The sequence below is a fragment of the Narcine bancroftii genome, chromosome 5 (assembly GCF_036971445.1).
Source record: "Narcine bancroftii isolate sNarBan1 chromosome 5, sNarBan1.hap1, whole genome shotgun sequence".
NCBI classification, from domain to species: domain Eukaryota; kingdom Metazoa; phylum Chordata; class Chondrichthyes; order Torpediniformes; family Narcinidae; genus Narcine; species Narcine bancroftii.
The window spans coordinates 190,120,477-190,359,541 of NC_091473.1; the positions used below are offsets into that span (position 1 = coordinate 190,120,477).

The 239,065-nt window shown below is 49.9% G+C and overlaps 1 protein-coding gene and 1 long non-coding RNA gene across 8 annotated transcripts; one reads left to right on the forward strand and one right to left on the reverse strand.

The window, feature by feature from the left end:
* Positions 1–28,362: 28,362 nt before the first annotated feature.
* On the reverse strand, positions 28,363–53,225 carry LOC138764429 (uncharacterized). Its single transcript, XR_011358160.1, has 4 exons — positions 53,037–53,225; positions 41,715–41,873; positions 39,304–39,462; positions 28,363–28,933 (listed from the first exon to the last, which is right to left on the reverse strand). It is a non-coding gene; the product is annotated as an uncharacterized lncRNA (long non-coding RNA).
* LOC138764428 (solute carrier family 25 member 44-like) lies at positions 39,406–237,681 on the forward strand. 7 transcript variants are annotated; one of them, XM_069940346.1, is made up of 18 exons: positions 39,406–39,503; positions 52,172–52,446; positions 52,863–52,948; positions 55,598–55,717; positions 57,401–57,550; positions 60,048–60,123; positions 60,475–60,549; positions 71,576–71,644; positions 73,465–73,624; positions 76,365–76,448; positions 79,062–79,145; positions 83,305–83,430; positions 88,037–88,121; positions 89,362–89,447; positions 91,875–91,974; positions 220,026–220,667; positions 227,416–227,543; positions 234,988–237,681. In XM_069940346.1, the coding sequence occupies exons 2-18, from the start codon at positions 52,361–52,363 to the stop codon at positions 235,177–235,179; spliced, it is 2,349 nt and encodes a 782-aa protein (XP_069796447.1). In that variant the 5' UTR covers positions 39,406–39,503; positions 52,172–52,360; the 3' UTR covers positions 235,180–237,681. The 7 variants fall into 7 exon arrangements, with proteins under 7 accessions (XP_069796447.1, XP_069796449.1, XP_069796451.1 ...); XM_069940347.1 differs by lacking the exon at positions 39,406–39,503 and adding an exon at positions 46,408–46,610; XM_069940348.1 differs by lacking the exon at positions 71,576–71,644.
* Positions 237,682–239,065: the final 1,384 nt, after the last annotated feature.

Here is a 239,065-nt window from a genome sequence, read left to right on the forward strand (position 1 = left end):
ACGGGGCAGAGGGAAGGGGAGACAGGGGGACGGGGCAGAGGGAAGGGGAGACAGGGGGACGGGGCAGAGGGAAGGGGAGACAGGGGGACGGGGCAGAGGGAAGGGGAGACAGGGGGACGGGGCAGAGGGAAGGGGAGACAGGGGGACGGGGCAGAGGGAAGGGGAGACAGGGGGACGGGGCAGAGGGAAGGGGGACGGGGCAGAGGGAAGGGGGACGGGGCAGAGGGAAGGGGGACGGGGCAGAGGGAAGGGGGACGGGGCAGAGGGAAGGGGGACGGGGCAGAGGGAAGGGGGACGGGGCAGAGGGAAGGGGGACGGGGCAGAGGGAAGGGGGACGGGGCAGAGGGAAGGGGGACGGGGCAGAGGGAAGGGGGACGGGGCAGAGGGAAGGGGGACGGGGCAGAGGGAGGGGACGGGGCAGAGGGAAGGGAGACAGGGGGACGGGGCAGAGGGAAGGGGGACGGGGCAGAGGGAAGGGGGAAGGGGGGACGGGGCAGAGGGAAGGGGGACGGGGCAGAGGGGAGGGGAGACAGGGGGACGGGGCAGAGGGGAGGGGAGACAGGGGGACGGGGCAGAGGGAAGGGGGACGGGGCAGAGGGAAGGGGGACGGGGCAGAGGGAAGGGGGACGGGGCAGAGGGAAGGGGGACTGGGCAGAGGGAAGGGAGACGGGGCAGAGGGAAGGGAGACAGGGGGACGGGGCAGAGGGAGGGGAGACAGTGGGACGGGGCAGAGGGGAGGGGAGACAGGGGGACGGGGCAGAGGGGAGGGGAGACAGGGGGACGGGGCAGAGGGGAGGGGAGACAGGGGGACGGGGCAGAGGGGAGGGGAGACAGGGGGACGGGGCAGAGGGGAGGGGAGACAGGGGGACGGGGCAGAGGGGAGGGGAGACAGGGGGACGGGGCAGAGGGGAGGGGAGACAGGGGGACGGGGCAGAGGGGAGGGGAGACAGGGGGAGGGGCAGAGGGAAAGCGAGGGGAGACGGGGGGAGAGGGAAAGGGAGAGGGAGAGGGAAAGGGAGGGGGGAGGGGGAGGGGGATGAGGGAGGGGAGAGGACGGAGGGAGAGGAGCGACAGGAGAAAAGGAGGGGAGGGGGAAGGAGGGACGGGGAGGGGGAAGGAAGGAGGGACGGGGAGGGGGAAGGAAGGAGGGACGGGGAGGGGGAAGGAAGGAGGGACGGGGAGGGGGAAGGAAGGAGGGACAGGGGGAGGGGGAAGGAGGGACGGGGGGAGGGGGAAGGAGGGACGGGGGAAGGGGGGGAGGGAGGGAAAGGGAGGGGAGACAGTGGAAGGGGAAGAGGGGAGAGGGAGGGAGTGGAAGGGGGAGGGGAATGGAGGAGGGAGAGGGGGCAGGGGAGGAGGGAGAGGGGGAGGAGGGAGTGGGAGGGGAGAGAGGGGAATGGAGTAGAGGGAGGGGAGGAGGGAGAGGGGAGTAGGAACAGAGAGGGGAGGGGGACGGGGAGAGAGAGGTGAGGAGGGACAGAGAAGGCGAAGGGGATAGGGAGGGGAGATGGAGGGAGAGGGGAGTAGGAACTGAGAGGGGAGGGGGACGGGGAGAGAGAGGAGAGGAGGGACATGGAGGGGAGAGGAGGGATAGTGAGGGGGAGAGGGAGGAGGGACAGAGAAGTCAAAGGGGATAGGGAGGGGAGATGGAAGGGGAGGAGGGACAGGAAGGGTCGGGAGTGGGGACAGGAGGAAGGATGGGGAGAGGGACAGGAAGATGGAGGGGGAAGAAGGACAGGGAGGGGAGGAGGGAGAGGGGGAAGAGGGACAGTGAGGGGAAGGGAGGGCAGACGGAGGAGGGGGAGGAAGGGTCAGGAATGGGGACAGGAGGGAGAGGGACAGGAAGATGGAGGGGGAAGGACAGGGAGGGAAGGGGGAGGGAGGGAGAGGGGGAAGAGGGACAGGGAGAGGGGGAAGAGGGACAGGGAGAGGGGGAAGAGGGACAGGGAGAGGGGGAAGAGGGACAGGGAGAGGGGGAAGAGGGACAGTGAGAGGGGGAAGAGGGACAGTGAGAGGGGGAAGAGGGACAGTGAGAGGGGGAAGAGGGACAGTGACGGGAAGGGAGGGCAGACGGAGGAGGGGGAGGAAGGGTCAGGAATGGGGACAGGAGGGAGAGGGACAGGGAGGGGAGGGGATGAGGGAGAGGATAGGAGTGGGAGGGGGAGGAGGCAGGGGGGAGGGTAGGAGGCAGGGGAAGGGGTGTGGGGGAGGGAGGGCGAGTGGAGAGGGGAAGGGGACTGGGGGAGGGAAGGCGAGTGGAGAGGGGGAGTGGGGAGGGAGGGCAAGTGGAGAGGGGGAAGGGGAGGGGTAGGGGTTGGGTGTGGAGAGGGGAAGGGAGGGGGAAGAGGGAGGGATGGGAGAAATTGGCAGAGGAGAGGTTAGCGGGAAGAAGGGATTGAGAGAAGGGGTGTGAAAGGTGGGAGTGGGAATGTGGAGGGAGGGATGGAGAATGGAGTGAATGGGGTTCTCGAAAATGAGGGAGAAGTTGGTTGCGAAAGTGTGGGGACACTGATCTTGACCTCCTCGACTGCTGCCACGATGGTTTTAGCTTTGAGCATTCCATCTTCTCCAGGACAGTGCTGTGAAGCCATGGGGTCACTGCCAAACTCCTGCCGCACAGACAAAGAGGATGCAGGCTGTTCCGTTCCCCAGACAACCTGCTGTCAGTTTTATTTTCCATTTCCAACTCCCAACCACACCCCCTGCCGGTCACCTTACTCCCATTCTCGGCGCATGCTTGCGCTCTTGGAGGGATGTGGGCAGGTGGGACCAGTGTGGGAGGGACATTTGGATCCATGGATAGGACAGTTTGAGAGGGATGTGAGCAGGGGGGACCAGTGTGGGTGGGACATTTTAGTCAACATCAGCAAGTTGAGTTGAATGGCCTGTTCCTATGCCTTGTTGCTCTATTTCCCCTTCCCCTCCCCCAAGTTCCTCTGGTGGATAGAATCGCCCCTTCCCTCCTGGGACCCAGGAATCCAGTGGGCGTGTAGAGGAGGGGGAGGCCCAAGAGGAATTAGGAATTAATATTTTGGAATCAGTTACCTGTTTTCTGTACAAGAGACCCAAAGTTGGCAAAGTTCTCACAGTAGTTAGCAGTCAACACAACGTTGTTACGGTACCGGGGGGTGGGATGGGTGATCGAATCCCATGCTGTTTGTGAGGAGTTTGTACGTTCTCCCATGTGTGCATGGGTTTCCTCCGTGGGACAGGGTGCTCGAGTTTCCTCCCACCCTTCAAAACATATGGGGGTTGGGCGGCACAGGCTTGCGGGCCAAAAGGGCCTATTGCCGTGCTGCATGGACAAACCCCTTAGTGTGGGATTTGAACCCCAGTCCCGATCGCTGACGTGGTGAAGGTGTCGCACTAACGGCTACGCGAACTGTGCTGGCCCTAAGCAACGCTCCCAGTGAATGTGGAAGGAGAGACCCCAGTGATCTCGGCCATTGTGACGACCCTCTGTATTGACCTCTGGCAGCTACCGTCCCTACACAGTGATGCCTTGCCCATCCTCAAACTCCTGAAGGAGTGTAGGCGCTACTGTGCCTTCCCAACTAATGAGGAGATGGTGCAGGTCCAGGAGAGGCCGTCCATTACGTGTGCCCCAAGGAACTTTGTTCTCTCCATGACGGAACCGTTGTTACACTTTCTGATTTATTGTTACGACCAATAAAAGAATCTTGAAATTGCGCTGCACATTTCTGGTCAGTTCCTTACCCGACCTTTTTGAGAACGCGGTGGAGGGTCTGTACAACCCCAGGGTGATCTGACCCCTTCCCACAGTTAGTGGAGTATCGAGCCCTGTCTGCACCTTGGGGCTGCGTGCCCAGCACCCCACCTCCCCCAAGCCGTTCACACCCACTGGCCCACGTCTGCCTCACCAGATCCAGTCCCAGCAGAGTTAGCGAGCTTGTAGATGGCACAACAGCCGTTGGCCTTGTTGGTAACAACGGCGAGTCGCTCTGCAGAGAAGAGGGGGGCAGGGGGATCTCTTGTGACGCAGCGCGAGGGAAATAACCTCAACGTGCGCAAGGCAAAGGAGATGATCATGGACTTAAGGAGGACCAGGGATGATCACCTTCCACCACATGTCCACAACTCTGTAGTGGAGAGATCCACATTCCTTGGAATGACCTCTTGTGGACACTCAACATCTCAATGGACAGGAAGGAACACTTCCCGAGAAGAGTGAAGTGGGCAAGGCTACCAGCCATCGTCACGTCAACCTACAGGAGCTCTGTCTTTTCTTAAAATATTTGAGAATTTTAAAAGCTCATCTACAATTATTAAATGAATAAATTGAAAAAAAAAACAAATGTAGTATTGTAGCGCGCTGGACGTGAGAGAGTGAACAAACTGCGAGCTTTGAGGTTGCAGCAGGAAACGTTTATTTAAACTTCACACCCTTGCCTTCGGGCTGTGCGTGCTCAGCCTACCACTTGCGTCCCACCTCCACCATGGGGCAGGAGTGATGGGAGCATGCTGCAGCCGCCGGCGCAAGCAGGGTGGGGAGGGTGCCAGGTTCGTTGTGGAGATTCGTGCGTCGCCACAATACGTGTACCAACGCTACCTAATCCCTCCCTCCTCTCCCCACCCATCCAATCTTCCACAAAAGGAAAAGAGAATGGCCAAGGAAAGGAGAAAATAACATCTTGTTGCACATCATTTTGGAGCGAAGGGATATCAGCGCGGAGAGCATTCCGAGAGTCCTTGAAATGTTCAAACTCACACGTTGTAAGTATGGGCACCACACTTCAAAATGAAATTATATGTTTTCTTCTCGAGTGGAATACAAGAGCCATCTCTCCATCCCTAAATCTGTACTTGATTTCCAAATAATGGCTATGTATTTTGTAGAAACTGCTAGTTGTAAAAATTCAATTTGATTCACAATTAATTTTAATCCAAGACTAATCATTTTACCATAACCCAACAAAAATAGCATCGGATCATGTGGGAGTTTTAATATTTTCTCCAAACAATTTTTTTAACCTCTAACCTTCCGCGGGAGCTCTGTTGAGAGTGCCCTGGCTGGCTGCATCACAGTGCGGGTACGGTCACCACAGAGAACTGGGTTGGAGGTCAATCCACGGGACTGTAAGGGCAGCAGAGAGAGTCACTGGAGTTTCTCCCAATCCCCTCCCCCTCATCAACCGGGATCGTTGTCGGAAGAGGGTGCACAAAATCATCGAGGGCCCCTTCCACCCCGCGCATGGCTGCTCCTGTCAGGTGGATCAGAGCCAGCGCCACCAGGCTGAGGAGCAGCTCCTTCCCACGGGCGGCGAGAATGCTGAATGACCAAAGGAACCGCTCGCACTGACCCTCCGAGACTCTCATATTCATGGAACAAGATTTATTTATTTGTATCTACGAATACTTGTCCTGCATGTGTATTGCTTGTTCGTACGTGTTGTGTCTGGGTGTTTTACACCGAGGACATGGTTTTGTCAGGTTGTTCAATCAGATGATAATAAACTCGACAAACTTGATTTTGAGAATGTTATGGAGGGAGATCTGGCCAGTGGGACCTTACGTGGTCTAGCCGGGGTATCCTGCTGGGAACTTCCCCCCCTCCCCCACCACCCTGACGGCAGTAAACTGAGATGAAAGAATCCATTAGCTCTGCGTCAAAGGAGTCCTGCTCACCAAATCCCAAGTCCTTGTACTCTTCCAGGCTGCTCCCTCACTGCCATTCCCGTGGTGGGAAGCTCCCTCATTGACCCACCAACAGTGGAGTGCTCCCTCACTGCCCTTCCCATAGAGAGAAGCTGCTCTTCCTGCAGTGGTGTGCTCCCTCACCTCCCCCTCCTACAGTGGGAATCTCCCTCTGCCCCACCCACCATGGGGGCGATTCCTCCCCTCCCCTCCCACAGTGGCAGTACTCCATCAATATCCATCCACCATGGGGGTGCTCCCTCACTGCCCTTCCCACAACCCCTCACTCATTGCCTCACCCACTGTGGGGGAGATCCCTTACCTCCCCCTCCCAGAGGGGAGGTGATCTCCCAGGGGAAGCCTCTACCTGCCGGGAGGGAAGGAACAGTCATTCTGCCTCCCTGCCTGGGAATGCAGATCCAGTCAGGAATTGGCCCACTTCCCTGAGTTAGCCACAGGAATTTCCCATTGTTTTATTTCAGTCTCTCCCAGGAGGATCCTCCTCTGAACGTCAGAACCTCCCAAGATTCTGCTGCCATTCTGGACCGAGCTCTCCAGGATTCCCTCTCCTGTCCTGTCAAGTTTCCGATTACACAATTACAACTTTTGCACTTTATTGAATTTTTTTTCTTCTTCTTCCTCATGACAGAGTGTGGTGGAAAGTGCGCTGGTCTGGGGACACCAATGCCCTCAAGCTTAGAGCCCTGCAGAAGGTAGTGGGCCCCTCAGGACATCACGGGTAAAAGCCCTCCTCGCCGTCCAGAACATTGACGGGGAACGCTGCCATCGGAGAGCAGTGGCGATCATCAAGGGTCCACACCACCTGGCACACACTCTGTTCTCACTGCTGCCATCAGGAACAAGATTTATTTATTTTCCTTTCTGTATGGAAGAGTCAGTTTGTTTACATTTCTGGTTTGTTTAAATATGTACTTACCTTCTTGAGAATAGTTTATTTGCACTGTCAATAAGTGGTAATTCTGCCTGGTCTGGCAGGAAAAGGAATCTCAGGGATGTATGTGATGTCACATATGTACTTGGACAAGGAATCTGAAAACTGTCCCAACACACCAATGGCATCGTGAAGAAAGCTCGTCAGCACCTCGACTTCCTCGGGAGTTTGCCGAGGTTCAATGCAACACTGGAAACCCTAGCAAATTTCTACAGGGGTGCGGTGGAAAATGTGCCAACCGGCTGCATCACGGTCTGGTACGGGGACACCAATAATCTTCCGAGCATAAAGCCTTGCAAAAGGTAGCGGACACAGCCCAGGACATCACAGGTAAAACCCTCCCCACTGTTGAGAACATCTATGGGGAATGTTGCCACTGGAGATCAGCAGCGATCGTCAAGGATCCACCCCACCGGAGGAGTCACGTGATGGAGTAGCGGCCAGTAGGAGAACTCCAGCCCTCTCCAGAAAAGTTAAAAAAAGATAGAGAAAAAACAAAGGCACAAACATAAAAACCATAACAAAGTGAAAGTAAAAGTGTGGAGAAAATGGCAGCGAAGAAAGAAAAACCAAAGACAACAGGAAGAAAAGAAGAAGGAAAGATGTCAGAAGAAGAAGGGGAAGGCCTTTCCGGTACGAGGAGGCCCGCCGTGGAGAGAGAAGCCCGCTCCCTGAGGTCAGTCGAAGCCCTGAACTCGGGACTACAAGACAAAAATAACACTGACAGGAGGAGAGACCAGCTGAGGAGTAGATCTCCATAGCTGAAACAGGCAACTACAGCACAACAGCAAGAGGAAAACATAGAAAATAACGAGAACAAGAAGGAAGAGAGTAAAAATAAGAAATCAAAGAAACAACAGATGACCAACCCAGAGGAAGAAGACCAACACCAAGACACTTCTAATAAAAGTAAGAAGACCAAAAATACCCAACAAAATGAAACAAACAACCCAACAAGAAAACCAGAAGAGACAGAGGTAAAGGACACAGATCCTGGAGTGGACGCAGAAGAAGAGGAGGAAGAACACAGAGAAATGGAAGATGAAGGGAAGGGCAAGTACATGGATTTTTTTTTAAAGAATATATGGAATTAGTAAAAGAATGGCAATCACAAGAATTCAGTGAAATAAAAAGAAGAATAAAAAGTACAGAAGAAAAAGTGAATAGATTAGAGATGATCATGTCAGATATAGGAAAAAGAGTGGACAAGGTGGAAGAATGAGGAACAGCCGTAGAAATGGAAGAAGATGACTTAAAAGAGAAATTAGAAGAATCTGATAAAAAAGTGAAAGAGTCACAGGAGCTGTTAGCTCAGAAGATAGATATAATGGAAAACTATAATAGGAGAAACAATATAAAGATAGTGGGCCTTAAGGAAGATGAAGAAGGCAAAAATATGAGAGAATTTATAAAAGATTGGATCCCCAGGGTCCTAGGAAGAATTACAGGAAGAAATGGAAATAGAAAGGGCACATAGAACATTAGCCCCTAAACCACAACCACAACAAAAACCAAGATCCATTCTAGTAAAATTCCTAAGATATACAACGAGAGAAAATATATTGGAGAAGGCAATGAAAAAAATAAGAGAAGACAAAAAACCACTGGAATACAAGGGTCAAAAAAATTTTTTCTATCCAGATATAAGTTTTGAACTCCTGAAGAAGAGAAAGGAGTTCAATGCAGCAAAAACAACCCTATGGAAAAAAGGTTATAAATTTATGTTAAAATAACCAGTGGTACTTAAAATAGTTATTCCGGGGCAGCAAAACAAACTATTTTCGGATCCGGAAGAAGCACGAAAATTGTAGAACAACTACAAAACAGTCAGAGAGATAAAGAGATGTAACAAGAACAAAAATGACAACAAACTATATGTATGTGTGTATGTAGGTATGTAGATCGTGTTATATGGCGAGCTCTCCACTGGCCACCGTGACAGAGGTGCACCAAAGAAAAGGTACAAGGACTGCCTAAAGAAATCACTTGGTGCCTGCCACATTGACCACCGCCAATGGGCTGATATCGCCTCAAACCGTGCATCTTGGCGCCTCACAGTTTGGCGGGCAGCAACCTCCTTTGAAGAAGACCGCAGAGCCCACCTCACTGACAAAAGGCAAAGGAGGAAAAACCCAACACCCAACCCCAACCAACCAATTTTCCCCTGCAGCCGCTGCAACCGTGTCTGCCTGTTCCGCATCGGACTTGTCAGCCACAAACGAGCCTGCAGCTGACGTGGACTTTTATCCCCTCCATAAATCTTCGTCCGCGAAGCCAAGCCAAAGAAGAGAAGATATATATATATATATATATATATATGTATATGTGTGTATGTATATATGTGTATATATAAAAAAACTACTCTTTGCAGATGATGCAGCTTTAGTTGCCCATTCAGAGCCAGCTCTTCAGCGCTTGACGTCCTGCTTTGCGGAAACTGCCAAAATGTTTGGCCTGGAAGTCAGCCTGAAGAAAACTGAGGTCCTCCATCAGCCAGCTCCCCACCATGACTACCAGCCCCCCCACATCTCCATCGGGCACACAAAACTCAAAACGGTCAACCAGTTTACCTATCTCGGCTGCACCATTTCATCAGATGCAAGGATCGACAATGAGATAGACAACACACTCGCCAAGGCAAATAGCACCTTTGGAAGACTACACAAAAGAGTCTGGAAAAACAACCAACTGAAAAACCTCACAAAGATAAGCGTATACAGAGCCGTTGTCATACCCACACTCCTGTTCGGCTCCGAATCATGGGTCCTCTACCGGCATCACCTACGGCTCCTAGAACGCTTCCACCAGCGTTGTCTCCACTCCATCCTCAACATCCATTGGAGCGCTTTCATCCCTAACGTCGAAGTACTCGAGATGGCAGAGGTCGACAGCATCGAGTCCATGCTGCTGAAGATCCAGCTGCGCTGGATGGGTCACGTCTCCAGAATGGAGGACCATCGCCTTCCCAAGATCGTGTTATATGGCGAGCTCTCCACTGGCCACCGTGACAGAGGTGCAGCAAAGAAAAGGTACAAGGACTGCCTAAAGAAATCTCTTGGTGCCTGCCACATTGACCACCGCCAGTGGGCTGATATCGCCTCAAACTGTGCATCTTGGCGCCTCACAGTTTGGCGGGCAGCAACCTCCTTTGAAGAAGACCACAGAGCCCACCTCACTGACAAAAGGCAAAGGAGGAAAAACCCAACACCCAACCCCAACCAACCAATTTTCCCCTGCAGCCGCTGCAACCGTGTCTGCCTGTCCCGCATCGGACTTGTCAGCCACAAACGAGCCTGCAGCTGATGTGGACTTTTACCCCCTCCTTAAATCTTCGTCCGCGAAGCCAAGCCAAAGAAAGAAAAAATAGAGTACAGGTAAGAACTAAGAAGGGAAAGAAAGGGAAGAAAGGAAGTAAGGAGGGAATTAAGAGAGTGACCTTTGTTATATATGAAGATTCAAATCTTTTCTGGGGGGGCTGTGTGGGGAAGAATTACAGTCACTGTGAAATCAGTTGACACCTGCTAGCGGATTCGCAAATCCAAATGGAGAGTGGAGATGTGGTTACCCGACAAGGGACAAAGGGCAACTCAGAAAGGGGAGGGACTATGGGGTTAAAGGAATTTTGGATATGAGAATAGTGGAAATATTTTATGTTTTAGAAATGTTGTCTTATAATGTGTTCAAAAAAAAGAAAGCAGAAATGGATAAGAAAAGAAGGTGGTGATGAGGAAACAGAAAGGAAAGATAAACAAAGTATGAAATGGCTATTAATGACTTTAAATATTAATGGAATACATAACCAAATCAAAAGGAAGAAACTGTTAAATTTACTGAAAAAAGAAAAAAATTGATATAGCATTCGTACAAGAAACACATCTAACTGAAGTGGAACACAAGAAATTAAAGAGAGATTGGATAGGACATGTAACAGCAGCATCATATAATTCAAAAGCCAGAGGAGTAGCTATATTAATCAATAAAAATGTACCAATCAAAATAGAAGAGGAAATAATAGATCCAGCAGGGAGATATGTAATGATAAAATGTCAGATATATTCAGAATTTTGGAATTTACTCAATGTATATTCACCTAATGAAGAAGATCAAAAATGTATGCAAGATATCTTTTTGAAGATAGCAGATACGCAAGGGAACATACTAATAGGACGGGATTTTAACCTTAATTTGGACTCAAACATGGATAAAACTGGAAAAAAAACTAACAGAAAGAACAAAGTAACCAAATTTATAATTAAATTGATGCAAGAAATGCAACTTTTGGATATATGGAGGAAACAACACCCAAAGGAAAAGGAATATTCATACTATTCGGGTAGACATAAAACATACTCAAGGATAGACCGATTCCTGTTATCAGCCCACATTCAAGGGAGAGTTAGGAAAATGGAATATAAAGCTAGACTATTATCAGACCACTCACCCCTATTATTGGCAATAGAGCTAGAGGACATCCCACCAAGAATGTATAGATGGAGATTAAACTCCATGCTACTTAAAAGACAGGATTTTAGAGAATTCATTGAACGACAAATTAAAATGTACTTTGAAATAAATACGGAATCAGTGAAAGATAAGTTTATACTATGGGACGCAATGAAAGCGTTCATCAGAGGGCAAATAATAAGTTATGTAACTAAGATGAAGAAGGACTACAATCGGGAAACAGAACAGTTGGAAAGGGAAATAACAAATATAGAAAAAGAATTAGCAATAAAGGAAGATACAACTAAAAGAAGAGAATTGGCAGATAAAAAAATAAAATATGAAACACTACAAACATATAAGGTGGAGGAGAACATAATGAAAACAAAACAGAAATATGAGCTAGGAGAAAAAACACACAAAATTCTAGCATGGCAGCTTAAGACAGAACAAACTAAAAAAATGGTATTGGCATTAAGGAAAAAGAACAAACAAATTACATATAATCCAATGGAGATCAATGAAAACTTCAGGGAATTCTACGAGCAATTATATCAAACTGAAAACGAAGGGAAAGAAGACAAAATAGATGAATTTCTAACTAAAATTGAACTACCAAAATTACAAACAGAGGAGCAAAATAAATTAATAAAACCATTTGAAATAGAAGAATTACAGGAGATATTAAAAAATAAAGCACCAGGAGAGGATGGATTCCCAATAGAATTCTATAAAACATTTAAAGACTTATTAATTCCTCCCCTTCTGGAAGTAATCAACCAGATTGATAAAACACAAAGCATACCAGATTCATGCAAAACAGGAATAATTACAGTAATACCAAAGACAGGGAAGATCCACTTGCACCAGCGTCATATAGACCAATATCTTTACTTAACACAGATTATAAGATAATAGCTAAACTATTAGCAAACAGATTGGCCAACTATGTACCAAAATAGTAAATCTAGACCAAACTGGATTTATTAAAAAAAGATGAACAACAGACAATATCTGTAAATTTATTAACTTAATTCATGCAGTAGAAGGAAATAAAATTCCAACAGTAGCAGTTGCTTTAGACGCAGAGAAGGCGTTTGATAGAGTAGAATGGAATTATTCATTCAAAGTACTACAAAAATTCAGCCTACCAGAGAAATATATTAATCGGATTAAAGCATTATATAAGGGGCCATTGACGAAAGTGACAGTAAATGGATATATATCAAAACAATTTAACTTAAGCAGATCAACAAGGCAGGGATGTCCACTATCTCCCTCACTGTTCGTGTTAGCTATAGAACCACTAGCAGAACTGATAAGAACAGAAAATAAAATAAAAGGGATAAAAATAAATGAGAAGGAATATAAAATCAGTCTATTTGCAGAAATATCAATAAAAGAATTACATAGGAAATTGAAGGAATATGGAGAAGTATCAGGGTACAAGATCAACGCAAATAAAAGTGAAGCAATGCCAATGAATAATGCGGATTTCACAAAGTTTAAGAAAGAATCGCCATTTAGATGGCAAATATACCTAGGTATACAACTAAATAAAAACCTCGGCCATCTATATAAACTCAATTACCATCCATTAATGAAAAAATTACAAGATGACTTAGATCATTGGAAAGACTTACCACTAACACTGATAGGAAGGATAAACTGTATTAAAATGAATATTTTCCCAAGGATACAATACCTATTTCAGTCATTACCAATTCACCTAACAGAGAAATTCTTCAAGGAGTTAAAGAAAATAATAAGGAAATTCTTATGGAAAGGGGGGAAACCGAGGATAGCACTAGATAAATTAACAGAATGGTACAAACAAAGAGGCTTACAACTACCAAACTTTTTTTTTTTATTTTTTTTTTTAAATTTTTTATTTTTCACACCATAAATCACAATAGCCATGATATACACTTTTTCTTTTCCACACATTTACAGTGACTTTTTCTCCCTCCCCCCTCCCTCCTCCCAAGCCACCCCCCCATCCCCCCCCCCTCTCATCCATTTTAGTTATACAATCTAGGTTGCATTAATTCAGTTAGACAATGTTGTCATTCAACAAAAATACACCAGAAATTCTACTGAGTCCATTCTTTTCTTCTCTTCTCCTTCCATCAACTTAGGTAATGTTTGTTCCCGGTAGGTTTTCGCTATTGTATTTAATGTAAGGCTCCCATACTTGTTCGAATATTTCAATATTATTTCTTAAACTATATGTTATTTTTTCTAATGGAATACATTTATTCATTTCTATATACCATTGTTGTATTTTCAAATTATCTTCCAATTTCCAGGTTGACATAATACATTTTTTTGCTACAGCTAGGGCTATCTTAACAAATCTTTTTTGTGCATCCTCCAAGTCAATTCCAAATTCTTTATTTTTTATGTTACTTAGGAGAAAGATCTCTGGATTCTTTGGTATATTGTTTTCTGTTATTTTATTTAATATCTGATTGAGATCATCCCAAAATTTTTCTACTCTCTCACATGTCCAGATTGCATGAATTGTTGTTCCCCTTTCTTTTTTACATCGAAAACATCTATCAGATACTGTTGGGTCCCATTTATTTAACTTTTGCGGTGTAATGTATAGTCTGTGTAACCAATTATATTGTATCATACGCAGCCTCGTATTTATTGTATTTCTCATCGTTCCAGAGCATAACTTCTCCCATGTTTCCTTTTTTATCTTTATATTTAAATCTTGTTCCCATTTTTGTTTTACAACTACCAAACTTTAAGAATTATTATAGAGCCGCACAATTAATATACCTATCAAATTTTTATCAAACAAGGGAAAAACCAGATTGGAACAGATTGGAACAGATTAGAACTAGATAAAATAGGGGAGAAGATACCTGAAGATACCAATAAATGGGATGAAAAATTGGTGCAACGTAGGAATTCACCGCTATTGCATCATCTGCTCAACAGTTGGAAGAAGATTCATGTAGAAAGGAATAAAACAAATTACCAACTACCAAAACTAATATTGATGCAAAATCAGCTAATCCCTTTCACAATAGATAACCTTTCCTTTAGAGAATGGGAGAGAAAAGGGATCAAAAGAATAGAAAATTGTTTTTTTTGGGAAATAAATTATTATCCTTTGAACAAATGAAGGATAAATATAATATAACTCACGATACAATGTTTGCATACTACAAACTGAAATCCTACTTGAAGGACAAATTGGGAAACAGTCTGAGGTTACCAGAAGGAAGCAATTTTGAATATGTGATTACAGACACAATGATAATTAAAAAGTTTGTAACAAACATGTATATCAAACTGCAAGAAAAGGAAAACAAGGAAACAAATGGTAAACCTAAACAAAAATGGGAACAAGATCTAAATATAAAGATAAAGAATGAAACATGGGAGAAGCTATGCTCCGGAACTATGAGAAATACAATAAACACGAGGTTACGCATGATACAATATAACTGGATACACAGGCTATACATCCCACCTCAAAAGTTAAATAAATGGGACCCAACAGTATCAGACAGATGTTTTTGCTGTAAAAAGGAAACGGGAACAATAATTCATGCAATTTGGACATGTGAGAAAGTGGAAAAATTTTGGGAAGATCTAAACCAGGGGCGTGGCAAGATGGCGTAAGGAACAGATGTGCCTTCCAGTCCTCTCCTGACTCTTTGTTACTGTTTTGTCTATAAGTACCCGTTAAAACTTTTTAAAAGTTTAGAAATAGTTAGAGGTGTTGAATTAGTTTCTAATGGTACAATTGCTAAAAAGCAGTAAAAAAAACGGCAACAGATCGTTAAGAAACTGCATTTCCCGAGGTTATCTGAGCCTACCTGTTTACAAGAAGCCAGGACTCAGCGTGGAATGGATCCAGGAAGAGAGGTACAAGATTCGGCCACGGAGCTCCACTCTTTATCGGCAGGGCTGTTTAAAGATGGCGCCTGGCAGCCCTTGGAACAAAGGGCTGGCCAGGCACGTGTGCGTGAATCAATGCCCGCTGTGAGCGCTGTCAGTGAATCTTTGACAGCTAGAACAGCTGGGACGCTGCCAGCTGAAGACCCGATTCTGAAAAGACGCTTACCGATTGATGTAGCGGTGGCGCTGCGAAATGCACCTCCAGTAATGAAGACTTCAACAGACATTGATGTAATGAAGGCATTTGATATAATATGGGTTAAGGATAACCCTGGCCATCAGCCTCCAGATACTGCTGAGGAGGTTGTGGCAGGGGTTTCCACACGCAGTCATACTATAAGAAAAGCAGTTAAACCAAAGGAAATAGAAGACCCTTTGGCTATACAGAAACAGCAAGATCCTACTGTGCCTGAATCTATTCCAGTAGATATGCTTATTAAGAATCTTGAATCTAAGTTATCCTCCACAATAAAAGAAATAGGTAAGGCTTTAGTTCAGGTTAATACAAAACTTAATACTTTGGTGGACATTAATACTCAACAGATGGTTGATTATGGAGCTTTTAAGCTTGAAATGAGTGAAAGACTTGATGGTTGTGACCAAGGCATAGTCGAGGTACGAGACCAAATACAAGATGTAAATAAAACAATTGAAATTTTACAAATTCAGAATAAAAATTTGGCGAAAAAGGTTGATTATTTGGAGAATCAATCTGGACGGAATAATATAAAAATTGTTGGTTTGCCAGAAGATATGGAAGGATCAGATCCAAGAAAATTTTTCACTGAATGGATTCCACAAGTGTTAGGACAAGATAAGTTTCCGGAAGGCTTAATATTGGAACGTGCCCATAGAGCTTTGAGAAGAAAGCCTTTTCCAGGACAAAATCCAAGACCTGTTTTGGTTCGTTGTTTAAATTATTATGATAGAGAGACAATTTTGCATGTGGCTATAAGAAATGCACAACAAAGATGGTTCAGAACAATCGTGTTTATTTTTATCCGGATTTGAGTCAAGAAGTTATGTCTCAACGACTTGAATTTAACCCTGTGAAAGAAGTGTTGTGGAAAAAAGGATATAAAGCAACATTTAGATACCCGGCAGTATTGAAGATTTTTCAAGATGGCTATCAACCAAAATTTTTTGATAATCCAAAGGAAGCTATGGACTTTGCTCAATTATTGCCAATTACGCAATTTCAGGAAAGACGCAGTCCACCACGATCTCCAAGGAGAGTGGAGACGCAAGATGGGAACCGAAATCCAAGAGGAAATGGAAGCAATGGTGGTCGGAGTGACAAAGTTGATTTAAATTTCTGAGAAGATTTCAGATAATGATGATAGTTTAATGTGAAATGGGAGTTGGGAGAGGGAGCTGGGTGGGCATCATTTTCCAGAAGTCATCAGTTACGTGTGAGTTATCTCACACCCAATATTTTGTGGGAGTTACCGCATTGAGCGGTTGAGACAGGAGGAGGTGGTTGCAACCTCCTACCTGTTCTTTTTTTTAAAATCAATTTTTGGATTAAGGAGTGAAGTTTTTTTTATTACTATCTTTAAATTTTTTTTGTAATTTTAGGAGGGGATAAGGGAAAGGGGTGTTTTTCTTTTTTTTCTTCTTCTCCTCTTTTTCTTTGTGTTATTGTAAGTAATGTCTAAACTTAAGTTTGCCTCTCTTCATGTTCAGGGTTTAAATAATCCTATTAAGCGTAAGAAAGTACTTGCTTACTTTAAAAAAATTAAAAGTTGATCTGGCTTTTTTGCAGAAAACTCATTTAACAGATAAGGAACATTTGAAACTTAAACGTGAATGGGATGGACAAGTTTTTTTTTCTTCATTTAATTCAAAGGCGAAAGGAGTGGCAATTCTGGTGCATAAGAATTTACCATTTCAGTTACAGAATGAAGAGAAAAATGGAGGAAGATTATTAAAACTGAATTGTACAATTCTTAAAGAGTCTTGGACTCTGCTTAATGTTGATACAGCTTTTATTGTAGATGTGTCTTTATTACTTGGACAAACAAATTCCAATGAGATGTTTGGGGGAGATTTAAATGTGGTATTGGAGCCTTTATTGGACAAGTATCCAAGAATAATTAAGAAATCTAAGATGGCATTACAAGTGACTAATATGATGAAAGATTTGAATTTAGTTGATATTTGGCGAAAACTTAATCCTACAGAGAAAGATTTTTCTTTTTATTCTTCACGTTATAATTCCTTTTCAAGAATTGATTATTTCTTAATTTCAACACATTTGCAGGATAAGGTTATATCTGTGGATTATAAGGCAAGGTTGGTCTCAGATCATTCATTATCATTATTATTAGAACATCAGAGTTCACAAGATGTTCAGAGAACCCCAAGATGGAGATTTAACATTATGTTATTACAAAAACCAGAATTTATTAGTTATTTAAAAAAACAAATTGAGGATTTTATTAGTAATAATGTTAATTCTGTTTCTAGTCATTTTGTTTTATGGGACGCAATGAAAGCTTTTTTACGAGGTCAAATTATTAGCTATACATCTAAAGTAAAGAAAGAGAGAATTAGAGAGATTGAAGACTTAGAGAAAAAGATAACTGTTAGTGAAAAAGAATTTCAAAAAAATGCTACTGAAATGCAAAAGAACCAGTTAACTAATTTAAAATTAAAATATAATGAATTACAAATATATCAATTTGAATGTTTAATTAATCGAACTAAACTTAAGTTTTATGAATGGGGTGAGAAAGCTCATAAAGTTTTATCCTGGCAGTTAAAAAAGGAACAATTATCTAGGATTATACCAGCAATTAGAAAAAAAATCGGGTATTACTTTTAGACAAAAAGAAATTAATGAGAAATTTTGTAATTTTTATAAAAATTTATATACATCTGAGTGTAAAGATGTAAATGAAGATGCAATAGATTATTTTTTGAAAAATATTAATTTGCCACAGTTGAATCAAGAAGATAGACAAGAATTGGATAAATCTTTTACAGAGAATGAAATTGAAATGGCTATAAGAGATATGCCAAATGGAAAGGCACCCGGTGAAGACGGGTTCTCCATAGAATTTTATAAAACTTTTTATGTTGATATTATCTTCTATTTATAAGAATGTAATACAGCAAATTTATAAAACTTTTCAAATACCTGAATCTTGTTCTAATGCAATAATTACAGTTATACCAAAAAAAGATAAAGATCCTTTACAGGTTTCTTCTTATCGACCAATATCATTGTTAAATGTAGATTATAAAATTGTAGCTAAAGTTATGGCTAATAGATTGGCTCAATATTTACCTAAAATAATACATAAAGATCAAACAGGATTTATAAAAAATAGATATGCGTCTGATAATATCTTGCGACTAATTACTTTGATAAATAAATTTAAATCTCAAATGAATTATCCAATAGTGGTTTCATTAGATGCAGAAAAGGCTTTTGATAGAGTGGAATGGAAGTTTTTATTTAAAGTACTTGAGAAATTTTGTTTTGGTTCTTCGTTTATTGGATTGATAAAGGCTTTATATAATAGTCCGAAGGCTAGAGTTGCTACTAATGGACAAATTTCAGAATCTTTTGATTTAAAAAGGTCTACTAGACAAGGATGTCCATTGTCACCTGCTTTATTTGCTATAGTTATTGAACCTTTGGCACAGTTAATACGTCAAAATGAAAATGTTAAAGGTATGAGAGTTTTGAATGAGGAATATAAGATTAATTTATTTGCAGATGATGTTTTATTATACCTGGTAGACCCTGATATTTCTTTACCAGCAATTCAAGAATCTTTAGAAAATTATGGTCAATTATCTGGTTATAAGGTAAATTGGGCTAAAAGTGAAATGTTGTCAATTTGTAAAGATGATTATTCGATTTATAAAAATATTATGAAATTGAAGTGGACAAAACAAATTAAATATTTGGGAATTAATGTTAATACAGAATATCAAGATTTATATTCAATTAATTACCTTCCTTTAATAAAAAAGATTAAACTAGATTTGATTAGGTGGAAGGACTTACCTTTAGGTTTATTGGGGAGGATTAATACTATAAAAATGAATATTTTTCCTCGGATGCAATATTTATTTCAATCAATTCTTTATTTTTAAAAAAAAAGTTTTTTTAAGGATTTATATAAAGCAGTTAGAGAATTTTTATGGAAGGGAAAATTTCCGAGGGTAGCAATGAAAAAATTGATGTGGGACTTTCAATTTGGAGGTTTGAGATTACCTAATTTTCAATTTTACTATGAGGCAGCTCAATTTAAATTTAAATTAGTGCATTAATGAATATGGAGGATCCGCCCAGTTGGGCAAAGATAGAAATGGCTGTTATTTTAGAAAAATCTCCACATGAATTTTTGTTTCGATGGAATAAAAATTTGTCACGAACTTATGATGTACCAATATTGAAACATTTATTGAATCTATGGACGAGTAAACTTGATAAAATGGGGCTTAAAAATAAATGGTCTGGGCGATTGCCATTATATAATAATCAACTTGTTCCTTTTACGGTCTCCAATATCACTTTGAAACAATGGGAAAGGAAAGGAATAAAAAACTTATCTGATTGTTTTTTTTGAAGGATATTTTTGTTCTTTTGAGGAATTACAAAAGAAATTTGGTATTTCTGTATTTGTGTACTATCAGTTAAGATCATTTGTAAAACAGATATGTGGTCAGCAAATGACTTTATTGCCTGAAACTAGTTTTGAGAAATATGTACTTTCAATACCAGAAAAGGGGTATATATCTGATCTGTATTGTATTTTACAAGAAAATGAAAGTAAGAAAGATTGGGATAAAGATAAGTTGAAATGGGAAAAAGATTTAGGTTCTACAATAGCTGAAGAAGCTTGGATGGAAATTTGTCAAAACAGTATTCGGAAATTGATTAATGCTAGATTAGCGATGATTAATTATAATTTTATACATCAATCATATTTAACACCAGAAAAATTTTTAAAATTCGGTCTTAGTAAGTCAGACTGTTGTTTTCATTGTGACCAGACAGCTAATACTTTTTTACATACTGTCTGGTCCTGTGACCGATTGCAACAGTTTTGGAAAGGTATTCAATCTATATTTAATAGATTATATAATATTTGTGTTGTATTAGATCCTGATATATTTTTATTAGGGAATATGCAATAATTAATTGATTTAGGGTTAAATGATTATCAGATTTCTTTTATCTATTTAGCTTTAGCAGTGGCCAAGAAATGTATAGCGTCTACTTGGAAAGATAGAAATATACTAACTTTGGATAGGTGGTATTTAGAGATGAAGTCTTGTTTAATTATGGAAAGGATACCTTTTTCAATTCAAGATAAGATGTCTTTTTATAAGTTGAAGTGGACTCCATTTGTTAAGTATATGCAATTAAGTTTGATTTAAGTATGTTCTTAGATGTGATATTTTAGATCTGATAAATCTTTTTTAAAATTATTTTTATTTGTCATATTTTTCTTTTTCTTTGTGTGTGTTTTTTTAATACATAATATTATTAATTTTACTAATTCTTCACTTTATTTTGGGGAGGGGAAGGGTGGGTTTTTTTTATATATAGATTTTTTAGTTCTTGTATATGTGGGGGGGTTAGATTGAATTAAGTTAGATTATTAATGTTGTATTGTAATTATATTATTTTATTTTATATCTTCTTTAAATGTAATTTTTCTTTTTATTCCTGTGATAAAATCTTTAAATAAAGTTTTTTAAAAAAAGGAAGATCTAAACCAGATATTAAATAAAATCACAAAAAGCAATATACCAAAAACCCAGAGATCTTCCTCCTAAGTAATATAAGAAACAAAGAATTTGGACTCGATTTGGATGGAACACAAAAAAGATTTGTTATGATAGCCCTAGCTGTAGCAAAAAAATGTATTATGTCAACCTGGAAATTAGAAGACAACTTGAGAATACAACAATGGTATATAGAAATGAATAAATGTATTCCATTAGAAAAAATAACATATAATTTAAGAAATAACAATACAATATTCGAACAAATATGGGAGCCATACATGAAACACAATAGAGAAATGCTACAATGGATTTCCACCACCGAAAATGACAGAAGGAGAAGATAACGAAAAGAACTGACTCAGTAAAATTTCTTGTTTATTTTTATTAAGTGACAACATTGTTTAATGGGTTTAATGATTCTTATAGATTGAACTTTAAATAAATGGGGAAGGGAGTGAGGGAGGGAGGGAACGGAGGGGGGAAAATGGGGGAGAAAACGACACTGTATATATTTAAGAAGAAAAATGTCTGTCTGTATCTTGGTCAATATAGTTTATAGTGTGAAAAATAAAAAAATTTAAAAAAAAGGATCCACCCCACCCGGCACATGCTCTGTTCTCGCTGATGCCATGAGGAAAGAGGTATCGGTGCCACAAGACTCATACCCACTAGGTTAAGGAACAGCTGCTCCCCCTCCTCCATCAGACTCCTCAACGACAAACTCAACCAGGGACTCGTTTAAGGTCTCTAGTGCACTTTAGTGATTTATTTTCCTCTCTGTATTGCAGTCAGTTTGTTTACATTTCTTTATTTACATGTGTAGGTTGAGTACTGTACAGATTCTTCGCATTACCAATTAGCGGTAATTCCGTCTGGCCTGCAGGACAAAGAATCTTAGGGTTGTATGTGATGTCGTGTACATACTCTGTCAATAAATCTGAACTTTGAAGATAGCTCCTTCCAGCAGGCTGTGAGATTGAATAACACCAGCCTGTAGCTGAGTAAATCATCCCCAAAATATTGATTTATTTTATATTATATCTGTGATTATTATGGGTTGTGTTTTGCGTGTGTGTAAGTGGTTGGGAGAAACACTTCAGATGAACTGTGGGCACTGAGATGCCAGAGGGATTCAGGCAGATTCTGTCGGTAGGAAGGAACAGTCAACATTTTGTGTTGGGACCCCATCGAGCCTAAAGTGGGATGGGTAGGGTAATGTTTGCGACATCCCCAGGGGTTAACAGGTTGGGTTTAGAGCCAGGGACCCAGGACGGACGGATACCTAGGGTGTCGAGTTGACCCTCCCCCCCCCCCCAGTATAGGCACACCGCCAGGCATCAGGAGTCCATTAGGCCCCACCAGCGAAGAGGAGGAGATGCTTAAGGGGAGGGCAGGGACTCCTTCAGAGACACCGAGCACCTGCGAATCCCTGCGCCGTGGGACCTCTTAGGCCCTCTCACTCCTCGGCATTTCCTGAACTGAGGCCATTGGCACACCCTGCGCACCCACTGAACCCTTGGGTCCCAGATGGGATGGGGCGATGCCTACCTGCTGGAGGAACTTGGTGGGGAGAAGCCCTTTGGCCCAACTTCCCCATGCTGACCTAAACGTCCCACCTGCCTGCATTTGGCCCTATATCCCTCTAAACCCGAGGTTTTCAAACTTTTTCTTTCCACTCATATCCCACCTTAAGTAATCCCTATGCTTGTTAGTAAGGGAAAGTTGAGAACCACTGCTCTAGACCCAGTTGTTACTGAAATATTTTGCTTGAGAAAAATTGGCATTGGCCCATTTCCTTTGGAGTCCTGAAACCGTGCACATAACAAGTCAATTAGGTACGATTTCACCCACATGCCACCTTAAGCCATCCCTTACTAATCTCAGAGCACCGATCCCACAGTGGGATGTGGGTGGAAAGAAAAAGTTTGAAAACCACTGCTCTAAACCCGTCCTATCCATGGATCCATCCAAATATCCCACCCACACTCATCCAACCTGCCCACATCCCTCCAAGCCCGTCCTATCCAAAATCCGTCAACCCTACCTCAACTCCCTCCTTCGGCAGCCCATTCCTCCTCCTAAACCTTTCCCTCCCACTGCCATTGACCCCACCCTTGATATCCGGTCCGGTGGTGTACCCGAGCTCTGGGGAAGGGTTGGACCATCGCGTGGTGGATGAATGCGAGCTGTGCAGCATCACAGGCTGAAGGGCCTGTCCTCCCTCTCTCTCCTCCCCATCATGTTTGGGCGCCCGCCCAGATTTAAGCTCGTACCTCAATAAAGGGTTCAAATCCAGAATCCCTATCTTTCCCTTTGCTACATAAAGTACACGGTTTGACCTGGTGAGTTCCTCCAGTCTTGTGTTCCGATCCAGGCAAAGTCCTGGTAAATTAAAAGAACCCTGGCACCATCAGGTTCCTGAACGATTAACGAAACACAGACACTGCCTTTTCAAGCACTATTTTCATTGATTGCTGCAAGGTGAATGTTCACACTGCGAATTTTGTGACAATAAATTCTGATTCTGAAATTGCGCTGCTCATTTTTGGGTCAATTCCAACCCCTCTCCCCCCATCGTTTTGAGGCTATTGCAGTCCGGCTGACAGGGATCTTACACTGACTCGCCCGGTTGTCTGCAAGCCGTTCTTGTTTTTTTTTGGTTGCGGGGGGGAAGCTCTAGGCTGTTCAAAGCGCTGTGGTTGTGGCGTGTGTGATAACTGATCCTCAGTCGGCACGGAATATATTTGGAGCAGCTGATCCTTCCACGCCCCACTCCACTCACATCCCCACTCGTGCGACGTTGAGGTTTATTGTCACAGGGAGCGGGATTCATTCATTCAGACCCTCAGTGCAGTGGCCTCACTCCAGATACTTTGGAAACAAACGTCACGGGCGCACTGTTTAAGAAGCTAATATCAATGCTCTGAAGCATTCGCCTTGAAGTGGATTGAGTCAGCAGGAATTGAGAAGAAGGAAAGCAGGGGAGGGGCAGGTGAAGGGAGGAAGAGGACAGGAGAACACATTGAGGGGCCAGCAGTGGGCAGGGTTACAAACTTCAAATTCTTGGGTGTCAACATCTATGAGGGTCTGTTGATGCAATCATAATGCAGGTGGCTATTCCTCATGAGAAATCTGAGATTCAGGGCGTCGCCGAAATCTCTGCAGGTGGAGCGCGGAGAGTGCTCGGGCCAGGCGGCATCACTGGTCTGGTGTGTAGGCGCCAATGCACGGGGGCAGGGTAAAAGACCACGGGGGTGGGGGTGTGTGAAGTCGGCCAGCGCCATCATGGGCACCGGCCTCCACATTCCATCAAGGGCATCGATAGCAGAGGTGGCACGGGTCGGCGCGGCAGTCAGTGCCGCACCTTTGCAGCGCCAGTGATCGGGGTAGGGTTCGAATCCCATGCTGCCTGTCGGTGGTTTGGATGTTCTCCCCGTGTCTGTGTGGGTTTTTTCCGGATGGGGCCACTGTTCAAAAATGTGCCAGTGGTGGGGGGGGGGTGGAGGTATAGGTTAATGGGGTGTAAATTGGGCGGCACAGACTCATGGGCTGGAATGGCCTGTTTCCGTGCTGTTTGTCTCAATTGAAGAAGGCAGTGTCTTCAGAAAGCAGCCTCTATCCCCACCTCCATCTTCACTCTGCTACTATCGGGGAAGGAGGTCCAGGAGCCTGAAGACGAGCACCCAGCGGCACAAGGACAGCTTCTTCCCCTCCGCCATTGGATTTCTGAATGGACAATGAACCGGAAACACCACCGCACTTTCTCTTGTATTGCACTCATTTATTTAAAATAAAATGTAATTTACAGCAATATTTGCCCTGTGACGCTGCCATAAAACACCATCTTACATGTCGCATTCATGACAATAAATCCTGATTCTCAATGCTGTTCACACTCCAAGAGTTCTCAACATACATGTGAATAAAGTGCTTCACTAAACTGACAGTACTTTTGTTTGCTTTCATTCTCTGTTGCCTTGTACATTGGTGTGTCTGCCTGTGCCAGTGAGTTGGGTTCTGGCTGTGCTGTTGACTTTGAGAGCGCGTTGTGTACAGTTCTGAAATGCATTCACCCCTCGGAGTGTTTCTGTGGCCGTGTGAGTGAGAGAGAAAGTTGGTGAGGGAATGAAAGAGGGGACGAGGCAGAGAGAGAGAGAATGCTGGGGAGAAAAGGAAAAAGGCAGAGAGAAGCAGGAGAAGGAAGGGAGGCAATTAGAGAGGAGAGAGGGGAAGAAAGAAAGGGGGGAGAGGGAGAAAGAGAGAGGGGGAAGGATAAGGAGGGAGAGAGAGTGGGAGGGAGGGTGGAAGAGGGAGAGAGAGGGGGGAATGGGTAGGAAAATGGAGAGAGAAAAAGGGGAAGAGAGAGAAATGTGAGGGGAGAATGGGAGGGGGAAGGAGGGTGAGGAGGACAGAGGGTGAGGAGGAAAGAGGGAGCAGGGAAAGAGGGGGAGGGTGGGAGGTAGAGAGGAAGAGAGAGAGTAGGAGGTAGAGGGGAGGAGAGGAGAAAGAGAGGGAATGGAAGGAGAGAGTGAGGGAGAGTGTGGGAGGGAGAGGGACAGTGAGAGAGGGAGGGAGGAAAGAGTGAGGGAAAAGAGAGGGAGGGAGGGAGAGAGAAGGACAGAGAAGAGAGGGGGAGTGAGGGAGAGAGTGGGAGGGAGAGGGACAGTGAGAGAGGGAGGGTGTAAGGGAAAGAGTAGGAGAGAGAGGGAGGGAGTGAGGGAGAGAGTGGGAGAGAGGAGAGGGAGGGAGAGAGAGTAAAGGGAGGGGCAAGAGAGAGAAGGGCGGAAGAGAGAGAGAGAGTGAAAGGAGACTGGAATTACATTTGTGGCGTGTGGGAGTCCATATTGTGAGTCTGTGCTGTGCCAGTGACTCATTTCTACCACAGATGTGTGTGCCAAGTAGCACAGAAGGAAACGATTGTTTGAATTGGAATCTCCTGCTCTTTTCAACAGACTGAAAACACACTTCAAAAAATGCCTTCTCAACCGGCTATGTGTTGGCGAGATCCCTCTCCTCCAGCAGTGGTACGAAGAGAAGGGGGACCTTAGGCAGACGGCGAGGGTGGGGGGGGGGGGGGGCAGGTTGAATGAATCCACGGGCAGAAGTGGGGTTCAGTTCAGGCCATGGAATCCTTTGAGACTGAGCTCCCTGGGGATTAACACTGCATTGGAGAGGGGGAAGGAGGACACCCGGTTCGAGTCCCCAGCCTAGGTAGCACCCTTGGGGGGGGGGGTGGGTGGAGGGACCCCTGCCCAACAAGGGACTGCATCCTGGGGTGGGACATTGCCACCCAGAGGAGCTACGCCCTTGGGTGGCGGCCAGTCATCCGCACGAGGAACGGACGCATCCACCCAGTGAGGCAGTGAGGGAAGAACATCTTTGGGCGAGGGATGGACCTGGCTCCCATGGGGGGGGCAGTACCCTTGGGGGGGGGGAAATCCTGACATCCAGTGAGGATTGGCACCCATTTATGGTTTGCACGCTTAGGTGTGGAAGGAGAGAAACCAGTCATTCCTAGTGAGAGCACCCTTGGGTGGGGGAGAGTCCAGACTCCCAGTGAGAAGCAGAATAGACCCCATTCCGCGGTGAGGGATAGTATTTTATTCCCCAAAAATAGACTTTATTCACAATAAATTACAAAGAATTTTCCTTCCTGAACGCTTTTGGGCATGTGGTATGAAGTTCTGGGCACTGATCGTGGAAATCACCTTAATATTTTCCTATCACTTTCCAGGTTTTTTTAGATATAACCTATTTTTGAGATTTTCTGTCAGTTTTTTAAAGCCTACTACAAGCGTACAAAACCAGCAACCTGTCATTGAAAATTCATTTTTATCCAAGCACCATTTCTCTTAATTATATTTTTCAACATCAATAATTGATCAAGCCTCTTTTTTGGAAAATTAAAGGAATAGTTTATTTTTCAGATTTGCTTGTAGACGGTAGCTTGAAGTCTTTTGAACAATTATCTAATAAAATACCCAAGTCACATTAAAGTGGCTCATCCGGTGAATTGGCCCGCATTTCTTCTAACGTTACTCCTATTTGTGATAGATGTAAATCAGAAGTGGCTTCTCCAACTTGTATGTTTTGGTCCATGCCCGATGCTGCAGTGGTATTTTTAGGACTCCGTCAGCCACGCTGGATATTAGTTGGCAGCCTAACCCATCAACCACACTTTTTGGAATTACAGTTCCAGAAGAGGGACAGGTTCCCACGTCCACACACCAGGCCTTTTCTACGTTGTTCCCCCGTCCACACACCAGGCCTTTTCTACGTTGTTCCCCCGTCCACACACCAGGCCTTTTCTACGTTGTTCCCCCGTCCACACACCAGGCCTTTTCTACGTTGTTCCCCCGTCCACACACCAGGCCTTTTCTACGTTGTTCCCCCGTCCACACACCAGGCCTTTTCTACGTTGTTCCCCCGTCCACACACCAGGCCTTTTCTACGTTGTTCCCCCGTCCACACACCAGGCCTTTTCTACGTTGTTCCCCCGTCCACACACCAGGCCTTTTCTACGTTGTTCCCCCGTCCACACACCAGGCCTTTTCTACGTTGTTCCCCCGTCCACACACCAGGCCTTTTCTACGTTGTTCCCCCGTCCACACACCAGGCCTTTTCTACGTTGTTCCCCCGTCCACACACCAGGCCTTTTCTACGTTGTTCCCCCGTCCACACACCAGGCCTTTTCTACGTTGTTCCCCCGTCCACACACCAGGCCTTTTCTACGTTGTTCCCCCGTCCACACACCAGGCCTTTTCTACGTTGTTCCACCGTCCACACACCAGGCCTTTTCTACGTTGTTCCCCCGTCCACACACCAGGCCTTTTCTACGTTGTTCCCCCGTCCACACACCAGGCCTTTTCTACGTTGTTCCCCCGTCCACACACCAGGCCTTTTCTACGTTGTTCCCCCGTCCACACACCAGGCCTTTTCTACGTTGTTCCCACGTCCACACACCAGGCCTTTTCTACGTTGTCCCCACGTCCACACACCAGGCCTTTTCTACGTTGTTCCCCCGTCCACACACCAGGCCTTTTCTACGTTGTTCCCATGTCCACACACCAGGCCTTTTCTACGTTGTTGGCTAGAAGAATGATCCTGCTTAAATGGAAAGATTCTAATCCACCTACTTTGAGCTCAGCAGCTCTCTCAAATTATGTCATGTTTACGTTCAGAGAAAGTTAGGAGTTGCATATTAGATACATCGGACAAATTTGAAGAGACTTGGCGACCTTTTATAAATTAGGTCCCCGCGAGTTTAGTGAGTGGAATTATTTCCCTTTCTGGACGCTATTTAATTTGATTTCTTCTCTCTTTGTTGGTGAAGACTGGACAATTGATTATTATGAATAAATTCTCAGGATCAGCTACCCAGTCATTTTTCTTTTTTTTAAATAAATTAGGTGGAGTTGTTATATAATTTTAAAAATTTCCTTTCTTTTTGAAGATTTCAGTTTGAGGAGATGGGACCATGTTTGTTAATTGTGGAGTGATACAATGTTTTCCCTTTTTGATTATGTACCTATTCTCTTCGTGTATTGTTTACCTATGATTAATAAAAAGAAGGAAAGAATGTTCATTTTCTGCATTCGCACTTGCTGTTCTTGGTGGAGTCAGTGATGGGCATGGAGAAAGTTTTCAGATCAGATTTATTGTCCGAGTACAGGCACGACACCGCATATGACCCTGAGTTTCCTTTTTCCTGGGAGTGCGGCAGAATAACCACTAATTGGTAGTGCAAAAAAAACTGTACTCAGCATAAAGAGATAACGAATGTCAACAAACCGAGAGAGAACAAAAGTAAAATCAACAAAGTGCACAAGTCAGAGTCCGTAAATGAGCTCCCTGATTGAGTTTGTTGTTGAGGAGTCTGATGGTGGAAGGGGTTGGGGGGGTAGCAGCTGTTCCTGAACCTGGTGGGTGCGAGTCTTGTGGCGCCAACACCTCTTTCCAGAGCCTGTTCCAACGACAGCATTCCCTATAGTGGGGAGGGTTTTGCCTGGGATATTCCTGGGCTATGTCCACGACCTTTTGGAGGGCTTTATGCTCGGGGGTATTGGTGCCCTCATATCAGACCGTGAGGCAGACGGTTGGCCCACTTTCCACCACACCTCTGTAGAAATTTGCTAGTGTCATACCGAACCTCTGCAAACTCCTGAGTAGTAGATGTGCTGACAGGCTTTCTTCACGATGCATCTGGTGCTGGGAACAAATGAAAATCAGCGGCAAAACATTTTTATGTCAGATGAACTTATGCAATGTGTCAGCATCATTATGCGATTAAACATCCTAAATTCAATAAATGCTAATTTAATGTTTTTCCAACTTCCTACAGGATACAGCAAATCTGAAATGATCTCTGTGTTGTCGATCATAATCCCCAATATTCTTTTTGAGGAAGCAAACCTTTCAAAAAAATTTGTTGTCTCGTGTTATTTGCAAAATACAAAACCATTCCAAGAATCTTCACCCTTTACTGTCACGTCCATACAATCCATTCATGTACACTCTCAATTTAAACCATTGCCACCCCGATGGCACCTGCCGTAACTCCCTCCCCTGTTGGTTCGAGGGCCATCCCCTCGGTGTCAGACCCTTGATACTCAGTAGTGGGAGGACTCTAGACTGGGGTCCTTCCCTGAAGTGCCCTTGCATTGGTTGCACTGAGCCCCAGTGCGTCCCTCAGCACGGACTCCTGCAGCCTGGAAAATGTTGGTTGGCAGCCTTCCCTCACTGAGGTCTCCACGTGCTGGGAGACCGACAAGTTTCAGGCAGACAAAAGGCAAAGATGTCTCTGAGTGGCTCGAAGCTGTCGGAGATCTTCCTGGCCTGAACCATGCAGGTCTGGTCTGTGTAGATCACCTACCCCAGGGCACACTCGACTTGATTGGAGATGGCCTTGGACAGGACTTTGCAGTCAACGTTTAAAGATGACATGGGTCTCCAATTCCTGGTGTCCTTCTCCTGTTTGGAGTTGAGATGCCCTTCTTCATGGACTCTGACATGCTTCCTGCCAGGAGCAGAGTGTTGTATATTTCATGAGCCCACCCAGTCCCGCAGAGCGGTGGACAACTCAGCCGGTTGGCCATCGCTCCGGAAATTTTCAAGGATGGAGTCCAGAGTGATCGGCTGGTCCAGACATTCCCTCTTGCTGTCATCTAAGACCTCTATGATAGAGGACAGAAAGCTTTGGGAGTCCTTTCTTCCTGAAACCCTAGTGTCCTACAGTCAGGCATAAAAGGATCTGCTGATCCTCTGGATGCCTGTCTGCGAGGGTGTGACTGAGGAGGAGTCACTGCAGGTCGGTCTGGAGTCTGGCATCAGTTCAGTTCCCTCTGTCTTGTTCTCTGCTCCAACCCTCCAGGCGGAACCAGCAGAAAAGAACAAGTTCTACACTGACCTGTGCAACCTCATTCAACGCACCCTTACAGTCGACAAGGTTGTCATCCTTGGCGACTTCAATGCTCGTGTCGGCAAAGAGTCAAAAACCTGGCCAGGAATCCTGAGCAAGCATGGTGTCGGCAAGTGCAACGACAATGGGCGCCTCCTGTTGGAGCTCTGCGCAGAACAGCGGCTTGTCATTACAAACACCCTTTTTCAGCAGAGAGACAGCCTTAAGACTATCTGGAAGCATCCCCGATCCAAACACTGGCACCTCCTGGACTACGTCCTGGTGCGAGAAAGAGACAAACGAGATGTGCTCCACACCAGCGTCATGCCCAACGCGGAATGCCACACTGACCACTGGCTGGTTCGCTGCAAGCTCAACCTTCACTTCAAGCCAAAGCCCAGGAACAGTAAAGCCCCCAGAAAGAGGTTCAATGTTGGAAACCTGCAGTCAGACGAAGTGAGAGGAAACTTCCAGGCAAACCTCAAAGCAAAGCTCAAGGATGCAATCCACCTCACGGACTCGTCCCCTGAAACCCTCTGGGATCAGCTGAAGACTACCATACTGCAATCCACTGAAGAGGATTTTTCCTCCAGGAAAAACAAGCCATGAAAGTCCTCAACAATGAAGACGCTGTTTACATCCGGTACCGCACAGATGGCAGTCTCTTCAATCTGAGGCGCCTGCAAGCTCACACCAAGACACAAGAGCAACCTGTCCGTGAACTACTCTTTGCAGACGATGCCGCTTTAGTTGCCCATTCAGAGCCAGCTCTTCAGCGCTTGACGTCCTGTTTTGCGGAAACTGCCAAAATGATTGGCCTGGAAGTCAGCCTGAAGAAAACTGAGGTCCTCCATCAGCCAGCTCCCCACCATGACTACCAGCCCCCCCACATCTCCATGGGGCACACAAAACTCAAAACGGTCAACTAGTTTACCTATCTCGGCTGCACCATTTCATCAGATGCAAGGATCGACAACGAGATAAACAACAGACTCGGCAAGGCAAATAGCGCCTTTGGAAGACTGCACAAAAGAGTCTGGAAAAACAACCAACTGAAAAACCTCACAAAGATAAGCGTATACAGAGCCATTGTCATACCCACACTCCTGTTCGAATCATGGGTCCTCTACCGGCATCACCTACGGCTCCTAGAACGCTTCCACCAGCGTTGTCTCCACTCCATCCTCAACATTCATTGGAGCGACTTCATCCCTAACATCGAAGTACTCAAGATGGCAGAGGCCGACAGCATTGAATCCACACTGTTGAAGACCCAACTGCGCTGGGTAGGTCACGTCTCCAGAATGGAGGACCATCGCCTTCCCAAGATCATGTTATATGGCGAGCTCTCCACTGGCCATCGTGTCAGAAGTGCATCAAAGAAGAGGTACAAGGACTGCCTAAAGAAATCTCTTGGTGCCTGCCACATTGACCACCGCCAGTGGGCTGATATCGCCTCAAACCGTGCATCTTGGCGCTTCACAGTTCGGCGGGCAGCAACCTCCTTTGAAGAAGACTGCAGAGCCCACCTCACTGACAAAAGACAAAGGAGGAAAAACCCAACACCCAACCCCAACCAACAAATTTTCCCCTGCAACCGCTGCAACCGTGTCTGCCTGTCCCGCATCAGACTTGTCAGCCACAAACGAGCCTGCAGCTGACGTGGACATTTACCCCTCCATAAATCTTCGTCCGCGAAGCCAAGCCAAAGAAAAAAAAAAGTTCCTCTACATTCTCTGGGTCAGAAAATTCACGTCAAGCTTCCACGTTCCCCTGCCCGCCTTCTGGACCCCCTGGAGGCGATGGGAGATGCAGAGGGAGGTAGCGGTGGTCAGAGAAGAACACCGGCGTGATCCTGATCATGACAGCGTTTGACGCAAGGATGAAGTCTATCGAAGGTGCCCGATCGAGACCAGGCGGCTGTGACCGTGCTCCACCTGCAGGGGCCCAGCTGCGTGTCCATCAGGAGGCTGGAGTTGCCGTCCAGTCTGCTGTCGGCACTGACGGATCATCCAGACATATCGATGATGCAGTTGAAGTCCCTGGCTGAGGCGTAGAATCAGAATTTACTGTTATCCACACATCGTGAAATTTGTGCTACAGGTGGAAATATTGCTATAAATTGCATTGTAAGAGAGTGTCTGTGGTTCAATGTCCGTGCAGAAATCTGATGGCAGAAAGAGCTACTTTTGTACCACTGGGTGTTCATCTTCATGTTCCTGCCCCTCCTTCCTGATGGTGGCAGTGTGAAGAGGGGACAGCCCGGGTGGTGGGGGTCCTTGAGGATAGAAGCTGCTTTCTTGAGACACCGTCTCTTGTCGATATTCTTGATAGAGTGAAGGCCCGTGATGGCGCTGGCCGAGGTCACGATTCTCTGTCGTCTTTTTTCTGCCCTGCACATTGACACCTCTGTCCCAGGCAGCGATACAACCAGTCTGAACACTCACCGCAGCACACCTGCTGGAATTTGGTGACGTACCAAATCTCCTCAAACTCCTCACGATGTGTGGCCGCTGGCGGCCCTTCTTCATGATTTGGAGGCTCCAGGACAGGTCCTCGGACATGTTGTCTCCCAGGAATTTGAAGTTCTTAACCCTTTCTGCTGCTGACCCCCTTGGTGAAGACTAGTTCATGTTCTCCGGGTTTCTCCCCTTCCTGAAGTCCTCAATCAGTTCCTTAGTTTTGTTAAAGTTGAGTGCAAGGCTGTTATGGTGCCACCACTAAACAATGGTGGAGCTTCTGGATGATGGAGGTATACACAGTGATCAGTGGAGTGGGGTGTTGCAGTACATTAGATCCACCATGAGGAGATTCCTCCCAACCTCCTCAAACTCCAGGATGGTTTGCAGGTGCAGCGGGTGATCAAGAAGGCAAATGAACGTTGGCCTTCATTGCTGGAGGGATTGAGTTTAGGAGGAGGGAGATTCTGCTGCAACTGGACAAGGTCCTGGTGAGGCCACATCTGGAGAACTGCGTGCAGTTCTGGTCTCCATACTTGAGGGAGGATGGACTGGCTTTGGAGGCGGTGCAGAGGATGGTCACCAAGTTGATACCAGAGATGGGGGGGGGGGGAAATCGGCCTATGAAGAGAGATTGAGTCGTCTGGGACTGTACTCGCTGGAATTCAGAAGAAGGAGAGGGGATTTTATAGAAACGTATAAAATTATGAAAGGCATAGATAAGATAGAGGTCGGTAAGTTGTTCCCATCAGTAGGGGAGACCAGAACGAGGGGACGTAGCCTCAAGATCCAGGGGAGTAGATTTAGGTCGGAGATGAGGAGGAACTGCTTTTACCAGAGGGTGAGGAATCTGAAATTTGCTGCCCGTTGAAGCAGTGGTGGTTCCCTCAGTAAATATATTTAAGACAAGGTTGGATAGATTTTTACAGAGTTGGGGAATTAAGGGATATGGAAAAGAGCCACGATCTCATTGAATGATGAAGCAGGCTCAACGGGCAGAGTGGCCAACTCCAGCTCCTATTTCTGATGCTCATATGATCACCTCAACCTTGGTAATTACAAAGTCGCCTCCTCGCAGCAAGAACCGCAGACCAGATATGTGACAAACATTCCCCCTCGACAACCTCCCATAGTTCCTTAGATGTGTCAGCACACTCCGTTCCCCACTCCCCTTACACTCCCCAGGACCCTGTTTCCCACTCCCTGGGACCCCATTCCCCAATCCCTTTATATTCCCTGGGGCCCCATTCCCCACTCTCCTTATACTCCCTGGGGCCCCATTCCCCACTCTCCTTATACTCCCTGGGACCCCGTTCCCCACTCCCTTTACACTCCTTGGGACCCTATTCCCCACTCCCTTTACACTCCTTGGGACCCTATTCCCCACTCCCTTTACACTCCCCGGGACCCCGAACCCCACTCCCTTTAACCTCTCTGGATTCTTTAAAATATTGAATCTGCTGTTGAGTGTCATTGATTAAAACCTGAATTAATAGTGTTGAGGTGCTGACCTGAATAATGTGCCACAGATCTGAAAGCCTGCCCAGTCCAACATGACCACAGCCCAGTGTAGGGAGTTTTATTGTTAGTAGATCCCTCTCTGGTTGGCAGGCAAGATCTGGTGGGTTACAACAGGGGTCTACACTGCGTTTACAGGAATTTACAGTCTGGGAGGGAACAAAATGTAATATTTATGTTTGGTCACCGTGCCAATGTGGGTAGGATTGCGGGGAGGATTAAATGGAAATTATAGACAGGATGAGCGAGTAGATTAATTGATGCCAGATGCTGTGTGAAGTGAATACAAACAAAGTTATCCACCATGGAGTTAGACATCCTACAGCCCAAGCTGCCCAAGTCGGGCAACATGTCCCACCCACACTGGTCCCACCTCCCCACAACCCTCTGAACCTGTCCTATTCATGGATCCACCCAAATGTCCCACCCACACTTATCCCACCTGTTCACACCCCTCTAAACCCGGCCTATCCATGGATCTATCCAAATGTCTCACCCACATTGGTCCCATCTGCCCATGTCCCTCTAAACCCGTCCTATCCACAGATCCATCCAAATGTCGCACCCACACTGGTCCCACCTGGCCACATTCCTCTAAACCCAACCTATCCATGGATCCATCCAAATGTCCCACCCACACTGGACCTACCTGCCAACAACCCTCTAAACCCATCCTATCCATTAATCTGTCCAAATGTTCCACCCACACTGGTCCCACCTGCCTGAGTTTGGCCCCATATCCCTCTAAACCCATGGTTTTCAAACTGCCCCCCTAAACTCACATTCTACCTTAAGTAATCCCTAGGCCATCGGTGATCTGCGATTAGTAAGGGATTACTTAAGGTGGGATATGAGTGGGAAGGGAAGGTTGAGAACCACTGCTCTAGACCCAATTGTTACTGAAATATTTTACTTGAGATAAAATGTCATTGGCCCCATTTCCTTTGGAGTTCTGAAAAGGTGCACATAACGAGTCAATGAGGGTCGAATAAAATCAGTGGTTCTCAAACATTTTACCCACAATTTGATTTCATCAAGACCTGCACGGGCGAGTGAGTTCCCCGACCAGAAGCCGGGGATGGATCAGAAGATTGGCAACCTGCTGAGGGTGAGATCGAGAGCATTTAAGGCCAGTGATCCAGATCTCTACAGGAAGTCCAGGTAACAACAAGGCAATTCCAGGAAAAACCGGAGACAGGATGAGCAAGTGGATTAATTGATGCCAGATGCCTCTCCAACGCCAGCACATCTTGACTCAAATACAGTGCCTAAAACTGTACCTGGTACTTCAAGTCAAACACAAAAGTCTGCAGACACCTTGGTTGAAGTGAAAACACAAGGCTGGAGAAACTCAGCAGGTCCAACAGTATATAGCAAAGATAACCAACGCTTCAGGTTCGAGCCCTTCATCAAGGGCTCTCCACTCAGCTTTGGATCACCTCGAAAACAACAATTCATATGTAAGGCCGCTCTTCATTGACTACAGCTCGGCCTTCAATACCATTATCCCCTCAGTGCTGGTCAAGGAGCTACAAGCTCTAGATCCCCGCACCTTCCCCCCCCCCCCCCCCCCCAGATCCTTGACATCCTCGTTGGAAGACCACAGTCAGTACGAACTGGAAACAATGTCTCCCCCTCATTGATCATCGACACGGGCGCGCCCCAGGGACGTGAGCTTAGCCCACTGCTTTACTCACAACTGTGTGGCCAGGCACAATTCCAATGCTATCTACAAGTTTGCCGATGACACTGTGGTTTTCGGCAAAATCAGAAGCAGCAACGAGGAAGCGAACAGGAGGGAGATGGATCAGCTCATTGGGTGGTGTCACGACAAGCTTGCGCTCAACGCCAGCAAAACCAAGGAGATGACTGTTGACTCCAGGAGGAAGTCAGGGGAACACGACCCAATCTTTATCGTGGGCTCAGTGGAGAAGAGGATCAAATTCCTGGGGGTCAACGTCTCCGAGGACCTGTCCTGGAGCCTCCACGTTGATGTAATCACAAAGAAGGCTTGCCAACGGCTGTACTTTGTGAAGTGTCTGAGGAGATTCGATCTGTCACCGGAGACCCTCATAAACTTCTACAGGTCGACCGTGGAGAGCATTCTGGCTGGTTGCATCACTGCCTGGTACAGAGACGCCAACTCTCAGGACAAGAATAAACTCCAGAGGGTCATTAACTCAGCCTGCAACATCACAGGCACCAGACTTCACTCCCTCGAGGACATTGACATGAGGCGGTGTTTTAAAAAAAGTAGCCTCTATCCTCAAAGACCCCCACCCCACTGATACCAATGGGGAAAATGGTCCAGGAGCCTGAAGATGAGCACCCAGCGGCACAAGGACAGCTTCTTCCCCTCCGCCACCAGATTCCTGAATGATCAATGAATCAAAGACACTGCCTGACTTTTCGTCCAGTATTATTTTTTATAGTAATGTCGTAAGATAGATTTAATTCTGATTCTGACCTCCGAATTTTTAATGATCTCTCCATCTAAATAAAAGCCTGCCCATCTATTTCTTCTGCCAAAGTGTATGACTGGACACTTTCCAACCATGTAGTTCATCTGCCATCTCTTTGTCTGCCTCCTCAGAGCCACAGGCCCCAGGAGGCAGGTTAAGAGCTGGAAAGTTGTCCCTTTTGCCCTTTTTAACACTGGATTTCCTGCAAGAATTAAACGGGTCACCCAGTTGGTGGCAGGAGCCTAACCAAGGGCACCTCGGACGGAGAGGCTGGAGAGCTCATTGGTCCTTGGTTACCATGGAGGTAAACACGGGCTGGTCTGCAGAGGTGACTCAGAGCAGTGTCGCTTCTGAGCTCACCACTGCTCCATTTCTCCAGAACCAGCCATCGGCACTGCCCCCTGGGGGGTGCATGGACATCCTACAGGGCCCGTTCAATGCAGAATCAGGTTAGGTTCATTGAAATCTGATAGCACCAAGACAACCCGACAAAACAGCGTTCTCTAGACCACGGTGCAAAACACGCAGGCACACAACCAGGCCACAACACACATACATACTCAGGACAAGTACAGTAAAACCCTGATTATCCGAAATCTTCATTTATCCGAAAGTTTTCGGACCCGGAGGTGACGTCCAGTCGGCTCTGAAAATGTTTTTTGGGTAACTGAGGATTTCAGAAATGCTCAGTTATCCGGAATTTTTTTCCGGTACCGAATTGATGTCGCAGGTTAAATTTCGAGGTTTTGGTGTTAGATTTATTTTGTTCAGGTTGGTTTTTTTATGGTGAAAATTAAACACTTGAAAAGCCTTCACACGTGGTTGTTTAAACACTGTTACAAATGATTTACCACTGCTGTTTTTAAAAAATGACCAATTCTCTAAAAATACTGTTTATCTGAAATAGACCTGGTCCCGACCATTTCAGATAAATCAGAGATGTAATGTGTACAGATATACAAATCAATCAATAGTGTCGTGAATATGAGGGTCTTGGAGGGTCAGTGCGAGCAGTTCCTTTGGTTATCCAGCATTCTCGCCGCCCGTGGGAAGAAGCTGTTCCTCAGCCTGGCGGTACTGGTTCTGATCCTCCTGGATCTCTTCCCCTGACAGGAGAAGCTGTGCATGGGGTGGAAGGGGTCCTCGATGATTTTGCGTGCCCTCTACAGACCACGATCCCGGTCAATTACATTGATGGGGAGGAGAGAGGAGGGAGACTCCAGAGATCCTCTCTGCCACTCTTATGGTCCTGTGGGTTGACCTCTGATCCATTTCTCTACAGTGACCGTAGCCCCACTGAACATGTTGCAAAAATTTTTGTTTTGCGGCACAAATTGCTATAAATTTCATTTAAAAGAAAATTAGTGCAAAACAAGAGAGAGGGGGTGGTGTCTGTGATTCATTGTCCTTTCAGGAATCTGATGGCAGAGGGGGAAGAAGCCTTGTGCCACTTGGGATCGACTTCAGGCTCCTGAACCTCCTTCCCGATGGTAGCAGAGTGAAGAGGGAGGTGAGGGTCCATGAGGAAAGAGGCTGCTTTCTTGAGGCACCACTTCGATGGAGTGAAATCTGGTACCAGTGATTGCATTGGCAGAGTTAACAACCATCTGTCACCTTTTCCTGTCCTGTGCATTGCAACTGGTCAGAATGCTCTCCCCAGTATAGCCAGTCCATGTCACGGCAGAATGGGATAGCAGGAGGCTTCTTGGCCCACTGAGGTTGTGTTCTGAGACAGTGCAGAGGGAGCACTGCTGGAGGGGCAGTGAGGAGGGAAGGGATGGTGATGAGGGAGGGAACGGTAAGGAGGGAACTCTGTGGGAGTGGCAGTGAGGAAGGAGTACTGTGGGGGTGGCAGTGAGGGAGGGAGGGCTGGTGAGGAGGGAGCACTGTGGGATTGGGTGTCAGGAGAGAGTGCTGTGGGACGGTGAGGAGGGAGCACTGCTGGAGGGACGGAAGAAGGAGGGCTGAGTGGAGGAAATGTGCTGTGAGGAAGGGGTGAGGAGGGATCGCTGTGGGAAGGGAGGTGAGGAGGGAGTGCAGTGGGAGGAGTGGTGGGGAGGGGGTGGATGGTGAGAAGGGAGCTCAGCACTGTGGGAGCACCCAGCTACAGTCCGCCACCAAGCTGTATTGAAGGACCTGCTTCCCTGATGCCACCCAACCCCTCCCCCTCCCTTCCCCACAACGACCCCACCCCAATCTACCATGACCTCACCTCACCTCCCCCTCCCTACCCTCCCCCTCACACCTCACCTAGCTACGCCACCCCTCACCTTCACCGAGCCCTCATTCCCTCCCCTCCCTGCCACATCCCAACTTGGCCCTCCCAGCCCCTCCCTCCCTCCCTACCCTCCTCACCACCCTACCCTCCTCACCACCCTACCCTCCTCACCACCCTACCCTCCTCACCACCCTACCCTCCTCACCACCCTACCCTCCTCACCACCCTACCCTCCTCACCCACTTCCTTCCCGCCCCACCCTGCCCCACCCCTCCTAGTCCCTCCTCACCCACCCCGCCCCTCCTAGTCCCTCCTCACCCACCCCGCCCCTCCTAGTCCCTCCTCACCCACCCCGCCCCTCCTAGTCCCTCCTCACCCACCCCGCCCCTCCTAGTCCCTCCTCACCCACCCCGCCCCTCCCCTCCTAGCTCCTCCCTTCTCGCCCTTCCCTCCTCCCCTCCTAGCCCCTCCCCTCCCCGCCCATCCCTCCCTGCCCTGCCCCTCTAAGCTCCGCCCACAATTACCTTGGTCTCTCCATCCACCACCTGTGGCCCACATGAGGGAATGCACCGGGGGGCGGGACTCGAACTCGGCCGTGGCCTCTAATTGGATGGGCCGTTCTCGGTAATGATTGGCTGGAAGGAGGTGTCTGTCAACAGGAACTGCATTTCCGGTTCTGGCTGCTGCACCGTTGTCAGGGGAGCCACATAAACGAAAGAAGCAGGTAAACGGTGGCGGTACTTCTTCACCCCACTACCCCCCACCACCACCTGGGACCCCCACACCCCTCCCACGAGACCCCACAACCCTCCCAGACCAACACCTCTCCCTTGGGACCAACCCCCTTCTCTGAGATCCCAACCCCCCCCCCCCTACTTCCTCTGGAACCCATACATCCTTCCCTCAATTACCTACACCGCCCCCCCCGACCCACTCCACCTCTGGGACCTCCACCTCCCCTCACAAGGGCCTACACCCTCACCAGGTGACACACCCTCAACTCCTCCCTTCCCCACAATACCCACATACCCCCGACCGACAACCCACTTCCCTTCCAGACCCCCCTCCTTGGACAACACCTTGCCCCCACCCCCAAAAACTGATGCACCCCACCCGTTAGACATTAGAACAGAGCAGAGGATGTGGGTCATTCAGGAATCTGATGACGACGGGAATGTAGATGCCCTTTAAACTAGCGAAGAGTGGGCTCACGCTCCGGAATCTAACACCCAACCGGGGGCGGGGGGGGGGGGGGCCGCGCGGGGGCGGGGGGGGGGGGGGGGCCGCGCGGGGGCGGGGGGGGGGGGGGGGGGCCGCGCGGGGGCGGGGGGGGGGGGGGCCGCGCGGGGGGGGGGGGGGGCCGCGCGGGGGCGGGGGGGGGGGGCCGCGCGGGGTGGGGGGGCGGCGGGGGGGGGGGCGGGGGGCGGGGGTGTGAAGAATCCGGTGATATGTAATTACACCACTAGGTCACCAGGGGTCATCCCGGTGACCTTGTATATAAAGCAGTCCAGAGCTCCAGTCTAGCCTTCCAGGTTTGTCTTGCAGAGAGACAAGACCTCTTAGTGTACATATTAGTAGAGAGAGTATAAAGTCTCTGGCAGTCTCCCCTACTTGTGACCTGGTCATGAGTCTGTACTGGGAATGGAGTTCTGTATGCCCCTTACTGTAATGCCTCTGTAAAATGTTCATTGCCTCTTGGTAGGACCTGACATCCTGTATAAGGGAGTAAGGGTGGTCTCCCAGCTGGGCTAACAGCAGCATTAATAGCTATTTATCCGATGCCTCAGCACCCTCCACATAATTCAGAAAGCATCTCTGCCAGCGGCCGAAGTGTGTGCTGGCTCTGGGATTTCTGGGGTCGAGCTCCTCCCTGTCTGGTCGCAGCACATGGCTAAACTGCAGTCTCTGGTCCCTTAGGTGTAGCAAGGGTGGACCTTGGGGTACTGGGAGCTGCCGGTAGAGCCTCCGGGGGCTTGTGTCTGCTGGAGGAGTAACCTGGGTGCTTGGGGCTGTTGGCTGAGTCTCTGGCTTTGGGACATTTGCAGTGGGCTTGGGTGGGGGGGATCCCAGCAGTAGCATCAGGTCTCCGCGGTACTGGGGAAACTGCTGCAGGGAGAGTGACGGTAGCAGTGTCTGCTTTCCCTGGCTCTGGAGTGGTTGGGAATTCTGCACATACGTGGCGATTAGGAGCACGACTTGTGGAGATCCTTCCACCCACACTTGTAGTGGCCCCTTTCTGATTGGACCAGGGTTTAAGGTTGGCTGCACCTGTACCGGCGAACCCATGGGCAGGCAGGGCTCTTGGCCATTTCTTACCTGCCCTATCGTACTTCAGTGGTCTTCCCTGCATTCCACCACGATTCCAGTACAGCGGTTCCTTGCCGTCTCTGTCCTTGGACAAAGTGTGTGCTAGTCATCCCCAGATTCCATTCCTCAGGAAGAGTCTCCAGGTGGTCGGGAATGCGTGTTGGAGCAGAAGCAGCTTCAATCCTAGTAGCTATCATATTAGTTTATTAAATTATACTGACAATAACCATAACAGCAGTGCGAGTATAAGACAGCTTTAATAAACTAATATGTACACTGTCATCTCTGCAAGACAAACCTGGAAGGCTAGATTGGAGCTCTGGACTGCTTTATATACAAGGTCACCGGGATGACCCCTGGTGACCTAGTGGTGTAATTACATATTACCACAAAGAGAGTAGGGCTGGGCAAGTGGGACGGGTCTTTCAATATGTCGGCTGTTCTTCCGAGGTGGTGCAGATGCAGTGGATGGAGTGGAGGAAGGGTTTTCTGTGTTAGACTGTGCATGTGCTGGGTGGAGCCCCAGAGAGTGTTGCAGATCAAGAGAGATGGGGGCTTTGTAGGTGCACTGATCTGAAGCTGGCAGCTCAGATAGTCAGGGTGGCAAGGCAGCAGTTGGCTTGGTGACCTTCATTGGTCACAGTAGATGCCTCAAGGTCGCCGCACAGGAAGAAGCCTTCATTAGTCGGTGGATGGAGTTGAAGAGTCGTGAGGTGATGATGCAGCTCTATAAAACTCTGGTCAGACCACACATTGTGTTCAGTTCCAGTCGCCTCATCACAGGAAGCTGGGTAGGGAGAGCAGAGGAGATTTACCAGGATGTTGCCTGCATGGGAGAAAGTGTCAATGTTCGCAGACCTTGGGCTTTCTTCTTGAAGAAGGATGAGAGGTCTATAAGGGTTGTGAGGGGCTTAGATACAGTGGACAGCCAGCCCTTTTTTTCTAGTGCAACATCAACAAATACAGAGGACATTGGTTGAAGGTGAGGGAAGAAGAGTTCAGGGGAGACAACAGGGATAAGTTTTTTTTTCTTATTGAGTGGTGGGTGCCTGGAATACGTTGCAGGGGATGGTACAATAGGGAATATTCAAAAGACCCTTAGACAGGCATGTGGATATAGAGAGTTATGAATTTTGAGGGAGGGAGGGGGTCAGGCTATTGTGTAGCAGGTTTACATAGGTCAGCACAACATCGTAGGTTGAAGGAGTTGAGACAAATAGATTCATCTCACTCCGATTATTGTGCCAGTTCTGGATACCCAGCTACAAGTAAGGATATTAACAGGATGGAAGGGGTGCAGAGGGCATCCACCAATGCGTTGCTGGGATTGAAGGGGCTGAGGTTGGATAGGTTGGGTCTTTATTATTACCCTCAGCGCAGGATGTTGAGGAAGTGATCTCGCTGTGGTTTATAAAGTCCAGTGACCATTGGGGGGAGAGGGTGAGCACATTCAAGTTCTTGGGAGTCTTGGAGGATCGTTCCTGGACCCAACACACAAATGACATCTTGAAGAAAGCACGTCAGTGCCTCGACTTCCTCTGGGGTTTGCGGAAACCCTGGTAAATTTCCACAGAGGTATGGTGGAAAGAGCGCCGACGGTCTGGTACGGGGACACCAATATCCCTAAGTGTAAAGACCTGCAAAAGGTAGTGGACACAGCCCAGGACATCACAGGCAAAATCCTCCCCCACCAGTGAGAACGTCTACGGGGAACGCTGCCATTGGAGAGCAGCAGCAATTGTCAAGGATCCTCCCCACTCAGCACAGGCACTGTTCTCGTTGCTGCCATCAGAAAAGAGGTGTAGGTGCCATAAGACTCGGCCCACCAGGTTCAGGAACGGCTGCTACCCCTCCACCGTCAGACTCCTCGACGACAGATTCAATCAGGGACCTATTTAAGAACTCGTACTTTAGCACTTCAGTGATTTTGTTTTTTTTCTCTGAATTGCACAGTCAGCCTGTTTACATTTCTTTACTTGTTTACATGTGAACATTGAGTACAGATTATTCTTGCACTGCCAATAAGGGTAATTCCACTGCGTCTGCAGTAAAAAGAATTTTAAGGTTGCATGTGATGTCGTGTCTGAAATCTAAATCTAAAGTGAATTTTCTCAGCCTTTCCCCCCCAGGGTTATGTGATTCTCAAACTCAAGAATGTTTAAGAGTAGGGGAAAGATTCAAGAAAGGCCTGTGGGGCAGGTTTATTGCAGTATTTAGTCACCTAACTGCAGGAAATATATCAATAAGATTGAAAGAGTGCAGAGATTTACTGGGATGTTGCCTGGATTTCAGAATTTATTGCCATGAACGTGTCATGTAATTTGTTGTATTGCAGCAGCATCAAAAGGAGCAAACATTTATATAAAAACCACCTCACAAAATAAATAAAAATAGTGGAAGAATAAGTCAATGTCAGGCAGTGTCTGGTGTTCATTGTTCATTCAGGAATCTGCTGGTGGAGGGAAAGAAGCTGTTCTTGAGCCGCTGGGTGTTCATCTTCAGCCTCCTGTCCTTCCTTCCTGATATAGCAGTGTGAAGATACATGGCCTGGGTGGTGGGGGTCCTTGAGGATTGAGGCTGCTTTCTTTTTTTTAAAATTTTTTTATTTTTCACACCATAAATCACATTAACCATGGTACACATTTTTTCCTTTTCACACATATACAGTGCCATTTTCTCCCCTCCCCCCTCCCTCCTCCCATCCCACCCTCCCTACCTCCCCCCTCCCGTCCATTTAAGGTATAAAATCTAGGATACATTAAACTAGTCAGACAATGTTGTCATTCAATAAAAATGCACCAGAAATTCTACTGAGTCCATTCTTTTCATTTCCTTTTCCTTCCGTTAACTTAGGTAATGATTGTCCCTGGTAGGTTTTCGCTATTGTATTTAATGTAAGGCTCCCATATTTGTTCGAATATTTCAATATTATTTCTTAAACTATATGTTATTTTTTCTAATGGAATACATTTATTCATTTCTATATACCATTGTTGTATTTTCAAATTATCTTCCAATTTCCAGGTTGACATAATACATTTTTTTGCTACGGCTAGAGCTATCTTAACAAATCTTTTTTGTGCACCATCCAAATCAATTCCAAATTCTTTGTTTTTTATGTTACTTAGGAGGAAGATCTCTGGATTCTTTGGTATATTGTTTTCTGTAATTTTATTTAATATTTGGTTTAGATCTTCCCAAAATTTTTCTACTTTCTCACATGTCCAGATTGCATGAATTGTTGTTCCCATTTCTTTTTTTACATCGAAAACATCTATCAGATACTGTTGGGTCCCATTTATTTAACTTTTGAGGTGTAATGTATAGCCTGTGTATCCAGTTATATTGTATCATACGCAACCTCGTATTTATTGTATTTCTCATCGTTCCAGAACATAACTTCTCCCATGTTTCCTTTTTTATCTTTATATTTAAATCTTGTTCCCATTTTCATTTAGTTTTACCATTTGTTTCCTCATTCTCCTTTTCTTGCAGTTTAATATACATATTTGTTATAAATCTTTTGATTATCATTGTATCTGTAATCACATATTCAAAGTTACTTCCCTCTGGTAACCTCAGACTACTTCCTAATTTGTCCTTCAAGTAGGATCTCAATTGGTGATATGCCAGCACTGTATCTTGAGTGATATTGTATTTATCTTTCATTTGTTCAAAGGATAATAATCTATTTCCTGAAAAACAATTTTCTATTCTTTTGATCCCTTTTTTCTCCCATTCTCTAAAGGAAAGGTTATCTATTGTAAAAGGGAGTAACTTATTTTGCGTCAATATTAGTTTTGGTAATTGATAATTTGTTTTATTCCTTTCTACATGAACCTTCTTCCAAATATTGAGTAGATGATGTAATACTGGAGAACTTCTATGTTGTACCAATTTTTCATCCCATTTATATAATATGTGTTAAGGTATCTTTTCCCCTATTTTATCTAATTCTAATCTAGTCCAATCTGGCTTTTCCCTTGTTTGATAAAAATCTGATAGGTATCTTAATTGTGTGACTCTATAATAATTTTTAAAGTTTGGCAGTTGTAAGCCTCCTTGTTTACACCATTCTGTTAATTTATCTAGTGCTATCCTTGGTTTCCCCCCTTTCCATAAAAATTTCCATATTATTTTCTTTAACTCCTTGAAGAATTTCTCTGTCAAGTGTATTGGCAATGCCTGAAATAGGTATAATATCCTTGGAAAAATGTTCATTTTAATACAGTTTATCCTTCCTATTAGTGTTAGTGGTAAATATTTCCAATGCTCTAAATCGTCCTGTAATTTTTTCATTAGTGGATAATAATTGAGTTTATATAGTTGGCTGAGATTTTTATTTATTTGTATACCTAGGTATCTTATTGCTTGCATTTGCCATCTGAATGGTGATTCCTTCTTAAATTTTGAGAAATCCGCATTATTCATAGGCATTGCTTCACTTTTATTTACGTTAATCTTGTAACCCGACCCTTCTCCATATTCCTTCAATTTCTTATATAATTCTTTTATTGATAGTTCTGGTTCTGTTAAGTATACTATAACATCATCCACAAATAAACTGATTTTATATTCCTTGTCTTTTATTTTTATCCCTTTTATATTATTTTCTGTTCTTATCAATTCTGCTAGTGGTTCTATAGCTAACGCGAACAATAAAGGTGATAGTAGGCAACCCTGCCGTGTAGACCTGCTTAAGTTAAATTGCTTTGCCAATGGTCCCTTATATAATGCTTTAATCCAATTAATATGGTGCAGCCGAGATAGGTAAACTGGTTGACCGTTTTGAGTTTTGTGTGCCCGATGGAGATGTGGGGGGGGCTGGTAATCATGGTGGGGAGCTGGCTGATGGAGGACCTCAGTTTTCTTCAGGCTGACTTCCAGGCCAAACATTTTGGCAGTTTATTAATTCCTCCCCTCCTGGAAGTAATCAACCAGATTGATAAAACACAAAGCTTACCAGATTCATGTAAAACAGCAATAATTACAGTAATACTAAAGCAAGGGAAAGATCCACTCACACCAGTGTCATATAGACCAATATCTTTACTTAACACAGATTATAAGATAATAGCTAAACTATTCTCTGGTAAACTGAATTTTTGCAATACTTTGAATAAATAATTCCATTCTACTCTGACAAAGGCCTTCTCTGCGTCTAAAGCAACTGCTACTGTTGGCGCTTTACTCCCTTCTACTGCATGAATTAAGTTAATAAATTTACAAATATTGTCTGTTGTTCGTCTTTTTTAAATAAATCCAGTTTGGTCTAGATTTACCATTTTCGGTACATACTCTGCTAATCTGTTTGCTAATAGTTTAGCTAAGGAGGAAAAGGAGGAAAAACCCAACACCCAACCCCAACCAACCAATTTTCCCTTGCAACCGCTGCAATCGTGTCTGCCTGTCCCGCATCGGACTTGTCAGCCACAAACGAGCCTGCAGCTGACGTGGACATTTTACCCCCTCCATAAATCTTCGTCCGCGAAGCCAAGCCAAAGAAGAAGAAGACATGAATCTGGTAAGCTTTGTGTTTTATCAATCTGGTTGATTACTTCCAGGAGGGGAGGAATTAATAAATCTTTAAATGTTTTATAGAATTCTATTGGAATCCATCCTCTCCTGGTGTTCTATTATTTGGTAATTTTTTTTATAATCTCTTGTATTTCTACTATTCCAAATGGTTCTGTTAATTTATTTTGTTCCTCTATTTGTAGTTTTGGTAGTTCAATTTTAGTTAGAAATTCATCTATTTTCCCTTCTTTCCCTTCGTTTTCAGTTTGGTATAATTGTTCATAGAATTCTCTAAAGTTTTCCTTGATCTCCTTTGGATTATATGTGATTTGTTTGTCTTTTTTCCTTGATGCCAATACCATTTTCTTAGTTTGTTCTGTCTTAAGCTGCCATGCTAGAATTTTGTGCATTTTTTCCCCTAGTTCATAATATTTCTGTTTTGTCTTCATTATATTCTTCTCCACCTTGTATGTTTGTAGTGTTTCATATTTTATTTTTTTATCTGTCAATTCTCTTCTTTTAGTTGTATCTTCCTTCATTGCTAATTCTTTTTCTATATTTACTATTTCCCTTTCCAACTGCTCTGTTTCCTGATTATAGTCCTTCTTCATCTTGGTTACATAACTTATTATTTGCCCTCTAATGAACGCTTTCATTGCATCCCATAGTATAAACTTATCTTTCACTGATTCCGTGTTTATTTCAAAATACATTTTAATTTGTCTTTCAATGAATTCTCTAAAATCCTGCCTTTTGAGTAACATGGAGTTTAATCTCCATCTATACATTCTTGGAGGGATATCCTCTAACTTTATTGTCAATATTAAGGGTGAATGGTCCGATAATATTCTAGCTTTATATTCTGTTTTTCTTACTCTATCTTGCATACGAGCTGATAACAAAAATAGGTCTATTCTTGAGTATGTTTTATGTCTAGCCGAGTAATATGAATATTCCTTTTCCTTTGGGTGTTGTTTCCTCCATATATCCAAAAGTTGCATTTCTTCCATCGATTTAATTATAAATTTGGTTACTTTGTTCTTTCTGTTAATTTTTTTCCCAGTTTTGTCCATATTTGAATCCAAATTCAGGTTGAAATCCCCTCCTATTAATATGTTCCCTTGCGTATCTGCTATCTTCAAAAAAATACCTTGCATAAACTTTTGATCTTCTTCGTTAGGTGAATATACATTGAGTAGATTCCAAAACTCCGAAAATATCTGACATTTTATCATTACATATCTCCCTGCTGGATCTATTATTTCCTCTTCTATTTTAATTGGCACATTTTTACTAATTAATATAGCTACTCATCTTGCTTTTGAATTATACGACGCTGCTGTTACGTGTCCTACCCAATCTCTCTTTAATTTCTTGTGCTCCAATTCAGTTAAATGTGTTTCTTGCACAAATGCTATATCAATTTTTTCTTTTTTCAGTAAATTTAGCAGTTTCTTCCTTTTAATTTGGTTATGTATTCCGTTAATATTTAAAGTCATATAGTTCAGCGTAGCCATTTTATACTTTGTTTATCTTCCCTTTCCGTTTCTCCATCATTACCTTTCTTTCTTATCCATTTCAGCTTTCTTGTTTTGAACACTTTATAAGACAACATTTCTAAAACATCAAACATTTTCCCTATTCTCCTATTTAAAACTTCTTTAACCCCATTCTCCCCTCCCCCTCCTGAGTTGTCCTTTATCCCTTGTCGGACAACCACATCTCCCCTCTCCATTTGGATTTGTGAATTCACTCGCAAAAAGTCAGCTGATTTTGCAGTGACCGTAACTCCTCCCCACCCAGCCCCCCCCAGAAAGGATTTCAATTTTCATATGTAACAAAGGTCACTCTTTTAATTCCCTCCTTATTCCCTCTATTCCATTTCCCTCCCTTATTAATTCTTGTCTATACTCTATATATTTTCCTCTAAATAAGGATACATTCATGTATGCACACATATATATATATATATATATACATATATATATATATATATATATACACATATATATATATATATACATATATATATATATACACATATATATATATATATACATATATATATATATACACACATATATATATATATACATATATATATATATATATATATATATATACACATATACCCCTTTACACACATATATATAGATCGTGGTCTTTTTTACTCTTATTACATGTCTTCATCTCTCTGCTTGTTTTGTAGTTGTTCTGCAAATTTCCTTGCTTCCTCTGGATCCGAGAATAGTCTGTTTTGTTGCCCTGGAATAATTATTTTAAGTACCGCTGGGTACCTTAACATAAATTTATATCCTTTTTTCCATAAGATCGTTTTCGCTGTATTGAACTCCTTCCTCTTCTTCAGGAGTTCAAAACTTATGTCTGGATAGAAAAAAATTTTTTGACCTTTATATTCCAGTGGCTTTTTGTCCTCTCTTACTTTCTTAATTGCTTTCTCCGATATATTTTCTCTTGTTGTATATCTTAAGAATTTTACTAAAATGGATCTTGGTTTTTGCTGCGGTTGTGGTTTTGGGGCTAAAGTTCTATGTGCCCTCTCTATTTCCATTTCTTCCTGTAATTCTGGTCTTCCCAGGACCCTGGGGATCCAATCTTTTATAAATTCTCTCATATTCTTGCCTTCTTCATCTTCCTTAAGGCCCACTATCTTTATATTATTTCTTCTATTATAGTTTTCTATTATATCTATCTTCTGAGCTAACAGCTCCTGTGCCTCTTTAGCTTTTTTATTAGATTCTTCTAATTTCTCTTTTAAGTCTTTTACTTCCATATCTACAAATGTTTCTCGTTTTTCCATATTTTCCACTCTTTTTGCCAATTCTGATATGGCCATTTCCATTTTATTCATTCTTTCTTCTGCATTCTTAATTCTTCTTTTTATCTCATGAAATTTTTGTAATTGCCATTCTTTCACTGATTCCATATATTCTTTAAAAAAAGATACATCCATTGTCTTGCTTTTCTCTTCTTCTTCCACTTCTTTCTGTTCTTCTTCTTCTTCCTCTGGGTTGACCATCTGTTGTTTCCTTGTTTTCTTTTTACCCTCTTCTTTCTTGTTGTCGTTATTGTCTGTGTTCTGCACCTGCTGCTGTGCTGTAGGTGTCTCTCTCAGCTGTGGAGATCGACTCTGCAGCTGTTCCCCCCTCCCGTCAGTGTGTTTTTTTTCATGCGCATCGCGCATGCGCGGTTGCGCACTTTTACTCGGCTCTTTGAGCCATTTTTGTAGTCCCGAGCCCGGGACCTCCACTGACCTGTGGGAGCGGGCCTCTCTCTCCGCGGCGGGCCTCTTCGGACAGGTAAGGCCTTCACCTTCTTCTTCCGACATCTTTCCTTCTTCTTTTCTTCCCGTTGTTTTTGGTTTTTCTTTCTTCGCTGCCGTTTTCTTCACACTTTTACTTTCACTTTGTTTTGGTTTTTAAGTTTGTGCCTTTGCTTTTTCTCTATCTTTTTTTAACTTTACTGGAGAGGGCTGGAGTTCCCCTACCGGCCACTACTCCATCACGTGACTTTGAGGCTGCTTTCTTAACGTCTCTTATAGATATTCTCAATGGAGTGAAGTCTGGTGACTGTGATGTCGCAGTTAGCAACCCTCTGGAGTTTTGTTTTTGTGCTGAGTGTTGGCACCTCCGTGACAGACAGTGATGCAACCAGCCAGAATGTTCTCCATGGTTCACCTGTAGAAGTTTTTGTGAGTCTTTGGCGACATACTGAATCTCCTCAAACACCTCACAAAGTACAGCCGCTGGCTAGCCTTCCTTGTGATTGCACCGGCATGGAGGCCCCAGGACAGATCCTCAGAGATGTTGACTCCCAGGCAGTTGAAGTTCTTGATCCTCTCCACTACTGAGCCCTTGATGAGGACTGGTTCACGTTCTCCTGACTTCAGTTACAGTTACTGAACTGAGTTACAGGGAAAGATTAAATAGGTTAGGACTTTATTCCCTGGAGGATGAGGGGAGATTTGATAGAGGTATTTAAAATTATGAGGGTGATAGACAGTCAATGTAGGTAGGAATTATGACTTGGAGAGATTGGAATGTCCTTGCTTATGACTCGTTCAAGAAAAGTCCATGCTAAAGTTCAGTTGAGTTTTTCATGGTTTATTAAGACTTTTATCAGTTACTACAACTTTCTTATGTGCTTAAATGATGCTTAGAAAATACTTAAAATGGTCGATTAAAAAGTTTCCGGTCTATCCCAAGGCCCTCCATCTTCGCAGAACAAAAGAAAATTCAATATTAACTGTCTTATCTCAAAAATGCAGGGGGGTGAGAGAGAGAGAGAGAGAGAGCTAACCTTGAAACAAGACATTACTAGGAGATGGCATGATTTATTTCAACATCCATTGGTTAGTTGCAGACTTTCTTTGCATCTTGCATTTTAACCCTTACAATAGCTGAGATCCAAACCAGAGAGCATGGGTTAAGGGTGAAATGGAGAAGTTTAATTTTTTAAAATTTAAATCTAGACATTCAGCACGGTAACAGGCCCTTTCAGCCCTCAATCCCATGCTCTCCGATTACTCCCAATTGACCTACAATCCCCGGTACGTTTTGAATGGTAGGAGAAAATCGGAGCCCCTGGGGAAAACCCACACAGATGGGGAGAACATACAAACTCCTAACAGAGAGTGCGGAATTTGAACCCCAGTCTTGATCGCTGATGCTATAATAGCTTTGTGCTAACTTTGCTCCCATTTTGGGGGGGCAGGGGAGGAGATCTTCTTTACACAAAGTGTGGAACGAGCTGTCAACTGAAGTGGTGAATGCGGGGCTCAATTTTAACATTTAGGAAAATACATGTTGGGAGGGGAATGGACGGCTATAGACTGGAGTAGGCAGGAAAATAGTTCAGCACAGACTGGAAGGGCCGAAGGGCCTGCTTCTGCACTGTACTGTTCTATTGACGGTGGTAGTCTGGATTGAGCAGCCAGACAAAACGCTAGCACCATTACTGCAGCCTCGAACAGACACTTGGCCAGATATTTAGCGAAGCAGGACTCTGAAAGATATGGATCAGATACAGGACGGTTTGGAATGCAAGCAGGGTTTTTCCACTGAGGTTGGGCAAGTCAGACTGAGAGGACATTGGTTAAGAGTGAAAGAGGAAATTTGTGAAGGGAACTTCTTCACGCTGGGTATGTGGAACGAGTTGCCAGCTGAAGTGGTGAATGCAGGCTCGATTTTTGACATTTGTGAAAAATTTGGATGGGTTCATGTATGGGAGGGTGTAGTACCAGACAGAATAATAGCTTGACACAGACTAGATCGGCCAAAGGGCCTGTTTCAGTGTGGTGGTCTATTGCTGCATGGTTCTATTGATAGTGGATTGGGTACAACATGGTGGACCAATGGCCTGTTTTGTGCTGTAGTGGTACCAAGTGGGTCCAGCCCAGAATACTAGCAAGGGCGAGCTGGGCCGAAGGGCCTGTCCTACTCTCCGAATCCTGATTCTGGGTCTCCCGGCCCTCCAGTTTCCCCTTTCAAAGTTCTTTTATTGTGGTGTAATAAAGCAGAAAAAGTAATTACATAAAATTTCCTTTAGGCCGCTGCCAGGCAAAGATTGTCCATCGGAAGAAATTGCCCCTCACAGTCAGAGAAAGAGAAGCAAAAAGAGTCCCCCCCCACCCCCAGCGTCACTGAGCAACCGTGGATTCGTCTCCAGCCCTCCTGCAGCTTCTGCAACTGCACAGACTCCTGTTCGATCCATCGACTCCAGATCTGAACCTCCAACATGATCAGGAAGCCCTCTGCATCCTCTCGCACCTTGCTTCCGATGCCCAGCACCCCTTCAGCCATTCTCCAGCAGTCCACAGCCAGGTGCGAGCCCCTTGACTGCAGTCGCCAGCAACTCGCAGCCCCTGTGTCGGTCAGCCGCAGAGCCCCTCGCTGGTCAGCCACCGTGGTCATTGTCCCATGGTGTTGTCTCCTCTGCTTTTCCTTCTCGAGCGCGCGGTGGCCTCCCCATTTTCTGGTGCCCCGCGCCAGTCGTCCGCTACCCTGGATTCCGCAACCCCTGGTGGCCGCTGCTGAACCCAAGCGCCTCCATCTTGGGCCCAGGATTTGAAAATAAATCACTGTCGGCTCCTTTAACAGACTGACAGCAGTCGGACTGGGTGTTTGGACTCCGCGGGGAAGCACTGTGTCTCCGCTCCCCACAGGTCTGTTACGGCAGGCCCGGCGGCTGCACCGCCATTTTTTTATTTTTGAATTTGCACTTGTGTTTCCGTTCCCAGAGCGCGGAATATGGGGAAGAAGGTGGACAAAGCGGTGAAAGAGAAAGCAGTGAACCCCGTAGAGGAGGAAGGTCCGAGGAACCCTGGTAGGTCCCAACCTTGCGCAGAAGCGCAAAGGGGAGGGTGGAAGGTGGGCTGGACGCGATACCTGAATCAGAATTTATTGTCACGTACCTGCCGCAAATTGTTCTGGAAATCGAGAGGGGCTGGTCTTCAGGCTGCCGGAAGGGAGCAGTGAGAAGAGCTTGTGACCAGGGGTGATGGGGGTCCTTTATGGTGTCGGCTGCCTGCTCCAGGCAGAGCCTCACAGAGATGTCCTTGATGGACAGGAGGTTGGAGCCTGTGATGGAACTGCCTTCTGCGTTCCTGGGCCCTCATATTGCCAAATCAGGCAGTGATGCAATCAGTCGATGCACTGTCCATAGTGCACCTTAGATAATGATTCACCCCACACGCTTCACTTTAACACTGATTCACCACTTGCTGTAACACTGCCCCCCCTATCGCTGTAACACTCCCCCCCCATCGCTGTAACATTGACAGCCCCCCCTTGCTGTAACACCGACACCCCCCCCCTCTTTGCTGTAACACCAACACAACCTGCACCCCTTTTTATGACACTTTTATATCCCATTCAGTGCTGCAACCACCTTGCACTCTGGAGCAGGAGGGGAGATCTCATCACCGCATAGCGTGGCTTTCTGCACAGACAGTGCTCCCCCATGGCAGAGGGCTGTGTCCAGGGCAACTTGCGTCACAGTGATAGCAGGCACTAGAGTTCTGTGCTGGGGACAACAATGGGCTGAGCTCTGCTTCAGGGTGTGAGACTGCACCATGCTGGGTACAGGATGTGCTGATGAACCAAAGACTCTGCCTTACTTTTCATGCACTTTTTTTTATTCATAGCAATGTCATAAGATTATTATAATATGAACGTTTGCTCAACACTGCAAAACACAAAATTTTATAACTTGTTTGTGACATTAAATTCTGATTCTGATACCTCAACCTGTGAGCCGATTATGTGTCTCTGCATGTTTGTGTCTGTGCGCACGCGCGACTGTGGATTGTGGTTGTCTGTATGTGCGCGTGTCTGTGTGCGGGTGCGGGTGCGGGTGCGGGTGCGGGTGCGGGTGCGGGTGCGGGTGCGGGTGCGGGTGCGGGTGCGGGTGCGGGTGCGGGTGCGGGTGCGGGTGCGGGTGCGGGTGCGGGTGCGGGTGCGGGTGCGGGTGCGGAAGTAAAAGTAACCTTATACACACAGTAAAGATGAGATAACATTTCTCCAGAACCACGGAGCAGATTTACATAAATATAAGTTAGAATAGAAGTTAAAATATTAAGACATTTACAGTAAATGTCCATGTCAGGGGCTTTGGGTGAGGTTAGGTTTGAGCCACTGAATGTCTCAGATAGCGTCGCCCTTGGTATCTGTTGTGTTACGAGTCCAAAGGACCCCAAAACCCAGCAGCAAATAGATATCCACCACGGCAAGTAGTTACTTAAACAAAAGTTGTTTTTAATCATCTTTATACATGAAAACAGAATCAAACTTGAACTTATCTGTATTAACTTAACTAAACCCAACTTAACCCCCTTCTAATTCTAAGCGCACATGTATGTAATGTGTGTGTAAATTTAAGAAAAGTTCTTTGGTTCACAGTTCAATCTCACTTTTCATTCTTCCAAGTTCATTGGTTGCAGGCAATTCTTATACTGTGCACAGAATTTAACATGTATAAAGTTCACCAGGCTTTGGTGCTCGAAAGGTAAATGTTTACTGCTCAAGAAGGTTCTTTGGAGGTTTGCAGAGAAAAATTTATTGTTCCAGGATTTCCACAACTGAGGTACCACCATTAGTCACCTCAATGTCTTGCTGATGTCCATCAGGGTTCTCCAGATGATAACCTCTTTCTTTCAGGCTATCACAGAGTTCCTTTCTGTTCCCCTTATTGAAACATCATACAGATAGCACTTCTAGCCATCCGCCACTCTGGAGCTTTCTGTTTCAGTTCCAACCAGCTTCTCCTGCTTGCTTCAGCTGTGACTCTTCAGTCTTTCGTTCTCTCTCTTCATCTTCCAACTGCTAAAACACCCATGTGACTCTCTCACTTGCAAAATCCCCACCTTCTCCAGCAAACAATAGGAGTTGGTCTTTTGCTCCCATCTGTTGTCTTAGGTAAACAAAACTTCTCATTTACCTTTGAGTGAGCACTTTGCAGAAAGGTCAGGAGCCTTGTAAAAATGTTCAACACAGACGACCTATCTTTAGTTAATTAATTTGATGACATCATTTCAATTAGCACCTACTTGTGGAATGTGCACAGCATTCTCTACAGTTTCTATAAAGTCACTGAATGTGAATTCTTCAGTATTTCAAATAAGATCTGTTTTAAAATGTGTGTAGGTATGTAACTTACTCTAATTTTACCAATTTTTCTCCCAAATATATATACATTACATTTGAATCTTGTAGAACACAGAGGTCATTCAATCACTTCTCCCCACTTCATTTCCTCTCTGCCTTATGGGAGACCCTATACTCGGGTTAAGTGTGGGGTTTTGGGGTAGCATGTGTGCGCCTCTCTCTCTCTCTCTCTCTCTCTCTGTGTCTCTCTCTCTCTCTCTCTGTGTATGTCTGTCCGTGTTTGTGCATGTGTGACTCTGTGTCTCTGCGTACGTGTCCCCATGTAAGTGTTTGTGCACTCGTGACCATGTGCATACTCATGTGTTCACAGAGGACTACATTTGCACTGGGAACCTGGAGGTTGACTTCACTGAACTCTGCAACCGAATGGAGATCCTGGAGTTTCCCCTGGTAGTGCCGAGACACCCTGCGCCCAACCTCAGTGGCTTGCGTGAGCACCTCCCCCTCTGCCCGTCGTCCACCAAGCTTAGTTTCCTCCCCTCCATCACTGTGCCCCTGGGGTGGCAGGATGGAATCATGCGAGACTGAGCAGACTCTGCAATTTGGAATCAATCGTCCAGCTGCCGGAGGAACTCAGCCGGGTCGGCAGCATCCGTGGGGGAGGGGGGTGGTGGGGGAAATGGAGAGCTGCCGAGGAGGACCCGAGACACGGACAGCCCACATCCCCCCGCTGCCTGACCCACTGAGATCCTGTGGCAGCTCAGATTCCTTGCTACGATCATCCAGGTTACGGTGGACAACCACAAATCAACTTTGAGTATTGCATTGAGTTCTGGTCGCCCCATGACAGGAAGGATGTACCGGAAAAGTCCTAAAATCCAGATTGCTTGAGGAATTTTGGATTTTCCGGATTCTCAGGCACTACATGCACGGACGCAAAAGCCGAGAGTTGTCGAGGTCCGGATTCTCGGGTGATCCTGAATCTCTGGCATCTGGATTTTTGGACTTTTGCTGCAGATGTTTCGGAGAAGAGATTTACCAGGATGCTGCCTGGATTGGAGATTACGTCTCATGAAGCAAGGTTGATGGAGCTTTTCTCTTTGGGGCGACAGAGGGCGGGAGGTGACTTGATCGACGATGAGGGTCCCAGGTAGGGTGGACACCCAGCACCTTTCTCCAGCATCAACAATAGCACATACCAGAAGACATTGGTTTAAAGGAGGAATGTTTAGGGGGAGACTTTTTTAACACAGAATGTGGTGGGTGCTTGGAAAGCATTGCTGGGAGTTTGTTGTGGAAGCTGGTACAATAGGGACAGTATAAAGATCGTGATGGAATGGGAGAGTGGACTTGATGGGCTGAATGGCCTACTTCTATATCACATTGTCTTAAGAATAAAGTATATTTATTAAAAAAAACTAGGACATTCAAGAGACTTTTAGGCACATGGATGGAAGAGAAATAGAAGGTTATGGGGGTGAGGGAGGGAAAGGTCAGATTGCTGTGGAGTAGCACAACATTGTGGGCCAAAGGGCCTGTAGCGTGATGTTCTCCTGGACCTGTGAGCCTCCTCAAATCGGTTGTCTTGCTCAAAGCCTGAAGTGGGTGAGGTGGGGGAGGTGAGCAAGAGGCGTTTGGTCTGAGCAGTGGATGGTGGGATTCTGGGCAAGGGGGTTGACTGTGAGGGGAGGGTATTGGGCAGTGGTGGGCAGGTGTCAGCCTGGTGCAGGCTTCCAGAGCTTCCCTGCCCTTCCTACTGAGCATCTCCATCCGCTGAAGTGGGCAGCTCAGTCTACAGTCAGTGCAGGAAAGGGGGAGGGGTCCTTGGTTCCCTGAGGACACGTCCAACCTAGCGAACTTTAACGTGCACTCTTCTAATTACATGGTCATTATTAACAGTTGGGGGGGGGAAAAGAGTGGGTTCTTGTGTGTGGGTGAGAGTGGAGGGGGGGTGGTGAAGGTCAGTAAGTGTGCCCAGGTTAATGTGTGTGTAGAATGAGCCTGTGTGTGTTACGCGAGGGGGGTGTTGTGCTAGGTGTGCACGCTGGCGGGTTGTCATACTGGCAGGGTGTCACATGTGGTGGTGTGTGGGGTATCATCTGAGGTTGTGTGTGTCTGTTGGGGAGTTGCATGAGGTTTGCTCACGTGTGTTCTTGATGCACTTCCTTCCCAGTCGAAGAGATGCAGTCTCTCACTGCTTCAGACAAAAGCACGCCATCCTCTGCAGCTGGTGGCAGGGAGCACATCTCGTGCTTCAGGCCCTCCGTGCAGGTTGAGATGGAAAACGATGACCCAAAGCTCGTGAAAGCTGTTTACATCAGAGGTACGGTTCCCACTGGACAACAGGGATGAGGAACTCTTGGGTGAATTCTCATTGACTTGGGGATGTATGTGCATGTGTGAATATATTTGTGTGCATGCACGTGTGTGTTTACGCATGCATATGTGTACTCCTCTGCGTGCATGTGAATGGTGCATGTTTATGTGTGAAAAATGCGTGTGAATGTGTGTATGTGCTGGATTGCACGTGTGCATGCATGGTAATGTGATGTTTGTGTGCACATTTATGTTTATGTGTGCATACGTGTGTGTCTGCGTGGATGTGTGCACGCCTGTGTGTGAATGTATGGGTGTTTGTGTGTGCATAATGAGTGTGCACATGTGTGAATGTGTCTGTCATTTATTGTCATCCGATTGTCCAAGTACAACCCGACAAAACAGCATTCTCTCATCCTTGGTGCAAAACACACAGACACACACCCAGACATAACACACATGCAGACAAATGATACATAAAAAGAGTGTGCACATGCATGTGTATTTGCTGGTATGAATGTGCTTGTGGGCCGGAAGGGCCTGTTACCGTGCTGCATATCTAAACTTAATTTTATGATCTCAAGATTCAATTTATTGTTATTGTAATAAAAGTATCATTATGCATGAAATTGCTGTTGCCTGCTGTAAGGCAAACAGATTTGCCTCCGGCAGAAATTGCCTTAAGGGCCTCTTACAGTCAGAGAGAGAGAGAGAGAAGCAAAGGAGAGCCCCCTCCCCAGAATCACTGAGTGTCTGTGGATTCCCCCCAGCATTTCTACAGCCTCCGCAGTCCAAACCATCAGCGACCCAAGCTCCAGATCGGAACCTCCGACACGATCAGGAACCCTTCAGCGCCTTCGGCATCCCGGTTTCGATACCTGCTGCCCCTTCAGCCAGTCTTGAGCCAGTCTGCGGCCCAACAGCAGCCCCCAGCCTCCGTGGGTTCCTTGCCTTGAGTTGCCAGCAGCCCACGGCATGCGTTGGTCTTTCAGTTGCAGAGCCCCTCACAGGTCTGCCGCCGTGGTCACCGTCCCTGTGGGTCATCTCATTTGCTTCTCCTTCTCAGATGGGGTGTGGTCTCCCCGTTTTCTACACCAGTCCTCTGCTCCCCTGGAGTCTGAAACCCCTCATGTCGATCAGAGGCACCGGCATCTTGGGCGCAGGATTTTAAATAAAACTATTGTCGGCTCCTTTAATTGGGTGTTCAGAGCCTGTACAGAGCTGACCAGCCAGGGCAGTCGGACAGTGATGCAATGGGGATGTGTAACTGCACTGGGTGAAAAATGCAGCCCTTTGCTCAGTTCCAACTGATTGTAGCTGAGGGAAAGTGGGATTTAAAACATGCTGGAGAAACTCAGCAGGTCACACAGCGTCCACACAAAGTAAAGGGTCACTGACATTTAGGGCCTGGGCCCTTTGTCACAGTACGAGTAACAAACAGGCAGGAGGAGGACAGGGCAGGGGGAGGTCCAGAGGGCCGCAGGTAAGAGGTTGCAAGTGGTTACAGGTGGGAAGGGAGAAGAGGAAGAAGTGAAGGGGTTGGGGTCTGCTCTGTATGAAGAGGGAAGCTGGATGATGTATTCAGGTGCTCCTCCCCCTGCCCCCTTCCTCCCTCCTCTCCTCTCCTACTCCTTCCTCTCTTCCTCTCCTGCCCCTTCCTCCCTCCTCTCCTGCCCCTTCCTCCCTCCTCTCCTGCCCCTGCCTCCCTCCTCTCCTGCCCCTTCCTCCCTCCTCTCCTGCCCCTTCCTCCCTCCTCTCCTGCCCCTTCCTCCCTCCTCTCCTGCCCCTTCCTCCCTCCTCTCCTGCCCCTTCCTCCCTCCTCTCCTGCCCCTTCCTCCCTCCTCTCCTGCCCCTTCCTCCCTCCTCTCCTGCCCCTTCCTCCCTCCTCTCCTGCCCCTTCCTCCCTCCTCTCCTGCCCCTTCCTCCCTCCTCTCCTGCCCCTTCCTCCCTCCTCTCCTGCCCCTTCCTCCCTCCTCTCCTGCCCCTTCCTCCCTCCTCTCCTGCCCCTTCCTCCCTCCTCTCCTGCCCCTTCCTCCCTCCTCTCCTGCCCCTTCCTCCCTCCTCTCCTGCCCCTTCCTCCCTCCTCTCCTGCCCCTTCCTCCCTCCTCTCCTCCTCTCCTGCCCTTTCCTCCTTCTTCTCCTCCCCTTCCCCTTCCTCCCTCCTCTCCTCCCCTGCCCCTTCCTCCCTCCTCTCCTCTCCTCCCCTGCCCCTTCCTCCCTCCTCTCCTCTCCTCCCCTGCCCCATCCTCCCTCCTCTCCTCCCCTTGCCCCATCCTCCCTCCTCTCCTCCCCCTGCCCCCATCCTCCCTCCTCTCCTCCCCCCCCCTCACCTTTTTATTCAGATGCCTACCTGCCTTGTGATGAAGGGTCCAGGCCCAAATCATGGATGCTGGGGGGCCTGCTGAAAGTTTGGCTGGAGTGGGACACGTTTGGAGGGGCGGGATTCATAATGTCGTCTACGGCTGTCCCTTTCCTCTAACTGGAGTACCATTTCCTTCTTTCAGCTTGGCTCATTGATCAGAAATATGTGTTCATCCTTCAGAAGTGTCTCCCCGCTCTGTCCTCTCTGCACACAGTCAGGTGAGGGACGCCATTAGCACACCACCATACCGTGTGGAGGGCAGCTCTGGCCCCATCTGCCCCGTCCCCTCTGACCCTCTCCCACCTATGGTCCTGTCCGAATGTCTGCTCAACGCAGACATTGTCCTTGCCTCTACCCCTTCCTCCGATCCACCCACCCAGCATTTTCTGTGGGGAGAAGGTGCCCCTTTAACTCTCTCCCCACAATCTTTACCTGTAAACCTAATATATCTTTTTGCACTCCTCCCTCTTCTCCCCTCCTTCCCCACTCTAAACGAGAGTGTGCCCTGTGTGCGAGCCGCAGGAGACAGGGAATGGGTCGGAATGCTGATATGTGTGTCTCTCCCGCAGCCTCTGGAACGTAGGGCTGGCTGAAGACACCTTCTCTGCACTCATTGCTGTCCTGCGCCAGTGCACCAACCTCAGGTAAGAAATGCATAGCGCTGACAAGCTGCAATTCCGGCAGTCATGACATAGGACAGAACACTACAGACCCTTTGGCCCATGAAGTTGTGCCAACCTATGTAAACAACAATTTACCCCTTCCCTCCCTCGCACCCTCTATTTTTCCTTATGATCAAGTGCCTGTGTCTTTTACATGTTCCTATTTTATAAGCTAAAATATACTTTATTCATAGAGCATAAGTAGGCCCATCTAGTCTGCTCTGCCATTCCATCATGAGCTGATCCATTCCATCATGAGCTGATCCATTCCCCCACTCCCCTGCCTTAATTTAAATTTAGACAATGCAGCAACAGGGCATTCTGGCCCACGTGTCCGCGCTGCCCAATTTACACCTCATTAACCTACACCTCCCAGAATCACAGTGTGGCTTTCGCACAAACAGGGGAACTACTGACATGGTCTTTGCCCTCAGACAGCTCCAAGAAAAGTGCAGAGAACAAAACAAAGGACTCCACATTACCTTTGTTGACCTGACCAAAGCCTTTGACATCATGAGCAGGAAAGGGCTTTGGCAAATACTAGAGTGCCTCGGATGCCCCCCACAAGTTCCTCAACATGGTTATCCAACTGCACGAAAACCAACAACGTCGGGTCAGATACAGCAATGAGCTCTCCGAACCCTTCTCTATTGACAACGGTGTGAAGCAAGGCTGCGTCCTCGCACCAACCCTCTTTACTGTCTTCTTCAGCATGATGCTGAAATAAGCCAATAAAGACCTCAACAATGAAGACGGTGTTTACATCCAGTACCACACGGATGGCAGTCTCTTCAATCTGAGGCGCCTGCAAGCTCACACCAAGACACAAGAGCAACTTGTCCGTGAACTACTCTTTGCAGATGATGCCGCTTTAGTTGCCCATTCAGAGCCAGCTCTCCAGCGCATGACGTCCTGTTTTGCGGAAACTGCCAAAATGTTTGGCCTGGAAGTCAGCCTGAAGAAAACTGAGGTCCTCCATCAGCCAGCTCCCCACCATGACCACCAGCACCCCCACATCTCCATCGGGCACACTGAACTCAAAACGGTCAACCAGTTTACCTACCTCGGCTGCACCATTTCATCTGATGCAAGGATCGACAAAGAGATAGACAACAGACTCGCCAAGGCAAATAGCGCCTTTGGAAGACTACACAAAAGAGTCTGGAAAAACAACCACTTGAAGAAACACACAAAGATCAGCGTGTACAGAGCCATTGTCAAACCAGAGCCCCCCCCCAGAGGAAAACCCCACGCAGACATGGGGAGAACGTCCAAACTCTCGACAGACAGCATGGGATTCGAACCCCAGTCTGCTGGGGTTGCAAAGGCGTGGCACCAATTGTGCCATCCTAACTCTTCAGATACCCACAAATCTCTGCTATAAATGCACCCAATAATCTGGCCTCCACAGCCGGCCATGGCAGCAAAATTCCACTCTCCGGCTGAGGAAATTCCTCTGCATCTTGGTTTTAAATGGGCGCCCTTCAATGCTGGTTGTGTTGCTTCTTCCTTGACTCCTCTCCCATGGGAAACAACTTTGCCACATCTAGTCGGTGTCACAGAAATGCTTCTATGAAGTTTCCACCCCCACCCCCTCAAAAGCAGTCAAACATTCCTCACATACTAATCCCTTCATTCCAGCAATCATTCTTGTAAAACTCTGAACCTTTTCCAATGCTAGCACATCCTTTCTTGAAAAAAAGTCCAAAACTGTGCCCTGTACTCCAAGTGAGGCCTCGCCAGTGCCTTATGAAGCCTTAATAAATTTATTTGCGTAAAGAATGCTGTTCAGAGTCTCTTCCCGCTGCCCTCTCTCTCTACGTGAAATGCAAAAGTCTACAGACACTGTGATTTTAGTCAATGCTGGAGGAACCAGCGTCAATGAAGGACAAAGAGATATTGCCGACGTTTCGGGCCTGAGCCCTCCTTTGAGGAGTAAGCAGAGCACCCCATGACCATGTGGCCAGGCACGGTTCAAATTTGCCGATGTCGCCGTGGTCGTCAGCAGAATCGCAGGTGTACAGGGGAGGGGGTGGCGATCAACTGGTTGAGTGGTGTCACAACAACAACCTTGCACCCAACATCAGCAAAATGGAGGAGCTGAGGGGCCACGGCACATTTTTCACCTTGTAGCTTAAATATTTTAAAATGATCTTTATGACGTCGGTGAGAGAGAAGTACGGAAGAAACCTAAACGTCTGTTTCGTAGGGAAGTGGGGAAGAGGTGGGCTCTAGACTGCAGTCCTTCCGCACAGCACCCTCACGCAAAGCCTCAGTGCGTCCATCAGCGCATACTCCTGCAGCCTGGAATGCGCCGGTCAACCTGTGGGCCAGAAGGGCCTGTTACCGAGCTGAATTTGCGAATTTAAAATCACCGTATATACTCGTGTAACAGTCGACCCCATGTAAAAGTTGGTCCCACCCACCCCCCTTATTTTTGGCCCCGGCCGCCTGCCCCTCCAAGCTCCCAACAGCCCGGCCACAGATCCTCGCCCCGGAGCTCCTGACTCCCTGACGACGATCCCTGGCCTCGGCCGCCCGCCCACTGGACTTACCATCCAGTCCCACCTATCCGAGCTCCCAACACCTTGAATGAGGCAGGTACTCACCATGGTAAAAAGTAGAAGTTCCCTCCCGCCCAAATTTTACCCAAAAAATTGATCCCCAAAACTCAACTATCACATGAGTGTTCAGCTGTTCCTTACGATGGTCCGACAAGATTTTTCAAAGTTGTGATGGTCATTATTGCTCTATTTTGTGATTAAAAATTGTTTTTGTCCAAAGATATTCAACATTTAATTATAAAACAGGCTTTGTTTTAGATACATTTGCCCAGCTGTAGGCTACGGTAAGGCAGGCTAGGCTATGTTGTTCGTTAGGTGCGGTACTGTATTCTTTTTCAACCTGTGATTTTTTTTTCCCCCACTAATCAGAACGTATACGGTAAATTAAATCCCTTCAGCCTTCAGCAACAGCCCAGCAATGCATTCCAGGTACCCACCAGAGAACATCTGTTTTGCAATAAATTATATACAGCACAAGAGGGGAAAAAAAACCTCTTTGAGTCTTTACATTCATAGTTTCAATCCTTTTGAGCAAGTTATTTACAAAACCTGCTCAAAAATTTTACGTAGTGTCAGTCGTCTCATGTCGAGTATGGGAAAAACTGTTTAGAAACTTTTTACATTGTGATGTACATTTTGCATTTAACACTGTTGCCTTAATATTCAGTCACCACCCCTGTGGCACTTTGTTGATCCCCTCTCGTCTCTGTTGGTTTAATGAGCTTTCCCCTCAGTGTCAGCCCCTCAGAGCTTGGTAATGGGGGGGGGGGAACACCTCTGACAGTACTCCTTCCCCACAGCACCCTCACGTTGGCTGCACCAAGCCTCAGCACGTAGTCCTGCAGCCGGGAAGGTGCCTTTTGGGCCGACTAAAGGGCATCCTTCACCAAGCCGGTGGTCTTCCAGCAGTCCTGAATGTCGGACTCAGTGTGTCCCCCCCCCCCCCCCCCCCCCGGGAACAGTCTGTAAATCAGGGGGTCCTCTGTCACACTGCTGCTGGGGATGAACCTTGTGACATAGTGCCTCGCATCCCTCTCCACACTCTCCTTGCGAAGCTGCATTCAGCGAAGAGCTGGACGGTCTCCACCCCATGATGTTCCTATTGTACAGTAAGGATCTGACTGGGAGGGCCCCTCTCACCACCAGCCAGGCCAATGTTACACAAAACTGCCTTTATTCTGCCATAAGACGGACAAAGATTCACCATGAGTGTTGCCTGCTGCCCCTTACAGTCAGAGAAAGAGAAGCAAAAGAGAATCCCCCCCAGAGTCACTTCAAAACATCAGCAACCCGAGCTCCAGATCCAAACCTCCAACATTTCCGACAACCAGCGCATCGGTGGCATCATGAAGAGAGCCTCTGCTTCCTCAGGAGTTTGCGGAGGAGCTAGTGGAGTTGTTCAAGTGAACCGGTACGGACTTGAAGGGCCGACATGGCCTGTTTCCGTGCTGTAAACGGTTATATGGTTATATGATGTGGAAGCCCTCGGGGAGCCCTCCTTGCCCTCAGTAGCCTCTCAAATACCTCATTCCCATGAGCCAGTCTCCAGCAGCCTGCGGCCTGGTGCAAGACCCCCTCCCTCAAGCAGCCTGCAGTCTGGGGTGGGGGTTTCCTCACCCACAAGTCTCCAAACACCTCACTGCCTATACTTGTCCTCCAGCCCCCCCGATCTGCTGTCGTGGACACCAAATTTCTCATCTGGTGCCCTGCCCCAGTCCGCTGCAACCCCCCCAAACCCCCGGAATCTGCGGTGGCTTCTGTCGAACACAGGTGCTGCCATCTCGGAGGGGCCCATATCCCACAGTTGCAGGATTTCAACTACATCAGCTCCTTTGACTGTCGGTGGTTGGACTGGGTATTATGACCCCTTGAGGGGGGGGTGGGCAGCACTGTATCTCCACTCCCTGCAACCCCACAGCACCGCCACTCTGGCAGCACCACCATCTTTTTTATTAGGGCGAGTGGAGGAAAATTTAGGGGAGACGTTTTATTTTACACAGAGTAGGGGCGGCTACCCTGAATACGTTGCCAGGGCTGGTGGTAGAGGCTGGTACAGTAGATATTTAATTTAATTTTAATTCAGACCATGGGTCGGCAAACGTTTTAAACCATTGGTCTCCTTTTTTTAAATATTTTTTTATTTTTCATACTGTGAACCATATCAAGCAAAATATATACAAACGTTTCTCATTAAATATACACAGTGGCATTTTTTCCCTTTTTACCCCTCTACCTTCCCTCCCCCTTTCCCACCCCCCTCCAAAACCAACATATACAATACAATAAAACCATTAAACAATGTCATCACACAATGAAAAATAAACAAGAAAAATGTGTCATCTACTTTTACACACTGGTTCAAGTCGTTTTGTCTTATCATTTTAGGGGATGGAGGTCCGAGGCAAGCCCTCTCTGTAATGTTTCATGTATGGTTCCCAAATTTGTTCAAATAATGTGACTTTATTTTTTAAATTATATGTTATTTTTTCCAATGGAATACATTTATTCATTTCTATGTACCATTGCTGTACTCTCAGGCTCTCTTCCATTTTCCAAGTTGACATTATACATTTTTTTGCTACTGCTAAGGCTATCATAATAAATCTTTTTTGTGCTTTATCCAATTTGAGGCCTAATTCCTTACTTCTTACATTACTTAGAAGAAAGATCTCTGGACTTTTTGGTATGTTATTTTTTGTGATTTTATTTAATATCTGATTTAGATCTTCCCAAAACATTTTCATTTTCTCACATGCCCAAATTGCATGTACTGTTCCCATTTCCTTCTTACAGCGAAAACATCTATCTGATAATGTTGGATCCCATTCTTTTAACTTTTGAGGCGTGATATATAACCTGTGTAACCTTGTGTTTATTATATTCTTCATAGTTCCAGAACATAACTTTTCCCATGTTTCATTTTTTATCTTTGTTTAAATCCTTTTCCCACTTTTGTTTAGGTTTATAGATTATTTCATCATTTTCCTATTCTTGCAGCTTAATGTACATGTTTGTTATAAATCTTTTAATTATCATTGTGTCTGTAATCACATATTCAAAGCTGCTTTCTTCTAGCAATCTCAGTCTGTTTCCCAATTTATCCTTTAAATAAGCTTTCAGTTGATGATATGCAAACATTGTACCATGAGTTATTCCATATTTGTACTTCAACTGTTCAAATGTTAATGAATTATTTCCCAAAAAACAATTTTCTATTCTTTTGATTCTTTTTCCCTCCCATTCCCTAAAGGAAAGGTTATCTATTGTAAAAGGGATTAGCAGATTTTGCATCAATAACAATTTTGTTATTTGGTAATATTTTTTTTTCCTTTCCAAGTGGATCTTCTTCCATATATTAAGTAAATGATGCAATACTGGTGAGCTTTTATATTGCACCAGGTTTTCATCCCACTTATAAATTATATGTTCCGGTACCTTCTCCCCTATTTTATCTAGTTCTATCTTTGTCCAGTCTGCGTTTTCCCTTGTCTGGTAAAAATCTGATAAATACCTTAATTGTGCTGCTCTATAATTTAAAGTTTGGTAACTGCAAACCACCTTGGTTGTACCTGTTAATTTATCTAACGCTATCCTTGGTTTCCCCCCTTTCCACAAGAATTTCCTTGTTATTCTCTTTCGTTCATTAAAGAATTTCTCTGTTAAGGGAATTGGTAATGATCGAAATAAGTATTGTATCCTTGGGAAGACACTCATTTTAATGCAATTTACCCTCCCTATCAACGTTAGCGGTAATTCTTTCCAATGTTCTAAGTCTCCCTGCAATTTATTTATTAATGGCTGATAATTTAATTTGTACAGGTGGCTTAAGTTATTATCTAACCTAATACCTAGGTATCGGATTTGCTTGTGTTTGCCATTTAAATTGTGATTCTTTTTAATATTCTGTATAATCTGCATTACTCATTGGCATCACTTCACTTTTATTTGCATTGATCTTGTACCCCAATATTTCTCCATACTCCTTCAATTTCTTATGTAATTCTTTTATTGATATTTCTGGTTCTGTTAAGTATACTATGATGTCATCTGCAAATAAACTGACTTTTATACTCCTTTATTTTTATCCTTTTTATTTTATTTTCTATTCTTATCAGTTCTGCCAATGGTTCTATTACTAAGGCGAACAATGAGGGGGATAATGGACATCCCTGTCTAGTTGACTACTTAATTTAAATTGGTTCAATACATTTACTTTTACCTTGGACAATTATATAATGCTTTAATCTAATTAATATATTTTCCTGGTAGATTGAACCTCTGTAATACTTTGAATAAATAATTCCATTCTACTCTGTCAAAGGCTTCTTCTGCGTCTAATGCAACAGCCACTGTTGGCTTCTTATTTCCTTGAACTGCATGAATTAGATTTATAAATTTACAGATATTATCCACTGTTCGTCTTTTCTTAATAAATCCAGTTTGATCTTGTTTTACTATTTTAGGTACACAATCGGCCAATCTGTTTGCTAATAATTTCGCTATTATCTTGTAATCTGAATTAAGTAGAGATATTGGTCTATATGAAGCTGGTGTTCAAGGATCCTTCCCCGTCTTTGGCATTACTGTAATTATTGCTGTCTTACATGAATCTGGCAAGTTTTGTGTTTCTTCTCTCTGGTTCATTACTTTCAGGAATGGAGGAATTAATAACTCTTTAAATGTTTTATAGAATTCTATTGGGAATCCATCCTCTCCAGGAGTTTTATTTTTCGGCAGCTTTTTTAATATATCCTGTACTTCCTCTGTTTCAAATGGTTTTATCAGTTTGTTTTGTTCCTCTTCTTGCAATTTTGGCAGTTCAATTTTAGCTAAAAACTCATCTTTCCCCTCATTCTCAGTTTGGTATAATTGTTCATAAAATTCCTTAAAGTTCTCATTAATCTCTATTGGATTATATGTAATTTGTTTGTCCTTTTTCCTTGATGCCAATACAGTTTTTTTTAGCTTGTTCTGTTTTAAGTTGCCAGGATAATATTTTGTTTTTTCTCCCAGTTCGTAATACTTTTGCTTTATTTTCATTATGTTCTTCTCCACCTTATACATTTGTAATGTTTTGTATTTTATTTTTTTTGTCCGTCAATTCTCTCCTTTTTGTTATATCATCCCTTTTTACTAGTTCCTTTTCTGTACTTACTATCTCCCTTTCCAACTGCTCTATTTTCCAATTGTAGTCCTTTTTCATCTTAGTTACATAACTTATTATCTGCCCTCTAATGAAGGCTTTCATTGTGTCCCATCATATAAATTTGTCTTTCACTGATTCCGTGTGTATTTCAAAATATGTTTTAATTTGGCATTCAATAAATTCTCTAAATTCCTGTCTTTTAAGTAGCATGGAGTTTAACCTCCATCTATATGTTCTTGGTGGGATGTCCTCCAGTTCTATTGCTAATAACAGGGGTGAATGATCAATTAGTAGTCTAGCTTTATATTCAGTTTTCCTAACTCTCCCTTGAATATGGGCCGACAACAAAAACATATCAATCCTTGAGTATGTTTTATGCCTACTTGAATAATGAGTATTCCTTCTCCCCTGGGTGCTGCCTCCTCCATACATCCATAAGTTTCATTTCCTGCATTGATTTAACCATAAATTTGGCCACTTTATTCTTTTTGCTAGTCTTTTGTCCAGTTTTATCTAACATTGGATCCAAGTTAAGGTTAAAATCCCCTCCTATCAAAATATTTCCTTGTGTATCTAAAATCTTCAAAAAAATATCTTCCATAAACTTTTGATCCCCTCATTAGGTGCATATATATTGAGCAAATTCCAAAATTCTGAGTATATCTGACACTTTATCATTACATACCTCCCTGCTGGATCTATTATTTCCTCCTCTATTTTGATTGGTACATTTTTATTAATTAATATAGCTACACCTCTAGCTTTTAAATTATAGGATGCTGCCGCTACGTGCCCTACCCAGTCTCTCTTTAATTTGTTATGTTCCTCTTCAGTTAGATGCGTTTCCTGCACAAATGCTATATCTATTTTTTTCTTTTTTCAGTAAATTTAATACCCTCTTCCTTTTAATTTGGTTATGTATTCCATTAATGTTTATAGTCATATAGTTCAACATAGCCATCTCATATCCTGTTTACACCTCACTGCCACTTCCTCATCTGTTTTCCTTTTTTAAACTCAATATATGACAACACATTTAAAACATAAAATACTCCAACAACTCCCACATCCAATATTCCCTTAACCCCAAATATTCCCCCCCACCTCTGAGTTGCCCCTTATCCAACCATCGGCCTCCTTATGGAATCCTTGATCCCTCATCGACTCCCAAGCACGTAAAATTAATAAATAAATATTATCGATCATAAACTTTTCCAAAGCCTAGACATTCATCGAGCCCTTGGATAGCCCCATCAACCCCAGGGGTCAATATAGCCCCCTGATTTAGACATACATGGGGTTGCCAGGCGTCCCGTATACATGTCCTGTATCTAATGGCTGCGTCCCGTGTCCTGCATTGACTTTATCAGGACACCTTAAATGTCATGTATTGATTTTTTTTTTTAAATTGCAAAATTCAGCAGTTTAGAGCTGTACAATTTGGAAGTGTCAATAATTGAATTTTACTTCATTAAAACGTTAAATAACTCCACTATTACGTGAAGGAAGTGACCCGAAGACTGCTAGTATTTGCAACAAGTTTGAAACCGTGGCCGATGAATGCACACTGACATGTTTCATTGATTTTTAATTTAATCCAGATAACTGTGTATATATTTTCCCCTTTGTATTATTTTATCTCAATGTAAATTCAAATTAGAAATCATTTGAATTTAAATTTGACTAGGGTGTCCTATATTTCCATTTGGCAAATCTGGTAACCCTCTTCCGGCCCCATGAGCCCATGCTGCCCAGACACACCCCCTGCGATGAATGAGTCTAATTTATCCCCAGATGTCTTTGGAGGAAACCAAACCACCCGGAGGAAGCCCACGCGAGTCACGGGGAGAACGTACAAACTCCTTACAGACAGTGCCGGATTCAAACCCGGGGCTGCTGTAAAAGCGTTGGGCTAACTGCTATGGTGACCATGCTGTGATTAAAAGACTCACCAGCATGTGGATGGGGGTAAGGGAGGGTTAGGTTGTTATGGGGTAGGTTTATAGAAGTCAGCACAAACTCGTGGGCTGAGGGTCCTGTACATGTTCAAGTTTATTATCTTCAGGTTACATGCATACAACCAGATGAAACAGCGTTCTCCGGTCCTTGGTGAAAAAAGCATGCAGACACACAACCAGACGTGCACACATAGAGTCAAACGATATATGTGCAGTGTGTATATATACAAATATAAAAATAAGTAAATACTGTGGTGGAATCGCGGAGGGTTAGAGTGAGCAGTTCCTTGGGTTGTTCCTCATTTTCACTGCCCTTGGGGAAGAAGGAGTTCCTCGGCCTGGCGGTGCTGGCTCTGATCCTCCTGGATCTCTTCCCCCGATGGGAGCAGCTGAAAGATGGAAGGTGTGGACAATGATCCCAGTCGATCACGTCGATGGGGAATAAGGGAGATGCCAGTGATCCTCTCTACCGCTCTTGTGGTCCTGTGAATTGACCTCCAATCTGATGCTCTACAGTGGTTCTCAACCTTTATTTTCCCACTTACATACCACCTTAAGTAATCCCTTACTAACTACAGAGCCCCGATGGCATAAGATGCATAGGTTCTCTGTGGTTAGTAAGAGATTACTTTAGGTGGTGTGTGAGTGGAGAGAAAAAGGTTGAGAACCTCTACTCTGCAGCCACCGTACCCAACTGGGATGCAGCTGGCCAGGACGCTCCTAATAGAGCTACCGTAAGAAGGTAGATGTGGTGGTGGCCGGTGTCCTTGCCCGCCTCAGTCTTTTCAGGAAATGCAGTCACTGTTGCGCCTTCCTGACAAGTGAGGAGATGTTGAGTGTCCAGGATAGGTCACTAGCTTAGGTGGACTCCGAGGAACTTGGAATGAAGAGGAGGGTGGTTGTCCCCGGTCCTCCTGAAGTCCACAATCACCTCCTTCATTCCGTCAATGTTGAGACTCAACTGATCCATGTGCCTTTCCTCCCCCACCACCCCTTTCCCCCTAACGGTTCTTCCTACACCCATCTCCTTTCCTTTCCTGCCCTACCACCTCTCCGGCCCTTCCCCTCAGCTCCTTCCCTCCTTCACATGTAGACTATCACCCCCCCTTTTCACTTTATATCGGCTTGTAAGAATCTGGGTGCGTGTTTACAGCGTGAATGATGATTCTCATTGAGGTCATTGATTGTCTACGCTACCACCGGGAAAAGGGGTCCCAGCCCAGAGAAGCTGACTGGCCACTTCTACCCACGGGATGCTGCCCACCCCTGCTGAGTTGTTCTTTGCTCACGTCTCCAGCGCCAACTGCCTGTGTGACTCCCTACCCTGCTCTGTCTTCCAGGAAGGTGGTGCTCGATGGAAACCCAATTCCCCAACAGCCCTACTACTTGCTGATGAATGAAGACATCCCGTGAGTCAACCATGTGCCTGCCTTGGGACTGGGGTCATGCATCTCTAAGGCTGTAAAATGTCGGAGCAGAAATAGGCCATTCAGCCCATCGAGTCTGCCCTGCCATTTAATCATGAGCTGATCCATTTTCCGCACTCAACCCCATTGCCCCGGCCTTCTCCACATAACCTTCGATGCCCTGTTGAATCAAGAACCCCTATCAATATCTGTCTTAAATACACCCAATGACCTGGCCTCCAAAAATGCCCGTGGCAACAAATTCCACAGATTCACTGCCCTCTGGCTGAAGAAATTCTGAGCGGACGCCCTTCAATCCTGAAGTTTCCTCTTGTCCTGGACTTTCCCATAATGGGAAACAACCTTTCCATATCTACTCTGTCCACACCTTTCAACATTCAAAATGTTTCAATGAGATGGTCCGTCATTCTCCTAAATTTCATAGTTCGAGTCCAGTGCCCTTCGGCCCACAGTGTCCGTACTGACCATCAACACTCCTCATCTGCACTAAACCGTAGAACACTACAGCATCCAGTCCTTGCCACCCAATTCCATTGACCTGCTCCTGGACCATAGCCCTCCATGCCCAGCCTATCCATGGACCTATCCAAATTTTTTGATTGTCAAAATCAATGAAGACATGCACTCACAGTGCACACATGCGTCTGCATATGCACACACAAACACTCATCATGCACACCAAAACACTAATATACACACTAATGCACATATTGACGCACAAACACTGATGCACACCCAAACACTAACACATACCCAAACACTAACAGACACCCAAACACTAACAGACACACAAACACCAACACACAAATACTGATAGATATACACACACACACATACACACACATGCACGCCAATTTCCAAGGTTACCTGGACAAAGGAGTAGAGGGAAGGGTCAGTAAGTGTGTGGATGATACGAAGGCTGGAGGTGTTGTGGATGGTACTGAAGGTTGTGGAAGGTTACAATAGGATTTAGACAGGATGGAGAGTTGGGCGGTGAAGTGGCAGATGGAGTTCAATCCGGATAAGTGTGAGGTGATGCATTTTGGCAGGTCAAACCTGAAGGCCGAGTATAGGGTTAATGGTTGGTTACTTAATAATGTGGAGAAACAGAGGGACCTTGGGGTCCAAATCCGTACACCCCTCAAGGTCATCGCGCAGGTTGATAGGGATAGTTAAGAAGGCTGATGGGATGCTGGGGGATTGAGTTCAGGAGTCGTGAGGTCTACAAATTTCTGGTGAGACCACACCTGGAGTATTGTGTTCAGTTCTGGTCATCTCATTACAGGAAGGATGTGGAAGCTGTGGAGAGGGGGCAGAGGAGATTCATCAGGATATTGGCTGGATTGGAAAATAAGTCTTACGGGCCAAAGTCAGCAGAGCTGAGACTTTTCTCTTTGGAGCGAAGAAGGATGAGAGGAGACTTAACAGAGGTTGACAAGATTATGGGAGGTGCAGATAAAGTGGATAGCCGGCGCCTTTTTCCCAGGGTGGGTATAACAAAGCCCAGAGGACATCTGTACCAAGTGAAGTTTAGGGGAGACATCAGGGGTACTTTTTGGTTTTACACAGAGAGTTGTGGGTGCCTGGAAAGCCTTGTTTGACTGTATGAAATATTAGGGGCATCTAAGGTACTTAGACAGACTCATGGATGGAAGAATAATAGAGATTTAGGGTAGGGAGGGTTTAGTTTTTAGTTTAAGAATATATGGGTCGGCACAATATCAAGGGGCGAAGGGTCTGGACTGTGATGTAATGTTCTAAGTTAATGCCCTAACGTTTTTCCCTGTGTATTTATTTTGCAGAATTCAGAACTTAACATTGAGGAACAACAAAATAGATGATACAGGTGCGAAGCTGATTGGTGAGGCGCTTTCCACACCCAAACAGAGCAACAGGACGTTGCTGTCACTGAACCTGAACTTCAATCACATCTCGGACCAAGGAATTGGCTACATCGCAGATGTAAGGTCATGGACAGTAAAAACACATGGCTGGAGAAACTCAGCAGGTCACACAGTGTAAAAAACACAAGACTGGAGAAACTCAGCAGGTCATGCAGTATTAAAAAAAAACACAGGAATGGAGAAACACACCAGGTCAAACCGTGTAAAAACACAGAGCTGGAGAAACTCAGCAGGTCACACAGTGTAAAAAAACACAGGAATGGAAAAACATGCCAGGTCAAACCCTGTAAACACAGAGCTGGAGAAACTCAGCAGGTCACACCGTGTTAAAACACAGGGATGGAGAAACTCAGCAGATCACACAGTGTAAAAACACAGGGCTGGAGAAACTCAGCAGGTCAAACCATGTAAAAACACAGAGCTGGAGAAACTCAGCAGGTCACACAGTGTAAAAAACACAGGACTGGAGAAACTCAAGCAGGTCACACAGTATTAAAAAAAACACAGGGCTGGAGAAACACGCCAGGTCAAACCATCTAAAAACACAGTGCTGGAGAAACTCAGCAGGTCACACAGTGTTAAAACACAGGGCTGGAGAAACTCAGCAGGTCAAACCATGTAAAAACACAGAGCTGGAGAAACTCAGCAGGTCACACAGTGTAAAAAACACAGGACTGGAGAAACTCAAGCAGGTCACACAGTATTAAAAAAAAAACACAGGGCTGGAGAAACTTATCAGGTGAAACCGTATAAAAACACAGGGCTGGAGAAACTCAGCAGGTCACACCTTGTAAAAAGCACAGGGTTGGAGAAACTTAGCAGGTCACACAGTGTAAAAGCACAGGGCTGGAGAAACTCAGCAGGTCACACAGTGTAAAAAACACTGGGCTGGAGTAACTCAGCAGGTGAAATAGTTCAAAAACACAGGGCTGGAGAAACCAAACAGGTCACACAGTGTCCTTTATGTAGCAAGGATAAAGATACAGAATCAATGATTTGGGATTGAGGCCTTCATTAAGATGTAAGCAAAATGTAGACAGGCCTTGAATAAAATTGTGATGGTGGGCTCGGGGGAAGTGCACGGACCCATAGGCAATAGGTGGATAAGGAAGGGAGGCCATGATAAAATGGGAAGTGGGGTGAATGGCTCTGTGAATGGAGAGGGAGGGGGTGGAGAACTGGAAAAGAGGGAGAGGGATGGGGAAAGAACGGGGAGTGGTCCAGACAGAACATTATGTTTCGCTACTCCAATTTACTGGTGGTCATGGTGGGATAGTACACGAGGCCGTGGACAGCCGTGTGAGTATGGGAGTGGGGCGCATAACTGAAATGGTTGGCCACTGGGAGATCCCTGTCACTGATGCAGAAGAGCAAAGGTGCTCAGCGGTGATCTCCCAATCTCTCCGAAGGCCACAAAGGGACCACTGGATGCAGTAGATGACCCCCTCCCCCCACCAGATGCAATAGAACACATTATGTTTGGCAGCGATGGCCGAGTGGTTAAGGCATTGGACTCAAAATCCATCGGGGTTTCCCTGTGCCGGTTCAAACCCTGCTCACAGCAATTCCACTCCATTTGTGGATGGTATGGTTAGCGTACTTGGCAGCGCAACACTGCTACAGCACCGGCGACCTGCGGTTTGAATCCCGCGCTGTCTGTAAGGAGTTTGTACTCTCTCCCCATATCTGCGTGGGTCTCCTCTGGGTGCCCTTGTTTCTTCCCACCCTCCAGCCCTGTAGGGTTGTAGGTTCATTGGTGCATTTGGGGGAGCATGGGCTCGTGGGCCAGAAGGGCCTGCAGATTTGTAAGTGAAGTATCGCTTCACTTGGAAGGACTGTTTGGGGCCCCGAGTGGCAGTTAAGGGGGGAGGGGTGTCTGCAAGCATGGCCCTTCCCGGATTATTTGTAAACAGGGAGGCTGGACATTCAAGCAGAAGGAGGCAGATGCACAAAAGGCCTCTGAAGGGTCCTGGCCTGAATCGCTGACCACTTCCTCCCTCACTCACTGCCCCCCACCCCTGCGACCGATGTTGCTCCAGCTGCTGGATTCCTCCAGTGAGTTGCTCCTTCCTTTCACTGCCAGTCAACGGCCAACTCCACTCCTTGCCCTCTCCATCTGTCCGTCATCCCTTCGCCGGTCCTCCACTGGCCACTGTCTCACTCCTCCTCCCACCCCAGCCCCCTCTGCACTCCCCATTCTTGATAAAATCTCTCTTGCTCATTCACACTCCAGACACACACACACACGCACATGTACTCACTCACCCATACACATACATACACAGCACACCCCCTCCACACATGTATCAACACACATAACTGACACACATAGTGACACAAACATACTTACAAACATGCATGAACTCACATATGTACACATAACACTGACATGGACACACACATACACATACACAGGCAGACACACACAGACATGCGCGCGCGCACACACTGACACACAAACGCACACTCTCACGCACACAAATGCACTCACCCATACACATACCAACATACACAATACAACCCCCACATATGCATCAACACACATAACAGCTGACACACTGACACACACAAACACTAATACATACTGATACACACACTAACTCATGCATGCAAACATACATGGACTTGCATATGTACACGCAAACATTGACGGACACAATCACACATACACAGACATGCACACACATGGAACCCTCATGATGCCTCCTTTCCCTTGGCCTCCGACCTTGAGTGTCCCCTGAGATCCCCCATCAGCATTAACTGCACCTTTTTTGCTTTGTGACCCCCCCCCCCCCCAGGGACTGCGATTGAACCGGATGCTGCTATGGCTCTCTGTGGCCCACAATCGCATTGGAGACAAGGGAGCGATGAGACTGGCTGAGGTGAGTGTCTGTCATTCGACGAGGTGGGGACCAGCAGGACTGGAGTGCCCTGCCCGAACCCGGCACAGGACACACGAGGGCCAGTAAGAGACTCAGTAGGTCAGGCACCATGCACAGGAAGCAGTCAACATTTTGGGCTGAGCCCTTCGTCAGGAGTGCCCAAAATCAGACAGTCCCCTTGAATAAAAAGGGTGGGGAGGGGTGGAGCACAGGCCAAGGAGGCACAAGGTCACAGGTGGGAGGGTAGAAGAGAAAGAATCTGAGAGGTGACAGGGGGAAGCTCTCCGAATGGAGAGGGAAGGGAATGGGGACCTGGAGGAAAGAGAGAGACTTGGGGAGGGGAAGGGGTTAACAGGAGCTGGATGCTCTCTGCTTGGCAAGTGCCCAGAAGGATTATTGGGGTGTTGTTCCACCGATTTGCAGGAGGCCTCGGTTTGGTCATTGACAGATGTGTGGGAATGGGGCAAGGAAGTGGTTGGCCCTCAGTAATGAGCTCCCTCATCCTCTGATACGCACTATCAATGACTCCAAAGACTGAGTGGGTAATGATAGGCTTTAATGCACATTAGATTGCACCCGACCTGACTCCACGCACTCAAATGAGTGGAAAGGCAGTAGGGAGGTTGGCTGTTACGGCCAGGTTACCTCACCTCACCAAAGCCTTTGACACCGTGAGCAGGAAAGGGCTTTGGCAAATACTGGAGTGCCACGGATGCCCCCCCAAAGTTCCTCAACATGGTTATCCAACTGCACGAAAACCAACAAGGTCGGGTCAGATACAGCAATGAGCTCTCCGAACCCTTCTCCATTGACAACGGCGTGAAGTAAGGCTGTGTCCTCGCACCAACCCTCTTTACTATCTTCTTCAGCATGATGCTGAAACAAGCCAATAAAGACCTCAACAATGAAGACAGTGTTTACATCTGGTACCGCACAGATGGCAGTCTCTTCAATCTGAGGCGCCTGCAAGCTCACACCAAGACACAAAAGCAACTTGTCCATGAACTACTCTTTGCAGATGATGCCGCTTTAGTTGCCCACTAAGAGCCAGCTCTCTCGCGCATGACGTCCTGTTTTGCGGAAACTGCCAAAATGTTTGGCCTGGAAGTCAGCCTGAAGAAAACTGAGGTCTTCCATCAGCCAGCTCCCCACCATGACTACCAGCCCCCCCACATCTCCATCGGGCATACTGAACTCAAAACGGTCAACCAGTTTACCTACCTCGGCTGCACCATTTCATCTGATGCAAGGATCGACAAAGAGATAGACAACAGACTCGCCAAGGCAAATAGCGCCTTTGGAAGACTACACAAAAGAGTCTGGAAAAACAACCACCTGAAGAAACACACAAAGATCAGCGTGTACAGAGCCGTTGTCATACCCACTCTCCTGTTCGGCTCCGAATCATGGGTCCTCTACCGGCATCACCTATGGCTCCTAGAACGCTTCCATCAGTGCTGCTCCGCTCCATCCTCAACATTCATTGGGATGACTTCATCACCAACATCGAAGTACTCGAGCTGGCAGAGTCCGCAAGCATCGAATGCATGCTGCTGAAGACCCAACTGCGCTGGGTGGGTCACATCTCCAGAATGGAGGACCATCGCCTTCCCAAGATCGTGTTATATGGCGAGCTCTCCACTGGCCACCGAGACAGAGGTGCATCAAAGAAGAGGTACAAGGACTGCTTAAAGAAATCTCTTGGCGCCTGCCACATTGACCACCGCCAGTGGGCTGATATCGCCTCCAACCGTGCATCTTGGCGCCTCACAGTTCGGCGGGCAGCAACCTCCTTTGAAGAAGACCGCAGAGCCCACCTCACTGACAAAAGACAAAGGAGGAAAAACCCAACACCCAACCCCAACCAACCAATTTTCCCTTGCAACCGCTGCAACTGTGCCTGCTTGTCCTGCATCGGACTTTTCAGTTACCAACGAGCCTGCAGCAGACGTGGACATACCCCTCCATAAATCTTCGTCCACGAAGCCAAGCCAAAGAAAGAACAGGGGACAGTCATCAGTGGGCCGGCTGGCCCCTCACAAGCAGAGCAGTACATACATATCACCAGACCCTCCTCCCACCATCACTCTTTCCCTGTCTCTCCCCCCACCTCCCCTTCTCTCTCCATACACATTCTCTCATACATACACATTCTCTCATACACACACATTCTCAGACACACACATTCTCAGACACACACATTCTCAGACACACATGAATGCATGCGTATAAGCACACACAACACATGCACGAACACAGAAATACACAAGACACACACCTACAGACACAGAAATACAGGCACATACACAGACACACACAAATATACACAGAAATACATGCACATACGCAGACACACACACAGAAATATATGCACACACACAGGCAGAGATGGTCAACGGCTGCAGCTGACCTATCACCTACCTCTGCAGGCTCCTGTAGAAATGTTCCATCGCGTTGTACGATGGGGGCTAGGCTGTGCCTTGGGTGGGGGAGAGGGGGGGTGGTTTGAGGGGCTGGGCGACTGGGATGTGCGCAGTGGAGAGGGGGGGGGGGGAAGCTATCTCCCTCCGACTCAACATCCAGCACTTGGTGACCTGCCATCTCTCCGATCAGGTGCTGAGTCCATTCGCACTGACCCACGAGGAGATCGTGGAGCAGCGACTTCTTCAGTTGTCCACTCAGGAGAGGCAGCCATCGGTGAGGCTTGATTTCTCCCCTCAACCTCCAGCTCCCCAACCCGGCCATTCCCAGAATACCTTCATGCTGTCTCATTCCCACCCCGGTGATTCAAGGACTTGTCCCAATAACCCTGAAATGTCACGGAGATTCTCTGTCTCCCCCCTCTTGAGGTGCGTTCCCAATTCTAAACCCCTTCCTCTGGGGGTGGGAGGCAATTTTCTGACTGCAAACCTTTTTTTAAAATTAAGAAATAACTAAATTTAGACATACAGCTGGGTAACGGGCCTTTCCGGCCCACGAGTTCACGCCACCCAAATTACGCCCAATTAACCTCCAACCCCCTGTACATTTTTGAAGGGCGGGAGGAAGCTGGAGCACCAGGAGGAAAACACACACAGACACGGGGAGAACGTACAGACGCCTCACAGACAGCGCTGGTCATTGGCGCTGTAACAGCGTGGCGCTAACTTTTCAAACTTTCCTGAGTGATCAGACACTTCCTCGCCCTCGGCCCTACATTGCCCTTCCTCTCTCGGCGCTCCCCATCCCCCCCCCCCCCCCCCACCCTGTCAGCATGGAGTCCGCTGGGAGAGAAAGAGAAAGTTCCGAGGGCCCACGTCTCTCGCTGAGCGACGAGGCAGGAGCGGAATTAGGCCATTCAGCCCGTCGAGCCTGCTCCACTGCGCAGACCATGGCTGACGTATAACCCCACACTTCTGCCTTTGCCCCTTACCATCTCTGACGCCCTCTTACCAGTCAAGAACTGAAGTGAAACCCTTAGGAAGGTGGTGAAGGCAGAGTGCCTGGTTAGTTCAGTTCAAGTTTTTTTTGTTATCCGATTGCGGAGGTACAACCCGACGGAACACCGTTCTCCGGTCCTCAGTGCAGAAACATACAAGCCATGCAAACAGACAAGGGAATATGTACAAATAAATAAATATTGACTAAAGGGTCAGTATGAGCAGTTCATTCCGTCGTTCAGCATTCTCACTGCCCATGAGAGAGAGAGGACAAGGGGAATAAGATTGGGGTGGGGAGAGCTGGAGAAGTCGATGTTGATGCCTCCCGGTTGGAGGGTGCCCGGACAGAATATGAGGCACTGATCCTCCCATTTGCGGGTGGTCTCAGTCTGGCCCATGGCCAGATGTGTCGGCGAGGATGGCTGAGCATCTCCAGCACTTCTGTGTCTTGGCTGCGGTCACAGTAGTGTCTGCGGACCTCCGTGTTTTACTCACTGCCGCCTCAACCTTTTGATAACCCTGCATCACAGACTCCCACGGCCCCTTGGACCTTCGCTCGCTGAACTCGGGCCCCATTTAGTAAACCACCCATGACCCTGCACTGTGTTCTGGTCTGCCAAGTCTCTCCGCAGCCTTCCTCAACCCTACCCGCCTCTCCCCCCCCCTCCCCCCTCACAAGATCTAGGAGCAAGGTAGGCCAATCGGCCCATCGAGACTGCTCCGCCATTCTAATCATGAGCTGATCCATTCACCCACTCAACCCCACTCCCCAGCTTTCTCACAGTAACCCTCGATACCCTGACTAGTCAAATACCCGTCAATTTCTGCCTTAAATATTCCCAACGACCTCGCTTCCTCAGCCACCTGTGGCAACAGGTTCCACAGTCTTGCAACCTCTGACGAAATAAATGTTTCTGCATCTCTGTTTTAAATTGATGCCCTTTTATTGTGGCCTCTTGTCCGAAACTCCCCTCCCAGGGGAAACATCCTCACCACATCTACTCTGTCCAGGCCTCTCAGCATTCGAAATGTCTGTATGAGGTTCCCCCTCATCTTTCTGTACCCAAGCGAGTACAGTCCAAGACCTGACAATTGTTCCTCACATACTAACCCTTTCATTCCTGGTGTCATTTGAGTAAATCTTCTCTGAACCCTCTCCAATGCCATATTTTCTTAAATAATGTGGCCAAAACTGAACACGGTCTCCACGTGAAGTCTCACCAGTGCTTTATAGAGTCTCAACATTAAATCCCTGCTCTTGTTTGCTATCCCTCTAGAAATGAACGGCAAGATTGCATTTGCCTTCTCCACTACCGACTCACCCTGGAGGTGGGGATCCTGCACAAGGACTCCCAAGACCCTTTGCACCTCGGCATTTTGAATTTTCTCCCCAAAAGTGCATGACCGAACACTTCCCAGCACCACCTCCCTGACCATCTATTTTGGTATCACCTGAAAGTTCAGCCACAAGCCCCTCTATTTCATAATCCAAATAATTTCTATACAACATAAAGAGAAGTGGCCCCACCACTGACGCCTGTGAGCACTGCTGGCAACCGGTAGCCACCCAGAATAGGGTCCCCTTTATTCCCACTCTCTGTTTCTTGCCGATCAGACCAATGGTCTCCCCGCACTAGTATCCCTTCTGTCGTTCCATGGGCTCGCATCTTGTGGCGCCTTGTCCAAAGAATGATACCTCTCCACGTCATCTTCCTCTCTGTCTGAAATAGGTGGCCCCTCCCCCTCCCCATTTCTGAGATGGAAAGTGGCCAAGTACAGGAACAGGCCCATCAGCCCACTTTGTCCCTTCAATAGCAGCTTCCTGGCCTTCTCCACCTTGGCCATGAGCATGTTGTCCCCAATGACTCCCCTAACCTTATACAGGTGTCCTCTGATATTTGCCATTGTCACCCCAGGACAAAAGGTGCTGGCTGTCCACCCTATCTAAGTCCTCTTAATCTTCTAACAAAGTCACCTCTCGTACTTCTTTGCTCCAAAGAGCCCTAGCTCTGGTAACCTTGGTTTATGTGACACATTCTCCAATCCAGGCAACATCCTGGTAAATGGTAGTAAACTTTGTGGAATTAGTTGCCACAGGTGGTTGTGGAGGGCAGCTCATTGGGTGTATTTAAGGCGGGGCATCAAAGGTTATGGGAGAAGGCCGGGCAGTGGGGCTGGATGGGAAAATGGATTAGCTCATGATTAAATGGCAGGGCAGACTCAATGGGCTGAATAGCCAATTTCTGTTTCCATGTCTTCTGGTCTCTGCACTCACTCCAAAGCATCCTCCCTGTAATGAGGTGCCCAGAACTGAATGCAGAGGTAGTAGTTTGACTACCCACCTCCTCCTTCCACATTCGAGGAGTGTTGGGAGGCAGCTTTGGTCATGGTCACCAGCCATTGTGGGAGCTGTGGCCCCTCCGAAGTCCATGAACCAGACAGGACCCAGGATCAGGGAACCAAGACCACTCAGTCTTCCTTGCCCCTGGTTCCCCGACAGGCAGTCCTAAAGCTTTGGAAGACGTCGACATGGTAGACAGTCGGAAAATCAAGTTCATGGTCTCCGGACAACGGTGCATGCACGCCCGCGCACACACCCATGCAGATACATACTCATACACACTCACAGACATACCCACACACACACACACACACACACAATAATCACATCTATAAATTTAATTTAAATTTTTTAAATTTAATTTTAAAAAATTTAGATATACAGCACGATAACAGGCCCTTTCAGCCCATGATTCTGTACCACCCAGTTATACCCAATTGATCTACAACAGTGGTTTTCAAACTTTTTCTTTTCACTCACATCCCACCTTAAGCAATCCCTAGGCCAGCTGTGCTCTGTGATTAGTAAGCGATTGCTTAAGGTGGGATGTGAGTGGAAAGAAAATGTTTGAAAACCCACTGTTTTAATCGTCCCTAATTGACTTGTTATGTGCACGGTTTCAGGACTCCAAAGGAAATGGGCCAGTGACCATTTTTCTCAAGCAAAATATTTCAATAACAACTGGGTCTAGAGCAGTGGTTCTCAACCTTCCCTTCCCACTCGCATCCCACCTTAAGCAATCCCTTACTCATCACAGAGCACCAATGGCCTAGGGATTACTTAAAGTGGGATGTGAGTGGAAAGAAAAAGGTTGAGAACCACTGATCTGTAACTTCCACATGCTACTTAAGGGTGGGAGGAAACCCATGCAGACATGGAGAAGAGGGGATAGAGGTTGAGTTAGGGTTAGGGAAGAGGTTCCAATGTTGCTTGATGACAGGATGGCGGCGGCAGAACCAGATTCCCATTCCACATGGGGAGGCGGTGGTCGAGCCCAGGTCTCCGGCGCCAGGAAGCTGCGGCCTTTCCTGCTGAGCCACTAGGCTACCCGCGGCTGGGCACCACTGACACGTTCCTCTTTTGTCTCGCACTGCAGTCCTCCGTACGTCGACGGGCAGAGTCGAAGAGTGAGCGGAGTAGCCAGTTAGGCAGTTCCACCGCCCTTGACAGGTTGGACAAGTCGCAGAAGAGTGGCAAGGCTACCGGCAAGAAGAAGGATAAGGTAAGAACGTCAGGAACTGGAGCAGGGGTCGGCCACTCAGCCCGTCTTGCCTGCACCCCCATTCAATGAGATATAAAAAAATGTTCCGATTTATTGTCAGAGTCCACACATGACATTCAGCCCTGAGATTCTTTTCTCTGTGGGGCAGGCAGAATTTCTACTTATTGGTAACTGCACTCAAGAAAAATGATACATATGCAAAAGAGAGAAATGTAAACAAACTGTGTAACACAGATAAAAATCAGAACTAAATAATGTGCAAAGTAAGTGTCCGTAAACGAGTTCCTGACTGAGTTTGTTGTTGAGGAGTCTGATGGTGGAGGGGGTAGCAGCCATTCCTGAACCTGGTGGTGCGAGTCTTATGGCACCGATACCTCTTTCCTGACGGCAGCAGCAAGAGCAGAGCATGTACTGGGTGGTGGGGGTCCTCGATGATCGCTGCTGCTCTCCGACGACAGCATTCCCTGTAGATGTTCTCAATGGTGGGGGAGGGTTTTGCCCGTGATGTTCCTGGGCTGTGTCCACGGCTTTATGATCGGGGGTACCAGACTGTGATGCACCCAGTCAGTCAAACTCCTGAGGAAATTAGAGGCTCCGACGAGCTTTCTTCATGATGCCATTAGTGAGTTGGTTTCGGGAAAGATCCTCTGAGATAGTGACCCCCAAGAACTTAAATTTGCTCACCCTGTCCACCTCTGTTCCCCCAGTGATCACGGGATTGTACACCACTGGCTTTCCTTTCCTGAAGTCAACAATCAGCTCCTTGGTTTTGGTGATATTGAGTGCGAGGTTGTTGTTGGTGCACCATTCGCCCAAGTTTTCGACCTCCCTTCTGTACGCCCCTTTTTATACAACCCACTACCGTGGTATCATCAGCGAATTTGTAGGTGGTGTTGCTGTCATACAGAGCCACACAGTCGTCGGTGTAAAGTGAGCAGAGCAGGGGGCTAAGAACGCAGCCCTGTGGTGGCCTGGATTGGATCTCCTGATGGAGATCGTGGATGGGACGTTCTTACCGATCCTCACTGATTGTGGTCTGGGGGTGAAGAAACCCAGGATCCAGTTACCGCAACATAAGTCCTCACCAGCCTGATTCCCGGGGAAAGAGGGTTGAAATGGCAGCTGGGACAGAAGAGAGGTTGGTCAGGATACCCTGGAGTGGAGGTGGTTGAAGGGGGATGGGCCTTACAGAGGTTTATAAACCAGGAGGAGCATGGATGAGATGAAAAGTCTTCCCCCAACCCCATTCATACCCAAAGTGGGTGGTGGTGTCCCACCACCACCCCCCCCCCCCCCACCCCATCCTCGGGGCGGTGAGGAAAAAGGGGGCAGTCATTGTTCACGGAGCTGCTCTGAATCGAGCAATGTTATTTCTTTATGCAGTTGAACCAAAAGCTGTTTTCTGGCAGCAGAGGTTGTCGGCAAAGTCCTTAATTTCCCAAGGACACTGACAGCGACGAATGTAATGAAAACATCTCCCTCGCAAAGTCCTGTTGAAACAAACAGGAACCGGCAGGCGGGCATGCACGCTGCTCCCACTGCTGGCCGCTCAGTGACACACAAGTTGCTTGTGGTTTGTAGGCTGCCGGCACGTAACGGCACCATCAAGGAATTTTGCCACTGCATGGGCAGGCCTAAAAAGGAAATGTGCAGGAGTTTGGAGTCCATTCCTGCACCACGATTGATCCTGCAGGATGCCTCCTGCGACTTTTGGGGGGGGGGGAAGCCTGCGTATAAACCGTACCGGAAAAAAATTTGTTGTTGGTCATCCATTCGACTGCACATCCAAACCCCCCGGGACGGTTACACTCAGGGTCTTTCAGTCTAAAAAGGCGCCCAGTGCGGACGACCATATGGGCAGCCTTTGTGATAACATTTTCCGTTATTTTCCCATCGTTGCAGTCTTAAAAACCATAGTTGTTTTAAATTTGCAGTTGAGCTACTACCAAGAAACAGGTGTGTGTGTGCGTGTGGTGTGGGGGGGGAGTTGGGTGGGGTGGTGTGCTGTGGATGTGGCCTGGGAGCCAAAGGGGCGGCAGCCTGAAGAAGTTTGGGAACCACTCGAGGTTGATTCCACTGGTGTCACTAGGTTCTAGAGGGTCTAAGGTGAGAGTGGAGAGATTGAAGAGGAAGCTGAGGGGTAACATTTCCGCTCAGAGGGTGGTCCATGCCTTGAGCGAGCTGCCGGAGGAAGGGGTAGCAACAGGAACAATTACAATGATCAGAAGGCAGGTATATGGTCAGGAAAGGTTTAGAAAATGGCGACCAAATGTGGGCAATTGGGACTGGCCCGACAATTGAGGACCAGTGGGTTAGGGTTAGGGTTAGGCCTAAGCCACTCTCTCCTCAGTGGTCAGCGACACCCCACTCAACCGTTTGGGCTCCTAAAAGGAAGAACAGCACCCTGACATACAGTGTGCCCTTCCAGGTTCTTTGAGGCAATGGGGGCGCAGGCCACTACACTCTGCCTGGTGGCCCGATCCCGTTTGTTCTCGCCTCCCCCAAAATCTGGCTGCATCTTTTGCCTGTTGAGGCATGTTCAGAGATGGCAGTGTCCAGACGCGAAAAGGAAGACGCCGAGTATGTGTGTATTTTGCCACCTCCTCCAATGCCTGGGTCCCTCCCCATTCCACAGCAAGAGTCTCCATTCTTGGTGTCCCCCCACCTCAGTTCTAGACCCCTGGCGTGATCGGAAAGCCATTGGCATTCCCCCCCCCCCCCCCCAACCCGAGAGCCCCTGCTTGCCATCTGTACACTCACAGATCGTGGCCTGTGGTCTTTTTTTTCTCCTGGTTAGGAAAGTCTAAAATGGGTTTGAGAAGGGAAAGAAGGTCAACTTGATCAAGTGGACATGGCCTGGATTGGAGAGCATGCCTCATGAGGATAGATTGAGTGAACTTGGGTCTTTTCTCCTTGGACCGACGGAGAATGAGGGGATGACCTGATGATCTTCCAGAAATCGATCATGGTTCCAGAAGACTGGAGAACTGTTCTGTTGCAGTGAATGGTCAGACTAAGCTTTGATGCAAGGGATGCCCACGGCACATATTTGCTGGGCGGGCATTTCCCCCCACGAGAGGGTTCATCCGCCCCTTGACAGGTCTTGTTTTTCAGCCCACAGGGTGTCTAGCCCACCCTCCACGCCAGGCAAGCCTGGTGGGAGAGCCGGTTTAGTCGCCCAGCCATGAGATGGGTAGTACTAGATTACATGGTACCAGTAGCACTCATATGAGTGACCTGACACTAGTGTGGGTAGAGTGTTGGTTAATAGGCAGGGAACAGAGAGTGGGAATACGTGGATTTATTTGGGTTGGTTGCCTGTTACTAGTATTGTTCCACAGGGGTCGGTGTTGAGGGTGCTTCTTTTTATATTAAACTGTGATGTATTGTTCTACATTTTATATTTAAGCAACTCTTCAACTTATAGATTGAAGAAAAATAGAGGGTTAGTATTTTTTTCAGGAAGGAATATAGAAGACCGAAGGGCCTGCACTGTGCTGTATTGTTCTATGTTCTATAATAAATGATTTGGATAATGTAATAGATGTTTTTGTGGCTACATTTGCAGATGACACCAAAATATACGGCCAGGGAGGTGGTACTGGGGATACAGAAAGGCGGCAGAGAGACTTGGATAGATGAGGAGAATGGGCAGGGAGGCGGCAGATGAAATAAATACAATGTTGGGAAGTGTTTTGTCGAAAACTTTGGTGGAAGAAATAGATGGGCAGATTATTATTTAGATGGGGAGAAGATTCAAAATTTGGAGGTGAAAAGGGTCTTGGGAGTCCTGGTGCAGGATTCCTCTAAAGGTTGACCTCTAGGTTGAGTCGGGGGTGAGGAAGGCGAAAGCACTGCTGGCGTTCATTTCTAGAGGGATTGGATACAAGATCAGGGGTGTGATGTAGAGTCTCTGTAGGGCACTGGTGAGACCTCACGTGGAGAACTGGGTACAGTTTTTGGCGCTGTATTTGAGATAAGACGTCCTGGCGTTGGGAGAGAGTTCAGAATGTAAGGGTTAGTATGTGAGGAACGACTGTCGTCTCTTGGACTGTACTCGATGGAGAGAGGACCTTAGAGAGTCATTTTGAACGCTGAAAGGCCTGGACAGAATAGACATGACAAAGTTGTTTCCCATGAAAGGAGAGCCTACAGCAAGAGGCCACAACTTCAGGATAAAAGGGCATCAATTTAAAACAGAGACGCGGAGAACTTTCTTAAGCCAAAAGGTCATGAGTGTGTGGAACTTTTTGCCTCGTGGAAGCGAAGTCGTCAGGTGTATTTAAGGCAGAAATTGACAGGTATTTGGTTAGTCAGGGCATCAAAGGTTACGGGGAGTAGGGCAGAGTGATAAGGATCAGCTCATGATTAAATAGCAGAGCAGACCCGTTGGGCTGATTGGCCGACTTCTGCTCTTATGGTCTTGTACAAGATGAGGAGATGGAAGAGTTAGGGGAGGGTTGAGGGAGGGGAACAGTGGGAGGAGAGTGGGACAGGGCAGGGAAGGTTTGAAGGGAGAAGGTGGGACGATGGGGAGAGCAGGAGAAGGTTGACCCCTCTTCCTGAACCTGTGATAACGTCCACTCTCTTCCTCCTTCTCCGGCAGAAAGAGACGGCAATCCCAGATAAGGTGGCTCCTTCTGTATCGCAGGCCATGCCGAAGAGAGATGATGGCAGGGTGTTCAAACGAGGTGAGTTTCGGTATTGGCCGTCTCCCACTGCCCCGCCCTCAGCCCCGAGTCTCCACATCAGCCCCAACCCCCTCTCCTTCTTCAGCCCCACCCCCATCACCTCCTCCCTTCCCTGAGCTCCTTGTGCTGCCGTCATCCCCACCCTCTCCATCATCCCCTGCCCCTCCATCCTCTCCCTCCATCACTCCCTCCAACCCCCATCGCCAACTCTCATCACCCCCTCAATCTCTCCCTCCCCCTCCATCACCAACACCACCCTTGCCCCTCCATCACCCCCTGCAACCCCCTCACACTCTACCCCTCCCTATTCCATCACTCCCCCCCCCCCCCACTGTCCCCATTATCTGCTATCTTCCTCCTACCCATTCACGACCTGGGCCTACCTCCCATGAAATTTTCCCTATTCCAGAACCCATCCAAATGTCCTTTAAACAGTGCAGTTGTCCTGCCTCTCCACCCCTCCCTTGTTTCTCACACCCACCAGGCTCTGAGTAAAGAAGGTGCCCCTCGGGTCCTCTTTAAATCTCTCCCCTCTCACCTGAACCCATGCCTGTTAGTTTTTGATTCAGCAATTAGAACCATAGAAAATTACAGCATAGAAAACAGGCCTCCTCCGCCCCTCCAATTTTAGTTTTGCCCAGTCCCACTGACCTGCACCCAGTCCATAACCCTCCATACCCCTCCCACCCATGTACCTGTCCAAATTCTTCTTAAATATTAAAATTGAGCCTGCATTCACCACTTCAGCTCGTTCCACATCCCCACTGCTCTCTGTGTGAAGAAATTCCCACTAATGTTCCCCCGAAACCGTTCCCCTTCCACTCTTAACCCAAGTCCTCTGGATTGTATCTCACCGCCGATCTACTTTTACTCTGTCAATAACTCTCATAGAGTAAATCTCTGTCTGCCCTCCCTCCCTCTCCTTTACTCCCCCTCTCTATCTTTCACCGTCCCACCCCTTCACTCCCCCACCCCTCCCCCCTGTCCATCCACCCTCCCTTCCACCCTTCACTGCCTCTCCCTGATCCCCTCTCCATCCCCCTCCCCATCATTTCCCCTCCCTGATCCCCTCTCCATCCCCATCCCCTTCACTTCCCCTCCCTGGTCCCCACTCTGTCCCCCTCCCCTTCACTGCCCCTTCCTGGTTCCCTCTCTGTCCCCCTCCCCTTCGCTTCCCCTCCATGGTCCCCTCCGTGTGGACATTAGTGACGGAGTGGGGGGGGGGTTTGTATTGTTGCAGGATCCTTCAGCGCTGACATCAGGATGAGCAAGACCAAGTTGACCCGGTCAGCGAAGGACAAGCATGGCTTCTCACCAGAGAACGAGGTTGGGGTGTACTCGTACTGCCACTTTCCCCCTCAACCCCTCATCCCCTCTCCCTAAACCTCCTCATCCTCACCACCCTTCCCCCTACTCCCCATCCCCCTCCTCCTCACCTCCACCTTCCCCTCACATCCTCCCCTCCCTCCCCATCCCCATGCTCCCCCTCCTCCTCCACCTATTCTTCCTCTCCCTCCTGCCTCTCCTAATCCTCCTCTCTCCCCCCACCCCTCATCCTCCTCCTGTACCTCTCCTCCCCAGCCCTGCTCTCCATCCTCCCCTCCTCTTCCCCACCTCCCCTTCCAATCTTCCTCGCCTCACACTTTTTCCACCCTCTTCCCCTCTCCTGCCTCTCTCTTCCTCCCCGTCCTCCCCCAACCCCCTGCTCCACCATCTCCCCTCTTCTGCGCATTTCTTGCCCCTCTTCCACCTCCTCTCATTTTCCTCTTCCCCTTCCACCCCCTCCTACCTCTCCTCATCCTACCTTCTTGTCTCCCTCACCTCCTCCTCCTGTATCCCCTTATGCATCTCCCCCTCCCCTCCAATCTCCAATTCCTCTTCCTGTCCCCCTCCATCAACACCAATATCTGACTCTTCCCAAGGCTCTCCCCTTCGCAGCGTCCCCTCCACTCTCAGCTCTCTGCCTCTTCCTCCCCTCCTCCTCCAACCCCTCTCCTGCTCTCCCTTACTCCTCCCCTTCCCTCACACATCTCCCCCCTTCTCCTCCTCCCTCCCCTCCCCTCACACATCCTCCTGCTTCCCTTCTCCTCAACCCCTCCTCCGCCATCCTACCCCCTTGCCCTTCAATCCCATCACCCCCTCGTGCATCTCTTCTCAATTCCTCCTCTCCTGCTCCATTCCATCCCCCTCCTCCATCAACGCCAATATCTGTCCCTTCCCATGCCTCTCCTGTCCATCGCTGCCCTCTCTGTCACTCTACCCTCCTCTCTCCATCACTCTCCCTTCCTCTCACTCACCCCTCTTCCCTCTATCACTCTCCCCTCCTCCCTCTGTCAGTCCCCTCCTCCCTCTGTCAGTCCCCTCCTCCCTCTGTCAGTCCCCTCCTCCCTCTGTCAGTCCCCTCCTCCCTCTGTCAGTCCCCTCCTCCCTCTGTCAGTCCCCTCCTCCCTCTGTCAGTCCCCTCCTCCCTCTGTCAGTTCCCTCCTCCCTCTGTCAGTCCCCTCCTCCCTCTGTCAGTCCCCTCCTCCCTCTGTCAGTCCCCTCCTCCCTCTGTCAGTCCCCTCCTCCCTCTGTCAGTCCCCTCCTCCCTCTGTCAGTCCCCTCCTCCCTCTGTCAGTCCCCTCCTCCCTCTGTCAGTCCCCTCCTCCCTCTGTCAGTCCCCTCCTCCCTCTGTCAGTCCCCTCCTCCCTCTGTCAGTCCCCTCCTCCCTCTGTCAGTCCCCTCCTCCCTCTGTCAGTCCCCTCCTCCCTCTGTCAGTCCCCTCCTCCCTCTGTCAGTCCCCTCCTCCCTCTGTCAGTCCCCTCCTCCCTCTGTCAGTCCCCTCCTCCCTCTGTCAGTCCCCTCCTCCCTCTGTCAGTCCCCTCCTCCCTCTGTCAGTCCCCTCCTCCCTCTGTCAGTCCCCTCCTCCCTCTGTCAGTCCCCTCCTCCCTCTGTCAGTCCCCTCCTCCCTCTGTCAGTCCCCTCCTCCCTCTGTCAGTCCCCTCCTCCCTCTGTCAGTCCCCTCCTCCCTCTGTCAGTCCCCTCCTCCCTCTGTCAGTCCCCTCCTCCCTCTGTCAGTCCCCTCCTCCCTCTGTCAGTCCCCTCCTCCCTCTGTCAGTCCCCTCCTCCCTCTGTCAGTCCCCTCCTCCCTCTGTCAGTCCCCTCCTCCCTCTGTCAGTCCCCTCCTCCCTCTGTCAGTCCCCTCCTCCCTCTGTCAGTCCCCTCCTCCCTCTGTCAGTCCCCTCCTCCCTCTGTCAGTCCCCTCCTCCCTCTGTCAGTCCCCTCCTCCCTCTGTCAGTCCCCTCCTCCCTCTGTCAGTCCCCTCCTCCCTCTGTCAGTCCCCTCCTCCCTCTGTCAGTCCCCTCCTCCCTCTGTCAGTCCCCTCCTCCCTCTGTCAGTCCCCTCCTCGCCCTGTCAGTCCCCTCCTTCCTCCCTCTGTCAGTCCCCTCCTCCCTCTGTCAGTCCCCTCCTCCCTCTGTCAGTCCCCTCCTTCCTCCCTCTGTCAGTCCCCTCCTTCCTCCCTCTGTCAGTCCCCTCCTTCCTCCCTCTGTCAGTCCCCTCCTTCCTCCCTCTGTCAGTCCCCTCCTTCCTCCCTCTGTCAGTCCCCTCCTTCCTCCCTCTGTCAGTCCCCTCCTTCCTCCCTCTGTCAGTCCCCTCCTCCCTCCATCACTCAACCCCCCTCCCCATCTCTGAACCACACTCAGCTCTCTGCCTCCTCCTCCTCCTCCTCCTCCTCCTCCTCCCCCCCTGACCCTCTCTCTCTCTCTCTTCCAGCCGCCAGGTCTCCAGCATCCCCTACTCGAGCCCGCAGAGCACCGGGATGGCCAGGTGTACCTGGCCGGAAACACCTGCCTCATGAGCCTGAACCTCTCGTGTAAGTTACATTCGGTGCTGCCTCTGACAAGAAATGGATCCATCCCCTCCACTGCCCTCCCCTCCACCCCACCCCACCCGAGTCCCACAAGGGAGATGGCAGCAATCTGAATCCAAGCACCATCTGCCAGAAGATAACACAGCGGGGTGAGCGGCACAAAAGAACAAATACCATCCCTGGGCCTCCAGACCAACCACTTTGTCCCTCCAGCAGATTGTGTGAACGTAGAACATTCCAGCACAGTACAGGCCCTTGGCCCACGATGTTGTGGCGGTCTGTGTAAATCCACCCTCACACCCCAAATGCTCCATCTTTCTTGCATTCATCTCCCTCTTGATCCTTTTGTCCCCACTGTCCAAGCCTCCACCACTGCCTCTTTATCCCTGAGGTTGGCTCTGCCGGTGACTGAGGTCCCTCCACGGCCTTGTGCACGGCCAAACCAAGGCCACCCATCAATTGGAGGAGCAACCCCTCATATTCCATCTGGGAACTCTCCAGCCAGATTTTTTTTAGGTTCAGACATACAGCACGGTAAAAGGCCATTTCGGCCCATGAGCCCGTGCCACCCCATTAACCTTCAACCCCTTCACCCCCATACATTTTGAAGGGTGGGAGGAAACTGGAGCTTCCCAGGAAAATCCCATGGAGAGAACATACAAGCGTGGGATTCGAACCCACTGGCGCTGTAATCCCTATTTCATTGACTTCCCAGGAGCAATCCAACCTCCCCACTGTTTTCTTTTGTGCCCTCCCTCCCTCCCTCATCCACCTCCTACCCCTCCCTCCTCACCATTTGGTTCAGGCACCCGCCTATATTTTGCTCACACCATGACAAATTGGAGAGAACGCAGAGAAGATTGACCAGAACGTTGCCCGGGGTTACAAGGTCCAAGTTATAGGGGAAGGTTCAATAAGTTATTCTTTGGAGTGTAGAAGGTTGAGAGGGGATTTGATATTATTAGAATGTTACGAGCCCAAAGGACCCCAAAACCCAGAAGCAATAGATATTCACCACGACAAATGGATACTTAAACAAAAGTTGTTTTTAATTATCTTTAAACATGAAACAGGATCAAACTTTAATTTATCACTATTAAATTAACTAACCCAACTTAACCCCCTTCTAATTCTAAGCGCACGTGTATGAAATGTGGGTGTAAATTTAAGAAAATTTTTTTTGGTTCACAGTTCAATCTCACTTCTCCTTCCAAGTTCTCTGGTTGCAGGCAATTCTTATACTGTGCACAGAATTTAACATGTATAAAGTTCACCAGGCTTTGGTGCTTGAAAGGTAAATGGTTACCACTCAGGAAGGTTCTTGTAGGTTTGCAGAGAGAGATGTGTAGTTCCAGGATTTCCACAACTGAGGTACCACCATTAGTTACCTCAATGTCTTGCTGATGAAACTTGCCCCATCAGGGTTCTCCAGATGATAACCTCTTTCTTTCAGGCTACCACAAAGTTCCTTTCTGTTCCACTTATTCCAAGTGAAACATCATACAGATAGCACTTCCAACCATCCTCCACTCTGGAGCTTCTGTTTCAGTTCCAACAAGCTTCTCCGGGCTTTTTACAACTTTCTGTGTTGCACACAGTCCAAGACTCTCTGACCTTCTCCAGCAAACAATAGGAGTTAGTCTTCTGGTCCCTCTGTTGTTTTATGTAAAGAATAATCTCTCAATGACCTCTGAGTGAGCACTTTGCAGAGGTTAAAAGCCTTGCAAAAAGGTCCAAAACAGACAACCTGGCTCTGGCTGTTCTTCCAAGACAATAGTCCATTCACTTCATGACATCATTTCAATTAGCACCTACTTGTGAAATGTGCACAGCATTCCTCACAGTTCCTCTTCAAAGTATTGTGGATATGAATTCTCCAATATTTCAAATAAGATCTGTTTTAAAGTGTGTGTATGTAACCTATTCTATTTTTTACCAATTTATCTCCCAAAAATATTCCCAAATATTCCATCACAAGGGTTATAGATAAGAGTGGACGTGGAGAGGCTTTTTCCTTTAAGAAAGGGGGAGATGCAAATGAGAGGACATGAGCTGAGAAATGGGGGGGCAAAAGTTTAGAGGAAACTTGAGGGGGGGACTTCTTAAGCGGTGGACGAGGCAGGCCCGATATTAGTATTTAAGGAGAAGTTGGACATATATATGGACAGGAAAGGAATGGAGGATGTGATGCCCTGCAGCAGCAGTGAGTGGACACAAACTTGAAGACTGCACCACAGGCTTTATTTGGCTAAAAGTCTCTGCTACACTAATGGTGGCTCCCGAGTGACTGGCTCAGGATAGGCTGGCTCAGGACTATATCCTGGTTGGGCAATTGACAGCCAGCTGGGTGGAGTTAGCCCCCTTTGGGTCCACTCAGTTCTGCGGATTGACAGCCAGCAGGTGTGGTCTGTCTTCCAGTGGTCTTCCTACAGGTACAGAGATCGCTCTGTGGTGTATCAGCACAGAGGGTTATAGGTCGAGTGTAGGTCAGTGGATAAAAACGTTCGGCATGGACTAGAAGAGCCAAATTGGCCTGTTTCTGTGCTGTAATTGTTATATGGTCTCAGACTCAAAATGTTGGTTATAGATCATTTTCTTTCCTATATAAAGTAGCCACGAGTGACCTGCTGAGTTTCTCCAGCCTTGAGGTTTTTACTTCAATCACGGCGACTGCAGACTTGCATGTTTTATTCCTCTCTGTTTTCCTCCAAATCGGGAGGTCTAAGAAGGATCAGGATCAGAATTTATTGATCATGAACATGCGTCACAAGTGCAAATATTTAAATTAAATAGATGAGTATAAAAGAAGAGAACAAGAGGCGGTGTCTGTGCTTCACCATCCGTTCAGAAATCCGTTAGCGGAGGGGGAAGGAGCCGCCCTTGTGCCGCTAGGCGCTCGTCTTCAGGCTGCTGAGCCTCCTTCCCTGATGGTAGCAGAGTGAAGAGGGCGCTGCCTGGGCAGTGGGGGGTCCTTGAGGGTAGAGGCTGCTTTCTCAAGACACCACCTCTTGTAGATGTCCTCGATGGAGTGGACTGATGCCCGTGATGACACAGGCCGTTCACAACCCTCTGTGGTCTTTCCCTGCCCTGTGCATTGGCACCTCTGTACCAGGCAGAGATGCAACTGGTCAGAACATTCCCCAAGGTCCACCTGTGGGAATTTGCAAGAGTCTTTGGTGACGCACCAAATCTCCTCAAACTCCTAATGAAGTATAGCCACTGGCTATACTTGTTTAAGTTAAACAAGAAAGTCTGCAGACATAGTAATTGTCGTTCAATGCACAAAAGTGCTGGCGAAACCTGCAGCGGCCTCACCCTGGGGCCCGTTGCCATTGACGAATCACCAGAGGTGGCACCCTGGTGACTCAACGTAGGCAACACTTGGGGTCCAGACATGCCTGTCTTGCTAGAATATTAGATGTGTTCCTCCAATGTGTGGGTAGCCTCAGTTTGGCAGTGCATGAAGCCATGGATGGATGCGTCGGCGTGGAATTGGGGCACAAAATTACCATTTAGATTTTCTGAAGATGTTTTGGGTCCCTGTCAAGACCACCACTGCCTGCCCCTCCTGAACCACCCATGAAGAAAGCGGAGGCAAGGTCCCACCCCCCTTCAGCCACCACAGTCAACATGATGAAGGCGCTCCCCCTCGATGTGGGTGGGGGGGGGGCTCCATGACACCTCTCAAAGCAAACAAGATCACAAGAGGCAGAGATAGAGTGGACAGCCAGCTCCTTTCTCCCAGGGGACACCTGTTCAAAGGAAGTTTTGGGGAGATGCTTCATTTTTCATGCAGAAAGAACAGAGGGGATTTACCAGGACGCTGCCTGGATTGAAGAACATGTCTCATGAAGCAGGTCAGTGTTACAGCTACACAAAGCCTAGGTTAGACCCCATCTGGAATATTGTGTTCCATTCTATTCACCTCACTCGAGGGAGGATGTGGAGGCTATAGAGAGGGTGCAGAGGAGATTCACAAGGATGCTGCGAGGATTGGAGAGCACGGCTTCTGAGAGAACTTGGCCTTTTCTCCTTCGAGCAATGGAGGATGAGGCGTGATAGAGGTAGACCTTATGGGCTTGCATGTAGAAAACGGATAGTAATGGAGGGAATGTATTCCGCCTGGAGGTCGATGACTAGTGGAGCGGCCGCAAGATCTGGGACCCTTGCTCTTTTGTGGTTTTAATAAATGGCCTGGATGAAGAAGACAGGTCAGTAAGTTTGCAGATGTCACAAAGGTGGTTGTGGATGGTGCTGAAGGTTGTCAAAGGTCACAAGAAGATATAGACAGGATGCAGAGTTGGGTGGAAAAGTGGCGGATGGAGTTCAATCCAGATAAGTGTGAGGTGATGCATTTTGGAAGGACAAACCAGAAGGGTGAGCACAGGGTGAATGGTTGTGGAGGAACAGAGGGACCTTGGGGTCCAAATCTGTACATCCCTCAAGGTTTCCGGGGAGGTTGATAGGATAGTTAAGAAGACCTATGTTAGGCTTCATTAATAGGGGGATTGAGTTCAGGAGTCATGAGGTCGTGTGGCAACTCTACAAATCCTGGTGAGACCACACTGAGAGTACCGTGCTCAGTTCTGGTCACCCCATTGTAAGAAGGATGTGGAAGGGATGGAGAGGGTGCAGAGAGGATTCACCAGGATGTCGCCTGGATTGGAAAATAAGGTTAGCAGAGCTGGGACTTTTCTCTTTGGAACGAAGAAGGACGAGAGGAGACTTAATAGAGGTTGACAAGATTCAGAGAGGTGCAGATAAGGTGGACGGCCAGCGCCATTTCCCCAGGGCAGGAACAACAAACACCAGAGGACATCTGTACAAAGTGAAGGGAGGGAAGTTTAGGGAAGACATCAGGGGTAAGTTTTTTACACAGATTGGGGTGTCTGGAATGTTTTTCCAGTGATGGTGGTGGAAGCTGAAACATTAGAGGTATTTAAAAGCCTTAGACAGGCACGTGGATGGAAGACAAATAAAGGTCTACAGGGTAGAGGAGGGTTTTGTACTTTTAAGTAATATATAGTTTGGCTCAACATGGATGGACCAATGGGCCTGTACTGTGCAGTAGTGTTCTATGACGAAAGCCATTGATCGTGTAGACAGCCAGAGGCTTTTCCCCCAGGGGCTGAAATGGCTAGCCCGTGAGGGCATACTTTTAAGATGCTTGAGAGTAAGTACGGGGGTGGGGGGGGATGTACGTTTTTCCACACAGAGAGTGGGGGTGCATGGAATGTGCTGCCGGCAATGGGGGTGGAGGCTGCTACCATACGATCTTTTAAGAGGTTATTAGATAGGGACATGTAACTAAGAAAAATGGAGGGTTATGCAGTGGGGAAAATCTAAGCAGTTAGAGGAGGTTATTGGGTCGGCACAGCACTATGGGGTGAAGGGCCTGTACTATGCTGTAGATTTCTGTGTTTGTACATGGTGCAAAACACACCAGATGGTGGTGCGTCAGTGTGTTTTGCACTGAGGACCGGAGAACGCAGTTTCGTCGGGTTGTACTTGTGCAATCAAATGACAATGAACTTGACGATGTTCTAGGTTCTAAGGTCGACAGAGCCAGGGCTTTGCTCTTTGGAGTAACGAAGGATGAGAGGGTGACAATAAAGGTGTGGATAGGGTGGTCAGTGAGTGCCTTCCTGCCAGGGCCGTAGTGGCCAATACCAGAGGACATCTATCGAGGGAAAGTTAAGGGGAGCCACAGAGATTTACCAGGATTGGAGAATCCGTGGAGTTAGTTGATCAAAGCCAGGAGCCTTTCTATTTGGAGTGACGGAGGATGAGAGATGACTTTACAGATTATGAGGGGTGTAGATAGGGGGGACAGCCAACACCTTAATCCCGGGGTGACAGTAGCAAATACTAGGCAATATCTGTGTAAGGTGAGGGGAGGAATGTTTAGGGGGGATGTTTTCTTTACACAGAGTGGTGGGTGCCTGGAATGCATTGGTGGAGGAGGCTGGTTCAATAGGGATGTTCGAAAGACTCTGGTTGGAAGAATATTTGAGGGTGATGGTTTTGAGGTAGAGAAGGGCTAGACTGTTGTAGAGTATTTTTATATTCAGTAACAGGTCCTTTCAACCCACAAGCCCATGTCACGCAAATTCTCCCAATTACCCTTCCCATATGTTTTTGAATAGGTTCATAGACATCAGGTATGCACTGTGAAGGAACAGGAGGAAGCAAATTGTGTCGAGGATTTGGAGAGACTGCAGAGGAATATAGATAGGTTATGAGTGGGCAAGAGTCTGGCAGATGGAGAACAATGTCGGTAAATGTAAGGTATCCACTTTGGAAGGAGAAATGAAAGAGCAGATTATTATTTAAATGGCAAGGGATTACAGCTGTGGAGAAGGACTTGGGAGTGCTTGTGCACGAATCGCCAAAGGTTGGTTTGTGAGTACAGCACACGTTGGCCTTCATTGCTGGAGGGACTGAATTTAGGAGCAGGGAGGTTCTGCTACAACTGTACAAGGCCCTGGTGAGGCCGCATTTAGAGAACTGCATGCAGTTCTGGTCTGACTTGAGGAAGGATGGACTGGCTTTGGAGATGGAGCAGAGGGGGGTCACCAGGTTGAGGTGGTTAGCCTGTGAGGAGAGATTGAGTTGCTTGGGACTGTACTCACTGGAATTTAGAAGAATGAGAGGGGATCTTATAGAAACGTATAAAATTATGAAAAGCATAGATAAGATAGAGGTAGATAAGTTGTTTCCATTGGTGGGGGAGACCAGAACAAGGGGACATAGCCTCAATATTCAGGGGAATAGATTTACAATGGAGATAAGGAGGAACTACTTTTCCCAGAAGCTGGGGAATCTGTGTAATTCACTGCCCACTGAAGCAGAGGAGGTGACCTCAGTAAATGAATTGAGACAAGGTTGGATAGATTTTTACTGAGTTGGGGAATTAAGGGATATGGGAGAAGGGCAGATTGGTGGAGATGAGCGCATCATCAGATCAGCCCTGATATTGAATGGAGGAGCTGGTTCGATGGGCCAAATGGCCATTTTCTGCTCCTATTTCTTGTGGTCTCTAAGGGCCCACAGAGGAATAAGCCCAGATGGTCTGCAGCAAGTAATATCTCCTCCTGCTGTAGTCCTGTCGACTTGCTTGAGGCCACAGAACTTCCTCTAATCCCAATCCATCCATGGAGTTATCATTAGGCCGCAGATATCCCACCAATCCTCATTGGGCCTCAGACCCTCCAATCACCATTGGGCCAGATCTCCCTCCAATCCCTTGTGGGCCCCAGACCCTAAAATCCCCATTGGGCAGACATCCCTCCAATCCCCATTGGGCCCCAGACCCTCCAATCCCTTTTGGACCTCCATACCCTCAAATCCCCATTGGGCCCCAGACCCTCCAATCCCTTTTGGACCTCCATACCCTCAAATCCCCATTGGGCCCCAGACTTACCTCCAATCACCCCTCCATCCATGGAGTTATGCAAGTGCCTTCACCACTGTCTCCCAACCCTTGCCTCCAGAAAGATCCCTCTATTTCTAATATTCCACCCTCTCCACCGCCATATACCCTCCGACCTGGCCTGGGTTCGCACCACAAATCACAGGTGTCTTGATCCTGCTGCAGACAACCGGATCACCGAAACTGGGCTGAAGGCTCTTCTGGCTGCGCTGAGGGAGCAGGAGAGCAACAGCAGGCCCAGCACCGATGGACGGACCACCAGCGGTCTACTTCGGCTACCCCTGGCGGTGAGGGAATAGGGATGAGGGAAACACGGGCCTCCAGGAACGGGAGGGTTCAGAGTGCAACCAGCAGGGTCAAAGGGATGGGGTGAGGGGTGTGCAAAGTGGGGGTGGGGGTAAGTGGGAGGATGAAGATTTGTCATGCTTGAGAATGGCAGAGTGTGATTCTGGTGACGTGGAAAGGAGACAGGAGATTCACCATATTTATAAAGTTGGACCAGCAGCTCCCTGCCTTTATTCCGCACCCCAACTAATCAGGACTACTATCCCAAAGAACCTTCCCACCTCCTCGTCTGCCTGAGTTGTCAGCTTAAGGAATCCCAGTCTCTGTTCCTCAGTCCTCCCTCCCATTCATGGTGTGTGTCCTACCCTTGTACCCCGAGGTCCATCTGTCCCTCCACATTCCCTCCCATTCACGATGTGTGTCCTACCCTCTGTTCCTTTACGTGCCTGCATTTATGTCTGCATGTGTGTGTATGTGTCCCTATGTGTGCCTGTAATTGTTGGTGTGTCTCTCTGTGAGTGTGTGTGTGTGTGTGTGTGTGTGTGTGTGTGTGTGTGTGTGTGTATTTGCGTGTGTGTGTATGTTTGTGTATGAGTCTGTGAGTGAGAGTATGCGTGTGTGAGAGAGTTTGTGAGGCGTGTTTGTGTGCATATTTGCGTGCAAATGTTTATGTTTATGTCTGTGTGCCTGTGCATGCTTGTTTGTGTGTGTGAACCCGTGCACATATGTGTGTGTGAAAGAGAGAGTGTGTGTGGAGTTTGCACCTTCCTGTAACCTCAGGGGAACGCATTGAACAACCCCCCCCCCCCCCCACCCTATAAGGTCTATATCAGTGGGTTAATTGACCTCGGTAAACTGTCCTCATACAGGTAGAACCCAGGGTGGGGGTGGGGACTTTGATGTGTGTGTGAGGAGAGCAATATATGGATCATTGTAAATGGGAGGGGGGAAGCATGGATCTGGGTGGGCCAAAGGGGCTGCACTCCTCTGCACCTCGTGGCCCCGGTGTGTAGTTGACTGGGACCCTGACATCCTCTCCCTGTTCTCTCCGTCTCACTGTGGTGACCCAACGCCTTCAGAACAACACATTTCCCGTCATGTGCGAGACCTACGCAGTCCTGCAGGAGCTGATGCTGGTGCGGGATCCCATTTCCAAACACCGGGTGGTCTGCAGCCCAAACCAGTCGCAGGTCTAGACCACCACGAGACCAAGGCGGTGAGGCCCAGTGGAATCCCAGCCCTAGCCTCCAGATTTCTCTATGCCCCTCCACCCCTCCCCACATCTCCCAATGCTTCTGCTGGCACTGGATGAGCAAAGAGAACATGAATTAAACAAGAGCATGGTCATTCACACGAACTGCTGTGTTCCATGGGGATAGGCAACATGTCCAAGGGGATTTTTTGAATGAGGCCATTGGACCATCACATAAATGCTACTGGGCATCTAATTCTATGGCACACAACACTTCCAGTGCACTTCCCAGGGTGAGTGTGTTCAAGAGTTGAAGGGTTTCTGGGTTGAGGGGATTGAGTTGGGTTGAGGTCTTTAAGTGAGGTTGACAGGTTTGAGTTGGGATGAGGGGGTTGAGGGGATTGTGTTGTGTTCAGGAGTTGGAGTTGTGTTGAGGGTTTGAGTTGAGATCAGGCATTTGAGTTGTGTTGAGGGGATTGTGTTGTGTTGAGGGGTTTGAGTTGGGTTGAGGAGTTTGAGTTGGGTCGAGAGGTTTGACTTGGGTCAAGTGTTTGAGTTGGGTCGAGGTGATTGTGTTGGGTTGAGATGTTTGAATTGGGTTGAGGGGCTTGTGTTGGGTTGGGGGTTTGAGTTGGGTTGATGTGTTTCAGTTGTGTTGAGGGGTTTGTGTAGGGTTGATGGGTTTGTGTTGGGTTGATGGATTTTAATTGGGTTGAGGGGATTGTGTTGTGTTGAGGGGTTTGAGTTGGGTTGAGGGGATTGTGTTGAGTTGAGCGCTTTGAGTTTGGTTGAGGGGTTTGAGTTGGGTTGATGTGTTTCAGTTGGGTTGAGGGGATTGTGTTGTGTTGAGGGGTTTGAGTTGGATTGAGGTGATTGTGTTGAGTTGAGCGCTTTGAGTTGGGTTGAGGGGATTGTGTTGAGTTGAGCGCTTTGAGTTTGGTTGAGGGGTTTGAGTTGGGTTGATGTGTTTCAGTTGGGTTGAGGGGATTGTGTTGTGTTGAGGGGTTTGAGTTGGATTGAGGTGATTGTGTTGAGTTGAGCACTTTGAGTTGGGTTGAGGGGATTGTGTTGGGTTGATGGATTTTAATTGAGTTGAGAGGATTGTGTTGGGTTGAGGGTTTGTTTTGGGTTGAGGGTTTGTTTTGGGTTGAGGGGTTTGTTTTGGGTTGAGGGGCTTGTGTTGGGTTGGGTGTTTGAGTTGGGTTGAGGGGTTTGTTTTGGGTTGAGGGGCTTGTGTTGGGTTGGGTGTTTGAGTTGGGTTGAGGGGTTTGAGTTGGGTTGAGTGGATTGTGTTTGTTTGAGTGGATTGTGTTTGGTTGAGGTGATTGTGTTAGGTTGAGGGGTTGGAGATGAGTTGTTGTTTTTGAGTTGGGTTGAGGGGATTGTATTGGGTTGAGGAGATTGTGTTGGGTTGAGGAGATTGTGTTGGGTTGAGGAGATTGTGTTGGGTTGAGGAGATTGTGTTGGGTTGAGGGGTTTGAATTGGGTTGAGGGGTTTCTGTTGGGTTGAGGGTATTGTTTGGGTTGAGTGGATTGTGTTGTGTTGAGAGATTTGAGTTGGGTTGATGGGTTTGATTTGCATTGAGGGGTTTGAGTTGGGTTGAGGACTGAGTTGAGTAGATTTCAGGGGTTTGAGGTGAGTTGAGGGGTTTGAGATGAGTTGTGTTTGAATTGGGTTGAGGGGTTGGAGTTTGGTTGAGGTGTTGGAGTTGGGTTGAGGTGTTGGAGTTGGGTTGAGGGGTTGGTGTTGGGTTGAGGGGTTGGTGTTGGGTTGAGGGGTTGGTGTTGGGTTGAGGGGTTGGTGTTGGGTTGAGGGGTTGGTGTTGGGTTGAGAGGTTGGTGTTGGGTTGAGGGGTTGGTGTTGGGTTGAGGGGTTGGTGTTGGGTTGAGGGGTTGGTGTTGGGTTGAGGGGTTGGTGTTGGGTTGAGGGGTTTGTGTTGGGTTGAGGGGTTTGAGTTGGGTTGAGGGGATTGTGTTGAGTTGAGTGCTTTGAGTTGTGTTGAGGGGTTTGAGTTGGGTTGAGGTGTTTCAGTTGTGTTGAGGGGTTTGTGTAGGGTTGATGGGTTTGTGTTGGGTTTATGGATTTTAATTGGGTTGAGGGGATTGTGTTGTGTTGAGTGGTTCGAATTGGGTTAAAGTGATTGTGTTGGCTTGAGGGGTTTGATTTGGTTTGAGTGGATTGTGTTGAGTTGAGGAGTTTGAGTTGTGATTAGGTGATTGTGTTGATTTGAGTGGTTTGAGTTGGGTTGGGGGGCTTTGTATTGGCATGAGGGGCTTGTGTTGGGTTCGGGGTTTGAGATGGTTTGAGGGGATTGTGTTGGGTTGAGTGGATTGTTTTGGGTTGAGAGGATTGTGTAGTGTTGAGTGGTTGGAGTTGTGTTGAAGACTGAGTTAAGTTGGATTGAAGGGTTTAAATTGGTTGAGGGGTTTGAGTTTGGTTGATGTGTTTCAGTTGGATTGAGAGGATTGTGTTGAGTTGAGGGATTTATGTTGGGTTGAAGACTTTGAGTTGAGTGGGTTGTGGGGTTTGAGTTGGGTTGAGGGGTTTGTGTTGCGTTGATGGGTTTGATTTGCATTGAGGGCATTGTGTTGGGTTGAGGGGTTTGAGTTGGCTTGAGGGGATTGTGTTGGGTTGAGTGCTTTGAGTTGTGTTGAGGGGCTTGAGTTGGGTTGATGTGTTTCAGTTGGGTTGAGGGGTTTGTGTAGGGTTGATGGGTTTGTGTTGGGTTGATGGATTTTAATTGGGTTAAGGGGATTGTGTTGTGTTGAGTGGTTCGAGTTGGGTTGAAGTGATTGTGTTGGCTTGAGGGGTTTGATTTGGTTTGAGTGGATTGTGTTGAGTTGAGGGATTTATGTTGGGTTGAAGACTTTGAGTTGAGTGGGTTGTGTGGTTTGAGTTGGGTTGAGGGGGTTTGTGTTGGGTTGATGGTTTTGATTTGCATTGAGGGGTTTGAGTTGGGTTGAGGGCATTGTGTTGGGTTGAGGGGTTTGAGTTGGCTTGAGGGGATTGTGTTGGCTTGAGGGGATTGTGTTGAGTTGAGTGCTTTGAGTTGTGTTGAGGGGCTTGAGTTGGGTTGATGTGTTTCAGTTGGGTTAGGGGTTTGAGATGGTTTGAGGTGATTGTGTTGGGTTGAGTGGATTGTTTTGGGTTGAGGGGATTGTGTTGTGTTGAGTGGTTGGACTGAAGAGTTTAAATTGGTTGATGGGTTGAGTTGGGTTGATGTGATTGTGTTGGGTTGAAGACTTTGAGTTGAGTGTGTTGAGGGGTTTAAGTTGGGTTGAGGGGTTTGAGTTGGGTTGATGGGTTTGAGTTGGGTTGAGGGGATTGTGTGGAGTTGAGTGCTTTGAATTTGGTTGTTGGGTTTGAGTTGGTTTGATGTGTTTCAGAAGGGTTGATGGGTTTGTGTTGGGTTGATGGATTTTAATTGTGTTGAGGGGATTGTGTTGTGTTGAGTGGTTTGACTTGGGTTGAAGTGATTGTGTTGGCTTGAGGGGTTTGATTTGGTCTGAGTGGATTGTGTTGAGTTGAGGGGTTTGAGTTGTGTTGAGGGGTTTGATTGGATTGAGGGGATTGTTTGGGTTGAGTGGATTGTGTTGTGTTGAGACGTTGGAGTTGGGTTGAAGACGGTGATTGTGTAGTGTGGGGAGGTTGTAGTTGGGTTGATGGGTTTGATTTGCATTGAGGGGTTTGTGTTGGGTTGAGGTGATTCTATTGGGTGAGGGGATTGTGTTGGGTTGAGTGGATTGTGTTGTCTTGAGGGTTTTGAGTTGAGTTGAGTGGTTTGAGTTGGGTTGAGGGGTTTGAGTTGGTTTTAGGGGTTTGATTTAGTTTGTGTGGTATAAGTTGATTTGAGGGGATTGTATTGGGTTGAGTGCTTTGTGTTTTCTTGAAGGGTTTGAGTTGAGTTGAGGGGTTTGAGATGAGTTGATGTGTTTGAGTTGGGTTGAGGAGTTTGAGTTGGGTTGGTGTGGTTTGTGTTTGCATGAGGGCTTGTGTTGGGTTGAGGGGTTTGTGTTGGGTTGAGGAAATTGTGTTGGCTGAAGGGTTTGAGTTGGGTTGAGGGGATTGTGTTGGGTTGAGTGGATTGTGTTGTGCTGAGAGCTTGTAGTTAGGTTGAAGCGGATTGTTGTGTTGAGAGGTTGGAGTTGGTTTGAAGACTGAGTTGAGTGGGTTGAGGGGTTTAAGTTGGGTTGAGGGGTTTGACTTGGGTTGATGGGTTTGATTTGCATTGAGGGGTTTGAATTAGGTTGAGTGGATTGTGTTGAATTGAGCGCTTGTCATTGGGTAGAAGCAGATTGTGTTGTGTTGAGAGGTTGGAGTTGGGTTGAAGACTGAGTTGAGTGGGTTGAGGGGTTTAAGTTGGGTTGATGGGTTTGAGTTGGGTTGATGGGCTTGATTTGCATTGAGGGGTTTGAGTTGGGTTGAGGGCATTGTGTTGAGTTGAGGGATTTGTGTTGGGTTGAAGTCTTTGAGTTGAGTGGGTTGAGTGGTTTAAGTTGGATTGAGGGGTTTGAATTGGGTTCATGGGTTTGATTTGCATTGAGAGGTTTGATTTGGGTTGAGGGGTTTGAGTTGGGTTGAGGGGTTTGAGTTGGGTTGAGGGGTTTGAGTTGGGTTGAGGGGTTTGAGTTGGGTTGAGGGGTTTGAGTTGGGTTGAGGGGTTTGAGTTGGGTTGAGGGGTTTGAGTTGGGTTGAGGGGTTTGAGTTGGTTTGAGGGGTTTGAGTTGGTTTGAGGGGTTTGAGTTGGTTTGAGGGGTTTGAGTTGGGTTGAGGGGTTTGAGTTGGTTTGAGGGGTTTGTGTTGGATTGAGGCATTTGATTTGAGTTGAGGGGTTTGAGTTCGGTTTAGGGGTTTGAGTTGGGTTGAGGCTATTGTGTTGGTTTGAGGGGATTTTGTTGGTTTGAGGAGTTTGTGTTGGGTTGAAGGGTTTGTGTTGCCTTGAGGGGTTTGAGTTGAGTTGATGGGTTTGAGTTGGGTTGAGGGGTTTGTGTTGGGTTGAGGGGTTTGTGTTGGGTTGAGGGGTTTGTGTTGGGTTGAGGGGTTTGTGTTGGGTTGAGGGGTTTGTGTTGGGTTGAGGGGTTTGTGTTGGGTTGAGGGGTTTGTGTTGGGTTGAGGGGTTTGTGTTGGGTTGAGGGGTTTGTGTTGGGTTGAGGGGTTTGTGTTGGGTTGAGGGGTTTGTGTTGGGTTGAGGGGTTTGTGTTGGGTTAATGGGTTTGTGTTGGGTTGATGGATTTTAATTGGGTTGAGGGGATTGTGTTGTGCTGAATGGTTTGAATGGTGTTGAAATGATTGTGTTGGCTTGAGGGGTTTGAGTGGGTTGAGGGGATTGTGTTGTGTTGAGTTGTGTTGAATACTGAGTTCAGTTGGACAGAAGGGTTTAAATTGTTTGAGGGGTTTGAGTTTGGTTGATGGGTTTGATTTGCATGGAGAGGTTTGAGTTGGGTTGAAGACTTTGAGTTGAGTAGAGTTAAGTGGTTTGAGGTGAGTTGAGGGTTTTGAATTGGGATGAGGTCTTTGTGTTATGTTTTTTAAAAATTTCTTTATTTTTCACACTATAAACCATATTGACATACAGACATTTTTCTTCTTAAATATAAACAGTGTCGTTTTCTCCCCCTTCCCCCCTCCCTTCCCTCCCTCCCTCACTCCCTTTTCCAGTTATTTAAAGTTCAAATTATAAGATACATTTAACCTGTTAAACAATGTTGTCACTTAATAAAAATAAACAAGAAATTTTACTGAGTCAGTTCTTTTCGTTGTCTTCTCCTTCTGTCATTTTAGGTGGTGGAAGTCCACGGTAGGATTTCTCTATTGTATTTCATGTATGGCTCCCATATTTGTTCGAATATTGTAATATTATTTCTTAAATTATATGTTATTTTTTCTAATGGAATTCGTTTATTCATTTCTATATACCATTGTTGTATTCTCAAGTTATCTTGTAATTTCCAGGTTGACATAATACATTTTTTTGCTACAGCTAGGGCTATCATAACAAATCTTTTTTGTGCTCCATCCAAATCGAGTCCAAATTCTTTGTTTCTTATATTATTTAAGAGGAAGATCTCTGGGTTTTTTGGTATATTGCTTTTTGTGATTTTATTTAATATCTGGTTTAGATCTTCCCAAATTTTTTTCATTTTCTCACATGTCCAAATTGCATGAATTGTTGTTCCCGTTTCCTTTTTACAGCGAAAACATCTGTCTGATACTGTTGGGTCCCATTTATTTAACTTTTGAGGTGTGATGTATAGCCTGTGTATCCAGTTATATTGTATCATACGTAACCTCGTGTTTATTGTATTTCTCATAGTTCCGGAGCATAGCTTCTCCCATGTTTCATTCTTTATCTTTATGTTTAGATCTTGTTCCCATTTTTATTTAGTTTTACCATTTGTTTCCTCGTTCTCCTTTTCTTGCAGTTTGATGTACATGTTTGTTACAAATTTTTTGATTATCATTGTGTCTGTAATCACATATTCAAAATTGCTTCCTTCTGGTAACCTCAGACTGTTTCCCAATTTGTCCTTCAAGTAGGTTTTCAGTTGGTAGTATGCAAACATTGTATCGTGAGTTATATTATATTTATCCTTCATTTGTTCAAAGGATAATAATTTATTTCCCGAAAAACAATTTTCTATTCTTTTGATCCCTTTTCTCTCCCATTCTCTAAAGGAAAGGTTATCTATTGTAAAAGGGATTAGCTGATTTTGCGTCAGTATTCATTTTGGTAGTTGGTAATTTGTTTTATTCCTTTCTACATGAATCTTCTTCCAAATGTTGAGCAGATGATGCAATACCGGTGAATTCCTACATTATACCAATTTTTCATCCCATTTATATAGTATATGTTCAGGTATCTTCTCCCCTATTTTATCTAGTTCTAATCTGGTCCAATCTGGTTTTTCCCTTGTTTGATAAAAATCTGATAGGTATCTTAATTGTGCGGCTCTATAATAATTTTTAAAGTTTGGTAGTTGTAAGCCTCCTTGTTTGTACCATTCTGTTAATTTATCTAGTGCTATCCTCGGTTTCCCCTCTTTCCATAAAAATTTCTTATTATTTTCTTTAACTCCTTGAAGAATTTCTCTGTTAATCGTATTGGTAATGACTGAAATAGGTATTGTATCCTTGGGAAAATGTTCATTTTAATACAGTTTATCCTTCCTATCAGTGTTAGTGGTAAGTCTTTCCAATGCTCTAAGTCGTCTTATAATTTTTTCATTAATGGATGGTAATTAAGTTTATATAGATGGCCAAGGTTTTTATTTATTTGTATACCTAGGTATCGCAATGCTTGTGTTTGCCATGTAAATGGCGATTCTTTCTTAAACTTTGAGAAATCCGCATTATTCATTGGCATTGCTTCACTTTTATTTGCGTTGATCTTGTACCCCGACACTTCTCCATATTCCTTCAATTTCCTATGTAATTCTTTTATTGATATTTTTGGTTCTGTTAAGTATATTATCATGGCTTGGTTCAGCATCATGCTGAAGAAGATTGAAAAGAGGGTTGGTGCGAGATCACAGCCTTGCTTCACGCCATTGTTAATGGAGAAGGGTTCAGAGAGCTCATTGCTGTATCTGACCCGACCTTGTTGGTTTTCGTGCAGTTGGATAATCATGTTGAGGAACTTTGGGGGATATCCGATGCGCTCTAGTATTTGCCAAAGCCCTTTCCTGCTCACGGTGTCGAAGGCTTTGGTGAGGTCAACAAAGGTGATGTAGAGTCCTTTGTTTTGTTCTCTGCACTTTTCTTGGAGCTGTCTGAGGGCAAAGACCATGTCAGTGGTTCCTCTGTTTGCGCGAAAGCCGCACTGTGATTCTGGGAGAATATTCTCGGCGACACTAGCCATGAAAGACCCCAACAATGAAGACGCTGTTTACATCCGGTACCGCACGGATGGCAGTCTCTTCAATCTGAGGCGCCTGCAAGCTCACACCAAGACACAAGAGAAACTTGTCCGTGAACTACTCTTTGCAGATGATGCCGCTTTAGTTGCCCATTCAGAGCCAGCTCTTCAGCGCTTGACGTCCTGCTTTGCGGAAACTGCCAAAATGTTTGGCCTGGAAGTCAGCCTGAAGAAAACTGAGGTCCTCCATCAGCCAGCTCCCCACCATGACTACCAGCCCCCCCACATCTCCATCGGGCACACAAAACTCAAAACGGTCAACCAGTTTACCTATCTCGGCTGCACCATTTCATCAGATGCAAGGATCGACAATGAGATAGACAACAGACTCGCCAAGGCAAATAGTGCCTTTGGAAGACTACACAAAAGAGTCTGGAAAAACAACCAACTGAAAAACCTCACAAAGATAAGCGTATACAGAGCCGTTGTCATACCCACACTCCTGTTCGGCTCCGAATCATGGGTCCTCTACCGGCACCACCTACGGCTCCTAGAACGCTTCCACCAGCGTTGTCTCCGCTCCATCCTCAACATCCATTGGAGCGCTCACACCCCTAACGTCGAGGTACTCGAGATGGCAGAGGTCGACAGCATCGAGTCCACGCTGCTGAAGATCCAGCTGCGCTGGATGGGTCACGTCTCCAGAATGGAGGACCATCGCCTTCCCAAGATCGTATTATATGGCGAGCTCTCCACTGGCCACCGTGACAGAGGTGCACCAAAGAAAAGGTACAAGGACTGCCTAAAGAAATCTCTTGGTGCCTGCCACATTGACCACCACCAGTGGGCTGATAACGCCTCAAACTGTGCATCTTGGCGCCTCACAGTTTGGCGGGCAGCAGCCTCCTTTGAAGAAGACCGCAGAGCCCACCTCACTGACAAAAGGCAAAGGAGGAAAAACCCAACACCCAACCCCAACCAACCAATTTTCCCTTGCAACCGCTGCAATCGTGTCTGCCTGTCCCGCATCGGACTGGTCAGCCACAAACGAGCCTGCAGCTGACGTGGACTTTTTACCCCCTCCATAAATCTTTGTCCGCGAAGCCATACCAAAGAAGAAAGAAGAAAAGAAGAAAAAAAAAAGTATATTATAACGTCATCTGCAAATAGACTGATTTTATATTCCTTCTCTTTTATTTTTATCCCTTTTATTTTATTTTCTGTTCTTATCAGTTCTGCTAGTGGTTCTATAGCTAACGCGAACAGTGAGGGAGATAGTGGACATCCCTGCCTTGTTGATCTGCTTAAGTTAAATTGTTTTGATATATATCCATTTACTGTCACTTTTGCCAATGGCCCCTTATATAATGCTTTTATCCAATTTATATATTTCTCTGGTAAGCTGAGTTTTTGTAGTACTTTGAATAAATAATTCCATTCTACTCTGTCAAAGGCCTTCTCTGCGTCTAAAGCAACCGCTACTGTTGGAGTTTTATTTCCTTCTACTGCATGAATTAAGTTAATAAATTTAAAGATATTGTCTGTTGTTCGTCTTTTTTTAATAAATCCAATTTGATCTAGATTTACTATTTTTGGTACATAGTCGGCTAACCTGTTTGCTAATAGTTTAGCTATTATCTTATAATCTGTGTTAAGTAAAGATATTGGTCTATATGACGCTGGTGCAAGTGGATCTTTCCCTGTCTTTGGTATTACTGTAATTATTGCTGTTTTGCATGAATCTGGTATGCCTTGTGTTTTATCAATCTGGTTGATTACTTTCAGAAGGGGAGGAATTAATAAGTCTTTAAATGTTTTATAGAATTCTATTGGGAATCCATCCTCTCCTGGTGTTTTATTGTTCGGTAGTTTTTTTTATTATCTCCTGTAATTCTTCTATTTCAAATGGTTTTATTAATTTATTTTGCTCCTCTGTTTGTAATTTCGGTAGTTCAATTTTAGTTAGAAATTCATCTATTTTGTCTTCTTTCCTTTCGTTTTCAGTTTGATATAGTTGCTCGTAGAATTCCCTGGTTTTCATTGATCTCTGTTGGATTATATGTAATTTGCTTGTCCTTTTTCCTTTTAGTTGATGTACATGTTTGTACATGTTTCCATTCTTTTAGTTTGTTCTGTCTTAAGCTGCCACACTAGAATTTTGTGCGTTTTTGCTCCTAGTTCATAATATTTCTGTTTTGTCTTCATTATGTTCTTCTCCACCTTATATATTTGTAGTGTTTCATATTTTATTTTTTAATCTGCCAATTCTCTTCTTTTAGTTGTATCTTCCTTTATTGCTAATTCTTTTTCTTTATTTATTATTTCCCTTTCCAACTGTTCTGTTTCCCGATTGTAGTCCTTCTTCATCTTAGTTACATAACTTATTATTTGCCCTCTGATGAACGCTTTCATTGCGTCCCATAGTATAAACTTATCTTTCACTGATTCCGTATTGATTTCAAAGTACATTTTAATTTGTTGTTCAATGAATTCTCTAAAATCCTGTCTTTTAAGTAGCATGGAGTTTAATCTCCATCTATACATTCTTGGTGGGATGTCCTCTAGCTCTATTGCCAATAATAGGGGTGAGTGGTCCGATAATAGTCTAGCTTTATATTCCGTTTTCCTAACTCTCCCTTGAATGTGGGCTGATAACAGGAATAAGTCTATCCTTGAATATGTTTTATGTCTGCCCGAATAATATGAATATTCCTTTTCCTTTGGGTGTTGTTTCCTCCATATGTCCAAAAGTTGCATTTCTTGCATTGATTTAATTATAAATTTGGTTACTTTGTTCTTTCTGTTAGTTTTTTTCCCAGTTTTATCCATGTTTGAATCCAAATTAAGGTTAAAATCCCTTCCTATTAGTATGTTACCTTGCAGTCTGCTATCTTCAAAAAGATATCTTGCATAAATTTTCGATCTTCTTCATTAGGTGAATATACATTGAGTAAATTCCAAAATTCTGAATATATCTGACATTTTATCATTACATATCTCCCTGCTGGATCTATTATTTCCTCTTCTATTTTGATTGGTACATTTTTATTGATTAATATAGCTACTCTGGCTTTTGAATTATATGATGCTGTTGTTACATGTCCTATCCAATCTCTCTTTAATTTCTTGTGTTCCACTTCAGTTAGATGTGTTTCTTGTACGAATGCTATATCAATTTTTTCTTTTTTCAGTAAACTTAACAGTTTCTTCCTTTTGATTTGGCTATGTATTCCATTAATATTTAAAGTCATATAGTTCAACATAGCCATTTCATACTTTATTTATCTTTCCTTTCCGTTTCCTCATCACCACCTTCCCTTCTTATCCATTTCTGCTTTCTTTTTTTGAACACATTATAAGACAACATTTCTAAAACATAAAATATTTCCACTATTCTCATATCTAAAATTCCTTTAACCCCAATAGTCCCTCCCCTTCCTGAGTTGCCCTTTCTCCCTTGTCGGGCAACCACATCTCCCCTCTTCATTTGGATTTGCGAATTCACTCACAAGCATCAACTGATTTCGCAGTGACTGTAATTCTTCCCCACCCAGCCCCCCCCCCAGAAAAGATTTTAATCTTCATATATAACAAAGGTCACTCTCTTAATTCCCTCCTTACTTCCTTTCTTCCCTTTCTTTCCCTTCTTAGATACATACATCCATATACATATATATATGTATATATATATATATATATATATATCTACATACTCACATACATATAGTTTGTTGTCATTTTTGTTCTTGTTACATCTCTTCATCTCTCTGTCTGTTTTGTAGTTGTTCTGCAAATTTTCGTGCTTCTTCCGGATCCGAGAATAGTCTGTTTTGCTGCCCCGGAATAACTATTTAAGTACTGCTGGGTATTTTAACATAAATTTATAACCTTTTTTCCATAGGGTCGTTTTTGCTGCATTAAACTCCTTCCTCTTCTTCAGGAGTTCAAAACTTATATCTGGATAGAAAAATTTTTTTTGACCCTTGTATTCCAGTGGTTTTTTGTCTTCTCTTATTTTCTTCATTGCCTTCTCCAATATATTTTCTCTTGTTGTATATCTTAGGAATTTTACTAGAATGGATCTTGTTTTTTGTTGTGGTTGTGGTTTAGGGGCTAATGTTCTGTGTGCCCTTTCTATTTCCATTTCTTCCTGTAATTCTGGTCTTCCTAGGACCCTGGGGATCCATTCTTTTATAAATTATATTTTTGCCTTCTTCATCTTCCTTAAGGCCCACTATCTTTATATTGTTTCTTCTATTATAATTTTCCATTATATCTATCTTCTGAGTTAACAGCTCTTGTGTCTCTTTCACTTTTTTATCAGATTCTTCTAATTTATTTTTTGTCATCTACTTCCATTTCTATGGCTGTTTCTCGTTCTTCCACCTTGTCTACTCTTTTTCCTATATCTGACATGATCATCTCTAATCTATTCACTTTTTCTTCTTGACTTTTTATTCTTCTTTTTATTTCACTGAATTCTTATGATTGCCATTCTTTTACTGTTTCCATATATTCTTTAAAAAAATATATATCCATGTATATCCATGTTGAGTGGGTTGAGGGGTTCAAGTTGGGTTGAGGGGTTTAAGTTGGGTTGAGGGGTTTGAGTTGGGTTGATGGGTTTGATTTGCATTGAGGGGTTTGAGGGGATTGTTTTGAGTTGAGGGATTTGTATTCCCTTCATCTTCCTTTCTCTGTGTTCTTCCTCTTCTTCTTCTGAGTCCACTCCAGGATCTGTGTCCTTTACCTCTGTCTCTTCTGGTTTTCTTGTTGGGTTGTTTCTTTTATTTTGTTGGGTATTTTTGGTCTTCTTATTTTTATTAGAAGTATCTTGATGTTGGTCTTCTTCCTCTGGGTTGGTCATCTGTTGTTTCTTTGATTTCTTATTTTTACTCTCTTCTTTCTTGCTCTCATTATTTTCTGTATTTTCCTCTTGCTGTTGTGTTGTAGTTGTCAATTTCAGATGTGGGATCGACTCCTCAGCTGGTTCCCCCTCCCATCAGTGTTATTTATGTCTTGCGCGGTTGCACACTTTTGTTTGGCTCCGTGAGCCATTTTTGTAGTCCCGAGTTCGGGGCTTCGACTGACCTCAGGGAGCGGCTTCACTCTCCACGGCGGGCCTCCTCATACAGGTAAGGCCTTCACCTTCTTCTTCCGACGTCTTTCCTTCTTCTTTTCTTCCCGTTGTTTTTGGTTTTTCTTTCTTCGCTGCCATTTTCTCCACACTTTTGCTTTCACTTTGTTTTGGTTTTTATGTTTGGGCCTTTGTTTTTTCTCTATCTTTTTTTAACTTTTCTGGAGAGGGCTGGAGTTCCCCGACCGGCCATTACTCCATCACGTCTTTGTGTTATGTTGAGAGGATCGTGTTGGGTTGAGGGGTTTGAGTTGGGTTTAGGGGTTTGAATTAGTTTGTGTGGTATAAGTTGATTTGAGGGGATTGTGTTGGGTTGAGTGCTTTGTGTTGTCTTGAAGGGTTTGAGTTGAGTTGAGGGGTTTGAGATGATTTGATGTGTTTGAGTTGGGTTGAGGAGTTTGAGTTGGGTTGGGGTGGTTTGTGTTTGCATGAGGGCTTGTGTTGGGTTGAGGGGTGTGTGTTGGATTGAGGGCATTGTGTTTGGTTGAGGAGATTGTGTTGGGTTGAAGGGTTTGAGTTGGGTTGAGGGGATTGTGTTGGGTTGAGTGGATTGTGTTGTGTTGAGAGCTTGTAGTTAGGTTGAAGATTTGAATTGTGTTTTGAGAGGTTGGAGTTGGGTTGAAGACTGAGTTGAGTGGGTTGAGGGGTTTAAGTTGGGTTGAGGGGTTTAAGTTGGGTTGAGGGGTTTGAGTTGGGTTGATGGTTTTGATTTGCATTGAGGGGTTTGAGGGGATTGTTTTGAGTTGAGGGATTTGTGTTGAAGTCTTTGATTTGAATGGGTTGAGAGGTTTAAGTTGGATTGAGGGGTTTGAATTGGGTTGATGGGTTTGATTTGCATTGAGGGGTTTAAGTTGGGTTGAGGGGTTTGAGTTTGGTTGAGGTGTTTGAGTTGAGTTGAGGGGATTGTGTTGAGTTGAGTGCTTTGAGTTTGGTTGAGGGGTTTGAGTTGGATTGATGTGTTTCAGTTGGGTTGAGGGGTTTGTGTAGTGTTGATGAGTTTGTGTTGCGTTGATGGATTTTAATTGGGTTAAGTGGATTGTATTGTGTTGAGTGGTTTGAGTTGGGTTGAAGTGATTTTGTTGGCTTGAGGGGTTTGAGTTGGTTTGAGTGGATTGTGTTGAGTTGAGGGGTTTGAGATGGTATGAGGGGATTGTGTTGGGTCGAGTGGATTGTTTTGGGTTGAGGGGATTGTGCTGTGTTGAGTGGTTTGAGTTGGGTTGAAGTGATTGTGTTGGGTTGAGGGGTTTGAGTTGGCATGAGGGGCCTGTGTTGGGTTGAGGGGTTTGAGTGGGTTGAGGGGATTGTGTTGTGTTGAGTGGTTGGAGTTGTGTTGAAGTCTGATTTAAGTTGGACTGAAGGGTTTAATTTGGATGAGTTGGGTTGATGGGTTTGACTGGCATTGAGAGTTTTGCATTGTTTTGAGGAGTTTGAGTTAGGTTAAGGGGTTTGAGTTGGGTTGATGGGTTTGAGTTGTGTTGATGGGTTTGAGTTGAGTTGAGGAGATTATGTTGCATTGAATGGTTTGAGTTTGGTTGAAGAATTTTAGTTGAGTTGAGGGGTTTGAGTTGGGTTCATGGGACTATGTTGGTTTGAGTGGTTTGCATTGGTTTGATGGGTTTGAGTTGGGTTGAGGGTTTTGTGATGGTTGGAGGGGATTGCGTTGGGTTTAGGGGTTTTGAGTTATGTTGTGGGGTTTAAGTTGGGTTGAGGCATTTGAGTTGGGTGGAGGGGGTTGCGTTGAGTTGAGGGGTTTGAGTTGGTCTGATGGGATTGTGCTGATTGAGGAGTTTGATGGGTTTGAGTTGGGTTGAGGGGTTTGATTTGGGTTGACAGAGTTGAATTGGGTTGAGGGGTTTGAGTTGGGTTCATGGGACTGTGTTGGTTTGAGTGGTTTGCATTGGTTTGATGGGTTTGAGTTGGGTTGAGGGTTTTGTGATGGGTGGAGGGGATTCTGTTGAGTTTAGGGGTTTTGAGTTATGTTGTGGGGTTTGAGTTGGGTTGAGGAGTTTGAGTTGGGTGGAAGGGGTTGTGATGAGTTGAGGGGTTTGAGTTGGGTTGAGGCCTTTGAGTTGGGTGGAGGGGGTTGCGATGAGGTGAGGGGTTTGAGTTGGTCTGATGGGATTGTGCTGGTTTGAGGGGTTTGACGTGTTTGAGTTGGGTTGAGGGGTTTGATTTGGGTTGACAGGGTTGAATTGGGTTGAGGGGTTTGAGTTGTGTTGATGGGTTTGAGTTGTGTTGATGGGTTTGAGTTGTGTTGATGGGTTTGAGTTGTGTTGAGGGGTTTGAGTTGCATTGAGGGGTTTGCGTTGTTTTGAGGGGATTGAGTTTGGTTGAGGGGTTTGAGTTGGGTCGAGGGGATTGTGTTGGGTTGAAGGGTTTGAGTTGGGCTGAGGGGATTGTGTTGTGTTGAGAGCTTGTAGTTAGGTTGAAGATTTGAATTGTGTTGTGTTGAGAGGTTGGAGTTGGGTTGAAGACTGAGTTGAGTGGGTTGAGGGGTTCAAGTTGGGTTGAGGGGTTTAAGTTGGGTTGAGGGGTTTGAGTTGGGTTGATGGTTTTGATTTGCATTGAGGGGTTTGAGGGGATTGTTTTGAGTTGAGGGATTTGTGTTGAAGTCTTTGATTTGAATGGGTTGAGAGGTTTAAGTTGGATTGAGGGGTTTGAATTGGGTTGATGGGTTTGATTTGCATTGAGGGGTTTAAGTTGGGTTGAGGGGTTTGAGTTTGGTTGAGGGGTTTGAGTTGGATTGATGTGTTTCAGTTGGGTTGAGGGGTTTGTGTAGTGTTGATGAGTTTGTGTTGCGTTGATGGATTTTAATTGGGTTAAGGGGATTGTATTGTGTTGAGGGGTTTGAGTTGGTTTGAGTGGATTGTGTTGAGTTGAGGGGTTTGAGATGGTATGAGGGGATTGTGTTGGGTCGAGTGGATTGTTTTGGGTTGAGGGGATTGTGTTGTGTTGAGTGGTTTGAGTTGGGTTGAAGTGATTGTGTTGGGTTGAGGGGTTTGAGTTGGCATGAGGGGCCTGTGTTGGGTTGAGGGGTTTGAGTGGGTTGAGGGGATTGTGTTGTGTTGAGTGGTTGGAGTTGTGTTGAAGTCTGATTTAAGTTGGACTGAAGGGTTTAATTTGGATGAGTTGGGTTGATGGGTTTGACTGGCATTGAGAGTTTTGCATTGTTTTGAGGAGTTTGAGTTAGGTTAAGGGGTTTGAGTTGGGTTGATGGGTTTGAGTTCGGTTGAGGGGTTTGCGTTGTTTCGAGGGGTTTGATTTAGGTTGAATGGTTGGAGTTGTGTTGAAGACTGATTTAAGTTGGACTGAAGGATTTAATTTGGTTGAGTTGCATTGAGGCGTTTGCGTTGTTTAGAGGGGTTTGAGTTAGGTTGAGGAATTTGAATTGGGTTGAGGGGTTTCAGTTGCGTTGAGGGGATTGGGTTCGGTTAAGAGGTTTGAGTTAGGTTGAGGGGTTTGAGATGGGTGAAGGGGATTTTGTTGGGTTGAGGGTGGTGTGTTGGGTTGAAGACTCAATTTAGTTGAGTTGAGGAATTTGAGTTGAGTTGAGGGGTTTGAATTGGGTTGAGTTGAGAGGTTTGAGTTGAGTTGTTGGGTTTAAGTTGGGTTGAGTGGATTGTGTTGGTTTGAGTTAGGTTGAGGAATTTGAGTTGGGTTGAGGCGTTTCAGTTGCATTGAGGGGATTTGGTTTAGTTAAGAGGTTTGTTAGGTTGAGGGGTTTGAGATGGGTCAAGGGGATTTTGTTGGGTTGAGGGTGGTGTGTTGGGTTGAAGACTGAATTTAGTTGAGTTGAGGAATTTGATTTGAGTTGAGGGGTTTGAATTGGGTTGTTGGGTTTAAGTTGGGTTGAGTGGATTGTGTTGGTTTGAGGGGTTTGAGTTGGGTTGAGTAGGGTTGACGTGTTTGAGTGGGGTTGAAGGTATTGTGTTGGGATGAGGGTTTTGAGATGAGTTGAGGAGTTTGTGTTGTGTTGAGTGGATTGTGTTGCGTTGTGGGGTTTTAGTTGGGTTGAGTGGATTGAGTTGGGTTGAGGGATTTTAGTTTGGTTGAGGAGTTTCATTTGAGTTGAGGGGATTGTGTTGGGTTGAGAGGTTTGAGTTGGGTTTAGCTGTTCTAGTTTGTTTGAGGGGTTTAATTTGAGTTGAGGGGATTGTGTTGGGTTGAGAGGTTTGAGATGGGTTTAGCTGTTCTAGTTTGTTTGAGGGGTTTCATTTGAGTTGAGGGGATAGTATTGGGTTGAGAGGTTTGAGTTGGGTTGAGCTGTTTGAGTTGGGTTGAGGGGATTGTGTTGCGTTGAGGGGTTTGAGTTTGGATGAGGGGATTTTTTGGGTTGAGGAGATTGTGTTGGGTTCAGGAGATTCTTTTGTGTTGGGGTGTTTGAGTTGTGTTTAGGGGTTTGAGTTTAGTTGAGAGGATTGTGTTGGCTGAGTGGGTTTGAGTTGGGTTGAGGAAATTGAGTTGATATGAGGGGTTTGAGTTAGGTTGAGGAGATTGTGTTGTGTTAAGGGGTTTGAGTTGAGTTGAGAGGTTTGAGTTGTATTGACGGATTTGAGTTGAGTTGAGATTATGTTGCATTGAATGGTTTGAGTTTGGTTGAAGAATTTTAGTTGAGTTGAGGGGTTTGAGTTGGGTTCATGGGACTGTGTTGGTTTGAGTGGTTTGCATTGGTTTGATGGATTTGAGTTGGGTTGAGGGTTTTGTGATGGTTGGAGGGGATTGTGTTGGGTTTAGGGGTTTTGAGTTATGTTGTGGGGTTTAAGTTGGGTTGAGGCATTTGAGTTGGGTGGAGGGGGTTGCGTTGAGTTGAGGGGTTTGAGTTGGTCTGATGGGATTGTGCTGATTGAGGAGTTTGACGGGTTTGAGTTGGGTTGAGGGGTTTGAGTTGGGTTGAGGCCTTTGAGTTGGGTGGAGGGGGTTGCGATGAGTTGAGGGGTTTGAGTTGGTCTGATGGGATTGTGCTGGTTTGAGGGGTTTGACGTGTTTGAGTTGGGTTGAGGGGTTTGATTTGGGTTGACAGGGTTGAATTGGGTTGACAGGGTTGAATTGGGTTGAGGGGTTTGAGTTGTGTTGATGGGTTTGAGTTGTGTTGATGGGTTTGAGTTGTGTTGATGGGTTTGAGTTGTGTTGATGGGTTTGAGTTGTGTTGATGGGTTTGAGTTGCATTGAGGGGTTTGCGCTGTTTTGAGGGGATTGAGTTTGGTTGAGGGGTTTGAGTTGGGTCGAGGGGATTGTGTTGGGTTGATGGGTTTGAGTTGGGTTGAGGGTTTTGTGATGCGTGGAGGGGATTGTATTGGGTTTAGGGGTTTTGAGTTGTGTTGTGGGCTTTGAGTTGGGTTGAGGTATTTGAGTTGGGTGGAGGGGGTTGTGATGAGTTGAGGGGTTTGAGTTGGGTTGAGGCCTTTGAGTTGGGTGGAGGGGGTTGCGATGAGGGGTTTGAGTTGGTCTGATGGGATTGTGTTGGTTTGAGGGGTTTGACGTGTTTGAGTTGGGTTGAGGGGTTTGATTTGCATTGACAGGGTTGAATTGGGTTGAGGGGTTTGAGTTGTGTTGATGGGTTTGAGTTGTGTTGGTGGGTTTGAGTTGTGTTGATGGGTTTGAGTTGGATTGAGGGGTTTGCGTTGTTTTGAGGGGTTTGAGTTGGGTCGAGGGGATTGTGTTGGGTTGAAGACTGAGTTTAGTTGAGTTGAGGAATTTGAGTTGAGTTGAGGAAGTTGAGTTGAGTTGAGGGGTTTGAGTTGGGTTGAGGGTTTTGTGATGCGTGGAGGGGATTGTGTTGGGTTTAGGGGTTTTGAGTTGTGTTGTGGGCTTTGAGTTGGGTTGAGGCGTTTGAGTTGAGTGGAGGGGGTTGTGATGAGTTGAGGGGTTTGAGTTGTTTGATGGGATTGTGCTGGTTTGAGGGGTTTCACAGATTTGAGTTGGGTTGAGGGGTTTGATTTGGGTTGAGGGGTTTGATTTGGGTTGATGGGTTTGATTTGGGTTGAGGGTGTTGATTTGGGTTGAGGGGGTTGATTTGGGTTGAGGGGTTTGAGTTGTGTTGATGGGTTTGAGTTGAGTTGAGGAGATTATGTTGCATTGAATGGTTTGAGTTTGGTTGAAGAATTTTAGTTGAGTTGAGGGGTTTGAGTTGGGTTCATGGGACTATGTTGGTTTGAGTGGTTTGCATTGTTTTGATGGGTTTGAGTTGGGTTGAGGGTTTTGTGATGGTTGGAGGGGATTGCGTTGGGTTTAGGGGTTTTGAGTTATGTTGTGGGGTTTAAGTTGGGTTGAGGCATTTGAGTTGGGTGGAGGGGGTTGCGTTGAGTTGAGGGGTTTGAGTTGGTCTGATGGGATTGTGCTGATTGAGGAGTTTGATGGGTTTGAGTTGGGTTGAGGGGTTTGATTTGGGTTGACAGAGTTGAATTGGGTTGAGCGGTTTGAGTTGGGTTCATGGGACTGTGATGGTTTGAGTGGTTTGCATTGGTTTGACGGGTTTGAGTTGGGTTGAGGGTTTTGTGATGGGTGGAGGGGATTCTGTTGAGTTTAGGGGTTTTGAGTTATGTTGTGTGGTTTGAATTGGGTTGAGGAGTTTGAGTTGGGTGGAAGGGGTTGTGATGAGTTGAGGGGTTTGAGTTGGGTTGAGGCCTTTGAGTTGGGTGGAGGGGGTTGCGATGAGGTGAGGGGTTTGAGTTGGTCTGATGGGATTGTGCTGGTTTGAGGGGTTTGACGTGTTTGAGGGGTTTGATTTGGGTTGACAGGGTTGAATTGGGTTGAGGGGTTTGAGTTGTGTTGATGGGTTTGAGTTGTGTTGATGGGTTTGAGTTGCATTAAGGGGTTTGCGTTGTTTTGAGGGGATTGAGTTTGGTTGAGGGGTTTGAGTTGGGTCGAGGGGATTGTGTTGGGTTGATGGGTTTGAGTTGGGTTGAGGGTTTTGTGATGCATGGAGGGGATTGTATTGGGTTTAGGGGTTTTGAGTTGTGTTGTGGGCTTTGAGTTGGGTTGAGGTGTTTGAGTTGGGTGGAGGGGGTTGTGATGAGTTGAAGGGTTTGAGTTGGGTTGAGGCCTTTAAGTTGGGTGGAGGGGGTTGCGATGAGTTGAGGGGTTTGAGTTGGTCTGATGGGATTGTGCTGGTTTGAGGGGTTTGATGTGTTTGAGTTGGGTTGAGGGGTTTGATTTGGGTTGACAGGGTTGAATTGGGTTGAGGGGTTTGAGTTGTGTTGATGGGTTTGAGTTGGATTGAGGGGTTTGAGTTTGGTTGAGGGGTTTGAGTTTGGTTGATGGGTTTGAGTTGGGTCGAGGGGATTGTGTTGGGTCGAGGGGATTGTGTTGGGTCGATGGGTTTGAGTTGAGTTGAGTTGAGAGGTTTGAGTTGTGTTGATGGGTTTGAGTTGGGTTGAGGGGATTGTGTTGTGTTGAAGGGGATGTGTTGGGTTGAGTTGTGGGGTTTGAGTTGGGTTGCAGGGATTGAGTTGGGTTGAAGGATTTCAGTTGCATTGAGGGGATTTCGTTTGGTTCAGAGGTTTGAGTTAGGTTGAGCGCTTTTAGATGGGTCGAGGGGATTTTGTTGAGTTGAGGGGATTGTGTTGGATTGAGTGGTTTGGGTTGGGTTGAGTGGTTTGAGTTGGGTTGAGAGGTTTGAGTTGGGTTGAGAGTATTGAGGTGTTTGAGTTTGGTTGAGGGTTTTCAGTTGAGTTGAGAGGATTGTGCTGGGTTGAAAAGTTTGAGTTGGGTTGAGGGGATTGTGTTGTGTTTGAGTTTGGATGAGGGGATTTTTTTGAGTTGAGGAGATTGTGTTGGGTTCAGGAGATTCCTTTGTGTTGAGGTGTTTGAGTTGTGTTTTGGGGTTTGTGTTTAGTTGAGAGGATTGTGTTAGCTGAGGGGTTTGAGGAAATTGAGTTGATTTGAGGGGTTTAAGTTAGGTTGAGGAGATTGTGTTGTGTTGAGTTGTGCGGTTTGATTTGGGTTGAGGGGTTTGAGTTTGTTTGAAGAATTTTAGTTGAGTTGAAGGGTTTGAGTTGGGTTCATGGGACTGTGTTGGGTTGAGGGGTTTGCATTGGTTTGATGGGTTTGAGTTGGGTTTAGGGTTTTGTGATGAATGGAGGGGATTGTGTTGGTTTAGGGGTTTTGAGTTGTGTTGTGGGGTTTGAGTTGGGTGAGGCATTTAAGTTGGGTTGAGGGGTTGTGATTAGTTGATGGGTTTGAGTTGTTTTGATGGGATTGTGCTGGTTTGAGGGGTTTGATGGGTTTGATTTGGGTTGAGGGGTTTGATTTGGGTTGAGGGGGTTGATTTGGGTTGAGGGGGTTGATTTGGGTTGAGGGGGTTGATTTGGGTTGAGGGGGTTGATTTGGGTTGAGGGGTTTGATTTGGGTTGATGGGGTTGATTTGGGTTGAGGGGGTTTATTTGGGTTTAGGCGTTTGAGTTGTGTTGAGGGGTTTGAGTTGGGTTGAGGGGATTGTGTTGGGTTGAGGGGGATGTGTTGCGTTGAGTTATGGGGTTTGAGTTGAGTTGCGGGGATTGAGTTGGGTTGAGGGGTTTCAGTTGCATTGAGGGGATTTGGTTTGGTTCGGAGGTTTGAGTTAGGTTGAGCGGTTTGAGATGGGTCGACGGGATTTTGTTGAGTTGAGGGGATTGTGTTGGTGGAGAGGTTTGAGTTGGATTGAGTGGTTTGGGTTGGGTTGAGTGGTTTGAGTTGGGTTGAGAGGTTTGAGTTGGGTTGAGAGTATTGAGGTGTTTGAGTTTGGTTGAGGGTTTTCAGTTGAGTTGAGAGGATTGTGCTGGGTTGAAAAGTTTGAACTGGGTTGAGTGGATTGTGTTGTGTTTGAGTTTGGATGAGGGTATTTTTTTGGGTTGAGGAGATTGTGTTGGGTTCAGGAGATTCCTTTGTGTTGAGGTGTTTGAGTTGTGTTTTGGGGTTTGAGTTTAGTTGAGAGGATTGTGTTAGCTGAGGGGTTTGAGGAAATTGAGTTGATTTGAGGGGTTTAAGTTAGGTTGAGGAGATTGTGTTATGTTGAGGGGTTTGAGTTGAGTTGTGCGGTTTGATTTGGGTTGAGGGGTTTGAGTTTGTTTGAAGAATTTTAGTTGATTTGAAGGGTTTGAGTTGGGTTCATGGGACTGTGTTGGGTTGAGCGGTTTGCATTGGTTTGATGGGTTTGAGTTGGGTTGAGGGTTTTGTGATGGATGGAGGGGATTGTGTTGGTTTAGGGGTTTTGAGTTGTGTTGTGGGGTTTGAGTTGGGTTGAGGCGTTGTGATTAGTTGATGGGTTTGAGTTGGTTTGATGCGATTGTGCTGGTTTGAGGGGTTGATGGGTTTGATTTGGGTTGAGGGTGTTGAATTGAGTTGAGGGGTTTGAGTTGTGTTGATGGGTTTGCGTTGTTTCGAGGGGTTTGCGTTGTTTCGAGGGGTTTGCGTTGTTTCGAGGGGTTTGAGTTAGGTTGAGGGGTTTGAGTTGTGTTGAGGGGATTGTGTTGAGTTGAAGATTGAGTTTAGTTGAGTTGAGAAATTTGAGTTTAGTTGAGGGGTTTGGGTTGGGTTGCAGGGATTGAGTTGGGTTGCGGGATTGAGTTGGGTTGCGGGGATTGAGTTGGGTTGCGGGGATTGAGTTGGGTTGCGGGGATTGAGTTGGGTTGCGGGGATTGAGTTTGGTTGAGGGGTTTGAGTTGGTTCGAGGGGATTGTGTTGGGTTGAGGGGCTTGAGTTGGGTTGAGGGTTTTGTGATGCGTGGCGGGGATTGTATTGGGTTTAGGGGTTTTGAGTTGTGTTGTGGGCTTTGATTTGGGTTGAGGTGTTTGAGTTGGGTGGAGGGGGTTGCGATGAGTTGAGGGGTTTGAGTTGGTCTGATGGGATTGTGCTGGTTTGAGGGGTTTGACGTGTTTGAGTTGGGTTGAGGGGTTTGATTTGGGTTGACAGGGTTGAATTGGGTTGAGGGGTTTGAGTTGTGTTGATGGGTTTGAGTTGGATTGAGGGGTTTGTGTTGTTTTGAGGGGTTTGAGTTTGGTTGAGGGGTTTGAGTTGGATTGAGGGGTTTGCGTTGTTTTGAGGGGTTTGAGTTTGGTTGAGGGGTTTGAGTTGGGTCGAGGGGATTGTGTTGGGTTGAGTTGAGTTGTGGGGTTTGAGTAGGGTTGCAGTGATTGAGTTGGGTTGAGGGGTTTGTGATGCGTGGAGGGGATCATTTTGGGTTTAGGGGTTTTGAGTAGTGTTGTGGGCTTTGAGTTGGGTTGTGGCGTTTGAGTTGGGTGGAGGGGGTTGTGATGAATAAAGGGGTTTGAGTTGTTTGATGGGATTGTGCTGGTTTGAGGGGTTTCACAGGTTTGAGTTGGGTTGAAGGGTTTGAGTTGGGTTGAAGGGTTTGATTTGGGTTGATGGGTTTGATTTGGGTTGAGGGGGTTGATTTGGGTTGAGGGGGTTGATTTGGGTTGAGGGGTTTGAGTTGAGTCGTGCGGTTTGATTTGGGTTGAGGGGTTTGAGTTTGTTTGAAGAATTTTAGTTGAGTTGAAGGGTTTGAGTTGGGTTCATGGGACTGTGTTGGGTTGAGGGGTTTGCATTGGTTTGATGGGTTTGAGTTGGGTTGAGGGTTTTGTGATGAATGGAGGGGATTGTGTTGGTTTAGGGGCTTTGAGTTGTGTTGTGGGGTTTGAGTTGGGTTGAGGCATTTGAGTTGGGTTGAGGGGTTGTGATTAGTTGATGGGTTTGAGTTGGTTTGATGGGATTGTGCTGGTTTGAGGGGTTTGATGGGTTTGATTTGGGTTGAGGGTGTTGAATTGAGTTGAGGGGTTTGAGTTGTGTTGATGGGTTTGTGTTGCATTGAGGCGTTTGCATTGTTTCGAGGGGTTTGAGTTAGGTTGAGGGGTTTGAGTTGTGTTGAGGGGATTGTGTTGAGTTGAAGACTGAGTTTAGTTGAGTTTTGAAATTTGAGTTTAGTTGAGGGGTTTGGGTTGGGTTGCAGGGATTGAGTTGAGTTGCGGGGATTGAGTTGGGTTGCGGGGATTGAGTTGGGTTGCGGGGATTGAGTTGGGTTGCGGGGATTGAGTTGGGTTGCGGGGATTGAGTTGGGTTGCGGGGATTGAGTTGGGTTGCGGGGATTGAGTTGGGTTGCGGGGATTGAGTTGGGTTGCGGGGATTGAGTTGGGTAGCGGGAATTGAGTTGGTTGAGGGGTTTGAGTTGGGTTGAGGGGTTTTAGTTGTGTTGAGGGGATTGTGTTTGGTTAAGAGGTTTGAGTTAGGTTGAGGGGTTTGAGATGGGTTGAGGGGATTTTGTTGGGTTGAGGGTGGTGTGTTGGGTTGAAGATTGAATTTAGTTGTGTTGAGGAATTTGAGTTGACTTGAGGGGTTTGTGTTGAGCTGTTGGGTTTAAGTTGGGTTGAGGGATTTGTGTTGGGTTGAGGGGTTTGAGTTGGATTGTGGTGTTTCAGTTGGGTTGAAGAGATTGCGTTGGGTTAAGTGGTTTGAGTTGCTTTGAACAGTTTGATTTGGATTGAGGGTGTTGAACTGAGTTGAAGTGTTTGAATTGTGTGGAGGAGTTTGAGTTGTGTCGAGGGGTTTGTTTTGGGTTGATGGGTTTGAGTTGGGTTGAGGGGTTTGATTTGGGATTAGGGCATTGTGTTGGGTTTGAGGGGTTTGTGTTGTGTTGAGTGGTTTGCATTGTGTTGAGGGCATTGTGTTGTGTTGAGTTGAGGGGATTGTGTTGTGTTGAGGGGTTTGAGATGAGTTCAGGGTGTTGTGTTGAGGGCTTTGAGATGTGTTGATGGGTTTGTGTTGGATTGAGGGGGTTGGGTTGAGGGGGTTGAGTTGGATTGAGGGGTTTGAGTTGTGTTGAGGGGTTGGTGTTTGAGTTGGGTTGAGATGATTGTGTTGTGGGGTTTGAATTGAGTTGAAGACTTTGAGTTGAGTTGAGGGGTTTGAATTTGGTTGAGGGGTTAATTTGAGTTGAGGGGTTTGTGTTGAGTTGAGGTGTTTGAGTTGGGTTGAGGAGTGTGAGTTGGGTTGAGGGGTTTGATTTGAGTTGAGGGGATGGAGTTGAGTTGATGGGATTATGTTGGTTTGGGGGTTTGAGTTGGTTTGACGGGTTTGAGTTGGTTAGACAGGTTCGAATTGGGTTGAGGGTTTTGAGTTTGGTTGAGGGGTTTATGTTGGGTTGAGGGGATTGTGTTGGGTTTTGGCATTTTGAGTTGGTTTGAGGTGTTTGAATTAGGTTGAGGGGTTTGAGTTGCTTTGAGAGGTTAGAGTTGAGTTGAGGTTTTTGTGTTTGAGATGGGTTGAGGGGATTTTGTTGGGTTGAGAAGTTGGAGTTGGGTTGAAGACTGAATTGAGTGGATTGATTTGTTTTGAGGGGTTTGAGATGAGATGAGGGGTTTGAGTTGGGCTGAGGGGTTTGAGTTGGGTTGAGGTCTTTCAATTCTGTTGACGGGATTGTGTTGGGTTGAGGGGACTGTGTTGGGTTAAGGGGGTTTGAGCTGAGTTGAGGTGTTTGAGTTGGCTTGAGGGGTTTGAGTTGGGTTGAGGGGTTTGAATTGGGTTGATGGGATTGAGTTGGGTTGAGGGGATTGTGTTAGGTTGAAGGGATTTTGTTGCATTGAGGTGTTTGAGTTGAATTGAGGGGTTTGTGTTGAGCTGTTGGGTTTCAGTTGGGTTGAGGGATTTGTGTTGGGTTGAGGGGTTTGAGTTGGGTTGCGGGGTTTGTGTTGGGTTGAGGAGATTGCGTTGGGTTTAGTGGTTGGAGTTGGGTCGAGGGGTTTGAGTTGGGTCGAGGGGTTTGAGTTGGGTCGAGGGGTTTGAGTTGGGTCGAAGGGTTTGAGTTGGGTCGAGGGGCTTGAGTTGGGTCGAGGGGCTTGAGTTGGGTCGAGGGGCTTGAGTTGGGTCGAGGGGTTTGAGTTGAGTCGAGGGGTTTTGAGTTGGGTTTAGTTGATGGGTTTGAGTTGAGTTGAAGTGTTTGAGTTGGGTTGAGCGTTTTGAGTTGGGTTGAGCGTTTTGAGTTGGGTTGAGCGTTTTGAGTTGGGTTGAGGGATTTGAGTTGGGTTGAGGGGATTGTGTTAAGTTGAGGGGTTGGGGTTGTGTTGAAGACTGAGTTGAGTTGACGGGTTGGAGTTGGGTTGAGGGGTTTGATATTGTTTGAGTTTGGCTGAGGGTTGCTGGCCATCCTTGATCGAAGGACCCACACCAGGCTGCTGCTGCTGGAGGCTGACTCATGTGAGCCAGGTATCGGAGCCAGCATCCAAGAAGGTGCTCAGGGTTAGAAGGGGTCCCGAGGGCCTCATGCGCCGAAGACTTCCCAATCGTGTTGGAGGTTTAAATCTTGACCTCGGGACGCTGATGAACTGAGCTGGAGCCTGTGCAGCTGCAGAGGCCGCGGGAGGACTGGAGACGAATCTGCAGGCACTCAGTGACTCTGAGGGACCTCTCAGTTGCTTCTCCTTCATTCCTACTCTAAGGGGCGCTTGGCAACTGATGTAAAACTCGAAAGTCATCAGACAGCACGGTTAAAGTTCAGACACGATGCCAGAGAAACTCAGCAAGTCCAGCCATGTTCTTTTTACAGCAAAGGTGAAGGGCTCCTCCCTGAACTTTGGTTCTCTCTCTTTGTCTTAGCTACATAAAGGACACGGCTGGACCTGCTGAGTTACTCCGCCATTGTGTTTCTTCTAATGCCTTACAGCAGGGTAGAGTAAAATTTGTGCAATATCTTTTCTGTTTTTGTAATAAAATAATCTTGATACCTTGAATGCCAGGTTGTGGAGCTGCACAGTGGAGTCATATGGAGCTGAACAGCCCCATCTGGTCAGGCCAGACCTCCATGCAGGGCCCGGGCCCAAATGTTGGTCACTCTTTACTATTGCGGAGGCTGCTGGGGCGCTGATGGCAAATCCATGGACACTCCGCGACTCTCTTTTGCTTCTCTTATTGTTGGGGGTGCCGGACAATGCTCATGGCCCCTTGCTGCAGGCAAAAGCTGAGGTATATCAAACCATAGAACAATTACAATGCAGAAACAGGCTGCCTCGCCCCCTCTAGTCTGCACCGAACCACTCCTTCTTGCCTCATCCCACTGAACTGCACCCAGTCCATAGTCCTCCATACCCCTCCCATCCATGTACCTGTCCAAATTTCCTTTAAATGTTAAAACTGAGCCCTGCATACACTTCAGCTGGCAGCTCGTTCCACACCCTCACCGCTCTCTAGTGGTTCCCCCTCATATTTCCCCTAAACTTTTCCTCATTCACCCTTTACACACCCTCAATGGAAAAAGCGAACCTACATTTATTCTGTCAATACCCCCCTCATAATTTTAAATGTCTATCAAATCTCCCCTTTTCTTTTGCACTCCAGCCCTAACCAGTTTAATCTTTTGCTGAAACTCAATTCCTGAAGTCCTCGTAAGTCTTCTCTGCACTCTTTCTATCTTATTGATATCTTTCCTGTAGTTCAGTGACCAAAACTGCACACAATGCTCCAGATTTGGCCTCACCAATGTCTTATACAACCGTAACATCCCAACTCCTGTTCTCAATACTTTGATTTATGAAGACCAATATCCCTAACCACCTGTGATGTATCTGTATTCCCAGGTCCCTCTGTTCTACTGCACTCCTCCGTGCCCGACCATTCACCGTGTACGTCCTTTCTTGGTTTGTCCTTCCAAACACCACTTGTCTGCATTAAATTCCATTGGCCATTTTTCAGCCATTTTTCCAGCTGGTCCAGACCCCTCTGCAAGATTTGAAAACCTTCTCCTTGTCTTTTATTTTTATCCCTTTTATATTATTTTCTGTTCTTATCAATTCTGCTAGTGGTTCTATAGCTAACGCAAACAATAAAGGTGATAGTGGGCATCCCTGCCGTGTTGACCTGCTTAAGTTAAATTGCTTTGATACATGTCCATTTACTGTCACTTTCGCTAATGGTCCCTTATATAATGCTTTAATCCAATTAATATACTTCTCCGGTAAACTGAATTTTTGCAATACTTTGAACAAATAATTCCATTCTACTCTGTCAAAGGCCTTCTCTGCGTCTAAAGCAACTGCTACTGTTGGTGCTTTATTCCCTTCTACTGCATGAATTAAGTTAATAAATTTACAAATATTGTCTGTTGTGCGTCTTTTTTTGATAAATCCAGTTTGGTCTAAATTTACCATTTTCGGTACATACTCTGCTAATCTGTTTGCTAATAGTTTAGCTATTATCTTATAATCTGTGTTAAGTAAAGATATTGGTCTATATGACGCTGGTGTGAGTAGATCTTTCCCTTGCTTTAGTATTACTGTAATTATTGCTGTTTTACATGAATCTGGTAAGCTTTGTGTTTTATCAATCTGGTTGATTACTTCCAGGAGGGGCGGAATTAATAAGTCTTTAAATGTTTTATAGAATTCTATTGGGAATCCATCCTCTCCTGGTGTCTTATTATTTGGTAATTTTTTCTTCTCTCTTGTATTTCTACTATTCCAAATGGCTCTGTTAATTTATTTTGTTCCTCTCTTTGTAGTTTTGGTAGTTCAATTTTAGTTAGAAATTCATCTATTTTCCCTTCTTTCCCTTCGTTTTCAGTTCGGTATAATTGTTCATAGAATTCTCTAAAGTTTTCCTTAATTTCTTTTGGATTATATGTAATTAGTTTGTCTTTTTTCCTTGATGCCAATACCATTTTCTTAGCTTGTTCTGTCTTAAGCTGCCATGCTAGGATTTTGTGCGTTTTTTCACCTAGTTCATAATATTTCTGTTTTGTCTTCATTATGTTCTTCTCCACCTTATATGTTTGTAGTGTTTCATATTTTATTTTTTTATCCACCAATTCTCTTCTTTTAGTTGTATCTTCCTTCATTGCTAATTCTTTTTCTATATTTACTATTTCCCTTTCCAACTGCTCTGTTTCCTGATTATAGTCCTTCTTCATCTTGGTTACATAACTTATTATTTGCCCTCTAATGAATGCTTTCATTGCATCCCAGAGTATAAACTTATCTTTCACTGATTTTGTATTTATTTCAAAATACATTTTAATTTGTTTTTCAATAAATTCTCTAAAATCCTGCCTTTTAAGTAACATGGGGTTTAATCTCCATCTATACATTCTTGGAGGGATGTCCTCTAACTTTACTGTCAATATTAAGGGTGAATGGTCCGATAGTATTCTAGCTTTATATTCTGTTTTTTTTAACTCTATCTTGCATACGAGCTGATAACAAAAATAGGTCTATTCTTGAGTATGTTTTATGTCTAGCCGAGTAATATGAATATTCCTTTTCCTTTGGGTGTTGTTTCCTCCATATATCCAAAAGTTGCATTTCTTCCATCGATTTAATTATAAATTTGGTTACTTTGTTCTTTCTGTTAATTTTTTTCCCAGTTTTGTCCATATTTGAATCCAAATTCAGGTTGAAATCCCCTCCTATTAATATGTTCCCTTGCGTATCTGCTATCTTCAAAAAGATATCTTGCATAAACTTTTGATCTTCTTCGTTAGGTGAATATACATTGAGTAGATTCCAAAACTCCGAATATATCTGACATTTTATCATTACATATCTCCCTGCTGGATCTATTATTTCCTCTTCTATTTTAAATGGCACATTTTTACTAATTAATATAGCTACTCCTCTTGCTTTTGAATTATACGATGCTGCTGTTACGTGTCCTACCCAATCTCTCTTTAATTTCTTGTGCTCCAATTCAGTTAAATGTGTTTCTTGCACAAATGCTATATCAATTTTTTCTTTTTTCAGTAAATTTAGCAGTTTCTTCCTTTTAATTTGGTTATGTATTCCATTAATATTTAAAGTCATATAGTTCAACGTAGCCATTTTATACTTTGTTTATCTTCCCTTTCCGTTTCTCCATCATTACCTTTCCTTCTTATCCATTTCTGTTTTCTTGTTTTGAACCCTTTATAAGACAACATTCCTAAAACATCAAACATTTTCCTTATTCTCCTATTTAAAACTTCTTTAGCCCCAATCCGCCCTTTATCCCTTGTCGGACAACCACATCTCCCCTCTCCATTTGGATTTGCGAATTCACTCGCAAGCGTCAGCTGATTTTGTAGTGACTGTAACTCCTCCCCACCCAGCCCCCCCCAGAAAAGATTTCACTTTTCATATGTAACAAAGGTCACTCTTTTAATTCCCTCCTTATTCCCTCTATTCCATTTCCTTCCCTTATTAATTCTTGTCTATACTATCTATATTTTCCTCTAAATACGGATACATTCATGTATGCACATTATACATATACACACATATACCTCTTTACCCACATACATATAAATCGTGGTCATTTTTACTCTTATTACATGTCTTCATCTCTCTGTTTGCTTTGTAGTTGTTCTGCAAATTTCCTTGCTTCCTCTGGATGCGAGAATAGTTTTTTTCCATAAGATTGTTTTCGATGTATTGAACTCCTTCCTCTTCTTCAGGAGTTCAAAACTTATGTGTCTTTTTAGTTCGCAGTCTTTTGTACTCTCGTTACACGTCTTCATCTCTCAGTCTATTTTGTAATTGTTCTGCAAATTTTCGTGCTTCCTCTGGATCCGAGAATAGTCTGTTTTGCTGTCCTGGAATAAATATTTTCAATACCGCTGGATGCTTTATTATAAATTTATACCCTTTCTTCCATAAAATCGCCTTTGCTGTATTGAATTCCTTTCTCTTCTTCAGGAGTTCAAAACTTATATCTGGATAAATGAAGATTTTTTGCCCTTTGTACTCCAGTGGCTTGTTGCCCTCTCTTACTTTTTCCATTGTTTTCTCCAGTACCTTTTCTCTTGTAGTATATCTTAGGAATTTTACAAAAATAGATCTTGGCTTTTGTTGTGGTTGTGGTTTAAAGGCCAATGCTCTATGTGCCCTTTCTATTTCCATTTCTTGCTGTAGTTCTGGACATCCTAGGGATCCAATCTTTTATAAACTCTCTCATATTCTTGCCTTCTTCATCTTCCTTAAGGCCCACTATCTTTATGTTATTTCTTCTGTTATAATTTTCCATTATATCTATTTTCTGAGCTAACAGTTCTTGTGTCTCTTTAACTTTTTTATTAGATTCCTCTAATTTCTTTTTTAAGTCCTCTACCTCCAATTCTACTGCTGCTTCTCGTTCTTCCACCTTGTCCATTCTTTTTCCCATTTCTGATGTCATATCTATTTTATTCATTTTCTCTTCTGTATTGTTTATTCTTCTTCTTAAATCATTAAATTCTTGCGCTTGCCATTCTTTAAATGACTCCATGTATTCTTTAATAAGAGAAAGTATATCCTTTATCTTGCCTTTCCCTTCTTCTTCCATTTCACTGTACTCTTCCTCTTCTTCTTCCTCTGGGTTGGCCATCTGTTGTTTCTTTGTTTTCTTTTTCTTCTTTCTTGTTTTCGTTGTCTTCTATGTTCTCCTCTTGCTGCTGCTGTTCTGTAGCTGTCATTGCCGGCTGTGGAGATTGACTCCCCAGCTGGTCACCCCTCCCGTCGGTGTGTTTTTTCGCATGCGCGTTTGCGCACTTTTACTCGGCTCAGCGAGCCATTTTTGTAGTCCACTTTCTGCCGACCTGAGGGAGCGGGTTTCTCTCTCCACCGTGGGCCTCTTCGAACAGGTAAGGCCTTCTCCTTCTTCTTCCGTTGTCTTCTCTTCCTCTCTTCTTACCGTTGGTTTCAATTTTTCTTTTATCGTCGCCATCTTCTTTCCACCTTTATACTCACTTTACTTTGATTTTTATTTTTGTGCCCTTGTGTTTTCCTTTGTTTTTTCCGACTTTTCTGGAGAGGGCTGGAGTTCACCGTCCGGCCACTACTCCATCACGTGACTCCTCATTTGAAAACCTTCTCCATTGTCCACCACAAGGCCTCCAATCTTAGTGTCATCTGCAAACTTGCTGATCCAATTCACCACGTTATCATCCAGATCATTGATATAGATGACAAATAACAATGGTCCCAGCACCAATACCTGAGGCACATTACGAGTCACAGGCCTCCAGTCTGAGAAGCGATCATCCACCACTACTCCCTGGCCTTTTCTGTCCAGCCATTGTTACATCTAGTTCATGACTTCTCCATGAATTATAAGCATCTGAACCTTACTAAAACTGGCATTTACAACAATATTACATTTTAAAATGTATTATTTTGCATGACAATCAATGAAACCTTGAAGGTCCTGTGGACGCTGCAGGGTCTGCTGAGTTTATCTTGCACGTTTGTGCGTTGTGCTTAACTTCAGCACCTGTAGAATTGCTCATTGAACTCCTTCTGAGCCCTTCCTGTCCACGTGGAGTCTTCAAGCCACCCGGCACGGTAACAGGCCCTTCAGCCCAACTTGCCTATGCTGACCAAACAGTCCCACCCATGCTTGTCGCACCTGCTCACGTACCAGTGTCATGGCTGCATACCACGGCCACGGGAGCCAATTGTCGCTGATGACGATCGCGCAGGAATCATAGCATCAGTATAGCGGGTGATGGCTCTTGGACTTAGGAGGAGGAGAGTGAGAGTGCTGGGTGACCCGTGTGGCGGTGAGAAGGGTTTGGCTGAGTGGTGTTTGGGGAGCTGAAGAATACCATGTGGTGCCCAGTGAATAATAAAGGAAGTCGACTTCGTGATGTGTTGAAAAAAAAACGAGTGAGTGTATTCTTTATTTGTTTGTAAGCTGAGGTAAATCAGTGTCATGGCGCATCTAAAAGCATCTGATCCATAGATCCGTCCACATATACCCCCTGCCCACATCCCTCGAAGCCAGCCCTATCCATGGATCCATCAAAATCTCCCACCCACACTGGTCCCACCTGCCCACATCCCTCTAAACCCATCCTATCCACGGTTCCATCCAAACGTCCTACCATTCTGGTCCCACCTGCCCACATCCCTCTAAACCCGTCCTATCCATGGATCCAAATGTCCCATCTACACTTGTCCCACCTGGCCACGCCCCTCTAAATCTATCCTATTCATGGATCCAAATGCCCCACCTACCCTGGTCCCACCTGCCCACATCCCTCTAAACCCATCTTATCCAAGGATCCGTCCAAATGTCCCACTTGCCCACATCCCTCTAAACCCATCTTATCCAAGGATCCGTCCAAATGTCCCACCTGCCCACATCCCTCTAAACCCGTCTTATCCAAGGATCCGTCCAAATGTCCCACCTGCCCACATCCCTCCAAGTCCGTCCTATCCATAGAGCTGTCTAAGTTTTTCTTTTTACATTTAGACATACAGCACAATAACAGGCCTTTCTGCTCCATGAGCCCGTGCTGCCCAAGTACCTAAATTAACCTACAGCCCCAGTCCATTTTGAAGGGTGGGAAGAAACCACACAGTAATGGGGAAAATGTCAAATCCCTGATGAACAGCTCCGGATTTGACCGTGGTCACTGGCACTGCCAGGGTGTTGCGCTGACCACGATGAGCCGCAAAGCCAAAGGAGCAAGTCTTCCACACAGTAGGGGTAGCGGTGAGGAAGGGGAAGAGATGGGGGCATTGCAAGGTTCAAAGGACACTCAGACAGGAAAAGGGACAGGGGTTTAGACGGACATTGCCCAATGCAGGCTCACAGGGCGAGCTCAGGGAGACAACATGGACGAGATGGGCCGAAGGGCCTGCTTCGTGGTGTGTTTGTGAAAAGGGATAAATTTCGTGGGTCAAAGGCGTGGGGGCTCCCAGCGGAGAGATGTGGCTCGATGTTCACAGCCACTCCCTGGCCACTGGCCCCGCGTTCGCAGAAGCAGGAGGACATTCAGCCCATCCTTCAAACCTGACGCCAGGTCCCTCGAATGCCTTCCAAACCAGGCTGGAGGTGCTGCGATTCCGGCGTAACACCGGCAGGAGGCGCGGGGAGCAGCGGGCGCGCTCAGGGCCGCGACGGGGCGGTGACAGATGAAAAACAGGAGGAGCAACACGCGATGAGTGTGTGTCACACGGCGGGCACGAACGCCAAAAAGGGAGGGAATCAGGTCCCGCCCCAAGCTCAGTGCCATAGGCAGCAGGAGGGCAGCGCTGTTTGGTGGAAGGGGACGTCAGTCAGCGAGCCCCGCACTACCACGCCACTTCCTATTGAGGAACAAGACCCGGGTGGACTCACCGATCGCTGGGCTGGAGACAATCTGGAGGGACCCGGTCCGGCCCAGGCTTGTCCTGCGGTAAGAGGGAGGAGGGAGGGCAGCTGAGCTCCAGTACAGGTGGGGATGGGTCTGTCCCCGTGTAACACTTGGGTCCAGTAAAGGTGGGGATGGGTCTGTCCCCGTGTAACACTGGGGTCCAGTACAGGTGGGAATGGGTCTGTCCCCGTGTAACACTGGGGTCCAGTACAGGTGGGAATGGGTCTGTCCCCGTGTAACACTGGGGTCCAGTACAGGTGGGAATGGGTCTGTCCCCGTGTAACACTGGGGTCCAGTACAGGTGGGGATGGGTCTGTCACCGTGTAACACTTGGGTCCAGTACAGGTGGGAATGGGTCTGTCCCCGTGTAACACTGGGGTCCAGTACTGGTGTGGATGGGTCTGTCCCCGCGTAACACTTGGGTCCAGTAAAGGTGGGGATGGGTCTGTCCCCGTGTAACACTTGGGTCCAGGAAAGGTGGGGATGGGTCTGTCCCCGCGTAACACTGGGGTCCAGTACTGGTGGGGATGGGTCTGCCCCGTGTAACACTGGGGTCCAGTAAAGGTGGGGATGGGTCTGTCCCCGCTAAACACTGGGGCCAGTACAGGTGGGAATGGGTCTGTCCCCGTGTAACACTTGGGTCCAGTACAGGTGGGGATGGGTCTGTCACCGTGTAACACTGGGGTCCAGTACTGGTGGAGATGGGTCTGTCCCTGTGTAACACTTGGGTCCAGTAAAGGTGGGGATGGGTCTGTCCCCGTGTAACACTGGGGTCCAGTATAGGTGGGAATGGGTCTGTCCCTGTGTAACACTGGGGTCCAGTACAGATGGGGATGGGTCTGTCCCCGTGTAACACTGGGGTCCAGTACAGGTGGGGATGGGTCTGTCCCCGTGTAACACTGGGGTCCAGTAAAGGTGGGGATGGGTCTGTCCCCGCGTAACACTGGGGTCCAGTACAGGTGGGGATGGGTCAGTCCCCGTGTAACACTGGGGTCCAGTACAGGTGGGAATGGGTCTGTCCCCGTGTAACACTGGGGTCCAGTACAGGTGGGAATGGGTCTGTCCCCGTGTAACACTTGGGTCCAGTAAAGGTGGGGATGGGTCTGTCCCCGTGTAACACTGGGGTCCAGTACAGGTGGGAATGGGTCTGTCCCCGTGTAACACTGGGGTCCAGTACTGATGGGGATGGGTCTGTCCTCGTGTAACACTTGGGTCCAGTAGAGGTGGGGATGGGTTTGTCCCCGTGTAACACTGGGATCCAGTACAGGTGGGAATGGGTCTATCCCCATGTAACACTACGGTCCAGTACTGGTGGGGATGGGTCTGTCCCTGTGTAACGCCGGGGTCCAGTACAGGTGGGGATGGGTCTGTCCCCATGTAACACTGGGGTACAGTACTGGTGGGGATGGGTCTGTCCCCGTGTAACACTTGGGTCCTGTACAGGTGGGGATGGGTCTGTCCCCGTGTAACACTTGGGTCCAGTACAGGTGGGGATGGGTCTATCCCCGTGTAACACTGGGGTCCAGTACTGGTGGAGATGGGTCTGTCCCTGTGTAACACTTGGTCCAGTAAAAGTGGGGATGGGTCTGTCCCCGTGTAACAGTGGGGTCCAGTACAGGTGGGAATGGGTCTGTCCCTGTGTAACACTGGGGTCCAGTACAGGTGGGGATGGGTCTGTCCCCGTGTAACACTGGGGTCCAGTACAGGTGGGGATGGGTCTGTCCCCGTGTAACACTGGGGTCCAGTAAAGGTGGGGATGGGTCTGTCCCCGCATAACACTGGGGTCCAGTACAGGTGGGAATGGGTCTGTCCCTGTGTAACACTGGGGTCCAGTACAGGTGGGGATGGGTCTGTCCCCGTGTAACACTGGGGTCCAGTACAGGTGGGGATGGGTCTGTCCCCGTGTAACACTGGGGTCCAGTAAAGGTGGGGATGGGTCTGTCCCCGTGTAACACTTGGGTCCAGTAAAGGTGGGGATGGGTCTGTCCCCGCGTAACACTGGGGTCCAGTACTGGTGGGGTTGGGTCTGTCCCTGTGTAACACTGGGGTCCAGTACAGGTGGGGATGGGTCTGTCCCCGTGTAACACTTGGGTCCAGTAAAGGTGGGGATGGGTCTGTCCCCGCGTAACACTGGGGTCCAGTACTGGTGGGGATGGGTCTGCCCCGTGTAACACTGGGGTCCAGTACAGGTGGGAATGGGTCTGTCCCCGTGTAACACTGGGGCCAGTACAGGTGGGAATGGGTCTGTCCCCGTGTAACACTTGGGTCCAGTAAAGGTGGGGATGGGTCTGTCCCCGTGTAACACTGGGGTCCAGTACTGGTGGAGATGGGTCTGTCCCCGCGTAACACTGGGGTCCAGTACTGGTGGGGATGGGTCTGCCCCGTGTAACACTGGGGTCCAGTACAGGTGGGGATGGGTCTATCCCCGTGTAACACTGGGGTCCAGTACTGGTGGAGATGGGTCTGTCCCTGTGTAACACTTGGTCCAGTAAAAGTGGGGATGGGTCTGTCCCCGTGTAACAGTGGGGTCCAGTACAGGTGGGAATGGGTCTGTCCCTGTGTAACACTGGGGTCCAGTACAGGTGGGGATGGGTCTGTCCCCGTGTAACACTGGGGTCCAGTACAGGTGGGGATGGGTCTGTCCCCGTGTAACACTGGGGTCCAGTAAAGGTGGGGATGGGTCTGTCCCCGCATAACACTGGGGTCCAGTACAGGTGGGAATGGGTCTGTCCCTGTGTAACACTGGGGTCCAGTACAGGTGGGGATGGGTCTGTCCCCGTGTAACACTGGGGTCCAGTACAGGTGGGGATGGGTCTGTCCCCGTGTAACACTGGGGTCCAGTAAAGGTGGGGATGGGTCTGTCCCCGTGTAACACTTGGGTCCAGTAAAGGTGGGGATGGGTCTGTCCCCGCGTAACACTGGGGTCCAGTACTGGTGGGGTTGGGTCTGTCCCTGTGTAACACTGGGGTCCAGTACAGGTGGGGATGGGTCTGTCCCCGTGTAACACTTGGGTCCAGTAAAGGTGGGGATGGGTCTGTCCCCGCGTAACACTGGGGTCCAGTACTGGTGGGGATGGGTCTGCCCCGTGTAACACTTGGGTCCAGTAAAGGTGGGGATGGGTCTGTCCCCGTGTAACACTGGGGTCCAGTACTGGTGGAGATGGGTCTGTCCCCGCGTAACACTGGGGTCCAGTACTGGTGGGGATGGGTCTGCCCCGTGTAACACTGGGGTCCAGTAAAGGTGGGGATGGGTCTGTCCCCGCTAAACACTGGGGCCAGTACAGGTGGGAATGGGTCTGTCCCCGTGTAACACTTGGGTCCAGTACAGGTGGGGATGGGTCCGTCCCCGTGTAACACTGGGGTCCAGTACAGGTGGGAATGGGTCTGTCCCCGTGTAACACTGGGGTCCAGTACAGGTGGGAATGGGTCTGTCCCCGTGTAACACTGGGGTCCAGTACTGGTGGGGATGGGTCTGTCCCCGTGTAACACTTGGGTCCAGTAAAGGTGGGGATGTGTCTGTCCCCGTGTAACACTGGTGTCCAGTACAGGTGGGAATGGGTCTGTCCCCGTGTAACACTGGGGTCCAGTACTGATGGGGATGGGTCTGTCCTCTTGTAACACTTTGGTCCAGTACTGGTGGGGATGGGTCTGTCCTCGTGTAACACTTGGGTCCAGTAGAGGTGGGGATGGGTTTGTCCCCGTGTAACACTGGGATCCAGTACAGGTGGGAATGGGTCTATCCCCATGTAACACTACGGTCCAGTACTGGTGGGGATGGGTCTGTCCCTGTGTAACGCCGGGGTCCAGTACAGGTGGGGATGGGTCTGTCCCCATGTAACACTGGGGTACAGTACTGGTGGGGATGGGTCTGTCCCCGTGTAACACTGGGGTCCAGTAAAGGTGGGGATGGGTCTGTCCCCGCATACCACTGGGGTCCAGTACAGGTGGGAATGGGTCTGTCCCTGTGTAACACTGGGGTAGAGGACTGGTGTGGACAACGGGCCTGTCACTGTGTAACACAGGGTTACAGGGCTGGTGCAGACGGGTCTGGCACCATGTAACACCGGGGTACAGTTCTTTTGGGGACAGGTCTGTCCTTGTGTAACACCGGAGTACGGTATTGGTGGGGACGGGTCTGTCACTGTGTAACACCCGAGTACAGTTCTGGTGGGGACGTGTCTGTCTATGTGTAACAGTACTGTGGTACAGTACTGCTGGATACTGGTCTGTCGCGGTGTAAAATTGGCGTACACTACTGGTGGGGATGGGACTGTCCTGCCACACTGTGGTATGGTACTGCTGTGGATGGGTCTGTCCCTGTGTAACACAGGGGTACAGTACTGGTGGGGACGGGTCTGTGACTGTGAAACACCCGAGTACAATACTGGTTGGGACGGTTCTGTCCCGGTATAACATTGGGTTACAGTACTGGTGTGGATGTTTCTGTCACTGTGTAACACCGGGGTGCAGTTCTGGTCGGGATGGGACTGTCGTCCTGCAACACTGTGGTACATAACTGCCGGGGATGGGTCTTTCCCCGTGAAACTCCAGGGTACTGTACTAGTGGGGACAGGTCTGCCACTGTGTAAAATCGGCGTACAGTTCTGGTGGGGACTGGTCTTTCAGTGTGTAACGCTGAGGTCCAGAACTGGTGGGGTCGCGTCTGTCCCTGTTTAATACGGGGGGGGGGGGGACAGTACTGGTGGGGTTGGGTCTCTCCCTGTATAACATTGGGCTCCAGTACTGGTCGGGATGGGTCTATCACTGTGAAACACCCGAGTACAGTACTGGAGGGGATGTTTCTGTGACTGTTTAACACCGAGGTGCAGTTCTGGTCAGGATGGGTCTGTTGCTTGTAAATCAGTGTCCAGTACTGGCGGGGACTGGTCTTTCAGTGTGTAACACTGAGCTCCAGTACTGGGGGGGGACAGGTCCGTGTATAACACGGGGGAACAGTACTGGTGGGGATGGGTCTATCCCCGTGTAACACCGGGGTACAGTAGAAACATAGAAACATAGAAGATTGGACCAGGAGTAGGTCATTCGATCCTTCGAGCCTGCTCTGCCATTCAACGAGATCATGGCTGATCTTAAAGTTTAGTACCCCGTCCCCGCCTTCTCTCCGTAACCTTTAATACCCTTGTACTGAAGAAATATATCTAATTCCCTCTTAAATATATTTAATGAGCCTGCCTCTACTGCTCTCTGTGGCAATGAATTCCACAAATTCACCACCCTCTGGGTAAAGAAATTCCTCCTCATCTCGGTCCTAAATGGTTTGCCTATTATCCTCAAATCATGGCCCCGGGTTCTGGATTTTCCCATCATTGGAAACATCCCATCTGCATCCATTCTGTCCAGTCCTGCCAGAATTTTATAGGTCTCTATGAGATCCCCTCTCAATCTTCTAAACTCCAGCGAGTACAATCCCAATTTGCGCAATCTTTCCTTATAAGTCATTCCTGCCATTCCAGGTATCAGCCTGGTGAATCGCCTCTGCACTCCTTCCATTGCAAGAACATCCTTCCTTAGATAAGGTGACCAAAACTGCACACAATACTCCAGGTGGGGTCTCACCAAGGCCCTGTACAGCTGCAGTAAGGTATCCTTGCTCCTATACTCAAACCCTCTTGATATGAAGGCCAACATACCATTTGCCTTTTTAACTGCCTGCTGTACCTGCATGCTCGCCTTCAGAGACTGGTGTACAAGTACCCTTGGGTCTCTCTGCACTTCCCCATCTCTTAATCTATTGCCATTCAAATAGTAATCTACCCTCCGGTTTGTATTACCAAAGTGGATAACCTCACATTTATCCACATTGTAGTGCATTTGCCATGTATCTGCCCAGTCCCTCAATTTATCCAAATCACACTGGAGCTTCCTGACCCCCCTCTTCCGTGCACACAACCCCTCCTAGCTTAGTGTCATCTGCAAATTTGGAGGTATTATAATCAATCCCCTCATCCAGATCATTAATGTAAATTGTGAACAACTGGGGTCCCAGGACAGATCCCTGTGGCACCGCACTGGTCACCGCCTGCCACTCAGAAAATGAGCCATTTATCCCAACTCTCTGTCTTCTACCTGCCAGCCAATTCTCAATCCACATCAATACTTTGCCCCCAATCCCATGAGCCTTGATTTTGGAAGCCAGTCGTTTATGCGGGACCTTATCGAAGGCCTTTTGGAAGTCCAGGTACACCACATCCACTGGCTCTCCCCCATCTATTTTACCTGTCACCATCTCAAAGAATTCCAGTAGATTTGTCAAGCACGATTTACCTTTTGTAAATCCATGTTGACTCCATCCGATCCCTTCTCTGCTAGTCATATGCTCCGCTATTACATCCTTAACAATGGATTCCATCATTTTGCCCACTACTGATGTAAGGCTCACCAGCCTATAATTCCCCGCTTTTTCTCTACCCCCCCTTTTTAAATAGTGGGGTAACATTAGCTACCCTCCAATCCATGGGTACTGATCCTGAGTCCATCGAGTTCTGGAAAATAATTATTAAAGCATCTGCTATCTGAATGACCACTTCCTTAAGTACCCTAGGATGTAGATTATCAGGCTCTTGAGATTTATCTGCCTTCAATCCCGTACTGGTGGGAACTGGTCTGTTCCTGTATAACACCGGAAAACGGTACTGGTGGGGAAGGGTCTGTCCCTGTATAACACCGGGGTGCAGTACTGGTGGGGACTGGTCTGTCACTGTGAAACACAAGGGGAGAGTACTGGTGGGGATGGGTCTGTCACTGTGCAACATAGGGGTACAGTACTGGTAGTGACAGGTCTATCAATGTGTAACATTGGGCTCCAGTTCTGGTAGGGACAGGTCCGTCACTGTGAAACACCAGAGTACAGTACTGGTGTGGATGGTTCTGTCACTGTGTAACACCGTGATGCAGTTCTGGTCGGGATGGGACTGTCGTCCTGCAACACTGTGGTACATAACTGCCGGGGATGGGTCTGTCCCCGTGAAACTCCAGGGTACTGTACTGGTGGGGACAGGTCTGTCACTGTGTAAAATCGGCGTATAGTACTGGTAGGGACCTGTCTTTCAGGGTGTAACACTGAGCTCCAGTACTGTTGGGGTCGTGTCTGTCCCTGTATAACACGGGGGAACAGTACAGGTGGGGACAGGTGTGTCCCTGTATAACATTGGGCTCCAGTCCTGGTGAGGATGGGTCTGTCCTTCTGCAACACTATGGTACAGTTACTGCTGGGCATAGGGCTGTCCCCATTCAACACTGCAGCACTGTGCTGCCGGAGATGGTCTGTCACCGTGTAACACTGGGGTACAGTTGTGTTGGGGACGGGTCTGTTACTGTATAACACCGGGGTACAGTACTGGTGTGGACGGGTCTCCCACTGTGTAACATCTGGGTACAATCCTGGTGGGGATGGGTCTGTCACTGTGAAACACCCGAGGACAGTACTAAAGGGAATGTTTCTGTGACTGTGTAACACCGGGGTGCAGTTCTGCTCAGGATTGGACTGTCGCTGTGTAAAATCGGCATACAGTACTGGCGGGGACTGGTCTTTCATTGTGTAACACTGAGCTCCAGTACTGGGGGGGACGGGTCTTTCGGTGTATAACACGGGGGCACAATACTGATGGTGACTGGTCTGTCCCTGTCTAACACTGGGCTCCAGTACTGGTGGGGATGGGTCTGTCCCCGTGTAACACCGGGGTACAGTTCTGTTGGGGACAGGTCTGTCCCTGTATAACACCGGGGAACAGTACTGGTGGGGAGGGGTCTGTCCCTGTGTAACACTGGAAAACGGTATTGGTGGGGATGGGTCTGTCACTGTGAAACATCCGACTACATGACTGGAGGGGATGTTTCTGTGACTGTGTAACACCGGGGTGCAGTTCTGTTCATGATGGGACTGTCGCTGTGTAAAATCGGCCTACAGTCCTGATGGGGACTGGTCTTTCAGTGTGTAACACTGGGGAACAGTACTGGTGGGGACAAGTCTGTCCCTGTATAACATTGGACTCCGGTACTGGTGTGGACGGGTCTGTCCCTGTATAACATTGGACTCCAGTAATGGTTGGGATGGGTCTGTCTTCCTGCAACAATGTGGTACGGTACTGCCGGGAATATGTCTGTCTCCGTGTAACACCAAGATACAGTTCTGTTGGGGATGGGTCTGTCCCTGTATAACACCGGGGAACAGTACTGGTGGGGAAGGGTCTGTCACTGTGTAACACCATGATGCAGTCTGGTCAGGATGGGACTGTCCTGCTGCAACACTGTGGTACGGTACTGCTGGGAATATGTCTGTCTCCGTGTAACACCAAGATACAGTTCTGTTGGGGATGGGTCTGTCCTTGTATAACACCGTGGAACAGTCCTGTTGGGGAAGGGTCTGTCCCTGTATAATACCGGGGAACAGTACTGGTGGGAAAGGGTCTGTCACTGTGTAACACCATGATGCAGTCTGGTCAGGATGGGACTGTCCTGCTGCAACACTGTGGTACGGTACTGTTGGGGATTGGTCTGTTCCTGTGTAACGCAGGGTTACAGTACTGGTGGAGACCGGTCTTTCACTGTGTAATACAAGGGTACAGTACTGGTGGGGACAGGTCTGTCACTGTGAAACACCCGAGTCCACGTCTGGTGGGAACAGGACTGTCCATGTGTAATACGGGGGTAAAGGACTGGTGGGGATGGGTGTGACCCTGTGTAACACTGGGGTACAGTACTGGTGGGAACGGTTCTGTCCTGTGTAACACGGGGGTACAGTACTGGTGGGAACGGGTCTGTCCTTGTGTAACACGGGGGTACAGTACTGGCGGCTAAGGGTATGTCCCTGTGTTACACCGGGGAACAGTACTGGTGTGGACAGGTCTGTCCCTGTGCACCACCGGTGTACAGTACAGGCGGGGACGGCTATGTCCCGGTGTAACATTGGGGTGCAGTTCTGGTCAGGATGGGACTGCCCTCCTGCAACACTGTGGTACGGAACTGCCGGGGATGGGTCTGTCCCTGTATAACACCGTGGTACAGTTCTGTTGGGGACGGGTCTGTCCTTATATAACACCGTGGAACAGTCTTGTTGGGAACGGGTCTGTCCCTGTATAACACCAGGGAACAGTACTGGTGGGAAAGGGTCTGTCACTGTGTAACAACATGATGCAGTCTGGTCAGGATGGGACTGTCCTCCTGCAACACTGTGGTACGGTACTGCTGGGGATGGGTCTGTCCCTGTGTAACACAGGGTTACAGTACTGGTGGGGACAGGTCTGTCAATGTGTAACATTGGGCTCCAGTACTGGTAGGGACAGGTCTGTCACTGTGTAAAATCGGCGTACAGTACTGGTAGGGATCTGTCTTTCAGGGTGTAACACTGAGCTCCAGTACTGTTGGGGTCGTGTCTGTCCCTGTATAACATGGGGGAACAGTACAGGTGGGGACAGGTGTGTCCCTGTATAACATTGGGCTCCAGTCCTGGTGAGCATGGGTCTGTCCTTCTGCAACACTGTGGTACAGTTACTGCCGGGCATAGGTCTGTCCCCATTCAACACTGCAGCACTGTGCTGCCGGAGATGGTCTGTCACCGTGTAACACCGGGGTACAGTTGTGTTGGGGACGGGTCTGTTACTGTATAACACCGGGGTACAGTACTGGTGTGGACGGGTCTCCCACTGTGTAACATCTGGGTACAATCCTGGTGGGGATGGGTCTGTCACTGTGAAACACCCGAGGACAGTACTGGAAGGAATGTTTCTGTGACTGTGTAACACCGGGGTGCAGTTCTGCTCAGGATTGGACTGTCGCTGTGTAAAATCGGCCTACAGTCCTGGTGGGGACTGGTCTTTCAGTGTGTAACACTGGGGAACAGTACTGGTGGGGACAAGTCTGTCCCTGTATAACATTGGACTCCGGTACTGGTGTGGACGGGTCTGTCCCTGTATAACATTGGACTCCAGTACTGGTTGGGATGGGTCTGTCTTCCTGCAACAATGTGGTACGGTACTGCCGGGAATATGTCTGTCTCCGTGTAACACCAAGATACAGTTCTGTTGGGGATGGGTCTGTCCCTGTATAACACCGGGGAACAATACTGGTGGGGAAGGGTCTGTCACTGTGTAACACCATGATGCAGTCTGGTCAGGATGGGACTGTCCTGCTGCAACACTGTGGTACGGTACTGCTGGGAATATGTCTGTCTCCGTGTAACACCAAGATACAGTTCTGTTGGGGATGGGTCTGTCCTTGTATAACACCGTGGAACAGTCTTGTTGGGGAAGGGTCTGTCCCAGTATAACACCGGGGAACAGTACTGGTGGGGAAGGGTCAGTCACTGTGTAACACCATGATGCAGTCTGGTCAGGATGGGACTGTCCTGCTGCAACACTGTGGTACGGTACTGTTGGGGATTGGTCTGTTCCTGTGTAACGCAGGGTTACAGTACTGGTGGGGAACGGTCTTTCACTGTGTAATACAAGGGTACAGTACTGGTGGGGACAGGTCTGTCACTGTGAAACACCCGAGTCCACGTCTGGTGGGAACAGGACTGTCCATGTGTAATACGGGGGTAAAGGACTGGTGGGGATGGGTGTGACCCTGTGTAACACTGGGGTACAGTACTGGTGGGAACGGTTCTGTCCTTGTGTAACACGGGGGTACAGTACTGGCGGCTAAGGGTATGTCCCTGTGTTACACCGGGGAACAGTACTGGTGTGGACAGGTCTGTCCCTGTGCACCACCGGTGTACAGTACAGGCGGGGACGGGTATGTCCCGGTGTAACATTGGGGTACAGTTCTGGCGGGGAAGGGTCTGTCACTGTGTAACATTGGACTCCAGTACTGGTGGGACGGGTCTGTCACTGTATAACACGGGGGAACAGTAGTAGTGGGGACTGGTCTTTTACTGTGAAACACAAGGGTACAGTGCTGGTGGCGACAGGTCTGTCCATGTGTAATATGGGGGTAAAGAACTGGTGGGGACGGGTGTGACCCTGTGTAACACCGGGAAACAGTACTGGTGGGGATGGGTCTGTCCCTCTGTGATACAGGGGTACATTACTGGTGAGGATGGGTCGGTCGTCTGCAACAATGTGGTACGGTACTGCCGGGAATAGGTCTGTCCCTGTATAACATTGGTCTCCAGTACTGGTGGGGATGAGTCTGTCCTTCTGTGACACAGGGGTGCATTACTGGTGAGGGTGGGTCTGTCGTCCTGCAACAATATGGTACGCTACTGCCGGGAATAGGTCTCTCCCCGTGTAACACCAGGATACAATTCTGTTGGGGAAGGGTTGGTCCCAGTATAACACCGTCGTACAGTTCTGTTGGGGACGGGTCTATCACTGTGTAACACTGGGGTGCAGTTCTGGTCAGGATGGGACTGCCCTCCTGCAACACTGTGGTACGGAACTGCCGGGGATGGGTCTGTCCCTGTGAAACACCGGTGTACAGCTCTGTTGGGGACATGTCGTTCCTGTATAACATCAGGGAACAGTACTGGTGGGGAAGGGTCTGTCCCTGTATAACACCGTGGTACTGTTCTGTTGGGGACGGGTCTGTCCTTATATAACACCGTGGAACAGTCTTGTTGGGAACGGGTCTGTCCCTGTATAACACCAGGGAACAGTACTGGTGGGAAAGGGTCTGTCACTGTGTAACACCATGATGCAGTCTGGTCAGGATGGGACTGTCCTCCTGCAACACTGTGGTACGGTACTGCTGGGGATGGGTCTGTCCCTGTGTAACACAGGGTTACAGTACTGGTGGGGACAGGCCTGTCAATGTGTAACATTGGGCTCCAGTACTGGTAGGGACAGGTCTGTCACTGTGTAAAATCGGCGTACAGTACTGGTAGGGATCTGTCTTTCAGGGTGTAACACTGAGCTCCAGTACTGTTGGGGTCGTGTCTGTCCCTGTATAACATGGGGGAACAGTACAGGTGGGGACAGGTGTGTCCCTGTATAACATTGGGCTCCAGTCCTGGTGAGCATGGGTCTGTCCTTCTGCAACACTATGGTACAGTTACTGCCGGGCATAGGTCTGTCCCCATTCAACACTGCAGCACTGTGCTGCCGGAGATGGTCTGTCACCGTGTAACACCGGGGTACAGTTGTGTTGGGGACGGGTCTGTTACTGTATAACACCGGGGTACAGTACTGGTGTGGACGGGTCTCCCACTGTGTAACATCTGGGTACAATCCTGGTGGGGATGGTCTGTCACTGTGAAACACCCGAGGACAGTACTGGAAGGAATGTTTCTGTGACTGTGTAACACCGGGGTGCAGTTCTGCTCAGGATTGGACTGTCGCTGTGTAAAATCGGCGTACAGTACTGGCGGGGACTGGTCTTTCAGTGTGTAACACTGAGCTCCAGTACTGGGGGGGACGGGTCTTTCGGTGTATAACACGGGTGCACAATACTGATGGTGACTGGTCTGTCCCTTTCTAACACTGGGCTCCAGTACTGGTGGGGATGGGTCTGTCCCCGTGTAACACCGGGGTACAGTTTTGTTGGGGACAGGTCTGTCCCTGTATAACACCTGGGAACAGTACTGGTGGGGAAGGGTCTGTCCCTGTGTAACATCGGGGTACAGTACTGGTGGAGAAGGGTCTGTCACTGCGTAACATTGGGGTACAGTACTGGTGGGGAGGGGTCTGTCCCTGAATAACACTGGAAAACGGTATTGGTGGGGATAGGTCTGTCACTGTGAAACACCCGACTACATCACTGGAGGGGATGTTTCTGTGACTGTGTAACACCGGGGTGCAGTTCTGTTCATGATGGGACTGTCGCTGTGTAAAATCGGCCTACAGTCCTGGTGGGGACTGGTCTTTCAGTGTGTAACACTGGGGAACAGTACTGGTGGGGACAAGTCTATCCCTGTATAACATTGGACTCCAGTACTGGTGTGGACGGGTCTGTCCCTGTATATCATTGGTCTCCAGTACTGATGGGGATGAGTCTGTCCCTCAGTGACTCAGGGGTACAGTACTGGTGAGGATGGGTCTGTCCTCCTGCAACAATGTGGTACGGTACTGCCGGGAATAGATCTGTCCCCGTGTAACAGCGGGGTACAGTACTGGTGAGAACGGGTCTGTCCCTGTGTAACACTGGGGAACAGTACTGGTGTGGACAGGTCTGTCCCTGTGTACCACCGGTGTACAGTACAGGCGGGGACAGGTATGTCCCTGTGTAACATTGGGATACAGTACTGGCGGGGAAGGGTCTGTCACTGTGTGACTTTGGACTCCAGTACTGGTGGGACGGGTCTGTCACTGTATAACACGGGGGAACACTACTGGTGGGGAGAGATCTTTCCCTGTATAACAGTGCTGGTGGGGATGGGTCTGTCACTGTGTAAAATCGGCATACAGTAATGGTGGGGACTGGTCTTTCGGTATGTAACACTGAGCTCCAGTACTGGTGGGGTCGCGTCTGTCCCTGTATAACACGGATGAACAGTACTGGTGCGATGGGTCTGTTCCTCTGTGTCACAGGGGTACAGTCCTGGTTAGGATAGGTCTGTCCTCCTGCAACAACGTGGTACGGTACTGCCGGGAATAGGTCTGTCCCCGAATAACACCGGGGTACAGTACTGGTGGGGGAGGGTCTGTCCCTGTAGAACACCGGGGAACAGTACTGGTAGAAACAGGTCTGTCACTGTGAAAGAACTGAGTACAGTACTGGAGGGGATGGTTCTGTCTGTGTAACACCGTGAAGCAGTTCTGGTCGGGATGGGACTGTCGTCCTGCAAAACTGTGGTACATAACTGCCGGGGATGGATGTGTCCCCGTGAAACTCCAGGGTACTGTACTGGTGGGGACAAGTCTTTCACTGTGTAAAATCAGCGTACAGTACTGGTAGGGACCTGTCTTTCAGGGTGTAACACTGACCTCCAGTACTGTTGGGGTCGCGGCTGTCCCTGTATAACACAGGGGAACAGTACAGGTGGGGTCAGGTGTGTCCCTGTATAACATTGGGCTCCAGTCCTGGTGACGATGGGTCTGTCCTTCTGTAACACTGTGGTACAGTTACTGCCGGGCATAGTTCTGTCCCCATCCAACACTGCAGCACTGTGCTGCCGGAGATGGTCTGTCCCTGTGTAACACGGGGGTACAGTACTGGCGGCTATGGGTATGTCCCTGTGTTACACCGGGGAACAGTACTGGTGTGGACAGGTCTGTCCCTGTGCACCACCGGTGTACAGTACAGGCGGGGACGGGTATGTCCCGGTGTAACATTGGGGTACAGTTCTGGCGGGGAAGGGTCTGTCACTGTGTAACATTGGACTCCAGTACTGGTGGGACGGGTCTGTCACTGTATAACACGGGGGAACAGTAGTAGTGGGGACTGGTCTTTTACTGTGAAACACAAGGGTACAGTATTGGTGGCGACAGGTCTGTCCATGTGTAATATGGGGGTAAAGGATTGGTGGGGACGGGTGTGACCCTGTGTAACACCGGGAAACAGTACTGGTGGGGATGGGTCTGTCCCTCTGTGACACAGGGGTACATTACTGGTGAGGATGGGTCGGTCGTCTGCAACAATGTGGTACGCTCCTGCCGGGAATAGGTCTCTCCCCGTGTAACACCAGGATACAGTTCTGTTAGGGAAGGGTCGGTCCCAGTATAACACTGTCGTACAGTTCTGTTGGGGACGGGTCTATCACTGTGTAACACTGGGGTGCAGTTCTGGTCAGGATGGGACTGCCCTCCTGCAACACTGTGGTACGGAACTGCCGGGGATGGGTCTGTCCCTGTGAAACACCGGTGTACAGCTCTGTTGGGGACATGTCTGTTCCTGTAGAACATCAGGGAACAGTACTGGTGGGGAAGGGTCTGTCCCTGTATAACACCGTGGTACAGTTCTGTTGGGGACGGGTCTGTCCTTGTATAACACCGTGGAACAGTCTTGTTGGGAACGGGTCTGTCCCTGTATAACACCAGGGAACAGTACTGGTGGGAAAGGGTCTGTCACTGTGTAACACCATGATGCAGTCTGGTCAGGATGGGACTGTCCTCCTGCAACACTGGTACGGTACTGCTGGGGATGGGTCTGTCCCTGTGTAACACAGGGTTACAGTACTGGTGGGGACAGGTCTGTCAATGTGTAACATTGGGCTCCAGTACTGGTGGGGATGGGTCTGTCCCTGTGTCACACCCGAGTCAAGGTCTGGTGGGAACAGGACTGTCCATGTGTAATACAGGGGTAAAGGACTGGTTGGGACGGATGTGACCCTGTGTAACACCGGGGTACAGTACTGGTGTGGACAGGTCTGTCCCTGTGTACCACTGGTGTACAGTACAGGCGGGGACGGGTATGTCCCTGTGTAACATTGGGGTACAGTACTGGCGGGGAAGGGTCTGTCACTATGTGACATTGGACTCCAGTACTGGTGGGACGGGTCTGTCACTGTATAACACGGAGGAACAGAACTGGTGGGGAGAGATCTTTCCCTGTATAACATTGGGCTCCAGTGCTGGTGGGGACAGGTCTGTCACTGTAAAATCGGCGTACAGTAATGGTGGGAACTGGTCTTTCGGTGTGTAACACTGAGCTCCAGTACTGGTGGGGTCGCGTCTGTCTCTGTATAACACGGATGAACAGTACTGGTGGGGATGGGTCTGTCCCTCTGTGACACAGGGGTACAGTCCTGGTGAGGATGGGTCTGTCCTCCTGCAACAACGTGGTACGGTACTGCCGGGAATAGGTCTGTCCCCGAGTAACACCGGGTTACAGTTGTGTTGGGGACATGTCTGTTCCTGTATAACACCAGGGAACAGTACTGGTGGGGAAGGGTCTGTACCTGTATAACACCGTGGTACAGTTCTGTTAAGGTGACGGGCCTGTCCCTGTATAACACCGGGGAACAGTACTGATGGGGAAGTGTCTTTTCCTGTATTATACCAGGGAACAGTACTGGTGGGGAAGATCTGTCCCTGTAGAACACCGGGGAACAGTACTGGTAGAAACAGGTCTGTCACTGTGAAAGAAAAGTACTGGAGGGGATGGTTCTGTCACTGTGTAACACCGTGATGCAGTCTGGTTAGGATGGGACTGTCTTCCTGCAACACTGTGGTACGGTACTGCTGGGGATGGGTCTGTCCCTGTGTAACACAGGGTTACAGTACTGGTGGGGACCAGTCTTTCACTGTGAAATACAAGGGTACAGTACTGGTGGGGACAGGTCTGTCACTGTGAAACACCCGAGTCCACGTCTGGTGGGAACACGACTGTCCATGTGTAATACGGGGGTAAAGGATTGGTGTGGATGGGTGTGACCCTGTGTAACACCGGGGTACAGTACTGGTGGGAACGGGTCTGTCCCTGTGTAACACGTGGGTATAGTACTGGTGGGAACGGGTCTGTCCCTGTGTAACACGTGGGTACAGTACTGGTGGGAACGGGTCTGTCCCTGTGTAACACGGGGGTACAGTACTAGCGGCTACGGGTATGTCCCTGTGTAACACCGGGGAACAATACTGGTGTGGACAGGTCTGTCCCTGTGCACCACCGGTGTACAGTACAGGCGGGGACGGGTATGTCCTGGTGTAACATTGGGGTACAGTACTGGCAGGGAAGGGTCTGTCACTGTGTAACATTGGACTCCAGTACTGGTGGGACGGGTCTGTCACTGTATAACACGGGTGAACAGTACTAGTGGGGAGAGGTCTTTCCCTGTATAACATTGGGCTCCAGTACTGGTGGGGATGGATCTGTCACTGTGTAACACCGGAGTGCAGTCCTGGTCGGGATGGGACAGTCCTCCTGCAATACTGTGGTATGGAACTGCTGGGGATGGGTCCGTCCCCGTGAAGCACCGGGATACTGTAATGGTGGGGACGGGTCTGTCACTGTGAAACACCCGAGGACAGTCCTGGAGGGAATATTTCTGTGACTGTGTAATACCGGGGTGCAGTTCTGGTCAGGATTGGACTGTCGCTGTGTAAAATCATCATACAGTACTGGTGGGTATGGTCTTTTAGTGTGTCACACTGAGCTCCAGTAATGTTGGGGTCGCGTCTGTCCCTGTATAACACGGGGAACACTACTGGTGGGGAGAGATCTTTCCCTGTATAACAGTGCTGGTGGGGATGGGTCTGTCACTGTGTAAAATCGGCATACAGTAATGGTGGGGACTGGTCTTTCGGTGTGTAACACTGAGCTCCAGTACTGGTGGGGTCGCGTCTGTCCCTGTATAACATGGATGAACAGTACTGGTGCGATGGGTCTGTTCCTCTGTGTCACAGGGGTACAGTCCTGGTTAGGATAGGTCTGTCCTCCTGCAACAACGTGGTACGGTACTGCCGGGAATAGGTCTGTCCCCGAATAACACCGGGGTACAGTACTGGTGGGGGAGGGTCTGTCCCTGTAGAACACCGGGGAACAGTACTGGTAGAAACAGGTCTGTCACTGTGAAAGAACTGAGTACAGTACTGGAGGGGATGGTTCTGTCACTGTGTAACACCGTGAAGCAGTTCTGGTCGGGATGGGACTGTCGTCCTGCAAAACTGTGGTACATAACTGCCGGGGATGGATGTGTCCCCGTGAAACTCCAGGGTACTGTACTGGTGGGGACAAGTCTTTCACTGTGTAAAATCAGCGTACAGTACTGGTAGGGACCTGTCTTTCAGGGTGTAACACTGACCTCCAGTACTGTTGGGGTCGCGTCTGTCCCTGTATAACACAGGGGAACAGTACAGGTGGGGTCAGGTGTGTCCCTGTATAACATTGGGCTCCAGTCCTGGTGACGATGGGTCTGTCCTTCTGCAACACTGTGGTACAGTTACTGCCGGGCATAGTTCTGTCCCCATCCAACACTGCAGCACTGTGCTGCCGGAGATGGTCTGTCCCTGTGTAACACGGGGGTACAGTACTGGCGGCTATGGGTATGTCCCTGTGTTACACCGGGGAACAGTACTGGTGTGGACAGGTCTGTCCCTGTGCACCACCGGTGTACAGTACAGGCGGGGACGGGTATGTCCCGGTGTAACATTGGGGTACAGTTCTGGCGGGGAAGGGTCTGTCACTGTGTAACATTGGACTCCAGTACTGGTGGGACGGGTCTGTCACTGTATAACACGGGGGAACAGTAGTAGTGGGGACTGGTCTTTTACTGTGAAACACAAGGGTACAGTACTGGTGGCGACAGGTCTGTCCATGTGTAATATGGGGGTAAAGGATTGGTGGGGACGGGTGTGACCCTGTGTAACACCGGGAAACAGTACTGGTGGGGATGGGTCTGTCCCTCTGTGACACAGGGGTACATTACTGGTGAGGATGGGTCGGTCGTCTGCAACAATGTGGTACGCTCCTGCCGGGAATAGGTCTCTCCCCGTGTAACACCAGGATACAGTTCTGTTAGGGAAGGGTCGGTCCCAGTATAACACTGTCGTACAGTTCTGTTGGGGACGGGTCTATCACTGTGTAACACTGGGGTGCAGTTCTGGTCAGGATGGGACTGCCCTCCTGCAACACTGTGGTACGGAACTGCCGGGGATGGGTCTGTCCCTGTGAAACACCGGTGTACAGCTCTGTTGGGGACATGTCTGTTCCTGTATAACATCAGGGAACAGTACTGGTGGGGAAGGGTCTGTCCCTGTAAAACACCGTGGTACAGTTCTGTTGGGGATGGGTCTGTCCTTGTATAACACCGTGGAACAGTCTTGTTGGGGAAGGGTCTGTCCCAGTATAACACCGGGGAACAGTACTGGTGGGGAAGGGTCAGTCACTGTGTAACACCATGATGCAGTCTGGTCAGGATGGGACTGTCCTGCTGCAACACTGTGGTACGGTACTGTTGGGGATTGGTCTGTTCCTGTGTAACGCAGGGTTACAGTACTGGTGGGGAACGGTCTTTCACTGTGTAATACAAGGGTACAGTACTGGTGGGGACAGGTCTGTCACTGTGAAACACCCGAGTCCACGTCTGGTGGGAACAGGACTGTCCATGTGTAATACGGGGGTAAAGGACTGGTGGGGATGGGTGTGACCCTGTGTAACACTGGGGTACAGTACTGGTGGGAACGGTTCTGTCCTTGTGTAACACGGGGGTACAGTACTGGCGGCTAAGGGTATGTCCCTGTGTTACACCGGGGAACAGTACTGGTGTGGACAGGTCTGTCCCTGTGCACCACCGGTGTACAGTACAGGCGGGGACGGGTATGTCCCGGTGTAACATTGGGGTACAGTTCTGGCGGGGAAGGGTCTGTCACTGTGTAACATTGGACTCCAGTACTGGTGGGACGGGTCTGTCACTGTATAACACGGGGGAACAGTAGTAGTGGGGACTGGTCTTTTACTGTGAAACACAAGGGTACAGTGCTGGTGGCGACAGGTCTGTCCATGTGTAATATGGGGGTAAAGAACTGGTGGGGACGGGTGTGACCCTGTGTAACACCGGGAAACAGTACTGGTGGGGATGGGTCTGTCCCTCTGTGACACAGGGGTACATTACTGGTGAGGATGGGTCGGTCGTCTGCAACAATGTGGTACGGTACTGCCGGGAATAGGTCTGTCCCTGTATAACATTGGTCTCCAGTACTGGTGGGGATGAGTCTGTCCTTCTGTGACACAGGGGTGCATTACTGGTGAGGGTGGGTCTGTCGTCCTGCAACAATATGGTACGCTACTGCCGGGAATAGGTCTCTCCCCGTGTAACACCAGGATACAATTCTGTTGGGGAAGGGTTGGTCCCAGTATAACACCGTCGTACAGTTCTGTTGGGGACGGGTCTATCACTGTGTAACACTGGGGTGCAGTTCTGGTCAGGATGGGACTGCCCTCCTGCAACACTGTGGTACGGAACTGCCGGGGATGGGTCTGTCCCTGTGAAACACCGGTGTACAGCTCTGTTGGGGACATGTCGTTCCTGTATAACATCAGGGAACAGTACTGGTGGGGAAGGGTCTGTCCCTGTATAACACCGTGGTACTGTTCTGTTGGGGACGGGTCTGTCCTTATATAACACCGTGGAACAGTCTTGTTGGGAACGGGTCTGTCCCTGTATAACACCAGGGAACAGTACTGGTGGGAAAGGGTCTGTCACTGTGTAACACCATGATGCAGTCTGGTCAGGATGGGACTGTCCTCCTGCAACACTGTGGTACGGTACTGCTGGGGATGGGTCTGTCCCTGTGTAACACAGGGTTACAGTACTGGTGGGGACAGGCCTGTCAATGTGTAACATTGGGCTCCAGTACTGGTAGGGACAGGTCTGTCACTGTGTAAAATCGGCGTACAGTACTGGTAGGGATCTGTCTTTCAGGGTGTAACACTGAGCTCCAGTACTGTTGGGGTCGTGTCTGTCCCTGTATAACATGGGGGAACAGTACAGGTGGGGACAGGTGTGTCCCTGTATAACATTGGGCTCCAGTCCTGGTGAGCATGGGTCTGTCCTTCTGCAACACTGTGGTACAGTTACTGCCGGGCATAGGTCTGTCCCCATTCAACACTGCAGCACTGTGCTGCCGGAGATGGTCTGTCACCGTGTAACACCGGGGTACAGTTGTGTTGGGGACGGGTCTGTTACTGTATAACACCGGGGTACAGTACTGGTGTGGACGGGTCTCCCACTGTGTAACATCTGGGTACAATCCTGGTGGGGATGGTCTGTCACTGTGAAACACCCGAGGACAGTACTGGAAGGAATGTTTCTGTGACTGTGTAACACCGGGGTGCAGTTCTGCTCAGGATTGGACTGTCGCTGTGTAAAATCGGCGTACAGTACTGGCGGGGACTGGTCTTTCAGTGTGTAACACTGAGCTCCAGTACTGGGGGGGACGGGTCTTTCGGTGTATAACACGGGTGCACAATACTGATGGTGACTGGTCTGTCCCTTTCTAACACTGGGCTCCAGTACTGGTGGGGATGGGTCTGTCCCCGTGTAACACCGGGGTACAGTTTTGTTGGGGACAGGTCTGTCCCTGTATAACACCTGGGAACAGTACTGGTGGGGAAGGGTCTGTCCCTGTGTAACATCGGGGTACAGTACTGGTGGAGAAGGGTCTGTCACTGCGTAACATTGGGGTACAGTACTGGTGGGGAGGGGTCTGTCCCTGAATAACACTGGAAAACGGTATTGGTGGGGATAGGTCTGTCACTGTGAAACACCCGACTACATCACTGGAGGGGATGTTTCTGTGACTGTGTAACACCGGGGTGCAGTTCTGTTCATGATGGGACTGTCGCTGTGTAAAATCGGCCTACAGTCCTGGTGGGGACTGGTCTTTCAGTGTGTAACACTGGGGAACAGTACTGGTGGGGACAAGTCTATCCCTGTATAACATTGGACTCCAGTACTGGTGTGGACGGGTCTGTCCCTGTATATCATTGGTCTCCAGTACTGATGGGGATGAGTCTGTCCCTCAGTGACTCAGGGGTACAGTACTGGTGAGGATGGGTCTGTCCTCCTGCAACAATGTGGTACGGTACTGCCGGGAATAGATCTGTCCCCGTGTAACAGCGGGGTACAGTACTGGTGAGAACGGGTCTGTCCCTGTGTAACACTGGGGAACAGTACTGGTGTGGACAGGTCTGTCCCTGTGTACCACCGGTGTACAGTACAGGCGGGGACAGGTATGTCCCTGTGTAACATTGGGATACAGTACTGGCGGGGAAGGGTCTGTCACTGTGTGACTTTGGACTCCAGTACTGGTGGGACGGGTCTGTCACTGTATAACACGGGGGAACACTACTGGTGGGGAGAGATCTTTCCCTGTATAACAGTGCTGGTGGGGATGGGTCTGTCACTGTGTAAAATCGGCATACAGTAATGGTGGGGACTGGTCTTTCGGTATGTAACACTGAGCTCCAGTACTGGTGGGGTCGCGTCTGTCCCTGTATAACACGGATGAACAGTACTGGTGCGATGGGTCTGTTCCTCTGTGTCACAGGGGTACAGTCCTGGTTAGGATAGGTCTGTCCTCCTGCAACAACGTGGTACGGTACTGCCGGGAATAGGTCTGTCCCCGAATAACACCGGGGTACAGTACTGGTGGGGGAGGGTCTGTCCCTGTAGAACACCGGGGAACAGTACTGGTAGAAACAGGTCTGTCACTGTGAAAGAACTGAGTACAGTACTGGAGGGGATGGTTCTGTCACTGTGTAACACCGTGAAGCAGTTCTGGTCGGGATGGGACTGTCGTCCTGCAAAACTGTGGTACATAACTGCCGGGGATGGATGTGTCCCCGTGAAACTCCAGGGTACTGTACTGGTGGGGACAAGTCTTTCACTGTGTAAAATCAGCGTACAGTACTGGTAGGGACCTGTCTTTCAGGGTGTAACACTGACCTCCAGTACTGTTGGGGTCGCGGCTGTCCCTGTATAACACAGGGGAACAGTACAGGTGGGGTCAGGTGTGTCCCTGTATAACATTGGGCTCCAGTCCTGGTGACGATGGGTCTGTCCTTCTGTAACACTGTGGTACAGTTACTGCCGGGCATAGTTCTGTCCCCATCCAACACTGCAGCACTGTGCTGCCGGAGATGGTCTGTCCCTGTGTAACACGGGGGTACAGTACTGGCGGCTATGGGTATGTCCCTGTGTTACACCGGGGAACAGTACTGGTGTGGACAGGTCTGTCCCTGTGCACCACCGGTGTACAGTACAGGCGGGGACGGGTATGTCCCGGTGTAACATTGGGGTACAGTTCTGGCGGGGAAGGGTCTGTCACTGTGTAACATTGGACTCCAGTACTGGTGGGACGGGTCTGTCACTGTATAACACGGGGGAACAGTAGTAGTGGGGACTGGTCTTTTACTGTGAAACACAAGGGTACAGTACTGGTGGCGACAGGTCTGTCCATGTGTAATATGGGGGTAAAGGATTGGTGGGGACGGGTGTGACCCTGTGTAACACCGGGAAACAGTACTGGTGGGGATGGGTCTGTCCCTCTGTGACACAGGGGTACATTACTGGTGAGGATGGGTCGGTCGTCTGCAACAATGTGGTACGCTCCTGCCGGGAATAGGTCTCTCCCCGTGTAACACCAGGATACAGTTCTGTTAGGGAAGGGTCGGTCCCAGTATAACACTGTCGTACAGTTCTGTTGGGGACGGGTCTATCACTGTGTAACACTGGGGTGCAGTTCTGGTCAGGATGGGACTGCCCTCCTGCAACACTGTGGTACGGAACTGCCGGGGATGGGTCTGTCCCTGTGAAACACCGGTGTACAGCTCTGTTGGGGACATGTCTGTTCCTGTAGAACATCAGGGAACAGTACTGGTGGGGAAGGGTCTGTCCCTGTATAACACCGTGGTACAGTTCTGTTGGGGACGGGTCTGTCCTTGTATAACACCGTGGAACAGTCTTGTTGGGAACGGGTCTGTCCCTGTATAACACCAGGGAACAGTACTGGTGGGAAAGGGTCTGTCACTGTGTAACACCATGATGCAGTCTGGTCAGGATGGGACTGTCCTCCTGCAACACTGGTACGGTACTGCTGGGGATGGGTCTGTCCCTGTGTAACACAGGGTTACAGTACTGGTGGGGACAGGTCTGTCAATGTGTAACATTGGGCTCCAGTACTGGTGGGGATGGGTCTGTCCCTGTGTCACACCCGAGTCAAGGTCTGGTGGGAACAGGACTGTCCATGTGTAATACAGGGGTAAAGGACTGGTTGGGACGGATGTGACCCTGTGTAACACCGGGGTACAGTACTGGTGTGGACAGGTCTGTCCCTGTGTACCACTGGTGTACAGTACAGGCGGGGACGGGTATGTCCCTGTGTAACATTGGGGTACAGTACTGGCGGGGAAGGGTCTGTCACTATGTGACATTGGACTCCAGTACTGGTGGGACGGGTCTGTCACTGTATAACACGGAGGAACAGAACTGGTGGGGAGAGATCTTTCCCTGTATAACATTGGGCTCCAGTGCTGGTGGGGACAGGTCTGTCACTGTAAAATCGGCGTACAGTAATGGTGGGAACTGGTCTTTCGGTGTGTAACACTGAGCTCCAGTACTGGTGGGGTCGCGTCTGTCTCTGTATAACACGGATGAACAGTACTGGTGGGGATGGGTCTGTCCCTCTGTGACACAGGGGTACAGTCCTGGTGAGGATGGGTCTGTCCTCCTGCAACAACGTGGTACGGTACTGCCGGGAATAGGTCTGTCCCCGAGTAACACCGGGTTACAGTTGTGTTGGGGACATGTCTGTTCCTGTATAACACCAGGGAACAGTACTGGTGGGGAAGGGTCTGTACCTGTATAACACCGTGGTACAGTTCTGTTAAGGTGACGGGCCTGTCCCTGTATAACACCGGGGAACAGTACTGGTAGAAACAGGTCTGTCACTGTGAAAGAAAAGTACTGGAGGGGATGGTTCTGTCACTGTGTAACACCGTGATGCAGTCTGGTTAGGATGGGACTGTCTTCCTGCAACACTGTGGTACGGTACTGCTGGGGATGGGTCTGTCCCTGTGTAACACAGGGTTACAGTACTGGTGGGGACCAGTCTTTCACTGTGAAATACAAGGGTACAGTACTGGTGGGGACAGGTCTGTCACTGTGAAACACCCGAGTCCACGTCTGGTGGGAACACGACTGTCCATGTGTAATACGGGGGTAAAGGATTGGTGTGGATGGGTGTGACCCTGTGTAACACCGGGGTACAGTACTGGTGGGAACGGGTCTGTCCCTGTGTAACACGTGGGTATAGTACTGGTGGGAACGGGTCTGTCCCTGTGTAACACGTGGGTACAGTACTGGTGGGAACGGGTCTGTCCCTGTGTAACACGGGGGTACAGTACTAGCGGCTACGGGTATGTCCCTGTGTAACACCGGGGAACAATACTGGTGTGGACAGGTCTGTCCCTGTGCACCACCGGTGTACAGTACAGGCGGGGACGGGTATGTCCTGGTGTAACATTGGGGTACAGTACTGGCAGGGAAGGGTCTGTCACTGTGTAACATTGGACTCCAGTACTGGTGGGACGGGTCTGTCACTGTATAACACGGGTGAACAGTACTAGTGGGGAGAGGTCTTTCCCTGTATAACATTGGGCTCCAGTACTGGTGGGGATGGATCTGTCACTGTGTAACACCGGAGTGCAGTTCTGGTCGGGATGGGACAGTCCTCCTGCAATACTGTGGTATGGAACTGCTGGGGATGGGTCCGTCCCCGTGAAGCACCGGGATACTGTAATGGTGGGGACGGGTCTGTCACTGTGAAACACCCGAGGACAGTCCTGGAGGGAATATTTCTGTGACTGTGTAATACCGGGGTGCAGTTCTGGTCAGGATTGGACTGTCGCTGTGTAAAATCATCATACAGTACTGGTGGGTATGGTCTTTTAGTGTGTCACACTGAGCTCCAGTAATGTTGGGGTCGCGTCTGTCCCTGTATAACACGGGGAACACTACTGGTGGGGAGAGATCTTTCCCTGTATAACAGTGCTGGTGGGGATGGGTCTGTCACTGTGTAAAATCGGCATACAGTAATGGTGGGGACTGGTCTTTCGGTGTGTAACACTGAGCTCCAGTACTGGTGGGGTCGCGTCTGTCCCTGTATAACATGGATGAACAGTACTGGTGCGATGGGTCTGTTCCTCTGTGTCACAGGGGTACAGTCCTGGTTAGGATAGGTCTGTCCTCCTGCAACAACGTGGTACGGTACTGCCGGGAATAGGTCTGTCCCCGAATAACACCGGGGTACAGTACTGGTGGGGGAGGGTCTGTCCCTGTAGAACACCGGGGAACAGTACTGGTAGAAACAGGTCTGTCACTGTGAAAGAACTGAGTACAGTACTGGAGGGGATGGTTCTGTCACTGTGTAACACCGTGAAGCAGTTCTGGTCGGGATGGGACTGTCGTCCTGCAAAACTGTGGTACATAACTGCCGGGGATGGATGTGTCCCCGTGAAACTCCAGGGTACTGTACTGGTGGGGACAAGTCTTTCACTGTGTAAAATCAGCGTACAGTACTGGTAGGGACCTGTCTTTCAGGGTGTAACACTGACCTCCAGTACTGTTGGGGTCGCGTCTGTCCCTGTATAACACAGGGGAACAGTACAGGTGGGGTCAGGTGTGTCCCTGTATAACATTGGGCTCCAGTCCTGGTGACGATGGGTCTGTCCTTCTGCAACACTGTGGTACAGTTACTGCCGGGCATAGTTCTGTCCCCATCCAACACTGCAGCACTGTGCTGCCGGAGATGGTCTGTCCCTGTGTAACACGGGGGTACAGTACTGGCGGCTATGGGTATGTCCCTGTGTTACACCGGGGAACAGTACTGGTGTGGACAGGTCTGTCCCTGTGCACCACCGGTGTACAGTACAGGCGGGGACGGGTATGTCCCGGTGTAACATTGGGGTACAGTTCTGGCGGGGAAGGGTCTGTCACTGTGTAACATTGGACTCCAGTACTGGTGGGACGGGTCTGTCACTGTATAACACGGGGGAACAGTAGTAGTGGGGACTGGTCTTTTACTGTGAAACACAAGGGTACAGTACTGGTGGCGACAGGTCTGTCCATGTGTAATATGGGGGTAAAGGATTGGTGGGGACGGGTGTGACCCTGTGTAACACCGGGAAACAGTACTGGTGGGGATGGGTCTGTCCCTCTGTGACACAGGGGTACATTACTGGTGAGGATGGGTCGGTCGTCTGCAACAATGTGGTACGCTCCTGCCGGGAATAGGTCTCTCCCCGTGTAACACCAGGATACAGTTCTGTTAGGGAAGGGTCGGTCCCAGTATAACACTGTCGTACAGTTCTGTTGGGGACGGGTCTATCACTGTGTAACACTGGGGTGCAGTTCTGGTCAGGATGGGACTGCCCTCCTGCAACACTGTGGTACGGAACTGCCGGGGATGGGTCTGTCCCTGTGAAACACCGGTGTACAGCTCTGTTGGGGACATGTCTGTTCCTGTATAACATCAGGGAACAGTACTGGTGGGGAAGGGTCTGTCCCTGTAAAACACCGTGGTACAGTTCTGTTGGGGATGGGTCTGTCCTTGTATAACACCGTGGAACAGTCTTGTTGGGGAAGGGTCTGTCCCAGTATAACACCGGGGAACAGTACTGGTGGGGAAGGGTCAGTCACTGTGTAACACCATGATGCAGTCTGGTCAGGATGGGACTGTCCTGCTGCAACACTGTGGTACGGTACTGTTGGGGATTGGTCTGTTCCTGTGTAACGCAGGGTTACAGTACTGGTGGGGAACGGTCTTTCACTGTGTAATACAAGGGTACAGTACTGGTGGGGACAGGTCTGTCACTGTGAAACACCCGAGTCCACGTCTGGTGGGAACAGGACTGTCCATGTGTAATACGGGGGTAAAGGACTGGTGGGGATGGGTGTGACCCTGTGTAACACTGGGGTACAGTACTGGTGGGAACGGTTCTGTCCTTGTGTAACACGGGGGTACAGTACTGGCGGCTAAGGGTATGTCCCTGTGTTACACCGGGGAACAGTACTGGTGTGGACAGGTCTGTCCCTGTGCACCACCGGTGTACAGTACAGGCGGGGACGGGTATGTCCCGGTGTAACATTGGGGTACAGTTCTGGCGGGGAAGGGTCTGTCACTGTGTAACATTGGACTCCAGTACTGGTGGGACGGGTCTGTCACTGTATAACACGGGGGAACAGTAGTAGTGGGGACTGGTCTTTTACTGTGAAACACAAGGGTACAGTGCTGGTGGCGACAGGTCTGTCCATGTGTAATATGGGGGTAAAGAACTGGTGGGGACGGGTGTGACCCTGTGTAACACCGGGAAACAGTACTGGTGGGGATGGGTCTGTCCCTCTGTGACACAGGGGTACATTACTGGTGAGGATGGGTCGGTCGTCTGCAACAATGTGGTACGGTACTGCCGGGAATAGGTCTGTCCCTGTATAACATTGGTCTCCAGTACTGGTGGGGATGAGTCTGTCCTTCTGTGACACAGGGGTGCATTACTGGTGAGGGTGGGTCTGTCGTCCTGCAACAATATGGTACGCTACTGCCGGGAATAGGTCTCTCCCCGTGTAACACCAGGATACAATTCTGTTGGGGAAGGGTTGGTCCCAGTATAACACCGTCGTACAGTTCTGTTGGGGACGGGTCTATCACTGTGTAACACTGGGGTGCAGTTCTGGTCAGGATGGGACTGCCCTCCTGCAACACTGTGGTACGGAACTGCCGGGGATGGGTCTGTCCCTGTGAAACACCGGTGTACAGCTCTGTTGGGGACATGTCGTTCCTGTATAACATCAGGGAACAGTACTGGTGGGGAAGGGTCTGTCCCTGTATAACACCGTGGTACTGTTCTGTTGGGGACGGGTCTGTCCTTATATAACACCGTGGAACAGTCTTGTTGGGAACGGGTCTGTCCCTGTATAACACCAGGGAACAGTACTGGTGGGAAAGGGTCTGTCACTGTGTAACACCATGATGCAGTCTGGTCAGGATGGGACTGTCCTCCTGCAACACTGTGGTACGGTACTGCTGGGGATGGGTCTGTCCCTGTGTAACACAGGGTTACAGTACTGGTGGGGACAGGCCTGTCAATGTGTAACATTGGGCTCCAGTACTGGTAGGGACAGGTCTGTCACTGTGTAAAATCGGCGTACAGTACTGGTAGGGATCTGTCTTTCAGGGTGTAACACTGAGCTCCAGTACTGTTGGGGTCGTGTCTGTCCCTGTATAACATGGGGGAACAGTACAGGTGGGGACAGGTGTGTCCCTGTATAACATTGGGCTCCAGTCCTGGTGAGCATGGGTCTGTCCTTCTGCAACACTGTGGTACAGTTACTGCCGGGCATAGGTCTGTCCCCATTCAACACTGCAGCACTGTGCTGCCGGAGATGGTCTGTCACCGTGTAACACCGGGGTACAGTTGTGTTGGGGACGGGTCTGTTACTGTATAACACCGGGGTACAGTACTGGTGTGGACGGGTCTCCCACTGTGTAACATCTGGGTACAATCCTGGTGGGGATGGTCTGTCACTGTGAAACACCCGAGGACAGTACTGGAAGGAATGTTTCTGTGACTGTGTAACACCGGGGTGCAGTTCTGCTCAGGATTGGACTGTCGCTGTGTAAAATCGGCGTACAGTACTGGCGGGGACTGGTCTTTCAGTGTGTAACACTGAGCTCCAGTACTGGGGGGGACGGGTCTTTCGGTGTATAACACGGGTGCACAATACTGATGGTGACTGGTCTGTCCCTTTCTAACACTGGGCTCCAGTACTGGTGGGGATGGGTCTGTCCCCGTGTAACACCGGGGTACAGTTTTGTTGGGGACAGGTCTGTCCCTGTATAACACCTGGGAACAGTACTGGTGGGGAAGGGTCTGTCCCTGTGTAACATCGGGGTACAGTACTGGTGGAGAAGGGTCTGTCACTGCGTAACATTGGGGTACAGTACTGGTGGGGAGGGGTCTGTCCCTGAATAACACTGGAAAACGGTATTGGTGGGGATAGGTCTGTCACTGTGAAACACCCGACTACATCACTGGAGGGGATGTTTCTGTGACTGTGTAACACCGGGGTGCAGTTCTGTTCATGATGGGACTGTCGCTGTGTAAAATCGGCCTACAGTCCTGGTGGGGACTGGTCTTTCAGTGTGTAACACTGGGGAACAGTACTGGTGGGGACAAGTCTATCCCTGTATAACATTGGACTCCAGTACTGGTGTGGACGGGTCTGTCCCTGTATATCATTGGTCTCCAGTACTGATGGGGATGAGTCTGTCCCTCAGTGACTCAGGGGTACAGTACTGGTGAGGATGGGTCTGTCCTCCTGCAACAATGTGGTACGGTACTGCCGGGAATAGATCTGTCCCCGTGTAACAGCGGGGTACAGTACTGGTGAGAACGGGTCTGTCCCTGTGTAACACTGGGGAACAGTACTGGTGTGGACAGGTCTGTCCCTGTGTACCACCGGTGTACAGTACAGGCGGGGACAGGTATGTCCCTGTGTAACATTGGGATACAGTACTGGCGGGGAAGGGTCTGTCACTGTGTGACTTTGGACTCCAGTACTGGTGGGACGGGTCTGTCACTGTATAACACGGGGGAACACTACTGGTGGGGAGAGATCTTTCCCTGTATAACAGTGCTGGTGGGGATGGGTCTGTCACTGTGTAAAATCGGCATACAGTAATGGTGGGGACTGGTCTTTCGGTGTGTAACACTGAGCTCCAGTACTGGTGGGGTCGCGTCTGTCCCTGTATAACACGGATGAACAGTACTGGTGCGATGGGTCTGTTCCTCTGTGTCACAGGGGTACAGTCCTGGTTAGGATAGGTCTGTCCTCCTGCAACAACGTGGTACGGTACTGCCGGGAATAGGTCTGTCCCCGAATAACACCGGGGTACAGTACTGGTGGGGGAGGGTCTGTCCCTGTAGAACACCGGGGAACAGTACTGGTAGAAACAGGTCTGTCACTGTGAAAGAACTGAGTACAGTACTGGAGGGGATGGTTCTGTCACTGTGTAACACCGTGAAGCAGTTCTGGTCGGGATGGGACTGTCGTCCTGCAAAACTGTGGTACATAACTGCCGGGGATGGATGTGTCCCCGTGAAACTCCAGGGTACTGTACTGGTGGGGACAAGTCTTTCACTGTGTAAAATCAGCGTACAGTACTGGTAGGGACCTGTCTTTCAGGGTGTAACACTGACCTCCAGTACTGTTGGGGTCGCGTCTGTCCCTGTATAACACAGGGGAACAGTACAGGTGGGGTCAGGTGTGTCCCTGTATAACATTGGGCTCCAGTCCTGGTGACGATGGGTCTGTCCTTCTGTAACACTGTGGTACAGTTACTGCCGGGCATAGTTCTGTCCCCATCCAACACTGCAGCACTGTGCTGCCGGAGATGGTCTGTCCCTGTGTAACACGGGGGTACAGTACTGGCGGCTATGGGTATGTCCCTGTGTTACACCGGGGAACAGTACTGGTGTGGACAGGTCTGTCCCTGTGCACCACCGGTGTACAGTACAGGCGGGGACGGGTATGTCCCGGTGTAACATTGGGGTACAGTTCTGGCGGGGAAGGGTCTGTCACTGTGTAACATTGGACTCCAGTACTGGTGGGACGGGTCTGTCACTGTATAACACGGGGGAACAGTAGTAGTGGGGACTGGTCTTTTACTGTGAAACACAAGGGTACAGTACTGGTGGCGACAGGTCTGTCCATGTGTAATATGGGGGTAAAGGATTGGTGGGGACGGGTGTGACCCTGTGTAACACCGGGAAACAGTACTGGTGGGGATGGGTCTGTCCCTCTGTGACACAGGGGTACATTACTGGTGAGGATGGGTCGGTCGTCTGCAACAATGTGGTACGCTCCTGCCGGGAATAGGTCTCTCCCCGTGTAACACCAGGATACAGTTCTGTTAGGGAAGGGTCGGTCCCAGTATAACACTGTCGTACAGTTCTGTTGGGGACGGGTCTATCACTGTGTAACACTGGGGTGCAGTTCTGGTCAGGATGGGACTGCCCTCCTGCAACACTGTGGTACGGAACTGCCGGGGATGGGTCTGTCCCTGTGAAACACCGGTGTACAGCTCTGTTGGGGACATGTCTGTTCCTGTAGAACATCAGGGAACAGTACTGGTGGGGAAGGGTCTGTCCCTGTATAACACCGTGGTACAGTTCTGTTGGGGACGGGTCTGTCCTTGTATAACACCGTGGAACAGTCTTGTTGGGAACGGGTCTGTCCCTGTATAACACCAGGGAACAGTACTGGTGGGAAAGGGTCTGTCACTGTGTAACACCATGATGCAGTCTGGTCAGGATGGGACTGTCCTCCTGCAACACTGGTACGGTACTGCTGGGGATGGGTCTGTCCCTGTGTAACACAGGGTTACAGTACTGGTGGGGACAGGTCTGTCAATGTGTAACATTGGGCTCCAGTACTGGTGGGGATGGGTCTGTCCCTGTGTCACACCCGAGTCAAGGTCTGGTGGGAACAGGACTGTCCATGTGTAATACAGGGGTAAAGGACTGGTTGGGACGGATGTGACCCTGTGTAACACCGGGGTACAGTACTGGTGTGGACAGGTCTGTCCCTGTGTACCACTGGTGTACAGTACAGGCGGGGACGGGTATGTCCCTGTGTAACATTGGGGTACAGTACTGGCGGGGAAGGGTCTGTCACTATGTGACATTGGACTCCAGTACTGGTGGGACGGGTCTGTCACTGTATAACACGGAGGAACAGAACTGGTGGGGAGAGATCTTTCCCTGTATAACATTGGGCTCCAGTGCTGGTGGGGACAGGTCTGTCACTGTAAAATCGGCGTACAGTAATGGTGGGAACTGGTCTTTCGGTGTGTAACACTGAGCTCCAGTACTGGTGGGGTCGCGTCTGTCTCTGTATAACACGGATGAACAGTACTGGTGGGGATGGGTCTGTCCCTCTGTGACACAGGGGTACAGTCCTGGTGAGGATGGGTCTGTCCTCCTGCAACAACGTGGTACGGTACTGCCGGGAATAGGTCTGTCCCCGAGTAACACCGGGTTACAGTTGTGTTGGGGACATGTCTGTTCCTGTATAACACCAGGGAACAGTACTGGTGGGGAAGGGTCTGTACCTGTATAACACCGTGGTACAGTTCTGTTAAGGTGACGGGCCTGTCCCTGTATAACACCGGGGAACAGTACTGGTAGAAACAGGTCTGTCACTGTGAAAGAAAAGTACTGGAGGGGATGGTTCTGTCACTGTGTAACACCGTGATGCAGTCTGGTTAGGATGGGACTGTCTTCCTGCAACACTGTGGTACGGTACTGCTGGGGATGGGTCTGTCCCTGTGTAACACAGGGTTACAGTACTGGTGGGGACCAGTCTTTCACTGTGAAATACAAGGGTACAGTACTGGTGGGGACAGGTCTGTCACTGTGAAACACCCGAGTCCACGTCTGGTGGGAACACGACTGTCCATGTGTAATACGGGGGTAAAGGATTGGTGTGGATGGGTGTGACCCTGTGTAACACCGGGGTACAGTACTGGTGGGAACGGGTCTGTCCCTGTGTAACACGTGGGTATAGTACTGGTGGGAACGGGTCTGTCCCTGTGTAACACGTGGGTACAGTACTGGTGGGAACGGGTCTGTCCCTGTGTAACACGGGGGTACAGTACTAGCGGCTACGGGTATGTCCCTGTGTAACACCGGGGAACAATACTGGTGTGGACAGGTCTGTCCCTGTGCACCACCGGTGTACAGTACAGGCGGGGACGGGTATGTCCTGGTGTAACATTGGGGTACAGTACTGGCAGGGAAGGGTCTGTCACTGTGTAACATTGGACTCCAGTACTGGTGGGACGGGTCTGTCACTGTATAACACGGGTGAACAGTACTAGTGGGGAGAGGTCTTTCCCTGTATAACATTGGGCTCCAGTACTGGTGGGGATGGATCTGTCACTGTGTAACACCGGAGTGCAGTTCTGGTCGGGATGGGACAGTCCTCCTGCAATACTGTGGTATGGAACTGCTGGGGATGGGTCCGTCCCCGTGAAGCACCGGGATACTGTAATGGTGGGGACGGGTCTGTCACTGTGAAACACCCGAGGACAGTCCTGGAGGGAATATTTCTGTGACTGTGTAATACCGGGGTGCAGTTCTGGTCAGGATTGGACTGTCGCTGTGTAAAATCATCATACAGTACTGGTGGGTATGGTCTTTTAGTGTGTCACACTGAGCTCCAGTAATGTTGGGGTCGCGTCTGTCCCTGTATAACATGGGGAACACTACTGGTGGGGAGAGATCTTTCCCTGTATAACAGTGCTGGTGGGGATGGGTCTGTCACTGTGTAAAATCGGCATACAGTAATGGTGGGGACTGGTCTTTCGGTGTGTAACACTGAGCTCCAGTACTGGTGGGGTCGCGTCTGTCCCTGTATAACACGGATGAACAGTACTGGTGCGATGGGTCTGTTCCTCTGTGTCACAGGGGTACAGTCCTGGTTAGGATAGGTCTGTCCTCCTGCAACAACGTGGTACGGTACTGCCGGGAATAGGTCTGTCCCCGAATAACACCGGGGTACAGTACTGGTGGGGGAGGGTCTGTCCCTGTAGAACACCGGGGAACAGTACTGGTAGAAACAGGTCTGTCACTGTGAAAGAACTGAGTACAGTACTGGAGGGGATGGTTCTGTCACTGTGTAACACCGTGAAGCAGTTCTGGTCGGGATGGGACTGTCGTCCTGCAAAACTGTGGTACATAACTGCCGGGGATGGATGTGTCCCCGTGAAACTCCAGGGTACTGTACTGGTGGGGACAAGTCTTTCACTGTGTAAAATCAGCGTACAGTACTGGTAGGGACCTGTCTTTCAGGGTGTAACACTGACCTCCAGTACTGTTGGGGTCGCGTCTGTCCCTGTATAACACAGGGGAACAGTACAGGTGGGGTCAGGTGTGTCCCTGTATAACATTGGGCTCCAGTCCTGGTGACGATGGGTCTGTCCTTCTGCAACACTGTGGTACAGTTACTGCCGGGCATAGTTCTGTCCCCATCCAACACTGCAGCACTGTGCTGCCGGAGATGGTCTGTCCCTGTGTAACACGGGGGTACAGTACTGGCGGCTATGGGTATGTCCCTGTGTTACACCGGGGAACAGTACTGGTGTGGACAGGTCTGTCCCTGTGCACCACCGGTGTACAGTACAGGCGGGGACGGGTATGTCCCGGTGTAACATTGGGGTACAGTTCTGGCGGGGAAGGGTCTGTCACTGTGTAACATTGGACTCCAGTACTGGTGGGACGGGTCTGTCACTGTATAACACGGGGGAACAGTAGTAGTGGGGACTGGTCTTTTACTGTGAAACACAAGGGTACAGTACTGGTGGCGACAGGTCTGTCCATGTGTAATATGGGGGTAAAGGATTGGTGGGGACGGGTGTGACCCTGTGTAACACCGGGAAACAGTACTGGTGGGGATGGGTCTGTCCCTCTGTGACACAGGGGTACATTACTGGTGAGGATGGGTCGGTCGTCTGCAACAATGTGGTACGCTCCTGCCGGGAATAGGTCTCTCCCCGTGTAACACCAGGATACAGTTCTGTTAGGGAAGGGTCGGTCCCAGTATAACACTGTCGTACAGTTCTGTTGGGGACGGGTCTATCACTGTGTAACACTGGGGTGCAGTTCTGGTCAGGATGGGACTGCCCTCCTGCAACACTGTGGTACGGAACTGCCGGGGATGGGTCTGTCCCTGTGAAACACCGGTGTACAGCTCTGTTGGGGACATGTCTGTTCCTGTAGAACATCAGGGAACAGTACTGGTGGGGAAGGGTCTGTCCCTGTATAACACCGTGGTACAGTTCTGTTGGGGACGGGTCTGTCCTTGTATAACACCGTGGAACAGTCTTGTTGGGAACGGGTCTGTCCCTGTATAACACCAGGGAACAGTACTGGTGGGAAAGGGTCTGTCACTGTGTAACACCATGATGCAGTCTGGTCAGGATGGGACTGTCCTCCTGCAACACTGATACGGTACTGCTGGGGATGGGTCTGTCCCTGTGTAACACAGGGTTACAGTACTGGTGGGGACAGGTCTGTCAATGTGTAACATTGGGCTCCAGTACTGGTGGGGATGGGTCTGTCCCTGTGTCACACCCGAGTCAAGGTCTGGTGGGAACAGGACTGTCCATGTGTAATACAGGGGTAAAGGACTGGTTGGGACGGATGTGACCCTGTGTAACACCGGGGTACAGTACTGGTGTGGACAGGTCTGTCCCTGTGTACCACTGGTGTACAGTACAGGCGGGGACGGGTATGTCCCTGTGTAACATTGGGGTACAGTACTGGCGGGGAAGGGTCTGTCACTATGTGACATTGGACTCCAGTACTGGTGGGACGGGTCTGTCACTGTATAACACGGAGGAACAGAACTGGTGGGGAGAGATCTTTCCCTGTATAACATTGGGCTCCAGTGCTGGTGGGGACAGGTCTGTCACTGTAAAATCGGCGTACAGTAATGGTGGGAACTGGTCTTTCGGTGTGTAACACTGAGCTCCAGTACTGGTGGGGTCGCGTCTGTCTCTGTATAACACGGATGAACAGTACTGGTGGGGATGGGTCTGTCCCTCTGTGACACAGGGGTACAGTCCTGGTGAGGATGGGTCTGTCCTCCTGCAACAACGTGGTACGGTACTGCCGGGAATAGGTCTGTCCCCGAGTAACACCGGGTTACAGTTGTGTTGGGGACATGTCTGTTCCTGTATAACACCAGGGAACAGTACTGGTGGGGAAGGGTCTGTACCTGTATAACACCGTGGTACAGTTCTGTTAAGGTGACGGGCCTGTCCCTGTATAACACCGGGGAACAGTACTGGTAGAAACAGGTCTGTCACTGTGAAAGAAAAGTACTGGAGGGGATGGTTCTGTCACTGTGTAACACCGTGATGCAGTCTGGTTAGGATGGGACTGTCTTCCTGCAACACTGTGGTACGGTACTGCTGGGGATGGGTCTGTCCCTGTGTAACACAGGGTTACAGTACTGGTGGGGACCAGTCTTTCACTGTGAAATACAAGGGTACAGTACTGGTGGGGACAGGTCTGTCACTGTGAAACACCCGAGTCCACGTCTGGTGGGAACACGACTGTCCATGTGTAATACGGGGGTAAAGGATTGGTGTGGATGGGTGTGACCCTGTGTAACACCGGGGTACAGTACTGGTGGGAACGGGTCTGTCCCTGTGTAACACGTGGGTATAGTACTGGTGGGAACGGGTCTGTCCCTGTGTAACACGTGGGTACAGTACTGGTGGGAACGGGTCTGTCCCTGTGTAACACGGGGGTACAGTACTAGCGGCTACGGGTATGTCCCTGTGTAACACCGGGGAACAATACTGGTGTGGACAGGTCTGTCCCTGTGCACCACCGGTGTACAGTACAGGCGGGGACGGGTATGTCCTGGTGTAACATTGGGGTACAGTACTGGCAGGGAAGGGTCTGTCACTGTGTAACATTGGACTCCAGTACTGGTGGGACGGGTCTGTCACTGTATAACACGGGTGAACAGTACTAGTGGGGAGAGGTCTTTCCCTGTATAACATTGGGCTCCAGTACTGGTGGGGATGGATCTGTCACTGTGTAACACCGGAGTGCAGTTCTGGTCGGGATGGGACAGTCCTCCTGCAATACTGTGGTATGGAACTGCTGGGGATGGGTCCGTCCCCGTGAAGCACCGGGATACTGTAATGGTGGGGACGGGTCTGTCACTGTGAAACACCCGAGGACAGTCCTGGAGGGAATATTTCTGTGACTGTGTAATACCGGGGTGCAGTTCTGGTCAGGATTGGACTGTCGCTGTGTAAAATCATCATACAGTACTGGTGGGTATGGTCTTTTAGTGTGTCACACTGAGCTCCAGTAATGTTGGGGTCGCGTCTGTCCCTGTATAACACGGGGAACACTACTGGTGGGGAGAGATCTTTCCCTGTATAACAGTGCTGGTGGGGATGGGTCTGTCACTGTGTAAAATCGGCATACAGTAATGGTGGGGACTGGTCTTTCGGTGTGTAACACTGAGCTCCAGTACTGGTGGGGTCGCGTCTGTCCCTGTATAACACGGATGAACAGTACTGGTGCGATGGGTCTGTTCCTCTGTGTCACAGGGGTACAGTCCTGGTTAGGATAGGTCTGTCCTCCTGCAACAACGTGGTACGGTACTGCCGGGAATAGGTCTGTCCCCGAATAACACCGGGGTACAGTACTGGTGGGGGAGGGTCTGTCCCTGTAGAACACCGGGGAACAGTACTGGTAGAAACAGGTCTGTCACTGTGAAAGAACTGAGTACAGTACTGGAGGGGATGGTTCTGTCACTGTGTAACACCGTGAAGCAGTTCTGGTCGGGATGGGACTGTCGTCCTGCAAAACTGTGGTACATAACTGCCGGGGATGGATGTGTCCCCGTGAAACTCCAGGGTACTGTACTGGTGGGGACAAGTCTTTCACTGTGTAAAATCAGCGTACAGTACTGGTAGGGACCTGTCTTTCAGGGTGTAACACTGACCTCCAGTACTGTTGGGGTCGCGTCTGTCCCTGTATAACACAGGGGAACAGTACAGGTGGGGTCAGGTGTGTCCCTGTATAACATTGGGCTCCAGTCCTGGTGACGATGGGTCTGTCCTTCTGCAACACTGTGGTACAGTTACTGCCGGCATAGTTCTGTCCCCATCCAACACTGCAGCACTGTGCTGCCGGAGATGGTCTGTCCCTGTGTAACACGGGGGTACAGTACTGGCGGCTATGGGTATGTCCCTGTGTTACACCGGGGAACAGTACTGGTGTGGACAGGTCTGTCCCTGTACACCACCGGTGTACAGTACAGGCGGGGACGGGTATGTCCCAGTGTAACATTGGGGTACAGTTCTGGCGGGGAAGGGTATGTCACTGTGTAACATTGGACTCCAGTACTGGTGGGACGGGTCTGTCACTGTATAACACGGGGGAACAGTAGTAGTGGGGACTGGTCTTTTACTGTGAAACACAAGGGTACAGTACTGGTGGCGACAGGTCTGTCCATGTGTAATATGGGGGTAAAGGATTGGTGGGGACGGGTGTGACCCTGTGTAACACCGGGAAACAGTACTGGTGGGGATGGGTCTGTCCCTCTGTGACACAGGGGTACATTACTGGTGAGGATGGGTCGGTCGTCTGCAACAATGTGGTACGCTCCTGCCGGGAATAGGTCTCTCCCCGTGTAACACCAGGATACAGTTCTGTTAGGGAAGGGTCGGTCCCAGTATAACACTGTCGTACAGTTCTGTTGGGGACGGGTCTATCACTGTGTAACACTGGGGTGCAGTTCTGGTCAGGATGGGACTGCCCTCCTGCAACACTGTGGTACGGAACTGCCGGGGATGGGTCTGTCCCTGTGAAACACCGGTGTACAGCTCTGTTGGGGACATGTCTGTTCCTGTATAACATCAGGGAACAGTACTGGTGGGGAAGGGTCTGTCCCTGTAAAACACCGTGGTACAGTTCTGTTGGGGACGGGTCTGTCCTTGTATAACACCGTGGAACAGTCTTGTTTTGAACGGGTCTGTCCCTGTATAACACCAGGGAACAGTACTGGTGGGAAAGGGTCTGTCACTGTGTAACACCATGATGCAGTCTGGTCAGGATGGGACTGTCCTCCTGCAACACTGTGGTACGGTACTGCTGGGGATGGGTCTGTCCCTGTGTAACACAGGGTTACAGTACTGGTGGGGACAGGTCTGTCAATGTGTAACATTGGGCTCCAGTACTGGTGGGGATGGGTCTGTCCCTGTGTCACACCCGAGTCAAGGTCTGGTGGGAACAGGACTGTCCATGTGTAATACAGGGGTAAAGGACTGGTTGGGACGGATGTGACCCTGTGTAACACCGGGGTACAGTACTGGTGTGGACAGGTCTGTCCCTGTGTACCACCGGTATACTGTAATGGTGGGGACGGGTCTGTCACTGTGAAACACCCGAGGACAGTCCTGGAGGGAATATTTCTGTGACTGTGTAATTCCTGGGTGCAGTTCTGGTCAGGATTGGACTGTCGCTGTGTAAATTCAGCATACAGTACTGGTGGGTATGGTCTTTTAGTGTGTCACACTGAGCTCCAGTAATGTTGGGGTCGCGTCTGTCCCTGTATAACACGGGTGAACAGTACTGGTGTGGACAGGTCTGTCCCTGTGTACCACCGGTGTACAGTACAGGCAGGGACGGGTATGTCCCTGTGTAACATTGGGGTACAGTACTGGCGGGGAAGGGTCTGTCACTATGTGACATTGGACTCCAGTACTGGTGGGACGGGTCTGTCACTGTATAACACGGAGGAACAGTACTGGTGGGGAGAGATCTTTCCCTGTATAACATTGGGCTCCAGTGCTGGTGGGGACAGGTCTGTCACTGTGTAAAATCGGCGTACAGTAATGGTGGGAACTGGTCTTTTGGTGTGTAACACTGAACTCCAGTACTGGTGGGGTCGCGTCTGTCTCTGTATAACACTGATGAACAGTACTGGTGGGGATGGGTCTGTCCTTCTGTGACACAGGGGTACAGTCCTGGTGAGGATGGGTCTGTCCTCCTGCAACAACGTGGTACGGTACTGCCGGGAATAGGTCTGTCCCCGAGTAACACCGGGTTACAGTTGTGTTGGGGACATGTCTGTTCCTGTATAACATCAGGGAACAGTACTGGTGGGGAAGGGTCTGTACCTGTATAACACCGTGGTACAGTTCTGTTAAGGTGACGGGCCTGTCCCTGTATAACACCGGGGAACAGTACTGATGGGGAAGTGTCTTTTCCTGTATTATACCAGGGAACAGTACTGGTGGGGAAGATCTGTCCCTGTAGAACACCGGGGAACAGTACTGGTAGAAACAGGTCTGTCACTGTGAAAGAAAAGTACTGGAGGGGATGGTTCTGTCACTGTGTAACACCGTGATGCAGTCTGGTTAGGATGGGACTGTCTTCCTGCAACACTGTGGTACGGTACTGCTGGGGATGGGTCTGTCCCTGTGTAACACAGGGTTACAGTACTGGTGGGGACCAGTCTTTCACTGTGAAATACAAGGGTACAGTACTGGTGGGGACAGGTCTGTCACTGTGAAACACCCGAGTCCACGTCTGGTGGGAACACGACTGTCCATGTGTAATACGGGGGTAAAGGATTGGTGTGGATGGGTGTGACCCTGTGTAACATCGGGGTACAGTACTGGTGGGAACGGGTCTGTCCCTGTGTAACACGTGGGTACAGTACTGGTGGGAACGGGTCTGTCCCTGTGTAACACGTGGGTACAGTACTGGTGGGAACGGGTCTGTCCCTGTGTAACACGGGGGTACAGTACTGGCGGCTACGGGTATATCCCTGTGTAACACTGGGGAACAGTACTGGTGTGGACAGGTCTGTCCCTGTGCACCACCGGTGTACAGTACAGGCGGGGACGGGTATGTCCCGGTGTAACATTGGGGTACAGTACTGGCAGGGAAGGGTCTGTCACTGTGTAACATTGGACTCCAGTACTGGTGGGACGGGTCTGTCACTGTATAACACGGGGGAACAGTACTAGTGGGGAGAGGTCTTTCCCTGTATAACATTGGGCTCCAGTACTGGTGGGGATGGATCTGTCACTGTGTAACACCGGAGTGCAGTTCTGGTCGGGATGGGACAGTCCTCCTGCAATACTGTGGTATGGAACTGCTGGGGATGGGTCCGTCCCCGTGAAGCACCGGGATACTGTAATGGTGGGGACGGGTCTGTCACTGTGAAACACCCGAGGACAGTCCTGGAGGGAATATTTCTGTGACTGTGTAATACCGGGGTGCAGTTCTGGTCAGGATTGGACTGTCGCTGTGTAAAATCATCATACAGTACTGGTGGGTATGGTCTTTTAGTGTGTCACACTGAGCTCCAGTAATGTTGGGGTCGCGTCTGTCCCTGTATAACACGGGGAACACTACTGGTGGGGAGAGATCTTTCCCTGTATAACAGTGCTGGTGGGGATGGGTCTGTCACTGTGTAAAATCGGCATACAGTAATGGTGGGGACTGGTCTTTCGGTGTGTAACACTGAGCTCCAGTACTGGTGGGGTCGCGTCTGTCCCTGTATAACACGGATGAACAGTACTGGTGCGATGGGTCTGTTCCTCTGTGTCACAGGGGTACAGTCCTGGTTAGGATAGGTCTGTCCTCCTGCAACAACGTGGTACGGTACTGCCGGGAATAGGTCTGTCCCCGAATAACACCGGGGTACAGTACTGGTGGGGGAGGGTCTGTCCCTGTAGAACACTGGGGAACAGTACTGGTAGAAACAGGTCTGTCACTGTGAAAGAACTGAGTACAGTACTGGAGGGGATGGTTCTGTCACTGTGTAACACCGTGAAGCAGTTCTGGTCGGGATGGGACTGTCGTCCTGCAAAACTGTGGTACATAACTGCCGGGGATGGATGTGTCCCCGTGAAACTCCAGGGTACTGTACTGGTGGGGACAAGTCTTTCACTGTGTAAAATCAGCGTACAGTACTGGTAGGGACCTGTCTTTCAGGGTGTAACACTGACCTCCAGTACTGTTGGGGTCGCGTCTGTCCCTGTATAACACAGGGGAACAGTACAGGTGGGGTCAGGTGTGTCCCTGTATAACATTGGGCTCCAGTCCTGGTGACGATGGGTCTGTCCTTCTGCAACACTGTGGTACAGTTACTGCCGGGCATAGTTCTGTCCCCATCCAACACTGCAGCACTGTGCTGCCGGAGATGGTCTGTCCCTGTGTAACACGGGGGTACAGTACTGGCGGCTATGGGTATGTCCCTGTGTTACACCGGGGAACAGTACTGGTGTGGACAGGTCTGTCCCTGTGCACCACCGGTGTACAGTACAGGCGGGGACGGGTATGTCCCGGTGTAACATTGGGGTACAGTTCTGGCGGGGAAGGGTCTGTCACTGTGTAACATTGGACTCCAGTACTGGTGGGACGGGTCTGTCACTGTATAACACGGGGGAACAGTAGTAGTGGGGACTGGTCTTTTACTGTGAAACACAAGGGTACAGTACTGGTGGCGACAGGTCTGTCCATGTGTAATATGGGGGTAAAGGATTGGTGGGGACGGGTGTGACCCTGTGTAACACCGGGAAACAGTACTGGTGGGGATGGGTCTGTCCCTCTGTGACACAGGGGTACATTACTGGTGAGGATGGGTCGGTCGTCTGCAACAATGTGGTACGCTCCTGCCGGGAATAGGTCTCTCCCCGTGTAACACCAGGATACAGTTCTGTTAGGGAAGGGTCGGTCCCAGTATAACACTGTCGTACAGTTCTGTTGGGGACGGGTCTATCACTGTGTAACACTGGGGTGCAGTTCTGGTCAGGATGGGACTGCCCTCCTGCAACACTGTGGTACGGAACTGCCGGGGATGGGTCTGTCCCTGTGAAACACCGGTGTACAGCTCTGTTGGGGACATGTCTGTTCCTGTATAACATCAGGGAACAGTACTGGTGGGGAAGGGTCTGTCCCTGTAAAACACCGTGGTACAGTTCTGTTGGGGACGGGTCTGTCCTTGTATAACACCGTGGAACAGTCTTGTTGGGAACGGGTCTGTCCCTGTTTAACACCAGGGAACAGTACTGGTGGGAAAGGGTCTGTCACTGTGTAACACCATGATGCAGTCTGGTCAGGATGGGACTGTCCTCCTGCAACACTGTGGTACGGTACTGCTGGGGATGGGTCTGTCCCTGTGTAACACAGGGTTACAGTACTGGTGGGGACAGGTCTGTCAATGTGTAACATTGGGCTCCAGTACTGGTGGGGATGGGTCTGTCCCTGTGTCACACCCGAGTCAAGGTCTGGTGGGAACAGGACTGTCCATGTGTAATACAGGGGTAAAGGACTGGTTGGGACGGATGTGACCCTGTGTAACACCGGGGTACAGTACTGGTGTGGACAGGTCTGTCCCTGTGTACCACCGGTGTACAGTACAGGCGGGGACGGGTATGTCCCTGTGTAACATTGGGGTACAGTACTGGCGGGGAAGGGTCTGTCACTGTGTAACACCGGAGTGCAGTTCTGGTCGGGATGGGACAATCCTCCTGCAATACTGTGGTATGGAACTGCTGGGGATGGGTCTGTCCCCGTGAAGCACCGGGATACTGTAATGGTGGGGACGGGTCTGTCACTGTGAAACACCCGAGGACAGTCCTGGAGGGAATATTTCTGTGACTGTGTAATTCCTGGGTGCAGTTCTGGTCAGGATTGGACTGTCGCTGTGTAAAATCAGCATACAGTACTGGTGGGTATGGTCTTTTAGTGTGTCACACTGAGCTCCAGTAATGTTGGGGTCGCGTCTGTCCCTGTATAACACGGGTGAACAGTACTGGTGTGGACAGGTCTGTCCCTGTGTACCACCGGTGTACAGTACAGGCAGGGACGGGTATGTCCCTGTGTAACATTGGGGTACAGTACTGGCGGGGAAGGGTCTGTCACTATGTGACATTGGACTCCAGTACTGGTGGGACGGGTCTGTCACTGTATAACACGGAGGAACAGTACTGGTGGGGAGAGATCTTTCCCTGTATAACATTGGGCTCCAGTGCTGGTGGGGACAGGTCTGTCACTGTGTAAAATCGGCGTACAGTAATGGTGGGAACTGGTCTTTCGGTGTGTAACACTGAGCTCCAGTACTGGTGGGGTCGCGTCTGTCTCTGTATAACACTGATGAACAGTACTGGTGGGGATGGGTCTGTCCCTCTGTGACACAGGGGTACAGTCCTGGTGAGGATGGGTCTGTCCTCCTGCAACAACGTGGTACGGTACTGCCGGGAATAGGTCTGTCCCCGAGTAACACCGGGTTACAGTTGTGTTGGGGACATGTCTGTTCCTGTATAACACCAGGGAACAGTACTGGTGGGGAAGGGTCTGTACCTGTATAACACCGTGGTACAGTTCTGTTAAGGTGACGGGCCTGTCCCTGTATAACACCGGGGAACAGTACTGATGGGGAAGTGTCTTTTCCTGTATTATACCAGGGAACAGTACTGGTGGGGAAGATCTGTCCCTGTAGAACACCGGGGAACAGTACTGGTAGAAACAGGTCTGTCACTGTGAAAGAAAAGTACTGGAGGGGATGGTTCTGTCACTGTGTAACACCGTGATGCAGTCTGGTTAGGATGGGACTGTCTTCCTGCAACACTGTGGTACGGTACTGCTGGGGATGGGTCTGTCCCTGTGTAACACAGGGTTACAGTACTGGTGGGGACCAGTCTTTCACTGTGAAATACAAGGGTACAGTACTGGTGGGGACAGGTCTGTCACTGTGAAACACCCGAGTCCACGTCTGGTGGGAACACGACTGTCCATGTGTAATACGGGGGTAAAGGATTGGTGTGGATGGGTGTGACCCTGTGTAACATCGGGGTACAGTACTGGTGGGAACGGGTCTGTCCCTGTGTAACACGTGGGTACAGTACTGGTGGGAACGGGTCTGTCCCTGTGTAACACGTGGGTACAGTACTGGTGGGAACGGGTCTGTCCCTGTGTAACACGGGGGTACAGTACTGGCGGCTACGGGTATATCCCTGTGTAACACTGGGGAACAGTACTGGTGTGGACAGGTCTGTCCCTGTGCACCACCGGTGTACAGTACAGGCGGGGACGGGTATGTCCCGGTGTAACATTGGGGTACAGTACTGGCAGGGAAGGGTCTGTCACTGTGTAACATTGGACTCCAGTACTGGTGGGACGGGTCTGTCACTGTATAACACGGGGGAACAGTACTAGTGGGGAGAGGTCTTTCCCTGTATAACATTGGGCTCCAGTACTGGTGGGGATGGATCTGTCACTGTGTAACACCGGAGTGCAGTTCTGGTCGGGATGGGACAGTCCTCCTGCAATACTGTGGTATGGAACTGCTGGGGATGGGTCCGTCCCCGTGAAGCACCGGGATACTGTAATGGTGGGGACGGGTCTGTCACTGTGAAACACCCGAGGACAGTCCTGGAGGGAATATTTCTGTGACTGTGTAATACCGGGGTGCAGTTCTGGTCAGGATTGGACTGTCGCTGTGTAAAATCATCATACAGTACTGGTGGGTATGGTCTTTTAGTGTGTCACACTGAGCTCCAGTACTGTTGGGATCGCGTCTGTCCCTGTATAACACGGGTGAACAGTACTGGTGGGGACTGGTCGGTCCCCGTATAACATTGGGCTCCAGTACTGGTGGGGATGGGTTGTCCCTGTATAACACCGGGAAACAGTACTGCTGGGGAAGGATCTGTCACTGTGTAACACCATGATGCAGTCTGGTCAGGATGGGACTGTCCTCCTGCAACACTGTGGTACGGTACTGCTGGGGATTGGTCTGTCCCTGTGTAACACGGGGTTACAGTACTGGTGGTGAACTGGTCTTTTACTGTGAAACACAAGGGTACAGTACTGGTGGGGACAGGTCTGTCCCTGAATAACAATGGGGAACAATACTGGTGGGGAAGGGTCTGTTACTGTGTAAAGCTGCGTTACAGTACTGGTGGGGACGGGTCAGTCACTGTGTAACTCCGGGGTACAGTACTGGTGGGGATGGGTCTGTCACTGTGTTACATTTGAGTACTGTACTGGTGTGGACAGATCTATCCCTGTGTAACAATGGCATTCCAAACTTGTGGGTTTTGACATGTTCCTGTGTAACACCGGGGTACAGTACTGGTGGGGACGTGTCTGTCCCTGAATAACAATGGGGAACAATACTGGTGGGGAAGGGTCTGTTACTGTGTAAAGCTGCGTTACAGTACTGGTGGGGACGTGTCTGTCCCTGAATAACAATGGGGAACAATACTGGTGGGGAAGGGTCTGTTACTGTGTAAAGCTGCGTTACAGTACTGGTGGGGACGGGTCAGTCACTGTGTAACTCCGGGGTACAGTACTGGTGGGGATGGGTCTGTCACTGTGTAACATTTGAGTACTGTACTGGTGCGGACAGATCTATCCCTGTGTAACAATGGCGTACCGAACTTGTGGGTTTTGACATGTTCCTGTGTAACACCGGGGTACAATACTGGTTGGGACGGGTCTGTGCCTGTATAACGCCTGTGAACAGTACTGGTGGGGATGGGACTGTAACTGAATAACACGGGGGAACATTACTGGTGGGGATGGGTCTGTCCTCCTGCATCACTGTTGTATAATACTGCCGGGGATGGGTCTTTCCCCGTGTAACACCGGGGTACTGGATTGGTGGAGACAGGACTGTCACCTAGTAACACAGGGGTACAGGACTGGTGTGGACCGATCTCTCACTGTGTAACACAGGGGTACAGGGCTGGTGCGGACGGGTCTGGCACTGTGTAATACCGGGGTACAGTTCTTTTGAGGACGGGTCTGTTGCTATGTAAAATCGGCGTACAGTACTGGTGGGGTGTGGTCTTTCAGTGTGTAACACTGAGGTCCAGTATTGGTGGGGACTGGTATGTCCCTGTTCAACACGGGGGATCAGTACTGGTGGAGACGGGTCTGTGACTGTGAAACACCCGAGTACAATACTGGTGGGGATGGTCCTGTCCCTGTGTAACACCGTACAGTATTGGTGGGGATGGGTCTGTCCTGCAACACTATGGTATGGTACTGCCGGGGATGGGTCTGTCCACGTTTTACACTGCGGTACTGTACTGGTGGGGACGGGTCTGTCCCTGTATAACACCAGGGAACAGTACTTGTGGGGAAGGGTCTGTTACTGTGTAAAGCTGCGTTACAGTACTGGTGGGAATGGTTCTGTCCTCCTGCAACACATTTGTATCGTTCTGCCAGGTATGGGTCTGTCCCTGTGTAACACCGGGGTACTGTACTGGTGGGGACGGGACTGTCATTTTGTAACACTGGGGTATAGTACTGGTGTGTTCGGGTCTATCACTGTGTAACATAGGGTACAGGGCTGGTGCAGATTGGTCTGGCAGCGTGTAATACCGGGGTACAGTTCTTTTGGGGACGTTCCTGTCTCTCTGTAACACCGGGGTACAATACCGGTGGGGATGGGTCTGTCACTGTGTAACATTCGAGTACAGTTCTGGTGCGGACTGGTATGTCCCTGTATAACACTGGGGAACAGTACTGGTCGGGATGTGTCTGTCCCTGTATAACACCAGGGAACAGTACTGGTGGGGAAGTGTCTGTCCCTGTATAACATTGGGGTCCAGTACTGGTGAGGATTGGTCTGTCCTCTTGAAACACTGTGGTACGGTTAGTGCCGGGAATAGGTCTCTCCCCGTCCAACACTGCGGTACTGTACTGCCGGAGATGGTCTGTCCCCGTGTAACACCGGGGTACAGTTCTGTTGGGGATGTGTCTGTCCCCGTGTAACATCGGGGTACTGCACTGGTGAGGACGGGACTGTCACCTTGTAACACAGGGGTAGAGGACTGGTGTGGTCGGGTTGGTTATTGTGTAACAACAGAGTACAGTACTGGTGGGGACGGGACTGTCTCTGTGTAACACAGTGGTACAGGGCTGGTGCGGAAGGGTCTGGCACAGTGTAATAATGGGGTACAGTTCCTTTGGGGACGTGTCTGTCCCTCTGTAACACCGGGGTACAATACCGGTGGGGATGGGTCTGTCACTGTGTAACATTCGAGTACAGTTCTTGTGGGGACTGGTATGTCCCTGTATAACACTGGGGAACAGTACTGGTCGGGATGGCTCTGTCCCTGTATAACACCAGGGAACAGTACTGGTGGGGATGGGTCTGTCATTGTGTAACACCGGGGTACAGTACTGGTGGGGATGGGTCTGTCATTGTGTAACACCGGGGTACAGTATGGTGGGGATGGGTCTGTCATTGTGTAACTCCGGGGTACAGTATGGTGGGGATGGGTCTGTGACTGTGTAACACCGGGGTACAGTATGGTGGGGATGGGTCTGTCATTGTGTAACACCGGGTTACAGTATGGTGGGGATGGGTCTGTCATTGTGTAACACCAGGGTACAGTATGGTGGGCATGGGTCTGTCACTGTGCAATAGTGGGGTACAGTACTGGAAGTGACAGGCCTGTTACTGTGAAACACCCTAGTACGTACTGGTGAGGATGGTCTGTCACTGTGTAACACCAGGTTACAGTTCTGGTCGGGATGGGTCTGTCCTCCTGCATCACTGTTGTATAATACTGCCGGGGATGGGTCTTTCCCCGTGTAACACCGGGGTACTGCATTGGTGGAGACAGGACTGTCACCTTGTAACACAGTGGTAAAGGACTGGTGTGCATGGGTCGCTCACTGTGTAACACTAGAGTACAGTACTGGTGGGGACGGGACTGTCTCTGTGTAACACAGTGGTACAGGGCTGGTGCGGACGGGTCTGGCACTGTTTAATACCGGGATACAGTTTTTTTGGGGACGGGTCTGTTGCTATGTAAAATCGGCGTACAGTACTGGTGGGGTGTGGTCTTTCAGTGTGTAACACTAAGCTCCAGTATTGCTGGTGACTGGTATGTTCCTGTTCAACACGGGGGATCAGTACTGGTGGAGAAGGGTCTATGACTGTGAAACACCCGAGTACAATGCTGGTGGGAATGGGCCTGTCCCTGTGTAACACCGTACAGTACTGGTGGGGATGGGTCTGTCCTGCAACACTATGGTATGGTACTGCCAGGGATGGGTCTGTCCACGTGTTACACTGCGGTACTTTACTGCTGGAAACGATCTGTTCCCGTGTAACACCGGGGTACAGTACTGGTGGGGACGGGTCTGTCCCTGAATAACAATGGGGAACAATACTGGTGGGGAAGGGTCTGATACTGTGTAAAGCTGCGTTACAGTACTGGTGGGGACAGGTCAGTCACTGTGTAACACCGGGGTACAGTACTGGTGGGGATGGGTCTGTCACTGTGTAACATTTGAGTACTGTACTGGTGGGGACAGATCTATCCCTGTGTAACAATGGCGTACCGAACTTGTGGGTTTTGACATGTTCCTGTGTAACACCGGGGTACAATACTGGTTGGGACGGGTCTGTGCCTGTATAACGCCTGTTAACAGTACTGGTGGGGATGGGGCTGTAACTGAATAACACGGGGGAACAGTACTGGTGGGGATGGGTCTGTCCCTGTCTAACACCGGGGAACAGTACTGGTGGGGATGGGTCTGTCCCTGTATAACACCGGGGAACAGTACTGGTGGGGATGGGTCTGTCCCTGTATAACACCGGGGAACAGTACTGGTGGGGATGGGTCTGTTCCTGTATAACACCGGGGAACAGTACTGGTGGGGAAGTGTCTGTCCCTGTATAACATTGGGCTTCAGTACTGGTGAGGATGGGTCTGTCCTCCTGCAACACTGTGGTACGGTTAGTGTTGGGAATAGGTCTCTCCCCGTCCAACACTGCGGTACTGTACTGCTGGAGATGGTCTGTCCCCATGTAACACCGGGGTACAGTTCTGTTGGGGATGTGTCTGTCCCCGTGTAACATCGGGGTACTGCCTGTCCCCGTGTAACATCGAGGTACTGCCTGTCCCCGTGTAACATCGGGGTACTGCACTGGTGAGGACGGGACTGTCACCTTGTAACAGAGGGGTAGAGGACTGGTGTGGATGGGTTGGTCACTGTGTAACACCAGAGTACAGTACTGGTGGGGACGGGACTGTCTCTGTGTAACACAGTGGTACAGGGCTGGTGCGGAAGGGTCTGGCACTGTGTAATAATGGGGTACAGTTCCTTTGGGGACAGGTCTGTCCCTGTGTAAAACCGTACTACAGCACTGGTGGGGTCGGATCTGTCACTGTGTAACACCTGGGTACAGTACTGGTGAGGATGGGTCTGTCACTGGGCAACATAGGGGTACAGTGCTGGTAGTGACAGGCCTGTCACTGTGAAACACCCTAGTATGTACTGGTGTGGATGGTTTGTCACTGTGTAACACCAGGTTGCAGTTCTGGTTGGGATGGGTCTGTCCTCCTGCATCACTGTTGTACAATACTGCCGGTGATGGGTCTTTCCCCGTGTAACACCGGGGTACTGGATTGGTGGAGACAGGACTGTCATCTTGTAACACAGGGGTACAGGACTGGTGTGGACGGATCTGTCACTGTGTAACACGGGTACAGGGCTGGTGCGGACGGGTCTGGCACTGTGTAATACCGGGGTACAGTTCTTTTGGGGATGGGTCTGTTTTTATGTAAAATCGGCGTACAGTACTGGTGGGGTGTGGTCTTTCAGTGTGTCACACTGAGCTACAGTATTGGTCGGGACAGGTATGTCCCTGTTTAACACGGGGGATCAGTACTGGTGGAGACGGGTCTGTGACTGTGTAAAGCTGCGTTACAGTACTGGTGGGGTCAGTCACTGTAACACCGGGGTACAGTACTGGTGGGGATGGTTCTGTCCTCCTGCAACACAGTTGTATCATTCTGCCAGGTATGGGTCTGTCCCTGTGTAACGCCAGGGTACTGTACTGGTGGGGACGGGACTGTCAACTTGTATCACTGGGGTACAGGACTGGTGTGTTTGGGTCTGTCACTATGTAACATAGGGGTACAGGGCTGGTGCAGATGGGTCTGGCACCGTGTAATACCGGGGTACAGTTATTTTGGGGACGTGTCTGTCCCTCTGTAACACCGGGGTACAGTACCGGTGGGGATGGGTCTGTCACTGTGTTACATTTGAGTACAGTTCTGGTGGGGACTGGTCTGTCCCTGTATAACACCGGGGAACAGTACTGGTGGGGATGGGTCTGTCCCTGTGTAAAACCGTACTACAGCACTGGTGGGGACGGATCTGTTACTGTGTAGCATGGGTACAGGGCTGCTGCGGACGGGTCTGGCACTGTGTAATACTAGGATACAGTTCTTTTTGGGACGGGTCTGTTGCTATGTAAAATCGGCGTACAGTACTGGTGGGGTGTGGTCTTTCAGTGTGTAAACTGAGTTCCAGTATTGGTGGTGACTGGTATGTTCCTGTTTAACACGGGGGATCAGTACTGGTGGGGAAGTGTCTGTCCCTGTATAACACAGGGGAACAGTACTGGTGGGGATGGGTGTGTCCCTGTATAACACCGGGGAACAGTACTGGTGGGGAAGTGTCTGTCCCTGTATAACATTGGGCTCCAGTACTGGTGAGGATGGGTCTGTCCTCCTGCAACACTGTGGTACGGTTAGTGCCGGGAATAGGTCTCTCCCCGTCCAACACTGCGGTACTGTACTGCTGGAGATGGTCTGTCCCCGTGTAACACCGGGGTACAGTTCTGTTGGGGATGTGTCTGTCCCCGTGTAACATCGGGGTACTGCACTGGTGAGGACGGGACTGTCACCTTGTAACAGAGGGGTAGAGGACTGGTGTGCATGGGTTGGTCACTGTGTAACACCTGAGTACAGTACTGGTGGGGACGGGACTGTCTCTGTGTAACACAGTGGTACAGGGCTGGTGCGGAAGGGTCTGGCACTGTGTAATAATGGGGTACAGTTCCTTTGGGGACAGGTCTGTCCCTGTGTAAAACCGTACTACAGCACTGGTGGGGTCGGATCTGTCACTGTGTAACACCTGGGTACAGTACTGGTGAGGATGGGTCTGTCACTGGGCAACATAGGGGTACAGTGCTGGTAGTGACAGGCCTGTCACTGTGAAACACCCTAGTATGTACTGGTGTGGATGGTTTGTCACTGTGTAACACCAGGTTGCAGTTCTGGTTGGGATGGGTCTGTCCTCCTGCATCACTGTTGTACAATACTGCCGGGGATGGGTCTTTCCCCGTGTAACACCGGGGTACTGGATTGGTGGAGACAGGACTGTCACCTTGTAACACAGGGGTACAGGACTGGTGTGGACGGATCTGTCACTGTGTAACACGGGTACAGGGCTGGTGCGGACGGGTCTGGCACTGTGTAATACCGGGGTACAGTTCTTTTGGGGATGGGTCTGTTTTTATGTAAAATCGGCGTACAGTACTGGTGGGGTGTGGTCTTTCAGTGTGTCACACTGAGCTACAGTATTGGTCGGGACAGGTATGTCCCTGTTTAACACGGGGGATCAGTACTGGTGGAGACGGGTCTGTGACTGTGAAACACCAGAGTACAATACTGGTGGGGATGGTCCTATCCCTGTGTAACACCGTACAGTATTGGTGGGGATGGGTCTGTCCTGCAACACTATGGTATGGTACTGCCGGGGATGGGTCTGTCCACGTGTTACACTGCGGTACTGTACTGGTGGGGATGGTTCTGTCCTCCTACAACACAGTGGTATCGTTCTGCCAGATATGGGTCTGTCCCTGTGTAACGCCAGGGTACTGTACTGGTGGGGACGGGACTGTCAACTTGTAACACTGGGGTACAGGACTGGTGCAGATGGGTCTGGCACCGAGTAATACCGGGGTACAGTTATTTTGGAGACGTGTCTGTCCCTCTGTAACACCGGGGTACAGTACCGGTGGGGATGGGTCTGTCACTGTGTAACATTCGAGTACAGTTCTGGTGGGGACTGGTCTGTCCCTGTATAACACGGGGGAACAGTACTGGTGTGAATGGGTCTGTCACTGTGCAACAGAGAGGTACAGTACTGGTAGTGACAGGCCTGTCACTGTGAAACACCCTAGTACGTACTGGTGTGGATGGTCTGTCACTGTGTAACACCGGGGTGCAGTTCTGGTCGGGATGGGTCTGTCCTCTTGCAACACTGTTGTATAGTACTGCCGGGGATGGGTCTTTCCCCGTGTAACACCGCGGTACTATACTGCCGGAGATGGTCAGTCACCTTGTAACGCCGGGGTACAGTACTGGTGGTACGTGCCTTGCCCTGTGTAACATTGGAGTACAGTACTGATGGGGATTGGTCTGTCACTGTGTAATATTTGAGTACAGTACTGGTGAGAATGGTTGTTCTTCTGCAACACTGTGGTATCGTTCTGCCGGGTATGGGTCTGTCCCTGTGTGACACCGGGGTACTGCACTGGTGGTGACAGGACTGTCACCTTGTAACACAGGGTTAGAGGACTGGTGTGCACGGGTCCGTCACTGAGTAACACAGGGGTACAGGACTGGTGTGGACGGATCTGTCACTGTGTAACACAGGGGTACAGTAGTGGTGGGGATGAGTCTGTCACTGTGTAACATTCGAGTACAGTTGTGGTGGGAACCAGTAACACTGTGGTACGGTACTGCTGGGGATGGGTCTGTCCCCATCTAACAGGGTACAGTACTAGTGGGGATGGGTCTATCACTGTGAAACACCCGAGTACAGTTCTGGTGGGAACAGGTCTGTCCATGTGTAACACTGGGGTACAGTACTGGAGAAGACGGGTCTGTCGCTGTGTAAAATTGGCGTACAGTACTGGTGGGGACTGGTCTTTCAGTGTGCAGCACTGAGCTCTATTACTGGTGAGGAAACGTCTTTCCCTGAGTAACATTGGGCTCAAGTATTGGTGGGGATCGGTCTGTCCCCGTGTAAGACTGGGGTACAGTACTGGTTGGGAATGGTCTATCACTGTGTAACACAGGGATACAGGACTGGTGGGAACGGGTCTGGCGCCGTGTAACACCGGGGTACAGTTCTGTTCGGGACGGGTCTGTCACTGTGTAACACAGGGGTACAGTACTGGTGGGGATGGGTCTGTCCCTGTGTAACACTGGGGAAAGTTACTAAGTGGGATGGGTCTGTCCCGGTATAACACTGGGTTACAGTACTGGAGGGGATGGTTCTGTCACTGTGTAACACCAGGATGCAGTTCTGGTCGGGATGGGACTGACCTCCTGCAACACTGTGGTACACTCCTGTCGGGAATAGGTCTGTCCCCATGTAACACCGTAGTACTGTACTGCCGAAGATGGTCTGTTCCCATGTAACATCGGGGTACAGTTCTTTTGGGGACGGGACTGTCCCTGTATAACACCAGGGAACAGTACTGGTGAGGAAGGTCTGTCATGGTGTAACACCGGGGTACAGTAGTAGTGGGGACGGGTCTGTCACTGTGTAACACCAGGGTACAGTACTGGTGGGGTTGGGTCTCTCACTGTGTAACACCAGGTTACAGTACTGGTAGGGGCAGGTCTGTCACTGTGAAACACCTGAGTACAGTACTGAAGGGGATGGTTCTGTCCCTGTGAAATACCGTACATTACTGGTGGGGATGGGTCTGTCCTCCTGCAACACTGTGGTACGGTACTGCTGGGGATGGGTCTGTCCACGTATTACACTGTGGTATTGAATGCCGGATATGATCTGTCCCCATGTAACACCGGGGTGCAGTATTGGAGGCACGTGTCTTTCACTGTGTAACACCAGGGTGCAGTACTGGTGGGTAAGGGTCTGTTACTGTGTAAAGCTGCATTACAGTACTGGTGTGGACGGGTCAGTCACTGTAACACCGGGGTACAGTACTGGTGGGGATGGGTCTGTCACGATGTAACTTTTGAGTACTTTACTGGTGGGGACAGATCTATCCCTGTGTAACAATGGGGTACCGAACTGGTGGGTATTGATCTGTCCCTGTGTCACACCGGGGTACAGTACTGTTGGGGACGGATCTGTGCCTGTACAACACCGGTGAACAATACTGGTAGGGACGGGTCTGTCCCTATGTAACAATGGGGTACAGAACTGGTGGGGTCTGGTCTGTCCCAGTATAACACCTGGGAACAGTACTGGTAGGGACTGGTCTGTCACTGGGAAACATCCGAGTACAGTACTGCTGGGGATGAGTCTGTCCCTGTGTAACACCGGGGTATTGTTCTGGTCAGGATGGAACTGTCTTCCTGCAACACTGTGGTACGGTACTGCTGGGGATGAGTCTGTCCCTGTGTAACATTGGGCTCCAGTCTTGGAGGGGTCGGGTCTGTCCCTGTGTAACACAGGAGTACAGTACTGGTGGGGATGGGTCTGTCCTCCTGCCTCACTGTGGTACGGTACTGCCAGTGATGGGTCTGTCCCCGTGTAACACCGTGATACTGTACTGCTGGAGATGTTCTGTCCCCGTATAACACCGTGGTACAGTACTGGTGGTGCATGTCTTACCCTGTGAAACATTGGGGTATAGTACTGATGGGGATGGGTCTGTCACTGTGTACTATTTGAGTACAGTACAGTGGGGATGGTTCTGTCCTCCTGCAACACTGTGGTATCGTACTGCTGGGTATGGGTCTGTCCCCGTGTAACACCGGGGTACAGTACTGGTTGGCACGGGTCTGTCCCTGTGTAACTCCGGGGAACATTACTGGTTGGGACAGGTCTGCCCCTGTATAACACCGGGGAACAGTACTGGTGGGGACATGTCTGTTACTGTGTTACACCGGCGTACAGTACTGGTGGGAATGGGTCTGTCCTCCTGGAACACTCTGGTACGGTACTGCCGGGGGTGGGTCTGACCCCGTGAAACACCGGGGTTCAGTACTGGTGCGGACGGGTCTGTCACTGTGAAACACCCTAGTACTGGTCTGGTGGGAACCGGACTGTCCATGTGTAACCCTGGGGTACAGTACTGGTGAAGATAGGTCTGTCGCTTTGTAAAATCGGCGTACAGTACTAGTGGGGACTGGTCTTTCAGTGTGTAACACTGAGCTCCAGTACTGGTGGGGACGGGTCTGTCCGTGTATAACACGGGGGAACAGTACTGGTGGGGACAGGTCTGTCCCTGTTTAACATTGGACTCCAGTACTGGTGGGGATGGGTCTGTCTCCGTGGAACACAGGGGTACAGTACTGGTGGGGATGGGTTGTCCCTGTATAACACCGGGGAACAGTACTGCTGGGGAAGGGTCTGTCACTGTGTAACACCATGATGCAGTCTGGTCAGGATGGGACTGTCCTCCTGCAACACTGTGGTACGGTACTGCTGGGGATTGGTCTGTCCCTGTGTAACACAGGGTTACAGTACTGGTGGTGAACTGGTCTTTTACTGTGAAACACAAGGGTACATACTGGTGGGGACAGGTCTGTCCATGTGTAATATGGGGGTAATGGACTGGTGGGGATGGGTGTGACCCTATGTAACACCGGGGTACTGGATTGGTGGAGACAGGACTGTCACCTTGTAACACAGGGGTACAGGACTGGTGTGGACGGATATGTCACTGTGTAACACAGGGGTACAGGGCTGGTGCGGACGGGTCTGGCACTGTGTAATACCGGGGTACAGTTCTTTTGGGGATGGGTCTGTTGCTATGTAAAATCGGCGTACAGTACTGGTGGGGTGTGGTCTTTCAGTGTGTAACACTGAGCTCCAGTATTGGTGGGGACTGGTATGTCCCTGTTTAACAAGGGGATCAGTACTGGTGGAGACGGGTCTGTGACTGTGAAACACCCGAGTACAATACTGGTGGGGATGGTCCTGTCCCTGTGTAACACCGTACAGTATTGGTGGGGATGGGTCAGTCCTGCAACACTATGGTATGGTACTGCCGGGGATGGGTCTGTCCACGTGTTACACTGCGGTACTGTACTGCAGGAAATGATCAGTTCCCATGTAACACCGGGGTACAGTACTGGTGGGGACGTGTCTGTCCCTGAATAACAATGGGGAACAATACTTGTGGGGAAGGGTCTGTTACTGTGTAAAGCTGCGTTACAGTACTGGTGGGGACGTGTCTGTCCCTGAATAACAATGGGGAACAATACTGGTGGGGAAGGGTCTGTTACTGTGTAAAGCTGCGTTACAGTACTGGTGGGGAAGGGTCAGTCACTGTGTAACTCCGGGGTACAGTACTGGTGGGGATGGGTCTGTCACTGTGTAACATTTGAGTACTGTACTGGTGCGGACAGATCTATCCCTGTGTAACAATGGCGTACCGAACTTGTGGGTTTTGACATGTTCCTGTGTAACACCGGGGTACAATACTGGTTGGGACGGGTCTGTGCCTGTATAACGCCTGTGAACAGTACTGGTGGGGATGGGGCTGTAACTGAATTACACGGGGGAACATTACTGGTGGGGATGGGTCTGTCCTCCTGCATCACTGTTGTATAATACTGCCGGGGATGGGTCTTTCCCCGTGTAACACCGGGGTACTGGATTGGTGGAGACAGGACTGTCACCTAGTAACACAGGGGTACAGGACTGGTGTGGACCGATCTCTCACTGTGTAACACAGGGATACAGGGCTGGTGCGGACGGGTCTGGCACTGTGTAATACCGGGGTACAGTTCTTTTGAGGACGGGTCTGTTGCTATGTAAAATCGGCGTACAGTACTGGTGGGGTGTGGTCTTTCAGTGTGTAACACTGAGGTCCAGTATTGGTGGGGACTGGTATGTCCCTGTTCAACACGGGGGATCAGTACTGGTGGAGACGGGTCTGTGACTGTGAAACACCCGAGTACAATACTGGTGGGGATGGTCCTGTCCCTGTGTAACACCGTACAGTATTGGTGGGGATGGGTCAGTCCTGCAACACTATGGTATGGTACTGCTGGGCATGGGTCTTTCCACGTGTTACACTGCGGTAATGTACTGCTGGAAATGATCTGTTCCCGTGTAACACCGGGGTACAGTACTGGTGGGGATGGGTCTGTCCCTGTATAACACCAGGGAACAGTACTTGTGGGGAAGGGTCTGTTACTGTGTAAAGCTGCGTTACAGTACTGGTGGGGATGGTTCTGTCCTCCTGCAACACATTTGTATCGTTCTGCCAGGTATGGGTCTGTCCCTGTGTAACACCGGGGTACTGTACTGGTGGGGACGGGACTGTCATCTTGTAACACTGGGGTACAGTACTGGTGTGTTCGGGTCTATCACTGTGTAACATAGGGTACAGGGCTGGTGCAGATTGGTCTGGCAGCGTGTAATACCGGGGTACAGTTCTTTTGGGGACGTGTCTGTCCCTCTGTAACACCGGGGTACAGTACCGGTGGGGATGTGTCTGTCACTGTGTAACATTCGAGTACAGTTCTGGTGGGGACTGGTATGTCCCTGTATAACACGGGGGAACAGTACTGGTGGAGATAGGTCTGTGACTGTGTAACATCTTACAGTACTGGTGGGGATGGGTCTGTCCTCCTGCCACTCTGTGGTACGGTACTGCCAGGGTTGGGTCTGTCCACATATTACACTGCGGTACTATACTGCTGGAGATGATATGTCCCCGTGTGACACCGGGGTACAGTATGGTGGGGATGGGTCTGTCATTGTGTAACACCGGGGTACAGTATGGTGGGGATGGGTCTGTCATTGTGTAACACCGGGGTACAGTATGGTGGGGATGTGTCTGTCATTGTGTAACACCGGGGTACAGTATGGTGGGGATGGGTCTGTCATTGTGTAACACCGGGGTACAGTATGGTGGGGATGGGTCTGTCATTGTGTAACACCGGGGTATAGTATGGTGGGGATGGGTCTGTCATTGTGTAACACCAGGGTACAGTATGGTGGGGATGAGTCTGTCATTGTGCAATAGTGGGGTACAGTACTGGAAGTGACAGGCCTGTCACTGTGAAACACCCTAGTACGTACTGGTGAGGATGGTCTGTCACTGTGTAACACCAGGTTACAGTTCTGGTGGGGATGGGTCTGTCCTCCTGCATCACTGTTGTATAATACTGCCGGGGATGGGTCTTTCCCCGTGTAACACCGGGGTACTGCATTGGTGGAGACAGGACTGTCACCTTGTAACACAGTGGTAGAGGACTGGTGTGCATGGGTCGCTCACTGTGTAACACTAGAGTACAGTACTGGTGGGGACGGGTCTGTCCCTGAATAACAATGGGGAACAATACTGGTGGGGAAGGGTCTGTTACTGTGTAAAGCTGCGTTAAAGTACTGGTGGGGACGGGTCAGTCACTGTGTAACACCGGGGTACAGTACTGGTGGGGATGGGTCTGTCACTGTGTAACATTTGAGTACTGTACTGGTGGGGACAGATCTATCCCTGTGTAACAATGGCGTACCGAACTTGTGGGTTTTGACATGTTCCTGTGTAACAGCGGGGTACAATACTGGTTGGGACGGGTCTGTGCCTGTATAACGCCTGTTAACAGTACTGGTGGGGATGGGGCTGTAACTGAATAACACGGGGGAACAGTACTGGTGGGGATTGGTGTGTCCCTGTATAACACCGGGGAACAGTACTGGTGGGGAAGGGTCTGTTACTGTATGAAGCTACGTTACAGTACTGGTGGGGATGGGTCAGTCACTGTGTAACATTTGAGTACTGTACTGGTGGGGACAGATCTATCCCTGTGTAACAATGGGGTACCGAATTGATGGGTATTGACATGTTCCTGTGTAACACCGGAGTACAGTACTGGTGGGGACGGGTCTGTCCCCGTGTAACACCGGGGTACAATTCTGTTGGGGACAGGACTGTCCCTGTATAACACGGGGGAACAGTACTGGTGGGGAAGTGTCTGTCCCTGTATAACACTGGGGAACAGTACTGGTCGGGATGGGTCTGTCCCTGTATAACACGGGGGAACAGTACTTGTGGGGAGAGGTCTTTCCCTGTATAACATTGGGCTCCAGTACTGGTGGGGATGGGTCTGTCACTGTGTAACACCGGAGTGCAGTTTTGGTCGGGATGGGACAGTCCTCCTGCAATACTGTGGTATGGAACTGCTGGGGATGGGTCTGTTCCCGTGAAGCACCGGGATACTGTAATGGTGGGGACGGGTCTGTCACTGTGAAACACCCGAGGACAGTCCCGGAGGGAATATTTCTGTGACTGTGTAATACCGGGGTGCAGTTCTGGTCAGGATTGGACTGTCGCTGTGTAAAATCATCATACAGTACTGGTGGGTATGGTCTTTTAGTGTGTCACACTGAGCTCCAGTACTGTTGGGATCGCGTCTGTCCCTGTATAACACGGGTGAACAGTACTGGTGGGGACTGGTCTGTCCCCGTATAACATTGGGCTCCAGTACTTGTGGGGATGGGTTGTCCCTGTATAACACCGGGGAACAGTACTGGTGGGGAAGGGTCTGTCACTGTGTAACACCATGATGCAGTCTGGTCAGGATGGGACTGTCCTCCTGCAACACTGTGGTACGTTGCTGCTGGAGATTGGTCTGTCCCTGTGTAACACAGGGTTACAGTACTGGTGGGGAACTGGTCTTTTACTGTGAAACACAAGGGTACAGTACTGGTGGGGACAGGTCTGTCCATGTGTAATATGGGGGTAATGGACTGGCGGGGATGGGTGTGACCCAATGTAACACCGGGGTACTGGATTGGTGGAGACAGGACTGTCACCTTATAACACAGGGGTACAGGACTGGTGTGGACGGATCTGTCACTGTAACACAGGGTTACAGGGCTGGTGCGGAGGGTCTGGCACTGTGTAATACCGGGGTACAGTTCTTTTGGGGATGGGTCTGTTGCTATGTAAAATCGGCGTACAGTACTGGTGGGGTGTGGTCTTTCAGTGTGTAACACTGAGCTCCAGTATTGGTGGGGACTGGTATGTCCCTGTTTAACAAGGGGATCAGTACTGGTGGAGACGGGTCTGTGACTGTGAAACACCCGAGTACAATACTGGTGGGGATGGTCCTGTCCCTGTGTAACACCGTACAGTATTGGTGGGGATGGGTCAGTCCTGCAACACTATGGTATGGTACTGCCGGGGATGGGTCTGTCCACGTGTTACACTGCGGTACTGTACTGCAGGAAATGATCAGTTCCCATGTAACACCGGGGTACAGTACTGGTGGGGACGGGTCTGTCCCTGAATAACAATGGGGAACAATACTGGTGGGGAAGGGTCTGTTACTGTGTAAAGCTGCGTTACAGTACTGGTGGGGACGGGTCAGTCACTGTGTAACTCCGGGGTACAGTACTGGTGGGGATGGGTCTGTCACTGTGTTACATTTGAGTACTGTACTGGTGCGGACAGATCTATCCCTGTGTAACAATGGCGTTCCAAACTTGTGGGTTTTGACATGTTCCTGTGTAACACCGGGGTACAATACTGGTTGGGACGGGTCTGTGCCTGTATAACGCCTGTGAACAGAACTGGTGGGGATGGGGCTGTAACTGAATAACACGGGGGAACATTACTGGTGGGGATGGGTCTGTCCTCCTGCAACAATGTGGTACGGTACTGCCGGGAATAGATCTGTCCCCGTGTAACACCAAGGTACAATTCTGTTGGGGACGGGTCCGTCCCTGTATAACACCTGGGAACAGTACTGGTGGGGAAGGGTCTGTTACTGTGTAAAGCTGCGTTACAGTACTGGTGGGGATGGGTCAGTCACTGTGTAGCACTGGGGTACAGTACTGGTGGGGATGGGTCAGTCACTGTGTAACATTTGAGTACTGTACTGGTGGGGACAGATCTATCCCTGTGTAACAATGGGGTACCGAATTGATGGGTATTGACATGTTCCTGTGTAACACCAGAGTACAGTACTGGTGGGGACGGGTCTGTCCCCGTGTAACACCGGGGTACAGTTCTGTTGGGGATGTGTCTGTCCCCGTGTAACATCGGGGTACTGCACTGGTGAGGACGGGACTGTCACCTTGTAACACAGGGGTAGAGGACTGGTGTGGTCGGATTGGTTATTGTGTAACAACAGAGTACAGTACTGGTGGGGACGGGACTGTCTCTGTGTAACACAGTGGTACAGGGCTGGTGCGGAAGGGTCTGGCACCGTGTAATAATGGGGTACAGTTCCTTTGGGGACGTGTCTGTCCCTCTGTAACACCGGGGTACAATACCGGTGGGGATGGGTCTGTCACTGTGTAACATTCGAGTACAGTTCTGGTGGGGACTGGTATGTCCCTGTATAACACGGGGGAACAGTACTGGTGGAGATAGGTCTGTGACTGTGTAACATCTTACAGTACTGCCAGGGTTGGGTCTGTCCACATATTACACTGCGGTACTATACTGCTGGAGATGATATGTCCCCGTGTGACACCGGGGTACAGTATGGTGGGGATGGGTCTGTCATTGTGTAACACCGGGGTACAGTATGGTGGGGATGGGTCTGTCATTGTGTATCACCGGGGTACAGTATGGTGGGGATGGGTCTGTCATTGTGTAACACCGGGGTACAGTATGGTGGGGATGGGTCTGTCATTGTGTAACACCGGGGTACAGTATGGTGGGGATGGGTCTGTCATTGTGTAACACCGGGGTACAGTATGGTGGGGATGGGTCTGTCATTGTGTAACACCGGGGTACAGTATGGTGGGGATGGGTCTGTCATTGTGTAACACCGGGGTACAGTATGGTGGGGATGGGTCTGTCATTGTGTAACACCGGGGTACAGTATGGTGGGGATGGGTCTGTCATTGTGTAACACCGGGGTACAGTATGGTGGGGATGGGTCTGTCATTGTGTAACACCGGGGTACAGTATGGTGGGGATGGGTCTGTCATTGTGTAACACCGGGGTACAGTATGGTGGGGATGGGTCTGTCACTGTGCAATAGTGGGGTACAGTACTGGAAGTGACAGGCCTGTCACTGTGAAACACCCTAGTACGTACTGGTGAGGATGGTCTGTCACTGTGTAACACCAGGTTACAGTTCTGGTCGGGATGGGTCTGTCCTCCTGCATCACTGTTGTATAATACTGCCGGGGATGGGTCTTTCGCCGTGTAACACCGGGGTACTGCATTGGTGGAGACAGGACTGTCACCTTGTAACACAGTGGTAGAGGACTGGTGTGCATGGGTCGCTCACTGTGTAACACTAGAGTACAGTACTGGTGGGGACGGGACTGTCTCTGTGTAACACAGTGGTACAGGGCTGGTGCGGACGGGTCTGGCACTGTTTAATACCGGGATACAGTTTTTTTGGGGACGGGTCTGTTGCTATGTAAAATCGGCGTACAGTACTGGTGGGGTGTGGTCTTTCAGTGTGTAACACTGAGCTCCAGTATTGCTGGTGACTGGTATGTTCCTGTTCAACACGGGGGATCAGTACTGGTCGAGAAGGGTCTATGACTGTGAAACACCCGAGTACAATGCTGGTGGGAATGGGCCTGTCCCTGTGTAACACCGTACAGTACTGGTGGGGATGGGTCTGTCCTGCAACACTATGGTATGGTACTGCCAGGGATGGGTCTGTCCACGTGTTACACTGCGGTATTTTACTGCTGGAAACGATCTGTTTCCGTGTAACACCGGGGTACAGTACTGGTGGGGACGGGTCTGTCCCTGAATAACAATGGGGAACAATACTGGTGGGGAAGGGTCTGTTACTGTGTAAAGCTGCGTTACAGTACTGGTGGGGACAGGTCAGTCACTGTGTAACACCGGGGTACAGTACTGGTGGGGATGGGTCTGTCACTGTGTAACATTTGAGTACTGTACTGGTGGGGACAGATCTATCCCTGTGTAACAATGGCGTACCGAACTTGTGGGTTTTGACATGTTCCTGTGTAACACCGGGGTACAATACTGGTTGGGACGGGTCTGTGCCTGTATAACGCCTGTTAACAGTACTGGTGGGGATGGGGCTGTAACTGAATAACACGGGGGAACAGTACTGGTGGGTATGGGTCTGTTCCTGTATAACACCGGGGAACAGTACTGGTGGGGAAGTGTCTGTCCCTGTATAACATTGGGCTTCAGTACTGGTGAGGATGGGTCTGTCCTCCTGCAACACTGTGGTACGGTTAGTGCTGGGAATAGGTCTCTCCCCGTCCAACACTGCGGTACTGTACTGCTGGAGATGGTCTGTCCCCGTGTAACACCGGGGTACAGTTCTGTTGGGGATGTGTCTGTCCCCGTGTAACATCGGGGTACTGCCTGTCCCCGTGTAACATCGGGGTACTGCACTGGTGAGGACGGGACTGTCACCTTGTAACAGAGGGGTAGAGGACTGGTGTGGATGGGTTGGTCACTGTGTAAAACCTGAGTACAGTACTGGTGGGGACGGGACTGTCTCTGTGTAACACAGTGGTACAGGGCTGGTGCGGAAGGGTCTGGCACTGTGTAATAATGGGGTACAGTTCCTTTGGGGACAGGTCTGTCCCTGTGTAAAACCGTACTACAGCACTGGTGGGGTCGGATCTGTCACTGTGTAACACCTGGGTACAGTACTGGTGAGGATGGGTCTGTCACTGGGCAACATAGGGGTACAGTGCTGGTAGTGACAGGCCTGTCACTGTGAAACACCCTAGTATGTATTGGTGTGGATGGTTTGTCACTGTGTAACACCAGGTTGCAGTTCTGGTTGGGATGGGTCTGTCCTCCTGCATCACTGTTGTACAATACTGCCGGGGATGGGTCTTTCCCCGTGTAACACCGGGGTATGGATTGGTGGAGACAGGACTGTCATCTTGTAACACAGGGGTACAAGACTGGTGTGGACGGATCTGTCACTGTGTAACACGGGTACAGGGCTGGTGCGGACGGGTCTGGCACTGTGTAATACCGGGGTACAGTTCTTTTGGGGATGGGTCAGTTTTTATGTAAAATCGGCGTACAGTACTGGTGGGGTGTGGTCTTTCAGTGTGTCACACTGAGCTACAGTATTGGTCGGGACAGGTATGTCCCTGTTTCACACGGGGGATCAGTACTGGTGGAGACGGGTCTGTGACTGTGAAACACCCGAGTACAATACTGGTGGGGATGGTCCTGTCCCTGTGTAACACCGTACAGTATTGGTGGGGATGGGTCAGTCCTGCAACACTATGGTATGGTACTGCTGGGCATGGGTCTTTCCACGTGTTACACTGCGGTACTGTACTGCTGGAAATGATCTGTTCCCGTGTAACACCGGGGTACAGTACTGGTGGGGACGGGTCTGTCCCTGTATAACACCAGGGAACAGTACTTGTGGGGAAGGGTCTGTTACTGTGTAAAGCTGCGTTACAGTACTGGTGGGGATGGTTCTGTCCTCCTGCAACACATTTGTATCGTTCTGCCAGGTATGGGTCTGTCCCTGTGTAACACCGGGGTACTGTACTGGTGGGGACGGGACTGTCAACTTGTAACACTGGGGTACAGGACTGGTGTGTTCGGGTCTGTCACTATGTAACATAGGGGTACAGGGCTGGTGCAGATGGGTCTGGCACCGTGTAATACCGGGGTACAGTTATTTTGGAGACGTGTCTGTCCCTCTGTAACACCGGGGTACAGTACCGGTGGGGATGGGTCTGTCACTGTGTAACATTAGAGTACAGTTCTGGTGGGGACTGGTCTGTCCCTGTATAACACGGGGGAACAGTACTGGTGGGAATGGGTCTGTCGCTGTGCAACATAGAGGTACAGTACTGGTAGTGACAGACCAGTCACTGTGAAACACCCTAGTACGTACTGGTGTGGATGGTCTGTCACTGTGTAACACCGGGGTGCAGTTCTGGTCGGGATGGGTCTGTCCTCTTGCAACACTGTTGTATAGTACTGCCGGGGATGGGTCTTTCCCCGTGTAACTCCGCGGTACTATACTGCCGGAGATGGTCAGTCACCTTGTAACGCCGGGGTACAGTACTGGTGGTACGTGCCTTGCCCTGTGTAACATTGGAGTACAGTACTGATGGGGATTGGTCTGTCACTGTGTAACATTCGAGTACAGTTGTAGTGGGAACCAGTAACACTGTGGTATGGTACTGCTGGGGATGGGTCTGTCCCCATCTAACAGGGTACAGTACTAGTGGGGATGGGTCTATCACTGTGAAACACCCGAGTACAGTTCTGGTGGGAACAGGTCTGTCCATGTGTAACACTGGGGTACAGTACTGGAGAAGACGGGTCTGTCGCTGTGTAAAATTGGCGTACAGTACTGGTGGGGACTGGTCTTTCAGTGTGCAACACTGAGCTCTAGTACTGGTGAGGAAACGTCTTTCCCTGAGTAACATTGGGCTCAAGTATTGGAGGGGATCGGTCTGTCCCCGTGTAAGACTGGGGTACAGTACTGGTTGGGAATGGTCTGTCACTGTGTAACACAGGGATATAGGACTGGTGGGAACGGGTCTGGCGCCGTGTAACACCGGGGTACAGTTCTGTTCGGGACGGGTCTGTCACTGTGTAACACAGGGGTACAGTACTGGTGGGGATGGGTCTGTCCCGGTATAACACTGGGTTACAGTACTGGAGGGGATGGTTCTGTCACTGTGTAACACCAGGATGCAGTTCTGGTCAGGATGGGACTGACCTCCTGCAACACTGTGGTACACTCCTGCCGGGAATAGGTCTGTCCCCATGTAACACCGTAGTACTGTACTGCCGAAGATGGTCTGTTCCCATGTAACATCGGGGTACAGTTCTTTTGGGGACGGGACTGTCCCTGTATAGCACCAGGGAACAGTACTGGTGAGGAAGGTCTGTCATGGTGTAACACCGGGGTACAGTAGTAGTGGGGACGGGTCTGTCACTGTGTAACACCAGGGTACAGTACTGGTGGGGTTGGGTCTCTCACTGTGTAACACCAGGTTACAGTACTGGTAGGGGCAGGTCTGTCACTGTGAAACACCCGAGTACAGTACTGAAGGGGATGTTTCTGTCCCTGTGAAATACCGTACATTACTGGTGGGGATGGGTCTGTCCTCCTGCAACACTGTGGTACGGTACTGCTGGGGATGGGTCTGTCCACGTATTACACTGTGGTATTGAATGCCGGATATGATCTGTCCCCGTGTAACACCGGGGTGCAGTATTGGAGGCACGTGTCTTTCACTGTGTAACACCAGGGTGCAGTACTGGTGGGTAAGGGTCTGTTACTGTGTAAAGCTGCATTACAGTACTGGTGTGGACGGGTCAGTCACTGTAACACCGGGGTACAGTACTGGTGGGGATGGGTCTGTCACGATGTAACTTTTGAGTACTTTACTGGTGGGGACAGATCTATCCCTGTGTAACAATGGGGTACCGAACTGGTGGGTATTGATCTGTCCCTGTGTCACACCGGGGTACAGTACTGTTGGGGACGGATCTGTGCCTGTACAACACCGGTGAACAGTACTGGTAGGGACGGGTCTGTCCCTATGTAACAATGGGGTACAGAACTGGTGGGGTCTGGTCTGTCCCAGTATAACACCTGCGAACAGTACTGGTAGGGACGGGTCTGTCACTGGGAAACATCCGAGTACAGTACTGGTGTGGATGGTTCTGTCACTGTGTAACACCGGGGTATTGTTCTGGTCAGGATGGAACTGTCTTCCTGCAACACTGTGGTACGGTACTGCTGGGGATGAGTCTGTCCCTGTGTAACATTGGGCTCCAGTCTTGGAGGGGTCGGGTCTGTCCCTGTGTAACACAGGAGTACAGTACTGGTGGGGATGGGTCTGTCCTCCTGCCTCACTGTGGTATGGTACTGCCAGTGATGGGTCTGTCCCCGTGTAACACCGTGATACTGTACTGCTGGAGATGTTCTGTCCCCGTATAACACCGTGGTACAGTACTGGTGGTGCATGTCTTACCCTGTGAAACATTGGGGTATAGTACTGATGGGGATGGGTCTGTCACTGTGTACTATTTGAGTACAGTACAGTGGGGATGGTTCTGTCCTCCTGCAACACTGTGGTATCGTACTGCTGGGTATGGGTCTGTCCCCGTGTAACACCGGGGTACAGTACTGGTTGGCACCGGTCTGTCCCTGTGTAACTCCGGGGAACATTACTGGTTGGGACGGGTCTGCCCCTGTATAACACCGGGGAACAGTACTGGTGGGGACATGTCTGTTACTGTGTTACACCGGCGTACAGTACTGGTGGGAATGGGTCTGTCCTCCTGGAACACTCTGGTACGGTACTGCCGGGGGTGGGTCTGACCCCGTGAAACACCGGGGTTCAGTACTGGTGCGGACGGGTCTGTCACTGTGAAACACCCTAGTACTGGTCTGGTGGGAACCGGACTGTCCATGTGTAACACTGGGGTACAGTACTGGTGAAGATAGGTCTGTCGCTTTGTAAAATCGGCGTACAGTACTAGTGGGGACTGGTCTTTCAGTGTGTAACACTGAGCTCCAGTACTGGTGGGGACGGGTCTGTCCGTGTATAACACGGGGGAACAGTACTGGTGGGGACAGGTCTGTCCCTGTTTAACATTGGGCTCCAGTACTAGTGGGGATGGGTCTGTCTCCGTGGAACACAGGGGTACAGTACTGGTGGGGATGGGTCTGTCCTCCTGCAACTCTGTGGTACACTCCTGCCGGGAATAGGTCTGTCCCCATGTAACACCGTGGTACTGTACTGCCGAAGATGGTCTGTTCCCATGTAACATCGGGGTACAGTTCTTTTGGGGACGGGACTGTCCCTGTACAACACCAGTGAACAGTACTGGTGAGGAAGGTCTGTCATGGTGTAACACCGGGTACAGTAGTAGTGGGGACGGGTCTGTCACTGTGAAACACCAGGGTACAGTACTGGTGGGGTTGGGTCTCTCACTGTGTAACACCAGGTTACAGTACTGGTAGGGGCAGGTCTGTCACTGTGAAACACCCGAGTACAGTACTGAAGGGGATGGTTCTGTCCCTGTGAAATACCGTACATTACTGGTGGGGATGGGTCTGTCCTCCTGCAACACTGTGGTACGATACTGCTGGGGATGGGTCTGTCCACGTATTACACTGTTGTATTGAACTGCCGGATATGATCTGTCCCCGTGTAACACCGGGGTGCAGTATTGGAGGCACGTGTCTTTCACTGTGTAACACCAGGGTGCAGTACTGGTGGGTAAGGGTCTGTTACTGTGTAAAGCTGCATTACAGTACTGGTGTGGACGGGTCAGTCACTGTAACACCGGGGTACAGTACTGGTGGGGATGGGTCTGTCACGATGTAACTTTTGAGTACTTTACTGGTGGGGACAGATCTATCCCTGTGTAACAATGGGGTACCGAACTGGTGGGTATTGATCTGTCCCTGTGTCACACCGGGGTGCAGTACTGTTGGGGACGGATCTGTGCCTGTACAACACCGGTGAACAGTACTGGTAGGGACGGGTCTGTCCCTATGTAACAATGGGGTACAGAACTGGTGGGGTCTGGTCTGTCCCAGTATAACACCTGGGAACAGTACTGGTAGGGACGAGTCTGTCACTGGGAAACATCCGAGTACAGTACTGGTGTGGATGGTTCTGTCACTGTGTAACACCAGGGAATTGTTCTGGTCAGGATGGAACTGTCTTCCTGCAACACTGTGGTACGGTACTGCTGGGGATGAGTCTGTCCCTGTGTAACACAGGGGTATAGTACTAGAGGGGATGGGCCTATCATTGTGAAACACCTGAGCACAGTTCTGGTGGGAACAGGTCTGTCCATGTGTAACACTGAGGTACAGTACTGGAGCAGTCGGGTCTGTTACTGTGTAAAATTGGTGTTCAGTACTGGTGGGGACTGGTCTTTCAGTGAGCAACTCTGAGCTCCAGTACTGATGGGGAAGCGTCTGTCCCTGTGTAACATTGGGCTCCAGTCTTGGAGGGGTCGGGTCTGTCCCTGTGTAACACAGGAGTACAGTACTGGTGGGGATGGGTCTGTCCTCCTGCCTCACTGTGGTACGGTACTGCCAGTGATGGGTCTGACCCGTGTAACACCGTGATACTGTACTGCTGGAGATGTTCTGTCCCCGTATAACACCGTGGTACAGTACTGGTGGTGCATGTCTTACCCTGTGAAACATTGGGGTATAGTACTGATGGGGATGGGTCTGTCACTGTGTACTATTTGAGTACAGTACAGTGGGGATGGTTCTGTCCTCCTGCAACACTGTGGTATCGTACTGCTGGGTATGGGTCTGTCCCCGTGTAACACCGGGGTACAGTACTGGTTGGCACGGGTCTGTCCCTGTGTAACTCCGGGGAACATTACTGGTTGGGACGGGTCTGCCCCTGTATAACACCGGGGAACAGTACTGGTGGGGACATGTCTGTTACTGTGTTACACCGGCGTACAGTACTGGTGGGAATGGGTCTGTCCTCCTGGAACACTCTGGTACGGTACTGCCGGGGGTGGGTCTGACCCCGTGAAACACCGGGGTTCAGTACTGGTGCGGACGGGTCTGTCACTGTGAAACACCCTAGTACTGGTCTGGTGGGAACCGGACTGTCCATGTGTAACACTGGGGTACAGTACTGGTGAAGATAGGTCTGTCGCTTTGTAAAATCGGCGTACAGTACTAGTGGGGACTGGTCTTTCAGTGTGTAACACTGAGCTCCAGTACTGGTGGGGACGGGTCTGTCCGTGTATAACACGGGGGAACAGTACTGGTGGGGACAGGTCTGTCCCTGTTTAACATTGGGCTCCAGTACTGGTGGGGATGGGTCTGTCTCCGTGGAACACAGGGGTACAGTACTGGTGGGGATGGGTCTGTCCTCCTGCAACTCTGTGGTACACTCCTGCCGGGAATAGGTCTGTCCCCATGTAACACCGTGGTACTGTACTGCCGAAGATGGTCTGTTCCCATGTAACATCGGGGTACAGTTCTTTTGGGGACGGGACTGTCCCTGTACAACACCAGGGAACAGTACTGGTGAGGAAGGTCTGTCATGGTGTAACACCGGGTACAGTAGTAGTGGGGACGGGTCTGTCACTGTGTAACATCAGGGTACAGTACTGGTGGGGTTGGGTCTCTCACTGTGTAACACCAGGTTACAGTACTGGTAGGGGCAGGTCTGTCACTGTGAAACACCCGAGTACAGTACTGAAGGGGATGGTTCTGTCCCTGTGAAATACCGTACATTACTGGTGGGGATGGGTCTGTCCTCCTGCAACACTGTGGTACGATACTGCTGGGGATGGGTCAGTCCACGTATTACACTGTGGTATTGAACTGCCGGATATGATCTGTCCCTGTGTAACACCGGGGTACAGTATTGGAGGCACGTGTCTTTCACTGTGTAACACCAGGGTGCAGTACTGGTGGGTAAGGGTCTGTTGCTGTGTAAGCTGCATTACAGTACTGGTGTGGACGGGTCAGTCACTGTAACACCGGGGTACAGTGCTGGTGGGGATGGGTCTGTCACGATGTAACTTTTGAGTACTTTACTGGTGGGGACAGATCTATCCCTGTGTAACAATGGGGTACCGAACTGGTGGGTATTGATCTGTCCCTGTGTCACACCGGGGTACAGTATTGTTGGGGACGGATCTGTGCCTGTACAACACCGGTGAACAGTACTGGTAGGGACGGGTCTGTCCCTATGTAACAATGGGGTACAGAACTGGTGGGGACTGGTCTGTCACTGGGAAACATCCGAGTACAGTACCGGTGTGGATGGTTCTGTCACTGTGTAACACCGGGGTATTGTTCTGGTCAGGATGGAACTGTCTTCCTGCAACACTGTGGTACGGTACTGCTGGGGATGAGTCTGTCCCTGTGTAACACAGGGGTAAAGTACTAGAGGGGATGGGCCTATCACTGTGAAACACCTGAGCACAGTTCTGGTGGGAACAGGTCTGTCCATGTGTAACACTGAGGTACAGTACTGGAGCAGTCGGGTCTGTTACTGTGTAAAATTGGTGTTCAGTACTGGTGGGGACTGGTCTTTCAGTGAGCAACTCTGAGCTCCAGTACTGATGGGGAAGCGTCTGTCCCTGTGTAACATTGGGCTCCAGTCTTGGAGGGGTCGGGTCTGTCCCTGTGTAACACAGGAGTACAGTACTGGTGGGGATGGGTCTGTCCTCCTGCCTCACTGTGGTACGGTACTGCCAGTGATGGGTCTGTCCCCGTGTAACACCGTGATACTGTACTGCTGGAGATGTTCTGTCCCCGTATAACACCGTGGTACAGTACTGGTGGTGCATGTCTTACCCTGTGAAACATTGGGGTATAGTACTGATGGGGATGGGTCTGTCACTGTGTACTATTTGAGTACAGTACAGTGGGGATGGTTCTGTCCTCCTGCAACACTGTGGTATCGTACTGCTGGGTATGGGTCTGTCCCCGTGTAACACCGGGGTACAGTACTGGTTGGCACGGGTCTGTCCCTGTGTAACTCCGGGGAACATTACTGGTTGGGACGGGTCTGCCCCTGTATAACACCGGGGAACAGTACTGGTGGGGACATGTCTGTTACTGTGTTACACCGGGATACAGTACTGGTGGGGATGGTTCTGTCCTCCTGCAACACAGTTGTATCATTCTGCCAGGTATGGGTCTGTCCCTGTGTAACGCCAGGGTACTGTACTGGTGGGGACGGGACTGTCAACTTGTAACACTGGGGTACAGGACTGGTGTGTTCGGGTCTGTCACTATGTAACATAGGGGTACAGGGCTGGTGTAGATGGGTCTGGCACCGTGTAATACCGGGGTACAGTTATTTTGGAGACGTGTCTGTCCCTCTGTAACACCGGCGTACAGTACCGGTGGGGATGGGTCTGTCACTGTGTAACATTCGAGTACAGTTCTGGTGGGGACTGGTCTGTCCCTGTATAACACGGGGGAACGGTACTGGTGGGAATGGGTCTGTCACTGTGCAACATAGAGGTACAGTAGTGGTAGTGACAGGCCTGTCACTGTGAAACACCCTAGTACGTACTGGTGTGGATGGTCTGTCACTGTGTAACACCGGGGTGCAGTTCTGGTCGGGATGGGTCTGTTCTCTTGCAACACTGTTGTATAGTACTGCCGGGGATGGGTCTTTCCCCGTGTAACACCGCGGTACTATACTGCCGGAGATGGTCAGTCACCTTGTAACGCCGGGGTACAGTACTGGTGGTACGTGCCTTGCCCTGTGTAACATTGGAGTACAGTACTGATGGGGATTGGTCTGTCACTGTGTAATATTTGAGTACAGTACTGGTGGGAATGGTTGTCCTTCTGCAACACTGTGGTATCGTTCTGCCGGGTCTGGGTCTGTCCCCGTGTAACACCGGGGTACTGCACTGGTGGTGACAGGACTGTCACCTTGTAACACAGGGTTAGAGGACTGGTGTGCACGGGTCCGTCACTGAGTAACACGGGTACAGGACTGGTGTGGACGGATCTGTCACTGTGTAACACAGGGGTACAGTAGTGGTGGGGATGAGTCTGTCACTGTGTAACATTCGAGTACAGTTGTGGTGGGAACCAGTAACACTGTGGTACGGTACTGCTGGGGATGGGTCTGTCCCCATCTAACAGGGTACATTACTAGTGGGGATGGGTCTATCACTGTGAAACACCCGAGTACAGTTCTGGTGGGAACAGGTCTGTCCATGTGTAACACTGGGGTACAGTACTGGAGAAGACGGGTCTGTCGCTGTGTAAAATTGGCGTACAGTACTGGTGGGGACTGGTCTTTCAGTGTGCAACACTAAGCTCTAGTACTGGTGAGGAAACGTCTTTCCCTGAGTAACATTGGGCTCAAGTATTGGAGGGGATCGGTCTGTCCCCGTGTAAAACTGGGGTACAGTACTGGTTGGGAATGGTCTGTAACTGTGTAACACAGGGATACAGGACTGGTGGGAACGGGTCTGGCGCCGTGTAACACCGGGGTACAGTTCTGTTCGGGACGTGTCTGTCACTGTGTAACACAGGGGTACAGTACTGGTGGGGATGGGTCTGTCCCTGTGTAACACTGGGGAAAGTTACTAATTGGGATGGGTCTGTCCCGGTATAACACTGGGTTACAGTACTGGAGGGGATGGTTCTGTCACTGTGTAACACCAGGATGCAGTTCTGGTCGGGATGGGACTGACCTCCTGCAACACTGTGGTACACTCCTGCCGGGAATAGGTCTGTCCCCATGTAACACCGTGGTACTCTACTGCCGAAGATGGTCTGTTCCCATGTAACATCGGGGTACAGTTCTTTTGGGGACGGGACTGTCCCTGTATAACACCAGGGAACAGTACTGGTGAGGAAGGTCTGTCATGGTGTAACACCGGGGTACAGTAGTAGTGGGGACGGGTCTGTCACTGTGTAACACCAAGGTACAGTACTGGTGGGGTTGGGTCTCTCACTGTGTAACACCAGGTTACAGTACTGGTAGGGGCAGGTCTGTCACTGTGAAACACCCGAGTACAGTACTGAAGGGGATGGTTCTGTCCCTGTGAAATACCGTACATTACTGGTGGGGATGGGTCTGTCCTGCAACACTGTGGTACGGTACTGCTGGGGATGGGTCTGTCCACGTATTACACTGTGGTATTGAACTGCCGGATATGATCTGTCCCCGTGTAACACCGGGGTGCAGTATTGGAGGCACGTGTCTTTCACTGTGTAACACCAGGGTGCAGTACTGGTGGGTAAGGGTCTGTTACTGTGTAAAGCTGCATTACAGTACTGGTGTGGACGGGTCAGTCACTGTAACACCGGGGTACAGTACTGGTGGGGATGGGTCTGTCACGATGTAACTTTTGAGTACTTTACTGGTGGGGACAGATCTATCCCTGTGTAACAATGGGGTACCGAACTGGTGGGTATTGATCTGTCCCTGTGTCACACCGGGGTACAGTACTGTTGGGGACGGATCTGTGCCTGTACAACACTGGTGAACAGTACTGGTAGGGATGGGTCTGTCCCTATTTAACAATGGGGTACAGAACTGGTGGGGTCTGGTCTGTCCCAGTATAACACCTGGGAACAGTACTGGTAGGGACGGGTCTGTCACTGGGAAACATCCGAGTACAGTACTGGTGTGGATGGTTCTGTCACTGTGTAACACCGGGGTATTGTTCTGGTCAGGATGGAACTGTCTTCCTGCAACACTGTGGTATGGTACTGCTGGGGATGAGTCTGTCCCTGTGTAACACAGGGGTACAGTACTAGAGGGGATGGGCCTATCATTGTGAAACACCTGAGCACAGTTCTGGTGGGAACAGGTCTGTCCATGTGTAACATTGGGCTCCAGTCTTGGAGGGGTCGGGTCTGTCCCTGTGTAACACAGGAGTACAGTACTGGTGTGGATGGGTCTGTCCTCCTGCCTCACTGTGGTACGGTACTGCCAGTGATGGGTCTGTCCCCGTGTAACACCGTGATACTGTACTGCTGGAGATGTTCTGTCCCCGTATAACACCGTGGTACAGTACTGGTGGTGCATGTCTTACCCTGTGAAACATTGGGGTATAGTACTGATGGGGATGGGTCTGTCACTGTGTACTATTTGAGTACAGTACAGTGGGGATGGTTCTGTCCTCCTGCAACACTGTGGTATCATACTGCTGGGTATGGGTCTGTCCCCGTGTAACACCGGGGTACAGTACTTGTTGGCACGGGTCTGTCCCTGTGTAACTCCGGGGAACATTACTGGTTGGGACGGGTCTGCCCCTGTATAACACCGGGGAACAGTACTGGTGGGGACATGTCTGTTACTGTGTTACACCGGCGTACAGTACTGGTGGGAATGGGTCTGTCCTCCTGGAACACTCTGGTACGGTACTGCCGGGGGTGGGTCTGACCCCGTGAAACACCGGGGTTCAGTACTGGTGCGGACAGGTCTGTCACTGTGAAACACCCTCGTACTGGTCTGGTGGGAACCGGACTGTCCATGTGTAACACTGGGGTACAGTACTGGTGAAGATAGGTCTGTCGCTTTGTAAAATCGGCGTACAGTACTAGTGGGGACTGGTCTTTCAGTGTGTAATACTGAGCTCCAGTACTGGTGGGGACGGGTCTGTCCGTGTATAACACGGGTGAACAGTACTGGTGGGGACAGGTCTGTCCCTGTTTAACATTGGGCTCCAGTACTAGTGGGGATGGGTCTGTCTCCTTGGAACACAGGGGTACAGTACTGGTGGGGATGGGTCTGTCCTCCTGCAACTCTGTGGTACAGTCCTGCCGGGAATAGGTCTGTCCCCATGTAACACCGTGGTACTGTACTGCCGAAGATGGTCTGTTCCCATGTAACATCGGGGTACAGTTCTTTTGGGGACGGGACTGTCCCTGTATAACACCAGGGAACAGTACTGGTGAGGAAGGTCTGTCATGGTGTAACACCGGGTACAGTAGTAGTGGGGACAGGCCTGTCACTGTGTAACACCAGGTTACAGTACTGGTAGGGGCAGGTCTGTCACTGTGAAACACCCGAGTACAGTACTGAAGGGGATGGTTCTGTCCCTGTGAAATACCATACATTACTGGTGGGGATGGGTCTGTCCTCCTGCAACACTGTGGTACGGTACTGCTGGGGATGGGTCTGTCCACGTATTACACTGTGGTATTGAAATGCCGGATATGATCTGTCCCTGTGTAACACCGGGGTACAGTATTGGAGGCACGTGTCTTTCACTGTGTAACACCAGGGTGCAGTACTGGTGGGTAAGGGTCTGTTATTGTGTAAAGTTGCATTACAGTACTGGTGTGGACGGGTCAGTCACTGTAACACCGGGGTACAGTACTGGTGGGGATGGGTCTGTCACGATGTAACTTTTGATTACTTTACTGGTGGGGACAGATCTATCCCTGTGTAACAATGGGGTACCGAACTGGTGGGTATTGATCTGTCCCTGTGTCACACCGGGGTACAGTACTGTTGGGGACGGATCTGTGCCTGTACAACACCGGTGAACAGTACTGGTAGGGACGGGTCTGTCCCTATGTAACAATTGGGTACAGAACTGGTGGGGACTGGTCTGTCACTGGGAAACATCCGAGTACAGTACCGGTGTGGATGGTTCTGTCACTGTGTAACACCGGGGTATTGTTCTGGTCAGGATGGAACTGTCTTCCTGCAACACTGTGGTACGGTACTGCTGGGGATGAGTCTGTCCCTGTGTAACACAGGGGTAAAGTACTAGAGGGGATGGGCCTATCACTGTGAAACACCTGAGCACAGTTCTGGTGGGAACAGGTCTGTCCATGTGTAACACTGAGGTACAGTACTGGAGCAGACGGGTCTGTTACTGTGTAAAATTGGCGTTCAGTACTGGTGGGGACTGGTCTTTCCGTGAGCAACTCTGAGCTCCAGTACTGATGGGGAAGCGTCTGTCCCTGTGTAACATTGGGCTCCAGTCTTGGAGGGGTCGGGTCTGTCCCTGTGTAACACAGGAGTACAGTACTGGTGGGGATGGGTCTGTCCTCCTGCCTCACTGTGGTACGGTACTGCCAGTGATGGGTCTGTCCCCGTGTAACACCGTGATACTTTACTGCTGGAGATGTTCTGTCCCCGTATAACACTGTGGTACAGTACTGGTGGGGCATGTCTTACCCTGTGAAACATTGGTGTATAGTACTGATGGGGATGGGTCTGTCACTGTGTACTATTTGAGTACAGTACAGTGGGGATGGTTCTGTCCTCCTGCAACACTGTGGTATCGTACTGCTGGGTATGGGTCTGTCCCCGTGTAACACCGGGGTACAGTAATGGTTGGCACGGGTCTGTCCCTGTGTAACTCCGGGGAACATTACTGGTTGGGACGGGTCTGCCCCTGTATAACACCGGGGAACAGTACTGGTGGGGACATGTCTGTTACTGTGTTACACCGGCGTACAGTACTGGTGGGAATGGGTCTGTCCTCCTGGAACACTCTGGTACGGTACTGCCGGGGGTGGGTCTGTCCACGTATTACACTGTGGTATTGAACTGCCGGATATGATCTGTCCCTGTGTAACACCAGGGTACAGTATTGGAGGCACGTGTCTTTCACTGGGAAACCCCCGAGTACAGTACTGATGGGGGATAGTTCTGCCACTGTGTATTATTTGAGTACAGTACTGGTGGGGGTGGTTCTGTCCTCCTGTAACACTGTGGTACGGTACTGCCAGGGATGGGTCTGTCCCCTTGTAACACTTGGGTACAGTACTGGTGCGGACAGGTTTGTCTCTGTGTAACACCGTGGTACAGTACTGGTGGGGATGGGTCTGTCCCCTTGTAACACTTGGGTACAGTACTGGTGCGGACAGGTCTGTCTCTGTGTAACACCGTGGTACAGTACTGGTGGGGATGGGTCTGTCCCCTTGTAACACTTGGGTACAGTACTGGTGCGGACAGGTCTGTCTCTGTGTAACACCGTGGTACAGTACTGGTGGGGATGGGTCTGTCTCTGTGTAACACCGTGGTACAGTACTGGTGGGGATGGGTCTGTCTCTGTGTAACACCGTGGTACAGTACTGGTGGGGATGGGTCTGTCCCCTTGTAACACTTGTGTACAGTACTGGTGCGGACAGGTCTGTCTCTGTGTTACACCGTGGTACAGTACTGGTGGGGATGGGTCTGTCTCTGTGTAACACCGTGGTACAGTACTGGTGGGGATGGGTCTGTCCCCTTGTAACACTTGGGTACATTACTGGTGCGGACAGGTCTGTCTCTGTGTAACACCGTGGTACAGTACTGGTGGGGATGGGTCTGTCCCCTTGTAACACTTGGGTACAGTACTGGTGCGGACAGGTCTGTCTCTGTGTAACACCGTGGTACAGTAGTAGTGGGGACGGGTCTGTCACTGTGTAACACCAAGGTACAGTACTGGTGGGGTTGGGTCTCTCACTGTGTAACACCAGGTTACAGTACTGGTAGGGGCAGGTCTGTCACTGTGAAACACCCGAGTACAGTACTGAAGGGGATGGTTCTGTCCCTGTGAAATACCGTACATTACTGGTGGGGATGGGTCTGTCCTGCAACACTGTGGTACGGTACTGCTGGGGATGGGTCTGTCCACGTATTACACTGTGGTATTGAACTGCCGGATATGATCTGTCCCCGTGTAACACCGGGGTGCAGTATTGGAGGCACGTGTCTTTCACTGTGTAACACCAGGGTGCAGTACTGGTGGGTAAGGGTCTGTTACTGTGTAAAGCTGCATTACAGTACTGGTGTGGACGGGTCAGTCACTGTAACACCGGGGTACAGTACTGGTGGGGATGGGTCTGTCACGATGTAACTTTTGAGTACTTTACTGGTGGGGACAGATCTATCCCTGTGTAACAATGGGGTACCGAACTGGTGGGTATTGATCTGTCCCTGTGTCACACCGGGGTACAGTACTGTTGGGGACGGATCTGTGCCTGTACAACACTGGTGAACAGTACTGGTAGGGATGGGTCTGTCCCTATGTAACAATGGGGTACAGAACTGGTGGGGTCTGGTCTGTCCCAGTATAACACCTGGGAACAGTACTGGTAGGGACGGGTCTGTCACTGGGAAACATCCGAGTACAGTACTGGTGTGGATGGTTCTGTCACTGTGTAACACCGGGGTATTGTTCTGGTCAGGATGGAACTGTCTTCCTGCAACACTGTGGTATGGTACTGCTGGGGATGAGTCTGTCCCTGTGTAACACAGGGGTACAGTACTAGAGGGGATGGGCCTATCATTGTGAAACACCTGAGCACAGTTCTGGTGGGAACAGGTCTGTCCATGTGTAACATTGGGCTCCAGTCTTGGAGGGGTCGGGTCTGTCCCTGTGTAACACAGGAGTACAGTACTGGTGTGGATGGGTCTGTCCTCCTGCCTCACTGTGGTACGGTACTGCCAGTGATGGGTCTGTCCCCGTGTAACACCGTGATACTGTACTGCTGGAGATGTTCTGTCCCCGTATAACACCGTGGTACAGTACTGGTGGTGCATGTCTTACCCTGTGAAACATTGGGGTATAGTACTGATGGGGATGGGTCTGTCACTGTGTACTATTTGAGTACAGTACAGTGGGGATGGTTCTGTCCTCCTGCAACACTGTGGTATCATACTGCTGGGTATGGGTCTGTCCCCGTGTAACACCGGGGTACAGTACTTGTTGGCACGGGTCTGTCCCTGTGTAACTCCGGGGAACATTACTGGTTGGGACGGGTCTGCCCCTGTATAACACCGGGGAACAGTACTGGTGGGGACATGTCTGTTACTGTGTTACACCGGCGTACAGTACTGGTGGGAATGGGTCTGTCCTCCTGGAACACTCTGGTACGGTACTGCCGGGGGTGGGTCTGACCCCGTGAAACACCGGGGTTCAGTACTGGTGCGGACAGGTCTGTCACTGTGAAACACCCTCGTACTGGTCTGGTGGGAACCGGACTGTCCATGTGTAACACTGGGGTACAGTACTGGTGAAGATAGGTCTGTCGCTTTGTAAAATCGGCGTACAGTACTAGTGGGGACTGGTCTTTCAGTGTGTAATACTGAGCTCCAGTACTGGTGGGGACGGGTCTGTCCGTGTATAACACGGGTGAACAGTACTGGTGGGGACAGGTCTGTCCCTGTTTAACATTGGGCTCCAGTACTAGTGGGGATGGGTCTGTCTCCTTGGAACACAGGGGTACAGTACTGGTGGGGATGGGTCTGTCCTCCTGCAACTCTGTGGTACAGTCCTGCCGGGAATAGGTCTGTCCCCATGTAACACCGTGGTACTGTACTGCCGAAGATGGTCTGTTCCCATGTAACATCGGGGTACAGTTCTTTTGGGGACGGGACTGTCCCTGTATAACACCAGGGAACAGTACTGGTGAGGAAGGTCTGTCATGGTGTAACACCGGGTACAGTAGTAGTGGGGACAGGCCTGTCACTGTGTAACACCAGGTTACAGTACTGGTAGGGGCAGGTCTGTCACTGTGAAACACCCGAGTACAGTACTGAAGGGGATGGTTCTGTCCCTGTGAAATACCATACATTACTGGTGGGGATGGGTCTGTCCTCCTGCAACACTGTGGTACGGTACTGCTGGGGATGGGTCTGTCCACGTATTACACTGTGGTATTGAAATGCCGGATATGATCTGTCCCTGTGTAACACCGGGGTACAGTATTGGAGGCACGTGTCTTTCACTGTGTAACACCAGGGTGCAGTACTGGTGGGTAAGGGTCTGTTATTGTGTAAAGTTGCATTACAGTACTGGTGTGGACGGGTCAGTCACTGTAACACCGGGGTACAGTACTGGTGGGGATGGGTCTGTCACGATGTAACTTTTGATTACTTTACTGGTGGGGACAGATCTATCCCTGTGTAACAATGGGGTACCGAACTGGTGGGTATTGATCTGTCCCTGTGTCACACCGGGGTACAGTACTGTTGGGGACGGATCTGTGCCTGTACAACACCGGTGAACAGTACTGGTAGGGACGGGTCTGTCCCTATGTAACAATTGGGTACAGAACTGGTGGGGACTGGTCTGTCACTGGGAAACATCCGAGTACAGTACCGGTGTGGATGGTTCTGTCACTGTGTAACACCGGGGTATTGTTCTGGTCAGGATGGAACTGTCTTCCTGCAACACTGTGGTACGGTACTGCTGGGGATGAGTCTGTCCCTGTGTAACACAGGGGTAAAGTACTAGAGGGGATGGGCCTATCACTGTGAAACACCTGAGCACAGTTCTGGTGGGAACAGGTCTGTCCATGTGTAACACTGAGGTACAGTACTGGAGCAGACGGGTCTGTTACTGTGTAAAATTGGCGTTCAGTACTGGTGGGGACTGGTCTTTCCGTGAGCAACTCTGAGCTCCAGTACTGATGGGGAAGCGTCTGTCCCTGTGTAACATTGGGCTCCAGTCTTGGAGGGGTCGGGTCTGTCCCTGTGTAACACAGGAGTACAGTACTGGTGGGGATGGGTCTGTCCTCCTGCCTCACTGTGGTACGGTACTGCCAGTGATGGGTCTGTCCCCGTGTAACACCGTGATACTTTACTGCTGGAGATGTTCTGTCCCCGTATAACACTGTGGTACAGTACTGGTGGGGCATGTCTTACCCTGTGAAACATTGGTGTATAGTACTGATGGGGATGGGTCTGTCACTGTGTACTATTTGAGTACAGTACAGTGGGGATGGTTCTGTCCTCCTGCAACACTGTGATATCGTACTGCTGGGTATGGGTCTGTCCCCGTGTAACACCGGGGTACAGTAATGGTTGGCACGGGTCTGTCCCTGTGTAACTCCGGGGAACATTACTGGTTGGGACGGGTCTGCCCCTGTATAACACCGGGGAACAGTACTGGTGGGGACATGTCTGTTACTGTGTTACACCGGCGTACAGTACTGGTGGGAATGGGTCTGTCCTCCTGGAACACTCTGGTACGGTACTGCCGGGGGTGGGTCTGTCCACGTATTACACTGTGGTATTGAACTGCCGGATATGATCTGTCCCTGTGTAACACCAGGGTACAGTATTGGAGGCACGTGTCTTTCACTGGGAAACCCCCGAGTACAGTACTGATGGGGGACAGTTCTGCCACTGTGTATTATTTGAGTACAGTACTGGTGGGGGTGGTTCTGTCCTCCTGTAACACTGTGGTACGGTACTGCCAGGGATGGGTCTGTCCCCTTGTAACACTTGGGTACAGTACTGGTGCGGACAGGTTTGTCTCTGTGTAACACCGTGGTACAGTACTGGTGGGGATGGGTCTGTCCCCTTGTAACACTTGGGTACAGTACTGGTGCGGACAGGTCTGTCTCTGTGTAACACCGTGGTACAGTACTGGTGGGGATGGGTCTGTCCCCTTGTAACACTTGGGTACAGTACTGGTGCGGACAGGTCTGTCTCTGTGTAACACCGTGGTACAGTACTGGTGGGGATGGGTCTGTCCCCTTGTAACACTTGGGTACAGTACTGGTGCGGACAGGTCTGTCTCTGTGTAACACCGTGGTACAGTACTGGTGGGGATGGGTCTGTCTCTGTGTAACACCGTGGTACAGTACTGGTGGGGATGGGTCTGTCTCTGTGTAACACCGTGGTACAGTACTGGTGGGGATGGGTCTGTCCCCTTGTAACACTTGTGTACAGTACTGGTGCGGACAGGTCTGTCTCTGTGTTACACCGTGGTACAGTACTGGTGGGGATGGGTCTGTCTCTGTGTAACACCGTGGTACAGTACTGGTGGGGATGGGTCTGTCCCCTTGTAACACTTGGGTACATTACTGGTGCGGACAGGTCTGTCTCTGTGTAACACCGTGGTACAGTACTGGTGGGGATGGGTCTGTCCCCTTGTAACACTTGGGTACAGTACTGGTGCGGACAGGTCTGTCTCTGTGTAACACCGTGGTACAGTACTGGTGGGGATGGGTCTGTCCCCTTGTAACACTTGGGTACAGTACTGGTGCGGACAGGTCTGTCTCTGTGTAACACCGTGGTACAGTACTGGTGGGGATGGGTCTGTCTCTGTGTAACACCTTGGTACAGTACTGGTGGGGACGGATCTGTCCCTGTATAACACCGTGGTACAGTACTGGTGGGGATGGGTCTGTCCCTGTGTAACACCGGGGTACAGTACTGGTGGGGACGGATCTGTCCCTGTATAACACCGTGGTACAGTACTGGTGGGGATGGGTCTGTCTCTGTGTAACACCGTGGTACAGTACTGGTGGGGACGGATCTGTCCCTGTATAACACCGTGGTACAGTACTGGTGGGGATGGGTCTGTCTCTGTGTAACACCGTGGTACAGTACTGGTGGGGACGGATCTGTCCCTGTATAACACCGGGGTACAGTACTGGTGGGGACGGGTCTGTCTCTGTGTTCCTTCTGTGTGCAGTTGCTGGGACTGTAGTGCAACACTCGAATGTTCTGAAGAAATTCAGCAGTTTATGCTGCATCCGTAGGAATTAATGTGTCAGGAAAATTTTTGGCCCTGAGCCCTTCTTCAGGTCTGCCTGTGACGCAGACAGTAGCCCGAATCAAAATGGTCAGGGGGTGTGGAGGAGACGACAACTGAGCTGGAACTGGAGGTTGTGTGTGGAAACAGGTGCGAAGGTGTTAGAAAAAAAAAAGTGAAAAGGGGTAGCAGGAGGTCGTGTCACTCTGAATGTAGAGGGAAGGGAGAGGGGAATTGGAGGAAAGGAGACGGAGTGGAGGGGAGCACCAGTTGATGACCCCCTCCAGATGCAGAAGTGGTTGTTTCACTTGGAACAGCGGTTTTCAACCTATTTCTTTCCACTCATGTATCACCTGAAGTCATCGCCATTCCATAGGTGCCCTGTGATTGGTCAGAATCATCATTCATTTTATAACCTTCTTACAACATTACTGTAAATATAATAGTGCACGACAAGTTAGGCAGTGTCTGGTTCATTAATCATTGAAGAATCTGGTGGCGGAGATGAAGACGCCGTCCTTGAGCCGCTATGCACTCGTCTTCAGGTTCCTGTGCCTTTTCTCTGATGGTAGCAGGGTGTAGAGGGTAGTGGGGGTCTTTGAGGATAGAGGCTGCTTTTTTTAAGACTCTACCTCATGTCGATGTCCTCGTCTGGTGCCTGTGATGTCGCAGACTGAGTTAACAACCCTCTGGAGTTTATTCTTGTCCTGAGCGTTGGCGCTTCCGTTCCAGGCAGTGATGCCAGAATGCTCTCCACATTACTGAAGGGTGGGATGTGGGAGGAAAGAAAAAGTTTGAGAACCACTGGTTTTAATCGTCCCTTATTGACTCGTTATGTACACAGTTTCATGACTCCAAAGGAAATGGACTAAAGACCATTTTTCTCAAGCAAAATATTTCATTAACAATTAGGTCTAGAGCAGTGATTCTCAACTTTTCCTTCTGTAAGCAATTTCTTACTAATCACAGAGCACTGATGGCAGAGGGATTACTTACGGTGGAATGTGAGTGGAAAGAAAAAGGTTGAAAACAACTGACTTGGAAAGACTATTTGGAGCCCCGAGTGATATTGAGGGTAGAGGTGTGGAAGCAGGTGTTGTACCTCCTGTGACCACAGGGGTAGGTGCTGAGGGGGAAGGGAGACACGGAGGGAGCTGTCCCTGCTCAAGATGGAGAGAAGAGAATGGGGGAACAATGTGCTTGGTGCCAGGAATGCATAGTAGGTGGGTGGAAATCGTGGATTGTGTGTTGGATGCAGAGGCTAGTAGAACAAGGTGAAGACAAGGGGGTCCTGCCCTTGTTCTGTCTGGGGGCGGTGGGGGCCGGGATGCAGCTGAGGGCTGAGCTGATGGTAGCGGAGGGGAACCTTGGTGCTCTCCACCACAGAGCCATCAAAGATGTTGTGGAGTGTGGTTGCCCTTGTTCATTGTGTGGTGGAGAGTGTTCTCACCCTGCCCCACCCTGCCACGCTCCAGGATGAAGCAGGCGCCAGCTGAATCCTCTCCCTCGCCTGTCCGCAGGTGCCCGGAGCATGGAAAACAAGAGGAACATCCAGATCATTGAGTGGGAAGACTTGGACAAGAGAAAATTCTACCTCTTTGGCCTGCTAATGACCATGGTCATCCGGCTCAGCATCTACCCCTTCACCTTGATCCGCACCCGACTGCAGGTGCAGAAGGGGAAGAGCCTGTACTCCGGCACATTCGACGCCTTCGGCAAGATCCTGCGTTCCGAGGGCCCTGCGGGCCTTTACCGTGGCTTCCTGGTCAACACTTTCACCCTCATCTCCGGCCAGTGCTACGTCACCACCTACGAGCTCACCCGCAAGTATGTGGCGCGCTACCACAGCAGCAACGCTGTGAAGTCGGTGATCGCTGGGGGCTCTGCCTCCCTGGTGGCCCAGAGCATCACTGTGCCCATCGACGTGGTGTCCCAGCACCTCATGGTCCGTGGCCAGGCCATGGGCCGCTTCGGGGAGTGCCCCGCTGTGCCGACGTCTGGCCCTGTCGCCCGCCGCCTGTTCGTGGGGCACACCAAGGAGGTGATGGCGCAGATTTTCCGACTTGACGGACTCCGGGGCTTCTACAGGGGATACGCCGCCTCCCTCATGACCTACATCCCCAACAGCGCACTGTGGTGGCCCTTCTACCACCTCTACGCCGGTGGGTATCTCGGGTTCATTGCTGTGGGTGCCAAGCTCCACGGGCGAGCTGTCTAGCTGGTCATCGCACACCTCGGACAGCCCTTCAGCCCGACTTGACCACACTGCTCCCACCTTCCCATATCCCTCAAAACCTGTCCTATCCATTGGATCCATCTGAATGTCCCACCTGCACAGGACCCACCCGTCCACATCCCTCTAAACCCGTCCTATCCATGGATCTATCCAAACATTCCACCCACACTGGTCCCACGACCCTCTAAACCCGCACTATCCATGGATCTATCCAAATGTCCCACCTGCCTGCGTTTGGCCCCATATCTTTCTAGACCCATCCTATTCATGGATCCGACCAATATTTTTAAAAACATTGCAATAGTCTCTGCCCCATCCACCTCTTCAGCCGCCCATTCCACACACTCAACACCCTCTGTATATTAAAAAAAAGTTACTCCTCAGGTTTCCGTTGGGATGTAGAAATGAGGGAGGCAATGTACCCCCCTCGTCGTAAACCTCTGATTCCCCTACTCGGGGCAAACTCTGTGTTGGCCTGATCTATTCCTCTCTTGATGTTGTCCACCACTGTGAGATCACCCCTCATCCTCCTGTGCCCCAAGGGATAAAGCCCTAGCTTTTCTCAACATCTTTCCTGTAGCTCAGGCCCCTGAGTCCTGGCAACGTCCTCATCAATCTTCTCCAGCTCGACAACATCTTGCCTTCAGCGCAGTGACCAAAACTGAACACAATCCTCCTAATAGGACCTCACAACTGCAATGTGACTTCCTAACACCTGTACTCAATACTCTAACAAATGAAGGCCAATGTGCAGAAAGTTTTTATGATCACCCTAACGACATGTTATTCCTCTTTTAAGGTACTGTGTGCCTGTACTCCTTGACCCCTCTGCTCCACCACCCTCCCCCAGACCCCTCTGCTCCACCACCCTCCCCCAGACCCCTCTGCTCCACCACCCTCCCCCAGACCCCTCTGCTCCACCACCCTCCCCCAGACCCCTCTGCTCCACCACCCTCCCCCAGACCCCTCTGCTCCACCACCCTCCCCCAGACCCCTCTGCTCCACCACCCTCCCCCAGACCCCTCTGCTCCACCACCCTCCCCCAGACCCCTCTGCTCCACCACCCTCCCCCAGACCCCTCTGCTCCACCACCCTCCCCCAGACCCCTCTGCTCCACCACCCTCCCCCAGACCCCTCTGCTCCACCACCCTCCCCCAGACCCCTCTGCTCCACCACCCTCCCCCAGACCTGTACCATTCACAATGTAGGACCTAAACACTTCAAATCTCCCGAAATACAACATCTCACATTTCTCTGTATTATATTCTATCCACCATTCAAGATTTAAAATTATTTTATTGTAATGTAATAGAACAGGAAATGTAATATTCCACATAATTTCCTTCAGTCGACCGTAAGGCAGACGAAGATTCACCGTCGGTGGAAATTGCCCAGCGCGCCTTACAGTCAGAAAAAGAGAAGCAAAAGTGGGGCCCCTCAGAGCTGCCGAGTGTCCAATGATTCGCCTCCAATGGTCCCGCAGCCGTACAGACTTCAGTCCAAACCCTTGGTGACCCAAGCTCCAGAGCATAAACTCCAACACAATCAGGAACAGTCTCGCATTCCAGTTCCGATACCTGGTACCCCTTTTGGCCAGACTCCAGCCGCTTGCAGTCTGTTGCGTTCCTTGACTGCGGTCAGCCGCAGTGTTCCTCTCCTCGAGTCACCGACAGTCCACTGCCCACCTGCCCAACCGATCGAGATCCTGCTCCAATCTTTGGTCACCGTCTTCATTATCTCAAGTACCCTCGAGTACCAGACACTTTAGTGGGACAGTGCAGGGAAACATTTTGGCGCCAAAGGGCCTGTTTCTGTGCTGTAATATTCTATGGTTCTAAGTGCACGCACATTTCTCTTGGAACACGGTCCAATAACTTACTAACCACAGATGTTAAGGCTCCCTGCCTGCAGTTCCCAGCGTTTTCCATGCAACCCTTGAACGGCAGTACAACATTTGCCACCCTCCTAAACCTCAGTCCAGGGTACCTCCCTGAGTTCCCCGCCGTGTCCTCGCAACACGTCTGATCAGGCACTGGCGATTTCTCCACCTTTATACACATCAGGGCCTTCATAGAAACCTAGAAAAATAGGTGCAGGATTCGGCCATTTGGCCCTTCAAGCCTACCCAGCCATTCAATATGATCATGGCTGACCAGTACCTGGTTCCTGCCTTCTCCTCATGCTCCCTGATGCCCTTCGTCACAAGGGCCAAATCTAACCTACTCTTAAATATTGACAAGGAACCAGCCTTGACTACTACCTGTGGCAAAGAATTCCATAGATGCACCGCTCTCTCAGAAATTTTTCCTCATCTCAGTCCTAAAAAACTTTCCCCTTATCCTTAAACTGTGACCACCTGGTTCTGGTTTTTTCCAGCATTGGAAACAACGTTCCTGCATCTCGTCTGTCTAAACTTTTAAGAATTTTATATATTTCTATAAGATCCCCCCTTCTAAATTCCAGAGAATACAAGCCTAGTCTTCATATGCAAGTCCTTCCATCCCTGGTATCAGTCTAATGAACCTTCTCTGCACCCCCTCCATGGTGAGGATGCCCTTCCTCAGATAAGGAGACCAAAACTGCACGCAGTCCTCCAGATGTGGTCTCACCAAAGCCCTGTACAGCCCACCACCTTTGTACTCCTGTAAAGCCCTTCAACTGTAATACTGTAACCTCTCTTAACTGGAATTCAAGCAACTGGCAAAAAAATAAATTCATGGAAAATAAATAGGTAAAAAATGCAGACATTTAAAATTGGCGTGCCCTGCAATTGGTTCACTTCTCCAGCAAGTACTAATCCCCAGAGGAGCCAGATACCACTGTACTGACTGTTCTCAAGATCCTGTTATTGACGGCCCTGAGATCCCCAGTCCTTGTGTCTTTCTCCAGAGTAAAAACAGAGGAGCACTCACTGGGAACATTGCCCATCTCCTGCGACTCCACACAAAGTTGACCACATTGGGGTCCGATATTTCCCCTGGTTTCGCTCTTTCTCCATTGATTGAGTCTCTTGGGATTGTCCCTAGAACCTTGCAGTAGAGAAAGCAGGCTGTTTGGCCCTTCTAGTCTGTGCCACACTATAATTCTGCCTCGCCCCACTGACCTGCACCCAGTCCATAGCCCTCCACACCCCTCCCATCCATGTACCTGTCCAAATTCTTCTCAAATGTTAAAATTGAGCCCCGCATTCACCTCATCAGCTGGCAGCTCGTTCCACCTCTCTCTGTGTGAAGAAGTCCCCGCTAAACCTTTCCCCTTTCACCCTTAGCCTGTGTCCTCCGGTTTGTATCTCACCAACCCTCAGTGGAAAAAGCCAACCTGCATTTACGCTGTCCATCCCCCTCATAATTTTAAATACCTCTAACAAATCTCCCCTCTTTCTACACTCTGGGAAATAAAGTCCAAACTTGCAACTCAGTTTCTGAAGTCCAGGCAACATCCTAGCAAACCTTCTCTGCACTCCTTCAATCTTATTGATATCTTTCCTGTAGTTTGGTGATCAAAACTGCACTCAGTGCTCCAAATTTGGCCTTACCAATGTCTTACACAACTTTACCAGAACATCCCAACTTCTATATTCAAGACTTTGATTGATGGAGGCCAGTATGCCAAAAGCTCTCTTTACAACTCCGTCCACTTGTGATGCCACTTTCAGGGAATGATGTATCTGTATTCCCAGACCCCTCTGTTCTGCCGCACTCCTCAGTGATCGACTGTTTACCGTGCATGTCCTACCTTGGTTTGTCCTTCCAAAATGCAGCACCTCCCACTTGGCTGCATGAAATTCCATCTGCCGTTTTGCAGCCCATTTTTCTTCGCTGTCCTCAACGCCTCCAATCTTAGTCTCATCAGCAAACTTGTTGATCCAATTCGCCACATTATCATCCAGATCATTGATCTAGGCAACAAATAGCAACGCGCCCAGCACCGATCCCTGAGGCACCAGCATTAGTCACAGGCCTCCAGTCTGAGAAGAGATCGTCCACCTCTACTCCCCGGCCTCTCCCGTGATGCCAACGTCAAATCCAGTTTACTACCTCACCCTGAATACCGAGTGTCTGAACCTTCCATATGTCAAAGGCCTCACGATAGCCAAGTTAAACAACATCCACAGTCTTCCCTTCATCAACCTTCCTGGTAAACATCAAAAATCTCTAAGATTGGTTAAACACAACCTACCAAGCACAAAGCCAAATTGACTATCCGAGATCAACCCCTGCCTATCCAAATACTGGTATATCCTATTTCTTGGAGTGCCTTCCAAGAATTTAACAACCATGTTATTAGCCAGAACTATCTCCTGCCCCCTTTCTACCCTCCTGACTTCTTTGTTTCAGCTTGTCCTGCAGTTCCTAAAATTCCTCCAGGTAAACATTAATAACACAATGCTGGAGAAACCCAACCAGTCAAACACGGTACTTTACGTAGCAAAGATAAAAATAAATAACCAACGTTTCAGGCCTGAGCCCTCCATCGAGTTTGGCCCATACCTTAACGAAGGGCTCAAGCCCGATACGTTGGTTATGTATCTTGATCTTTGCTACATAAAGTACCGTGTTTGACCTGTTGGGTTTCTCCAGCATTGTGCTTTCCCCTTTAACCACAGTGTCTGCAGACTTTTGTGTTTTACCTCCAGGTATACACTTGGTTTCAGCTGCCCGTACCTGCCCCATGCTGCCTTCGTGCTGTTAGATCAGTGCTTGTACATCTGACCCTTCACTCTAACAGGATGTGCGTGTCCTGGACTTCTAAAAAAAAAACACCTTCCATTTTCCTTGTGCTCCTCTCCCGTCAAAACCACTTATTCCAATTAATTTAGTTCTTGTCTCCACCTTTCAAAATTTAGCTTTCTTCAATTCCAAATTTTAACTTGGGGGCTCTGACTGGTATCGCTCCAGATCCACAGATCGCTCAAGGTTGGTTGGAGAGTTAAGAAGGCCTGTGGGATGCTGGCCTTCATTAGTCAGGGGGGATTCAGCTCTGGAGTCGTGAGGTCATGTTTGCTTCGCTATATTATTTCTGGTGAGGCCCAAACTTAGAGCATTGTGTTCTGTTCCAGTCACCTCCATACAGGAATGATGTGGAAGCTACGGAGAAGGGGCAGAGGAGATTCACCAGGATGTTACCTGGATTAGAGAAAGTGTCTATTGAGGAAGGGTTAACAGAGCTGGGAGCTTTTTTTCCCTTTGGAGCGAAGGCTGCACGGATAAGGCGACGGCCAGCGCCTCTTTCCCAGGGCGGGAGTAGCGAACATCAGATGACAACGTCCGTACAAAGTGAAGGGAGGAAGGTTTAGAGAAGACGTCAGGGGTAGATTTCTTTTACACAGAGAGCGAGCTGTGGGGGCCTGGAATGCATTGCCAGGGGTGGTGGTGGAGGCTGGAACATTAGGGGCATTTAAGGGACTCTGAGACAGGCTCATCGATGAAAGAAAAATTGAGTTTTGAGGTAGGGAGGGTTTTCTTTATCTTTAGAAGGTATACACACCATTGTGGGTCAAAGGGCCTGTACTGTTATATATAAAGTTAAAATCCCCAACTATGAAAACCTTATTTGTCCTACAGATGGCAGCAATCTACTGCAAATTGACTCCTCCAATTCCCATTGACATTTGGGGCCCTGTGGAACAGGTGAAACAAGGTCCTCATACCTTCATTGTTCTCATGGACTGACACACATTGCATGGACTGACACACATTGCAGTGTCCCCCTCTGCCTGTTGCCATGACCACTCCCCAACCAACAACACACACTCCCACTTTAATCTCCACCTCTGTCTACCCTGGAAAGTTGAAGTGCCAGTCCTAACCCTTTCCGACCGAGGATTCTGTAGCGGTGACGACCTCCCATCCACGTGTGTCCATCCATCACCGTGTAATACTGGGGAACTGTACCCGTGGCGATAGGTCTGTCAGTGTGTAACACTGGAGTACAGTACTGGTGGGGATGGGTCTGAACCTGTGTAACACCGGGGTACATTACTGGTGGGGACGGGTCTGTCCCTGAGTAACACCGGGATACAGTATTGGTAGGGATGGGTCTGTCCCTGTATAACACTGGAGAACCATACTGGTGGGGACAGGTCTGTCCCTATATAATACTGGAGAACCGTTCTGGTGGGGACGGGTCTGTCCCTGTGTAACACTGGGTACAGTACTGGTGGGGATGCGTCTGTCTCTATATAACACCGGGGTATGGTACTGGTAGTGGGGGTGGGTCTCTCCCTGTGTAACTCTGGGGTACAGTACTGGTGGGGGCGGATCTGTCACTTTATAACACTGGGGTACAGTATTGGTGGGGATGGGTCTGCCTTGTATAACACCGGGGTACAGTACTGATGGGTACGGTCTCTCACTGTAACACCGGGGTACAGTACTGGTGGGGCCAGGTTTGTCCCTGTGTAACACTGGGGTACAGGACTAGTGGGGCTGGGTCTGTCCCTGTGTAACTCTGGGGTACGGTACTGGTGGGGCCGGGTCTGTCCCTGTGTAACACTGGGGTACAATACTGGTGGGGCCGGGTCTGTCCCTGTGTAACACCTGGATACAGTAGTGGTGGGGACGGGTCTGTCCCTGTGTTACACCGGGGTACAGTACTGGTGGGGCCGGGTCTGTACCATATCCTGTTGTACTGTATTTCACATAACCCTCTCCCCTTCTGTCCTGTGGGTACAGAGCAGCTCTCCTATGTTACTCCGACTGTGTGCCCCCACCTCGTGGTTCAGGCTGTTGCTGGACCTTTGGCCGCTGCCACATCTTCCACCCTCACCAACCCCATGGACGTCATCCGAGCTCGAGTACAGGTAAGGGATGACGTGCTGCAGGTTCACGGTGTCTCCATTCTATCCTCGTCCCTGCCCTGGTCCTCATCCCTGCCCTGGTCCTCATCCCTGCCCTGGTCCTCATCCCTGCCCTGGTCCTCATCCCTGCCCTGGTCCTCATCCCTGCCCTGGTCCTCATCCCTGCCCTGGTCCTCATCCCTGCCCTGGTCCTCATCCCTGCCCTGGTCCTCATCCCTGCCCTGGTCCTCATCCCTGCCCTGGTCCTCATCCCTGCCCTGGTCCTCATCCCTGCCCTGGTCCTCATCCCTGCCCTGGTCCTCATCCCTGCCCTGGTCCTCATCCCTGCCCTGGTCCTCATCCCTGCCCTGGTCCTCATCCCTGCCCTGGTCCTCATCCCTGCCCTGGTCCTCATCCCTGCCCTGGTCCTCATCCCTGCCCTGGTCCTCATCCCTGCCCAGGTCCTCATCCCTGCCCAGGTCCTCATCCCTGCCCTGGTCCTCATCCCTGCCCTGGTCCTCATCCCTGCCCTGGTCCTCATCCCTGCCCTGGTCCTCATCCCTGCCCTGGTCCTCATCCCTGCCCTGGTCCTCATCCCTGCCCTGGTCCTCATCCCTGCCCTGGTCCTCATCCCTGCCCTGGTCCTCATCCCTGCCCTGGTCCTCATCCCTCGCCTCGGTCCACCCTCCCTCCCTCCCCTAGCCTCGGTCCACCCTCCCTCCCTCCCCTAGCCTCGGTCCACCCTCCCTCCCTCCCCTAGACTCGGTCCACCCTCCCTCCCTCCCCTAGCCTCGGTCCACCCTCCCTCCCTCCCCTAGCCTCGGTCCACCCTCCCTCCCTCCCCTAGCCTCGGTCCACCCTCCCTCCCTCCCCTAGCCTCGGTCCACCCTCCCTCCCTCCCCTAGCCTCGGTCCACCCTCCCTCCCTCCCCTAGCCTCGGTCCACCCTCCCTCCCTCCCTCCCCTAGCCTCGGTCCACCCTCCCTCCCTCCCTCCCCTAGCCTCGGTCCACCCTCCCTCCCTCCCCTAGCCTCGGTCCACCCTCCCTCCCTCCCCTAGCCTCGGTCCACCCTCCCTCCCTCCCTCCCCTAGCCTCGGTCCACCCTCCCTCCCACCCCTAGCCTCGGTCCACCCTCCCTCCCACCCCTAGCCTCGGTCCACCCTCCCTCCCTCCCCTAGCCTCGGTCCACCCTCCCTCCCTCCCCTAGCCTCGGTCCACCCTCCCTCCCTCCCCTAGCCTCGGTCCACCCTCCTTCCCCTCGGTCCACCCTCCCTCCCCTCCCTCGTCGGGCCTCCCTCCCCTCCCTCGTCTGGCCTCCCTCCCCTCCCTCGTCTGGCCTCCCTCCCCTCCCTCGTCTGGCCTCCCTCCCCTCCCTCGTCTGGCCTCCCTCCCCTCCCTCGTCTGGCCTCCCTTCCCTCCCTCGTCTGGCCTCCCTCCCCTCCCTCGTCTGGACTCTCTCCCCTCCCTCGTCTGGCCTCCCTCCCCTGCTGGTCCTGCATTGCTTCTCCATCCACCACTCGCGCACTTCCCCCATCGCGGTCTTCCCCCCCGTCGCAGTCTTCCCCCCGTCGCAGTCTTCCCCCCGTCGCAGTCTTCCCCCGTCGCAGTCTTCCCCCGTCGCAGTCTTCCCCCCGTCGCAGTCTTCCCCCCGTCGCAGTCTTCCCCCCGTCGCAGTCTTCCCCCGTCGCAGACTTCCCCCGTCGCAGTCTTCCCTCCGTCGCAGTCTTCCCCCCGTCGCAGTCTTCCCCGTCGCAGTCTTCCCCCGTCGCAGTCTTCCCCCGTCGCAGTCTTCCCCCCGTCGCAGTCTTCCCCCCGTCGCAGTCTTCCTCCCGTCGCAGTCTTCCCCCCGTCGCAGTCTTCCCCCCGTCGCAGTCTTCCCCCCGTCGCAGTCTTCCCCCCGTCGCAGTCTTCCCCCCGTCGCAGTCTTCCCCCGTCGCAGTCTTCCCCCCGTCGCAGTCTTCCCCCCGTCGCAGTCTTCCCCCCGTCGCAGTCTTCCCCCCGTCGCAGTCTTCCCCCCGTCGCAGTCTTCCCCCCGTCGCAGTCTTCCCCCCGTCGCAGTCTTCCCCCCGTCGCAGTCTTCCCCCCGTCGCAGTCTTCCCCCCGTCGCAGTCTTCCCCCCGTCGCAGTCTTCCCCCCGTCGCAGTCTTCCCCCCGTCGCAGTCTTCCCCCCGTCGCAGTCTTCCCCCCGTCGCAGTCTTCCCCCCGTCGCAGTCTTCCCCCCGTCGCAGTCTTCCCCCCGTCGCAGTCTTCCCCCCGTCGCAGTCTTCCCCCCGTCGCAGTCTTCCCCCGTCGCAGTCTTCCCCCCGTCGCAGTCTTCCCCCCGTCGCAGTCTTCCCCCCGTCGCAGTCTTCCCCCCGTCGCAGTCTTCCCCCCGTCGCAGTCTTCCCCCCGTCGCAGTCTTCCCCCCGTCGCAGTCTTCCCCCCGTCGCAGTCTTCCCCCCGTCGCAGTCTTCCCCCCGTCGCAGTCTTCCCCCCGTCGCAGTCTTCCCCCCGTCGCAGTCTTCCCCCCGTCGCAGTCTTCCCCCCGTCGCAGTCTTCCCCCGTCGCAGTCTTCCCCGTCGCAGTCTTCCCCCGTCGCAGTCTTCCCCCGTCGCAGTCTTCCCCCCGTCGCAGTCTTCCCCCCGTCGCAGTCTTCCCCCCGTCGCAGTCTTCCCCCGTCGCAGTCTTCCCCCCGTCGCAGTCTTCCCCCCGTCGCAGTCTTCCCCCCGTCGCAGTCTTCCCCCCGTCGCAGTCTTCCCCCCGTCGCAGTCTTCCCCCCGTCGCAGTCTTCCCCCGTCGCAGTCTTCCCCCGTCGCAGTCTTCCCCCCGTCGCAGTCTTCCCCCGTCGCAGTCTTCCCCCCGTCGCAGTCTTCCCCCCGTCGCAGTCTTCCCCCCGTCGCAGTCTTCCCCCCGTCGCAGTCTCCCCCCCGTCGCAGTCTCCCCCCCGTCGCAGTCTCCCCCCGTCGCAGTCTTCCCCCGTCGCAGTCTTCCCCCCGTCGCAGTCTTCCCCCCGTCGCAGTCTTCCCCCCGTCGCAGTCTTCCCCCCGTCGCAGTCTTCCCCCCGTCGCAGTCTTCCCCCCGTCGCAGTCTTCCCCCCGTCGCAGTCTTCCCCCCGTCGCAGTCTTCCCCCCGTCGCAGTCTTCCCCCCGTCGCAGTCTTCCCCCCGTCGCAGTCTTCCCCCCGTCGCAGTCTTCCCCCCGTCGCAGTCTTCCCCCCGTCGCAGTCTTCCCCCCGTCGCAGTCTTCCCCCCGTCGCAGTCTTCCCCCCGTCGCAGTCTTCCCCCCGTCGCAGTCTTCCCCCCGTCGCAGTCTTCCCCCCGTCGCAGTCTTCCCCCCGTCGCAGTCTTCCCCCCGTCGCAGTCTTCCCCCCGTCGCAGTCTTCCCCCCGTCGCAGTCTTCCCCCCGTCGCAGTCTTCCCCCCGTCGCAGTCTTCCCCCCGTCGCAGTCTTCCCCCCGTCGCAGTCTTCCCCCCGTCGCAGTCTTCCCCCCGTCGCAGTCTTCCCCCCGTCGCAGTCTTCCCCCCGTCGCAGTCTTCCCCCCGTCGCAGTCTTCCCCCCGTCGCAGTCTTCCCCCCGTCGCAGTCTTCCCCCCGTCGCAGTCTTCCCCCCGTCGCAGTCTTCCCCCCGTCGCAGTCTTCCCCCCGTCGCAGTCTTCCCCCCGTCGCAGTCTTCCCCCCGTCGCAGTCTTCCCCCCGTCGCAGTCTTCCCCCCGTCGCAGTCTTCCCCCCGTCGCAGTCTTCCCCCCGTCGCAGTCTTCCCCCCGTCGCAGTCTTCCCCCCGTCGCAGTCTTCCCCCCGTCGCAGTCTTCCCCCCGTCGCAGTCTTCCCCCCGTCGCAGTCTTCCCCCCGTCGCAGTCTTCCCCCCGTCGCAGTCTTCCCCCCGTCGCAGTCTTCCCCCCGTCGCAGTCTTCCCCCGTCGCAGTCTTCCCCCCGTCGCAGTCTTCCCCCCGTCGCAGTCTTCCCCCCGTCGCAGTCTTCCCCCCGTCGCAGTCTTCCCCCCGTCGCAGTCTTCCCCCCGTCGCAGTCTTCCCCCGTCGCAGTCTTCCCCCCGTCGCAGTCTTCCCCCCGTCGCAGTCTTCCCCGTCGCAGTCTTCCCCCGTCGCAGTCTTCCCCCCGTCGCAGTCTTCCCCCGTCGCAGTCTTCCCCCCGTCGCAGTCTTCCCCCCGTCGCAGTCTTCCCCCCGTCGCAGTCTTCCCCCCGTCGCAGTCTTCCCCCGTCGCAGTCTTCCCCCCGTCGCAGTCTTCCCCCGTCGCAGTCTTCCCCCCGTCGCAGTCTTCCCCCCGTCGCAGCCTTCCCCCCGTCGCAGTCTTCCCCCCGTCGCAGTCTTCCCCCCGTCGCAGTCTTCCCCCCGTCGCAGTCTTCCCCCGTCGCAGTCTTCCCCCCGTCGCAGTCTTCCCCCCGTCGCAGTCTTCCCCCGTCGCAGTCTTCCCCCGTCGCAGTCTTCCCCCGTCGCAGTCTTCCCCCCGTCGCAGTCTTCCCCCCGTCGCAGTCTTCCCCCCGTCGCAGACTTCCCCCCGTCGCAGTCTTCCCCCCGTCGCAGTCTTCCCCCCGTCGCAGTCTTCCCCCCGTCGCAGTCTTCCCCCCGTCGCAGTCTTCCCCCCGTCGCAGTCTTCCCCCCGTCGCAGTCTTCCCCCCGTCGCAGTCTTCCCCCCGTCGCAGTCTTCCCCCCGTCGCAGTCTTCCCCCCGTCGCAGTCTTCCCCCCGTCGCAGTCTTCCCCCCGTCGCAGTCTTCCCCCCGTCGCAGTCTTCCCCCCGTCGCAGTCTTCCCCCCGTCGCAGTCTTCCCCCCGTCGCAGTCTTCCCCCCGTCGCAGTCTTCCCCCCGTCGCAGTCTTCCCCGTCGCAGTCTTCCCCCCGTCGCAGTCTTCCCCCCGTCGCAGTCTTCCCCCCGTCGCAGTCTTCCCCCCGTCGCAGTCTTCCCCCCGTCGCAGTCTTCCCCCCGTCGCAGTCTTCCCCCCGTCGCAGTCTTCCCCCCGTCGCAGTCTTCCCCCCGTCGCAGTCTTCCCCCGTCGCAGTCTTCCCCCGTCGCAGTCTTCCCCCCGTCGCAGTCTTCCCCCCGTCGCAGTCTTCCCCCCGTCGCAGTCTTCCCCCCGTCGCAGTCTTCCCCCGTCGCAGTCTTCCCCCCGTCGCAGTCTTCCCCCGTCGCAGTCTTCCCCCCGTCGCAGTCTTCCCCCCGTCGCAGTCTTCCCCCCGTCGCAGTCTTCCCCCCGTCGCAGACTTCCCCCGTCGCAGTCTTCCCCCCGTCGCAGTCTTCCCCCCGTCGCAGTCTTCCCCGTCGCAGTCTTCCCCCGTCGCAGTCTTCCCCCCGTCGCAGTCTTCCCCCCGTCGCAGTCTTCCCCCGTCGCAGTCTTCCCCCCGTCGCAGTCTTCCCCCCGTCGCAGTCTTCCCCCGTCGCAGTCTTCCCCCCGTCGCAGTCTTCCCCCGTCGCAGTCTTCCCCCCGTCGCAGTCTTCCCCCGTCGCAGTCTTCCCCCCGTCGCAGTCTTCCCCCGTCGCAGTCTTCCCCCCGTCGCAGTCTTCCCCCCGTCGCAGTCTTCCCCCCGTCGCAGTCTTCCCCCCGTCGCAGTCTTCCCCCGTCGCAGTCTCCCCCCGTCGCAGTCTTCCCCCGTCGCAGTCTTCCCCCCGTCGCAGTCTTCCCCCCGTCGCAGTCTTCCCCCGTCGCAGTCTTCCCCCCGTCGCAGTCTTCCCCCCGTCGCAGTCTTCCCCCCGTCGCAGTCTTCCCCCCGTCGCAGTCTTCCCCCCGTCGCAGTCTTCCCCCCGTCGCAGTCTTCCCCCCGTCGCAGTCTTCCCCCCGTCGCAGTCTTCCCCCCGTCGCAGTCTTCCCCCCGTCGCAGTCTTCCCCCCGTCGCAGTCTTCCCCCCGTCGCAGTCTTCCCCCCGTCGCAGTCTTCCGCCCGTCGCAGTCTTCCCCCGTCGCAGTCTTCCCCCCGTCGCAGTCTTCCCCCCGTCGCAGTCTTCCCCCCGTCGCAGTCTTCCCCCCGTCGCAGTCTTCCCCCCGTCGCAGTCTTCCCCCCGTCGCAGTCTTCCCCCCGTCGCAGTCTTCCCCCGTCGCAGTCTTCCCCCCGTCGCAGTCTTCCCCCCGTCGCAGTCTTCCCCCCGTCGCAGTCTTCCCCCCGTCGCAGTCTTCCCCCCGTCGCAGTCTTCCCCCCGTCGCAGTCTTCCCCCGTCGCAGTCTTCCCCCCGTCGCAGTCTTCCCCCCGTCGCAGTCTTCCCCCCGTCGCAGTCTTCCCCCCGTCGCAGTCTTCCCCCCGTCGCAGTCTTCCCCCCGTCGCAGTCTTCCCCCCGTCGCAGTCTTCCCCCCGTCGCAGTCTTCCCCCGTCGCAGTCTTCCCCCCGTCGCAGTCTTCCTCCCGTCGCAGTCTTCCCCCGTCGCAGTCTTCCCCCCGTCGCAGTCTTCCCCCGTCGCAGTCTTCCCACCGTCGCAGTCTTCCCCCCGTCGCAGTCTTCCCCCCGTCGCAGTCTACCCCCCGCCCCGCTCTCCCCCCCCCGCCCCGCTCGCCCCCCCGCCCCGCTCGCCCCCCCGCCCCGCTCGCCCCCCGCCCCGCTCGCCCCCCGCCCCGCTCGCCCCCCGCCCCGCTCGCCCCCCGCCCCGCTCGCCCCCCCGCCCCGCTCGCCCCCCGCCCCGCTCGCCCCCCGCCCCGCTCGCCCCCCGCCCCGCTCGCCCCCCGCCCCGCTCGCCCCCCGCCCCGCTCGCCCCCCGCCCCGCTCGCCCCCCGCCCCGCTCGCCCCCCGCCCCGCTCGCCCCCCGCCCCGCTCGCCCCCCGCCCCGCTCGCCCCCCGCCCCGCTCGCCCCCCCGCCCCGCTCGCCCCTCGCCCCCCGCCCCGCTCGCCCCCCGCCCCGCTCGCCCCCCCGCCCCGCTCGCCCCCGCCCCCGCCCCCGCCCCGCTCGCCCCGCCCGCCCCGCTCGCCCCGCTCCCCCGCCGCCCCCCGCTCCCCCCTGCCGCCCCCCGCTCCCCCCTGCCGACCCCCGCTCCCCCCTGCCGACCCCCGCTCCCCCCTGCCGACCCCCGCTCCCCCCTGCCGACCCCCGCTCCCCCCTGCCGACCCCCGCTCCCCCCTGCCGACCCCCGCTCCTCCCTGCCGAACCCCGCTCCCCCCGCCGCCCGCCGCCCCCCGCTCCCCCCTGCCCCCCCGCTCCCCCCTGCCCCCCGCCTCCCCCCTGCCCCCCGCTCCCCCCTGCCCCCTCTCCCCCCTCCCCCCCGCTCCCCCTGCCCCCCTGCTCCCCCTGCCCCCTGCACTGGGACTTCCCGAGGTGCATCATAGTTCACTCTACTGCAGAATATGCTTGTCAGCCGCCATGTTCCACCCGAGCCTTTGCTCATCCTGTGAAACCCACCCCCCTCAGCCTTCCCGAACTGATGGAGCCTTCCCTCTTCTCTGTCCCCCCTCCCCACTCCCCTTCCCCCTGAAGGTTGAGTGACCTTTGGAAACCCCCAGCCTTCCCAAACTGATGGAATTTTCTCTCTTTGCTCTCCCCCCACCCCCTCCCCCCCGGCAGGTTGAAGGACGCCACTCTATGCTTCAGACATTCAAGCAGCTGATAGTGGAAGAAGGTGCCTGGGGCCTGACCAAGGGTCTGTCCGCCCGCATCCTCTCCTCCACCCCTTCCGCCATCTGCATCGTGGTGGGCTACGAGACCTTGAAGAAGCTGAGCCTGCGCCCTGAGCTGGTGGACTCCCGCCACTGGTAAAGCCCACCCACTCTCCACGGACCCCTGTGAATAACATTGCAGCCCGCAGTGAGCCATCAACTTCTTCCCCCCCCCCCCGCTCCCAAAACCTGGTGGTGAATTCACACAGAACCCATGGTGAGGGTGGGTCCTTTGCGTCAATCCACCCCCCCCCACTTTCCTTCTCCCTCTCCTCCTGAATGAACTTTAAAACCCCCCCCCCCTTCCCCACACCCACTGCATTCTGGACCCCATTGGGCAGGAGGGGAGTGGTCCCTGTGGTTGACCTGCCCGCCCGGAGGGCTACGGTCTCCCATTACCCTCCAATCCCCCACCTCTCAGTCTTTCAACACCCTCCATTCCCCCACCCCTCAGTCTTTCAGCACTGAATCCTCACGCACAACCCCATCCCACTTTATGTCTCAACCCCGTCAAGTCTCTTTCCCCCCCCTCCACTTTTGACAGGAGCTTCCTACCCCACCCTGGCAGGAACAGAGGGTGGGGTCTTCACCGCTGGGGGTGGGGAAGGGGCTTTGTGGTAGTCTCAGCAGCACTGCAGGGTGTCTCTGCCAGGCGGTGGAGAGATGAGGTAGGAGTCACCGGATGGTGCCCTTGATCAGTCGTCTGCACCCATGATGGGTCTCCGGGAGGATTGAATCATCTGGGGGGAGGGGGTCCTGAGTGGGAATTCATAGGGGGGCAACAAAAGCTTGGGGATCAGATTCACCCCCCTTCCCATCTCCCCATAATCCCCTCCATCTCTCCCTCCCTCCATCTCCCCTCTCTCCTCAACCCCTTCATCTCCCCCTCCAAATCATGCAATTTCCCCCTCCCTCTCCCCATTTTTTTTCCAGTCTCTCCCTCCCACTCTCTCCCCTCAGCCCATGACCTCCTTCTCACACCCTCCTTCCCTCCACCTGGGTGGGCCTTGCTTCAATGATTAACCCTACTCCCCTTCTCTCCCGCCTGCCCACAGCCAGGGTGCAGGGTGTGGATATTTTCACCTCCCCCTAACCCAGGCTACCTCCTTTGTCCAGGGGGACAATGCAAGGTCCACCCCCACAGGAGAAACACCTTTTCAAACATTCCTCCTTTTTCTCTCTGCTTCCCAAGTGAACTGTGCCCCAGGCCATCTCGCAAATAACCTCACCCCCAACTCTGCAAGGGGCAAAGCCTTTCCATTGTTGCCAGCTGACAACCAAGCAAGTCTCAGCTGAATGACACAAAGGGCAGGATCTGGTGAGAGTATCCAGTTATTCCCGCTTTGATCCTGGTGATTTCCCTACCCCCACCCTCCCTGAGAGATGTACTGACCATCAATAAAATAAAATAAAGACAGTGTAATATATGGAACTTATTTTCATCCGCCATAAGGCGGACAGATTCGCCATCGGCAGAAACTGCTTGAAGCGCCTCTGACAGTCAGAGAAAAAGAGGCAAAACAGAGCTCTCTTCCCCCCCCCCCCCCAAGTCACTGAGTGTCCGTGGATTCGCCTCCAGTGACCCCCCAAACTCTCGAACATCCGACACCATCAGGAACCCCCAGTTCTGAATCCTGATGTCCCTTCAGCTGGTCTCCAGCGGCCCGCAGCCCAGTGGGAATCCCTTGACCGCGGTTGCCGGCGTCATTTCTCACTGGTCTGCCACCGCCAGTCACCATCCCCTTCTCAAACAGGGGGGCATCTCCCTGTGTACCCTGATTCCGCGGAGTCTGTCACCCCTATCCCTCGTGGCTGCGGGAGCCGTTGCCTTGGGCACGGCCCCTGCGGTCGCGGGGTTTTAATCAAAATCACCGTCAGCTTCTTGAACGGGCTGTTTTAAGGCCTGCCACGCTTTCAGACAGTAGTCACGCTGGGCCATTGGACCCCTCGGGAGTACTTTGTCTCCGTTCCCTCCTCTCTGCGGGCCCACGCCCATGGCGGCGCCCCCATCTTCCTAGGCAACCTGATCACTGAACCTTCCTCCCACCAGGAAGGGCCTTCAGCCCAGCTGACCTGCTCCACCATCAGTCCAATCCTTCCCTCCCTCACACGCATAACCCTTGCGTAATCCGTGAGCCTGCCTCAGGATCTTTTGAACGTCGTTGTCCCCCTCCCCTCCCCTGTTGTCCCAGCCTCCACCACCAGCCCCAGCAATACATTCCAGGCACCCACCACTCTCTGTGTTGGGGAGAGAAAAATATCTCCCCTCACCCCTTTGTACAGACGTCCTCCGGTGTTTGCTACTCCCGCCCTGGGGATAAAGGTGTTGGCTATCCACCTCATCTAAGCCTTCGTAATTTAATTTGACTCTATTTTCCCTTCTCCAAAGAGAAACTCCCTCCCCAGCTCTGTCCATCTTGGTAAATCTCCTCTGCACCCTCTCCAAAGCTTCCACATCCTTCCTGTAATGAGGTGACCAGAACTTAATGTGAATCTCAAGTTCTCGTTGATTAACATCTGACTATCCGTAAACAACCAGACGGAACAGCGTTTCTCCGCATCACGGTGCACATATGAATCAAAATAAAAGTGTATAAATGTTCTGGAATGACTTATTCATTTCACTTGTAAGAGCCCCAAGGTTACAGGACACCGTTCATTGCTATGTGCTTTTAAGATGCAGCACCTGGGAAGCCTTCCCGAGACCCAGGCCCTAGGAGCAATTAGTGGGAGAAAAAGCTGCTTTCAGCACCTTTTAAGCTGCAGGGAGATGGACCCATTAGATTGCCAACCCAATGATTTAAAGGGGATCCAGCCCCCACGATGATGCGGTAAGTTAAGCGTCACGCACTCGGGGGAGCTATCAGTGTCTCCCCCGACCCTTCTCCTCTCTGCGACAGCGGCCCCTCTCCTCCCCCTCCCACTTTCTCCCCCTCCCACTTTCTCCCCTCATTTTTTGGAGGTGAGAAGCCCACGGATGCCCCCCCTCCTTTGGCACCGACCCTGCGGTAATCGTTTATTACAACACAGCGCGGTAGCAGTCCCCTCCTGTGCTGCCAGAATACCCCAATTCATTGCCAATCCCCTGCCTGCTTTTGAAGGGTTGGTGCTCCCGGAGGAAACCCACGCAAACACGGGGGAGAACACGCCCTTGCAGACACTGCTGGATTTGAACCCCACTCGAACAGCGTGCCCCCCAGTTACCTTTGCTCTGTTGGGATGACGGGGGTGCCCCTTGAATCCTGCGGAAACCCTGAACCACTGCAGGGGAGGTGCTGAAGAGGCCTGTCATTGCCTCCGTCAGCTGAGCTGCACAGTATCCCACCAGAGGCGTTGTGCGGCCCTGCTGTTTGGCGAGTGCTCACCCTTGACAGGAGAGGACGCACAACTATTCAATGCAAATCAAGGACAGGTTGGAGTATAAAGATGACTTCACATGCAACCCTGAAATTCCTTTTCCTGTGGCCGTGGCAGAATTAACGTTTGTTGCCAATTCAAAAAAATGCTCAAATTCCACACGTAAAGAAACTGCACGTCAGTCTTAAATGAGTCCCTGATTGAGTTTCTCGTTGAGCAGTTGACGGAGGGGGAGCAGCTGTTCCTGAACCCAGCAGGTGTGAGTCTTGTGGCACCGACACCCCTTTCCTGAGGGCAGCAGCGTGTGCCGAGTGGGGTGGAATCTTTGATGATCGCTGCTGCTCTCCATCGGCGGTGTTCCCCATCTATGTTCTCGACGGCAGGGGAGAGTTTTGCCTGTGATGTCCTGCTACCTTTTGCAGGCTTTGCTGCTCGGGGTGGGAGCAGTGAGTATTGATGTCCCCCGGACCAGACCAGTCAACGCACTTTCCACCACACCTCTGGAGAAATTTGCCAGGGTTCCCAGCATTGTTCCAAACACCCGAGGAAGTTGAGGCGCTGACAGGGTTTCTTTGTGACGCCACTGGAGCGTTGGGTCCAGGAAAGTTCCTCCGAGATAGTCACTCCCC

Bases quoted from the DNA above. Each gene is read 5' to 3' on its own strand.
- LOC138764428 (XM_069940346.1), top strand. From the start codon at position 52,361: ATGATCAGGAAGCCCTCTGCATCCTCTCGCACCTTGCTTCCGATGCCC. The intron at 89,448-91,874 runs GTTGGGGTGTAC...TCTCTCTTCCAG, and splicing joins GCTTCTCACCAGAGAACGAG to CCGCCAGGTCTCCAGCATCC. The intron at 220,668-227,415 runs GTGGGTATCTCG...CTGTGGGTACAG, and splicing joins CTTCTACCACCTCTACGCCG to AGCAGCTCTCCTATGTTACT.